Source organism: Prionailurus viverrinus, chromosome A2 (genome assembly GCF_022837055.1).
Source record: "Prionailurus viverrinus isolate Anna chromosome A2, UM_Priviv_1.0, whole genome shotgun sequence".
NCBI lineage: Eukaryota > Metazoa > Chordata > Mammalia > Carnivora > Felidae > Prionailurus > Prionailurus viverrinus.
Genome location: NC_062562.1, coordinates 52,977,035 through 53,253,758, shown reverse-complemented (window position 1 = coordinate 53,253,758; position 276,724 = coordinate 52,977,035). Strand labels below are relative to the sequence as shown.

Genomic DNA, 276,724 nt, shown 5'->3' with positions numbered 1-276,724 from the left:
TGGGGGAGGGTTTCGTGGAGCAGTTGTGGGTGCTGGCTTGAGCCTGGGGATGTTCCTGTGATCGCACTGCTGCAGAGGCTCAGAGATTGTGGCTAGGTGCTAGCTTGCCCCAGAATAAATTTGTGTGATCACGTAGCAGCAGTGTTTAGAGATTAAGGTGAATCACAACATACAACTGGTGTCAGGTTTCATCGCACCCTGGCATCTTTTTTCTAATACCAGCAATGATATTCTCTGGGGTCCACTGGGACCTTGGAGGCCATAGGGCCTCTACCAAATGCCCTCGTAGCAGGGGAACTGCTTCTCCCTGTGTGGCCCTTGAACCCTCAGACCTCACTTCCTGCCCTGGGGATTCACACTTCCCACCAGAGCACCACCAGCTATTGAGCTGTTAAATTTCTGATGCTGCTTTCCCCTGTTTATAGAGTCTTAATGGTATTGAAACCCTGTCCTTTCTCCTTGCTCCCTTTCTTTTTCAGTCACCTGTGGCTGTTTTCACTCTTTCTCTTTCTCTCCAGCTACTTTCCAGGGGAGTGCTTTTCCTGTACTCTCCTCCCTTTCTCTTTCCTCTCTCCACAAATACAGCTCCCTATCCTCTGCGGCTTCTCTCTTTCCCATTTCACCTCACTGTGTCACATACCTGCTGAGTTCTGTGGCTCAAGTTTTACAGACTGTTCTGTTAATCCTCAGATCAAGTTTCTAGGTGTTCAAAATGGTTTGGTGCTGATCTAGCTGCATTTTAAGGATGAGAGAAGCAGAGAACTTCCATGCTGCTCTGTCATCTTGGCCTCAGCCCTGACCATGACAGTTTTGAAGAATTCTGGTAAGATATTTTGTATAATATCCCTCCATTCTCAACACATCATATAAAGGGTACATACTATAACAATGACTTATCACTATTGATGTTAACCTTGGTCACCTGGATGAAGTAGTGTTTGTCAGGGTTTTGCACTGAAAAATTTCCCCATTTCCATACTAGTCTCTTTTGGAGGAAATTACTATGCACAGCCCACTTTTAAGGAGTGGGGAGTTATGCTCCATCTCCTTGATGGTGGAGTATCTACATATGTTATATGGGTTTTTCTACATGGGATATTTGTCTATTGCTCCCTATTTATTAATTTATATATATCAATATGGACTCATGGATATTTATTTGATACTTTGGCTTATAACCTAATGCTAATTTCTTTACTGTATTGTTCAAATTGTTCTGTCTCTGAATACTGAGAGCTTTTTCAGTTGGCTCCTGAAAATACTCCCATAATTGTGTGTTTTCTTCTTTTTTGAGGGCTTCATCACTATCTGGGACTTCAAGACGCTCCAGGCTCATCTTGTATATTACCTGCTTCAATCCTAGAATCAGCCATTTTTTTTCAAGGAGGCCAAGTTACTTCTTCTGGAGAATGTTATTAGAAACCAAGATCTAGGGGCGCCTGGGTGGCTCAGTCGGTTAAGCATCTGACTTCGGCTCAGGTCATGATCTCGCAGTTTGTGAGTTTGAGCTCTGTGTTGGGCTCTGTGCTGACAGCTCAGAGCCTGGAGTCTGCTTTGGATTCTGTGTTTCGCTCTCTCTCTGCCCCTCTCCTGCTCATGCTCTGTCTCTCTCTGTCTCAAAAATAAATAAAACATTAAAAAAAAAAAAGAAACCAAGATCTATGTCTTAGGTATATTCATGGCTACCAAGGTGTCATTGCTTCTCAGCCATCTCAACTGACAAAGCAAACAAATATATATGTGTGTGTACGAATTCATGTATCCGTTTCATTTTTGAAGGGTATTTTTCTTGGGTATAGATCTAGGGTGATACTTTCTCTCCTAAACACTTTTAAATGTCAATTTCTTGTCTTCTGGCTTTTAAAAAAATGTTTCTTGTGTGTGTGTGTGTGTGTGTGTGTGTGTGAGAGAGAGAGAGAGAGAGAGCATACACAGAGGAGGGGCAGAGAGAGCGGGAGAGACAGAAGCAGGCTCCAGGCTCTGAGCTGTCAACAGAGGCCAACTCAGGGATTGGAACTCATGAGCTGTGAAATCATCACCTGAGCCAAAGTCGGACACTTAACCAAGTGAGGCACACAGGCACACCCTTCTGTCTTCTGTCATAAGTCATTCATCAATCTTATTTTTATATCCCTGAAGGTAAGGTCTTCCTTTCCTCTGGATGCTTTTCAGAAATTTTAAGAAGTTTTAGAACAACAAATAGCAACAAAACAGTAATGGAGAGAATTTGACTTCCAGAGTAGTCACATTATTTAAAACGTCCAGTTGTCAACAAAAATTACAAAACATTAAAAGAAACAAGAAATTATGGCAATCAACAGAAACTATCCCTGAAGAAGCCCAGATCTTGAATTTACCTGACAAAGATTAAAAAGTCAGCTGTTTTATAGTGATTTTTTAAAGTTTATTTATTTATTTTGAGAGAGAGAGAGAGAGAGAGCACATGAGTGTGGCAGGGGCAGAGAAAGAGAGGGAGAGAGATAGAATCCCAAGCAGGCCCTGTGTTGTTAGCATGGAGCCTGATGCAGGGCTCAGTCTCATGAACTGTGAGATCATGACCTGAGCTGAAATCAAGAGTTGAACACTTAACCGACTGAACCACCCAGGGACCCCTAAAAGTCAGCTATTTTATTTTATTTATTTTTAAGTTTATTTATTTTGAGAGAGAGAGAGAGAGAGAGAGAGAGCAAGCATAAGCAGGGGAGAGACAGACAGAGGAGAGAGAGGATCCCAAACATGCTCTGTCAGTACAGAGCCCAAAGTGGGACTTCAGCTCATGAACCTTGAGATGATGACCTGAACCGAAACCAAGAGTTGGACACTTAACCAAATAAACCACCAAGGTGCCCCAAAGTCAGCTATGTTAAATGTATTCAAGGAACTAAAAAGGAACCATGTCTAAAGAACTAGGGGAAAGTATGAGAATGATTTCTCATCAAATAGAAAATATAAAAAAAAAAGATAGAACATATAAAAAAGAACAAAATAGAAATTCTGCAGCTGAAAAGCATAATAACCGAAATGGAAATTTTACTTAGAGGAGCTTAATAACAAATTTGAGCAGACAGAAAAAGAACCAGTGAACCTGGAATATGAGTCAAATGAGATTGTCTAGTCTGAGGAACATAATGAAAAAAGAGTAAATAAAAATGAATAGATTCAATGGGTATAAAGTTTCAGTTACATAGGATGAATATGTTAGATATCTGCTGTACGACATAGTGCCTATAGTTAACAATAATGTATTGTGCACTTAAATTTTTTTTAATTTTTTTTAACGTTTTTATTTTATTTTTGAGACAGAGACAGAGCATGAACGGGGGAGAGTCAGAGAGAGAGGAAGACACAGAATCTGAAACAGGCTCCAGGCTCTGAGCAGTCAGCACAGAGCCTGACGCGGGACTCAAACTCACGGACCGCGAGATTGTGACCTGAGCCAAAGTCAGACGCTTAACTGACTGAGCCACCCAGGCGCCCCTTAAATTTTTTTTTAAGACAGTAGATCTCATGGTAAGTATTCTTACTACAAACAACACAACAACCAAAAAACCAAAAAGGCACAAGGAAACTTTTGGCAGTGATGGCTATATCTATTACCTTCATTGTGGTGATGGTTTCACGGGTATATACATATGCCAAACTCATCGAATTGTATACATTAAATGTGTGCATTGTTTTGTATTTCAACCATACCTCAATAAAGCTGTTAAGAAAAAAAAAACGAACAGAGCTTCAGAGAGCTTTGGGACATTCAAGCATACTAACATATGGGAACCCCAGAGAGAGAAGAGAGAGAAAGAGGCATGGAGAATATTTAAAGAAATAATGGCAAGGAAACTTTCCCCATTTGATGAAAAATATTAATCTACACATCCAAGAAGCTCAACAAGCTCCAACTAGGATAAACTCAGAGACCCATATGTAGACACATCATACTAAAACTGATGAAAGACAAAGAATTTTGAAAGTAGAAAAAGAGAAGTAACTTATCATGCACAAGGGATTCTCAATAAAATTAACAGCTGATTACTCATCAGAAAGCATAGAGACCATATGGCATGGAAAGACATATTCAAAGAGCTAAAAGAGAAAGATCATCAAAAAGAATTCTATATCCAGGAAAACTATCTTTCAAAAATGAAAGAACATAAGAACTTCCTAGATAAACAAAACTACAAGAAATCCTCACCTGAAAACATGTCCTACAGGCTGAAGTGAAAAGGGACTAGACAGTAACTTGAATTCACATGAAGAAATAAAGTGAACAAGTAAAGGTAACTACATAGGTAAATATAAAAGGAAGCATAAATGCATTTTTTGTTTGTAACTTTTTAAACTTTTTTTTTATTGTTGAGAGAGAGAGAGTGTGAGTGGGGGGGGGAGCAGAGAAAGAGGCAGAGGATCTGAAGTAGGCTCTGCTGTAGCTTTGTAAAAACTTTTTTTTATCTACCTTGTTTGAAAGACAACAGCATACAAAATTATAAGTCTGTGTTGATGGGCACACATGTATAAAGGTATAATTTGTATGACAACAAAGGATGGGGAAGGGAAAGGCATAACATAGAAACAACATTTTTGTATGCTACTGAAATTAAACTGGTATTAACCTGACCTATATTGTTATAATTTTTTAACTGTAATTTCCAGGGAAACTACTAAGATGAAACCACTAAGATAATAAATTTCAAAATATACAGTGAAAGAAATAACAAGGGAAATAAAATGGTACACTAGAAAATATATATTCTATACAAAAGGTAGCAATAATGGAGGAACAGAGGAACAAAAAAAGAAAGAAGATATATTGAACACAAACAGCACATGTAAATCTTACCTCATCAGTAACTATATTAAATGTAAATGGATTAAAGCCTTCAATTAAAAGGCAGAAGTTGGCAGAATGAAACGGAGCAACTATAATCTGACTACATGCTGTTTACAAGAAAACTACTTTATATTCAAGAATACAAATACATTGAAAAGAAATATAATACAAACAGTAAGCAAGAGAGAAATGTAGTGGTTAGACCAATATCAGATAAAATAGATGTATGACAACATTTTTACTAGAAACAAAAAAGCTTTTAGAAAAATAAAAGTGTGGGGTGTCTGGGTGGCTGAGTCAGTTAAGCATCCATCTTCAGCTCAGGTCATGATCTTGTGGTTTATGAGTTCGAGTCCCACATTGGGCTCTGTGTGGACGGCTCAGAGCCTGGAGCTTACTTTGGATTCTGTGTCTCCCTCTCTCTCTGTTCCTCCCCCCTCTCGTACTCTGTCTCTATCTCTCTCAAAATTAATAACTGTTAAAAAATTTCTAAAAAGTCAATCAATAAAACAATCATAAATATATATACACCCAAAACAGAAGCAGCAAAAACTCACAGAATGGGAGGAAAAATAGACCAACAATTGTTGGAGACTTCAATACGGATATAGAAACTAGACAAAAAATAAGTTGAAGATAGGAACAACACTATAAACCATCCAGACCTAATGAATATCTATAGAATATCCAACCCAACAAAAATAGAATGTACATTCTTTGAAGTGCCCAGGGAACACTCTCTAGGATAGGTCATATATTAGACTACAAAACAAGTCTCAATAAATGTTAAAGAATTGAAATCAACAAAGTATGTTCTCAGATGGACATGAAATAAAATTAAAACTCAATTATATATTGAAAGGAAAGAAAGCACTTAAGACAGAGGCCATTATGTTTGTAGTAATGGGTCATTGCTTACCTTCATCACCATACACAGAATGAAGAATAATGCATGTTAATTTTCTTGTGTTAAAGATGCTGTGATTTGTAAAAAGTAAAAAAAGAAATTAAAACTCAATTATCGAAGAAAAATTTGAAAATTCACAGATATGTAGAAATTGAACAACACACTCCTAAACAACCAATGGTTCAAGTAAGAAGTCACATGGGAAGTTAGAAAATACTTTGAGGGGTGCCTGGGTGACTCAGTTGGTTGAGCATCCAACTCTTGACTTTAGCTCAGGTCATGTTCTCATGGTTGTGGAATTGAGCCCTGTGCCCTGTGCTCCACACCTAGTGTGGAGCCTGCTTGAGATTCTCTCTCTCAATCTCTCTCTCCCCCTAACTCTCCCACCCCTGCTCATGTGCACACACATTATCTCTCTAAAAAAGAAAAGAAAAGAGAAAACAATATGTTGAGATAAATGAAAAAATAAAAACACAACATACCAAAATGTAGAGTGTGCACTGAGAGCAGTGCCTAGAGGGAAATTTATAGCTGCAAATGCCTATGTTAAAAAGAAAAAAGAAAACATGAAAAGATGCTCAAAATCACTTATCAGGAAAGTGCAAATCAAAACTGCAATGAGCTATCACCTCACACCTGTCAGAATGGCAAAATCAACAGCACAAGAAACAAGTGTTGGCAAGATATGGAGAAAGGAGAACCCAATGCAAGAGGGTTCCTCTTTGCACTGGTGCAAACTGGTACAGTCACTCTGGAAAACAGTATGGAAGTTCCTCAGAAAGTTAAAAATAGAACTATCCTATAATACAGCACTCACACTACTAGATATTTACCAAAAGAATACAAATACACACACACACACACACACATACACACACTATTCAGCCATCAAAAAGAACAAAATCTTGCCATTTGCAATGATGTGGATGGAGCTACAGAGTATTATGTTGAGAGAAATAAGTCAGTCAGAGAAAGATAAATACCATATGATTTCATTCATATGTGGAATAGAAAAACAAACTGATGGTTACCAGAAGGGAGGGGAGGGGGTGAGGGAATGAGTTAAATAAGTGATAGGGAGGGGCACCTGGGTGGCGCAGTCGGTTGAGCGTCCGACTTCAGCCAGGTTACGATCTCCCGGTCCAGGAGTTCGAGCCCCGCGTCGGGCTCTGGGCTGATGGCTCGGAGCCTGGAGCCTGTTTCCGATTCTGTGTCTCCCTCTCTCTCTGCCCCTCCCCCGTTCATGCTCTGTCTCTCTCTGTCCCAAAAATAAATAAACGAAAAAAAAAAATGTTTAAAAAAAAATAAGTGATAGGGATTAAGGAGTGCACTTATTGTGATGAGCTCCAGGTGTTTTATGGAAGTGCTGAATCACTGTATTGTATACCTGAAACTAAAATTACATTGTATGTTAATTAATTGGAATTTAAATAAAAACTTAAAAATAAGACACTAGAAGAGGAAACTAATATAAAACAAGCAGAAGTAAGAAAATAGTAAATATCTGTGTATAAATAAGTGAAGTAGAGTATAAAGACACAATAGAGAAAAGTCAGTAAAACAAAAAGTTGGTTCTTTGGGGGAAAAAAATCAACAAAATTGACAAACTAGCTAGAATGACAAAAAAGTAAAGACTCAAATTATTAAACCATGGGGTGCTTTTATGGCTCAGTTGGTTACATCCAACTTTGGCTCAGGTCATGATCTCATGGTTCATGGATTCGAGCCTCACATCAGGCTCTGTGCTGAAAGCTCAGAGCCCGGACCCTGCTTTGGATTCTGTGTGTCTCCCTCTCTCTTTTTGCCCCTCCCCTGATCACGTGCTCTTTCTCTCTCTCAAAAATAAATAAACATTAAATTTTTTACAATTATTAAGTCAGGCATGAAAAGGGGGATATTACTACCAATCCTACAAAAACTAAAAGAGGTTACAAGGTAATATTATGAGCAATTGTATGCCAACAAATTAGATAACTTAGATGAAATGGACAAACTTTTAGAAAGACACAAACTAGTGACATTAAATCAAGAAGAAACAGAAAATATGAATAGACCTCTAACAAGCAAAGAGATTGAATTAGTAATCAAAAGACTTCCCACAAAGAAAAGCCCAGAACCAATAGCTTCACTGGTGAATTTTACTAAACATCTAAAGATGAATTAACACTGATCTTTTACAAATTCTTGCAAAAACAAACAAACAAACAAACAAAACAAAACAGAAGAAGAAATACTTCCCAACTCATTCTCTGAGGTCAGTACTACCTTAGTACCAAACCAGACAAAGAAAACTATAGATCAATATACTTTGATAATAAAAACATTGGGGCGCCTGGGTGGCGCAGTCGGTTAAGCGTCCGACTTCAGCCAGGTCACGATCTCGCGGTCCGTGAGTTCGAGCCCCGCGTCAGGCTCTGGGCTGATGGCTCAGAGCCTGGAGCCTGTTTCCGATTCTGTGTCTCCCTCTCTCTCTGCCCCTCCCCTGTTCATGCTCTGTCTCTCTCTGTCCCAAAAATAAATAAACATTGAAAAAAAATTTAAAAAAAAAAACAACATAAAAATCCTCAACAGAATACTAGCAAACCAAATCCAGCAGCATATAAAATGGATTATACACCATGACCATGTGGGACTTATTCCAGGAATGCAAGGTTGGTTCAACATACAAAAATCTATCAATGTAATTCATCATATAAATAGAATAAGAAAAAAATCATATGGTCATTTTAATAGATGCGGAAAAAGCACTTGAAAAAATCCAATACCCTTTCATGACAAAAATACTCCAAAGACTAGGAAAAGAAGGGACCTTCCTCAATGTGATAAGGTCATCTACCAGAAACTCACAGTTAACACTGTACTTAATGGTTAAAGACTGGAAGTTCTCCTTCTAATATCTGAAACAAGATAAGGATGTTCACTCTTGTCACTTCTAGTCAATATTGTACTGGAGTTTCTAGCCACAGCAAGTAGGCAAGAAAAAGAAATAAAAGTTTCTCAGATTGGAAAGGAAGAAGTCAAAGTATTCTTATATGCAGCTGACATGATCTTGTGTATAGGAAATCCTCAGGAATCCACACAAAAAAACCATTAAAGAAATAAATGAGTTCAGTCAGGTTGTAGGACACAAGATCAATACACAAAAATCAATTGTATTTCTATACACGAATAACGAATACTCTGAAGAAGAAATTAAGAAAACAGTTTCAGTTTACACTAGCATTGAAAATAATAATATTTAGGAATAAACTTAACCAAAGAAGTGTGAGATTTGGACATCATCAAAAGAAATTAAAGAAGACCTGAACAAATAAACTGATTTGAAGATTTATAATTGTTAAGATGGTAGTACTCACCAACTGATGGTTGCAATCCCACCAAATTTCCCACTAGCTTTTTTGCATGAATTGAGAAGTTGATCATAACATTTATATTGAAATGCAAGGGACCCAAACAAGCTCTTGAAAAAGAGCTTTCTTTCATAAACATTCTTGAAAAAGAAGAATAAATTTGGAGGACTCACATGTTCCAATTTCAAAACTTACTAGAAAGCTGTATCATTCAAGATGGTATGGTACTGGCATACAGATAGACATACAAATCAATGAAATAGATTTGAGAGTCCAGAAATAAACCATCACATTTATGGTCTATTAATTTTTGTGTTTTTTCCCATTTTATTGACGGAGAGTTGACAAAACTGTAAAGTATTTAAAATGTACATCATGGTGATTTGATATATGTATGCATTGTGAAAGGATTTCCATCATCTGTTTAATTAACACATCTATCACCTCACATGTTTACCTTTTGTGTGTATGTGAGAACATTTTAGTTTTATTCTGTTAGGAAACGTCAGTTATATAAAACATTGTTATCAACTATAATCACCGTATTTTACATTATGTTCTTAGACCTTGTTTGTCTTTTTTTTTTTAAGTTTATTTATTTTGAGAAAGAGAGAGAGAGACAGAGACAGAGACACACAGAGAGAGTGAGTGGCTAAGGGGAAGACAGAGAGGGAGAGAAAGAATCCCAAAGCAGGCTCCATACTGTCAACATGGAGCTCGACCTGGGGCTCGAACTCATGAACTGTGAGATCATGACATGAGCCAAAATCAAGAGTAGGATGCTTAACCATCTAAGCCACCCAGGCACCCCTAGACCTTGTTCATCTTATAGCTAAAAGTTTGTACCCTTTTACCAACCTCTGCCTACTTCCCCAATCCATCTTATTCTCTGCAACCACAACCAATTTTTTCTACTCTGTTTCTATGAGTTTGACATCTTTTTTTTCGGGATTCCACATACAAGTGATAACATGCAGTATTTGTCTTTTTATGTCTGGCTCATTTCACTTAACATAATGCCTTCTAGGTACATCTATATTGTTACAAATGGCAAGATGTCTTTCTTTCTCATGGTTGAATAATATTCCATTGTATATCCACACACCACAACTTCTGTATCCATTTATCTGTTGATTGACACTTGAGATGTTTCTATATATTTATTTTTGAGAGAGAGGGAGAGAGAGAGAAAGAGAGAGAGAGAGACAGAATCGAAAGCAGTCTCCAGTCTCTGAGCTGTCAGCACAGAGCCCAACGTGGGGCTCAAACTCACAAGCCGTGAGGTGAGCTGAGCTGAAGTTGGATGCTTAACCGACTAAGCCACCCAAGCACCCCCATGCACTTTATTTTTTTATTTTTTATTCATTATTATTTTTTTAATGTTTGTTCATTTTTGAGAGACAGAGAGAGACAGAGCATGAGCAGGGAAGGGGCAGAGAGAGGGAGACACAGAATCTGAAACTGGCTCCAGGCTCTGAGCTGTCAGCACAGGGCCCAACACGGGGCTCAAACTCATGAACTGCGAGATCCTGACCTGAGCCGAAGTCAGACATTCAACCAACTGAGCCACCCAGGCACCCCACTTTATTATTTTTTTAATGTTTATTTATTTTGAGAGAGAGAGAACACATGCACATGTGCATGGGGGAAGGGACAGAGAGATAGGAGAGAGAGAATCCCAAGCAGGCTCCGTGCTGTCAGTGCAGAGCCCTACATGGGGCTCAGTCTCACAGTGAGATCATGACCTGAGTTGCAGTCAAGAGTTGGTCACTTAACTGACTGAGATACCCACGTGCCCTTGAACTGCACACTTTAAATAGGTTAATTTTATGATGTGTATATTTTATCTCAATTTTTTAGAAAAAGTGAAAAATACTGAAGCTAGGCAAAGGGATCCAACACATAGATAACAGAGTTTCTTAAAGAAAGTCAAAATAAATGAAACAGAAAAAAATAGTCAAAATTATAATTTATGAAAAATTTCCTGAAATTAAAAAATGTGAAACAACATATTCAAAAAACACATCACAAACCTGAGTAAATCGATGCCAAATAACCAACATCAAGACATATTGTAGGGGCACTTGGGTGGCTCAGTCGGTTGAACAGCTGACTTCGGCTCAGGTCATGATCTCATGGCTCTTGAGTTTGAACCCTGCATCGGGCTCTGTGCTGACAACTCAGGGCCTGAAGTCTGCTTGGGATTCTGTGTCTCCCTCTCTCTCTGCCCCTGCCCCCTTGTGCTCTGTCTCTCTTTGTCTCTCAAAAATGAATAAATGTTAAAAAATTTTTTTAAAAAGACATATTGTAATAAAAGTATTGATCTTAAAAAGAAAGAAAAATAGCGGTGCCTGGGGGGCTCAGTCGGTTGAGTGTCCGACTTTGGCTCAGGTCATGATCTCACAGTCTGTGGGTTCGAGCCCTGCGTCGGGATCTGTGCTGACAGCTCAGAGCCTGGAGCCTGCTTCAGATTCTGTGTCTCCTTCTCTCTCTCTGCTTCTCCCCCACTCATGCTCTGTCTCTCTCTGTGTCAAAAATAAATAAACATTAAAAAAAATTTAAAGAAATAAAAAGAAAGAAAAATCATCTGGCCATATTGACAAAAAAAGCAACAATACAATGACTTATGAGAGAAAGAAGATTAGTTTGTCATCAGGCTTTTGGATGGCAGTGCATTATGCCGGAAGAAAATGGAATGATGCAGTAAATAAAACGTTAGCCAAGGACTCTATATCCAGCAAAACTGATCTTCCAAGTAGAAAGAACAGAGATAAATTGTTATCAACATGCAAAAACTTGGGGAACATTCTTCCTATAAGCCGTAAGTTATCTTTTAGACCATGCACTTCAGACAACCATAATTACTGAAGAGTGACGAAACCAGTAAATAAAAGTTTGTGTCTAGAATTAAGCCTTAGTGAGGATTAAAGGGGATTGCTGTTTACAATGGCAGATGCTCTGACCATGAAGATATAGAACCACCATATATATATCAAGGCATGACGCCTCAGTTCCTTTGCATAAGATAAATAAATAAATAAAAGAGAGCATGTGTGTGAGTGGGGAAGGGGCAAAGGGAGAAAGAGAATCTTAGGCAGACTCCACCCTCAGCACGGAGCCCGACATGGGGCTTGAGCTCATGACTGTGAGCAGAAACCAAGAGTCAGATGCTTAACCCACCAAGCCACCCAGGTGCCTCTAGAAACACCATTTAAACAATGAAGATGAGCAGAGTATATACAAAAACAACACTTAACTCTACTTAGTAATCATAATCAGAAGTGGTATATTACTATTTTCACCCCATGACTCTTGTATGTGTAAAATGGAATTAGCAAATGAGTGATCATGGAACATTCTAATTCGGTAATCCTCTGTATCCTGAACCAAAATTTTCAGTGGGGAAGAAAAGAGATGGGAATGTAATATAGAACAAGGTAAGTAAAAACCCTGTAGTCCTGAATTTGAGTTAGAAATAGCAGTATGGGGGGGCCTGGGTGGCTCAGTAGGTTAAGTGTCCCACTCTTGACTTCAGCTCAGGTCATGATCTCATGGTTCGTGGGTTTGAGCTCCACATCAGGCTCTGCACTCATAGTGCAGAGCCTGCCTGGGATTCTCTTTCTCTGCTCCTCCCTCACTTATGCACTCTCTCTCAAAATAAATAAAATTTAAAAAAAAGTATGTATGAACTCATGAAGTATTTTATCTTTGTGTGTGTGCATGTGAGGGTGCACTTTTTTTTTTTTTACCCCACTTTGCCCACTGAAAAGGTAGAGAAACGATCAACCAGTACGTCCTTAGTGTGCAGACTATACTCTTGAATTACCATTTCCCACTGAAAGAAAGAAATCAGGGCTTCTTGGAGAAATGGCTGATTCCAGGTCTGGGTTCAGAGAAAGGTCTGAGATGAACCTGCAACATCTTGATGGACTAGATAGCAAGGAAATCATCAGAGACTATTAGGTTCAAGTGAAAAGGACTCAGGAGCCAATTCAAGAGGCCCAAATGGGACAATCTGAGCTTCAATAAGAATAAAAACTGCATTGGGTTGAAATCCAGCTAATACGTTTATATCTAGGAGTTCATTAAGTGACACTAGAATAAAACTATATGAAACCAACTGGGCACTTTCTGAGTATGTCAGAGATGTCCTCATTATCTTGAAATGTGAATAAGGAATCAGGCACATATCCAATCTTTCCAGTATACTTGTACCACTGCATAAATAAATAATAGGTGAGGGGAAGTGTCTCCTCATACAATTATTCCAGCTAGTGTATGAAAACAACATGATAGAATATCATCATTGTACCACTGCCAATGAATGAATGGAGCTCTAGGCACTGAGATTAATGGGAACTAACATCAAATAAGAGTGAAGACCAGATCTGATGTGCCTTTGGTGAGAGAAAATAACCACCACGCACAGTCTTGCCAAGAGGATCGGATCTCACTCTGATCCAGTCTCTGGAACCAGCTGCGAATGTGAAGGATGTACAGAGGGCAGAGCAGTGTGTTGAACTGAACCCTGAGGAAGCAGTCAGCAACATCAGACTGTAGGAGATATTACAGGTCCCATGATTTGGATGCTTCACAGATATATGATAAGAAAAATCAACGGAAGGAAAGGGAACCAAAACTTAAAACACATACCAAAAATGTTTACATGGACAAGACTAAGCCACAATATCTATGGATGCACACCTAGGTGAGGAAACCAAAATGAAACGCAAGGAGTGATTACTATAAAAGTGCGGGTAGGGGTCAGTTTTGGGGGAAGAGAGGAGGATGGACATGGGAGGGGCTTCTGAGATGGCTAGAAAAGTTCCAGTTCTTGACTGGAGTGATACTTACAAGGGGTTCACAGTAAAGTACTTCATTAAACCATACATTTGTTTTGGGTAATCATCTGTATCTATGTTTTATTTTTACCATAAGAACATTTTGTGGGAAACAGAGAAAATAAGGTAAAAAAGGATTTAAGATGCCAGTGTTTTTGTTTTTAAAAAGAGAATGCTGTTGTATTAAAAATGTTTATCAAGGCATGATGCCTCAATTCCTTTTCATAAGATTAAAAATACCTCTTGGTATTGCTGTCATGAAGATGAATATATTCTCAGTTGAAAGTAACTTGGGTCATTCAAACATTCGAACAAGAGCTGTGTGGTTTATATTAATAATGAACAATCTCAGACCTTGGTCACCCGAGCTAGGCATCTAGCCATAGCCTGTCTGCCTTCACTGTAACAAGAGAAGATGGTTGAAATGATTTCTAAGGTGTTTTACAGTTCTGTGAGTCTGATGATCATTTTCATATTATTAACACTTAATATGCATTTTTCTGCATTTCAGCCTACTGTAATTTACTTAAATGTATGCTATGAAATGCTTTTCCGAAGCGACCTTACCCGCCATGATACCTTCTCTGTGGGTCTTCTCTTTGTCATTGCTTTTCTCTGGAACTTTAGGCATTGATAAGGGTTTGGCTAAATAAAGTGTGGTGCAGGGGGTGCCTGGCTGCCTCAGTCAATAGAGCACATGACTCTTGACCTCAGGGTTGTGAATTCAAGCCCCACGTGGTGTCTATAGATTACTTAAAAGAAAAAAAAAAGTGTGGTGCAACCAAACTATGGATTCCTCTGCAGTCATCTGAAAGGACTAGGTGGACCTGTATTCCTGATATTGTAGATACATTTCCAAGATGAGAAAAATACACACATTCCAAACGTACACAATGTTGGAATTTTTAAAAATTATGTGGAAATTTTCATTTAACATACCATTAGTTTTCTCAGGGAGCTGGATTTGGTGAGTGGAAAAATATTACGGAGGAACAGAAGACATTACCTTTTTTTTCTTATATTTTTGTGTAGTTTCTCAAAATTATTTTAAAATTGAAGAATCATAAAGTGCTTGTAGTAAAATGTCCAGCTTGAGGAATTTTCACAAAATGTTCACAAACTCTCATACAACCAACCCTTTGATCATGAATCGGAACAGCTCCAGACCCCCCAAAACTCCCTCATGCCTTCTCCCAGTCAGTACCTCCTACCGAGGGTAACCACTATCCTTATTTCTAACTGTACAGTTAATTTTTTATGAGCAAGATTACTTCTACAATATAAAACATCAAAAGACAACAGCCTCCAAGGATTTCTTTCATGTATTTATCCAACAACAAAACAACATAACTTCTAGAAACACAAAAATAAATGTGGGTCCTTAACTCCAAGCAGCTCACAGGCTAATGACTAATCAAATATCAGAGCCCATGAGAAGCATGAATCTAGTCCCACCAGCGCAAGGGACCACTGGAAGAAGTGGAGCAAAGTTTCACAGAAAAGTAGGGCTTTAAAGGATGAGTAGGAGCTGACTGACGGCGGCTGCAGAACGTACAAGGCTAGAAAGAACCTTTGTAAGTGAGCACAAATAAAAACTAGCTCTTTAAGATACCAGTTTATGGGACGGTCTGGTAACGGGTTAATCCTATTTGGTTTGGCTTCCGAAGCTGTCAATCAGAATGACGTCATTGTTGATCAGGTTACTCGGGAGGCGTACATTTATTTGCCAGCCAGGTAATGAGGAAAAGGAAGTCTCCGGAAACTAACCCTGGTTGCCCAGGAGGGGAAAACCATGCACCCTGCAGAGGCTGCAAAGCCCTTAATTAAATTCAACCACTGTAAGAAATACATCTACAGCTTCAGTGTGCCCCAGTGCTGCCCCCTCTGCCAGCAAGTCATGAGCTCGAGGAAGCTGGAGGAAGCACCTGTTAGCATCTCCGATCCCTTTACCAATGGGCATCAAGAAAAATGTTCGTTCCTCCTCAGACCAACTCAAGGGACGTTTCTTAGGTACGGTGTTTTTTAAGTGTTACATTTAATTCTGTAAACTTTTCCTTTTGTGTTGTGGTCACTAAAACTTTCTAACATGTACGATACAGGGTGAGGCTTGGTGGATAGTCTTGCCAGTTGTTTTGGCATTAAATCCTAAAATGTAGATCTACTCATTTCATAAAGATAGATGGTGTATATACTTTCCTAGAGGGATAAGTGCAAGAATATATGAAGAACATGTGAAGGTCAAACCTGCTTATACAATCTTAGGAGAGGAAAACTGAAAGCTTGGAACTTTTTTTTTACCCATAGATTTTGCACTAAGAGGCTAACTGGGAAAACGACCCAGCAGCTACTCCAGTCAAAATAATTCCTTTACCGTGAGTTAGCCTGAAATATCTGTGGCAAACAGGTACCATGTACAAAAGCCTGAAAAACGGCCACATACAGACTATTCTACATGGTGGTGAATTAAATTGAAGACCAGACCTGGTGTGCCTCAATTGTGGATGCCACCTGACTTTAAGAAAGATTTCAGAAATCAAAAGAAAGGACCTTACCTCCTTAGTGTCCCTATGGAGTTTACAAATGGAACTAGAAGTGGCCCAGCACAAGCCAGGTGTTGAGAGCATGGATGCTACAGAACGATGGCACGTGCTTTAGCAAGCGTGTTCGTAAGCATCACTGTGACCTAATGCCGAGACATCCTAGCCTTCTTGAAATCCCTCCTCCCAACGCTCATGTGCCCTCAAGAGCTCTGGTTTGGGGTAAGACGGTTGGAGTTGTCTATTTATTTCCCTGCTTACTAACTTCCTTAATTGATTTCCTTCCTGTCCTTATGTGGATAAAATGAACGAAAGTGTGCAGTTTTGCACCCCTGACTCTTCCCGGAGGTCACAGGATATAGAGAGAACAGTGTAGGCCGTAGTACCACAAAGCCCCCAATTCCTATCCTGTTTTCAGACAGCATCAGACCCTCTGGAGTCTCTGTTCCTCATCTGCAAAATGAGGGTCCTGCCGACCTTTCAGGGTGGTGAGGGGCAGTGATAAGGCAGAAACATGACCCGGGCACCAGACACGAAGTGGAGCCAACATGCTCTTTTCCATGCTATTCTTTTCATATTCAGTTCAGAATGTAACTGGCAGAAACTTCATTTCCATTATCTAAATCATGAAGCCCAAAATGTTTCACAAGATCCGATCCCTCATTCATGCTAACTTGGAGAATTACTTGGCTAGATTCTGAAAGCTTTTGAATAAAGTGATTAAAATTCAGAATTCATCCACTATAACATTGATTCATTCAACAAATCCTTACCAAGCATCTCTGTGTGGGAAATGCCAGGGATGTCACAGTGAATGAGCCAGAGCCCTGCTATCCAGAACATGATAGGCTTTTGGGTTGGCCCCTAATAAGCATTTATGTACTCTGTGATGTGGTAGCAATACTGATGGGCCTGGCCTTCCTTGGCATCAGCAGAAGGGAGGTGGTGGTGTTGAAACAGGTTATATGCTTTAGCATCCTCCCATCCCCTCACGCCAGGATCTGCAGAACTTCAAGTAGTCCCCTGCCCACCAGACCTTCTAAGGCCAACTTCTAAACTGTTCCTTTCCCTCTCATCCAATTTCCAAACTCTCAAGAATGACTCCCACTATTCACCTTGAGAAAATTTCATCTACTTTGTAAAAGAGAACCTTCAATGACCCTCGGAAATCACTGAGGTTCTCATCAAACTAGGTTAAGATCTCTCAGGGCTGCCACATATGGTTGTACAGGTTGTACACTGCCCAAAGATGCTTTGTCAAGGTGGTTTTGGGTCCTGAAACTCAGGAGGCACTACACCTAGCAAGCCAAACATGCTGGGCAGAGCTGCATCTGCAGGAAAAAAGGGAACTTTTCTTAATTTGTACAAAGGAGTTGTATGAGAGAGAGGTGGCTCTGCCACTGCCCCTATGACATGCTTCTGTAATAGTCTACATTTTTTTCCCCTTCAGAGCACTTATCTGTTAAAAACTCGTTAAACTAAAAAGTCTTCTCGGGAAGCAAGCAAATTCCAAGAGGGCAGAGACCTTGTCAGGCTTATTTCCTGTTGTGCTACTAGCCTTTCACTTCAAATGACAGGCCCATAGTTCGTTCACACCTGATAAATATCTGTTGCATGACTGAGAAATAACTGAAGGACAGGGGGAGGGAAGGAACACCTAGGATTGAGGCAGGAAACAAAGTGCAGTGACATGCTTATGCAGCAATCTTGGGGTAAGTAAGTGCAGCGCTACAATCAGACTGGTACCTTGTTGCCCAGCTTCATTCTCAGCCTCTGAACCCACAGTCTCAAAACCCTCAAAGTGGTGGCTGCAACAAGATGACCTGGGGGATCACTGTGAAGGTGGGGCAGCCATTTGTGTTTTCAGTCATTTTAAAGCCTCGGACTGCTCACTTTAATGAGGAACCTGCGGTCTCATGAAGGAGCTTTATCATTTAACAACAACTTCTGATTTATTTACTAAAAGTTATTTTAATGTTTATTTTTGAGAGAGAGAGAGAGAGAGAGAGGAGGGGGGGAGATAGCATGAGCAAGGAAGGGGCAGAGAGAGAGGGAGACACAGAATCTGAAGCAGGCTCCAGGCTCTGAGCTGTAAGCACAGAGCCCGATGAGGGGCTGGAACTCATAAACTGTGAGATCATGAGCCAAAGTTGGACGCTTACCAACTGAGCCAACAATAACCTCTGATTTATTTGACACTTGCAGGCACTCAACTGGTATTTTATTCTTACAACCAGCTTGCTAGGAGGTTTATGATATTCCCATTTTCCAGATGAGGAAACTGAGATCAGAGAGAGAAAGTGACTTGCTAATGTCCCCGTGCTAGTAAATGATGGCCTGGGATTGGAAATGAAGGTTAAATCATACGGAATCATAGATTTAATGAACAGTCTCAGGTAAAGAGTAATTTCAGAAAACAAGGCCATCCAGGAAAAGTGGGTGTGGCTGCAGGCTATAAAGACCAAAAGACACTACTTTAGTTTTGAAGGTAGAGGTCCACTGAGATGCACTCAGGATCCTCTCCCCGGTCAGCCTGTAACCTCGCCTACAAGGCGGGAAGTATGAGGATCTCTTTCAACAACTGACCTCCAGCTGTGCCCTTCAGCTGGGCAGCTAAGAGTTAAGCTGACTTTATGCTCTAGGAGGGATGGCCTTCCAAGGCCTTACACTGCCTTTAGTGATGGGGGGCCAAAAAAATCCAGCTGGGGGGGCCGGGGGAGTATTTTCTACCTCAGATGTACTCTTGGCTCAACCAGTTTTGAAACAGTGCTTCCATTCACATGGCCACTGATGGCAAGAAACTTGGCACCGGCCAAGATCACTCTCCTGCTTTTAAATATGGACTCTTCATGCCAGTCATGTGCAAATGAGAAAAAACACAAAACTTGTTTCTTTCAGGGAGTACGATGGAAGGTCTGATCTTCACGTGGGAATAACCAACACAAATGGTGAGTGCACTGCCACTGGTTTTTTGTTTTGTTTTGTCTTTTTAAAAACTTAAAATGTTCTCACACTACTAGGTAGGAGAGAGTGGTATTTCTAGAGAAAAAGTGCTCATGACAACATTTAATTAGGGAATTCCTCTTTTCCCTGGGTTCTCATACCGTACCATTAGGTGGGCGATGCTTACTCCCCTTAAAAGAGAAATACTTGACTTTACAGTAACTTAGTACTAATGACAATTCTAAATATTTGAAAGCTTGTTAATGTTTTCTCAGCCAAGAGTATCACCAAGCCTGTTTTGTTGGTTTTTTGAGAGAGGAACATGATTTCTTCTTGTGTTGGAACCAGAATCTGGACCCAGCACACTGCCACTGGGTCCTCACACACCAGGGTCTCTGGTGGCCAGGCACGGGCCTCAGAAATAAACCAAGGGACAGAGGACTTGGGCATGTGGTGGGTTCACTTAAAAAAAAAAAAAAAAGTCATGTTTAAACAAAGCAGTTCCTTTGCCCAGACTTAGCTCTGAGGGCACAGCCTGGAGGCCCTGAAGACAGAGCATCCAGTGTACAGGAAGAGGGCCTGGTACCCCAGTCACAGGGGGTCGCGGGCCTAGGGATGGTGAGCAAAGCCAGGCAGGTGAGGCTGTGATCACAGGCCTCATAAGTCAAGTCTGAAGGCAACCTTTCTGCACCTGCTCAAGGCGGGAGAAACTGACCAGCGAACAGAAACCCAGGACTGGATTTTTGAACTCAGATTTACCCACATGAGCAAATTTGCCACCCATTTCATCAGTGGAAATTTATTGCTGATTTAAGGAAAGAAGATAGACCCATTCGCAAATAGAAAACTTGAGCAAAAAATATTTGGAGATGAATATCTATTCTAGTCTCCATTTCCTGGGGGCAACTTCACGGTGCTGGAGAACAGGTAGAGCAAGAACTGGGTTTCCCTGAAAGAAATGCTTTGCTGAGGGCCCGGGAGGCAGAGGCTCGTAACCCCCAATCCTGACTCTAGGCAAGGCCCTCTCTAAATCTGTTAGGTGGGTGGCTGCCTCCCCAGCTTGATCCTGCAGGAGATTCTAGGGTCTCTCACGGTCTACTGCTCTTCTACAGTAATCACAAAGTACAACTGGGTTTCTGTTATGTGGCATTTCCCAGGGGCAGTTGTCATTTTCTGATGGCCTCTAAACAGAGGTGCATTTTCCCTTGGGCTTCCGCATGACTCCAGTTTTGGTTGCAGGAGTTGTGTATAATTACACCATGCACGGGGTCCAGCGAGATGAAGCAGGGTGGGAGCAGAGTGTAAGCATCCCTTTACTGCAGCCTGGCATGTATGGACTGATGGATCAGTGGGACAAGTACCTGGAAGACTTCTCCACCTCGGGAGCCTGGCTGCCTCAGAGGTACAGGGCTGCAGGGGCCACCCGCTCATTCACCATGCAGGTGGGACCCCAGCTCAGAGGACTCTTAAGCTGTTTAGTTCATGGTGAGCCTGTACCAAGAGAGTAGTACCTGTAACAAAGTTTAAACAGGGGTTGAATTTGGGTTTTCTGCAGAGGTGAGCCAATGTACCTTTACACAATAGAATCACGGCATTTTTTTTTTTTTTAATGAATGTTTATTCATTTCTGAGAGAGAGAGAGAGAGAGAGAGATGGAGAACATAAGTGGAGGAGGGGCAGACAGAGAGGGGGACAGAGGATTCAAAGCAGGCTCTGTACTGACAACAGCCAGCCTGATGTGGGGCTTGAACTCACAAACCATGAGATCATGACCTGAGCCGAAGTCGGATGCTCAATCGACTAAGCCACCCAGGAGCCCCAGAATCACAGCATCTTAAGAACCAAAAGGACCACAGCTTAGTACTCCAGTTATTTGACTAGATATTTTTACATCCTTAACATTTAATATGTACATCAAGACCCCTATTATATTTCCTTAAACATTTTTTAAATGTTTAACATGTAAAAATAATGTTTTTGTGATTTGGCAAATTTGAAATTTCTCAATTTATTGCTCCCTCAACACTTTAGATATATAGCATACTTGTGAACCTAAATTGTCTTGAGGCTTACCTTAAAATAAGTTAGACACTGGGATACCCTAAAACCTGGAAGGAGAACTCCATTTCTAGAATGTCAGCTCCGTAAGTTGGCAGTTTCCATACAATGAGTCAGCACATGTAGACACGCCCACTCCTGTCTTATGTAACTTGCAAGTGGACATGGCCCAAACTGCCAAGTGTCCCTCGAAATTGCACCTCTGGGAGCTCTGTCACCAAGGGGGTCAGCACACATAGGGGCCCAGTCCGCTGACAGCCCAATTTCAACTCTGCAAGTCCTTCAACAGCTTCATGGCTTGTTCCTGAGCAGCCTTTTTCTTTAAAATTTTTAATGTTTATTTTTGAGAGAGAGACAGAGTGTGAGTGGGCGGGGGAGGTGGGGAGCAGGGCAGAGAGGGAGGGAGACACAGAATTCGAAGCAGGCTGCAGGCTCCAAGCTGTGAGCTATCAGCACAGAGCCCGACATGGGGCTTGAACTCACAAACTGTGAGATCATGACCTGAGCCGAAGGTAGATGCTTAACTGACTGAGCCACACAGGTGCCCCCTGAGCAGCTTTTAAACCTAAGCCTTCCCTTCTCACCATCCTTCTTTTGTAAGGTATGAAGAAGACCATCACAACTGCTACAGTTACACCCTCACGTTCATTAACTGCATTCTGACCACAGAAGGCAAGGGGCAACTGGACAAGAGTGAGTTCACGGAAAAGTACGTGGTTCCGAGGACAAGGAAGGTTTCCAAGTACATCACACTCTACCGAGGGATAGAGGAGCATGGCTTCTACGTGACTGACTGCCCTGAGGAAGAGACAAACCCTCCTGAGGGGAGCGGTGTGTGCTGAGTGTGCCGTATGCCAGCAGAGGGGTAGCTCAGAACTTCCTACCATTAGTAGATACTAGAGATTTTTAGGTGGGTTAAACTGTGCTTAATACCAATGTGTTATGACTTTATGTTTAGCATATTTCCACTTACTTCAGTATAAGAATTTATAAAATTAATAAAGATTGTCCTGTTTTTAAAAAATGTTTTATTTATTTATTGCAAGAGAGAGAGAGAGAGAGAGAGAGGGCACGAGCATGTGAGTGTAAGCAAGGGGAAGGGCAGAGAGAGGGAGAGAGAATACCAAGCAGGCTCTGTGCTGTCAGCATGGAGCCTGACACAGGGCTTGATCTCACAAACTGAGTCAAAATCATGATTTGAGTCAAAATCAAGAGTTGGTTGCTTAACCAACTGATCCACCCAGGCGCACCTATAAGGGTTTTTTGTTTGTTTGTTTGTTTTTTGTTTTTTTTTTAAAGAGAGCATGAGCTGGTGGGAGGGGACAGAGAGAGGGGGAGGGAGGGATGGAGAGAATCTTAAGCAGGCTCCATGGAGCCTGATCCCACGATCCTGGGATCATGACCTGAGCCAAAATCAAGAGTCAGATGCTCAATTGACTGAGACACCCAGGCACCACACCCTGGGTTTTAAAAATTGTATTGGATTACAACTAAATTATTCTCATAATGGTTTGATTTTTAAACTGAGATTCCATGATACAGCAGAGTGGCAGCATTTTTATTTACAGAACAATGAAAACTATTTCTATAATTAAAGCTGAACAAATTCACCTTTCCATGTGAACCCAGAAAGTAGGAATTTGTAGAAAGGTGAGCAAGACACAATTAATGAAGTAAATTCACTGGATTGTTTTTATTTAAAAAGCACATGGTAGCTTTTTGACAGCAATAGTGAAACAAAGAGAAGAAAGAAGGAAAGACGTAAGGAAAGCAAGTAAGCCAGGGTCTTGGAATCTAAGTCAGGAAACAGGTTCCACTTCTCAATTAGCCTTTATGAGCATATATGCAAAGTGGATGGCAATTCCTCAAGTCATTCTGTTTCATTCATTTTGCCTGACCTCACATGAGGAGATCAGGGTATTGAGTTTACCAAGGCAAAGCACATCCCCTGCCTACTTTATTATTTTTTAAACTTTATTTATTTATTTAAGTCATCTCTACACCCAGTGTAGGGCTAGAACTCACGACCCTGAGATCAAGAGTCGCAGGCTCCACTGACTGAGCCAGCCAGGAGCCCCTCCTCTGTCTACTTTAAATGCATAATTCAGGAAGGATACAAGGAAAGGTGGACTTCCTTCTCTAACACCTTCAGGGGAAGGAAGGGGGAACAGGTGGGAGGAGTAATTATGAAGAAATGAGGTGACTTAACAACCACATCAGAATTCATATGCGCAAATAATCACTGAACTTTAGCCAAGGAGCGAAATGTTTCAGCATTCCTCTCTGGAAACTGCTTCCAGAGTTCACTTTGTTTTTGACCAAATGTGATATACTGCCACATCTAATCTTATGCCCCAGCTATGGCACCAAATAAATGATGTCTAATTTCCAAAAAACCAAATCCATCTTTAAGGAACCGGTAATTTACCCATAATAAAGATATTCAGAAAACTTGCTACAGATCCGTAAAGCCTGTTACCAAGGAGGCATTTGGGTAATGTTTCAGAACTTGGCAAATTCAGTAGGGGGAAAATGCATGGCACACCAACATTTGCATTTATAAGTTTGGGTCCTTTTAAGAGAAACAAAACTTCCCACCCAGAACATGATACCGCTTTAAACAGAATCATGACTACTATTCTGTGGTGTTCAAGAAGTTACAAAGACTTGACTGGATAAAGATGAAAAATCGAGTGTTGAGTTTGGGATATATTCCAGTTTGTCCCTATTCTCTTAACACACTATTTTTGGACTCTACTTCTCTGGTCCAGTTCTTTACCCAATTATTGATAATCAGAGCAGCTGTAATTAATGAGTATTCATTAAGGACTCCATACCTGAGTAAATTTCTTAATCTTTCTTCCCTTTTAATCCTTAAGACCACCTTGAGAAGTAGGTACTAACAATATGCCCAATTTGCACATGAAAAGGGAAACTGAGGAAATGACTTGCCCAAAGTCACACAGTGGGAAAACCAGAGATCAAATCTAGGTTTGACTGTGAAGGCCGTGCACATAACCACTGGGCCACCATTTGCCACCATTAGAGAAGATAAAGGAGAAAATAAAGATTGTGCTTCCATCGACATTCAAACAGGGAATGAAAATACATGTCATAAAAATTCGGATAAAATAAGAAGGGTAAATGTTAAAAATGGCAATTTCACGCTTTCTCTTAGTGCAGCATTCCTTGATTTTCAAACAAAGCTTTCACGGCCTCCAGTCCCTGTTTTAGGGACTGCTCTCCAACCTGGGGGTGAGAACGGTAGCAGTCAGCCTATTTCTTCTTTCACTTCAGGAGGCTACAAATTCCCTCTCATAAAAATCACAGTACCACCTTACAAACTTTACCCCTAATGAAGGAAATTAAGCACTGACATAACACCAATAGATGGCAATGTTGCTCAGTTTTGCAGAATTATGAACTGAGAATCCTTCCATTAAGTTTCTTTCATCATACCAGCTAAATGCTAACTGAAGGATGAGGAGAGTCAGCATTGGCACCAACTCTGCTTCCCAGAAGAGTTCTCCAGAACTGGCACCCCCACAATGCATCTCTTCATCTCATGGTCTAGTGCTGCCCTGGGCACACATCTAGTCCTCGTCAACCCTCAAGTAATGACTGACTGCTGGGCTCCTTTTCACTGCAAGGTCATAAAGTTAGCCTCAGGGTTAACTGATTTGAAAGTCTAAAATGATCCGCCCAAAGCATTTCCCCAAAGCTTTCAGGGCATGCATGAATTACTCCTATAACCAGGAAAACCTAATAAACATTATTTTAGAAAAAACACACAATGGCCATTTCTGGCTCCCCTTGCACAGGAGGAGAAACTTCTCCCCATCCCCAGAGCTGTCTTCACTACTTTACCTCCAACTATTTTTCTGTCACCTCCTTCTCCTCCACTGTCACCTACCAGGGCATAGAATAGGCTTTACATTTCCTAGAGAAAACAACTATGGCAGTGCTTATACTTTTGGTTTATCTGAAAGAGGAAAAAGTACACACGCTTCATGCCAGACACTTTCATTTAGTCCACAAAACACACTCAGCATGCTGTGATCATTTCCATTTCACAGGTGAGGAAGCTAAGGTTCAGAGTGATATGGGAAGGCTCCCAAGGTCACCACTGTTTGCCTAGTGTAGACTTGGAATTTGGACCTAGGTTTTTCTAATGCCATTCTTCCTACTTTATCAGAACGTGCTACTTAAAAGTTAGGAAGAGGTGCACCCGGGTGGCTCAATTGGTTAAGCATCCGACTCTTGATTTCACCTCAGGTCATGATCTCATGGTTGGTGAGTTCGAGCCCCACAAGGGGCTCTGCAATATCAGTGTGGAGTCTGCTTGGGATTCTTTGTCTTCCTCTCTCTGCGCCCCTCCCCAGCTCTCTCTCAAAAATAAATAAATAAACTTAAAATAAAAGGAAGAATATCTACCTGTGTAACATTGTTTCTGAAAATAAAAAGATTCTAAACATCTTAAATGCTTGCAATCTTTCATTTTTTAAAAAAGAGTGAATTACTTTGAAATTTAAAAAAAACACTACCTCTTAGTTTAACAGTTTCACAAATGTGCTTTTTCATATCATGTACTCCTACAGGATGTCTCCCTGTATTACACGAAGTGGTAGAAAGACTAAACTTTTTCAGCTTATATATAAAAAAAGTAAAGATTGAAGATAAATCAAGCATTAGATAACTCTCAATTTTAGAAATGGACCTCAGTTAGTTTCATGGAAGTTAACATTCATGGTATAATTATTTGAGTCTGTAATCAGATTTTTAAGAAATCAATTTAGTTGGTAAAATCACAAATGGGAGGTAGGTGGTGGGGAGAAGATAACTCATTTCTTTTCAACCTAAGTACTCCTCCACAAGGGGAAAACTAAGTTAAAAACCAATTCAAGTAAACAGCAACTTAAAAAAAAAGAAGAAAGAAAATGACAATGCTTTAACAATAAGGGCAAAAAAAAAAAAAAAAGAATCAAAATTTTATTCCACAAGTAACAATGACTTTTCAGACTTGTGTACAGACTATGCTCAAAAATGTAGGGAAACCTGAGCAGCTCAATCCCAGTTAAACTGCCTAAAACCACGTCCCATTCATGTTGGTTTAATCCCTGCCAATCCCTGTATGAATCACTTAATAGAACTGAGTCTCCTTACAGGAGAACTTAGGTCAGTAGAGGCACAGACATCGGGATTTCCCCGCACAGTCTGGGAATGAGGTCAGAAAAATGTCAGTCTCTAAAACTGAAGCTAAGAGAATCAACATACGATAAGCGACTGCACAAATCACTGCCTTCAGATGATGGGTAATGGTGGTTCTTAAGACAGAACTTCCTCTTGTCTCACCAAATGAATCAGCATAGCTGGAAATTACTGGAAGTCCATCACGAGCCAGGCATGGTACTAATAAGCACCTTGTAAGGGCCAAGACACTTAATCTTCCAGCAAGCCTCTGGACATCATTATTATTTTTATTTATTTTTTTTTTCTCATGGAGGTGAGATTCTTATTCCATAAACCTATTTTCAAGGGAAAGATTCTGCACTTAGTAGATTCAGTGTTGTGCAACCATCACCTCCACTTCCAAAACATTCTATTACCTCTAAAGGAGACTCTGGACCCACCAAACAGTTGCTCCTTAGTCCTTCCCCACTGACCCTGGGAACCACTGATCTGTGTTCTCTATGAATTTACCTATTTTGGATATATACCTGGAATCAAACACTATGTGGCATTTCTTTCACTTGATACGTGTTTGAGATCCATCCATGTTGCACGTACCAGCTCTTCACTCCTTTTTGTGGCTGAACAGGATTCCCTTGTATGTGAAGGCTGAGAACATTAATTCTATTTTATAGATGAGGAAACAGGTTAAGATCACATGGTGAGTAAGGGGATGAGTTGGGATGCAAACCTGTGCCTGACTCCAAAGCATGTAACCACAGCCATCTTGTCATCCAGCCAAGGCCAATTAAAGAAACCAAGCAAGTGCTGACAACCAGAGTCTCAACATTTTAAAAATCCTGAAGACTGGGGCAACTGGGTTGGTCAGGAGGTTAAGCATCCAACTCTTGATTTCAGCTCAGGTCATCAAGGTTTGTGGGTTTGAGCCTAGCGTTGGGCTGTGTGCTGACATTGCAGAGCCTGCCTGGGATTCCCTGTCTCCCTCTCTCTCTCTGCCCCTCGCCTGCCTGTGCTCTTTCAAAATAAATAAATATAAAATAAACTTAAAAAAAAATCCTAATAACTGTAAGCTACTCAGTCTAACCTGAGGAGGTGGTGCCTTAAAGGCAGGGCAGGTTTGCAATACAGAACCATTTTTCGGTGTCCTGTTGCTGCCCCAGCTGGCCCCACCTCCCAAGGGTGACCGACCTGTTCTAGCCATGGGTTCTTCAGGAGGCAGCATGAAGGTAATGCAGTTCACTGAGCCGACAGAACAGCCCTTCTGGCCACAGAACAGCCCTCAGCTCTCGACTTGCTGTGCACAGGAGAGCTGAGCTACGACTGGTTCCTTTGTAGAAGGCTCACCCCATTACCCAGCCTTCAATAAAATTATCTCTGTGGAGACTAATTACAAGTTAAGAACCACACAACGTTTCCAGGTTTGTAAGTGGGGTCCACAGATGGTCCTCATGGAATCTGTGAACCTCCTGAAGATTATGCCAAAACCAGATGCACGAGCATGTTCCTGGTGGGGGCCCCAGGCTGCACCCCAACACTGAGGCAGGGGACCACCACCCAGATGTACCAGCACATACCAGGCCTGCCTGGAGTGTTGGGCAGCCTTCCTTTCTAACCTCCACTCAGGTCTTAATGGTGATGTATGTCTGACTTCACATGCTTTTCTAGGTTGGTTTCACTTTAGCTGTGGAGATCTTATAAAGGCACTAAATAGGACTGAGAGCTCTGGGGTCAAGTCCTCCGCTCGCACTCCGTGGCGGTGGTGTGGGGTGGTCACGTCTCTGAGCCTCAAACCTTCGTCTTGTGGAGGCTCCCACCATTTGAAGTCAAAAGTCTGTTGTGTGATTCTAAGATTTATACCTTAGTATTTCATGATTTATGTTATTTTAAATGATACTATTTTTATTTTTAAATTTCAATTCCCATTTTCCATGTATTTGTAGTTGTTGAAATCAAATTGATTTTCTGTATTGGAAAAAAAGCCTATTGTGTGATAAGCAAGAACACAGGGGTCTGCCCCATCTTAGACTCTACTATCTGAAAATCTGCTGTAACTATTTACAAAAAAAAATGGTATATTGGCTATCCAAATACAAAACAATGAGTATAGGAGTCATCAGCAAAATCACTCAAGTTGTGAGTGTCCAGACCACACGGCATGTGCTGGTCTTAGCTGACTGCTCCATGCTTGTGCTGTTTAGACGTGTGCTGTATTGTCGCATCATTTCCCCCGCTGTATTAAGTAAAAACGTCTCTTGTGGGACTGGAAAAGCCCAAGAAGAAAGTAGGTGATTTTTTTTTTAAACTTTACTTATTTGAGAAAGAGAGAGAGCACGTGAGCAGGACAGGTAGAGAGAGAGAGGGAAAGAGACAATCACAAGCAGGCTCCATGCTGTCAGCACAGAGCTCAGTGAGGAGCTCGATCCCACAAACCGTGAGATCACGACCTGAGCTAAGATCAAGAGTTGGACACTGAACTGACTGAGCCAACCAGGTGCTATTAAAGTATGGGAGTTTTAAAGGCCCAAGAAATCCCCTTTATTCGAAAAAAAAAATTAGAAGTGATAGTTGAGAAAGGTGGTCACATAAAAGATACAGTCTTGGCCAAGTATGTATTCCTTCTTTTTTGTGTATATATTTTTTGCACTGGGTAACAAAACAACTTGTAAAAAGTGCTCGTTCCACAAAGTTTTGTGGCGTTCTTGAGTGTGGTGTGCTGTTATAAAGCCAGTGAAATTCTTGTATGGAGGGTGCATGGCCAGTCAGCGTGATGCTACTGAGCACATGCTGGTACACTGGGCAGCTTCGACACCTTGGGAGAGCTGAGAGAGAGGATTTGGTGAAGAATTCCAGTTTTAAAGCAAATCTTGGAGGTTTGAGATTTAAGAACCACATAAAACATGCTTGGAAGAGAGTGGGTGAAGCAACTTCTCTCTAAGGCGGCAGCATCTCCCCACTGAACCACAGCCATTTGTGAAGGTGGTTTTATCACAGAGCAAATTTCCAATCTTGCTGAACCTGAGCTTTTTTTAAAAAAAAAACACATGCCATCTGTTACATTTATTTCAGAAGGTAAGAAAAAAGTGCCAGGACATAATACATCTAAAGACAAGCTAATACTGCTTTTAGCTGGTAACTGTGAGGCTCATGTAACCCAAAACCTTTGCTGGTACATCATTCCAGAACCCCAGGGCCCTTGGGAAATGCTGAAGAGTGCATGGCCCACTGCAGCATGTTCAGACGGTGTACATGAAGGAGGAAAATCTTTCATACAAGGCTTGTTTAAAGATGGTGCTTTTGGACATCCTTCTAGAGCTTTCGTTTATAAGTAGTATCTGTGTAGTCTTGTGGCTTTTCTACATCTTTACTGTAGCCTTTACATGAAGCCTTTACAGTTTAAGAGTTTACATGAAGGCACATTAGCAGATGATAAGCAGGTGATGTGGGTGCTCACAGGATGACAGAACTGTGATGAAGGATTCACAGAAGAGTTTTTACCATCAAGGCATATGATGCACTGACTGGGTATGGAGAGAAGTGTCACCACAAATGACAGATGAAATGGGGAAAAAAATAGCGCCTGAAATTTTTGCTGACTTTCAGGGTTTTAAAAAAGTGATGATGTTTGAAAGCCAAGTCTCTGACTTTGCTAAGGAGCCTGGTGAGAGCAAAGCGGGTAGTAAAAATGTTGAGCTACTAGTATCGCTAAGGTACAGCAAAAAGGCGTATTACTGAGAGGCTCTTTCAAATTGGTAATCATATTGGTCTGCATCCAAGGGAAAAAGAGGAGCTCCCTTATTTGAATGCCAAATCTTTAAAATGTAGATCATGCAGATCTAATGCTTCTGTTGCGAGAGCAGGATCATGATGTGAACAGAAGCACCATGTTCAAAAATGACGTCAGGTGGAATCTCAGGTCGCCGGAAGCTCCGAGACCACACGTCACAGGAATGCAAACATTCCAGCTCTCACCGTCCACTTCCGGGGTATGCAGTGTCAAAGAGAAGACTGCCATTGTCTTGAATTTGGACACTGGACGAATCTCACACACCTGTTTCCCTCAGCCTGTCACTGGTTTCCCTCCTGCTCATCTTCCCCTCCACCCCTGCTGCCCTGCAAAACCTTCACTGGTATGTAACCAATTTGAAAAAGGCTTCGTTTACTGAGTTTTACTAAATGCTAACTGCATTCATTATGTATCCTCATACATTATTTCACTACCTATTTTTATTTTACAAACAAGTTCACTGAAGCAAGATGCAATTTTTATCTAATACTGTATAATATTGTGATGTACTGGACACAAATGTGCCCATCAGTGAGCTGAGAGTTAATGATTAGGTGATGATGTTTTTGAAAGGCTTTATGATACAGAAATCCTGGACAGATAATAAGTGGATTTTCCAGGGTTGAGTAATTGGTTGAAGTTCTTAGAAAAGATGAGACACATCATTTTTTCCATTTAACATACTGGCACACAGAGTCTTATAATCCCCAAGTCTCCTTTCCGGCACACTCTCAGGAACACACTGGATGTGAGTAATGAGATGCATGCGTAGAAAAGAGTTTGGGAAACTGTACCGTGTCACATAAATGTAAACTACTGTCATTGTCAGGTAAAATCAGAGAGTAACAGAATTTCCCTGTAGCTGGAAGAGTCCTCTTGGAACTCATCTAGTCCAATGTGCTTACTGAATGGGTGAGGATGCGGGCCCACAGATGAGAAATTCAGGATCAGTCAGGGTCAGTGACTTACTCAAGAACAGAATCTGAAGGCCAGCAGAGGGCTCTTTGTTCTCCCCTGTGTCATTTTATCTTTTAAAATACTAATTGCTTTTTGGTGATGGGGGGGCCATGCCCTTTAGAACTTTTCAATTACTGGGCGATTATAGTAAGAGGACTTTTTACCTCACACAGAACTTGGCTTACTGTAGGACACTCAACAGTATTTGTTGGTAAATCAGAATTCTGAGATTGAATTGTTAAAGTTCGTCTTGGTCACTTCTCTCTCGTGAAGAAACCCAACGGCTTAGAATCACCTCCTGCAACCAATCAAAATAAAAAGGTGACTGAAAGTTTCAACATCAGAAATGAAAGAACATGCTAGGTGTGTGACATCACAGTAACATTTCACAAAGAGTTGTCTGTATAATGATGACACCTGTTCCTATTCCTTGTTACTGAAACATCTGGAGAAAATGTGAAGGCTGGCAGTACACACCTTATACGCAAATACTACCTACCATAATCACACAAAGATTTTAAAAGCTAAATGTGCCTTGGCCTTGGTATCCCACTGGGACATTTCAGGAAAAGGAATCTGAAAGCTAGCACGAGAACCAAATCTGAGATGTATCCGGGTATGCATCTGGTGTATCCGGGCTGGCACTGAGAAGGGAGAAGTGGATCTGGGCTGGCATTTCAGGAACAGCTAACCTAGTGGGCACAGGCAAGACAAATTGGATGGATGAGGCGCTGAGGCCGGTGAAGCCGAATGGCGACTGGTGGGGCTGTAGAGGGACCAAGTGGTGTGAACAAGGAGATGGGGTGCAATGTTAGAGATGAAAGAGGATGAGGACGGCTGCATGTGGGGGAGGAGTCACAGGCAGACAGGCAGTTACTTGCAGAAATAGCGAGTAACCCTGGAGGACAGCATGATGAATGTGGCAGTCTTGCCAGAGAAAAACTCTCCAGGAAGACTGGGACGTGGGAGAGGCTTGGCTGGGCGGTCCCAGGCCGCCTGTGAGAGCAGTTTCAGCTGAATGGTGGGGATGGAAGCCAGATGACATTGCAGGTAAAGCAGCAGCAGGAGTTAAGGGGGACTGAGAACAGGCTCAGTGGGGAGAGGGCCTGCGGGGGCTTCCTGTCACCAAGGCAAGAGGTTTTCCTTTCTTTTCTTGGGACCACGTGTTCCAGAGGACACAATACAGTGGCTACGGTCTTTAGGATGCCATGAACTTGTCTCTGAGTTTACCTACCTGAACTTTGATTCGTTTCATACACTCTGGTGACTCCATCTCTTTGTCAGTCATGGTAGAGGGTTTAATCAAATAGCACAGCATAAGTTCCTATTGAGAAACAAAGAACAATCTCCACATCCCACACAATAATAATATAAATTTGGGTGCGTGATCAGGAAGTGCAGGCAGTCTCCATTCCCTCCCACTGAGTGCTCCTGGAAACTCACAAAGCACACCGGTTTCCTCCAGGAACACGAATGGGCCTGGGATCTAACTAAGGACCAGGCCCATACAATGGGTGTAAAAATACTAGAAGCAGTACAGATTTCCTACTTCTAAAAGATAAAGCTATTTTTTACAGGCTAAACCTAAGCAGCTTCACCTGCAGACAAGGCAGTTGCCCCCTGGCCTCTGCTGGGCCTTCTGGTGTCACCTCCCACAGCGCCTCCAGCAGCAGTGGGACAGACTCAGAGGGGCTCACAGTCTGTGTTTGGTTAGCAAGTTATTGAGTAACAGAGAACACACAAAGCTTTCATCCTTAGTAGTCCTGGGGTAAGATGAAATTTCCCTCCTATCTTGACGGGAGCAGGATATGGCAGAAGACAAGTCTGGCAGTCAGATGACTCTGGGTCTGAATCCCCATTCTGCATATAAGCTGCATGATCTTGGGTTTGTCCCTTAACATTTCTGACTCTGATTCCTCACTCTTAGGGATAAGGATACCAACAGGGTGGTGACAAACATGTACAGTGTTTAGCTATAAATACTAATATCCTTCCTCTCGCTTCAAGAGATCTGCTAGCTTTGAAAAGAAATCAATGTTTTGACTCCTTTGTGAATGTGTGTGAGTAACTTTTGAGCGTGTGTTGACGGCAGGCCCGGGAAGGGAGGCAATGCCCACCAACATCAGTCACTAGGGATCTTTGAAGCTCAATTCGTGGTGCTCAGTACCAGAGGGTAGGGGCAGCGAACACGAGAAGAGGTCAGCTTCTAGCCCCCCACCTTTTTAGAACTTCACTGGCAGGAACACTGTGAAGTTCCTACAGATGACTTTTATGATTCTACTACATTTAAGAAAAAAATCCAAGCATTTAAATGACTTGTGAATGCCAAAGCTGATGTCGTTACCTTGGAGACATTAACTGAAACTCTGCTCAAGGCAGCCAGTGACCTCCAGCTGAAAGGTCTGCGAAGAGAGCCCTCAAAATGGTCGTCGACTAATTCAATAATGACAGAATAACTGGAAGACACACAGAGGGCATTAAAAAGCATGAAATCAACCTCTTTAAAAAGAATAATGCTTGTTCTACCAAGAACAAAGATACAGAAAAAAAAAACGTACATCGTCTCCTCCTAAATTCTCCTACAACGTTATTGGGAAAAATGTTAATGAAAAACTCCTACTTTACATTACAAACTTTCAGGCTGATCTCAACAGTGACAAGGAGAGAACAGAAATACTTTACCCAACAAGAAAGCTGTGAATTCATTCAACTGTTTAGATACTCACTGATATAAAGATGAACAATTACTGCATAGATTAACTGAATGTGTAATACTAAAACATGTTATAACCTATTTATTACTATGTACATAGTACAACATTAGTGTATAAAGCACAGTTGCAGAGCATCTATTCCTAACAAGCCAAGAGAAACATGATTGTAATTGTTTCTGTGGCACAGGAGGTCACTGGAGGTCAGAAATTTCCCCCTGTCCTTTGAAGCCATTACCTTACTTAAAAAATCACCGCAGGGGCACCTGGGTGGCTCAGTTGGTTGAGCATCCGACTTCGGCTCAGGTCATGATCTCACGGTTCATGAGTTCGAGCCCCATGTTGGGCGTGCTGCTGTCAGCCTGTCAGCACAGAGCCCACTTTGGATCTTCTGTCCCCTTCTCTCTGCCCCTCCCCCACTTTACACTCTCACTCAAAAAATAAATAAAACATTAAAAAAAAATCACTTCAAACCTTGCATGGTAAAATGGAGGGCCTTTTCGATACAACACTGCAAAGAAAAAGAAAGAAAATATATAACCCCTTAAAATCAAAATCTTACTGTATTATTGATGTTTTCTCTTCTTCAAAGAGCTATAAATACCCAATTATCTGTACATGGGTAATGTGCAAAATGTCCAGTGGTCTATTTTTAAAACCCAAACTGTTTTTTTTTTCCCCCTTGGAACAAAATGCAATTAATAAAGCAAATCTGTGGCCAAGACCCGAACATTCTCATCCCACCCTCACCCCACAAATGAAATCCAAACTGAAATACAAGTGATTTTTGTCTTGCCTCTTGTCTTACAATCTCCAGAGTGAGAATGTGAAATAATGTCACAACATGTGAAGCTCATATAACATTTTGTTATTAATTTCACATCAGTGCAATTCAAAGTGCCTGAGCTACTCTGGCTAGGTACAAGTTGACTTGAGTGTTGGTACTAGAGATGAGTAACCATACGTGCCACTTGTGGAGATTGGTCTGCCCTACTGATTTAACCTATGGAGCTCAAAAGCCAGTGCCCAAAAGAGCCTGGAGCAGGGACTCTGCCACGTGGACTCTGGAACTGTGCATGGAATCCTGCAGAGGCACACAGTCTGCGGTAGGGAGTAGCTATCTGTTCATCAAACCTATTTCTCCTCTCTTTCCAGGCACATGGCTAGACCCTGTCTCTCAGTTTCCCAAGCAGAAAGCCTGGCCCATAAAACCCTTCCATGCACCAATTGTGTGCTTATTCCTTTTTGAAGGTGACCTTGAAAGCCATGTGGTGAAGGCCATGGAGCCACAAGGAAGCAACCTGGGCTCCTGAAGCACCTTTGGGAGTCGATTGGCCCACCACTCAGAGTTACTGGTTTTGAATTTCACGTGCAATGAAATTGTTAGGCCTCTGAGATTTGGGGTTTATATGTAACTATAGCTATAAAAATTACCTTTACTAATACACAATTACATCTGTAAGCTTGTGGCCAGTGCAAATCAAAGCAGAAAAACTTTTTATCCATTGAAGAATTGATAGAATTTTCCTTTTTGGCTGTAACAGTACTGTAGCTAATCCCATTTCCCTAAGGCTCAGCAAGCTCAGAGCCAACTTTACAGCCTCAGTTAGTAACCCTGTAGGATCCTAGAGACAATACAGCAACCCTTCACCTAGAGTACATTTTCTAGGGTCACATTTCCTTTTTATTATTTTATTTCCTATTTAAAGTATATTTAAAGGATTTGGCAAGCAGCTCAAATTCACTGTGTAAGGGCACAAATTTAAGTAAATACCCCAACATACAATCCTCAATGTTTTGAGATGCAGTGGAAAGAAACCACGTACTGGAAAAAACTTGAATTCAGGAGTTTTGTTTCCTGTCCAGTCTCTGCCATTCTTGGAGGTGTGACTCGAAACAAGTTACTAATATCTCTGAGCCTCAGTGTCCAGAATTACAAAATGAAGAACAAGGGGAAATTGAGACCTTTTCTAGCCCTCAAATACCATTATTTATGATCAGGCACACATCTTGAATCTCATGTGCATCTGGAACACTGGAACATTCACAGCTCGAAAGCAGCTCTTACCTACAGGTTGGGTCACTTCAGATGACATGATGATGGTAGAGTTTAGAAGTTAAAAGCATGAACACTGACATCAGACAGACTCAAGTTCAAGTCTTAGCAGTATCAAGACGACATGATGACACCCTGTGTTTCAATTTCCTTATTATAAAAAACCTGGTGTAGTGACTGAATGTAGAGGCATTGACATGGTGGCTGGCATAAAGTAAGGGTTCAAAATGTTACCTAGGATAGTAATCATAATGATGACAGCATATTCAGAGGGAAAAGTAAAATTGTTTTTACAAAAATGCCTCTCAAGCAGAAAGATGAAAACTTTGAACTCTAAGAAATCCTGGGGATTCAAAAATAAAGTCTGAAAGAACGGGGAAATGAAGGGAAAGCTCCTTCTTTTAAGTGAACGTCAGAGATGGCGTGTGGAAGGAACGACAGAATTACAAAATGATGATTAGTGTAAGAAATTAATTCGGGCAACTGTTATAATTATCAGGGAACCAGATATGCACAGTCTCACCCTACATATTACTTGTTAATTACAAAAGGAAAAATGTAATTTTACAACAGACATCTGACAATGGTCACTTCGGCCACGTGATCATACAGTGGGACAGCCTGATGTTAAGTACCTCCTGATGGGGCACAATAAATACACAGAACACCCATGCATGCTGAAGAATGGTGAGATGGAGTCTAATGATGAGGAAACAATCGAACATATCTAGAATGTGGGATATCCTCTAGGAGTTTTCAAGAAAACTCAGTATCATGAAAAACCAACAAGGTAGAGAAACCGTTTTAGATTTAAAAAAGCTAAAGAGGCCGTAGTGGGGTGAATCGTGGCCCCAAAAGGTACGTCTACATCTTAATCCCTGAATCTGTGAATGTGGCCTTGTTTGAAGAAGGTTCTTTGCAGAGACTGGAGTGATAAGCCAAGGGATGCCCGGTGCCACTAGAAACACTATAGACAAGGGACTGAGTTCCCCTACTGCCTCTGGAGAGAGAATGGTCCTGTGAATGTCTGGTCTCCAGAACTGTGAGAGAATAAGTTTATGCTGTTTTTCTAAAAAAAATTTTTTTTTAATGTTTATTTATTTTTGAGAGAGACAGACAGAGCGTGAGCAGGGGAGGGGCAGAGAGAGAGAGAGACACAGACACAGAATCTGAAGCAGGTTCCAGGCTTTGAGCCATCAGCACAGAGCCTGACGTGGGGCTCAAACCCATGAACTGCGAGATCATGACCTGAGCCAAAGTTGGACACTTAACCAACGAGCCACCCAGGTGCCCCAGTTTCTGTTGCTTTAAGCCCCCCACCCCAGTATGTGGTAATTTATTATGGCAGCCATAGCAAAATAAAAGAGAAACCTATAATACCAAATGTGATAAGTGAACTGTGACTAGAGCTGGTATTGAAAACAAAAACAGCCTCCCCCCGCACAGCCACAAGACACATTTTGGGGACAGCAGAAGAAAATTTAAATTTTCTGATACTTTGGTGATATTGAAAAATTCTAGGGGCGCCTGGGTGGCTCAGTTGGTTAAGCGTCCAACTTCGGCTCAGGTCATGATCTCATGGTTTGTGGGTTCAAGATCATGCTGACAGCTCAGAGCCTGGAGCCTGCTTCGAATTCGGTGTCTCCTTCTCTCTCAAAAATAAAATAAATGTTAAGAAAAATTAAAAAAGAAAGAAGAAAATTTCTAATTTCTGTTGGGTATAGTATGGTATTACCGTTATGTAGGAGAACGTCCCTATTCTTACGAGCTGCATGCAGAAATACTAAGGCTTATATGCGCAGATGTGGAAAATGTTAAAGTATTTAAAAAATTTGACTAGAAAAGAAGCCAAGAGAGTGGTTCAGGAAAGAACCAAAAAGGGAGACAGAAGAAGGTGCACCTCCTTGTTTCGTGAGGAGTACAGAGGAGCTGCTCTAAAGCCTCTCCTTGGCTCAGTCTCTAGGTGGGGCGCCATGCCCAGGACGGTTCCTCTGGGCTCTGGGAATCCTGTAAACTCTGTTGGCTTCTAACAGCTCCCGTCATTCCACTTGTCCTCTGACTTCTAATTTGCAGGCATCTGCGAAATCACATGACCGAACTTAGTCAATGCAAATCCAAAACTGGAGTGTATGGGAAGGAGGCTTGGGAGTAACCAGATCTTAAGTTACATCAACCAGTAGCTGCCTGCGTCAGAAAAAAACAAAAAATCTACACCTTGAGTTGGATTTTCGCTTTCTGGCTGGCAGAGAAGTACCACTCCGTGGTACACAGAGCTTGGACCCAGACAAAGCTAATCTCTGCACCTACTTGCTGTGGGACCCTTGGCAACTCCCTTGACCCTTTTAAACAGTAATTTCCTCGGCGCATTATAAAAGGAGGTGAATGCCACACGCCTCACAGGAGTATGAAGAGTAAATAAGACGAGGGAAGAAAAGCACCAAGGCAAGGTGCCCGGTTGCCATAAGTGCCAGCAGCTATGGGAGCTTCTGGGTGGGGAATATAAGGAAAGGCTCCCACTTGGTTTCTAGTCTAGTTTTCATCAGTGGGTGATCAAGGTCAAGTAGCTCAGCAGCTGCACTTGATTTGAGATCCATATCACTAGCTTGAGTACCACTCCTAGAATGAAATGTGATTGACAAGATTTATTCAAGGGAAGAGTTTCCCTGATAAGATGTGAATTTCATAAGGGCCCTTTGTCATGAGTCATTACCTCTGTAAACAGAAACAATGGTCAAGAGAGGATGTCCTGGGTTTAACCTGTCTTGGCAGTTCTAGGGTATGTGTGATTAGGTCATCAACCCTCAAAATAATATTGCTAAAAAACAGCAGCCACCGAGGAACTGTGCCCAGAGAAGAGGTAAAGTTTAGGAAACCGTGCCTCTTTTTAAATTGTGTGTGTTTTGTTTTTTTTTTTTTGAGAGAGAGGGACACAGAGAGAGCGAGTGAGCATGTGTGCATGAGTGAGGGGGTGAGGGGCAGAGAGACAGAGAGAGAAGGCTAGATATCACAATTGTGAGATCATGACCTAGGCTGAAATCAAGAGTCAGATGCTTCAACAACAGAGCCACTCAGGCAACCCTACTTTTCCTTTTTCTTTTCTTCTTCTTCTTTTTTTTTTTTTTTTTAAAGATTTTAAGTAATCTCTATACCCAATGCGGGGCTTGAACTCACATCCCCAAGATCAAGAGTCACATGCTCTCCCAACTGAGCCAGCCAGGCACCCCAGCAAGCTGTTCCTCTTATCCCAGGCTAGCACTGCTTGTGAACCTCTGCTAAAGCAGGAAATGTGAAGACACCCTTCATGTTGCTGCTGGGCCAGAGACCTGGTCTCAAATTATACAAGCAGCCTGAAGTTACACGATATGACCCAGCTGTGGCAAAGGCCTCTGGGGAGTTGGAAAATAGCAGTTGTTTCACTTCTTTTAAAAAAACATCTGTCCTTTCAACCATCCCCATAAGGCAGTTTTGGTTTTAAAATTACTCTTCATTCAAAAATATGGCTTAGTATTGAAAATACATGAGATAAGGTATGCTTAGAAGGCACTCAACATAGGCTCCTGTCCCCTGCAACTTTTTATTTTAGTTTTTATGAAGATGTTTTAAATGTGTGTGTGTGTGTACGTACGTTATGGTGTTATCCACGTTATATGATGAGCAAATGGAAACTCAGAGAGAAGTAATTTGCTTGAGGTCACACAGTAAAGAGGCAGAGCTGGCTATGAACCCAAAGAGCTCTCTTTACTAGCCCCCTGCCACTTCTCAATGTGTCCCTGCAGACTTCTTGACTGGAAAGTTCTAATTCAAGTTTCACTCCTACAATGAAAAAGCTGAAGAAGACCTGCCAAGTGTTTACACTGAGTGGCTACTCTTACAGGAGTATGAAAAGGAGAACAGGGCAGGAAGCCAAGGAAGGAAAATGGGCACATAACTTATTTAAACATCGTGAACTGTGGCCAACACAATTACGTGGAAACCTAGCAAACTAATCTCAAGCTAATCCTGATCATTCGTGTGGTAACCCTGAGTTAGGATATCTGTACCTGAAATCCAGCCGTGGAACAAACAAAAGGAATCATTTATCTTAGAGGAATAGGAAATTCTTAACCTTTATTTTGGACTGCAGACACGTTCCCTCCCCGCTTGAGAATTTAGTGAAAGGTTCAGACTCTTGACCCATAAAAACACACCAATCTAAAACACAGTATTTTATATTGTGCTGGGGTTTCCTGAAGACTATCCTATGATTCCAGGTTAAGCACAGTTTAGAGCATTTAAAGATTTAAAAGAATGAATTGGCTTTCTTTGGGTATTTAAAAAGGCTCAAAGCATTTGGAAGGACCATATGACACAGGTCAAAAGACCTCAGGGGCCGTGACTTCTTAGAAGACCTTTCAAATATATTGACATTTTTTGTCTGAACCTCACAAGTAATTCTGAAAAGCATCCAGGAAGCACCCTCACTTGGGAGGTGAGGAAAATGAGTTTGAGGGACTTGGCAGTGACACTAGTGCTGGGCACGGACCCTAGGATTTATGCCCACTGACCCGGGCCTGTGGCTTTGGGAGCCACTTACACAACAACAACTCTAAATTTTTATCTGAAGGCTGTCCTATGCTCTAGAATCATCTATTTTACAGTATCTCCACTGGACTTACTTAATATATCTAAAATACGAATCCATGTATGTAAGCATTATCCTTGATTCCTCTTAAATGAAACTCCTACATCCATTCTGTCTGTAGGGTTGGTTGGGCTCAGCTTACCTAACAAAGTCTATCTGCTTCCATTTTTGCCCCCTGCCCCCCATCCCACAGTCTACCAGTAACAGAGGAGACAGAGAGTTCTATTCATTTAAGTCACTCCTTTGCTCAAACTCTCCCAAGACTTCTAATCACCAGAATAACAACCGGGCCCCTACATAATCGGCCCAAGCTTAATTTGCAGACATCACCTCATGTAACTCTCCCCTGGGATCTCTAAGTACTAGACACACTACCTTTATGCTGTTCCTGAGACTTCCCTGTCTCAGGGCCTTTGTGCTTGCTGTTCACTCTGTGCCTACCATGTTCTTTGCTCTTCCCCTGGGATCTCTAAGTTCTAGACACCCTGTTTTTATGTTGTTCCTGAAACTGACTGAGCTCATTCCTGCCGCAAGGCCTTTGCACTTGCTGTTCACATTGGGCCTACCATGTATTTCCCCAGATTCTCAAGTAGCCTGTTCCCTACCGTGGTCACATTTTGTTTGTTTTGATCACATCTTTTCAGAGCCTTTTCCTAACTTTCCTGACTTTCTATCCCTCTACTATGTTTTATTTTTCTTAGTATTTAATAGTCCCTGAAATTAGATTATATATTTACTTGTTTGCTTATTGATCTCCCCAGCCAGAATGTACGCAGCTCCATCAAGGCAGCTCTGTGTTTGTCTCATTCACCTCTGTCTTCCTGGTACCTAACAAGACCTGACCCACAGAAGAGTCTCCGTAATGATCTGTTGAATAAAGTGCTCATGTGGTCCAAAAGCCTTACTTTAAGATAAGAAGATGCAGTTTCTAAGGGCCTGGGCTCCAGAAAAAGCCCAGCTCCGTAAGTAACTGGTCCTGGAAACTATTAGGGGCAAATGACCCATTCTCTCACAACTGCAGTCTCTCTATCGGAAAAATTAGAATAATAAGAGTATCCTTTGCTGCTTTAGGGATTAAATGAGATAATGAATTTTAAAATGTTTGACACATAGTAGATGCTCAACAAATGGTAGCTGTGATTATTCTTCTAATTCTGTGATTATTCTCATTTGCTAGATGTGACAATGGAGGCCTAGAGGATGAGGGACTCCCCAAATCATAGGAGTGAGTGGCTAATGAGAGGAGGGGGCAGAGCTGTAAAACTCTCTTCTCAGATTACAGAGTGGTGAGAGAAAAAAACCTGAACACTTCGGCCTCCAGGCTTCTATCCTGGGCTTGCCCCTTAGACTTCCTTTCCACTCTTCCTGGACAAACCCTCCACTTCAATCCAAATATTCTTACCTAAGCCAGAAGGAAAGCATCATCTTAGAAAAAAATGAGCAACAGTACATATAACCAATTCAGTTTTCACCCCGGGATCTGCTGCGAACCTTGGTTCTCGCACCTACCGAGTCAAGAATTACTTACGTAAATCTGTCCCATACTTCAGTCCCACTTTGGGAACCCAGCCCTTGCTTCGGAAGTAATGGTATGCCATGTATGTAGTCCTGAATGTGGGCTGAACTATAGGGAAAGCTTTCCAGAGCTTCAGGATTGTTAAAGGCTCCTAATGTTAAAAAAAAAAAAAAAAAAAAAAAAAAAGAGGGGCATGATTATGTATGTGTTCACTCATCATTCAGCCAGTGAACGGACATCTACACTAAGTGCGGAGCGGAAGCAGTGGACATGGTGCCCACAACGGAGGGACTTAACAGAAGATCTAGGCCCATGCTGTCCAGTATGGCAGCATCAGATATAGGCCCGAAGGGAGATGTGCCTCAAGGGGAAAATACACATTGAATTTCAAAGACTTGGTAGGAAAACAAGAAAGTAAACTATCTCAGTAAGTTTGGAAATGTTGAGTTAAACAAATCTTGCAAATAATATAAATTAGTTTCACCTTTTTTCTCTTACCTCCCCCACCCACCCTTATTTTTATGAGACAGAGAAAACAAGTGCACATGTGAGCTGGCAGAGGGGCAGAGGCAGGGAAAGGGGAAGGGGGAGGAGGAGGGGGAAGGAGAGAGAGAGAGAGAGAGAAAGGGAGGGGGGAGAAAGGGAGAGACAGAAAATCTCGAGCAGGCTCTATGCTCAGAGTGGTTCCATGCTTGATCCCATGACCCAGAGATCATGACCTGAGCAGAAACCAAGAGTTGGATGCTCAACCGACTTATCCACCCAGGCGCCCCTTTTTTTCTAGCGGCTACTAGAAAATTTTAAAAAGGACCCACATGGCTCCCATCTGAGGCTTGTGTTTACTTCTGTCAGAGAGCACTGGTTTGGAGGACCTGGGAAAGGCTGCCCTGAGACAGCAACATCTGAGATGAGGAGGAAGTAGCCGAATGGAAGGGGATGGTGGGAAAATTGGGGGAGGTGGGGTGGCTGTGGAAGAACACTCTGGGCAGAAGGACGAGTGCGTGCCGTGAGCTCGAGTGTGACAAGTCCACCAAAGCCACAAGGCAGCAGGTTCCAAACATTTCACAGACCCAAGAGAGTAGCTACTGTATGTCAGGCCACATTCAGAAAAGCCAAAATGTAATTTTGTAAAAGCTTAAAAAAAAAAAGACGCTTCATTTAGTCCTTGAAACTGGAGGGTGTGTTATCTCATGGCACAAATGAGCAATCCAACAGCTTCAAAGGGCATTTTGTTCCTAATGGAGGATGTGAAGAGACCGAGAATGGCTTGGTTCAGAGAATATTCAATTTTTTGGATGGTTTAGGGCTCAGTCAATGAGACTTGCTCAGTTTGTCTCAGCCTAAGATTTAAAATCCATAAATATGAGCTACAGGTTTTTTTCCTTTCCTTATTCTTTTTTTTTTTTTTTTTTGCAGTTGTTCCTAAGATAGAAAATCCATACATATGTGGCCTTTATTTTTTATTTTATGTATTTACTTTTGAGAGAGAGAGAGAACGCAAATGAGCAAAGGGCAGAGAGAGAGAATCCTAGGAGGGGAAGAGGGAGGGGGAGGGGGAGGGAGAAAGAGAGGGAGAGAGAGAGAAAGAGAAGCAGGGCTCACCTGAAGCAGTGCTCATGTTTTACCCAAAGCAGGGCTGATGTTCACCAGAAGCGGGGCATGAGGTCACCCAATGTGGGACTCAAACTCATGAACCATGAGATCATGACCTGAGCCAAAGTCAGATGCTTGACAACTGAACCACCCAGGCACCCCTATGCGTGGCCTTTCAGTCCTAATGCAAGGAAACAGTCGGCCCTCCTCTAACAAGAAACAGTCTTTCAGGGAAGGTTGAACTTTCGATATGGATAGCCCATCAAGTTTCAGAGGCTGAGGATTCTATGTAGCAGTGGAATGTTCTGACAGATTTTGGCTAAGGCCCAGGAGAGGAGGCAAAGGTGGGCTAAGAATGGTCACCACCTGAGAAAATGAATCACCCATCAGCAGACATCTGTTTCCAAACCACTGGAATAGTCATGAAAATAATTTATATAATCAGAATTTGAAGAATGATAAAATTATGCACTCCCAGGTACAGAACAAAATATACTGTCTCTGTCTATTATTCTGCTTACCTTTCTCTTTTTAATTTTAATTTCATTTGAATTATTTTGAATAAGTATTATATTCACATGCATAGAAGTGTCCAGTGAAGTCTCCCCTTCTATCTGTGCGCCCAGCCTCCAATGCCTCCACCAGAAGGTAAGCCGTGGTACCAGCTTCTTGTGGGACTTTCTAAGGGCAGCAGGCTACAGTATACAATCACGGCTTTGGGAATACCTTGACATAGCTTCAATTATTAGTTCTAACCAGACTAGCTGTGTGACCTTGGGTGAGTTACTTACTTCCTTTGAGCTTCAGTTACCTTATCTGTAGAATTCTTACCAGGCAGAGGCAAGGATTAGGTACTGCAGGTAAGGTACTCAACACACAGCTTTTACCGAAGTAAGTGCTAAACACAGACAGTTTCAACTTTTGTTGCTAATTTTTAGTACTTTTCTGACACAGATTTCCTGATCATTATTTAAGATATTGATCTTCTCCTAGTCTCTGGGAATGAAATCGAATCTAAAAGAGTCAAAGCTGGCTTTTGCCTTAATAGTCCCAATTCAGGACCCAAAGCCCAAATGTAGAAAAAAAATCTGATCCAATTTTACTGGGTGAAAGTAGGCACGTTTGTATTACAGCAATGTGAAAATTACTACAAGCTGCTTTCAACACCAGGAAAAAATATTTTTTTAAATTTTTTAATGTTTATTTTTGAGAGAGAGAGAAAGAGCGAGCAAGCAGGAGAGGGGCAGAGAGAGAGGAAGACACAGAATCTGAAGCAGGCTCCAGGCTCTGACCTGTCAGCACAGAGCCCACACAGGGCTCAAACCCATGAACCGTGAGATCATGAACTGAGCCAAAGTTGGATGCCCAACCAGTTGAGCCACTGAGGCACCAGGAAAATTTTAAGTGGACTGTATCTAAATAAGACATCTTACCTTCTCATAGTAGATGCTTAGACATCCTAGAGCATAGACCAGGAAAAAGGCCTAAAAACAGAGCAAGCAGAAAATGCTCATTAGAAACTGTCCCACATTCTTGAGAAGTTATTTTACAGACTGATTTCTCTTTGCCTCAAGTACAAACTAACATCCTTAAATCACCTTCAAAATGGTGACATTTTTTAACATAAATGATTCATGCAAATTTAAAGGATTTAAAAAACATCTAAGAAAATATAAAAGTCACAAATTGGTTAAAAATCAATTAAAAAGGCATTTGTATGATATTTCCATGTATTTTTCCCCTTAAAAATCACATAGCTGAACTGGAAAATGATGTAAATAGCTGTAACAACAGCAACTTTTGCTCATTAGATTTTCCTCTGTAAAATTAAATAACCATATTAAACTGAGAAAAAAATTTACAGAAAGAAATATATGGAAATTTGTGAAAAGTAGGCAGTGCAGATTTGGCTTGCATAACAAAACATGAGTTTTTTAGTCACCCACGCAGTAAAGTGATTTCCTATTAAGTAATCCCTATCTTTCCATAAACTTCATTATATGGTAACTTTTTTTTCCCCCCAAATGTTTATTTTTGAGAAAGGGGGGGGGGAAGCATGAGTGGGGGAAGGGCAGAGAGAGAGAGGACAGAGGATCTGAAGCAGGCTCTTTTGCTGGCAGCAGAACCTGATGGGAAGCTCGAACTCATGAACCGCGAGATCAGGACCTGAGCTGGTCGGATGCTTAACTGACTAAGCCACCCAGGCACTCCCATTATACAGTAACATGTTTTACTTGTATGAGGAGGCAGGAGGAAAAGCAAGGAAAGTCAGCTCTAGTTGAGTAAAATCATACTTGGAAATACAAGTTTTTTAAAAAAGTTTATCTTTTTGAGTAACCTTACACTGAACATGGGGTTTAAACTCCCAACCCTGACTACTGACTGAGCCAGCCAGGTGCTGCAAAAGTGATAAAAGTTAAGACAATGCCAAACATGGATACCACCAAATAGACCATGTTTTTCACTCTACTTGTAGAGGAGAAAAGAATTCATGTTTACACCTGAACAGACTTACGCAAAATTGCTGTGTACTAGTGGCTAAATGGTGGCTATTAGTAAAACTGGGTTACTTTCTGTATAAATATGAGGATGGGAGATTCATTTACAACCAAACGACAAACATTATGCTGCTGCTGCCACCTGGCACAGATGAGGAGGGCCCTCTTATGGAGTGTGGCAACCGAGATGCAGTCCCCAGCCAGAAAGGAGTGGCAAGTTTTTATCAAGAAAGGATGCTGTATTTTGTCAAATGCTTTCTCTGCATCTATTGTGAGGATCACGTGCTGAATCAGAAAAATATGCAGCCAAGAATTCTTTATAGCAAGGCTGTCATTTAAAATAGAAGGAAAGGGGCACCTGGATGGCTCAGTCAGTTAAGCGTCCGACTTTGGCTCAGGTCATGATCTTGCAGTCTGTGGGTTCAAGCCCCGCGTCGGGCTCTGTACTGACAGCTCAGAGCCTGGAGCCTGTTTCAGATTCTGTGTCTCCCTCTTTCTCTGACCCTCCCCTGTTCAAGCTTTCTCTCTCTCTGTCTCAAAAATAAATAAAATGTTTACAAAAATTTTTTTTAAATAGAAGGAAAGATAAAGAAATTCCCAAACAAAAACTAAAGGAGTTTGTGACCACTAAACCAGCCCTGCAAGAAATTTTAAGGGGGACTCTTTGAGCGGAGAAAAAACAAAACAAAAAGACCAAAAGCAACAAAGACTAGAAAGGACCAGAGAACATCACCAGAAACACCAATTCTACAGGCAACACAATTCAAAAATCACTTGAAATGTAAATGGACTAAATGCTCCAATCAAAACACAGGGTATCAGAATGGATCAAAAAACACAAGACTCATCTATATGCTGGCTACCACAGACTCATTTTAGACCTAAAGACACCTGCAGATTGAGAATAAGGGGATGGAGAACCATGTATCATGCTACTGGATGGCAAAAGAAAGCCAGAATAGCCATATTTATATCAGACCAACTAGATTTTAAAACAAAGGCTGTAACAAGAGATGAAGAAGGACACTGTATCATAATGAAGGGGTCTATCCACCAAGAAGACCTAACAATTCCAAATATTTATGCTCCCAACTTGAAAGCACCCAAATATATAAATCAATTAATCACAAACATAAAGAACTCATTGATAAATAATACCATAATAGTAGGGGACTTTAACACCCTATGTACAACAATGGACAGATGATCTAAGCAGAAAATCAAAAGGAGACAATGGCTTTGAATGGCACACTGGACCGAATGGATGTAACAGACATATTCAGAACATTTCACCCTGAAGCAGCAGAATACACATTCTTCTTAAGTACACATGGTACATTCTCCAGAATGGATCACATACTGGGTCACAAATCAGCCCTCAACAAGTAAAAAAGATCAATATCCTATCATGCATATTTTTAGACCACAACGCTATAAAAGTTGAAATCAACCACAAGAAAAAATTTGGAAAGACCACGAATACTTGGGAGACTAAAGAACATCCTACTAAAGAATGAATGGGTTAACTAAGAAATTAAAGAAATTAAAAAGTACATGGAAGCCAATTAAAATGAAAACATGACAGTCCAAAACCTCTGGGATGCAGCAAAGGCAGTCATAAGAGGGAAATTTATAGTAATCCAGGCCTTCCTAAAGAAGGAAGAAATGTCTTAGATATACAACCTAACCTTACTCCTAAAGGAGCTGGAAAAAGACAGCAAATAAAGCCCAAAACAAGCAGAAAAAGGGAAATCATAAAGATTAGAGCAGAAGTCAGTGATATTGAAATAAAAAAAAACAGAACAGAGCAATGAAACCAGGATCTGGTTCTTCAAAAGAATTAACAAAATTGATAAGCATCTAGCCAGATTTATCAAAAAGAAAAGGACCCAAATAAATAAAATAATGAGTGAAAGAGAAGAGATCATAACCAACACTGCAGAAATACAAACAATAGGAGAATATTATGAGCAATTATATCCCAACAAATTGGGCAATCTGGAAGAAACAGACAAATTCCTAGAAAGATATAAACTACCAAAACTGACACAGGAAGAAATAGAAAATTTGAAGAGACCCATAACCAGTAAGGAAATTGAATCAGTAATCAAAAATCTTCCAACAAACAAGAGTCCAGGGCCAGATGGCTTTCCAGGGAAATTCTACCAAACAATTAAAGAAGAGTTAATACCTATTTTTTTGAAGCTGTTCCAAAAAACAAAAACAGAAGGAAAATTTCCAAACTTATTCTATGAGGCCAGCATTATCTTGATTCCAAAATCAGACAAAGACCCCACTGAAAAGAACTACAGACCAATTTCTCTGATGAATATGGATGCAAAAATTCTCAACAAGATACTAGCAAAGTGAAGCCAACAATGCATTAAAATAATTATTCACCATGACCATTGGGATTGATGGGCTGTATGGTTGATTCAATATCCACAATTCAATGTGATACATCACATTAGTTAAAAAAAAAAAAAAGATAAGAACCACATGATCCTCTCAATAGATGCAGAGAAAGCATTTGACAAAATACAGCATCCTTTCTTGATAAAAAAAAAACTCAAGAAAGGAGGGATAGAAGGAACATACCTCAAAATCATAAAGGCCACCTACGAAAGACCCACAGCTAATATCATCTTCAAATGGGAAACTGAGAGCTTTCCCCCTAAGGTCAGGAACATGCCAGGGATGTTCACTTTCTCCATTGTTGTTCAACATAGTGTTTGAAGTCCTAGCCTCAGCAATCAGACAACAAAAACAAAAAGCAAGCAAATCAGCAAGGAAGACGTTAAACTTTCACACTTCACAGATGACATGATGCTCTTTTGAAAAACCGAAAGACTCCACCAAAAAACTGCTAAAACTGATACATGTATTCAGCAAAGTTGCAGCATATAAAATCAATGTACAGAAATCAGTTGCATTTATAGACGCCAATAATGAAGCAGTAGAAACAGAAATCAAGGAACTGATCCCATTTACAATGGCACTGAAAACCAAAAAATACCTGGGAATAAACCTAACCAAAGAGGTAAAAGATCTGCATGCTGAAAACTACAGGAATCTTATGAAAGAAACTGAAGACACAAAGACATGGAAAAACATTCCATGATCATGGACTGGAAGAACAAATATTGTTAAAATGTTGATACTACCCAAAGGAATCTACACATTCAATGCAATCCCTATCAAAATAATACCAGCATTCTTTACAGAGCTAGAACAAACAATTCTAAAACTTGTATGGAACCAGAAAAGCCCTGGAATAGCCAAAGTAATGTTGAAAAAGAAAATCAAAGCTGGAAGCATCACAATTCCAGACTTCAAGCTGTATTACAAGGCTGTAATTATCAAGACAGTGTGGTACTGGCACAAAAACAGACACATAGATCAATGCAACAAAATAGAGAACTCAGAAATGGACTCACAAATGTATGGCCAACTACTCTTCGACAAAGCAGGAAAAGAGTATCCAATGGAATAAAGACAGTCTCTTCAGCAAATGGTGCTGGGAAAACTGGACAGCGACATGCAGAAATATGAACCTGGACCACTTTCTTACACCATACACAAAAATAAACTCAAAATGGGGGCGCCTGAGTGGCTTGGCTGGTTAAGTGTCCAACTTCAGCTCAGGTCATGAGCTGATGGTTTGGTGAGTCTGTGCCCCATGCTGGGCTCTCTGCTGACAGCTCAGAGTCTGGAGCCTGCTTCGGATTCTGTGTCTCTCTCTGTCTCTTCCCTCCCCTGCTCACACTCTGTCTCTCTCTCAAAAAATGAGTAAATATGGGAGTGCCTGGGTGGCTCAGTCAGTTAAGTGTCCGACTTTGGCTCAGGTCATGGTCTGGTGGTTCGTGGGTTCAAGTCCCGCGTTGGGCTCTGTGCTGACAGCTCAGAGCCTGGAGCCTGCTTCAGATTCTGCATCTCCTTCTCTCTGCTCCTCCTCCACTCGCACGCTGTGTCTCTCTCTCTCAAAAGTAAATAAACATTAAAAAAATTTTTTTAAATGAATAAACATTAAAAATAAAATAAAATAACTCAAAATGGATGAAAGACCTAAATATAACAAAGGAAACCATCTAAATCCCAGGGAACACAGGCAGCAACCTCTTTGACCTCGGCCACAGCAACTTCTTACTTGACATGTCTCCCAAGGCAAGGGAAACAAAAGCAAAAGTGAACTATCAGGACCTTATCAAGATAAAAAGCTTCTGCATAGCAAAGGAAACAATCAACAAAACTAAAAGGCAATTGATGGAATGGGAGAAGATACTTGCAAATGACATATCAGATAAAGGGTTAGTATCCAAAATCTATAAAGGACTTATCCAACTCAACACCCAAAAAACAAATGATCCAGTGAAGAAATGGGCAAAAGACACAAGCAGATACTTTTCCAAAGAAGACATCCAGATGGCCAACTGACACATGAAAAGATGCTCAACGTCACTCCTCATCAGGGAAATACAAATCAAAACCACACTCAGATACCACCTCATGCCAGTCAGAGTGACTAAAATGAACAAATCAGGAGACTATAGATGCTGGTGAGGATGTGGAGAAACGGGAACCCTCTTGCACTGTTGGTGGGAATGCAAACGGGTGCAGCTGCTCTGGAAAACAGTGTGGAGGTTCCTCAAAAAATTAAAAATAGATCTACCCTATGACCCAGCAATAGTACTGCTAGGAATTGACCCAAGGGATACAGGAGTGCTGATGCAAAGGGGCACTTGTACCCCGATGTTTACAGCAGCACTTTCAACAATAGCCAAATTATGGAAAGAGCCTAAATGTCCATCAACTGATGAATGGATAAAGAAATTATGGTTTATATACACAATGGAATACTACTTGGCAATGAGAAAGAATGAAATATGGCCTTTTGTAGGAACGTGGATGGAACTGGAGAGTGTGATGCTAAATGAAGTAAGTCATACAGAGAAAGACAGATACTGTATGTTTTCACTCTTATGTGGGTCCTGAGAAACTTAACAGAAGCCCATGGGGGAGGGGAAGGAAAAAAAAAAGAGGTTAGAGAGGGAGGGAGCCAAAACAAAAGAGACTCTTAAAAACTGGGAACAAACTGAGGGCTGATGGGGGGTGGGAGGGAGGGGAGGGTGGATGATGGGTATTGAGGAGGGCACCTGTTGGGATGAGCACTGGGTGTTATCTGGAAATCAATTTGAGAATAAATTTCATATTAAAAAAAATAAATACAATGATTATTATTGGACTCAAAAAAAGATTTAATGAGATTAAATCTTATAAAAATTTTAAAGGCTACACAAAGCACCTACCTGCTCAATTCATTTTAGTTTCCCCTCCTTTTTAAGGAACGATTTAGATATTACAGCCTGGAAAATTTCAATCCTCTGTTTGCTAAGCAAGAGACTCCTTCCTGGTATGTGTTAGAATTTAAGTTCCTTAGAAACTTTCCATTATCAGTCAACAAGTGTTTCTCTAAGAACTGATGAAACCAATGCCTCATTAATATTTACTGGCCTAAAATAAACGGCTTTTATGAATGTACACAAACTGCTCTTAGGTACTTATTACAGATGGAGTGGATCTTAATTCAGTTGAGTTGGCTTAACTTGGAATTAAATCATCAGCAGACTGGGGAAGTCAGGGGAGGGAGCGAGTATGTCCCTTGAGATCTCATTAGTAAGTTTTTACTATCAGAGCAAAATGGAGGGAAGAGTTTAATGAGGATTTAATGTCACATCACTAAATCTAGTTAGAGCCCAAAGCATTATAACAGAAAAACAGTTCTCAGTAACAGATTTCTAAGAGACAGATCTTTAAGTCAGCTGTGGTATTACCATTCTCAATCCCTAAAAAGAACTCTGAATCACCACAGAAGGGCCGCCCGTGTTCCTGAGGACATTTATGGAAACACATTAAACTGCAGAGTGGTGCACCAAACATGGGTGATTCATTCATAGGAAATCTGCCAAAACAGAACTGAGAAGCAGAGCTAGGTCTCACTGCACACTCCCTGAAAACTGTAACACCTCTCTGGAATGTCCTCTGGAACCAAGCAGCTTCCAAGAATACAGAGCAACCTCACCTACCTCCCAACACTCTTGCTTTTCTTCAGGGAGTGTTTGGGGGACAGCAGCGGACAGCAGCCCCTTTTCTTGTAAAAAGCACCGAACAGAATACACGTAGTCACCTACTGGGACAGTGAGCTGACACCTAACGCTCTCTGCCTACTGCTGCTGCCTCCCAGGGCAGAGACACTGCCTGGCTCCTCCTGGCCTCAACTATCTGGCCCACCCTCCTATTGATGCTTGTTATGGTCCTCACCCTTCCCTGACACAGCTGTCTGCAGTGCCCTGGTGCCACCCGGTAGAGAGACAGACTCCTGGTAGATACTCATAGTTGTGCCCTCCACAGTCTAGCCATCCTGTATTGCCATCCAGGACTGAGCTGCAAGAAAGAGCCCATGCTGTCCAGTGTCCAAATGGCAATCCCCCATTTATCCTTTAACCTCCACGGATACCACCGACCTTGTAAAGTCTTCCCAGCTATAATTAGTAATCATAATTATTAAGCATTCTGGGTAAAGGATACTAGAGGAGCAACACTGGCACCATCCACAGACTGCACTGAATGTAATTATTTCTGGGCTACCTTTAGAACCAGAGTCATAGTCTGTTTATTTCTGTATTGTTACTACTAAGCTCAGTGCCTGGCACACAGGAAGTGCCCAGTGAAAATTTTTGCAAAATTGACTGCAAAAGAAAAGATTCCAACTAGCTTTTATAAGTAATTTAATTATAATTTACAAGTAATTTAATAACTTAATAATGATAATGACAAGAATAGCATGCGATAACACTTACTGAGCATTTTACTACGTATCAGGCACTGTGCTGAACCCATCACAAGCAGTAGTTAATTCCCAGAACATCTTATGAATGAGATGCTATATAGCCCTCATTTTACAGAGAAGAAATCAAGGACCAGAGAGCTCAAGCCCTTAGAGAATAGGTATCCACAGTGCTGTCCAGAACTTTCTGTGATGACGATGTTCTACACCTGTGCTATCCAATACAGTTGCTACATCCACAAGCAGCTGCTGAGTGTTTGAAATGTAGCTGGCACAACTGAGAAACAGAATTCTGCATTTTGCTCCATTTTAATTAGTTTAATAGAATAGTCACATGTGCCTAGTGGCTATTGTCTTTGACAACAGACTAAGCTATCTCATGTAAAATGAGATGAAGTAAATAATTCCAAACATCCTTTCCTGGTCCATAAGGCTGTACCTTTGGCTTCACTGTGTGGAAGGGAGTACAGACAAGGAAATCAAGAGAATATGGAGACACAATAATTTCTCTGTGGACATGTCTATGAAGTTACCAATGTGGATGCATTCAACACACATTTCCTGAGAATGGTGCTAGACACTGCTGAGGCTACCCAAGACAGGCAGGAGCGCTCTTGGGGAAGAGGCACATGGGTGCGAGGAACGGGTGCTATCTTCCAGGGCAGAAAGGACGCTTCTGTGAACAGTATAAACATAAGCAAACAAAGAGGGACTGAACAACAGGTGAACACAGCATAGAGGAACTTTAAATCAGAGGAAAAATTTATGATGCACTTGAAAAAATTTTTTTTAATGTTTATTTTTGAGAGAGAGCAAAACAGAGTGTGAGCAGGGGAGGGCAGAGAGAGAGAGTGAGGGAGACCCAGAATCCGAAGCAGGCTCCAGGCTCTGAGCTGTCATCACAGAGCCTGACACAGGGCTTGAACTCACAGACTGCTAGATCATGACCTGAAGTTGGACGCTTGACTGACTGAGCCACCCAGGTGCCCCAGATGCAAGTTTTAGTGAGTCACTTTTAAGCCAACTTTTGGGAATGCAGCTATTGCATTAAGAGAACATGTATTAGTAATCCTACAGAAGGAGATATCTAGAATCCATTTATGTAATTAGCAGTCATTACATGACTTAGAACATGAATCATAGCTTATTAAAAGCTGGCGAAACTCCACAAATATACTGAAAACCACTGAACTGTACACTCTATCTATCTATCTATCTATCTATCTATCTATCTATCTAAAACATGGAGGAAGGGAGAGAGAATCCCAAGCAGGCTTGTTAGTGATGTGAGCGCAGAGCCCGATGTGGGGGCTTGATCCCACAAACTGCAAGACCATGACCTGAATCAAGATCAAGAGTCAGGGGCTTAGCCAACTGAGCTACCCAGGCACCCCTGAACTGTACATTTTAAATGGGCAAATGGTATGGTATATAAACAGTATCTCATGACATAGGGAAGTCCCCCACCCCCAAAATCTTAGACTTGATGAAAGGAAGGCTAAGGAGTGAAACTTAGGCAGGCCTACTTTGGAAGCTGACTATGGTCATTTCAAGACCGATTTATAACATTCAGTTACTGAATACTCACTTGCTGAATTACAGACAGAATTGCATTTATAGGTGGGCTGCATTTACAGGTTGCCCAGGCCCTGAGACCAAGAGCTGAAAAAATAACATGCAGGAAACATACCTCTTCTAGGCTAAGTTGCAAATACTCCAAGATCCGATATGGATTTCTTCTGCATATTAATCTCTTTTTTGGTGCCAACTGAAGACAGAAGAAAGAAAATACATAGAGAACAAATGGAAGGACTACATGTTACACAGAGCAGATTGCATTTTAAAACAAACATGCTTCTTATAAATTTCTGAATTCACATTTATTGGCTTAATACTGTTAAAAATATAGATTTTTATTATTATTATGTAGAAAAATAAGTTTTAGGTTTTCTACGACTAACATTTTCACTTATTTCTTTTTTCCCCAAGAATTTTTCCCACAATTGTGATCCTTTTGTTGGTCTGTTTTATGTCCTTCTTTTCACCGACCTGTACCTCACAAGTGTGTGCCTATGTTCTTAATTAGACTTCACAATCTCATTCTGAAGCGTAGATAGCACTTCTTCAAATGGTGTTTCACGTACTATTTAGCCATTAGATTTTCTCATTTTTAGCTATTATAGACCATTTCAGGGCACCTGTCTCTGACTGTGCATCCATCATTGAAGTGGCTCTGGGTCTGCTTCCCAGTGCTTCTCCTATGCTGGCTGACTTCCATACCCGAGACCCTCTGCTACAGCCAGACTCAAGACTACATGTACTTACCACAACACTTCTTTTTATCCCACCCAAGGGAAAGAATATTATTGCAGCTGCTTTAATTTACACATTAAAAAAAAAATAAATTATTCACAGACTTGAAGTTTTAGTAGAAACAGCCCTCGTAATTACTGAGCCACCAGGGCTGGGACGCAGTGCCTGCGGATTCTGAGTGGCTCACCACCTCTCACATGCCCTGAGTACTTAATATGGGCCTGCTACCAGTTCCAAGTAAGGGACACCCTGGTCATCCCACATCTGCTATGGGCCAGACATAGATGGTTCTGGAGGAAGTGAATGATTTTCTTCTTGAACAGTGCAGGGCTGAGGGTGCTGACGTCCTGTAATAGAAAAGCTGTGTATCACTTTTGACTCCCCCAAAACCTAACTACTAATAACCTACTGTTGAATGGAAACCTTACCAATAACATCCACAGCTCATTAAGGCATATTTAAGTATTATATGCTGTATCCGTACAACAAAGTAAGCTAGAGAAAATAAAATGTTATTAAGAAAATCATATACAAAATACATTTATTGTACTGTATATAAAAAAAAAAATCCATGTATAAGTGGATCCATACAGTTTGAACCCATGTTGTCAAAGGCCAGTTATACTCACTTCCTCACGTGGGGCACATTCTTTCTCGCTCACATGATACACATCTTCCTCTACCAGCACATACTCATCACTGGGCCCTCTCTCTCTGGCACAGATGAGATCCACTTGGGGACTCCTGTCCCCAGGCTGAGTGTCACGCCGGGGGAGAATATCTTTGCTGCAATGAACGTGGGGTGGGGGGCAGTGCTGCAGTGTGGCAACCTCTACCAAGTGTTCATCCAAGCCATCTGGAGTCAGTGGGTCAGGCCCTGAGCTCTCTTGTAGGTGGTCTGATTGCTCGTTAGGACCCTCCAGGTCTAGTGACTTTTCCGAGCCCCCATTCATCACAGAAAGTTCCTCTCTATCTGCAATACCTTCCATTTTGGGAATGGTTTCAGAATTCAGCTCATCATGCCATTGAAATTCTTCATTCCTTTTTATACCAGGATGCTCGAGTGGTTTTGTGTAATCCTTGAGGATTCTGTGCACTGTACTCTCATCCTGCCCCTGTCTTTGCATGAGCTTTGTGGCCCATTCTATACTACGCTGATACCTGCAAAAGGGAAATAACGTCAGTAACACTTGAATTTTTTTTTTTTTAATTTATTGTCAAGTTGGCTAATATACAGTATATACAATGTGCACTTGGTTTTGGGGGTAGATTCTCATGATTCATTGTTTAAATACAACACCCAGTGCTCATCCCAACAAATGCCCTCCTCAATGCCCATCTCCCATTTTCCCCTCTCCCCTGCACCCACCCCACTCATCAACCCTCAGTTTGTCCTCTGTATTTAAGAGTCTTTTATGGTTTGCCTCCTTCCCTCTCTCTTTCAAACAATTTTTTTCCCCTTCCTTTCCTTCATGGTACTCTCTTAAGTGTCTCAAGTGCCACATATGAAGTAATACTTGAATTTCAATATTCAAAAGACAACACAGTATGAAAAAAAGATAGGTAGGCAGTATGCTGAAATGTTTATAGCAGTTTTTCTCAGTGGCAGGCCATAGGTAAGTGTTTTCTTTATAATTTTTTTGTGCTTTCTAATTATTCTAATTATTTCTAATAAGCACGTGTTATTTTTGTTTTTATTATTAGAGCTTCATTTAATTTTTTTGGTTTTTGAATAATTTTTGTTATTTGAGAAAGAGAGTGAGTGAGTGTGTGAGTGGGGGAGAGGGGCACAGGGGGAGAAGGAGAAGGGAGAGAGGGAGAAGAAGAGAGAGGGAGGGGTAGGGGTAGGGGGAGGGGGAGAGGGAGGGAGGGAGGGAGAGAGAGAGAGAGAGAGAGAGAGAGGGAGGGAGGGAGGGAGGGAGGGAGAGATCTCAAGCAGGCTCCTTGCTCAGCATGGAGCCCAACATGGGGCTCGATCCCATGACCCTGTGATCATCATGTGAGCCAAAATCAAGAGTTGGATGCTCAAAAGACTGAACCACCCAGGTGCCCCTATTTTTCTCAATTTGAAAAAAAAAATTGACCCCAGTTTAATGAAGTATGAAAATTTATGTAATTTAAAACTGGTAGGCCAAATGATTTAGGTAAATATAAAGAGAATATGGAGTCATTTGTCAGGATTTCTTTTACATTATTCTCAATTTTGGATATCACAATATTTTCTGAAAAATATCCCACTCACAACGTAAAGAGCTTTTGTTCAGTATCGGAGTGAAAAATGAGGATTTTAAGTTTATTTATTTATTTTGAGAGAGAGAGTGCACAGAGACAGAAGTAGAGAAAGAATCCCAAGCAGGCTTCGTACTGTCAGTGCAGAGCCTGACATGGGGCTCAAACTCACGAACTACGTGATCATGGCCTGAGCCCAAATTAGGAGTCAGATGCTTAACCGACTGAGCCACCCGAGAGCTCCAAAATGAGAATTTAATAAATATTTTTCATAGTACCTACTAAGGTTTCCACTACATAGGAAAAGAAATGATTATGGTGCTATACATATAGCCAAGCATCCTAGCAGGAAGGGCCTTTTTTCTCAGAATAATTTCTGAAGCATATTTTGGTGAGGAAATACCTGCTTAGTTCCTTAAATGTAAAGGCAACCCCCAAACATTTCCCAAGTTACATAAAGTCATAGGTAAGACAACAGGGTTCTGTCCCAGTGAGATGTCACCACATGACAACGCCACTGGAACACGTCCGTGTGGGCTCAGACTGACATACTGGAAAATCTCATCATCAGAAGGGCTAAAGGCAACTTTCTGCCTCTACAGCTGTTAGCCTGATAGCACTTAAGAAGGCATGGTTTGTTGAAAGACAGGTAATTTTACTCTTCACCTTGAGTATTTTGCTTTGTGTAAGGATAGCTGAATATGTCATAAACTGCTACATCTCACACGCAATTGAACAAGGAAGCGGGCTGTTATATTTAAGAGATTTGTGGCTGCTTAACCCTGACCCATCAGAAGACTCTCCCAGCTGTCCACACCCTGTTTATCCTACATGGGGATGAACATGTCTTCCTACATATTGGGAATTGTATCTTAGATTTAAAGGTTAAAACCTAGCAAAGCTATTTTCACACCTGAGAAGCAGGGTGACATCGCGATTACATGCATGAGCTCTGTATTGCACATTTCACATTCAGCCTGACTTTGTCACTTGTAATTGTTTGACAAAGTCAATTACTTAACTTCTCTATGCTTGTTCCCCCACCCAGAAAATGGGGTAACCACATAAAGGGTGTTATGTATTACTTTTAATGATCAGAATAAAAAAAATGTAGCTGCTCATACAACAGCAGGGTGTCTTCTCACCTGCACGGAGAGCATGGCCACGGTTACAAGCAGTTAAAAGAACTTTCATTCGAGAGACCTAAAAAGAATCTTTGCTTTTCATACCACCTACAGCAATGGCTTTATCAGCTTCGTGGTCTATGAATTTCCTTTATCTGAACACAAATTTTTGTGTCAATGTGCACTTTTCTGGGAAGGGATCCACAACTTTCATCAAATTCCTTGACTCAAAATATGTGGAAGAATCACTGAAAGAAAGGTTCAGCAATTGCCCCTCTGAACAAAAGATCTCTGAGAGAGAGAGAGAGCACACACAGGCCACTGCTCTGCTCTCTGCAGTACGGTGGTCAAGGCAAATATGGGTTCAAACTCTCATTCCATTATGTTCTTGTACCAGCTACACAACCGTGGTAAGGCCCAGTTCCTCATCTTTAAACCAGGACTAACTGCACTTACCTCATGGAGGCGCATTTATTTTAAAAAATAAAATCATTTTGGGGTGCCTGGGTAGCTCAGTCGGTTAAATGTCTGACTTCAGCTCAGGTCATGATCTCGTAGTTCGTGAGTTCAAGCCCTGTGTCGGGCTCTGTGCTGACAGGTCAGAGACTGGAGACTGCTTCGGGTTCTGTGTCTCCCTCTCTCCCTGCCCCTCCCCTGCTCATGCTCTCTCTCAAAAATTAATATGAAAAAAATAAAATCATTTTGACTCACATATATTACATTAAGAAATACAAATAACATTAAAAAAATTTCATTTAATGTTTATTTTTTGAGAGAGACAGAGCACGAGTGGTGGAGGGACAGAGAGAGAGGGAGACACAGAACCTGAAGCAGGCTCCAGGCTCTGACCTGTCAGCACAGAGCCTGATGTGGGGCTTGAACCCATGAACCATGAGATCATGACCTGAGCTGAAGTTGGGTGCTTAACCGACTGAGCCACCCACGCACCCCACAAATAACATTTTTAATGAATGGAAATGTACATCTTAATTAACTGCTCTTTGAGAGCAGGGACAGCCATGTGGGGACAAGCCCTGTACTAGATCTGGGTTCTGCAGTTGGTTCTTTTGTGTGATTCCGAGCTAAGCCACTTAGCCTCTCTGTCTCTTTGCTCTTCTGCAAGAGGCCAGAATCACACCTGCATTCCTGCCTCATAATGACCTCAGATGTTCATTTATGAAAGCTCAAGTGAGACAGTGGCTGCAAAAGCATGTGGAAGAAAGCCTCTGAGTAAGACTGGTGATGAAAACAGCCAGATACACAAATGACTAAGACATATGGCCTATGAGTCACAGAGCAGGTGTCGGCTCATTGGCTGGCAATACCTTAAAAAGCCAAATCCTGCTGAGATTACCCCCAAACACTGCTGGAGAGGCCGCAGGAAGAAAAAAGTGAAAAGTAGAAGTCAGGAAACATAAGGCGCAGACCGGCAGGAGGAAAAGGTGGTAGCTATGATTAGAAGCAACAATGAGGCTAGGGAAAAGCAGACTCAGTTTAGGGACACCAGACTACAGAAAATGGTGTACCATGTGAATACACCTCTGCTTTTTCTGTTTCTATTTCTTTGAACACACCTCTTTCTTTAGCATGGAACACCCTTCTCCACCGCCTATTGATTAATGCCTATTTATTACTGGAAGATCACAGCAAAATGGTTTTGAGTCAGTGTGCTTAGGTCTAAGTACTACCCTTGAGCAAGTTACGTAACCTCCTCGGGTTCTACTTCCTCATCTGTCAGATAACAACAGGACCTACCTCCAGGGGTGATGTTAGGACTTCAGAGATAGTAGAGTACCTCGTATGTGGAGTATACCCAAGAAACACCAGCATGTACAACTATGGTACTGTTCTATGTGTCAATTCCTCAGAGGCTCTGGAGCTCAACTGCTTGGTCTGAGCTGACATAATCTCAGACAAGCTGTTTCTAGGTTCCCCATGTATGAGACGGAAGTAAGTACATCTACCTCAAAGGTTTCTTGAGAAGATGAACTGAGATATCAGGTAAAGCATACAGACTGGGAACCAGCACTACTGGAGCAACCAGTACCCACTGACCAGGACAATGGTGATGGTAATATATCACCATATTTATCACAGAAGAGTGTAATTGCTTACCTGCCTTCCTCTCCCACTAGACTGAATCCCTTGAGAACAGGGACGGAATCTTTTCCTCCTCTTCTATCTGCAGCACCTAGCCAGTGCCTGACACACACAGGCACCTGCAGTAAATGCTAGCTGAATAAAGGACCACAAAAGAGGAGGGGAGACCAGCACCCCTGTCAGGGATAGTCCTTCAAGGACACAACCAACATACTTCAGTCTCCTTGGGCATTATCTGAAGGCCCTGATCCCCATCTCCAGAAAGGATTTCATGGAAGGTAAAGGCCAATCAGAGTGAATGCACTTGAGAAATGGATCAGAGGGGCGCCTGGGTGGCTTGGTCGGTTAAGCGTCTGACTTTGGCTCAGGTCATGATCTCACGGTCCGTGAGTTCGAGCCCTGCGTCGGGCTCTGTGCTGACAGCTCAGAGCCTGGAGCCTGTTTCAGATTCTGTGTCTCCCTCTCTCTCTGCTCCTCCCCTGTTCATGCTCTGTCTCTCTCTGTCTCAAAAATAAATAAACGTTAAAAAAAAAAATTAAAAAAAAAAGAGAAATGGATCAGAGTTTCAGAGGGAATAGTAAAGAAACAATTATAACAAGTATTAAACTGGAAAATTAACCTAAAATATAAAAATAAGCCCATTTTTTCTAATATTTAGTATTTTTTTAATATTTAGATTGTGACTGTAATTATTACGGCCAAATAATGAATCAAGTATTGATAAGGGGGCATAATTTTCTGACACAGTTGTCAGATATGGTTAAATCCTAGCCCCTGGCACCTGTGAATGTGACCTTCTCTGGAAACAGGGCCTTCGCAGATGTAACCAAGTTATGATGAAGTGGTACTGAGTGGTATCCTTGAAGGAAGAAGGAAATTTGGACACAGACACAGAGACAGACACAAGGGGACCTCCACGTGAAAATAAAGAACCGGGAGGGATGCATCTTCAAGTTAAGGAAGGCCAAAGATTGCTGGCTACCACCAGAAGCTAAGGCCAGACACGGAAGATGGAAGGATCATCCTTTAGAGTCTTCCGAGAGAGCACACCCCAGGTGACACCTTGATTTTGGACTTCTGGTCTCCAGAAGTATGAGAATACATTTCTGCTCTTTTAAGCCACAAGCCAAGTTTGTGGTACTTTGTTATGGCAGCTCTAGGAAACTACTACAAGGATCAATAAAATCCTTGGAACGTTATTACTATAGCGCTTATGAAGGGATAACCCCAGGCAGGTGGCAATCTCCCCCCATCCAGAACCTCACATACTCAAAATGGCTTGATGCCATGCCATGTTCCCTGCCAGCATGATCCGGATGCAGTTCTGAGGGTCAGGCTTCTGCTCTGTTTCTGAGTCTTAGTGTTGACTGCGGCTTTTCTGCAGCTACTACTGGGATGGGGGCTCTACTCCTGGGATGGGGGCTCTGCTGGGTCCTTAGCAGGCCCCTCCCATGGACTAGAACCTGACATCCAGCCCCTGCCTGCAGTTATAGCCAGAGCAGCCACTGAGATCTCCCTGGTATCACTGCCTCCTGGCCACTCCTCTGGCCATGGGGTTACCGAGCACGAAACAGAAAAGGAGCTGTCAGATTCTGCCAGTATGTGCTAGAAGCAAGATGAAACATCATTGTGGGCATGGATATTTTTAGGAGGCTTACAGAAGAGGTGCACTTTGAGTTGCCCTTCAAGGGTGCTGAGGGTTTATTTATTTATATGTTTTTTAAGTATTTATTTATTAGTATAATTCTTTTTTTTTTTTTATTTTTTTTTTCAACGTTTATTTATTTTTGGGACAGAGAGAGACAGAGCATGAACGGGGAAGGGGCAGAGAGAGAGAGGGAGACACAGAATCGGAAACAGGCTCCAGGCTCCGAGCCATCAGCCCAGAGCCCGACGCGGGGCTCGAACTCACGGACCGCGAGATCGTGACCTGGCTGAAGTCGGACGCTTAACTGACTGCGCCACCCAGGCGCCCCTATAATTCTTATATATATATTTTAAAATTTATTTATTTTGAGACAGAGTGCAAGCTTGAGCCAGAGTCAGCATGGGGCCTGATGTGGGGCTTGAACTCACGAACCATGAGATCATGACCCAAGCTGAAATCAAGAGTCAGATGCTTAAATGACTGAGCCACACAGGCACCCCTAAATTTTTTTTAATGTTTATTTTTGAGAGACAGAGTGTAAACAGGAGAGAGGTAGAGAGGGAAAGGGGGACAGAAGATCTGAAGTGGGCTCTGTGATGACAACAGACAGCCTGATGTGGGGCTCAAACTCATGAACTGAGATCATCACCTGAGCTGAAGTTGGACACTCAGCCAACTGAGTTACCCAGGTGCCTTTATCCATCTATCTATCTATCTGTCTATCTATCTATCAAGTTTGTTTGTTTTTGAGAGAGAGAAAGAAAATACTCACGTGTGTGAGCAGGGCAGGGGTGGGGGTTGGGGGGAAACAAATGATCCCAAGCAGACTCCAAGCTCTGAGCTGTCAGCACAGAGCCCAGCACAGGGCACACACTCATGAATCATGAGATTATGACCTGAGCTGAAATCAAGAGTTGGATGCCTAACTGACTGAGCTACCCAGATGCCCCTCAATGAAGATTTAAATGCATGAACATTGAGTCAACAAAATCCTACCAAGGGACCACTAAGTGTTGGGGCTGAAGGGAGGAATCCGGCATGGTCTCTGCTCTCCAGGAACTGATAGTCTCAATCCAGGTATGTGATGGACGGCACAGGGAGGGACGCCAAGGCAGACTGCATGGGAGCCAGAGGAATGACCTCAACCAGAGGAAAGAACCTCTAGGAGAGTGGTATGTAGGCTGGATCGTGGGATGTACAGTGATAGCTAGGCAGTGCATGTGTTTGGGGGGGTCAGGGAGAAAAGTTTGGGGGAAATGGGAAGAGTGTAAAGAAAAGCTAGAGGAAGGAATTGTGGCTGAGGAAGAGTCTCTGTGAAAGCGTTTCTGTCACCCTGCAAGTGCAGAGCAAGGAAAGAGGACAGGGCAGGAGGCCAATTTTAGACCTAAGTGTGTAAGTGTATGCATCTTAGCACTTAAAGACATATACATTACAGGGTAATTGTTCATAATTTGGAAGGAATTAGAAGGGCAAAATATTTGGTTTAGGATTATTTAAAAAAGTAAACAATACATTTCAAATTCAATTTGATCCACAATAAGTTCAGACATAATTTTCAAGGACACATACACTACCAAAAAGAAAAAAAAAAAGCCATGGACTACCACAGTGGAAAAGGTTATCTACAAACAGATCTGATTTAAGTTGTAGCTCTGGCCAAGGCCATCATGACTTACTTTTCTGACGTGATTATAGGCATGTCTGTCTTCATATCTGTAACAACAAAGACGTTCTGTTAGTTCAGACAAATTTTTTTCCTTAAGGAAAAAAAAACACTGAAAATGCAACAAAGACAAAGACAATTTTAAGAAGCCCCAAATCGCACATCTAACAGGTTCACTAATCCTGCCCAACCAGCAATGGCAAACACGTGCCTCATTAGCCATCCCTCTGTGAACCCAACCCCTGGAAGGGGATGCTGACAGATCACGGTGCTCTTGCTGTGCTCAGATGTGACCCTGAAATCCTGCTCAACTCAACCCTGCAGCTCAGCAGCAGTGGCATGTGCTTAGGATTAGAGGCTTGATAATCTGCCTCCTCTATGCCACCTCTCAATGTACATGCTCTCTACTTTTTTTAAAAATTTTTTTTTTTTTTCAACGTTTATTTATCTTTGGGACAGAGAGAGACAGAGCATGAACGGGGGAGGGGCAGAGAGAGAGGGAGACACAGAATCGGAAGCAGGCTCCAGGCTCTGAGCCATCAGCCCAGAGCCTGACGCGGGGCTCGAACTCACGGACCATGAGATCGTGACCTGGCTGAAGTCGGACGCCTAACCGACTGCGCCACCCAGGTGCCCCGGCTCTCTACTTTTGGATGAGAACATCAAGGCCCTAAAGCTGCGCACTTTATCGCTATTGTCCAGTGCTCCACAAAGCATCATTTTTTTTTTTTATTTTTTTAATTTAATTTTTAAATTTTTTTGTAATACAGCTTAAAGTCGGTGCCGTCAGTGCAATCAACCTGCCCTATACTCTAAAGAAAGGAAGAGTGGCAAAATAACCTTCACATCGCTTTCAGCAGTTTTTTAAAAATTTTTTAAATGTTTATTTTTCAGAGAGAGAGAGAGACAGAGTGTGAGCAGGGGCAGAGGTGGGGCAGAGAGAAGGGAGACACAGAATCTGAAGCAGGCTCCAGGCTCTGAGCTATCAGCACAGAGCCCAACGCGGGGCTTAAACTCATGAACTGTGAGATCGTGACCTGAGCCCAAGTCGGACACTTAATCAACTGAGCCACACAGGCACCCCTTAGCAGTTATTTCATAGGTGGTAGGATATTGTGTAAAAAAGTAAATGATTAATTGTGTTGATATGATTGAGAGCCAGGATTTTTTACATGAAACAACTTACACCAGGAAGCAAGGAGGCTTATCAAAAACTGCTAGGCTTATTTCAAAAGAGACTCTGCTGGCCAAACATGGAAACATTCGAGCATCAATAAGAATAATACTACAATTTGTTTTAAAATCCAGTCATTGGTAATAGTATCCCCCCAAAATGCTTGAATCTTTTAATTTATACTGGTACATACTAACACATGCCAGAAGAAATTCACTGTTTACCTGTGGAGGATTCATCATTTTGGAAATTGGTAAACATGATCTGGCTCTCAGGGTAACCAAGTAGTGAGGGGTTTCTCTTTATAGAACATTCTCACCACTAAACAAAGGAATAATAGGATTTGAATATCACCATTTTGCATCCTCTATTAAAGCATGATCGCCAACAGTGCTGATGACATACAAGGAGACAAGACATTTTTGTCTTGTAAGGAAACACACAGGACCACCCATGAGATAGGCTGCCCCCAAACTTGAGCCTGAATCCAATCAAGCCTCTAACTCCAATTCATAGGAAACAGTGTCAAAGAGTATATTTATTAAGCCAGTGTTGCTCAGAGTACTCAAGTGTCACAAGGTAAGTCCTTTGCACCAGAATGGGTATAGATGACATGGTATTTAGTTATTTACCTACGGCTTCCTGCTCTATGAAAATCTGACTGTGGAAACAAGGTGAGCTGAACTAAGCAATGTGCTGAGTGAGTCGGTTGCTTAAAGGTTGGTGCAAGCCCTTCTTGGACTGTCCACAAGCAGATGAAGGACCGCACTGGGCCTGTGACCTCCTTTGTTGAGCACCATGTTAACAGCACAATAAGGATGTAATCATCTGAGAACTGACCAGGGGGAAGTTGTGTAGGACAGAAGATCCATTGCTTCAACAAATGAACCACCGGGAAAAAAATCATGGCAGGGAAACATATGTTAAAATCAACTTCGGGTATCTCAGTCAGTTGCAGTGTATGGGCCCTAGATGGATTTTGAGTTGGTCTCCAAAAAAGAAAAAAATTGAGACGATGGATAGATTTTGGATGAGGCTAAGGAATTAATATTAATTTTTAAAAGTGATAATGGTACTACAATTATGTTTTGGGTTTTTTTAATATTATAATTTTTTTTTAAGTAAGCTTTATGCCCAACATGGGGCTTGAACTCATGACCCCAAGATGAAGACTTGCATGCTCCACCTACTGAGCCAGCCAGGCATCCCTTTTTTAAAAATCCTTTTTTTAAAAAAATTTTTTAATGTTTTTATTTCTTTTTGAGACAGAGACAGAGCATGAGCAGGGGAGGAGCAGAGAGAGAGGGAGACACAGACTCTGAAGCAGGCTCCAGGCTCTGAGCTGTCAGCACAGAGCCCAACTTGGGGCTTGAACTCATGGACTGTGAGATCATGACCTGAGCCAAAGTCGGATGCTTAACCGACTGAGCCACCCAGGTGCCCCACTTTGTTTTTTTTTTAAGCCGTTAGATTTTTCAAAAAGAATCATTATAGAAATACATAATGAACCACTTAGAGATGCTGTGATAGGATGTGAGGGATCTTTTTCAAAATAACCTGGGGACTGGGAGAGTGAGAACAGATGAAGCGAGACTGGCCATGAGTTAATTATTAAAGCTGATGGGTGAGAACATGCGAATTTATTCTACTATTCTCTTTACTTTTGTATGTCTGAGAATTTTTTTTTTTCGTAATTAGTGTTTCGAAAAGAGAGGAAGGAAAAGTGGAAAAAACAGCATGATGACCCTGCCTATACCCGCCATCCAGCTTCAGCAGTTACTAACATTTGGCCAGAAACCTAGAAAGTTTTCAAATAGTGTAATGATCTTAATAATTGAGAACCTGTTCCTAATCTATGTAGGAACTAAGTTTCAGACAGTAATAGAAATTTGAAGGAAATGAATTTATGCCAGGGAAGCAAAAATTAAGTTTGTGGGCCACCCTGAAGGAGTAAATCTCAAATATTCATTTTAGGAGATTCTTCAGATTCTGGCTTCAGCCTCATCTTCTACCCTCTCTGTCCACTCTCTTCTACTTGTTGGCCCTGTCGCCACCTCAGGCTGCCTGCCATTCCATGGACCTGCCGTGCATTTGCTCCCTCTCAGCCTCTGCATGGCTTCCCCTGCCTGTTTCCCCCCGTCTGTTTGGTGAACTCTTACTCATTCTTCAGAGCCCAGCTCCTCCTCCTTGGTGTTTCTTCCTAATCTTCTCAGGCAAAGTTAATCAGTCCTTTTATAATCCTTCACTTGGTCATATGTCAGCTAGGGTTAGAATCCATCATTTCTGGTCTGCGCCCTCAATTAGACTGTATCTCAAGGAGAGGGGATTTGCTTTTTTACCTGTTTATCTCTAGCGCTTGGCACATGGAAGGCTGTCAGTAAAACTTGCTAAATAGTTACATGTTAAATTACCAGAAGAGGGAGGTCATGACACAGCAAACTGAAATTCCTAAGGAGGTAGGAGTCTGTGAACTCACTTTCCTAGGCTTTTAACAGCCGATTGATTATCCTCTATTCCAAGCCTCTAACACGCTGGGGTGAAGGCTTGAGTTTGGGTAAGGAGAAATGACTTGCCCAAAGTCAGGGTGAAGGAAGATGAGGACTAAAACCCACACCATCAGGTGACCAGTATGTAATATTGTAGGCGGAAAGGTTCAGCCAGCCAGATTCCCAGAGCTAGAACTAGAGCCCAGAACTCACAGGTCCACACCCAGAACCAACACTGCCACGAAAGTTACTTCACCAACCCTTTCTGTAGGTATGCATGGGGCACTTTCAGTGAAGATGCTTTGTGGAGCACCAAAAACCATAAAATACCTAGGAATAAATCTAACCAAAGAGGTGAAAAATCTATATGCTGAAAACTATAGAAAGCTTACAAAAGAAATTGAAGAAGGCACAAAAAAATATAAGAACAGTCCATACTCCTCAGTAGGAAAAACAAATATTGTTAAAATGTCGATACTACCCAAAGCAATCTACATATTCAATGCAATCCCTATCAAAGTAACACCAGTATTCTTCACAGAGCTAGAACAAATAATCCTAAAATTTGTATGGAACCAGAAAAGACCCCGAATAGCCAAAGCAATCTTGAAAAAGAAAACCAAAGCCAGAGGCATCACAATCCCAGACTTCAAGCTATACTACAAAGCTGTAATCATCAAGACAGTAAGGTACTGGCACAAGAACACTCAGATCAATGGACCAGAATAGAGAACCCAGAAATGGACCCATAAAATATGGCCAACTAATCTTTGACAAAGCAGGAAAGACTATCCAATGGAATAAAAGCAGTCTCTTCAGCAAGTGGTGCTGGGAAAACTGGACAGTGACATGCAGAAGAATGAACCTGGACCACTTTCTTACACCATACACAAAAATAGACTCAAAATGGATGAAAGACCTCAATGTAAGACAGGAAGCCATCAAAATCCTCGAGAAGAAAGGAGGCAAAAACCTCTTTCATCTTGGCCGCAGCAACTTCTTACTCAACACGTCTCTGGAGGCAAGGGAAACAAAAGCAAAAATGAACTATAGGGACCTCATCAAAATAAAAAGCTTCTGCACAGCAAAGGAAACAATCAGCAAAACTAAAAGGCAACCGATAGAATGGGAGAAGATATTTGCAAATGACATGTCAGATAAAGGGTTAGTCCAAAATCTATAAAGGACTTATCAAACTCAACACCCCCAAAAAAAAATGATCCAGTGAAAAATGGGCAAGAGACATGAATAGACACTTCTCCAAAGAAGACATCCAAATGGCCAACTGACACATGAAAAATGCTCAACATCACTCCTCATCAGGGAAATACAGACCAAAGCCACAATGAGATACCACCTCACACCTGTCAGAATGGCTAACATTAACAACTCAGGCAACAACAGATGTTGGCAAGCATACAGAGAAAGAGATCTCTTTTGCACTGCTGGTGGGAATGCAAACTGGTGCAGCCACTCCGGAAAACAGTATGGGGGTTCCTCAAAAAATTAAAAATAGAACTACCCTACGACCCAGCAAATGCACTACTACGTATTTATCCAAGGGATACAGGTGTGCTGTTTCGAAGGGGCACATGCACCCCAATGTTTATAGCAGCACTATCAACAATAGCCAAAGTATGGAAAGAGCCCAAATGTCCATCGATGGATGAATGGATAAAGAAGATGTGGTATATATATATACACAATGGAGTATTACTCAGCAATCAGAAAGAATGCAGTCTTGCTATTTGCAATCACGTGGTGGAACTAGAGGGTACTATGCTAAGCGAAATTAGTCAGTCAGAGAAAGACAAATATCATATGACTTCACTCATATGAGGACTTTAAGACACAGAACAGATGAACACAAGGGAAGGGAAGCAAAAGTAATATAAAAACAGGGAGGGGGACAAAACAAGAGACTCTTAAATATGGAGAACAAACAGAGGGTTACAGGAGGGGTTGTGGGAGGGGGGATGGGTTAAATGGGTAAGCGGCATTAAGGAATATACTCCTGAAATCATTGTTGCACTATATGCTAACTAATTTGCATGTAAAATAAAAAAAACTAAAAAAGAAAAAGAATCTGTGGTATATCCTTCCTTAAATTAAAAAAAATATATTTATATCCACCCACCTCCAGATAAACCATAACATACTATGCAGACTCCCCTTTACTCTGCTGTCTTCACTTAGGAATACATCTCTGTGATCCCTCATTCTCAGCTCAGCTCCACAGCACTTTATTATACGAATGTAGTACAGTTTAATGACTGGTCCCCTCCTAATGGGTATCTGGATTGTTTCCAGTCTTTTAATGTAAGAAAAAGCACTGCAGTGAATAGCCTTGTGTTATTTCTTTTCATATATTTGCCAGTGTATCTTTTAAATAAATTCCTAGAAATGGAATTGCTGGGTTAAAAGTAAATGCATATACTGGGACAACTGGATATCCATGGGCACAACATTGAAGCTGGAACTCTACCTTATATCAGACACAAAAATTAACTCAAAATGGATCAGAGACCTAAATTTAAGAGCTGAAATTGTAAAACTATTAGAAGAAAATACGGGGGGAAATCTGCATAAGCTTGGATTTGGCAATGGTTTCCTAAATATGCTACCAAAACCAGAGGCAATGAAAGAAAAAAAAAAAAAGATAAACTGGACTTCATGAATATTAAAAACTTTTACCACTTCACACTGAGATGGCTATCATAAACAAAATAAAACACCGAAAAAACAAAAGCCAAAAAACAGGAAGTAGAGACATTAGAAATTTTGTGCATTGCTGGTGGGAATGTGACATGGGGTAGGTGTTAAGGAAAACAGTTTGACATTACCGAAAAAAACTAAAATACAATTATCATATGACCCAGCAAGTTCACTCCTAGGTATGTACCTAGGAGAAATGAAAATACATGTCCACACAAACACTTGTATATGAATGTTCACAGTGGCACTACTCACAACAGCCCTAAAGTGGGAACAACCCAAATGTCCATCTCTGGATGTATGGATAAACAAAACATGATATATCCATAAAATGGAATATTATTCAGGATGAAGTTCTGATGCATACTACACAGGGATGAATCTTGAAAATATCTTAAGTAAAAGACACAAAAGGCTTCAAAATGTGTGATTCCACTTACATAAATATCTAGAACGGGCAACCTCACAGACACAGAAAACATATTAAGGTTACCAGTGGTTAAGGGGAGAGGAGGACTGGGGGAAAAAGCAAATGTATATAGAGGCGCCTGGGTGACTGAGTTAGTCGAGCATCTGACTTTTGATCTCGGCTCAGGTCATGACCTCGCGGTTGGTGAGTTCCAGCCGTTCTTGGGCTTTGCGGTGACAGTGCAGAGCCTGCTTGGAATTCTTTCTCCTTCTCTCTCCGGCCCTCCACCACTTGTTCTCTCTCTCTCAAAATAAATAAACTTAAAAAAAAAAAAAAAAAAAGCAAATGTATATATAATTTTGTTAGGCATTGCCAAATTCCCCTTGTAATAGCTGGACCACCTGCGTTCCCATCAGCAATGCGTGAGAATATTTCTCAGGGCCTTACCAAGGAGAATATTGTCAAACTTTCGGATTTTTGCCAATCTGACTGCTGAAATGGTACCTTACCACAGTTTTAATTTGTGTTTTTTTCTTACAATGAAATGTTTTTAAAAACGCTAATTATGTTCTTTTTTTTTTTTTTTTTTAAATTTTTTTTTCAATGTTTATTTATTTTTGGGACAGAGAGAGACAGAGCATGAACGGGGGAGGGGCAGAGAGAGAGGGAGACACAGAATCGGAAACAGGCTCCAGGCTCTGAGCCATCAGCCCAGAGCCCGACGCGGGGCTCAAACTCACAGACCGCGAGATCGTGACCTGGCTGAAGTCGGACGCTTAACCGACTGCGCCACCCAGGCGCCCCTACAAACGCTAATTATGTTCTAATATGACAGCATTGGTTATGTAATCACCAGGAGACTTCCTTAAACAAATACACTAGGGTAAAAGATTTATATGTTAAAGAAGTCAAGGTAAGCAAGTAAGAACTATACACATTGGTTAATGTTTTAACAAATTCATTAACGTTATGGTTATTGTTGTAAATTCTAATTCTAAAAATAAAAAATATAAAACTCATTTTGCATGCAGGTGATGAGGTACTTAATTACTAGTACTTTCCACATGCACAGTACCCTGTTAGTCAATGTTCAACAACAGAAAAGCGTAAATAACATTTCTGACAATTCCAGAAATTCGATAAAACACATTTTCACCAACCATAAGGACCCTCCCACCTTGATTAGAATTAGTCTAGTTGCTAGTTTTAGCAGTAAAATTGCCACTGTGCATGTTACCTCTTCTCTAGAGAATCTTCCTATATAATTTTCAAGAATTTCCTGTGTAATCTGAAGCATAAGATCAAAAATAAAAGAAAATAACTTGTCAAAAGAATTGAAAGATTTAAGTTTACCTTTCCACTTAGCAACAAGCTTAGGATCTGAAATTGTGAAGTTTGGACGGCTTCTAGACAGGATACCTTTTCCAAAATAACCCTTCCGGGAAAAGAGAAAACAAGTTAGTACACGTTTAATTACTAATTTTTTAGCAGAAGGAAAACAACTATTTGTTTTTTTTTTAAATATAAGAAATTTACTGTCAAATTGGTTTCCATACAACACCCAGTGCTCATCCCAAAAGATGCCCTCTTCAATACCCATCACCCACCCTCCCCTCCCTCCCACCCCCCCATCAGCCCTCAGTTTGTTCTCAGTTTTTAAGAGTCTCTTATGCTTTGGCTCTCTCCCACTCTAACCTCTCTCTTTTTTTTTTTTTTTTCCTTCCCCTCCCCCATGGGTTCCTGTTAAGTTTCTCAGGATCCACATAAGAGTGAAAACATATGGTATCTGTCTTTCTCTGTATGGCTTATTTCACTTAGCATAACACTCTCCAGTTCCATCCACGTTGCTACAAAGGGCCATATTTCATTCTTTCTCATTGCCACGTAGTACTCCATTGTGTATATAAACCACAATTTCTTTATCCATTCAACAATAGCCAAATTATGGAAAACAACTATTTGAGTTAACAAGAGATTCATTCTACTTTTCATAGCTTTATATCTTCCCTCTAGTTACTTAAAAAAAAAAAATGCCCCCATTAATGAATTGGCTATGGAGGGGAAAAAAAGCAAGCAAGCTACCAATCTCAACCCACACCTATCATTTATGGAAAATAGCAAAAACTAGAACTTGCCTTCATCTAAGAAGAGGTCCTCAACCAGAAGAGAGAACAGATAAGGAGCCAAGGACATGCTGAAGCCTCATCTGTCCATGACACAGAACAATATGCCACTTAGGTTGCCTCCGGGGATGGAATGGGAGCGAGTGGGGATTCTTACTTTTTACTCATTACATTTCTGTAAACTGCTGGACATTTTTATGAACACACAAGCCTTTTATAATGGAAAGACAAGAAAGGTCAATGCGTTGAAATATGGGTTCATGGGTCGGGGAGTTATCCTCATTAACATATGGCTTTGGGGCACCTGATTCAAATTGTGCTGTTCCCATACTACAATGCACCAAACGGCAAGGAAAGAATATGGCTCAATTATAGTTTGCTTTGGGAATGGATGGGGAGAAGCAACAGGGACAGCTGGCTCAGGGCTGTGAGGAAGGAGCCACACCAAAGCAGCTGGCACTTACTTTCCCATACAGCTGCTCGATATCTTCTGCGTTTCTCACAATTACATTGTTGTTTATCATTTCAGCAGTGAATATTTTGAAGTCTTTCTTAGGCCCACCATCCTGACCAAAAGGGATCGGCAAAGGAGATTCATAACTCTCATACACTCTTCTTTTCCTCTTTGGGGCGTGGAAAACTGCTTCCGCCATTTCTCAAGGGTAGCTGTTTTTTAAAGAGTATAACAGGGAGAAAGAAACAACCAATCAATAACTATATTGATCAAAAATGGGAGTGCATCTCTAGGCTCAGAAAATGTTGTAGTCTGTTGGAAAAATAAATATATACAACGCAGGGAACTAAAAGAAAGAGTAATGAGAACAAATCCCAATCACGTAGAGTATCTCAATTCCCACAACCATGCCCAAGAAGCCAGTGGCAATATTTCTAATTATAGTGGACAAGACTGAGGCCTAGTGACATGCCCAAAGTTACAATGCCATGCAAAAGTCTGATAGCAAGCATGATAGGATTCCTGCCTTTTAGGATTGCTCCCATTCTTTCACTCAGGCAACAGACAATTTACTGAGTACCTACCAGCGGCTCCCAATAATCAGAGGTGCTAGGGGTATAAAGATAAAACCAAAAGAGACACTGTCCTCAAAGGATTAAATCTAAGTCAGCATTTTGTTTTTCAAAAAAGGACCTTAAAATCCATTCTAAACATTAGGTCAATCATCTCCCAATTTTTAAGGTAAATTAATAAATAATAACAATGACAGAAACAATTATCATTTAAGGGTCTATCATGCACCAAGAGCAGGAACCTCAAAGCCAGAGTAGCAGCTGTGTGATTTGGGGCAAAAGTTACTTAATCTCTCCATGCTTTGGCTTCCTTGCTTGCAAAATAAGGCTAAAAACAGACTCTATCTTGGAGTTAAGACCCATAAAGGTCCTAGAAGAGTACCTGATACACAATGAGCACTGTGGGTATATTTGCTTTAATTATTATTATGGGGTGAGTACTACCAACTCCATTCTACAGATGAGGAAAACAGGTTCAGGTTACAAAGATTTTGTAAAAGGCCCCTTCAGATGATCCCAGGCCTGTGGAATTCTAAAGCCTATGCTCTTCTCTCTGGGTTCTGCTGTGAGCACAGGCTGCATCTGTCTCCCTTTGTCTGAAGGCTATTTCTCAAGGTTAGGAGCTAAAGGGTTCCGGAGAATGATGGAATTGCTTGCTGTGCACTGAATACTCTGAGGAAGTAAAGGAAGCCAAAGTGAGTACCTCTCCCTTCCAGGCCTTATACTCAATTTGAAGAGACAAAACACACACAAAAGCAAATCGAAGGTAACACAACAAGCTGCAATTCAATAATGGCTAAAGGAAGGAAATGGAGTTGAGTGCTTTGGGTGATAAAGCAACAGAGCCACAGCAGATACATTTGACTTAGGAAAACCCAACCCCATGTAAGGAGGGAAAATGTAAACAGTGCAAGAGTTTGGGCACTCCACTCTCCCAACAGACGCCCCGGAACATGAGGGGAGACTTGAATCTGCTGCTCCCTCCATCCCGGGCCTGGGCTCAACTTAAGCTGAGAGCGTATCTGGTGCTTAAAGATACACTGGAGCCAGATCACACGTTTCATCTACATGGATCCAAAGAACGAAGTAAAACTTCGTTAAGTGCCTCCTGCAGTTAACACCAGCATCCCACTGGGCAATACATGCGATCAAGCCTGAAATAGCCAATGATGGTGGCCAAATCTGAGGAAGGTAAGTGGTTTCATGGGTTCATGACCATTAAAAAGAAATTGCATGCCTTGTCCAATGTGTGATACCTTTATACATCCATCCTCTCAAAGAAACTGAGGAATTAGATGGGGACAAAGGAAAACACAGACCAAGGAAGAGTTATAGAGATTGATAAATTACAAAGATAACTATGAAAAATAAGAATCAGCAAGTTGGAAGCTTCATAGAATTGACCAAATATTCTAAGCAGCAAAATGCTAGAATAATTTAATTTTTAAATAGATCCCTCAATGGAATTACATACTGAACATGATACATATATACATTTTATCTATACACACACACATTATTGTAAAAGGCAAAAGATTTATACTATCTGAAGAGAAACCAGAGCATATGCACACATTATTGTAAAACATTCATAACAAAACAATGTGTATCGCATGTTGATGCACAATTTAGAGATTTTCTTCCAAGAGCATTTTATCTAAATTTTCACTTGCTGACTTATCCCTCAATCCAAGCCAACTATAGTATTGAGTATTCAACAGAAGCAGCAGCAATTCATTCTAAAACTTAATGCTTTTTTGAGGCAGGATGTTGGAATCTAGTGAGAAACTTTCAAGAGATATCCAGGAACAATTTGGACTTTTATGAGATTTTTCACTTTTATAACTTCTAGGTAGTATTTAACTTGTATAGGCTACATTTAGAATTTTTGAAAAAGAGGAAATGTTAAATGGCTAACTGCAAGAACTTCCAATTAAATTCCCTTGAACAAATGAAAATGAAGTTATATTTGAATTTGCCTGGGTTGGAATCTTCCCTCCGATTGCTGCTATACTTTTTTTTTTTAATTTTTTTAATGTTTATTTATTTTTGAGACAGAGAGAGGCAGAGCATGAATGGGGGGGCGGGGCAGAGAGAGAGGGAGACACAGAATCGGAAGCAGGCTCCAGGCTCCCAGCCATCAGCCCAGAGCCTGACGCGGGGCTCGAACTCACGAACCGTGAGATGGTGACCTGAGCTGAAGTCGGACGCTCAACCAACTGAGCCACCCAGGCGCCCCGCTGCTATACTCTTAAAAAGCAAGAAGGAGCTAGGACACTTGGTGGCAAAAACCCTGTACTCCAACCCAAGTGTATGTAACAGAAAGTTTCCTGCCACAAAACATGCCGTTTTTCACAAAACCTCAGTCTGTGATCTGGTGTCACTTCTGCCCATGTGGCAGCATGCACATTAAGAAGCTGGCTCATAGTAGGCCTCCTATATATGCAAACCTGCCATTATTATCATGTGAACTTGCATAACCCACTTAAGCTCTCTGAGACCTGTTTCTTCATCTTCAAATTGAACAGGACTGGAAAACAGTCTGGAAATCACTCAAATGTTAAACACAGAATAACCATATGATCGGGGCACCTGGATGGTTCAGTTGGTTAAGCATCCGACTCTTGACTTTGGCTCAGGTCATGATCTCTTGGTTTGTAAGATCAAGCCCTGAATCGGGCTTTGCACTGACAGAGTGGAGCCTGCTTAGGATTCTCTGTCTTCCTCTCTGTCTGCACTTGCTCTCTCTCAAAATAAACAAAGAAACAAAAAAACCCCCCGCAAAGAATAACCATGTGATCCAGCAATTCCACTCCTTGTACAGATATAAGAAAACTGAAAACATTTTCATGCAAAAATCTGTACCCAAATGTTTACAGCAGTGTGATTCATAATAGCCAAAAAGTGGAAACAACCCAAATGTCCATCTACAGATGAATGGATCAACAAAATGGGGTGTGTCCATATGTAATGGATTACCAGCAATAAAGGAATAAGGTGCTAATACATGCTACAGTGTATATGAAGCTTGAAAGCATTATGCTAAGTGAAAGCAGTCACAAAAGACCACATATTGTATAAGACCACTAATATGAAATGTCCATAATAGCAAATCCAGAGACCCCAAATGGACTAGTGGTTGCCTGGTGCTGAGGGAAGGGAGAAATGGGGTTATAGGTACAGGTTTATTTTGAGGGTGTTGAAAAGGTTTTAAAACTAAATTGCAGTGATGGTGATGGCTTCCCAACTCTGTGAATGTACTAAAATCACTGAACTGTACATTTTACAAGGGTGAGTTTTATGATGTGAATGATCTCTCAATAAAATTAAATAGGAGAAATGATCTCCAGTTTCATAGTTTTGTGAAAGAGTTGTCTTGTGCTGAATTTGAAAGACAAAGCAGGGGAGAAAGGAATTCACTATTCTCCATATCTGCAACAGGCATTTAAGAAATGTTTCTGTAGTGCCATTATAGAAGCACAACATAACGTAAGATGTGGCATGTGCATAAAACTAGAAGAGGTGATCATCATCAGTAGGTACAACACACCAGGCAGTCTATGCCATTGCTATACACATGGGTACTACTATTCTTATTTCACAGACAGGGAAATTGAGGCTTAAAGAGGGCCAGTTACCCAAGCCCTATCGTATGCAGACATAGCATTGCAAGAAGACTAGCCTAAAGGAGGACCCATGTCTAAAGCACACACAGATACAGAGGAATGACTGGGCCAGTTGTCAAGGGGTTTGGAATGCGAAGGCTGGTTCAGACTTGGGAGTCAATGCAGACTCTTAAGCAGGGAATGATAGCTGAAGAGAGATTAATTAACCTTGTATACAACAGTGGCTCTCAAGTTTGGCTGCCCTTAGAATCACCTGGGGAAATCTTAAAACTCCTAATGCTCAGAACTTACCTGCAACTCTATCAGAAATTCTGGGGTGGGACCCAGGTAAGTTCAACATGTAGCCAAAGCTGCCAACCACTGGTGATAGGATAGCCTATTCAAACTCAATCCCAACATCTCTTTAACATAAGTACTATTACTATTCCCGTTGTTCAGAAGAGGAAAGGGACTCAGGGGCTGAGTGCTACCCACCTGTAAGGGATTTGTTGCTTTTCCTTTACCAAACCTGGGCACACTTGACTCCAGACACAAGTAGTGTTAAGTATATTTACTATTAAAAGCAGGGCTTGTTCCTTATTCTTCCCTTGAGCAGACACACACTGTTTAGATGTTCAGTAAATGTTTATTCCAAATAAAACAAAACACAGCAAAACAAAAACGGGGGAGGTAGCTCCATTTAACTTTCCAACCCCCTTGGAACACTGCCAAACAAGCCTGGTTAAAACCTCCCACCCAGTAAAGCTCACCTCCCAATTAAAAAATGTTTGAAGCTCCAACGGTGTACCTCCTGGGCTTAGGGGAGGCAAGGATGAAAGGGACAAGGCAAACAATCCAGTCCCTGGGGAGCTTTCAAGTTAGGACCTGAGACTAAGCCACATAAACAAAAGATAACCCTTTGAAGGCAGTTGTGAGGATAAGGTGGGTAATTGCGTGAAAAAGGCCAAGGCGCCTCATACTGGGCCTGTCGTGTGCAAAATGCTAGTCAGACGGAGGTTGCAACTGCAGTAAATGATGGCACACAAGCCAGAAAGTGTTCAGGGCCCACCAAATTCATAACTCCCTGTCTTAACTTATCCCTTTGCGTATTTCCTTGAGTGCCCCCGGCGCCCCAAGAACCGCATTAGCTGCTGAGGCTCCCCTCGGGCAGAGACGGTGTCCGATGCACCTCGACGTCCCCAGCACCGAGCGTGGCGTGTTCTTCGGAAAGAACGAAGAAGAGAAGCATGAATGGCTACAGGTGCTCGGACAAGGGGAGAGGGGCTAATTCCGGCGGAACCGGGAAGCCTGGCTCCCCATTTCGGTCCATTCTAGTCTGGCTGTGGGACCCCGGGGAAAGTCTCTACACTCCCCGCTCCAGCTCCTGAGGACTTTCGAAGAAGCCAAAGTCTCCTCTCACAGCAGACCCCCCCACAGGGAGCAGCCGCCGCGACGCTTAGCGTCACGAACCGTAGCTCGCCACGGGCCCCGGAGCCTTACCTTCCAGAGCCCCACGCGCCCCTTGTTACCTCGGCAACACCAGCCGGAGGGCTGACACCGCCGCCGTCAAGCAGTACGGTCGCAAAACCGTGCGAATGCGCAGCCGCAGAGTCCGCGGGAGCGCCCGCGGGGGTCTTTGCCTCGAGCGCCTGCGCACAGCGTGAAGGAGGGTTTTCTGTGCTTGCTGCTCGCTCTTTGGTGCGTGTGAGCGAGTTGTCTGTATTACCCTTCCCAGGATTGTACCTTCCCAGGATGTGTACGCCATCCTACACAGATGGTGTTTTCGTTTAATGCTCACGACAGTCTCGCAAGATTCATTTTACAAATGAGGTCCGAAGTTATTTGTCCGATGTCACATAGCCAGGAGGTAGTGGAGCCCAAGCTTTAACCCAGGCATGAAGACTTAGAATCTGTCGGCGGGCGGGGTGGGGAGGGTGGTGAGGGGGTAGGGATAGGCACTTGAGGCGACAAGACTTTACTGTTTGACCTGGCCCTGACGCTGACCTCCGCTTTCTCAGTGTGTATGTATAAGCTGCAGCATGCCCGGAACTTGTAAGGAAGCGGCCTCTCACAGACACCTGACTCAAAGTCTCTGTGTGCACTGGTTGCCCTGTGCAGTGTGAAGGACGACAGCCAGGAGTCAGACCTGCCTTTGAATGCCCACCTCCTCCCTGGTCTTGAGTGACTTTACTTTTCTAAGACTCCGGTACCTCTATTGAAAAGTGGGCCATCAGAATTATGCTGGATGAGCAAAGCAAAATGTGTTGGGAGGTGTAAAAATTTCTCCTGACCTGGTTATTTTAAAGGACTTCTAGTAAGGAGTCCAATATATGCCTTCCCAAATATGAATCCCAGGGTCTCCAGCACACATACCACACATGCTGGGCAGGTGGGGAAGGTGGGTGACAGGGAAGGGTGGCAAATAATGACAGAGATTCATGGGGCTAGGGTGTAATGGGCTTTGAAATCTGGGACTTTCCCCCAACTTTCTCTTGTCTCCAGGCCTTCTCTCTCTCTCTCTCTCTCTCTCTCTCTCTCTCTCTCTCTCTCTCACACACACACACACACACACACACACACACACACACACACACACCTTGCCTTGGCCTAGAACATCCTTCTCCCCTCTGTTTGCAGCAGTGATTCCTTAGTAATTAGGCCTCACCTCAAATATCTCTTCCTCCAGGAGACTTCCTTTTGACTCCCCGAGCTGAATTGGATGACTTTCTTCTATGTTCCTGCAATATTCTGATGGACACGGTGTTGTCCCTGTTTCCTGTTCCTCCTTAAGCAGAGGCTTTCAGGGGATGGTCTACCTGCACAGGCCTTAATTGCTCTGCTAAGAGTTCAGACTTAAGATAAATCAAAATCAGAATAGCTTCCTGGTTAGAGTGTTGCAAAAAGGGAGAACTTCAGCAAGGTTCATCAAACAGTGGTATCACAGGATGAATTGGCAGGGAAGAGACAGCTGGCAGAAAGCTCTAATATTGTACTACCAGAACTTGCCAGTTTAGGAAATATTGGTTTTAGAATGAGATAGGCTTTTTTTTTTAAGTTTATTTATTTATTTTTTGAGAGAGAGTGGAAGTGTGGGAGGGGCAGAGGGAGAGGGAGAGAGAGAATCCCAAGGAGGCTGCACGCTGTCAGCACAGAGCCCGATGAAGGTCTCACACTCATGAACCATGAGATCATGACCTGAGCCAAAATCAAGAGTCGGACACTTAACGGCCTGAGCCACCCAGGTGCCCCTAGAATGAGAGAGGAAAGGGAACCTGGAGGTTGTCCAGTTCAATTTCCTTATTTAACTGATAAGAAAAAAGGTTCAGAGTTGCCAAAGGTGGCAGAGCATGTCTTAGGTGGCACCGACACTGCAGCCACATCTCCTGAACCTCTCAGCACAGAACTCTGCATTCAAGGGTTTGGGATTTGCCCATAATGAGATCTCAGGTGGCGTCCTGGAGAGCCCTGTCCCCACAGAGGTCCAGAGTGAAAGCTACTGAATAAGATATTCTTCCCCTGAGATTTTCACTTCAGTGTGTTTTTTTAAAACCTTTTGAAAAAAAAAAAACTTTTGTTATGGTCATTTTCAAACACAAAAGTAGAGAGAATATTCTAATAAATCATCACTTCCACAATCTTCAACCTTTGCTATCTTGTTTCTTTTATACTCTCCCTATATATGCCTTTATCCCACTGCTGGAATATTTGAAAGCAATCCTAGACATTGATTTCACTCATAATATTTCTGCATGTATCCCTAATAGATAAATATTTAATTTTTATCACATATATATTTCATATGCATAGTTGATATGTTTACATATACATAGATATGATATATAGTTGATTCTCATTATTCACAGTTCTATAGAGTCACCATGAACACCAAACCATTGCTCATGGGGAAATACAGGGTTAGGTTCCTGACAGACTCTGGCCACAATATTTTTATCAACTGATCAGTACATAACCTTGCTTTCTGTTTAAAGATACTTTATTTAATATCTACTGTTGATTCATTACCATTGAACTCATGGCCAACAGCACTGTAACTCATGCCTGTATGAACCTTATCTAACACAGGTATTTCCTCTGTAAGGCACATCACAGCCTTTCGTGGCTTAGGAACACATGAAAGCACTTCAGCACTCTGCTTGGTGTCCATTTTAAACAGTGAAATCACTAACAGAAAGCACAAAAATGAGAAAAAAGGTGGTACTAAAGAAACTGCCAAAAGCAAACTTATTTACAGTATGAGAGCTGGAACAAGAAGAGTATCAAGTGTTGACTTCAGCTGGGAGCATGCATATGGGGAGACTCAAATTTTTCTGTGTTCTGCATGTGCATGTCTGCGAATGACTAAGTGCTATGAATATTGATTTTGGCATCACAAATAAATGTTAGCCAGTAGGTGAATTTGCAAACACAGAATCTGCCAGTTTGTGTGCATGCGTGCGTATGTATGTATGTATGTATGTATGTGTGTACATCTCCCCAACATCATTAGCAAACGTAACAAAATGAACAATAATCCTTAGCATCATTTATCTGTGAAATGTTACATGGAACCTCCATGTAATATTTGGGATATACTTATACTAAAAAAAATCGTTGGGGGTGCTTGGGTGGCTCAGTCGGTTGAGTGTCGTACTCTTTGTTTCGACACAGGTCGTGATCCCAGGGTTATGGGATCGAGTTGTGAGTTGGGCTCCATGCTGAGTGTGGAGCCTGCTTAAGACTCACTCTCTCTCTCTCTCTCTCTCTCTCTCTCTCTCTCTCTCCCTCTTTCTCTCTCTCCCTCTGCCCTTTTCCCCTGCTCATGCTCTCTTTCACTCTCTAGAATAAAATTTTCAAAAGATCGTTTGTCTGAAATTCAAGTTCAACTGGGTATCCTGTATATATCTTGTATATATATCCTATATATATGTATCTGACCACTCTAATGATGATTTGTTGGGTGTTTATATGCACTGGCCACTTGGCATCCTGTTTTGATTCTCACCACAGCCCTGTGAGGCAGGTGTTCTCACTACTTATTTCATAGGTGAGGTTCCCTCTCTCTTCCTAGTTCCCAGAGCTGGGAAGTGGTAAAGGCCAGATAAGGATCCAGATCCACGGGGACTCCAGGGCCTGAGATCATTTAAATCCACTGTGTTGGACACGAGAGGGCAGTGCATTGACAAAACACAGCTTTAACTCTGAAATACAAAAATAGCCAACAACAAGTGTTGGTGGGAGGTCAGGGAAGACCAGGATGGGTTGATGGGCGGGGGGTCTTCCGAGAAGAAGTGGCCTTTGAGCTGAGCCTGGAAGGAGGGTTAGCTTCAGGAGAGTGGCAAGGAGGAGGGAGACAGTGGGCTGGGGCACATGGGCAGGCCCGGCAGGCCCGTGTGCCAGGCAGGTGTGGGTTTTGAGGTACTGGAGGGGAGGAGCTGGGCCTGGCTGGCGGGGCAGGAGGTCGCTGCTGACGATAAAGTTCGATAGGCAGGGCGGGGGCTGATTGTGCAGGCACTTGAATTCCAGGCTTGGCATTTGGACTTTACCCCGTAGACAATGGGGAGCCACCGGCGTTTCTGAGCTGGGCAGGGCGGCCCCAGCTGTCGCCCCATTGTTTTTCCCAGACAGCGCCTAACTATGCAGTATTTCAGCGAGCCCACTAGATGGAGATATTTTAGCAAATTTAAAGCACCCAGCTTTTCCTGGACACAATTTCCAGGGAGAAAAACAAACACGGGGACCCCACAAAACCTCCACGTGTTGACTTGCAGCATCTGCAAAGTAAAGTGCAAGGCTTGGGAAACAAAAATCAAACTAGGGACAGTCCAGCTTCACCCTGCCAGCAAGATGAAACTTCAGGTAATTTCACTGCTTTGAAGGAGAAAGGGTCAAGGTGAGCGAGAAAGGATACAGTTTTAACAAGTGCCCTGCATTTATTATCTAGCATTTAAGCCTCACAACAGCCCTTTGAGGTAGGTGTTATCGCATTGTACAGGCAAGGAAACCAAGACGCTGAGAGGTACATTTGCTCAGTTATTTGGGGAGCTAACACCAGGCCAGGCTCAGGGATAGAGTTGACAGCATATAGTAAGGTGGGTTGGGCAAGCCTCTGAGGCTTTGCTTTGCTGGGCCCAGGTCCCTTGTGCAAAGCACAAAGGATGTGCCTTTCCATCCTTCTTTTGTTGCTAGAAAAATCTGTAACATGAATGATGAGACTGGGCTCTTACCATTTGCGCTATTCCAGCTGCTTTTTAGAGACAGTCTCACTTAATTTTAACTCTCACATCAGCCCACTGAGTTAGGAATTATCATATACCCATTTTGTAGGTAAGAAAACAGATTGACAGAGGTGAAGTGACTTGTCCAAGGTCACACAGGGAATAAGCACAAGAGGGGGGATGAATCCCAGGTATGCGTACTCCTGTCCTGTTCTTCACAATCAAGCACATTTTACTTAGGGATAAATTCCTTAGAGTATCTTGGGCACAGATGTTCAAAGAGATACATACAGAGAATTTTAAAAATCAAGGCATAATGGTTTGCAATTTAAAAAAGTGGGGGTGGGAGGGTCGGGGGCACCTGGGGGGCTCAGTCAGTTAAGCGTCTGACTCTTGATCTCAGCTCAGGTCTTGATCTCAGGGTTGTGAGTTCAAGCTCTGCTTTGGGCAAAAACAAACAAACAAACAAACAAACAAACAAACAAACAAACCTAGAAGCAAATGTGGCTGTGGGAATATAGGTGATTGTTAAATTATTTGTTGTATTTCTTCATTGATTTTAATTTTTGCACAAAAAGATGCTTCAGGTAAACAAATAAATACAAAGATAGAAAAACCACAAAACCAAAACAATTTTCCTATTTAGCATCAACGGTTTGATGAGGGCGGTTGCCAGTACTCTGGGTCTGAGAGGAGCCTGGAGGAAAGTGATCAGGGGAAGTGGCAAACAGGTTCTAGCCCTATAGGGTGCACAGGCCGAGCCTCTGCTATGGGAATGTGGCTGGTGGGGTCCAATGCACCAGCATTTCAGCGTAAGATCCCATCCTGGCATTCTACAAGCAGCCCCAACACGTTGTGACTGCTGTCCCTGCCAGGGAGAAGCCAGTGCCAGGTGAGGTCACAGGAACCCCACAAGGAGGACAGAGAGGAATAGGAGGGGGTGTAGGGGCCCTGGGGCAGATGTGGCTTCTCTGTGGCTGGAAATGGCCACATCCTCTGGCTTCTCTCCCTCCTTTCCTTTGGTCATTTTTTCTGACCTCATGGTCACAGACCATTTCTTCATGCGGGTCCTTGAGGGGTCACACCCACTTTCCAGCAACAGGTGCTCCAACCACAAATGAAGGGTAAGGCTCACTTTGCCCGTCTCCTGGGGCTGAGCTGGCAGGCATGTAAAGTCATGAGTGCTACTGTTCTTTGCAAACTGCCAATCACTACAAAGAAATAAAGAGAAATCTTTTTCCTCTTCCTTTACATTTTCATATTACACAAAATAATATGAGATACATATAGAGCCTAGCACTTTCCTTGCATTGGCTCATTTCCCTACTCATTTATTCCTCATAGCAGGCCTATTAGTAAATACTTCTATTCTCCCCTTTAAAAAATGTTTATTTATTTAGAGTGCAAGCAGGGGAGGGGCAGAGAGAGAGAGGAGAGAGAGAATCCCAAGCAGGCTCCAGCTGTCAGTGCAGAGCCCCACTCGGGGCTCGATCCCATGAACTGTGAGATCATGACCTGAGCAGAAATCAGGTGTCAGATGCTTAACTGACTGAGCCACCCAGGTGCCCCTTTATTCTCCCCATTTTGGAAGGTGAGGAAAGTGTATCAGAGAGGTTAAGTAATTCATCCAAGGTAGCCCAGCTAAGAAGTGACAAAGGTAGGATTTAAATCCAGGTCCGCCTGACTGCAGGACTACTGTGCTGCATTGATACAATATGTTTTATAGTCTCATAAAAGGTCTCTTACCACAGAGAACATTTTGTGGTTTTTACTTTCCCATAAAATTCTTCTTTGTTCCAAGTTGCTTTTGTCTTGTGTGTGACCCCTTAGAGGTGCCCACCTCTGAGCTCAGGATCATAACTTCCTTGGTGGTTGGAAAACTCTCTATTCTGTTCACAGGAGACAGGGGAGAAGAGGTCCAACATGGCCCAAACCTGGCTTTCCTGCTCTCTTGGGTATGGCTGCCTCAGATATCAAAAGGCCTGAATTCCAGGCAAACCAGCAATAATGCCCCAGTCATCACATTTGAAACCAAAATTCAGCAAAGACTTGTATTTGCTGCCAGAAAGCAAATGGCTTTTTCTTTTCTTTCTCATTTTTTTTTTTGCCCAAACAAAACATCCTCTTATGAAATATGTCCAATTTGCAATATTTACTTTCCCTTTATTTAATAACAGGAAAGGATTTGCAGGACTTTTGTTGATTTTTGCATTTCTTATTAAAATTCTTAAGGGGGTTTCAGGGGAACTTAATCAGCAAAAAAGGAGGAGGAAAAAAAAATCTCATCTGCATTCCACAGGCCTTATTAATGGAGGAAACTTGCTGTTTGTTTAAGAGCGTTTTCTGATGGGAGAAGGCAAATCGTCACGTGTTCCACAGCCCTTCCTCTGACTCTTTTTCTTGACTGTGCTTCCTTCTCAGCTGTCTCCAGAGCTCTGAATCCCTTGTTTCAAGCTTTCTGCCCAAGAAGATGGAGCTGGAGTTTACACTCCACTGCCAGGCTGGGAGGGAAGCTAACACTCATTTTAACATCGATAGCACAGCTGTCTGCACCCAAGATCTCACTTCATCTCAAAATAGCCCTCTTGACAGATGAGGAAACTGAGGCTAAGGATTGAGTCTCTTGTCCAAGCTCCCTTTCCTTATAGCTTACAACCCTTGGGAGTAAAGGGAAAGGAATTCTAGCATTCATGGAGTCCTATGTCCAATTGAGTCCTAATAGCAACTCTCTGGGGTAGCCGGACAATGTCCAGCTTTCAGAGCTAGAGAGGTAAAGTGACTTGTTATGGGTCATGTGGAGGGTAGCAGAGCTGAGATTTGAGCAGTGTTCTGCCAGACTCTCATATCCATGTTTATTTCACTTCACCACATTAGTTCTTTGGGCCCAAGGCAGCATGGTGTTTCTTGTAATGACACACACTGTTGCCCCAAAGTTAAAAACTCTCTCCCCTTGAGAGGTCTTAGTCCTGCTTTCCTTGGTTCTAGGTAGACTGCATGTGACTTCTAGGACTTTGCTTTTGTCTTTTCATTCTACCAGAAATATTTATATACATTATTGTATAATAAATACATACAATGAGTATTATACAATGCATATATTATATGCATTATATATAATTATTACAATATGTTTATTTCTAGAACAGTTTCTTGTACAGAGATAGTCTTAATAAATAACCTTGTAGATAGTGAAGTCCCAGTGCTTTCCTGCAGAAAAGGAACTGAGGACTAGAGAGAATAAGGAATTTGTCCAAGCCCCCAAGGGGGTAGGAACCTGAGCCTGACCTCCTGATTCTCTCCTCATGGTGCTTCCCCACGAGCATCAGAGAACTTCTCATTCATTCAGCCTTACTACGTGTGGCACCATGCTGGAGGTTAGGACACCCAGATAAACCAGACACGATATTTGATGTCAGGATCCTCATGGTCTAGGAGAGGAGGATGCTTGGAAAAGTTACACTCTCATATATGTGGTAAATGCCATAATTAAGGGTTTCGAGGAAGGAAGGGGCTCAGGAAAGACTCCAGGGAGGAGTGGACATTTGAGCTGGGTCTTAAAAAAACAAGAAGGAGTGGGCCAAGTTGGGGAAGGTGTCCCAAGCTAAAGGCCTTGCCCAAGCCAAGGCCCGGAGGTGTGAGCATGCATGGCATATTCAGGAACCATCCAGCAATCTGCTGGGGAAAAGCGGCAAGCCTGGAAGGGAAAGTTGAGGCCAGGCTGTGAAGGACTTTGCATGCTGTCCTCAGGGATTTGGGAGTTTATCCCATGGGTAGCAGGCACACAGGAAGGGTTGAAGGAGGGGAGTGAGTCTGTCAGATTTGGTTTAGGAGGATCATTTTGGAGGTCTGGGGTAGAGGTAAAGGGCACTGAAGGCCAGCAGGAAGGAGACCGCAGCACATTCGAGGTCAGAGAAACCCAGCCCTTGCCCACTGAAAATCCTCTTTCTCCTCCTGCCCTTAAACAAAATCTGTCCTGTGCTTCCTGCTCCAGGCACCCTTCAGACCACACACCCAGCTGGATCTCCTCTTTCTAGTTCCTCTAGTTCTTTTTTTGGGGGGGGGGGGGTTGCCATTCATTCCTTTCTCTCCACTCTCAGAGTCTTCTATAGCAATGGATCTTAACTTTGTGGAAGTCAGAGGCCCCCCAGGATAGTCTACGGAAGGGCTTGGAAAAGGCACAAGTATGTAAACGTTCTGAATGTGGAAGGTCCAGGCCCCCTGAAACTGCTCACACTTTATAGAAGGAGGCAATTCCAGCACAACAAGGGGAGGGGCAGACTCCCCCAAAGCTATAGGCTAGACTTTGTAAATCCCCAGGAAATGGGAAGGTGGTCCAAGGAGGCACAGGAATTAGGGATGAAGATTGCTTTGAGAGTTCAAGCATACAATCAAGGAGGGATCGTGGGCCAGAGGAAGCACTAAAATGAACGTAGTCATGTTTCTAAAGAAAGAAATGTCCATCTGAAGAAGGGCTGGGCAGCTAGGGAGGCAGAGGAAAGAGAAAGAGGGAGGATCCGTAGTCAGGGATTCTGTGGACCCCGGTGGCAAGTCTAGCTTGCCCTGATGCCGTAAATCCTGGAATCCTATAACCAACCCCTCCTTTTGCTCACGCTGTGTTCACCAAGCATCTCCTGATTAGAGTTTGGCATCCTGAGGAGTGTGCCTACAGGGAGCTGGTGTGTTGGCTGGAGGACACGTGTATCCGGTCCCCTTGGCAGTTACATTTCTCGTTGTAAATTAGTAAATTGGGAACAGACAATTCACAGAAGAAGCAATACAAATGACTAATAAGCACATGAAAAAAATGTTCGTCCTCACCAGTATTCAAAGAAATGTAAATTCAAACCAAAACCGAGATTGTTTTCTACCCATTAAATTAGAAAGGATCTCTTTTTTTAAGTTAATACCTATTACTGGGAAAGAGGTGGTGCAAAGGGTACCTTCATGCGTGGCTGATGGGAGCATCTTGCTACCTGCCGGGGTGGGCAAGTCTCCTTCCAGTTGTGCATGTTCTTTGAACTCCAGCAGAATAGATCCATGCAATTTCACCTGCCTGGAAGGAATGGCTGGAGGGTTCTCTTCACGATCTGTTCACCACCTATTATGTTTACTGAGCACCTATTATGTGCCAGGCTTATGAGGCACAGTGTAGGGGAGGGGTCACATAGAAATCTTATCCCAAAGGCCAAATGATCTCAGATCAAGAGAAAGGCTGAGGCCAGTCCCTCAGTTGGCTGGAAAAGGAGGAGATGGAAGGGGAAGGGAGGAGAAGAAGAATCAGGTAACCTTCCTCTCTCCCCCTCCCACTATCCAATTCTCTCTGAAGTTCCAGGTCTGGCTGAGGCTCTTGGTAGAATGCCAGGCATGTCCTAGAGGCAAGGTTTTCAACCTGAGTCCATTCCCAGAGACTGATTTAATTGGTCTGGGATGGGCCTCACCATAGTATTCTAAATAGTATCCCAGGTATTGTGAATGAGCAGCCTCGGTTGAGAATCCCCGAGAACGGAAAATGAGCAACACATTCAAGTCATCATTAAGAGGGCAGGTTTTAGGGTCACCAGGCCTGTTTCAGGGACCAGCCACTTACTGCCTGGGTCACCTCCAGAAAGAGGCTTCTTCTTTTCAAGACCGGGTTCTCTTCTCTGTAAAACGGAGATGGAATATCACTGCGTACTGTCATCAAGATGAAATGAGGCGGTGCATGTGAAGTGCTCTCCATGATACTCATGGGTATGACTACCATTGATCAGCCAGACACCATCGCAGGCCGAGGTCTAGCACGAACAAGGGACACAGGGCTCCCAAGTTTTCTGAAAACTGCACGGGAGAAAAACTTTCCAATGAAACAGCCCTGACCGTCCACTTGAGGTTTTTCCATGATTTCAGAGTTGGTCCCCATAGTTTGACTTGAACTCCAGGGACTTTTGTTCCAGCTGACTGTGCAGATGGGGAAACAATGTGTGATTCTACAATCATACCACGGGAAGGATTGATCTGAGCAGTATCAGGACTGAGCTGGTTTACAAAGCCAAGATTTACTGACCCCACTTCTGTGAAGATAGCAATTAAGAGCTAGGGGCTGTCAGACCTAATTCTGCCACCACTTACTTAACTGTGTGGCCTTGGGCAAATGACTTCACCTCCCTGAGCCTCAGTTTCCTCTCTAACATGGGGATAATTCTGTCTTTGTCTCAACTGGCTTTGGGGGAGGATTAAATGGGTTAATGCGGGTAAAGCTCTGAGCTGGGATCTGGTGTATGTTAGGGCCTCCATGAATGGCTGCCATATGGGCCTCTCACCAGCCAGAAACAGCCCTTCCCACAACAGTTTGATTCCCTTGTGGCCCTTACGCCCTGCACATGGGTCTTGGGGGTATAATTGCTTATGTGTGTGTCTTATCGAGGGCCTGGCTCGATTCACCCCCTTCCTTTGGTTCCATGGTTCACCGTTATATTTAGCCGCTGCTCAGGGAACACATGTGGAACTGAACTAACCTCTCTGCTTTCCCGGGTAAGAAAACTGAGGCTCATGGGGGTGGGCCAGGGGTAGCTGAGCTGAGGTCACACACCTCGTGCAGGGTCCTGAGCCTCGGCTTGCTGGGGAAGGATTCTCAAAGGGGACACGCCTGGACAGATTGGGTGGGACCTTCCATGACCTTCTTGGGCAGTGAGCTTTAACGGGGGAGCAGTGCAGGAAAAGGTGACCATAGATACCCCCTGGGACTCTCGCTAGAGGTGGGTGAGGCTTTGCAGGTGGCCAGAGAACCAAAGTGAGCAAAGGGAGGGGGAGGGGGAGGGCAAGTAAAATTCACACTGTTACCGGTAGGGTGACTCATTTGTGCCAACAGGCTGGTGAGACATAGAGAAACTCTGGGTACAGGAAGATCAGATGGGATAACGAATTTGAAAGTTCTCTGAAAATGGTAAATCACTCTAAGAGCAGGGGCTCTGGCTTCTGATAGACCTGGATTCAAAGCCTGCTTCTGGAACTTACCTGTGTGACCTTGGGCAAGGAGCTTCAGATTGCTCATCCGAAAGGAGGGGGCGGTAGCAGTAACAGCCTCAGTGGGTTGCTCTGAGGAGTAAGTGATGTAATGTGGATAAGGTGCCTGGCACAGAGCTTGGCACATGGCCACCCGTGGTAGCAGCAATGATGGTGAGAAAGAAGTTGGGCCCTCAGCCCTCCTCACGGTGTTCCCCCATCTGTTTCCTACCCATCTTTCAGCCTTGCTGATTCCCTGAGACAGAAAGGCCTTTTTCCTTCTCTGCACTCTCACGCTTTTTATCTAAGCCTTCCTCACAGCACTTCTCAGAGTAGGCCCTGCATTCATTGCTACTTAATGAGCATGCCTGATTGCCCCCAGCAGCCTGGGTCTTACTCGTTTCTGCCCACTGGGCCAGCACACAGCCTCAACCCTGTCCAGAGAGGCATCAGTGAGCAGTGGGATGGCCAGGATGCAGAGACAGCAGCTGGGCGGCAAGAGTCCCAGCCCTGATACCAGAACGGGGTATGTCATTTGCACTAATGAAGCACAGAGGAAAAAGGAATTTGTAAATACATTTTTAACAATTCTACAGACTTTTTTTTGATCGATACAGTTGAATTCATATATATTTTTTTATGAATACAGTTTCCTGTTTGTTTTGTTTTTAGGCTTTGATACAGATGGAATGAATGAGAACTTCCCATGTTATCACAGGGTGATAAGTCTACCTGGAATGTTTGGTAAAGAGCCCGACAGGGGAAGTTGGCCCAGTTGTAGAAAGTCCTATCACCAGGCATCAGCAAAGGCCAAAAGAGATAAAAAGAAAAAGCTTCCACTCTCAAAGACTGGAGAATTCAAGAGCTGGCACTTATGTGCCCTTGTGTGACATGACTCCCCCTGAAGCCGCCGGTTGCTTACCTGTTAAATGGGGGAAGGACAGCTAACCTTGTAAGCACGTGGAGAGGTCGGAGGATGACGTGCACGGGGCCTCGCTCAGCACCTGGAAGGTAGTGCGCGCTCAATGACACCAGCTACTCTTTCTCTCACTACTTGGAAATGGCGTGAGCTTATTTTTTGGACTTATTACATACCATTTAAAATGAGTTGTGCATAAGATGACCTGTATCCATCACTACGAGTGAGCCTAGCCTAATAACTCTTACCTGAATAAACCTTTCACAATCACGATTTTGATCTCGAGTCTCTGTTAAATGGGTGTAGAGTGGAAGATGCGGTGGAAAGGTCAAGGAAGAATTGGGCAGGGGGAGATCTCCAGGAGCTAAAGGCCTGGCTGCCAGGGGTTTTTTTTGTTTTTGTTTTTGTTTTTGTTTTTTTTTTTCAGTAAGAAAGTTCAGGGACTGCTTTGATCAGGCAAGTGAACCTATGCTTTGTCCATTACCCATGACCCTGAAAACCAACCTACCAACCAAACAACCAAGAAATAAAACCATTCATCTTAATATTCGCTGAGCTGAGAAGACTTTGCCTTCTTCCTTCCTCCCTCCCCTCACCCTCACTTCCTCCCTCCTCTCCCCCTCCCTTCTTCCCTCTCCTCACCCTCACTTCTTCCCTCCCTTCCTTCCTCCCTCCATCCTCTCCATCAGTGTGAAGCCTGGTACCAGAAATGCCTGGTAATATCTCTGATTTAGCTCTTCAGGACAGAAACACCTCTGGTGTTTTTCTCTGCCCTTCCTGCCCATCACAGGGTAAATATCCTGCTCCTTTGTTCCCCTGATCTATAGCCAGTGTGGCTAGCCCCAGCTTCATGGGGCTGAATAACCTGTTCTGGCTGCCCGAGCCCTGTGTCCTCCCCACCCTCTGCCTTCTCCTGATGACAGGTGCAGCAGGAGCAGATAGCCTTCAGGCCCTTTGGCTCTCCATTGTGACCTTAGGGAGGCCATCTGTGGGTCTAGAGCCTGACTGACTACGTTCCATTCCCCACTCCACCACTTACAGCTGGGTGGTCTTGAACAAGGTGTACAATCACCAGTGAGCACACAGGGGGCTAATACTTGACACCCCCTCTAGGGTCGGAATTAAAGGAGATGTTACATACTAAGATTTACACTTGTGCCAGCACATAGAAAGCACTTCATAAATGCTCTCTACTGTTGTGATTATACAAAAGAGGGAACGACAGCACATCAGACTCATCTCACACGGACAGTGGGGCCCTGTCCCAGGATTCACTCTCTGCCAGTTCATAGACGCAGCGGCCCTACTTGCCAGCATTGTGGCATATCATGATGTAACACTAGTGAAAGGGTGAGGTACAGTGGCTTCTAAGAGGAGCTCGGTCTAGGTCAGGACCATGTCCCTTCCGCCCCGGGTATCCAAGGGTCCCCTGACCTGGTGCAGGCATGGACACATCAAGCCAAGCAGATTATGTAATTAGTAAATCCTGTGCGCCTAACAGAGGCCTGGAGAGCACATGCCCAGCCTACAGGCAAAGAGATTCAATGAGGATTTCCATGCTGCCAGCCACACAAGATCCCATGGCCAGATCCGATCTGCAGGTCTAATTATGGCACTCCTCACACTACCTGAATGCTTGCTTTGGGCTTGAGTCATGGTCTTTGTCGCCATGTGGATATATGTATGCATGGGACAGCTTTAGGGAGGTGTCATTCAAATACCATGCAATTCGCCCTTTTAAAGTGTGCGGTTGTTGTTGTTTTTCTACTATATTCACAGTGTTGTACAACCATCACCACCGTCAATTTTAGAACATCTTCAGCACCACAAAAACAAATGCCCTACCCATTAGTAGTCATTCTTTCTCTCTTCCACCCAGCCCTTGGCAACCACTGATCTACTTTCTGTCTCTGTAGATTTGCCTATTCGGGGGACATTTCATGTACGTGAAATCTTACAATATGTGGTCTTTTGTCACTCCCTTCTTTTGCCTGGCATAATATTTTCAAGGTTGACCCATGTTATAACATCTATCAGGACTTTGCTCCTTTTTTCACAGCCAAGTAATATTCCACTGTAGGGACAGACCACATTTCGTTGCATCCATTCATCTGTTGATAGACTTTTCGGTGGTTTCCACACTTTGGCTTATGTGAATAATGGCGTTCTGCACATTCGTGTATGGTTGTTTGTGTAGCTACATGTTTTCATTTCACTTTTGAAATTTCCTAGGCATGGATGGTGGGCTCCTCTGCTCAGGCGTGTATTTAACCTCATAAGTGCCGTACTGCATCATTTTGCATTCCCATCAGAAGCATGTGAGCGTTCTAGTTGCTCCACATCCTCCCCAATGTTTGCTAAGGTCAGTCTTTTTATTTTTATTTATTTATTAAAAAAAAATTTTTTTTTACACATAAAGAGAGCACGAGCAGGGGAGGGGCAGAGGGATGGAAAGAGAGAGAATCCCAAGCAGGCTCCGCATTCACCCGACGCGGGGCTTGATCCCATGACCCCCGGGGATCACGGCCTGAGCTGAAATCAAGAGTCGGATGATCAACTGACTGAGCCACCCAGGCACCTCAGGTCAGTCTTTTTCATTTTAGTCATTCTGATGGAGGAATAGAGGTGTCTAGCAGTTTAAATTTGCATCTCCCTGTCCTCACTCTGAACCACTGCGGTCAGCTGCCTGGCCCTGCATGTTCTCCCATGGGGTGAAGAGAGACAAGTAGGTGTTGCTGGTGGCAAATCCGGTGAAGAAAAGAAAAGAAAGAGCGTTTGGCTGGATGGGAGGGGGAGCCAGACAGGGGCAAAGCAGAGAGCTGACTTAGCAGTCTGTAGGTTGGCTGCCTTTGTTTTTCCAGCACATTGGAATCTCCTGGCTACTAGTCTTTTATTTCCTTTAATTAGCCTTCCCCATTGACAGGGACAGGTCAAGATTTCTAGGAAGTGCTCCAGACGACTCTGCCTGACAGACATACATCCCTAGGCATTCATTCCTTAGGGCTGAATTTTTCATCCTCTGAGCTGACTTAGGGGCTGGCAAAACACTTGTGCTTCCCGTGCATTGACTTTTCATTCCTTGCTTCACCTCCAACACAAAAGAAGTGTGTTATTTACAAAATATCTCTATCGCCTTAGAAAATATCTCCCTGGGAAGAATTAAACAGTTACACATTAAAACCTTTTAAAAATGCAGGCATGCACCAGCCACTGCAGACCCGTTTGGCATCTATTTGGTAGAAAAACAAGCTACCAAAGGTTCAAGGCAAAGTTGGCTGACCTGCAAGATGTTTGGTTGTAAATCTGAGCACCCTCCGAGATTCCTCAAACAGTGACAGGCTGCGCAGTCACCATGCTGGGGAGGGAAATTCCCTAAATGTGGTGAGGAAATTTAAGAGTTTGGGACAAAGTACTCAGAAATCAATTCCTAACCTACTAAGCTTGTGGTCCCAAGCAGGAGACATATCTATAAAGAAGTAAATGATAAGATGGTGTGATAGCTGACACCAGAAAGATGGAGAGGGCACAGAAAGGAACTGTTTGGAACATGGTTTAGGGCTATCTGACAGAAAAGGGGATATTGAAGTTGGGCTTTGAAGAATGAATAGAAGTTTGTTAGAAGATAACAGAAGGAACAACCTACCAGCGACAAGAGCATGCAGAAGGCAGTGAGATATGAAACTGTGGCAAGATTAGGAAACTGTGGGTCCTTAAGTGAGTCCAGAGCATAGGGTGGGTAAGAGAAATGAGGGGGGAGGGAAGCTGGTGAGTTCAGCAGAGGCCATACCCTGAAGAACCTTGAGGGCCAAAATAATGAGCTTGGGCTTTAAGCACTGCAGGGTTTCAAGCAGAGGTGTGACCTTGTCAGAGTATGTTCTTGAGAGAGCACCGTGGTCACCATGACGGGGAATGGATGGAGAGAGCAGGCTAGGAGTGATTTTATCAGGGCCTTAGTGCCAGGTGTGGCCCAAGTATGGATGATGTACCTGGGATTGGAGGTTGGCTGGCAGTACTCCCAGGGGAGGCTAGGGTCTGCTAGGGCCTGAAGGAGGGTACAAACCCTTCCCAGTAGTGACCCATTTTATTCCCAGAGGGGGAACCAGAGGGGGATGTTGACCCTCTTCTTCCTCAGGGGAGATCCCGGGCACCATGGATCATTCCTATTCTAGGATGGGAAAATGGCCAGGGCTCAGCCAGGACAGCAACAACCCAAATATTCTAGGGCCCTTCGATGGCCTTGGTACTTGAACCCTTCATGAGCCAGTGTCCTAAGCCTGGTTGACAACCCAGCTCCCCTCACAGCTATGTTGCACCCTGGGAGTCGGGCAGATCAGGGCGGATTAGATACCCTGCTTTTCCAGAGTTGGAGATGGAGGTGAGGACAGGGCCCAGGTTTAATCATCCCAGGATTAAGAAAGGGGAGGGTCAAGACTTGGGGGGGGGGGTGTCTTGAGATTCCCAAGTCCCTTTTCCAGGCTGCTTCGCACAGAGGGTCAGGAAAACCAACACTGTGCCACGTGGTAAATGTACATCTTCTTACTTTCATTCTCATGACTATTCCCGTTTTGCAGGTGAGGAAACTGAGGCTCCAAACAGGTAAGACACCTGTCCATGTGATGTTTCAAAGATGTGTCAAGCTGCCTTCTCAAGTCTGAAAACAGACTTGGAGCAAATTCTCCCTCTACACTGGCAGCAGTCAAGCCTGCTTTGCTAAGCAAGGGTTGATGGAGACACAGGCCCCTGGAGACGGTAATGTTTTCTGCATTGGCATGGCAAATGACTTGCAAAATACCATGGTGCTAAGAGAGGTTTCTGCAACAGAGCTCTTGTGACAGGGTGAAGAGGCCATAATGCTCTGGGACTTGTGCTTTTCTTTTTAAAAATAATCATTTTTTTTCCTCTTTTTGACAAATAATTCAGATCCCAGGCCAACGTCGGAGCAGGGAGGGGAAGTTGCCCTTCCCCCCGGCGGCACCCACTTCCTCCAGGGCCCAGGAGAGACTGGGCCTGCTATCTCCCAGGCCACTCTCTCTGAGCCGGCCCCAGGTACCAGGAGTTTGTTTTATGGATGGGTCTGTCGTGAGTCAGTATGATAATGTTTCCTGTGAGAACTTTATTTCCCTGCATTGTTTGCAAAGTCTGTGCGTGTGTCTGAGCACGTACTCCTAATCTCGGTGGAGACTGTGCCCTGGTTATAAGACACCCCTGAGGGTGGGGGTAGGGACCCAAGGAGACCAGACATGGGCTGTCCCCGTCCCCTCTAGTGGCAGGGAGAGCCGGGGGTGACTCACATGCTTAGGTCTCGCTTCCAGCCTGTGATACGCTGGCTTCCTTGCTGAAAGCCACTTCAATCAGTCATCTCTTGCTAGCACTTATTGTGGGACCAGGCCACACTGGCTGCACCCACCCATGGCCGTCTGGGACACTTCTGAATCAGGTCAGGAGACGACCCTCTCACTTAGCTTTTAGCTCCTTGGTTTGCAGATGGGGAAACCCAAAGAAGGTACATGACGTGTCTAAGCTGAAACCGACCGGTGGAGAGGCACACAGTTCAGCAGTAAAGCAGGGTGTTCGGAGCGCCCTGGTCCTAGGTTCAAATCCTATTCTGCCACTTGTCTCTGGGTAGGTCGCTTCATCAAACTTTGGTCGTGTTGACTGACAAACGGTGTTAATCATACTCACCTTGCAGACCAGCTTCAAGCATTAAGTCAGAAAACAGATACGGAGCAGGTGCTACAGGGGTTGGGAGACTATTCTATTCTTTCCCTGTTTCCTCTGAAACTCAATTTGGAGTTGGTTTGCTGTAGCAAGCGCTATACTGCAGATGCCTCCGGGGAAGGTGTCAAGGGGACACCGGGGCACCTCGCTCACAGTTCTCCCCAGACCACTTAGTCAAAGCCACTGGACTCCTGAGCTTTCCCGAACAGAGAGGAAATGGCCCTGGTGTTAAGAGATAGCTATCAGTAGTAGTCAGGAGCTTAGCCAAGAGTTTTAGAAGAAGAAGAAAGAAGAAACTGTAAGTTGTCCCAATTCTCCTGAACATCTTAGCCCACTGCCCACTGGCTTCTCTGACCCCTGCCCAATTTTTGAGAGAGAGAGAGAGAGAGAAGGAGAGAAAGAGAGTATGAGCGGGGGAGGGGCAGAGAGAGAGGGAGAGAGAATCCCAAGCAGGCTCTGCACTGTCAGTGCAGAGCCCAACATGGGGCTTGAACTCACGAACCATGAGACCATGACCTGAGCAAGAAAGTTTAATTTATAAATGATGCACAGGAAGACATTAACAACAACAACAATAAAATAGGGCAATTAGAACAATATACTGTAATTAAAATTATGTGATTGTCTCTCTCTCTCTCAAAATATCTTACTGTAGTGGGGTGCCTGGGTGGCTCAGTCGGTTAAGCATCTGACTCTTGATTTTGACTCCACTCATGATCTTGTGGTTCATGAGTTTGAGCCCCACATCGGGCTCTGGACTGGTGGTGCGGAGCCTGCTTGAGATTCTCTCTCTCTCTCTCTCTCTCTCTCTCTCTCTCTCTGTCCCTCCCTGCTCAAAATAAATAAATAAATAAATAAACTTAAAAACAAATCTTACTGTACCATACTCACCCTTGTTCCTGTGATGATGTGAGATGATAAAAGGCCCACGTGATGAGATGTGATGAGGCGAATGACGTAGGCACTGTGACGTCGCGTTAGGCCACTTCTGATCTTCTGCCGATACCTTGGAAGGAGGATCATCTGCTTTGGGAGCTTGACCGTGGGTAACTGAAATCATGGAAAATGAAACTGCAGATAAGGGGAGGGGGACAACTGTATCTATACACTGATATCCTGTCTTCCCTCACGAGGAGGGACTGAGTCATTGTATCCATTCAGTCATTTATTTATTCAACACACCATAACCAAATTCCTACTTTGTACCAGGTCTGTGCTGGGAGTTAGGTTTTCACGGTGCCTGTCTCCAAGCAGCCTGAAGTCTGGACCACCCTTGTGAAAATGTGCATTACTCCTCCGTCAGCCATTCATCGAATGACGCTCATTGGATGTGTATGGGCATCAGGTGCTGTGCTGGGGCTGGGCTGACGGTACAGAAGATGGAATCCCCGCACACACATAACCATAGCGATCTGCACAAAGTAGGCGCTAAAGATGAACTCAGGATTCCAGAAGGTCAGAGTCTGAGGCCATCCAGAATCCACACAGCCCACTGGTTTTCAAACAATCCTGTGTGGGTACTGGGGATTGAGTATCACTGTTTCATAAAATATTCTAGTAGTTTACAGCTTTATTGAGGCATTATTTACACACCGTAAAATTCACCCATTGGAAGTGTACAATTCAAGGCTTTTTAGCAAATGTACGTTGTGCAAACATCACCACAATCCAGGTTTAGAATGTTTCCATCACTCTCTAAAGTTCTCTTGTTTGCAGCCAGTCTCTGCTTGAAGCATTCTATTTTCTGAATAAGCAGAAGGAAATTTTGAGAACCAGCAATCTATTCTAACCCACTTACTATACCAATGAGGAAACTGAGGCCCAGAGAAGAGGAAGGGCCCTATTGGGGATATGTAGTGAGCCAGCATCATTGCTGGGTTTCATCCCCAGAACAGCCTGACTTCCAAGTCAGGTTCTTTTCACTCATGGGAGGCAGTGCCCAAATAGTGGTTAAGGGTCCTGGACTCACTTAGTTTGAGCTCAAATCCTGGCTCCACCATTTATATGCTGTGTGACCATGGGCAAGTTGCTTAACCACTCTGGGCCTTAGTTTCTTCACGGGCTCGTGTGCAGAAGAACAGTACCTACCTGAGAGGGTTGGTGTGTGCATTCCACGATATCACGTACATGAAGGGACTTAGCACAGTACAGGATGTGGAGTAAGTACTCAGGGAAAGTTGGCTAATGATCATTTCACCACATCATGGTCTCCCAATTTGCCCTCAGAAATTTGGAAGTGAAAAAGACAATGATTAAACAAAACCAGTCCAGGCCCCAAATGGAAATGCATGTACGGAGGCAGCTTTCTAAGAACATGGTGCAACACCCCACCCTGGGGCATCATCACCCTGCTTGGCAGAGATGAGGCAACTGCTGGGGGCGTTGCTCAAGCCTCCTCGGACCCAGCAGGAGACTCAGCGGTTGCTGTTCCTTCCTCCCCAGTTTCAGCGTTGCCCAACAGGCCCACAACAGACACGTTTCATCAGCGTCCAGGGAGCCTGGCTTCCTTCCCACTCCCACCCTGAGGGGCCAGATGTGTGATTCTGGAGGACAGTCAGGAGGGACCAGGCTCCGCCCCCTGCCCCGCCCCAGCCAGCGCTTCTCAGCCCCTGGTGTGGAGGAGGCATCTGAGCGGCAAGGCGACAGGGCAGGGCACCCAGGAAGGACGGTGACTTATCACAGCGCTGCGTGCCTTGTGTGTGTTATCTCTGTCAGCCTAAGAAGGAAGCTATTAGTATCAACCCCATGACAGTGGAGGAAACCGAAATTCAGAGAAGGTGGGGGTGTTTGCCCAGGTAGAGGGCTCCCAAAAAACCATTCGGTTCCACGAGAGGTGGGATTAGGTCCAGGTAATGCTGCTTCTATGAAGCAGAGTGGGATTTGTTTTGTTTTGTGTTTGTTTTGAGCATGCAAACATCAGACATACTTTAGACACTGTGGAAAGAGTTCTGCCTTGGAAACTAAGCATATCTGACTTGGGGCAAGTTGCTTAACCTGAGACTTCATTTGGGAAAAAACACTGTCTAGTTTGCAAGGTTGCCATGGTGATTAGAGAGCCTGCTTGTGAAAAGCACCTACATGGTTTACTGAGCTGCTCCTGAGTGCAGGGTATGGAGGACACATAGCTAAAACAACACCCCCAACCCTAAGAAGTTCCAGTGTATGTGACAGCAGACAAAATCCTATGGTAACCTAAGTTCCATTTTTTTTTTAATTAAAAAAAAATTTTGTTTAATGTTTATTTATTTTTGAGAGAGAGAGCACGAAGGAGGGGAGGACAGAGAGAGAGGGAGACACAGTTGGAAGCAGGCTCCAGGCTCTGAGCTGTCAGCACAGAGCCCCACGTGGGGCTCAAACTCACAGACTGTGAGAAAATGACCTGAGCCAAAGTTGGACTCTTAACTGACTGAGCCACCCAGGTGCCCCTCTAAGTTCCATTCTGATGAAGGTTAGAATAAAAGAGATGTGGCAGAAACCAAGTAGGGAGCCAGGGACAGCTCTTAAATGGTGAATGGACTGCCTTGAATGGTGAATGGACTTTTGACAGATAGAGAAGGCTTTGTGGCCTCTTGTAGCTGGAAGTCAGGGTGTGAAAGGGGAGGGGGCAGGTGAGGCTGGAAAAGCCCACTGAAGTCAGACCATGAGGGTTTTGAATGATGGAGATTTTAAACTTTATTGTGTAGGTCACAGGGAGCCATTGAATGTGTCTGAGCAAGGGCATGACCCAACCAAGGGGCCCTGATCTGCTGGCAGCTACACTATGGTTGTCAGAAAATGGCTCCCCTTTTAGGGCCCTTCTCTGGGCTCTCTGGCCAAATGATAGTGTGAACGCTGCTTGCCTGCCATGTGTGAGGCACCTGTTGGATTTAGAAATGACTTCAATATATGCACCACTTTAACAAGGTAGTAACTCTGCCACCAGAGAGCAGGTGATAATTTGGTGAGTGGGGAGCACTGCTGAAAGCTGACGTTAATGAGAGGTGCCAGCCCCCAGCGAGGACAGATGTACCACAGGTCAGTCAGGGAAACAGCGGAGGTCACCAGTCAGGGCAAATAGCTCTGTGGCAGCTCATAATGATGACAAGAAGTCACCGATGGTCTGGACACCGTTTTTGCCAAGGCAGGGAATTGCTCATTTTATCACTATCATGAATACATAAGCAATGAGCACGTACCAAAAAAAAAAAAAAAAAAAAAAAAAAAGGTGATAGAAACAGTTCCCCCGCTCTGGGTCGTCGTTGGCTATCTAGGACAGCCTGAATTGTGCTGCAGTGAAGCCAGACCCATTTGGGTGAGGCCACAGGTGGGGGTGGGGCAAGGAAGGCCACTCTTTTGCCACTGGGGTCACTGGGTTAGCCCATCATCCATCCACCATCTGCTTTTATTTCCAGACACTCCAGGAACCCCCTCCTCCTTATTGCCTGGTCTTGGGCCACTTTGCACAGATGTTGTTGCCACGACCCAGGAAACTGGCCACCAGCCTTGGGCTTCCCCCCACCCCAGATGATGCCGAGGCTTCTGCTGGGTTTCCACTATTGTTCCATGGCAGCCATAAAATACCAGGTTTGTCCTTAAGCTCGGGCCGACACTTGCTGACCCATTCTAGGAGGAACCTCTCTGTTGTACTGGTGGAGATAAGGTTTGGGGACAGATGTCCTCTGTCCACTGTCATGACTCTCAGTCAAGAGCTGCTCCTGCTTAGCTCCTGGCCACCTCCCTCCAGGTACCACCAAGGGCAGATGCAGACCCTGACCTTGCAGTGCTTGAAGACCAGCCATGCTCAGCTCCATCTCAGTGGCCTATCCCATCTGGGGACCCTCTGATCCATAATCCTGAAGCCTTAGGAGTTCAAAAAAGGGCGAGGCCACTGAGGGCTGGGATGACTAGGAAAGGGAACCGAGAAGGAGAAAGAGAAGAGCTCGAGTAGGGGGGTAAATGCGATGAAGACGGAATGGAAAAGATCACAAAAGCCCGTACTTGCATTTTTGTTTACTGAGGTGCATGCTTTGTGCAGGATAACTTGTTGCCATGTCAATTTCTGACTTGTTCTTGCTTAATGTAAGAGGCTCATGGAAGACAGAGAGGTAGCATCTCAATCTCTCCACATCAGCTTTCTCACTGAGAAGAATTTACCAGCTTTTTCCCTGCCAAAGCCAGTGTTCCCAGAGTCGATGGTATTGGATGGTTCTGGATGAAGGGGGGTTCAAGGGTCAGAGGGAACAGAAGTGGGGAGGAAAGGGTTGTGTCGACTGAGACTTGGGTGTGGGGGGGTGCTGGGAGGTGGCCTGGAGGTTGTTGAGCCAATGATAGGTGTATTGGCACGCAGGCCATGGGGGCAGACGCTGGGGCTGTGACCTGGGGACTGTGGCTTGGCCTGCAGGGATGGAACCACCTTCCTCTGAGAGGCAGGGGAGGATTTGCAGAAGCAGCCACGAGGCCCTTCCTTGACTTTCCAGGTGGCCCCACCCTGAAAACATATTTGATTTAGAAAGAAAATATATTTACTTTTATATTTAAACGCTGTGGAACAATTTGATACCTTTTATATTGGCACTGAAAAATCGATGCAGAGGGAAATCACCACCAAATATTGGCAGTGATGGTGATGTTCGTGTTTGATCTTGTGCCACTCACAGTTTGTACTTTGTCCATGATGAACAGGAATTACTGTTGTCATAACGCTGTTTTTATGACAATGAAGCATATTTGCAAACAGCATTTTGGTTAAAAAAAATTTTTTTTTTGTAAATGTGGGTATGTATCCACTTAGACCAGAAGTTTGGGAGATGGTAAGTACCCTTGTCTGTCAGTGACCAGGGTGTAGTTGATGCTTAACTTCTCGTTTTTCATTCTGAAATGAATAGAGCACTTCATTCTCTATTGAGTCTATTTTTTCTACAATAAAATGAATTGTATAGTAAAGAAAAATAAAGGAAATCTTTTCAGAAGGGGAAGTAGGGAGTCCCCCCTCACACACACACACATCCACAGCCCCTCTGGGACAAATGAGAAGGACACTGGGGTGGGGGACATCATGTGGAGGCAGCCAAGGCTGGGGTGAGGACAGTCCCCATGGGAGTCTGTGTTGAGCAATGGGGTTGTGCCGGGCAGGGAGGGAGGGACTGGATTCCAAAGGCTGCCCAACAAACCCTTGTCCATCTCCCTGTTAGCATTTGCATCAAACTTTGGTAAAAGTGCCCTTATCTACCCCTGCAAAGTATGTAGCTTAAGTATATCCCCCTCCCAGAGGGTAGGCATTTATTAGGTCCCAGTTGTTGCTAGGTCCTGGGATGCATAGGTGAATGTGATAAGTTTGGTGGGAGGAGCTTGAGCTCAGAGTACTCATTCCACCTCTTTGCGCATTGCAGCCTCCAGCAAGTTACTTACTGGCTCTGGGCTTCAGCTCATTGCTCTGTCAGAATGAGGAGAGGGGCACCTGGGTGGCTCAGTCGGTTAAGCGTCCGACTTCGGCTCAAGTCATGATCTCGTGGTTCATGAGTTGGAGCCCTGGATTGGGCTCTGTGCTGACAGCTCAGAGCCTGGAGCCTACTTTGGATTCTGTGTCTCCCTCTCTCTCTGCTCCTCCCCTGCTTGTGCTTTGTCTCTCGAAAAGAAATAAAAGTTTAAAAAAGAATGAGGAGAATGCCACATCTCCTGAAGGGGGCTGTCACCAGGGTTAAAAGGGATAACAGACTATGCAAAACCCCCATCATGGAGATGGGCACATCATAGATGTTCAACAGAAGTCCTGCTCCTCTGTTTCTCTTGGGTGTCCTGCAACTTCCCTACTGAGAGCTAGAGGGGAGAGGCAGACGGACACAAGAGCATTTACACAGCAAGAGTAAAATGAAGGCAACAGTAATGGTGATGATGCTGCCATTTATTAAGCATATATTTTGTCTCAATCCCTGTGCTAAGAGCATGAACGGTATTCTCATAAGAACCCTGAGAAGACATTCCTATTTTACAGAGAAGGATATTGAGGGTCAAGGGGCTAAGTAATTTGTCCAAGGCCACAGAGTTAGAAAGTGACAGGGGTAGACTTGACTCCAGATCTATCTTGCTCTTGACCACAAAACTGTATCCTTTTCTAATGTGATAAATGCCAACCCAGAGGTCTGTCCAGGGCATTAAAGAAATACAGAAGTGAGAACATGGTGATGGGAACCAGCAAAATCCAGGGTGGCTTCTCAGAGATGGTGTCATTTGTACAGTTCTGTTGGGAGCTCATCAGGTTCCATGTCTGGCAGACGCAACGGTTAATAAGAAGGTGCCTGTCTCTGAATGGAGTTCTCAGGCTCACGTGGAACTCAAGATCCTGGCTATGGGGTCCCTGATCCCACATCTGCCTTTTAGGACAGTGACCCAAATTGATTAAAAAACACCCAGTGGGTTGGCGAGTATTTATTGAGTGCTTTCAAGGCACTCTAGAGTCATCAGCTCCTTGAACTCTCAGAGCAACTTGCAACACAGAAATTCCCACCCTGTGTTAGGTTCCAGGAATGGAGACCACACAGGCCAAGGCACTTGGCTGAAGCCACAGAACTTGAAGTGGATCAGGACTCGGACGCAGGTCTAGTCAGGAACCAAACGCCCAGGTTTAGCCTTGGACGACACTGCAAACCCAGATGCTTGCTGCATGCGAGCATACTTCCCAGGGGGGACACAAAGAAATGGTCTCCCACCCAGCCATGCAGTCTCGGTGCAGAGAGCCTGGCCTTAGAACAGAGGTGGCAGACTGGGGTGGGGGTCAGAGAGTCATATAGCCCTGGGTTCAAATTCTGACTCAGGCACTTAATATCTATGACTTTGAGGGGCGGCTGGGTGGCTCAGTCCGTTAAATGTCCGACTCTTGGTTTCAGCTCGGGTCATGATCTCACTGGTTTGTGAGTTCGAGCCCTGCATCGAGCTATGAGTGGACAGTGAGGAGCCAGCTGGGGATTCAATCCCTCTCCTTTTCTCTCTGCCCCTCACCCACTTGCACTAGCACGTGGATGCATGTGTGTATGTGTGTGTGCCCTCTCTCTCAAAAAAATAAATAAAAACTTAAAAAAAACCCTGTGACTTTGGGTGCCATTTTCCCCCTCTGAGCCTCAGTTTCCTCATCTATAAGAACATAGGAGTACTGTGAAAATAGGAACTAATGCATATCCAGTGCCCTGGCCTGTGGCTGCCACTCAATAGATACCCAAGAAAAACTTGTTGTGTTTATATCTAAGGAGCCCAGCATTGTTTATCGGGGCCTCTGACTGGCAAACCCTTGACCCAAACCATTGCACAACATTGGTCCTGATCATATGAGCCTTTGCACCAGAACTCAGATCCCCTGAGTCCCCATGGCCTTATCCTAAGATGCTGAGTCCCGTGCATGTGGCAATAATCGTCTCACATGGCAGCTGCCCTTCCTGCAATGAGAACCGTGGAGGCAGCCAAAAGCCCGGTGGTGTCACCACTGTGTGCTCCATCCCAGGGCGGGCCTGCTCTGCTTGGGGATTGCTAAACATGGCCCCGTGTCCCTGGCACCATTCAGGGAGCTCATGCCAGGGCTAGAGGGGGATGGAGATAAACAGGGCGTCCGGAGTCCACCATTGGGAGGGACACAGATGTCCGACTCCACCATCTCTTCAATCTGCCCAACTCTACCCTGCAAGACCACGGCCTTAAAGGCCAGAGAGATTGGGGTTCAAAACTAGGCTCAACCCCTTGTTAGCTACGTGACTCTACAGTGCACTTGCCTTCCCTGATCCCATCTGTAAAATAGGATTTATCATTCTTATCGTTTAGTGTTGCCGTAAAGATTAAAGGACATGTTGGATATCATGGTCCCAGCAAAAGGCCCAGCCCCCAGTGGGTGTTGAGTATGTTTCCCCCTTTTCTCTTAGATAATCTGCTTTTTCTCTCTGGACTTCAGTTTCTTCACATCAGACATGAGACCTGATGGCCTCTTGGGGCCTTTCTAGCTCTAATCGTCTTCAGGGCTGGCCCAAACTAGAACAAGAGTCGTGGGTGGTGTCAGCCATCAGGCAAGAAACAGAAGGCAGAATCAGCCCAATGTCACTCAGCCACTAAGCTAGAGACTTGGGTCAAGATGCAGATAGTGGGAGCTTCCTGCCCCAAACTTCCAAGCAGTAAGGAACTTCTGCTTCTATGTCATCAGAATAGGGGCTTGGCTGTCTGTCTGCCTGCCATTAAGGTGCCTGGACACTTTCCTGGGCCACTTTTAACCATCTGAGCCTATTCAATGTATGGTTCTCTTGAGTACTAGCTTGTGCTGGACTCTTCTTAGTAAATCTCTATTTTACTTTCCAAAAATAACATTAGCTCTTTGGGGAAGGGGCAGGCCTTGCACAGTGTGAGGGCCCAGTCAACACTCACTAATCACTAACTGAGTTACCTGTATATGGCAGGCTCTGTGCTAACACTGGGCTGGTAACCAGCCTCCAAAGATGGCCTCCAATGATTCCAGCCTCCTAGTAGCCACACCTTTGTGTAGTCTCCTCTCAGAGTGCCTACAGCTGAGCTGTATGGCCAATAGGGTCTTATAGAAATGATAAAATTGACTTCCAAGGCTAGGTCATAAAAGGGCAGTATGGATTCCACACTGCTCTTCTAGATCACTCACTCTGGAGAAACCAGCTGTCATGTTGTGGGGACACCTAAGCAGGGGAGACTATGTGGCAAGTAACTGAGGCTTCCTGCTAATATCATGTGAGTGGATCATCTTGGAAGCAGATCCCACAGCCCCAGTCAAGCCTTCAGATGATGCAGCCCCAGTTGATATCTGATGCAACCTCATGAGATACTCTGTGCCAAAACTTTCCAGCTAAGCTGCCTTCAAATTTCTGACCTGCAGACACAGTATGAGATAATCAATGATTATCATTGTTTTGGGCCACTAGATTTTGGGATAAATTGTTATGGAACCATAGATACCTGATACACTCAGAATACAAAATGATATATCAGTATAATTGACCCCTCATTCTCTCTTTTGAGGGACTCTGACTTGCTCACAGCCCCCAGGGCCTGAAACATGGTGTCTTGTCCTGCATGGAAGTTTCCCCAACTGTGGTTTACTGACCATCTCTTTCAGGAATACCTGGGATGTTTGCCTATAGTGCAGGTTTCTGGGCTCCACACAAGACTTATTTAGCAGATGTGTGTGCCTCTGGTGCCCATGTCACATGACAGGCCCTCTTCTGATGTCATCCACTGATGTGGTGACAGTTTTATGCATGCCCAGCCTCACCTTGAGCTGTCAAGTGTCCCATGCGTGGTGTGGGCAGCACATCTTTTCACACTCTGTCCTGGGACTTTCTCCAAGGTTGGGGGAGCCCACACATAAACATAGTCAGGATGCCCCTGAGTGTGATCCTTGACTAATGTGGATGGGAACTGTCCTTCTAGCACATACTCTTGGGAGTATTTATTTACTGAGAGAGCAGTGACCTCAGCAGTGCACCCCTATATGGACTTTTCCTCCTTCTCTGTCTGGTTCTCTTCATTCTCTTACTACTGCTTCCTGTAGTCATCTCCCTCAGACACCACCTGCACCCATGGCTCTGTCTTATGTGCAGGAGAACCCATCATAAGACATACTGAACCAGAGTCTGTGAAGTGGGTCCCAGGACACTGCATTTATGAGAGTTCCCTGGGTGATTCTCAAGCACGCCTGATGTTGAGAACACTGCTAGAAAGAGAGTTTCCCAGTGTGGGGACCAAGCGCTCTGCTTCTAAGACCTGCTGGGTTGTCATACGTGCTGGACACCTTCCATCTGCCTGTCAAGGTCCATGCCCACCCTTGTCCTGGATACTTTGCAACCTGAATGGTTGGCATCAACAGACATCCTCACCCTCTGGTTCCTGGCCGGCTTCAGTCAATGGGACACACGCAGGAGCCCAGAGGGGTAAACAGAGAGGGATTTGGGGCTTATTCTCCTGGTTCTCTCCCTGTGGGGTCCCCACAAGCTGGCTACCACTTTGGATCAAGGTCAATGCTTCTGTCAGGTTGTCTTCTTCCCACAGCTTGTTTTCTTTCCAGGTTATGGTGACTGCTGTCTCTTTGTCATTGTGTCTAGCCCCAGATTCTGCACTATCCCTGTGGTTTTTTTTAACCCTCTGCCCACTCCTTTGTAAATAATCCCTTTATTAAATTCTTTGCAAATTACCCAGTCTGAGTGTGCCTGCTGTTTCTTGGTGGGATCCTGACACAATTCTGTTGGGCACCATGCCTTGTTGTGGATGGCATATATCACGTTTCCCTCACAAAACTGTGGTGGTTGCAAGGTGTGTGCTCCTTCCCTGACTTTTGTTTGGAAATGTCCTCACCTCCCAAGGTATCAGAGGTGGGGCTTCACCCTATGTTTCTGGGATAGGTGGAACACAGGCATAAGCTCATTGGCTTTTTGCATTCCCCTGGACACAGTGATTGGTTAGGTGGTATATTGTGTGACTTGGGCTGGTCCAATCAAGCTGAAGTGCTGGCCTGTGCTACCAGAAAAGAGCAGCAGTTCCTCATCTGGGGGCTGCCTGGCTATGCTGGACTTCTGGCGATGTCAGAGCTTCACCTTGGGCAGGGGTGCAGTGTGGGAAATTGGCTCCCTCCCTTCTCTGCCAGCTTAAAAACTGTGTGCTTTGGGGGAAATTACTTCGCAATTCTGCACTTCAGTTACCTCTTGAAAGGGGGCATAGGAATTTAACAAGTGCCTTGCTGGATTCTTTTAAGACTAAGCCGGAGAATTAATTCATGAAAAGAATTTGGAACAGAGATTTTATTAATGCAGCTTTTAGGTTTTACCCAGAGGCCTCTTCTTTCCTAGGATATGTCAGCAGAGCTGGAGAGATTTAAGTGACAGCCTGCTGCTGTGCTCAGAATTGCCCCCACTGAAGACTCTGCTATCCAATCAGGCTTCTCCACCCTCATTCACAGACTTCCGTGTTGCTCACAGGGACTGTCTTCCTTCCTTCCTTCCTTCCTTCCTTCCTTCCTTCCTTCGTTCCTTCCTTCCCTCCCTCCCTCCCTCCCTCCCTCCTTTACTTCCTATATTTGTTATTTGAGAGACAGTGTGTGTGCACATGTGTGAGCAGGGGAGGGGCAGAGAGAGAGGGAGAGAGGATCCCAAGCAGGCTCCACACTGTTAGCACAGAGACTGATGTGGGTGGGGCTCGATCTCATGAACCTGAGCTGAAACCAAGAGTTGGTCACTTAACCAACTGAGCTACTCAGGCACCCCTCACAGGGACTGGCTTTCTGTGGCTCCCTTCCACTGGCTCACCTGACGTGGCCAGGAATGTCTGAATCACCCCTCCCCTGTACCACATAAATTATAACCCAGACCCAATTCTTCCATATTTTCAATATACTGGGATCTCTGAGAAGAGTGGGAGCTGGGTCCTGGGAGGCTTCCCACCAGGAAGCAGCTTTAATGGCTGGCTTTCCCTAGCTGGAGAGGGGGAGCTCTGTGCCACCCCGCTGTTGTCCTTCTGGTCTAATCTGTCCTCCAAAGCCTTGTGAGTCCTTGCTGCAGACATGCCTGCAGCACCCTTTGCAAACAACCATCTGGTCATAGCCAGGCCTGGAACATCAGGGAAGCAGGACAAGGAGAGGTGAAGGACCTTGCTTAGCACAACTAATCCTCTGGTGTCTGAAACACACCCTCATCCGAGCTTCCTTCCCTGGGGTTATACACTGCTCTGTTCAGATTTCCCTGAAATTTTCCCATAAAAAATGCAAATGTTGGAAAAATAAAAGCCCTTTTAGGATCTGGATTTTGCCTCATTTCCACTCTTCTTTCCGATGAGTCAGGTCCCACATCCCCAGTGGATGACTTAGTTTTTCCAGAACCAGGCCAGGTTCTATCACATCTCCGTACCTTTACCTATACTTTCCTTTACCTGGAACACTTCCACACCTTCTCTACCTGACTGACTCCTTTTGGACTTTTAAGATTCAGCCTAGCTGTTGCCTTCTCCATCCCCCACACTGAGTTTGGGTCTCTCCGCTGTGTTCCCTTAGCATCCTGAACAAGATTCTGTAGTTGCCCATATCACTCTGACTGGTAACTGTTGGGTTAATTGTCTGACTCCCTCGTTAGACACTGTCTAGGAGGCAGGGTCCATGACTGGGTCACTCCCAGCATCCCCAGGATGCAGGGTCTAGTATACAGTAGGTGCTCAGGGTGTTTTCCCTGACTGTATGAATGGGTAAATGCCACTGTCTTAACAGGCTACTGGCATTGCTAACTGGGTATCTCAGTTTGGACTTGCCCCCAAGCAGACTCTTAGCAAAGATCTGAATGTAAGTTTATTGCAGAGGTGATGAGAATACCATCAAGGCCCTGGAATCGAAGTCAACTAAATGAAGTGTGTCTATAAGCGGGATCCTAATCCCACTGGGCATCTCCAGGAGTCAGTACAGATTGTATCTGACCTGGGGAGTAGAGGAGCTGGGTGTTTCTCCCCCACTCCTATCAGTCTTTGACTGGGGCTCTTCTCAGAGAGGAGTAAGACGGTGGCAAATCAGTCAGGGAAAGCAGTGCAGAGGCTGGCGGTGGGAGCTGACCTTGTGCACTCAAGCACCTACCGGCAAGGGGAATGGGTGGACTCCTACCCTTGAATTCTGCAACCTCCACTCTCTCCCTTCCAATCCTGACAACACACTCCTTGAGGGCAGTGACTAACCCATTCATCTTTATGTGGCCAGCATTCAGCAACAGTGCCTGGCTCGGAGAAGATGCTTGGTGACTATGGAATGAATGAATGAATGAATGAGTGAGCGAGTGAATAGTGATTGAAGACAGTGCCTATCAGGTTAGCAACTTTCTTCCTCCCTGGCAGGAGACACTAGAGGTGTGGAGGCCCCTGGGAGCCCAGAGAGAACGCAGGTGGGTGCAGGAATGAATGAATGAATGAATGAACGAACGGAGGTGGACTGTCAGTGGGAAGGGGAAGACCACCCTGCAGCTTTGAGGCTGGCTGGCCCGGTTGCCGTGAAGAAAAGCTCATTGTCTGTATTTTTTATGGGGTGGGAGGCTCCCCAGGCTCGGGCCTTGCTGTTGTGGGAATCAGTTTCCGCCCTGGGCCTGTGGGGTTGCGTGACTCCCGGAATGCTGGGCCCAGGGCGTGGAGGCAAGCAAACGCCATTAGCCATATCAGTGATCTCCTGGCGCAGATATGGAAGTTTGAGGAGGCCCAGCCGGCTCTGCCCGACTGTAAAGAGACCTGATTGAGCCGGGTCATGGGGAGGTGGCGGTGATTAAAGGGGGGTTGAGTCCTATGGACTTCCTGCCCAGCAGGTAGTGGCGACCTGGGGGGGCGGGGTGAGAGGGTGGAATATTAGTCATAGAGTAAACCCTCTCTGAGCTCATAAAACCTGGGCAGAGAGCTGGCTCAGGAACCTCCAATAGCTCTTGGCGGGGAAAGCTGATTCCCTGGGGTGGAATTGTAGTGCCCTGGCCTTATCTTCCTAGTCTGGGACTGAAGTCTGGCTTCAGCCTTGGCAGTGCCTGTCCTGAGGCCTGACTCAGGCAGGCAGGTGCAAAAGACAGCTCTAACGAGGGAACAATAACTCCACGGTCCCAAGATTTCTAGTTTATAGTGTTTGAGAAGCACTTTCTCCTCCCACTGCCTCATCTGTCCTCCAAACAGCCTTGCTAGGTCTGTAAAAACGGTTATAACCTCCATTTTATTGATGAGAAAACTGAGGTCCCAAGGTTTCAGGCCTGAAATACGGGGAGTCAGACTAGGAGGCTGAATTTCAAAGATGGCAAGTCTAGCATTTGGCTGTGGCTGAGGCCCAGGGGACATGGGTTGGGGGTGGGAGGAAGGGAAGGGAGGAGGTGTTTCCTAGTCTGGGAGGCAGGGGAGGGGAGAGGAGGGAGTGTTTCCTAGTCTGGAAGGCAGGCACCTGCAGGGAGAAGGAATCTAAGAGTGATATAGGACGCTGGCCCTGGGCCCTGCCATCTGTCTGGGCCACTGCTTCCTGATAATAAAACTCTTTCTGAAAGCAGAGACAGGATCTCAGGGGAGCTTTCTGTTGAGTTACGGGAGAGAATAAAGTCCAATGAAGGAGTCAGAGCAAGGCACACGTCTTCAATGGTATGTGTGTGTCTGCGTGTGTAAAGATGGGACTGAAACACCCATAGGGGCCCCATTTAAGCAGATCTCTAAGCCCCAATTCCTGGGTGGGGGTGATGAGAGTGAAATAGAGAGAATACTATTCATCTCCGAGGGTCACTGTGTAGGAGCAATGAGATGACATATGTCCTTGTCTGTGGGAAGATCTTAAGAACTGGTAGTTGATCGGAATTCTGTTTCTCCAGCAGCTCCTAGCAAGTAGAAGGCACTCAATACTTAGGGAACCAATGGATAAAAAGAAAGCAGAGAAAGTGAAACCTCTTTTTTGACTTCGGTGGGAAAACTGGGCTTAGAGAGTCAACGTGAATTTTTGGAATACTTTTTGGTCTTCTCCTTGACTGTCACTGTCCTATGACTGTCCTCACTCTCTTGTACTGCCCCAACTGTGCCTCTCCAGCCCATGTCACCTCTCAGCTGCAAACACCCGTCTATCTAACAGCTAACTCGACCCCCTCCTGGATGTCCACCAGGTTCCCACCCTTAGTATTTCCAAAACAGAACCTGTTATCCTTCCCTGAGATAAACCTCCATCTTCTTCTTCTTCTTGTTTCAGAGTTTATTTATTTATTTTAAGAGAGGAGAGGGCATGAGCGAGGGAGCGTCAAACACAGAGGGAGAGAGAGAATCCTGAGCAAGCTCCATGCTGTCAGCGCAGAGCCTGATGCAGGGCTCGAACTCACAAACCATGAGATAATGACCTAAGTCGAAATCAAGAGTCAGATACTTAACCAACTGAGCCACCCAGGCACCCCTAAACGCCTATCAATAAGGAGCATGTCCCTGTTCCTGCCATGTCACCAAGGTCAAACCCTGAGAACCACCCTGGAGTGCCCCCCACCCTCACATTAAGCAGGCCCTGGACTGTTCTGCAAAACTGTCCACCCATTCCTTCATCATTGCTGATGCCCTCCCCTCACTCATGCCACCTTCATCTCTCATCTGTGTGACAGCCAGAGCCTCCTAAAGGTCTTTCCACCTTCCCATCAAGTCCTATCTCCTTGCTGGCTGACAGGATGAATATATCTGATTTGACACTTCCTGGCTTAAAATCTTCCATGGCTCTCTGCTCCCCTAAGATAAGGTTCAAACTCATTTGTCCATTAGTATAGACCCTGCTTAATTTGATTCCATTCTGCTCCAGTCATTTCTCCCCCTGCCAGCCACCACCCTTCTGTTCCAGCCACACCAAAATACTCATCCTGACTAATGTGCCATGAACTGGAGCCTTTGCACACGAGCCCCTTGCCTGGACAGCTCTTCCCTGTCTGCCTGGTCAACCCTTACAAATCTTCCCAGTCCATCTCAAATGTCACCTCCTCCATGAAGCCTTCCCTTACCCCCACCCAGAGTTAAACCTCTCCTGCACTTCCATGGCAACAGAAGCCACAGAGCTCAGATATCCTGGGAAATTTAGGATAATCTATTTTGACATTGGATCGCAAGTGCAATTTTGTTTAATGTTTATTTATTTTTGAGAGAGACAGAGAGACAGAGCACGAGCAGAGGTGGGCAGAGAGAGAGGGAGACACGGAATCCGAAGCAGGCTTCAGGCTCTGAGCTGTCTGCACGAAGCCCAACACGGGGCTCGAACTCACGAACCGTGAGATCATGACCTGAGTTGGATACTTAACTGACTGAGCCACCTAGGCGCCCTTCCAGTGCAATTTTTGGTTGAAAGAGCATGGCTGTCCCACTTAGCCCTGGTGTGCAGTCCTCCATCCCGGTGTTTATCACAGTACAAAGACGACAACTAATTCACATTTGCTAAGTCAAAGTGCTGCATGCTTTCAAACCTCATCTCTTTTTTCCTCACGGTAACTTTATGATGTAAGTATGACCTTGCCCAATTATAAACGAGGAATTAGAAAACCTTTCTAGCCCAAGGTCATACTCCCAAGAACTGGTAGAGGAGGGACTTTGAACCCACCTGCCTGCCTCTGAAACTTCTTCTTCCTTCCATTTGTCAGGTACTGCTGGCCTTGGCAGTTTACATGCCTCTCTCCTCTAGGGGAGTGAGCTCCTTGATGACCCAAGTCATGCCAGGCACATCTGAGTGTCCCCAGAGCTGGGCACAGATAATGTCACTGAATATTGGCTGACAGTGAGCTCATACCCCTTCCTCCACACCCCTTCCTCCACACCCCTGACCACCTTTTTCCCTTTTGAGACTCCATTTTGGCCAGGCTTCCTTTCTCTCAACCAAGCAGGGAGCAGGGTCATGGGACTCCAAGTATGATCATTAGCTATGAGGCATTGGGCAAGCAAATTCTTTCCCTAAAGGAAACTAGGGCCTGTGCTTCTCAGGGTGGGGTACATGGCCCTTTCTTAGGGGTGCTTAGAGCCATTGAAAACACATAGCACCCCTTCATGGAGAGCCTTTTTCTCCTTTAATTTTTCAGTAGAAATAAATTAAGTCATTTAACTTCTAAGCATTATTTTAAACACTAATTTACTTTTTTTAAAGTTTATTTAAAAAATTTTTTTAATTTATTTTTTAATGTTTATTTATTTTTGAGAGACAGAGAGATAGAGCATGAGCAGGGGAGGGGGCAGAGAGAGACACACACAGAATCCAAAAGAGGCTCCAGGCTCTGAGCTGTCAGCACAGAGCCCGACTCAGGGCTCGAACCCAAGAAATGTGAGATCATGATCTGAGCCAAAGTTGGACATCTAACCAACTGAGCCACTCAGGCATCCCAAGTTTATTTATTTATATTTTATATATTATTTATTTTGAGACAGTTGTGTGGGGGAGGGACAGAGAAAGAGGGAGGTTGAATCCCAAGCAGGCTCCACACTGTCAGTTCAGAGCCTGTCTCAGGGCTCAAACTCACATACTTCGAGATTATGACCTGAGCTGAAATGTCAAATGCCCAACCAACTGAGCCACCCAGGTGCCCCCGTTAATTCATTTTTTTAAGTTTATTTACTTGAGAGAGAGAGAGAGAAAGAGAGAGAGAGAGAGAGAGAGAGAGAGAGAGAGAGAGAAAGAATCCCAAGCAGGCTCAGGAGGGGCTGTTAGTACAGAACCCGATGGGGGACTTGATCTCATGAACCGTGAGATCATGACCTGAGCTGAAATCAAGAGTGGGACGCTTAACCGACTGGGCCATCCACATGCCCCTAAACATTAGTTAAAAAAAATTTTTTTTCGACATAAACTACAAAGCTTACATTAACTTTTAGGGTAAAACTTACATGGGCTGCTTTGGGCTACATGACTTAGGTCTCCAGGGAATGCTATGGAAAGATGTGGGAAGTGTCCAATAAAATTGTGCCAGTTTCCCAGCTGCCAGGGTCCACCCTGGCTAGGGGCATAAGGAGATGCTGAGTGTATCCGCTTTTTTTTTTTTAATGTTTACTTATTTTTGAGAGAGAGAGCAAGCATGAGTGTGGGAAAAGCAGAGAGAGAGAAAGGGGAACAGAGGATCTGAAGCAGGCTCTGCACCGTCAGCAAAGAGCCCAACACAGGGCTCAACCCCACGAAACAGATCATGACCTGAGCTGAAGTCGGATACTTAACAGACTGAGCCACCCAGGCGCCCCATACACTCTTCTTCTTGTTCTAGTCCCTTAGGTCTTCTCCCACAGCTGGTTTAATACAATGGAAAGAACTATGTCTTTGGAGCTACACAGACCTGTTTGAATCCTAGAATGGACAGTTACCACTCTGTGACCTCAGACTTAAAATTCTCCGTTTCCTTTCAGTATCATGGGCTTAATGATACCACCTACCCATGCTGGATATTCTGCCTGTCCTATGGATTTGCCCTCCTCCCTTCTCTACCCTGCTCTGTGCCTGGGAGCCTAATGGTATCAATTGCTTCTTTTGTTCCCTGGCTTCCAGTAGGATTTGGCCAATGAAAGGCTCAGGAGGGAGGATGTGAAGAGAGAGAAGAAGGGCATATATCTACCACTTTGCTCTCTGCCATCCAGGGGACAGCAGTGAGAATGTTCCTCACGTCCTTGGGCCAGAAGTCTCTCGGGTGGCCCCAGCCAGGTAGCCCTCTCACATGGCTCTAGCTCTCTTGGGTTCCAATAACCTTCTCCCCACTGGCCTTAGTGCCCTGGCTAGCCTTGGTGGGGTGGGTTGGCGGGGGGGGGGGGGGTGTCTTGTCACGCTGTAGTGGTTTCCCTTAACCTTCCCACAGTTTGCAAGTAGTTCCTCCTCCACCCCACCCCCACTAAACTCTCCCCAGGGGTCCCCCTTCTGAGTGTGCCATTGTTTCCTGTGGGACACTGACCCATAAACCACCTCACTGGGTTTTGCGAGGATTAAATGGCTGCAAAACAGTTTATAAGTAAAGCTTGTACTTGATGTTTGAGAGGAATAATGGCTGTCATTGGCGACAGAGCAGGGAGACTGGGCAGAGTAGAAGCGGACCCGGGTAGAAACTTGCCAGAAGGAGGCAGCTCCTAAAAACATCTTCCTTCACCAACAGCCGCTCCCTACCCCGGAGCCCTGGGAGGCCTGGCTGGGGACAGGCTTTCTCAGGGCACAGTTCCTGCTGCTGTGGCAGCAGCAGCAGCATCATCGGTAACACGCTGGGCTCCTGGGAGGCCCTCCTGGCTGCATCTCATCTGGCAGGCTCGGGTGGCCAGGGAGCCTCAGTGTGGAGCCGCCAGCTTGCTGACTCAGCACACCGCCCCTCTCTCAGCAGCTTGGCTTGGGTGGGAACCAACCAGCCATCCGGTGGCCCCTCCCCTCCCCTTGGAGGCAGCACCCCCTCTGGCTGGAGCAGCTCCAGGCCTCTAATGAGTGCTGGCTGTTGTCTTGTCCAGGCCCCGGCCGCACTGAGGGAGAACACGCTCGGGCAACAAAGAACACAGGCATCTGTTGGTCAGCCAGAGAACTCTGTCTCCCTTCCAGCCTCCCCTAGAGGCTCCCAAGGACCTGGGGTGTGAACAGAGCCTCTGACTGTGTAGATGGGGAAACTGAGGGCCACAGCAAATCACTGTCAGGCCAATGCTGGACAATTCCTCCCAGGCTGGAATCTCATGGTTTCTTCTATGGTTGGGGACATTGACACACTGACGTCCCCAGGTCAAAACAAGTGCCTCAGCAGATTGCGTGAGATTGTCTCTAGAAGATGTTAGTTATTTAGGGGCTCTAGGCATGTCAACTACATGTGACCTCTAGTGCTCACAGCAGCCCTATAAAGGCAGGAATTGGGATTATCACAAACCAGTTGCTGAGGCCCAGAGACAGGAAGCAGCTTGTCTGAGGTTGCACAGCTAGTATGTGGCAGAGCCAAAGTTCAAACTGGAGTCTTTTACGCCATAAGCTTGTCCTTTGCCAACCAGGCAACACTGTCTTTGCACATCGCAGCATGTGGTAGGAAAGAGCCCTAGGCTGGGCCTCAGGAAGCCAGAGGTCTAGCCTTAGCTTTGCCTCTACCTTTCCTAGTGTAAACTTGGGCTAGCTCCTGTACCTCACTGGGGCTCACTTTCTTACCTGTGAATAATGGTGATCACGCCTGCCCTGCTTCCTTCATGTGATATTCTAGAATACATGCAGGGTAGGTGCTCTTATTCCCATTTTACAGATAGGGAAATTAAGACCCATTCCTTTGTTCATAATGAATGGATTAGATGTGATGTGCGGAAGGACTTCTTTCTGTAGGTCAGGTTCTTTGTCCCCAGAGAGGAAAGTGACTTGCTCAAGGCCACACACCTAGAAAGTGGCAGAGCTAAGCCTCAGACTTACTCTAATATACACTTCATGGCCTCCAGTATTATGCAAAAGTGGCCACAGGATCACAGTTTTCCAATTCTTGCAGAAAGCCACTTGGATCCTCCTTGAGTTCAGCTCATGGCACTAAACAGACCCTAGGAATGCTATTCTCCTGGGAACTTTTGGCCTGGAACATATTTACAAAACTCTAGAGGGGATGGAAATATCCCAACCCACTCCCTACAGACCCAAATTAGCAATTTTCTTATTCTTTATAACCCCTCTGGAAACACAAACTATGTAATATTAGTCTAAAATTAGGAGCATAAGTCACAAGAGAAAAGTCCCACTACTTTGGAGAAAATGTTTTCCTAGCCTCATCCCAGCAATTTTTCTAAATCAGAACACGACAGTTGTCTTTCAAATAACTATTTTCTCCTAGTGTCTATGGACTGGAAGCAAAATACTTTTGAGAGAATGTATTTTTCACTGTACTGCCAAATGCTGAAATCCAATCCCTTTACCAGGCTTTCAGTCTATAGGATATTCAGGTAAGGCCTAGAATACTTGAACAGGAAGAGAATGTTCTATGAGTCCAGGATGCCTTCTTGAATGAAGGGAGCTTTATTTTTATTTTTATTTTTTTAAGAGAGAGAGAGAGAGAGAGAGAGAGAGAGAGAGAGAGCGCGCGAGCAATCAGGGAAGAGGGGCTGAGGAAGAGAGAGAGAGAGAATCTTAAGCAGGCTCCATGCTCTGTGCTGAGCCCGACACAGGGCTGAGTCTGGGATGACGACCTGAGCCGAAATCAAGAATTGGATGGTCCACCGACTGAGCCACTCAAGACGCCCTGAATGAAGGGCCCTTTAATAATAATAATGACCGTAATGTTATCTGTAGCCAACACAGACTGACTGGTTAAGATGTGCCAAGGAACTGTGTGAAGTGTTTTACAGCCACTATTACATTTAATTCTCACGATTACCTGTAAGATGGGTATTATTGTCCTATTTTCCATATGAGGGTAATTACAGCATAAAGAGGTAAGAGATTGACCAAAGTCATATGGTTATAGGACAAGTAGTGGTAAAGTTAGAATTTTAACCCAATCTTGTCTATCTCTAAAGTTCAAATTAAGATACTGTCTTCTGTAACAGGTCCACATACTTTGTGGCAGACGCAGTCCTAAGTGACTCACATAATAATCTTTTGATCATCGCAATAATCCAAAAACTTTATAGCATTCTTTCTCCTTGCTCTCTAGTGCAGATACTTGCACCAGCTTCAAGTTTGTCATGCAATTTGAGATTCTCTTGTTAAACTGTTGATTCCACCAGTGGGCATGTCAGGGTTGGTAAGAGAAAGTGTGAAATATAACACCTTTGAATAAATTAATCGTAGTAGACGCCTAGGGCCTTGGGCATATTACTTAACGTCTCATCTGTCATTTGAGTGGGTTAGCTCCTTTGAGTTCTAATTTTCTAGAATTTTATGACAAATGCAGGGCTTGCCTGGAAATGTGTGTAGGGTGTGTAAGTTTTGTTACATGGAGGTAGAAGTGACCTTGCCATCAAGGCAGAGGGACATTGTGGGTTAGGGGGGACGTGAGGCTCCGGCTCCTAGGATTTGGTTCAAACAATTGGGCCAAAAGATTGTAACCTGATTGAAGAAGATGCAGTGAGTCAGAACCCCTAGGGTGCAGGAATAAGCATGTGGTATGTGTGACCCCAGGGGCAGAGCTGGGCCTACCGGATGGAAATCACCAAGGGACTTAGAAGGGAGAGAGGTCCCCATCCCTTCAGGGTTGGACAGCTGTTGGAAGCATGCTAGAGGAGACTTGATCTTTAGAGAGCTGACTTTTCAACATGCAAAGCTGATCATGTCCCTCTTCTGGTTAGCACCATCCACTGGATCCCAGTTGGTTACAAAAACAGCCCAAGGTAGCTCTTTACCACGGAGGGTGAGGCTTGTTACAGTCTGATGCTGACTCGGCCACATTCACTTCTCACTACCTCAGCTCTGGTAGCCACACCTAATTTCTTGTTTTCTGAACACATGATATGCTTTCACACTTCTGAGTCTACCCACATCCCCTGTGAACCCTTTTTCACACCTCTAGGCAATCCATCCCTTTGGCTGAGTTGTAATTGTGTGTCTGACTTTGTCAACAGACTATGACCCCCTTGAGGGCAGGGCCTGGTCACACTCATCTTCACAGGGTGGCATGGTGAGTGGGATATGAACTGAGTACATATTATTGAATGAAGTGGGATCAGATGACATCTGGCAGTCTTAATACTAAGATCCTGCTGGTTTTTTTGTTTTTTTTTTTTTCATTTCAATCATTAGAATGGTGGGCCAACCATGCACAATCACATGGTGAGGGTTGGGGATACACAGATAATAACAGTGCTAATAATGTGAACGGAGACAACAGGAGCCAGGGCCAAGAACCAGGATGTGGTGAGGAGAGAGGAAAATAGGGAGGTGGCTACCTAGTGAAGAACAGGCGTCTTGGTCTGTCTCTGTCTCATAGCCCCAAACTGTTCCAATGAGTGGGTGGGAAAGAGGAACAAGAAAGCAACGGGGATGATCCTACTGGCAATGAATTTTGGTTCTTTTGGGATTTAGAAATGAGATTGGCTTTGTTTAGAGGCCTCCACCCCTGCTTCCCAGTGGGTATTTCTAAGGGAATAGGTATCTGGGGGCCAATTTCCAACCCCTCTCACCCTTGGCCCACTATATCAGCACTACAGAGTTAGTAATAGATATCTAGCAAGTTGGGCTTGCCCATAAAAAGAGCTTGCCTTCGTTAGCCTCTAGGGACATGAGGAAAAGTCACTGGAATCCAGTAGCAAGTAAGTAGGCGTACCACAGAAGCCTAATTCCCTGCCATCCCTTTTTTCTTCAGTGGCACTGGTGTGGCTGTCTCCCTGGTTTCTGTCCCCTAGGTTATCAATCAGAATTTGCACTGTGGCATCAGCTAGTGACTCCCGACTCTTTGAGTTCCTACTGAAGACCCCCATTCTCTTGCTCCTCTCCCCAATTTTAAAAAAAAGAAGTCAGAAACTCAGATCAGCCCAGTTTTCGATGGTGGTTAGATGGGTTGGGTAGATATGGTCTCTCCCATGGGTACCCTGCTGTTCCAGTGCTCCACAGGCAGCAGGGAGCTAGAGGGGAGCCAGGCCAAATTCAAGGGCGGTGCTGGGTGTAGGCTCTCAAGGGAGCCTTGAAAATCTCCCCCCTCCTTTTTTGGACTCTTGGCCAAAGTTACTTTTCTTCCTATTTTTATTAACACAAATCCCTAAGTGTGTTTATGTCCGGAGAAAGTACTACGAATAACTGATGATACATTTGTTGATTAAATTGTGAATCATCCTGGGGGGAACAGAAGACTGAAGAAAGGAGCAGGAGTTTTGGAGGCTGTATAAGATGTGTCGTAAAATATTTAGCAAATGATAGTCCAAACCACAGGGAAGAAGTAAGAGAGATGGGAACTTACAAGCTGCCAGGGTTTAAAAGCTATTTAATGCTAACCATCAGTGCCAAAGAGCTGAGAGCGTCCCCCTTACTCCCCACATTGGCAGCCACAACTCTGAGATTGTGGAAAGGGTTTGGACCGGCTGCACGAGGCTGGTGGGAACAGAGAGCAGGCAGCGTGCTGAAAGACTTTTTGTTTAAGAAAACTTGTAAAGAAGGGATCTCCTCTGAGGTGGAATCCTCACCTTGTCTACTGCTCACAACTTTTTTTTTTTTTTTTTAAGATCTGCTGGATGATAAACTCTCCACATGGAACAGTAGTGAAGCCTCTGGTTAGTCATGGAGATGTTTGAGAATATCCTGATGTTTGGCATCAAGGGAACAATAGCCATGTGACGCACTGAGTTTGTTACTTTCCTTCCCAGTGTTTTGGTAACACTTTGACAATGACTTGTCTCTTCATTCCTCCCAAAATGTGGTGGTTGTATCTAAAGGTTTGAGCTCAGAAATCATTGCTCCGAAAGAATTAGGGATCTTACATTTCTAGGGCTGCAGACAGGACTCACTTCTGTAACCTGACTCTTTGGAGGTGTTTACTTTTGGGTAAAGGATGAAAATGTCTTTCCTGATATTCTGGCCTTAAAAGCCTCAAATGTAAAGTTACGTCCTCCTAAGTATTAGCGCCATAAGGAAAGATAAACTAAGGGAGAAGCAGCAGGGAAGTATTTAGGTCAGTAGATATAACCATCCTGGAGGAGAAAGACCTCGAGAGGTCTCTCTTTGAAGGCAGTCTTCAAAGTCACTGTATTGATTCAAAGTCACTGAATTTGGTGGCTTCAATCATCGAATCTATTAATGTGCCAAGAAGGTCCCTCCTTTTAGGGAACATATAATCTGCATGCTGGGGAGGCCTGCATCACCTAAATGATACAGATAATTAGACTTTCAGGTTAGAAAAGTAAGAGATCTCTGGGCATGGTGGTCCCAAGGAGGACAGTAGGAATAATTATAGCAAAACTGGTCTGTGTACATCAGAACTGGAACGTGGCTCTTCTCCCTCATTCACGGTTGGTTTTGGTTCCTCTTCTTGTTGTTCCTGCTGTTTTGCTTTCCTGGAATATCTTTTCTCCTACTCTCTAACTATCCCAAATCCAACACATCCTCTGAAGCCCACTTCAATAAATTTAGAGTCACATTTAACTATTCCAATCTTCATCCATCCTTACTTCCTTTGAACTCTCACAGTACATAGAGTCTGAGCCATTTATTGGTCCATGATTATACCGAGCATTATAATCTGTTTTTAAGAAAGATTAATCTTTTCTCCTTAGTTCAACTCTAAGTTCTTTTTTGGCAGGTGCCAAATTTTAAAACACCTGTTACCCACATCTCCCAGCAGTTAGCATTTGCCCCTGGGTATACCATGTATGCCGTGGAACCCTGCCCGTAGGCTGCTCTTGGTGACTGAAAGTCTTTGTTGGGGTTGTGGAAGAAGACTTGATCCTCGGTAGGCCTGAGGGATATGCCCCAGACTCGCACATGCAGGGTAAGAAACACATGCTCTGAGAAGTTTTTGTCCTGAGGCTTCCCTGCCTTTCTTAGTTGTGGGTGTTAAGGCAGATGGAGGGTTCAGAAGAGCGAAGTGAAGAAAAAATTAATTTACTGAGAATGAAAGTCAGTCCGCAGTTCCACCCCCATTTTGACAAATGTGTAGGAAAGAAGAGGGATGGAAAGAGGGCAGGGAGGGAGGAGGGAAGGAAGGAAGGGGAAGGAAATAAAAGGAAATGAGCCTGGTGGTGGGGGGAGGGGAGGGAATGCATAAGACCCAGTCTTCAAATACAACCAGCAATTTCATAATGCGGTAATTTTTAATATTAAAAGTAAATTGTAAATGTATCTTTATAAACAATATGCATAAAATAGATGTATTATTCTAAAACCTTTTCTTTTTTAAAATGCTTTTTCACAGTAAATTTTTTAGGTGTCAGATTTTCCCTCAAAATAATAGTGCAACTGGAAGAAGGAAAACGTGGTCAGTGAATTTGGACTTCTCTGCTAATACAAGTCCTTGTAAATTTCTTGTAGGAGCGGGTGGAGACTCATATCTGTCTCTGTTTTCTTTATTACTTGCAATAGCTGCACATGTTCTGTTACAATCTGTCTGAGGTCTGTCATTTTCTGCAGCAGCTTGGCAAAGAGCTGGGAGGACTCCGGGTGGTTTAGCTTGAGCTGGAGCTCCAAGGCTTGCAGCAGGTTGTCTTGTATGTCCTCAATGGGCTTCACATTCAGCAAACCTGGGCGGTCTGGGGGAGCAGAAGAACAAGAGGTTCCGTTACAGCATTCTCTGGCCCCACATCTGAGGCATATTCAGGGAAACTACTCCCCTGTCTTTTTGTTGGCTTGTTTTGCTCTGGTTCTAAAATAAGGTGGTGAGGGAGGTTAAGTAGACAGTGGAGCAGGAGGATGGACTGAAACCAAGACTATTAGAGCTCTTTCCAGGGGCATCGCTTCCCGGCTGGGGCTAAATCTGTCTGATCAGTTGACGTAACATGATGGTGGCGTAATCCTCCCCCCCGACTGAGGACTCTTCTGCCAGTATGTTTCTACTCACTCAGAAATCTCATTTTCAACTTCTGCTCGTTCCTGATGAGTCTGTTTTCTAACCTCCACTTGCTTTCTCACCACAGCTTTAGATATGCTTTTGAAACCAGCTTTGCCTTGGGGCGCCCAGGTGGCAGTTGGGTGACTGACTTCAGCTCAGGTCAAGACCTCATGGTCTGTGGGTTCGAGCCCTGTGTCAGGCTCTGTGCTGACACCTCAGAGCCTGGAGCCTGCTTCAGATTCTGTGTCTCCCTCTCTCTCTTCTCCTCCCCACCTTGTGTTCTATCAAAAATAAATAAACATTAAAAAAATTTTTTTAAACAGCTTTGCCTTTTCCCCTTAATATAGCATGTATGTATGTATGTATGTATACATATACACATATCCTTAAATAGCATATATATTTTTAATGTCTATTTTTGAAAGAGAAAGAGAAAGTGTGAGTGGGAGAGGTGTGTGGAGAGACAGAGAGAGAGAGAGAGATAGAGAATCCCAAGCAGGCTCTGTGCTGTCAGCAAAGAGCCTGATGCAGGGCTTGAAATCACACACTGTGAGATCATGACCTGAGCTGAAATCACAAGCGGGATGCTCAACCAAATGAGCCAGCCAGGCGCCCCAGCATATACATTTTCAGTGAGACAAGACATAGTTTTTAAATACTGGTATAGTTTGGAAGGATAGAGCTCCAGATTTTAATAGAGCTTTCTTCTGAGTAGTGAGGTAATTCTCACTTTCTTCTTTATACTTTCCGTATTTGAATTTTTAAACAATGAACTTAAATTACTTGTAAACTTTTCATGTTTTTCTTCATGTGGATCTTGTTAGATGAATCCTTAAACACAGTATCCTTTACTTCTTTAACTTACTTCTTTGCTTAATAGTATTCTATGCTTCTGTTTCATTATCTTTTCTAATATATCCCTGCTGGTGCTTAGAAAAAAATTATTGATTTCAGTACACTGAATATATTCCAATTTCCTAAACTCTTATCAATTCAAATAGTTTTTATCATGGATTTGTTTTTCTATTTTGGATAGACAATTACATCCACAAATTCATTTATTTCTTCTTTTCCAGTGTTTATAATTCTCATTTCTTTTTCTTGCCATAGTGTATTGGCTAATATCTCTAATATGGTATTAAATAACAGTAGTGGTAGGAGGTATTCTTGTTTTATTCCTAACCATGAAGAAAATGATTCTTAATGGCTTACCACAACTATGAAGTTTACTGTAGATTATGGTGGATACATTTTACTCCTGGCTTTCTAAGAGTTACACAGTTTTTAATTTTTTTAAGTCAGGAATGTTGTTGCATTTCATCAAATGCTTTAAACTTTTTCTCTCTAAAGAGATGACCATATGGTTTTATCTTACTCTAGTATAGTACATTATATTCATAGATTTCCCTATACTTTTGTATTTGCTCCTATTTTGAGTTTTAAAATTTGTGACAGAAATGTCTTTTTTGTGCCATCCTTTGTCTGTTTGGTAATAAATGTTAACTAACCTTATAGACTGAGTTGATAAATTTTCCTTCTGTTTCTATGTAGTAATGATCTGTTCCTTGATGGCTTCTTGGAATTCATTGGCAGAACTCTCTGAGCCTGATGGTAAATCTCTGGCTACCTTTAATTTTTCTTCTATAGCATTTAATCTTCCTAGTGAAGAGCTTAGTCGAGATTTAGTAAAGACCTTTTGCTCTTTATAAAAGTAAAATTTTTGCAATTCATATTGAAATAGAGTTGTAATGACATTCTCTCAGAATCTGAAATCTCCTATCATTTTTATTTATAATTGAATGCTTTTTATTTTGTATATTCTGTCATTTAAAAATCTGATTTGCTAAAGGCTTATCTTTTTTTTTCTTTTTAGAGAAATACAGCTTTTGGTTTTATTAACTTTTTAAAAATTCTATTTTGTTTTCAACTTAACTAATTCATTCTTTTAACTTTCTTTAGGTTTATTTTTTTCTCTTTTCCTGGCTTCTTGAGTTGAATGCTAATTCATTTAGTTTTAGTATTTCTTGTTTTCTGATAGATGCATTTAAAACTCTTAAGTTTCCTGAGTGTCACTTTGGTTTTACCCCATAGGCTTTGGTAAACAGTACTCATGTAGCTCTCTCCCAAATAATATGTCTTACTATTTTGATTTCATTTTTAATCTAAGAGTTATACAGAAGTGTGTTTTAAAATTTCCAAGTGGAAAGTTTTGGTGTTTGTCTTGTTTTCTAACTTCTAAGTTTATTTTCTAATTTCTAAGTTTGTTGCATTGTGGTTATCATGTAAGGTTTTCTCCGTCAAGCTCACCAGAGAGGTGCAGGATTCTTGTACATCATTCAGGACACTCACCTGACACCTTGTATTGATTCCAAATTTTAGTTCTTGAAGGCTTTTCACCTTAGCTTGTCTTCCCTTCCCTGTAAACTATGGCACTGTATAAGAGCTTTTACTTACCTTTTACTACCCTTCATCCTCTAACATCACTTTCTGGAACCATCCTTCTGTTCTGGCCATATTAAGGTATTACCATACTAAGTCCCTCAAACATCCTATTTTCTGTCATGACTGTGCTGAGGCAGATTCTGTTCCTCCTTCTTGAAATGGTCTTCCTTTCCCTTCACCCATCTTACTGACTTCAACCTATTCCTCAAAATATAAGCCCATGTCTCCTATGTCCTGGGAGCCCTCCTTGACATTATCCCTTCCTCTCCCCTGTTCTCCCAACCCCCTTTCTCTAGACCTGTTGCACCTTATAAACACTTCGATCTCTATCCTATGAGGAGATTACATTTATTGAATGGTTATCATTTTCCAAAGAATGTGCTAAGGGCTTTCTACTCAATATATCATTTGATCTTCACAATAACTCCATGAGGTCAGTGTTTTATGAAGGGAAAAATGAAGATTGAGAGAGAGGTGTTAAATTTTGCCCCAAATCTGCCACTTCCTAGTAAATGGCAGAGCTGATATTTGAATCTAAGTCTGCTTAATTTCAAATGCTGTATTATAAGCATATTGTACTTATAAATTGTATTGTAAGTACTGATTTCCTTCTTTATCTCTCCTTTGAGGTCATGAGGTTTCAGAGGGCAGACACTATGCCTTGATCATCTCTGAGCCTCCGGTGGAAACACAGGAAGCACTCAGTTGGCTGAGCTAATGAGTGAGAGAAGGTTGTTCTGGCTGAGTCCTGGATTGAAAAGTACAATTCTCCTGGTTGGTGAACAAGCCTAAAGACAGGATCGCTACACAATGAAGAAGTCTCCTGTAAACTGTGTTTTTCTGTGTCTAATAAACTCTAGTAACCTCTATCCACTGAGGTGAGGCACGGGAGAGAAATGTTAGACGGCCTCATGGTGAGGTTTTCAGAACTCTGAACATTCTCTTACATTAAGTTTCTTTTCATTTTTTTTTCCATTTTTAATTACAGATGGAAACTTTGGATCGATTCTTTCTTCTAACATCTCTAACATAACCCATTGACTGGAATAAGTATACTTTTTCTCTCTTGGCATTTAAATTTGGAACCATCAGCAAAAATCACAGGTTCTGAGGCTGAAATAAGTGATGTTGTCCTGGCTTGGATAATCGCGCCCCTCGAGGGCCTGTGCCTTTTCTCATAGTTGCCATGCAGTAATGAAAACCCTGATGCCTCAGCCTCTGACATGTCCTGGACCAGTGCCTTTGGTTTCATGACTGCTGATTCTCTCCCTGACAAATGTTCCAGATTTCAACTGCCAGGGGCTATGCAAATGAATTTGCATCTCAAATGGCAGCGTTCTGTGTGAAGGCAGGTGTTGAATGTGGCTCCTCCACCAGCTGGGACCCCACACCCTTGTGTAGAACCTCGGCTCACTGGGAAGCTGGCTCCTTACAGCCCTTTCTCCTTCTTCCTTCCTCTTGGGCAGCATCAGTCAAAACTTCTGCAGAACAGATTACATTAACCTAGTAGGCTTCATTTATCATGACAGCTCAAACAACCAAACCCTAAAACGCAGCTGATCAGGCTTGCTGGAAACACTTGGCTTCAGTGCAGTATAATGGAACTGGCTCCTCGAGGAGTGGAGAAGGGTCTGGTTTGGATTTTCAAACCCTTCTTTGGCAAGTTATTTTTTTATTATGTGACAGATGAAGTTTGGCTGAAGGGCTGAAATTCTGTGGCCACTGATTTATATTTTCTCCAGTGACAAGTTAGATCACTTACAGATCTGTCCCACTGTCCCCTTTACTGAGCCTCAGTCAAGGCAAAACAGACTGCAGTCAAGTGTAAAAAGTAGTACACTCTGACCAACTCTGTGACCCAGAGCAAGCTGTTCAAGTTCAGGGGGCCCCAATTTTCTCCTCTGTAAATACGTAATTCACATAATTAACCTGGGGAAAGTACACTCAAAATTTAATTAGAAAAGTATATTTACAGGCTTACGTCTTAAATTTAAAACACTTGGCTTCTTTAAAAAAAAAAAACAAAAAAAAAACAAAAAAAAAACCTAAAAAGCATCCTTTGGTCTTAAAGCAATCCCTAGAATCAAAGGCAAAAGGGATCTGTCAGGTTTGCTCCCCACCTTCTACCTGTAATCAGCTACAAGGCCTTCCCTCTTCCCTCTCCCTCTTTCTCCTTCCTTTCACTTTCCTTCCACACACACTCAAACCCTTGCTGAGCTAAGCTAGGCAATCTGTCCAAGCATCCAGAGCCATCCTGGGTCCCCACCCTTTCCTCTCCACTCCTCAGTGGCTCAGTGCCTGCTAAGACCCTGTTTTTAGAAGCCCCGTCTGAGATCTCTCTACACCTTGCTGAGGGTCAGAATTGAGGTCTGGGATTGGATCAGGGTCAAGGGACCTCATTCACTGGCCTAGGCTGTCTAGAAGGCCCTTATGGGAAAGGGAGTGTTGATTCTCATACTCCAGGACACAACCCTCTAGGAAGCTGGAGTCAATTACTGGTGGTTCCTTACTCCCAGGCTGCAAAGAATTGGGAAAGCAACCTTTCTGGTCCCCACTCACACAATGCTGGAACTGATTAGCGAGGGCTGCTGATTATGAGCAAACCTATTAAACTCCCATCATACCCAGATCTGGCTCTGTTATGTGGAGAGCTATCTGAAAAAGATTTCAATTCTCTTGACTCTCCTGGGATCTGCCCACCTGGGCCAGGCATTTCCTGAACACAGATTTTCTCAGAAGGTGTCTTAGGGAAGCAGAGGGCTCCAATGGAGTCTTCAGGAGGAGAGGGAGAAAAACCAAGTAGGTGGTTTTGTCTCTATTCTAAGAGCTGCTGTTAAAGCTTTGGTCTTTTGGCTTTCTGAAATAGAGTAATCTGAAAAGGACTATATCCAGGGGATTCAGAAAAAAAAAGAAGTCTGATAGCTGGGTAGTTGTAAACTGATCCACGGACAATGAAACACCTTAGTTCAGGTGCCCGGTGAAAACCAAAGGGGAGGTAGGACTTCCTTTTACACTTCCTGTCCAATGTCCTTTATTCCATTCTTCCAAAGTTCACAGATGTGCTAAAAAGAGCAGTGGATTTGGAAACTGAAGACTTGATTTGAGTCCTGTATCACTTCCACTTAGTTTCTGTATGATTCTGGACAGGTCCTCTAATATTTCTGGGTTTTGGCTTAATTTTTTTTTAGAACAGTGCTGTTTCTTTCATAAGGTTCTGGTGAGAATGAGCTACGTACTGGGGCTTTGTAAGATATTATTATTCTCTTGGTTTGTGCAAATAAAGGCAGTTTCCACAGGGATGGGGTCAGGAGTATAAGCAGGGTTGGGCTGGCATTTACACAGTTGGGAAATGGAAGATTTCTGAACTGCTCCTGGTAGGAGCACAAATTCAGGGGCACTAGAAGATAATTCCTGATGCAGACCCATGTTTGAGGGGTTTGGGCAGATTCTCATTCTTGTAGTTGAATGCATATAAGCAAGACAGTCTAAGAGCAATAATAAAACAAGGAAGCCATTGGTGCCTCAATTTACTTGTTCCTTGAAGTGATGGTGTTAGGGATTCTGCAATACTTTTCTGATCTATCGGAATCATGGTGAGCATTAGGCAAAACTGTGAATTCAGCCAACTTCACCTTTGCTAAACTATGGTATGGCCTGTAGCAATTCCCTCCCACATTCCTACCCTTGGGGGGAAAAATATTGTAAGAAAGTTTCACATGTATGCTTCTTTTCATATTTAATTTTCAATTGGAGCTTGATGGAGTGCAGTGATCCTCAACTTTGGTTACACACTGAAATCATGTGGCAAGATTAAAAACCCACCAACTAACACCTGGGCCCCATCTCTAGAGATTCTTATTTTCTTGGCCTGGGGTATGACCTTGAGCTTTTAAAAGCTCCCTGGTGATTCTGATGCACAGGCAAGAGTAAGCACTCCTGCCTTAATGAGAAGCAGTTGAAATCCTAGCCTTAAAACTTACTTACTGGGTAACGTTGAGCAAATTTCTTAACCTTTCTGTACCCCAGTTTCCTCACTTAAAAAATGGAGACATAAAGGGGCACCTGGGTGGCTCAGTTGGCTAAGTGTCTGACTTGGGCGCAGGTCATGATCTCACGGTCTATGAGTTTGAGGCCTGCGTCGGGCTCTGTGCTGACAGCTCAGAGCCTGGAGCCTGCTTCAGATTCTGTGTTTCCCTCTGTCTCTGCCCCTCCCCCACTCATGCTCTGTCTCTCTCTCAAAAATAAATAAAATTAAAAAAAATGGAGACATAAGAGTAGTCCAACTCATAGATGGAAAGCTCTTAGCGCAGTGCCTGACACATAGTAAGGTAGCTATTTCTTTTTTTTTTTTCAACGTTTATTTATTTTTGGGACAGAGAGAGACAGAGCATGAACGGGGGAGGGGCAGAGAGAGAGGGAGACACAGAATCGGAAACAGGTTCCAGGCTCTGAGCCATCAGCCCAGAGCCTGACGCGGGGCTCGAACTCATAGACCGCAAGATCATGACCTGGCTGAGGTCGGACGCTTAACTGACTGCGCCACCCAGGCACCCCGTAAGGTAGCTATTTCTAATAGTATAATGTCACTTTCCTCTTTTTCCTTCCTACCTTTCTTCTCTCATTTCTCTGATTTTCCTGGGTACTCTATATTTCCTGTTCTTTCCCCCTCAATTGCTCCCTTCTTCTCAGCCATCTCTCCATTCCCTCTTCCAGATGTTATTCCCCTTTCCACTCCTGGAGCTGCACCTTGCTGGAGATTTGGTATTAGGAATCCTAGCAGGGCAAGCCTAAATTAATCAGAAGGCTGCACCATGGATGACTTTAGCAGCAAGGCAGTTGATGGTGGCTGTCTGGGCAAGGGGACAACAGAACTAGCAGATATTGTAAACGTGTTATCAAACAGATAAAGATCTTCTGTAACGAGCATATTCTGCCATGAAGGCACATGTAGCCAGCAGAGTCCTTTATTCTGGAGTGGGTTAACACTCTAACATTTTTCTGATTAATGCTTTCTCTATGTCCAAATGACAACCACTCCTCACAACAATAACACATATGATATGGCCAAGATGGTGAAAGGGGATAACCACCATGATGAAACCAAGCCAGGAGTATTTTCTTTTATCTGGCCATTGAGTAGCCATTCCACACCAACTTCCCTCATCTTAAACACTCACCTACTCAAAAGCCACCTCTCCAACTATGGCAGTAAACACAAAGGTACCTAATAACAGGTGGGTAGCACTTTCTTCTTTGCTGTCCTCAAAGCTCTTTGCATTGCTCAATGGTACCTCCATGGAGTGAAATGAGCTTGGGCTCAGTTTTATTTCCAGGTCTTTCAGAATGGAAATTTTACTTGAGATTTCCATCCTGCCCTTGGGAAGTCCTTGCTTTCCTGTCTTCCTTCACCCTGGAGTTAGGGTTCCCTGTTCTAGTCATTCAAGGTTGCTCAAATGAAGCTCAGCCACACGGTTTGCTCCCCTTCTCTGTGTCAGAGCCAGGAGAGCAGTGTGTTCTTCCTTTGAGCCGAGGGATATAGATAAATTTCTGCTCCTTCTATGTCCAACACTGGATCAGGACTGGAAATGGGGGGTGGGCGGGAGGTAGAGGAAGAAGGCTGGACAGGAAAAGATGAAGGAGAGTGATTTCTTCTTTCTCATCAAGTCGGACACACTCCTGTTCCAAATCCAACCACTCTTCCTTACTTCCTTAACCTCTAGAAATGCCAATAACCAAACATAAAAGTTCTCTGCAACACTCCATGTCTTCCTTTCCGATGTTTTTGAGAAGAGCCTGTGATCTCAAAACATAGCTGTGATCTCTAACTAACCTCAAAAATGACCTCTCAACATCTAATGGCCCAAAACTTTATCAGAACTTTGGGAGTGTGGAAACTCATCACTCTCCTGCTGCTATTCTCTGTCTCTTTGAGGGGCAAGGGGGCTTAGAGTTGTCCCCTTAGCTTGTCAGGCCACTCCCCCTTCCTCCAGTGTCTCTTTCCCTTGGGGTTTTGTTCTCAATCCACAACTAATCCCCTTAAAGTGATAGCTGATACAAGGGATTAGCTGATAGCTCCCTGGGGGCATTTATATTTCGATAAGGGATTTAAGAATGTCTGTTGGTGGAACTGCAAGCAATATGACTGGCAGGATTGCTGTGGAGCTACTTCAAATTCTATCATGGTGGGGGGGGGGGAGGGAAAATGAGCATTTACTGTGTGCTTACCATGTCCCAGGCATTGTGCCAGAGCCTTCACGTAATGTTATTTCATTTACTTAGGGTACTGATAAGGAAATTAGGGCCCAGGGAGGTAAATAATCGAGTGAAATCATACATCTAGTAAGTGGTGGAGGAGGGGGTGGGGTTTGAACTCAGGGCTGTCTACGTGAGTCCAATGTTTTCCAATGCCCCATCCTGAGTCTTCTGGCTTTCTTATTTGTGAAGCTGGCAAGACCCTTGAAAGGTGCTTTCCCTGGGAGTGCATGATTCCTTCACAACCTGTGCTGGCCTCTCTGTGATAAGTGACTTGAACCAGCCCTCAAGTTTCATTCTTCTTCACTTGCAGATGATCAGTCTGAATGTCTTGGTGAATTGTGCCAGTCTGGAAGGCTGCCTGGGGTCACCCAGAGTTTAAACACACATTGTGAGAACCCAAAATGATAAAGTGCTCCAAAAAGCAGCCCACTGACTGACTGACTGAACCTTTTCCAAGACTGCTGGTGCGGTGACAGGAATGACTCAGCAGTTTGGCTTTCAATCCCATGTCTGTCACTGAGGTCAAACACAATCGTGTGCTCACTTACTAAGATGATTCCAGCCTACCAGGCCCAGGGTGAGGAAGAGATGGTATTTCTGAGCAATCACAGAGAAAGATGCTTCTATGGCCTACAATCAACAGAAGCGTGTGTGTGTGTGTGTGTGTGTGTGTGTGTGTGTGTGTGCGCGCGCGCGCGCTCATGTGTACTCATGTATTTTTTTTTAAGTTTTTCAGATGATTCTAGTAGGGTTCATCTTCTCCCTGTCTCCCCATCCCCCTGCCAGCTCTTTGTTTTTTAGAATTTGCATGCCAGTTGAGAACTCATAGATATACCTCATCTCTGTCCAAACCAAGTCTACAAAGGTTATGAAAAGAGTGGTCTAAAGGGACATTTCCTAATTGAGTCACTATTCAGAGCCATCCTGGTCATCTCACAAGGGTCTCCCACTGGTCATGGCAGCACTGTGGGAAGAGCAGAAGAGACGAACGCCATACACTATGTAGACTCAGTGTAGGTGCCCATTAAACATTTTTCAGTTAAAATGAATGCTATTGGGGCACCTGGGTGGCTCAGTCGGTTGAGCATCCGACTTCGGCTCAGGTCATGATCTCGTGGTCCGTGAGTTCGAGCCCCGCATCAGGCTCTGTGCTGACAGCTCAGAGCCTGGAGCCTGTTTCAGATTCTGTGTCTCCCTCTCTCTCTGACCCTCCCCCGTTCATGCTCTGTCTCTGTCTCAAAAATAAATAAACGTTAAAAAAAAACAAAAAAAAAATGAATGCTATTACTTTCTGACACCATCATGGCCCAGATGAGAGATCTGAACCACATAATAACATTCTTCAACTGTCCTACTGAGGGCTTAGAAACATGAGAAATCATATGTCCTTGTTTATTCTCAATATCATGAGAAAGAAGTTAGAAAAACAAGTTTTACCACTTAGGCAGCAGCCTGAGTCTTGTACAAAAAACTGTATGGATAAAATAGCTGGATATTTAATTGGCATAGGAGGGTAAGTCTTAAACTATTTTGGGTTGTCTCCTCCCAGTTAACTAAGGATGATGCTAACAGACAAAGAAGATGTGGGGGCCACTGGGCCCTGCAGAATCAGAGGTCTCAGGGTTTCCTCAAGAAAAGTGGAGGCCCAATCAGGCACCTGTACTCTGTCTTCTGTTTAGAGAAGTGCTATACTGTTCATTCTGACTTACAGAAATAGCTCTGCAGAAAATGGAAAGATTACAAATGAGCTGGAAATAGCCTCAAGGTTTTGAGGGGCAGTTAGGGATGGGGAAGAGAAATGAAACATTCAAACTCAGAGTCCTCAAACCCTGTGTCTATGAACTGGCATGAAGTGTTTGCAGCTACAGCTGAATGAATGTTCATTTGATTGTTTCTGACTGACAAGATGAAATTAAGTTACTGGGTGATATTTTAACAATTCAAAATTTCTCTCATAAATTTTTTCTGCAACACTTAGCTGTTAAAACCTGGCTGGTAGGATGGTACCTGATTAAGAACAAATGTATTCACTCTGTTACTTAAAGCTTATTGCCAATTTTTGTGGTGAGTGCTATATCCAGTGCCATTGTTTCCAAAGGCCATGCTACCTGAACAAGTTTAAGAACATAGTACCAGTCTTCAGTGTTATACCGGGCCCAGTTCCTTCCCACAGCAATTTTCAAACTTAGGGTGTAATTTTGTTAGGTTAAAAGGGTATCTCAAGGGCTTTGGATATTATTAAGTAATATCTGGACTAAAACAAGAAAACTCTTGATTGAAATATTCAGAGGCAAAATGAAATGGGCAGTTTTTGATAACTGCACCAAACTCCCAGATCAAGGTAATTAACTGGGATGCTTCCACATCCCAATACACAGAAGGGTATCAGTTTTAAGGTCAGAGAGACCTAGGTCTGAACCTTGGCCTCACCACTTAGTGGCTCTGTGACCTTGGGCAAGTTGCTTAATCTCTCTAAACTTGTTTTCACCATTTGTAAAATGGAGATAATAACAGACTTTGCAGAGCTGCAGGAAAGGTTAAACAAGGATTACTGCATGTGCGTAAAGTGCTCAATATATACTGGCACATGGTGAAGTATTCAATAAATGGTAGCTGCTATTACTATTACTATTATTATTATTATTATTATTTGACTATTATGCATTCAACATGCACCTAGTAAGTATATATTCTGAACTAGATGCTGTCCTTTGATTCTAATTCCAACAAATTAAAAAAAATATATATATATATACACACACACATATATAGTCATAACTAAGGGTAAGAAACAGAAGCCTCAGGTTACTGACCTGATAGAACTAAGACTCACTCAATTGTCTCAGAATATCTACTCTTCCTTGATCTGCAGATGTACAGCCATGAGAACAATTCCCCTTTCTTGTACCCTGTTCTCCCTGCCCCCTACCCTCTCAACAGCAGAAACACATAGCAACACTCCAAGAACAGTTGGAGTCCAAAGTTGCCTCACCGAGAAAGAACATGGCTGGGATTGCTGGAAGAGGAAGGAGCTGCTATAGAGGTGGTTTGCGTAACTAAGCCAGACTCAAGAGGGTAAATGAGGAGGCTGATGATTTACCATCTGTGGCCACTGTATCAATATTTACAGCCTCTCTGTCATTAGGATGACGGTGGCAATTTGCCTCAAAAAATATATTGTAAAACCCACTGAATTTCCTCCCCCCCTGTCCTGGAAGTTGGGGAAGAACTGTAATGGATTCCAAACTGTTCTGAATTAACAAAAAGAGCTTTTTCCTGTTGCAGAGTTCCAGCTGGAACCTTCCTATGCTTTTCTTCACTGAACAGCAAATGCTCAAGGGGGCAAAGTGTCCAATGGAGTGTCCTGGAGCTTGTCAGCTTTACTGAGCTTTACACTTGGCTGTGGTTGCTGGGTAGTTTTGGGAGTTTGCTAGCGTGGCTGGCATGAAGCTGTGGCGCCAGTTGCAAACATGCCCCTTGCTGGAGGCAGTTTTATTACTCTTGACACCAGCCATCCTAGAGGGAGCAAGGGAAGCTGTTACTTATCACGACTACTGAGGAAGCATGACTTCTAAATTATGGGCCCATATCTTACGGAGTATTGTGTAGACAGCACAGGTTGCGGCCACCAACACAAGTGTAAGAAGGGTGACCAGGATCCACTAGCCAGGTGGAAGGGGACAGGGTGTGTGGCAGAGAGAGCACTCTGAGGTGACAGGACACCTGGGTTTCAGCCCTAGTTCCACGGCTCACTAGTTGTTCAATCTCAGACAAATTACTTAAGTCTACGAGCCTCGCTTTTCCTTCTATGAAATGAGAATAAAAATACACAAAAATTCTCAGGATCTAATAAGAGAACGTATATGAAATGCTGTTGAAAATGTATGAAGTGCTGTCCTTTGTCTGATTCTACAGTGTTGTTCTTTTTAGTCCCATTTTTTTCTTGCCTTGAGCTCAGAGGAGAAAGAGAGAGAGGAGAAAAACTTGAGAAGAACTAGGTCATCTTTCTCAGCTAGCTTGGTTTGACAGCTGAGTAGACAGCCAAAGATGCTAAGCACCAGGCCAATCTAACTACCAAATCTAACAGTATCAGCAGTTTCTATGCTTGAAGTTGAATGACAGTGATCTTACTATAGCAACTCCAGTTTCCTCAGCAAATACTTAGTTGGGTCAAATCAGATACTTTCAACCCCCCCAAAAAAATCCTCTTTGTTCTTCTGGGGACCCTTTGCCCTTAATCTCCCTAATTCCCAACCACTTCATTCTTACATGATGCCCATCTCCCCATACTCCCTTCAGTCTAGGGTCATGATGCCTTCACCAGAATGAAACTCTTCGGTGATTTTAAGGCTAGCTCAGAATGAGGTCAATGGGACCCCTGCCAAAGAAGCTCTTCATTCTGAAGCAATCCATAGACTTCAATGTAAACTAAAGAGGAGAAAATGATCACTCTTGTTAAGATTATGTAGGATCAGAAATTTGTTTACTGGATCAAAGCCTCTTGCCTATATGAATGTTCTTCTTTTCTGGAAAACCCAGGATGGGAAAAAAAAATAACTGAGAAATTACATGTTGTACTCTAATAAACCACAATCTGAGATACTGATCTCACTATACTACAGATAACTGGGATTCTGATCTTACTGGAGTCCAGTCTCTGGACTGGAAAGGCTTTGAGCAGTTCCTTCTCTGACCTATACCCAATCGGCTTCTCTGAGTAAAGAAGAGAATCAAATTCCTGTGTGTTGAGCAAACATGGGGTCCAGTTTATTCATTCTTATCTACTGCCTGTAGGTAGACTTCATCTACAAAAGCAAACTTTGGTCAGGGAAGGATTTGCCTTTTGTGATATGGAAACCAGTCAATGGTTAATTCTATTTTTAAAAGGAAGTCTAAAATTATTCACAGGGTTTTCTTCTCATTATAACCACAGGTATTAGATTTTAATCTATGGCTGGCAGCTACCTTCAGATTTCTTTCATTGTTGTCAGGATCCAATAAGATCTGGATATTGGCTACTGTTAAAGTAGTCTGTAGAAGACCAAAAGTAATTCATTTTTACAGCATCTATATTTAAATTGTACCATTTAAAATTTTCATAATTAAAAGCCAAAGCCTGCAGTATCTATTAAACTGAATCAAGGTATTCAGTTATTTTTTTTAACCAATTAATGAAAAATCTAAAGCCTAACGAATCACTTTTTTTTTTTAATAATCTAGCTTTTAAATAATCTGTGAGTTATGGGCAGTAATAGCATCTTTTTCTAGATGAAAACACCCTATTCTTTCACATGCCTGTAAAACAATACTGCTCAGGTTCAAAAGTTCAGAATTATCATGACTGTTTCTTGTCTATCCTTCCCCAGCTAGAAATTAATCATGTTGAATGGCTTATTTCAAATGCCTCTGTTAGTGTTATGTCTATGGTGGGAATACAAACTGGTATAAATGTTGTGGAGAACAATCTGGCAGTGATGTGACAAAAAGACTTAAAAATATTTATGGCCAGGGTGCCTGGGTGGCTCAGTTGGTTAAGCGTTCAACTTTGGCTCAGGTCATGATCTCATGGTTTGTGGGTTTGAGCCCCACATCAGGCTCTGGGCTGACAGCTCAGAGCCTGGAGTCTGCTTCAGATTCTGTGTCTCCCTCTCTCTCTGCCCCATCTCCATTCATGCTCTGCTTCTCTCTGTCTTTAATGTAAATAAAACATTAAAAGATATATATTCATGGCCATCTACCCTGCAATTCCACTTCTGGTAATTTAGAATGAGAAAATAATTTGGGGGGATGCCTAGGTGGCTCAGTCAGTTAAACATCTGACTCTTGATTTTGGCTCACGTCATGATCTCATGGTTTGTGAGATGGAACCCTGCACTGGGCTCTGAGCTGGGCATGGAGCCTGCTTGGCATTCTCTCTCTCTCTCTCTCTCTGTCCCTCCCCTGCTCATAAAGGAGCATGCATGTTCTCTCTCTCTCTGAGGAAATAAACTTAAAAAAAAAAGAAAGGAATTTGGAATTTGGACAGAAATTTACATATAAGAATGGTCACTAAAACACAAATTTAGAACACATATTCAATAATTTTCTATATTCTTCTTTATAGGTTTTGTAATAAATTATAAGTAACCATAAATAAAGAGATAATTTAGCATGTAATGGTCCTTTATAAAATGGAATATTTCCCAGTCACTAGAATGGTAGTATATGTGTGTGTGTGTGTGTGTGTGTGTGTGTGTATACATACATATACATATACACATACACATATACATATATATGGTACCACATGCATAGATACTTTCCAGGAGGAGAAACGGGGCTTTGTTAATCTTATTTTATTCTGAGGACAAAGACTTTTACTTTTCACTCAGACCTTTCTGTACTCTTTCAATTATGAAATGACCATGTATTACTTTTATTTTCAAAAATTAATAAAATATATTAACAAAGAGTATGTAACAACATGATTGGGGAAATGATTAAGTGAATAAAAGGAATAAAACATGGTATATATGGTATGCTTAGGAAAAATCTCAGAAATATATCAAATATTAATAAATCTGTTTTTCACTAAAAGTAAAATGTGCCTCAAAATATTAGCTAAGCAATATCAACTTGTTTTTCTCAACTGGGTTTTCAAAATTTAAGCTTTTTCTCCTAATGAACCTCAAATAAATTAGAATCTCATTCTTCTTTGCTGAATTAGTCATGGATCCTGGGAGGATCAAGGGTTGATCTGTTTAAATAGATTCAGTGAAGATATTAAAACATGCTGGATGGTAGTTTTTGTTACATTAAATATAATCCCCAAAATGTCACTTTTAAATGTGTTACAACTTGACACTGTACTGCAGGCTCCAGAGTTAACCTGCGCTGTATGTGTTATCTATTTGCACCCAAGTCATGTAAAGGGCAGTATTACTGTAGACTCTGGAGCCAGACTGCCAGAGTTCATAATTCTGGCTCCATCTTGTGTTAGCTGGGTAACTCTGGGCAAGTGATTGAACCTTTCAGTGCTCCGGTTTCCTCATTTGCAAAATGGTACTTACCTCACTGGGTTGAGAGAATTAAGTGAATGTGTATTAAGCACATAGAATACTGCCTTGGACACAGTAGGTACTTAATAAGTGTTTGCTATTATTATTATTATTATTATTATTATTATTTTTATTATTAACACATGATGCACCTAATTTTAGAAGCACTCTGCTCCCAAGTAATTGGACAACAAAGGATGACAGAAGGCACCGTGTTCTTAACAATACCTTGGACAGTTATACGCAGCTTTCATCTATAGGACAATCAAACCCCTCTCCCTCCCACCACGTCAGCTTTTGCCAGATGATATTTTGTAGAGTACATACAAAAAGCTCACCTGAAGTCCATTTCAGTAACGAAAACTCATTGCTTTTAAGCAATTGTTTGTAAACAAATTTTATAAAGAGAAACGACAGTAAAACTTTCTTCTACTTAAGCTGGAAACGTTTGGAGAAGCCAATGAAAGTAGCATTTAGTAGAAAATCTGGCTTTTGGAGTTGGTTAGTTAGATCATGTACTTACAAGGACAAAATTACAATGAACTGCTAAATAACTCAATTTATTTCTCTGTGTGCTCTTTGGTTCAGGTTGTATTCTTAATCACAACTAACCATCTCACAAAGGAACTTTCAGGGAAGCCATCAGAGAAGATTTCTGGAAATCAGGTAGATTTCCTGAGAGAGTGGGCAGAAGTCAGTAGATAAATATTCCTTGATTCCTGATATTAGGAATGCAATTTAAAGTAATATCTTCCTGATGGTAGGGCAGAAACAAAATCTGCCCCAAACCAGTTAGTTGTGCTTTCTCTATGCTAAGTGAGCACTGACTGAAGCAAAGTTGTACATGTCATTACTTAAATGAAATGAAGAATATATTGGACTTCTGGAGAGAAGGGAAGGGAAGGGCATTTGTTTTCCATGTTTGGATTGGACTTGAAAAAATATTATGAAGGAAAAAAAAAAAAGCCTGGGTTGCTGACAGCCTATAAACTGCAAAGTTGTGATATTCTTTCCTGCTATTTTACCTGTGTAGTGATGCTCTCATGGCATTAGATCATTGGCATTTTCTGTAGCAAAATGCAGTAAGTACAGAGGAAAGGACGAATGCTAAGGGGAGTCAAAATTCTTTCAGCCATCCCACCACAATCCCACCCCCTTTCACAGAAGATAAGAAGATGAATCTTACCTCCACTGAGAATAATGACGGCTATAAATATTGCCAAGTCGCTGTCATCTAATTCCAGTGCATTGAACTTCACAGCAAACTCAAACTTGGGCTCCATAAAGTCACCAAAGGGTTTTCTCAGGCTCTTTAGAAACTCCCTTGTCATGAATCCTTGGCCCTCTGATATGAGAACCCCATCTTTATTCATCAAGGAGGCCAGCATCGTGTAAATGATCTCATGGACACCATATTTTAGGAGAGTTACTTGGTCATTCAAGTCAAGGTTTACAAAACCAGGGATACTTTTGGCATACTCTGTGATCTCCTGCACAGCTTCCACTGAGCGGAACTGACACCCCTGAAAGATGCGAATGGCCACTTCTTTGCTCTGCTCTTGCAAGGGGGTGATGTGTTTGAACTTGATTTTATCTTCTCCCATCATTAAGGAATTCATGTCATAGATAACAAATGGCTGCAAAAAAAGGGAGAAAAGGTAGTTGAGTTGGAGATTTCTAATTTAGGGTGAACAACCTTACCAGTTTCTTTATACACATTTGCTTTGTTAATTAGAATCTTTAAGGTCAAAAATACTTTATGAGAAAATACTCTTAACTCTTGATTATTCCTCCTAATTGTCTTCTGGATCCAAACATATTTTACCAAGCTTGGTCTTCTTTTCTTTCAGCTTATACTGCAACAGTTTACCTATGACTGGCTAAGAGTTCAAATTTTGTTGTTTGGAGAGTCTTTGTTGCTGACTTTTAAAATCATACAAAATGCGTTGTTTATTTTGGCTTTCAATAGAATGTGTTTTTAACCTTCTTTCAATAAAAAACAAATCATTTCGGCAACTCAGGGTTGAATACATCCACTTGAACATAAAGTAATCTTGCAGTTTTAGATTAAATCTACTCAGATCTCAAATGAAACGCAGTGTGCATGTAAAATATACTTATAACTAAAAAGAAATCAGTCTGAAAGCAGATGAGAAATACCAAGCCAAGAAAATGTCTATTTCTTTTCTTAATGCTCTGGAAGCAATCTGTTTTAGAAACAGCCAGATGTTTAAAGCCTGTGGGTAAGTGCTGCATAAAGTGGCAAAATTAAAAAAGGGTTTTGAACTTATTTTTCAAAATATCTGTCCTTAAAGGTCAAATAATCAATAAAACACATGGATCAGTCTATTCAAGTTTGCAATAGGCTGCCTTCAAGCGCAAGTTGTTAGTCATTAAGTGATCTTTCTCTTTCATTTCCTTGTATAGAACTGACCAAAGGGTTATGGTCATTGTGAAATCCTCTGGCTAATCTGATTGAGAAGGGGCAGCATTTTACATACATTGGAAATACTGAACTATAGAAGTTAAGCCTCAATCCCATTCAAATAAGCGTATACTCGAAAACACTGGAAGAAGAGTTGAGGGTATTTGGCTTATAGCTTGGATTCTGTGGTTAACTATGTGACTTTAGGAAAGTACTTTATCTTTCTTAGGCTCAAATTTCCCAACTGAGGGGGTTGGATTAAGCTGGATATTTCCATTTCTTCTCTTGAAGATATTCTAGTTGCATTTCTCAGAAGCTGTGTGTGTGGTGTGTATGTGGATTTGTGTGAGTGTGCATGTATATGCATGCACACTGAACATGACATTTCTCTTAAGCAGAGATGCTCAGAATTCCCTCCTGATGGGCAAGAGGAAGCAACAGAATGAGTGGCAGAAGGAGCCACCTTTAAGACCCACTGGTTTGGAGATTGTTAATCTCTACACAAGTCTTTGATTTTCACCATTAAGTCTATTCTACATTGAAGGAAATAACACTAAGGATTCTTAGATGTTGAGTAGATTTCCAAACTTGCATATTATTTCAACACCATTCACTGGAGTTATTCCAGAAATTCTTACTTTTCTAACCAAAAACTTCACTTCAATTGTATTGTTTAGCCAACCCCAAAGGAGGGCAGATGTGTGGACTCAAGAATAGGTTTGCTTGTTGGCTCTAATTCTTCAACTAAATTAGGAGCAAATAATGCTTACTATGTTTTTGGACACTCTGCTGGTATTTTTTTTTCTTTTTTTCTATCTCAGGATTGATATTAATGAGAGAGGGGGAAAAAAAAGAGAAGATAATCAGTCACATCAGTTAAAATGTGCTGAGTTCCCCCAGAATGTCAGATTCTAATCATGAGAAAGACTTGTTTTTATAGAACCTAGTGGTTTCTGTCCTCTAGGAGTTTTGTAGCATATTATAAACTTATGTTAATGAAATACTGGTTTTCGTTACTGCCATGGGAATCTGATGGTATGGATACTTGAAAAGTCTACCTGTATATATAGAAGTACAAAATAACATGAATGTAAATCATCCTCTCTTCACATTGGAAAGACTGTACCCAGAACTGCCCACTGCAACTTCTGGATGAGCTTCTGCTCAACCATTTGGCTTCTTGGCACAGAATGTATGCATGAAATTCTTCCACCTCCATGTAAGCAATTTATCTGGAACTATGCCCTGATAAATCACCCTGTGACTCTTCCCCTTGACTTCCCCTGTCCCCTCATATAAAGCCCCAGGTTCCTGTTTTTGAAACTCTGTGATAGTTGAACATAGGGCACAAAATCCTGCTAATTTTCTCTCCCAATTTAACAACAATGTGACTTTAACCCCTTGGCAATCGATGTTGGTCAGGATTTCCTGGCAGTAAACACTCAAGGACAGAGAAAGGAATCAGCAGCCCCCACCATCATGCCAAACCATTCTGTTGTTTTTTTTTAAATCCCTTCAGCATTTGAAAAGTGATGAACTGGTAGAGAATTCTGGATATTGACATGCAAATGAATACCAGTGGATTTTTTTGTTTTTCCAAGATTATGCTGTTTTCATCGCATTTTTTAAGTCTGCACAGGCACTTTCGGCCTCCATGTAAATCTGTCAAACTGCAAGAGGGATCACCAGACATGGTCTGCCTGGAGACCTGCCTTTCTTTGCTACCAATTCACCAGTTCTTAGCCTGCAAACAGTTGCACATTTCACCCTGGACCTCCTTACCCTGAAACAGTGAAAAGATAGTGACTCACCTGATTTACAGAGAGCTGACCTTAAAACCAGGTGGAATTTGGCTTGTGTAACTTATCTTGGGTTATTAATTTAATATTGCACTTCTGGTAAAATGTTCTACATAAAAAGGACTTCACTTCCATATTTCTGTATTTTCTACACATCGAAGGGAAGCCATCTAAGTTCTATTAGCTTGTATGGTATCATCTGATGATCTGCTGTTATAAGAGGAACCATATCATCCTCAAATTTGGTCTTAATGATTTTACGCCTCTAGTTTGGAGCTAAGGATGTATTTATCTTCAGACATTGTATCAAATGGCCAGATAAGCACCTCTCCTTAACAGGAAAGAATGTTTAATTACATCTAGGACATTATCAGGGACAGATCCAGGTTTTGTGGGGCCTGAAATGCACTCAATCATTGGGTACATTTAATAACAACCGTTAGGTTCAATAATACAAATTATAAGAGCAAAATTGTTCGCGCCCTTCTCAGAACATTGGAAGGGGCTCTGTACAAAAGAGAAGCCCTGAAGGTTAAGCTTCATTAATTTATATAAAGTGAATCTGCCTCTGGCCGTAGTGATGCTTGTAATTCTCAAATATTGGGCAGACCAGAAAAAGGTGAGACTGACATGAAGAAAACTGCACTTCAACACAGTGTTTTTCTAGGGGAAGCAAAAACAGTTTCTGTAAGAGGAAATTAGTTTTCTTTAGAGAGATACATCAAATGTAATTGATTTTTATATATTCTGATTTTCAAAAATGGCTCTCCATATCAAAGTCAGGATGGGATTAAAGGTACTGTGTTATATAGATAAATATAATTATATTTAGTTACAGACCTCTTGCATGCCTCTAATGTGTAACACAAAGATCATGGAGGAAGCTGGCTTAATAATGAAAACAAAGTAGAGTAATAAAAGTTTACTTTTTTGACTGGAGAAGTAGAACAATAGTGTTCCTTAGCAGTCCATAACATCAGCATTTTAATATACAAGTTATGAAAGGGATTGTGCATGAATGAATGCTCTAAGTTTACAGCTCTTTTTGAGTACTAAAATAGCAAGCTAAAGGAGATAAATGAGAGTCAACCAAAGCAAAGATTGTTCTGGTGATTGCTCCAATTTTGGAGACTATAATTAGTGTAAGAGACAACTCTACCCTCTCACAAACTATCACTTGGTGAACACGTCAGAGTTAAAACTGGCCTGAAAAAATGTGTGCCTCATCTCATGAATCTCTCCTGATATCCTTAGTTTTCATGATAGCTTAGAGCAAAGGCTCAAGGAAGAAAAATTGAATTGTTGGGGCCTATGTTCTTCATTTTGTTTCCTTCTTCCTTTTTTATACTTCTGACTAGCTTTCACCCATTTAGAGATACCTGGTTCTTCTGGATTAGCTATAGTGGGTCAATGTGAATCAAAACTCACTGGTTGGGTTTCTTCAATGTCTTTGGTTTTGCCTGTTTCTAGTTTCCTCTTGTTGAGAACCATGGGATTTATAGAACCAAAGGGGTCTTCAAAAATCACTTACATCATCATTCTTTGATGAGGTATGAGTAAGTTGAATGAAGCCAAGAGACTTTCCAAAGTCAAATAACTATTTACAACAAACTTTGAAATGGAACTGGATCTCCTGACTCATGATTAGTTCTTTTCCCTTTCTGTTGCTTTCTACATGATTTCCCCACTTTTTCTTTTTTAAATAAAATGACTATTCTGGAGGAATTTGGGGTTTTTAGAAGCTCTTCTATGGTGGGGTCTTGGAGGCAGGGACTTTTGAACTATATTTCCTAGAAGTGCTAGTTTAGTGCTAGATGTGACTGAAGTTAAGTTTGAAAAATCTCGCAAATGTAATTCTGTTTTCCTGCGTGGTTTAGAGATTGAAGACAAATAAAAACTTAATGTGAAGAATTATTCACACTCTAATGAACTAGCACATAACCATAGCTCTTAAAAAGCCATCTATTGCCAGCCAAAGCGTTACTCAGCTGGCAAACAAGGGTGTTGGTCAAATGAATCTAGTCATTAAAAAAAAAATCCACATGCTCTTAACTATATGCTATTTATTTATTGTCTGAAAGAACACTATTGGTTCAGATCTATCTTTAGCTATTCATGACAGTCCTGGCAGTAAAGGAATTTATTTTATTAACATTAATATATGGACTAATGATCCCAGGAGCCCAGTTTCTTCATCAGCCATCAAAACAAATCAGCACTACTATCCTGTTCTTTATTTATACCGGGGCTCCTAAGTCTCTTTTCTCTGACGGTTTGTCTGGTATCTTTCTTCTCAAGGGAGCAAATTCCAACTCCCTCAGGCTTTTCCATAGATGAAGGAGAAAGAGACCACACTTTGTTTAACTGTAAGTGTAGGATTTAAAAGAAGAGATATCTTCCCAACAGCTTGAGTTACTAAATTTGACGGCCATTGTAAATTTTAGAATAGGAAAATTTGAATGGGTACAGAATTGTTTTCACAAAAGGTGACGTTTCCATATTGTTTTTATTTGGTAGTTTCATATTTCACACACTATTTAGAAAAACCATTTTTATGATGGCACAGTTTGCTCTCATAATTATAAAAACAGCGACTCTACATGTACCCATCATAAGCAATGTGATGCTTTGCGACCCAAAGTCCAATATAGAACAAATAAGTTTTATTCCTTGTTTGCAGATAGAGTGCAGCCAGGGCCTCATCATCTCTCAGATATGGGATGAAAAGTTGGCAGGCGCACCAAGGGTTTTTCTATTTATTGTTTTATGACAAACCATGGCACTGAAAATGGTTTTTGAAAACCATTCTCTGTTTATTTTCATCAACAAACATGGGATCATGTGACAATGATACACCCAGTGTGTTCGGCACATCAGGGTAATATTCAAACACTGGGAACTTCCAAAGTCCATTCAGTTCTCAAATTGTCGTCATGGAACAGGCACCCTGGTTATATATTCATGTTTTTTCAGAGTTCAGTGGGATCTCTTAAAAGACGCTGCTGGGCTGGCACAAGCCAGAGAAAGGGAAAGAGACTGTGAGAAGAGTCAATGCCATTCCCATTTGAGGGTGGCTAAAAGGCTTACTGCTATTGAAATTTCTTCTCCAGTTATCCATATCCAGTGATTCCATATCCCATCTGGCCCTGAGCCTAAATTCCCAAGCATTATTCTTTTAGGCAAGACAATGAAAAGTAGGAGTATCATATCCCAAAGATAGGATGTTAAAGTTAAGAAACATGGGAGGGAAGCAGAGCATTTAATTTATCTGCTCATTTATCTGTTTTGAAAGGTGCAAGTAGCACCAGGAAATAAGATACAGGAGACAGAAGTTTAATTGAGAAGGGAAAAGCCCTGGTTGGCCTAGAGGCATATGCTGGTACAGGTCCTGAGAGGAGAGATTAGCCAGTATTCCAAAATGAGATGGAATAGGCAATGGTTAAATTGAGCAGTAAGACAAATTTAAAGAATGGCCTCTTCAATAAAGTCATTTCCTTTTCCAAAGGTTTTGGGTAACAGGCCGTCCTTTATGCTGAACAGTCTCCCCCAGGCTTGGCCTAACCAATGCTAATGACATCAGTCTCAAGCAGGGTGTATAATGAGACCCAAGCTGTTCTACTGCACCAGCCATGGCCACTTTTCCACATCCCCTACCCTCTCAGGAGTCCATACTTCTGCATGACTTTTTCTATCAATGCAAATCTTAACTTTCATAAGTCCTGGCCAAGAGATAACATAACACCCTTGAGAGAGATGCTATCAAATAAATAACATGACCACGTAAGATAAAGAACAAATATCTAGTCTCATTGGAAATCATATTTTGGATTTTCTTTTCTCTCCCATATTCCTCTCTGAACTATTTCTTTCCACTAATGCTTAATTTGATTTTGCAAGATAAGGAGAAAAGAGAGAGCCAAACAATTCTATTTCAGTTTTGTGTAATCAGGGACTGGATTATTTTAATTTGGCCCAGTTTCTCTTTCCTTTTCCAGACCCTAACAAGAGGCAATTCTGCCTCTATCTAAACCATTAATGATGTCCAAGTTGGTTAGCAAATATTGGGCGAGTGAGAGGCTCTCTGTTCAAAGTCCAGAATTTCAAAGGGGCATAGGCAAGAGTTTTTAATTCAATTAAGTAAATACATTCTGAGTAACTGTTATGGGCAAATCACAGTGTTAGTTACTATAGGGGAAAAAATGACAAACATTTGGCCTCTGAACTTGAGAAGCCCATAATCAAGCATTTTGCGGCCCTTTCTCTTAAAATCCTTAATACTTGGTTATCCCATAAAGAGTCTACAATTATCTTATTTTTAACTCAAAGATTTAGAGCCAAATCGCCAATTGGCGTGAGGTTTTAAAGTGATTTACAGTGGACTGGGCTCTCTGCCTTTCAGTGACAGGGAAGAGTATACCAGTCACTGGTAGTGTACATTTAAATTCTTGCCTACTTGGGGGAATTTTTTTTTTTTTTAAATGCCTTCCTCCTATCTTCCAGGTACTATTATTAAATTGATGGGATTTCCAGCATGGATAGCAGGTCTGGAGTGGGAGATAAAGAGAAGGTGAGAAAGCAGTTCCTGGAAAAAAAATGGCCCAAGGCAAAAGTGTGGAGTAAACAGTTTGCTTTAGGGTTCTTTCCCTGTCCAGCTCGCTTCCCAGCTCCCGGCCTCCCAGCCTCCAGGTCCCTATCCCACACTGGCTCTCAGCAAGCTGCTAAAAATGTGCCTTACACGGTTAACTATTTCTAGCCATGTCACCAGTTCTCCTTTTATTTCTCTCCCTTCAAACGAACACAACTGATTTTCCATAGTCACATCAGCTACAAAGAGGTCTTCACTTGCTTTTGTTTTGCTGTGCCCCGATTTTTTTCATTAATGGATACACAGACTCAGCTTTACTACGACCTATAGTCTGTAGTCCAGCCTGTATGTGAGACAGTTGTCCTAGCTGCTATTATTTGGGAGGAACAAAAGAGTAAAAGACAAAAATTTCCTGGCCATGAATATATTGGGATAGCAGGACAACGTAAAAGATTATTGTCATTCTAAAAAGTGATAAAAACAAATCATAAGCCAGCATATTTTCCCAAGGTGAAGCTTTCCAAGTGCATTTGTCAATTTGGCTCATTTCTAGCCAATGGGGAAGTAGCTTCCAAGAGGGGGTATCATGCTCAGAATGCACTGAGGTAGAAGCAAGGAGGCCTGCATCATAGGCCTGGTTCTGTTGTGTGCTAACTGCGTGATCTCAGGATAAAATGTCCAACCTCTCTGCACTCCAGTCTCCTAATCTTTAAAGAGGGAATAATAATAGGAGCTCTAGGATGGTTATGTGTCTTGAGCATAATGAATGTGTAAGAATTGTTTTTAATTGTGGAGAACTGGACCACACTGTTAAGGTATCAGTGACTCTCCTGCAGTCAGGAAACTCATTGTCCTTCAGTGTCCAAAGACCATTTGGCTCTTTACACAGCAATATCCCGCTGGAGTTTTCTTTTTCTATTAGCTGATAACTACTCTAATGGTTTACAGCTAAAAGGAAAAAAAAAAAAAACACATCGTGAGATAGTCATCAAAATACATTAAAGGCTAATGAATATTTTCCCCGAAATATAACTGAGTGGGGGACTAAGTTACACATATCTATAAAGTAACTGCATGCCTCTCCTGGAGGTGTTCATTTGAAAATAAATGATGGCACAAAAGGGCTTTCAAGGGCTGGGACGGTGTCTTCTGGATATGTTCTGCGCTTCTTACAACCCTAGGAACCTGCTGCAGATATTACAATCAAAGGCAGACCCCTGCCTGTGAAAACAGGTACGGAGATGTGACCCAGGTCCACATTGCAAGCTGATGGCAGAACTGAAATTCCGGTGTAGCTGTGTTTTGTTTTAATACAGTTCCATGTTGCTTTCTCAGCTTCCTATCAAGGAAGAGTTCTGCTTTGGAACATCTGACTTAGTAACAATTATAGCCTATTCTGGGTTTTCCAAACAGTGGTAATCAAAGAGCCTGCAGATGTTTGGAATCTACGGGAGGAGTAGCCCAGGCAGCTCAGAGCCTCACAGAAGATAAAACTCACATACGTAATAAGAGGATACAGCCTCTAGCTGCCCAGGAACAATCAACAGAGCTACAGGGAAAAATACTTAGATGTATTTTTATGCCCCCACATGGAACTTTGTAAGAAGTGACTCTAGCAGTTCTCCTGAATTGTAAAATAATGGGACTGAATACCTTTTCCAAGCCTAGGGCAGGCCATTCCCAGAGAAAGCAGGGCTGCTGGGACGGATATAGTTGTGGCCAGTTATTCAGTTATTCAGGCTTTTTACTATTCTCAAAGAATTTGTTAGGAGAATTTGAAGGACTTTTTCCCTTTTCAAAATAAGTTTTACTTATCCTATCTGAAAACATTTCTTTTCCTGTGTTTCAGACACAGCCAGCAACATGTAACAGCCAACAGCTGAACATTGACTGTATATGTGTGTGTAACAGGGTGAATTATTTTCTCAAGGACAAAACAACAACAACAACAACAACGAACCCAGCCACCCCAATGTAGACAGCAGAAGAGAACTAACTGATTTGTCTGTTGTCTTTCCTGTCAAGATCGCCCTCGCCTTTGCTTTGGTCAGCGGGAAGGACTTTATGTATGAGTCATACAAATGTTTTGCCAGGGCCCGGAGATCTGCCGACTCTGGATTCAGCTGGTCGATATCACTGGAGATCTCCGCCAACAGCTTCTCTTTCTCCGCCTGTGGCATCCGCCCAAACCTGATGGCTATAGAGGGAGAGAAATGACAAGGATACATCACTGAATTACTGCTGCTCTCCCCTGGTCCTAGTGCCCAGACCGTAGAAAGCCCCTCCTTCTCTCTGCCAATCTCAAGGTCTTGTTTTTCTATCTCCAACTTTGTTCACGTTTTTTATTTCATGGCAATAGCATAGGCTGTCGGTAAGAATTAAATTGTTCAGTTCTTTAATTAAAATAAAATTAATCCATGATCTTGCTAGGAAGGTGAAAGAATCTGAAAGTGTAGCAAAGAAATTAAAGTATATTTACTTACACATGAAATAACTGAGGACCAGCTCCTACTGATCCCTCAAGATCCAATTCAAATGTCACCTTCTTTGTGAGGCTTTTCTTGACTTCTTCAAGCAGAATTTTTTATTTGCCTGTACTCCAATAGCCTTTGGTACATACTTCAATGACAACGATTTCGAAACTGTGCTTTTTAATTTTATAGGTCTATTTATCTCACTCTAGAACACTATCCTGAAGGCCACGGACAGTGTCTTAATCATTTTTGTATCCCCAGCCCTTAATATACAGTCAGGCCCTAAAAGGATCACAAATTCTTTCACAAATTGAAGGAAGGAACTGTGCAGAATTCAAAGTTGTACAGACAGAGGCTCTGTTCTCACAGAGTCTGTATGATTTATTTTGCCCATGTTATAAAGAAATACGGATGGTGCTTTCTTTCATGTTATTAGACCTTTTACATTTAGTAGAGAGAAGCCATAATCATTCCCCTGACTCTCTAGGATTACCACTTAATGATGTTTGTCAAAAAGACCATTTCCTTACTTAACATTTGGCTTCCTGTGGGGTGAGGAAGTGTAAAGAAGAAGAAAACTAAAGAAAGAAAGGCAAAGAGGAACATTTAACAGAGGTTAGTAAGGCCTAGGTTGGGGGAAAAATCATGTTTGTACTTCTTTCAACTCAGATGGTTCTCCCCTCCCCCACCAATACGATCTGCAAAATATTTTGAATAATGCTACCTTTGGGCCCCACTTTGGACTCTCTACATTTTCCCATAATAAGGACATCTGGATATCACAGCCAATATTACCCTGTGTGTAGCTCTACTCTTACACTTCCCATGTGGTGGCACAGTTGTGTGTTTTTGTGACCATTTCCCCTTGAGGGCCCAGACTGTCATATTCATTTATATCTCTAGCACTTAGTTGTGCTCTGTGGGTGGTTGCTGAATGCAAGAATGAATAAATGGATGATTCCCTGCTATATGTTATTATGCTAAAGGTAGCATTCTACCATAAACACATTTCCATCTGAATACTTGGTGAATTTCATTTACAACTGGCTAGAGGAGAGACTGCTGTGTACCCCTGAGTCTCAAATTCATATTCACTTCAGTTGACCCTATATAAGCTCTATCACTAACTAATACAGGTATTGTGTTTGGGGGGGTGGAGTGGCTCCTTTGTGGTCTCTGACTTAGAGGGGAAGAGAATCTTACCTCTCAGTTAGGATGCTTTTAAATTAAATTAGCCTATATCCATTTGGTAAATCTATCCTCTGCCCATGACCTCTTCAAACAGAAATCTTAAAACAATCACCACTTTTTGGTCAAAAATCTTGTCTATCTACTCACTCTTCCCCATTCTTTTTATAGTTCCACAGGGATGGGCCATGGATGGTTGCTCACATTCTTATCACAGTCCCCCACCCTTCTGCCCCAGATTGTTTAGGTCCCCCAGGATATGATCTCATTACTTATTGTATTCTCTTTCTCAGCACTGATCACAGTAATTATCTACAATGTTTTCTTGTCTCCCTTATGTAATCTCCATGAAGGCAGGAATCTTGCTCAGTATCATATCCTCCGCACTCAGTATAATGTCCAGCACATGCTAAGTCTTTGTGTAATATATACTGAAATAAAACAGGAAAAAAAACCCACAAACCCCTGAGAACCAGATAGCAGATTCCTTTCAAAATCCTTTTCTGTGAAGCCAGTCCCATCATTTGCTTCCCTGTACTATATTTATTACTTTTTTTATCAGCAGTTCTCAGTTGAGAAGTATCGAACCAAGGGGAGGCAGGGCATATTAGAATCACTCGATAACTTCTAAAATTATGTATCTTCCATGGAAAATGGTGTTGATACGCCATCCCTCCTCCCAATGAGGAGTGTATAAAAAACCTAGGGTTTCAGACAGTTTAGGAAAAGCTTCTCAAATAATGGGCTGCTGTTGCATTCATATATTAGCTCAGGTAGCAAACTAATACTGTACTTCTATATTGGTTTATGTTGGTTATTCTACTAGAATCTATGGGTACTGAGTTTTCTCATCTTTGCTCCTGGGTGCAATACACATGGTAGGTATACAAAAAAATGCTTGATGAATTAAACTTTAAAGTATCAAGTTTAAAAACAGGAAGTTTGTTGGGAATGCAAGCTGGTGCAGCCACTCTGGAAAACAGTATGGAGGTTCCTCAAAAAACTAAAAATAGAACTATTCTACGACCCAGCAATTGCACTACTAGGCATTTATCCAAGGGATACAGGTGTGCTGTTTCGAAGGGGCACATGCACCCCCATGTTTATAGCAGCACTGTCGACAATAGCCAAAGTATGGAAAGAGCCCAAATGTCCATCGATGGATGAATGGATAAAGAAGATGTGGTACATATATATACACAATGGAGTATTACTCAACAATCAAAAGAATAAAACATTGCCATTTGCAACTACGTGGATGGAACTGGAGGGTATTATGCTAAGTGAAATTAGTCAGAGGAAGACAAAAATCATATGACTTCTCTCATATGAGGACTTTAAGAGACAAAACAGATGAACATAAGGGAAGAGAAACAAAAATAATATAAAAACAGGGAGGGGGACAAAACAGAAGAGACTCATAAATATGGAGAACAAACACGGTTACGGGAGGGGTTGTGGGAGGGGGGATGGGCTAAGAATTATGGCATATTGAAGGGAGAAGAGGTTTGGTGTAAAGCGTGGAGACAACCCAAATTCTCTAACAAAACAGAGTGGCTGGAATCCCCAACAATTTGTGGCCCTTTATGTAACAGAGTGCACAGTGCCATCTCTTTACACAATGAATAATTACTGACTATCTACTGTGTGTGCAACATTGTTCTAGGCTCTGGTTAATTTTTTACAGGTAATCAAGTATAAATATACACTGAAGTTTACACATCTAGGAAAGTACTTTTTTTCCTAAAAGGTAATCCAAAAAGTTAATTTAAAATAAACAGCCAAAAGGGAGTGGGAGGTAAAGACTTCCAGTTATGGGATGAGTAAGTCACAGAGATGAAAGGTACAGCATGGGGAATATAGTCAACGGTACTGTAATAGCATTGTATGGTGACAGATGGTAGCTACACTGTGGGGAGCACAGCATAACACATAGAGACGTTGAATCACTATGTTGTATACCTGAAACTAATGTAACATGGTGTGCCTACTATATTTCAATTAAAAAAAAATTATAAAATAGGGGCTTCTGGGTGGCTCAGTCGGTTGAGCATCCGAGTGCGGCTCAGGTCATGATCTCGTGCTTCATGAGTTAGAGCCCTGCATCGGGCTCTGTGCTGACAGCTCGGAGCCTGGAGCCTGCTTTGGATTCTGTGTCTCCCTTTCTCTCTCTGCCCCTCCCCTGCTCGTGCTCTCTCTCTCTCTCAAAAATAAACATTAAAAAATTAAAAAATAATAAGAATAATAAAATAAAATTTCTGTTAGGAAGAGCCCAGCCAAACATAGCCACCTATTATATTTGCTAATCTTGGTTTTCTGTAACATAATAAAAACAGCCAAAAAAAGCTTCTGAAAATTAATTTAGAATTAGGACATATTAAGGCAAAAAGCCTTCTGCTACGATCTAAATAATATGTGAATTTTTAGAAGTCAAAGTTCTCCCAAAAGGCTAGCTCTTATGAACAAGTTTTCTGTATCATTAAATGCTCATTAAATGTGCTCATGCTGCACATTAGATTCAATTAACTATTAATGCAACTAATCAGATAGGTGATTTTAGCATTTTTATACACCAGAGGTTCAACAAAACAGATAAAAAACACATTCTATTTGGTGAAACTAAATTTGCATAAAACATGGAAATCTGAAGTTGTAGAGGAAATACCATTTTTTATTTGTATGCATTTTATTTATTTATTTTTTTAATGTTTATTTATTTTTGAGACAGAGAGAGACAGAGCATGAATGGGGGAGGGTCAGAGAGAGAGGGAGACACAGAATCTGAAACAGGCTCCAGGCTCTGAGCGGTCAGCACGGAGCCCGACGCGGGGCTCGAACTCACGGACCACGAGATCATGACCTGAGCTGAAGTTGGAGGCTTAACTGACTGAGCCACCCAGGCGCCCCTATTTGTATGCATTTTTTAAGGGAGAAACTCAATATTATTTTGTTGCTTTTGAGTCCTATGTAATAATATCTATCTACCGCATGTGAGGTGGGGAGATAAGGCACAGAAAGTGTTCAGCATAGCACGTGGCACGTAGTAATGCTTAATAAACCCAGCTCTTGTTACTTGTGGATGAAGTGGTCTAAGTTAACCATGTTTACTGTGGACTATAAACCAGACTACAGATATCATTTTGTAGTCAGGGACACAGACCTAGATTCTTTCCCATAGATACAGAACAAATCCTGAAAACCTATTATATCTATGTATATCTCTATCTCTCTGTCTTTAACTTGTTTAAGGAATGGTGTACTAATTCTTAAACCTTAGTTTCTACCCATTGGGTAGAGCATCTGAAAACCAAGAAGAAGGGGGAATTCTCCCTTTGGATTGCTGTTTCCGATAAGACTGAAATTAGAGCTTAAGAAATAGAAAACGAAAGTTCTGGGTTGGGGACCAGAAATATAAAGGCTGAGTGTGCCCATATAAAAGTATATTTTTCCACATCTTCCACTATTGCTTCAAAGACAGAGGAAAATGCTCCATGTGTTCCTATGAGTCACTGAGGGAGTACTCTTGGCCTCTCTGAAAGACAATGAAATTAACACTACACTTCAAGTAGTCAGGAAGTCAACTTTCTAGTTTCAGCTCAGTGAAAAACTATCCAAGTGGCTTAACTTCTTTAGTTTTCAACTGGTTTATCTATAAAATGAGGGACTTGGAAAAGAAGACCTCTAAAATTTCCTTCTTTTAGCTCTAAGTTTAGCTATAAAATTCTATAAATCCTGACGACATATAATGTTGCAGAACATACTACACTCTTTCTTTCTTTTAAGCAATTTTTATCTAGTCCCTGAAGCCCTGAAGAAAAAAAAAAAAAGACATATTATGTCTGTTCTAAAGATCTAGCACCTGACAAACAGCAACTTCCAAAATACTGGCATTCAGTGTCATATAATTAATCACCTACAGAGAATTCATATTGCTTGGTTTTAAAAAAATCTGTCAGTATCAGCATCAGTATGCAGCCTTCAGGAAGAAGAGGTTTGTAGAGACTCAGTTTCTGGTGAAAGTGTATTAGCTTGCCTTTATATAATACACTTTTACTGAACTGAATGCAGTTCACTGCTACCATATAACAGATTCTGTACTGTGTATTTAGTGCTGATTTACTGAACACATGCAGTATTTAGATGCCCTGCTCTTTGGATCTCGGTATAGTGCTAAGAAACAATATTTCTTAATGACAGTTAATAACACGGTTTTAAAACACCTATCTAATTGTAGGAGCATGCAAGACAAATGTTACTTAATTTTAAACATTAAAGCGATTTTCAAAATAATAAATCAGAAAACAGAAGAATGAATTGAGTTGTACTAAAAGTATTTTTGTCTGTCAACATCTAAGGGGTGGATTGGCAATCATACTAGGCTTTTGAGAATTGGTGAGCCTATGTCTCATGGTCAATTTTAACATTTATTTTGTAAAAGCCTTATGTAAATAAGACATATAATACTATTGCTTTTAATAGGTCTGTTGCCAATAAGTTATGTTTTTCTACCCTTCTCTTTTTTTTTAATGTTTATTTATTTCTGAAACAGAGACAGAGTATGAGTGGGGGAGGGTCAGGGAGAGAGGGAGACACAGAATCTGAAGCAGGCTCCAGGCTCCAAGATGTCAGCACAGACCCCCACGCAGGGCTTGAACTCACAAACCGTGAGATCATGACCTGAGCCAAAGTTGGATGCTCAACCGACTGAGCCACCCAGGCGCCCCTCTACCGCTCTTTCTTGAGAAAAAACTTGTGCATTCTGAGGTTGCGCAGAAAGCACTGCCAGAGCAATCTAATAACTTATCATTTTCTTGCTCCTCTAAGTAAAACACGGAGCAGCTTTAGCACTAATATGAAGTGATTTTTATTCAGGGGTAACATTTTCAAACTATCTGCAGAGGACATGTAAACATTTGTCTAGGTTTCTTCGCAAAGCAGAGATGGGCAAAACACCCCTGGCTTTACCTGACTCACTGATTCCCTGAAGTCTTACCTGAGATCATTGAATTCACTCGATGAACACCTGTTTGATGCAAGACACTGTGCTAGACAGACTAGACTGGGGGAACAGGAGGACAGGACATGTCTAGTAGGGGAGAGCCTATATATACACAGATTATTCTCTCTCATGTACCTCTCTTCACTTGCTCCTTCCTTTCCACCTAAGCGGATGTTGAAGATTCTAACCCTGGTTATAATCTCTTCAGTCCATCTTTCCTCCACCACTGAAACTACCGAAAGAGTAGTCTTTCTTCTTGCCTGCATTTGTCACTACTTACCTCCCAACCTACTGCAATCTTGCTTACACCTCATTTAAATTTCCAAAACTTTGCTCTTAAAAGTCCCCATTGCTTTTTCTCACAGCCAGATCTAGGGGCCTCTTCGGAGTTCTTGTTTCTGCTTGAGCACTCCAGCATTCACTCTCCCAGGTTTTGCTACTGTTGACCTTCTTCACCCTGTGACTTTAAAATGTTCTCATCGTGGTTTCTGCTTTTCTGGTTCTCCTATCTTTCTGCCTATGTTCCAGACCTTTATGATGGCCCCTCTTCCTTCCCTTATATTCTGTTGTTCCTAATTCATTCTTCTAGCTCACAAAATGTGCTCATAACTCCTGCCCTCTCTTTTCCTGAGATCTGGACTCTTAGTTTTCTCTTGTTTCTATATTCCTTTATATATGGACGCTGGATATCCTGTAAGACCCTCAAATGCAACTTTAAAAATGAATTTTTGTTCTTCCCCTCCAGTTTCCTTTCCCTGTTTCCCTTTCTTAGTTAATTCATTCTATCACCTGACTAGATACCCCGAACAATTTTTGATGACCCCTCTTTCCCTCAGACACTTGCATTCACTGGTCACTGCTCTGATATTTTTCACAATTTAATTTCTTCTCACTAACCCTTCCCACTGTCTTGGTTCAGAATATTGCATTTGTCTTCTTATGAATTTCCCTGTTTCTCTAACTTATCCTTTTTATAGCTGTCAGTAGTTTAGATTTGGGCAGTATAGATCTGATCACTCCCTTGCTTTACAAAGCAGAGTGTGGGTGTCACAAGAAAGGTATAAAACACAGAGGGAAGAGGGGGAATTAGAAAGTCTTACAGAAGAGAAGGCATTTGAATGGGGCCTTGAATGCCTGGTAGGATTGTGACAGGGAGCCAAAGGACATAATAAACAGAGGGAAAAGGAGGTGGAGGCTAGCTTGTAGGTAGCCACGAATGCCATGTGGGTCTCAGCACAAGCTACCATGTGCATCAGGACCTCTTCCATTGTTATATTTTCTGAAAATTAACATTTGGATAATTTTTCCTTTATATTACAAAGAAGACTTTAAAAAAAAACCCCAAATATTAAAATTTAAACTTATTTGCCATTCAGGCTTTTCTTTTTTACAAGGAAGGAGAGAACTGACTTATAAAATGCTGAGTGCCACAAGTATCTGTGAAACCCTTTTTCTGGATTTTTATGAAGCTGCTGAGAAATTATTTTTAAAGTTGTCAGCATTTTTTTTAAATAACAGAAAAAAACCCCCATACATTATATAATAGGATGTCCTAATCAGTAAAGCTAAAGCTTCACTAATTTTTACATTTATGAAAAGCATAATTTTCATTCAAATCTCACTGGCATAGGGGAAAAAAACCTAACTGAATGACTCATAAGTCAATTCTTCTCTACTTCACATTATTTTTTAAAAAGTAACAGGCTATACTTATAATTTTATTATTTAGTTCATACATGAAAAGCAGCTCCAAATACGAAATATTCACTATTCAAAATTTATTTTTATCTTATCTTATCTTAATTTTATTTTAGAGAGGATAAGCAGGGGAGAGGGGAAGAAGGGGTGGGGAGAGAGAGAGGAAAAGACAGAGAGGAAGGCAGATATCCTAAGCAGGCTCCATGCTCAACGAGGAGCCCGACACGGGGCGTGATCTCACAAATGTGAGATCATGACTTGAGTCGAAATCCAGAGTCAGACACTTAACCGACTAAGCCACCCAGGAACTCCAGTAGTCAAAATTCTTAATGAATAAATTATCTTATCAAAAATAAAGAAGTCAAGGGGTGCCTGGATGGCTCAGTCGGTTGGGTGTCTGACTTCAGCTCACGTCATGATCTCACGGTTTGTGGGTTTGAGCCCCGCGTCGGAATCTGTGCTAACAGCTCGGAGCCCAGAGCCTGCTTCGGATTCTGTGTCTCTCTCTGTCCCTCCTCCGCTCACATGCTCTCTCTCAAAATAAATAAATTAAAAAAAAAAAAAAGGAGTCACATTTTAAAAATATGATTCATGTCAGGGATCTTGCCAACAGAATTTTAAAACAAAAATTATACTAAGAAAAACTATAAAAGTTTAAGTGTCCATTTGACTGAAGAAATATTAATCTATGTGAGCATTTTTATCAAGAATCTGTAGACACCAGCTTCACTAATTCAAAATGTAAAACAAGAAGCAGGTTATGCTATGATCACTTGGTAAGTCACATGCACCTCTGGGTAGCCTAGGAAGCTGGGTCTTTATTTCTGCTTTACTTTCATTTGGAGCTTTCCTCTAAAGGTGTCTGGACAGGGTATTGAACTGATTGTGCCAAGCATGACTCACAAAGACTGGGGAGCCATCAGTGGAACTGGCCCATGGTCTAGAAATGATGGTATGTTAAATGACCAAAACAACTGCAACACGTGTTTATCCTGATCACTGCAGAAAAGTAAAAACTTTGCTCCCAAAGCACTTCAGTCCAACGCTTGGATATTTTTTCTACCCAGTGCTGAAAACAGATTATCTGAGAAACAACTAGGTTCCCAAGTGTAAGAATTCTGAAATCCTCCTGTCCTTCTACGATGTTTAGGCTACATGTCACAATCAAAATGGAAGTTCCATCTGAAGATGGAACCATACACCCTTAACCAAATATACCATCTATGTTCTTTAGCCTGGACTGCTCTAGATTTGTACTCTGGGGCTACATTGTTATGTGATCATCAGATGTAATGCCTTAAAATTGCTGAGCAATTGATCAGAACATCTAGATGACCTGATTCAAGCATATGAATTATATTTTTATGGCAACAAAACATATAGGTGGAAACTTTTAAATTCATGTCAGATACCTACATATTTGAGAAGGTGGTGACACTGTCTATAATATATGGACTAGCTTAATGAAAAGTGAAAACTTCGGTGAGGCAGGTTGTCTGACTTATGCAGAATCATAGAACTTTCAAAGTTGAAAGGATTAGCAACCCTTGTTTCAGTGATTTTCCAACAACGTTGCCCAGGGCCCTGAGGGTTCCTTGAAGGTTACTTATAGAAGCCTCCTTTAAAGCTGGGAGTGGTGGCTAGTGGGCAACCTAATTGCACTGAATGGATTAAACAGACACCAAAGAGCAGAAACACAAGTAATAGAGAATGGAGTACATTTACTTCGGGGGATGTTCATCTCTTCTTGTGTGTACTGAAAGCAGCGAGGTGCTGATTTGGTACAACACTATAAGCCTCTTGATAAATTGGGTGGGTTATTATAGTGAGGTCCACTCACAGAAAACATTAATATAATAAAATAATTTTAGATAGTTACTACAACCTCCTAGAAAACTTTGTATTTGGAAATGTTTCCTTTCTCAGGATAACAGGCAAAACTATTCAAAACCTCGTTGTTGGCTTTCCCTTCTTGTGCTTTGATCAAATGTTTTCCATACAGCAAACACATTCCTATGAACACTTCTTAGAAGGCATTTTCTCAGTCACTGCTGCAATCTTGTAAACATTGAACTGCGTAAGTCTAATGCTAGAACATTAATTCTTTTTTTTCTTTTTTGTCTTTGCAAGAAGAATTAACTGAATACTCCCTATCAAGATTGCTCTTCTCTTGGGGTGACTCAGTTGGTTGAGCATCTGACTTCAGCTCAGGTCATGAACTCACAATTCATGATTTCGAGCCCCATGTCAGGTTCTGTGCTGACAGTTCAGAGCCTGGACCCTGCTTTGGATTCTCCCCCCGCCCCTCTCTCTCTCTCTCTCTGCCCCTCCTACACTCATGCTCTGTCTCTCTCAAAAATAAACATTAAAAAGAAAAGATTGCTCTTCTCTCTAAACAGAATATTCTAATCACCATATAAAGTCAAATGATGACTTTATTATTAGGTTTATGATGGTTTTCTTTGAATTTTCTGGGAAGAGAAAATTATACCATCAATACTATATAGGTTGGGCTTTAAATGTTGTTTGCCTATTAACAATAAGCAAAAGGAGGCATATTTTATGTGAATGTGTGCAAGCAACAGGACATACATGTTACATCAATATGTGAAGTGACAAATTTAAAGGACAAAAAATAAACAGCATGAAAAGCAGAACTGGCATGCTTTTCTAGGCAGTCTTAGTAATAATGATTTCAAAGTCAAAGATTTCACCATAAAGATAAAATAAATGTATTGCAACTTGATGCATCATCTAAAATATAACGCTTGACTTGAAATGAAAGAAAATTGATGGAATTAAACCAGTAAATTATTTTTGCAATCAATGACTGCAGTTGTATACTACTACACAGCAGATGTAATCAACTGTGAAGAAATTTGGACCAAATTTCCACTCTGTCCAGTATAGCTGACAGATTTCTTCATAATACATTCTTGCCTTCAGAGGAAATGGCCCATATTAATTATAAAAATATAATTTCGTAAACTATTTTTAAGAGTAGGATATCAACCAATTATCGATTCTCAAATACTTTTAAGATTTCTGCTGTGAAAACCAAACATCTGCGTGATGGAATAAAACTAATTTTCACAGATGCTTTGGAGCCTTAACATATGAAGATTGACTTCAAATGTTATCTTCTTACCAGATCAGTTTTGAGACCGGTGAAGGCAAAAGAAAGAAAAAAAATAGAATATCCAGTGAAACAAGACTTCAGATTTTATTTGAACACTTTGGCATTTTAGATTTCTTGAGCCCATAATGAATTTTGAAAGAACAAATACTTGACAAATATAATACTATAAAGTTACTATCAAATTTGTTTTGTGATTTTGTTAACACCAATCAGAGCTAAATGGAAATCAAGAACTACTTCTTCAAATAGGCCTATCTTCCATGATTTTACTGAGTTAGTTCTACAACTCATGAAAACAAAGATCTTCTACATTCTTTCTCTTAAGTCAACACTCAAAATCATAAGCTTGATTTTAGATACAGGTTTATAAAACAGAAATTTTTATTTTCTTATGATTCTATGGACACTGAAGTTTTGTGGGAGCTTAAAATCTTTGCTTTATCCACAAGCCTGTATGCTCTTTGAAGTCAAGGGTACTGCTATATCTATACTCATCTTTGCACAGCAAAGAGGAAAAAAAGGATATACTCTAGATTCTGATATTCCACTTAAAGTTCCACAGCCAGAAACCTGCAGTTTTCTCAAAGCAGAAAGAAACTACTGATATACACAAGAATAATGCCATTTTTAATGCTATTAAAGCAACATAAAAAATGAATCACAATCATTACATTCATTTGGAAATACTACAGTTATTTCTTATCACTTCTCATATTTTCAAGTCTTCTCTCCCATCATGGCAGATGCCAAACCACTGAAAGAAAGATTGCACACTAAGAGCCTAAACCTCACCTGAAATGAGAAATGCTTTATCAGCATATAATATTCTGAAATCTGGAATTTTGTGGAAAACTGTCCACATTTTCAGCAATGGCCCTACAGGCTACTTATCTGGCAGCCATAATGAGAACAGTTAAATATGTGTGCTAAGTGTTCACTTACCATTATGAGACATCCCCACAGCAAGGCATTTCTGAAACCGACAGTACTGACATTTATTTCTACTTTTTTTGTGGATACGACAGTTAAGGTCACACCTATCGTAAATGAGCTTCAATCTGATTGTCCTCCGGAAGAACCCCTGCAAAGGGATATGGAAAAAAGAAAGCAAATTTTAAGTCTTTATGATACATGGAAGCAGCAACATTTGGCTAAAGGCACTGGCCTAGGTATCAGCAAAGGAAGGTTCTGTCACTGGTGACTTCAGACAAGTCATGTAACTGCCACAAGATCTCCAGTGTCCTTCTTTAGCTCTGAGACAGTGACCATATCCAACTGATGTCATTCAATGTATCTTGGCTCTACATTTGAGTTTCAGCACACTCTAAGAAGTGCTCTGGATTTAATGTAATGCAAATAAAACACCATGTAATCAGTTCAGTTTCTCTGCAAATCCTTCCAACAGCATGCCCCAGCCTTTATTATTGTGCTAAGCCATTTGGCAAAGTTATAATCATTTCATTCTAAAACATGATCAGGGCCAATAAAAATCCACATGTGGACAATTTTTTAGAATTCTCTATGTTGCATAATTTCCTACAGAATTGGTTTCATTTACTTATGCGATTGAAAGAGTGTTCCATAACTGTTGTAGCCTACACACAAAAAAAGATTATAGGAAAGAACAAGAGAAGTAATAAATCCTTAGACAACGGACTGCCATCTCAAAACAGCAAATAGGTCAATTCGAGGCTAACTGAATTCTGCTGTATTTATATTTTTTTGAAAGACCTAAAAGAAATTCTAATTGGAAATGTTTGCTAATAACTCCATTTTTTGTTGTTGTCAGAGTGTTCTTATTAGTTTCTATTGTTCTCATCTCCATGAAACTCAATTCTTAACTCTTTCAAATTTATCTGGCCCCATTTCATGCAAAAACCCCTGAACTAGTATGGATTCTGCTGCTGACACACATTTTCACTTTCTCTGAATTTGCATCTTGAACTCCAGACAAGTTTCTACTGCTTACCAGGCATGTCACTTGGAAATCTAACAGCTACCTGAAACCCAGCATGTCCAACCCTGAAACTCGGGTCTTACCCTGCAAACTCACTTCTGGAGGCTTTCACCATTTCGGTTGGTACAAACACCCTCCCAGTCTCTGATGCCAAACTCCTTGAAATCACTCCTGACTTTTTTCTCTCACATGGCAAGACCTTCCTCTAAATATACACTTGCTTACTCGTCTCACTGCCTTCAAGCTTGCTAACATGTCAACTTCTCAATGAGGCTTATATGCCCTATTTAATACCGTGGCCAGTCTCTGCCCCCACCTCTCTTTTGGAACCTCTGGTTTTCTTCACAGGGCTCTAGTTTCTGTTTTGTTATTTTCTAGTAACAGTTAGGACTTTCTAACATACCATATAATTTACTTATTATATTTTAAGTGTTTATTTTCCGCTCATCCCCCATTGCCTAATTAAAATTGTGAGCTTCATGGGGAGTCACTGGATATGACCTAAATACAACAACAGTCTTCTAATAAAATCTGTTGATCGAATATGTGCGTCACTTAACTTCCTTTCTGGGCCATCTCTGATATTTTTTGATCCTAAACCATGACTGAGATATCACAAGGCCATTGGTATACTCTTTTCCTTTTCTGTTATCTTATTAAATGTAATATTAATTACTAACATGTAGCAAATATATGTAACTATAAAACATAATAAGATAATTATTAGACATGAGCCCATAGCCCAAGATTTAAAATCACGATTGGAATAGTTATGTATTTTTCCCCATCCAACTCCTGCACTCTGTTTCCCCTGGGCAAAGTAATCATTATTCTCAATTTTGCATTTATTATTTTCTTGACTTTTAAGAAAATACAGTTTTACCACACTGTATGTAAAACTGAAAAATACACTGCTTAGTTATGCTTGTTTGGGGGCTTTATTAAATGGTATACTTCATACAGTATTTTGGGAGTTTCATTTTTAAAAATTTAGTATTAGATTTCTAAAATGTATCTACTTTCTTGTGAAAAGCTATGATTTATTCATTTTCACAATTTCATAATATTCCATTCTATGACTATTTCACAATTTATTAACATCTTTTCATGTGTTTTTAAAAATATTTTATCACTTTTCCTTTAAGAAGGCTCCTATCTTCTCACATTGATGGATGTTTAAATTGTTGCCAATATTTTGCTATTATAAACAGTGCTTCTATAAATATTCTTGTAAATGTTTTATGATGCACATGTACAAGAGTTACCTAGGGGTGAAGTTTTTGGATTGTACAGAGGTGAATGATAAATTTTACAAGATCATACCAAATTGTTTTTCAGAGTGAAAATATCAACTTCCATTCCCTCTACCAATTGGTATTGTCAGACTTTAAAAAAATTTTTTTAATGTTTATTTATTTTTGAAGGACAGAGCATGAGGTGTTGAGGGACAAAGAGAGAGAGAAACCAAAGCAGGCTCCAGGCTCTGAGCCATCAGCACAGAGCCCAAGGTGGGGTTGGAACCCACAAGGCATGAGATCATGACCTGAGCTGAAGTCGGACACCCAACTGACATGACAGAGCCACCCAGGCGCTCCTGTCAGACCTCTTAATATTTCACAGTGTATAACAGAATCTAAGTGTGATCTTAATTTGTATTTTCCTGATTCTTTATTTCCTAGTTTTTAATTGGATTGTCTCTTCCTTAATACTGAATTTTAGAAATTTTTTATATATTCTAAGACACTAATCTGTTGTCTGTTAGAGATGTTGCAAATATATTCTGCTTTCTATGCTGTACCATCTTTGAAATTTACTATTTCAGTCTCTTGTTGTTGTTTTTACTATTTATTTATTTTGAGAGAGAGAGCACGCACATGAGTGCACATGAGCAGGGAAGGGGCAGAAAAAGAGGGACAGAGGGAATCCCAAGCAGGCTCCATGCTGTCAGCATGGAGCCCGACATGGGGTTTGAACTCACAGACCATGAGATCAAGATCTGAGCCGAAATCAAGAGTCAGAGGCTTAAACCCCCTCAGTATCATGTTTGTTTGTTTGTTTGTTTTTAACCTGTAAACGTTTTCATTTCACTCTCATTGTTAAAAGATTATAGAGTACTCAGTTATCTTCACTTGGAGTTCCATGATTGCTGCTGTGGAGGGGTCTACTGTTAACTGACTCTAAAGTGTTTTTTTCTTTTCTCATTGGTTGCTTTTATATATTCTCTTAGTTTTTAGTATTCTGCAGTTTTACTGCAGTGTGTCTCAGCATGCGTTTCTTTTCATTTATTTTCTTGGACATGTTTTCTGCATCATGATTTCACTTGTTTATCAGTTCTGACATTAATTAGCTAAGTGTTAGACCTTCTTATTCTAGCCTTCCATATTTCTCAACTTCTCCTTTCTAGTTTCCATCTTTTTGTCATACTAATATTGATTATAAAAGTAAACATCAGAGCAATCAAATAAAACAACAAAAAGTATATAATTACAATAAAAAAAGGGAAACATTTCTTACCAAAGTTCATCAGTGATAAGAGTTCTGTACATTACTCTTCTATTGATTAGTAAAGAAGGCATATTTTTAATATTCAAAGATTCTATGAATCTTTCAAAAACTAAGAGGCTTCAATTTTTAGCAGGTTCTGGATAGCACATATTCTTTAAAGCACTGTGGTTCTCATTCTCAGTAATTTCTTTACATTTATCTTCCAGTTCACTAATCCTTTCTTCTATTATGTACAATATGCTAATTAACCCCTCCGCTTAATTTTTATTTCGATAATTATATTTTTCACTTTAGAAGTTTCACTTCACTAAACATACTGATTTATTTTCAAATCTGCCTAGTTGTTCCTGACAAGTCTACTCTTGCTTGTTCATTGGGGTGATTCTGCCCTTTTTCTTGAAACAATTCATACACAGCTTTTTTCTCTATCAGGCATCCCAATTATCATTCTCTGCTTTCCTTGTATAGGGGTGGAGGGGTCTAAATCTGTTTTTGTTTATTTTTGATAAATGTTATTCAAGGTGATCGACTTCTTAATATGCTTACTGATATTTTGAACTTGTATATTGACCTCAAATTGTGGGAATCCTACAGGGTCTAAATTGAGAAGTCTTTCCTCCAAAAAGAATTTGCAGACGCTTCTGTTAGAAGCCAGGAGCTCCAGTGACTTGTGACTATTTCAGATTCCCTTGAGAAAGCTGCTCAATTCAAAAGCCCCAGACCCAGCTCCCTCTCACTGATGGCTCTGGATACTGCTATAGGCATCTGTCTTTGGTGCAATGCTGCACCTCCTATGGGCATCTATCACAAGAGAAACCCTGTCCCAGTAAGTGTGCCTGCAGGTCACAGCTCAAGACCTAGGGTTTTTTTTTGTTTGTTTTGCCCTTGTTGGTTAGGAGAAGTTTTCCCTACCTCTTGTGAGATCAGCAATATCTCAAAGAACAGGTACATATATAGACCTATATATAGATCTGTTAGAACTTGAAGCCTCCTTAATTCTCAAATTAAGGTTCTAAGGACCTCTGAATATTAAAAAAGGTATTTTTTTCACATTAAATTTTTTTAAATGTTTATTTATTTTTGAGAGAGAGAGAGAGACAGAGTGCAAGTGGGAGAGGGGCAGAAAGAGGAGACACAGAATCTGAAGCAAGATCCAGGCTCTGGGCTGTCAACACAGAGCCCAAGACGCAGCTTAAACCCACAAACTATGAAATCATGACCTGAGCCGAAGTCAGATGCTTATCCAACTGAGCCATCCAGGCACCCCATTTTTTTCACATTTTAACAGAAGGCTAATGTACAGAACTATTCTCATGAATAAATGTTGGTGGGAAATTTTGTTTGGATTTTTGCCATTGTGATCATATATGTTTTATGCTATTCCTTGAGGGCTTTTTAAAATATTCACTTTTAAAAACTGATCCTCGTGGTTGAACATACTGCTTAGCTAGCTTAAATGGGCAGGTTCCAGAGTATTCAGTTATCTGGCATGGCTGGAAAGGAAGGTGTTTTTGATGAGAGAATTATGTTACTTACAATGCAAAGTTTTGTTTTGACTCATAAGATATCTTTCAATGTGTATCATATTATTTTTGTGATGATTTGGGGTCTTTCAGTGTTAAAGGAAAATAATCCTGAATATTATTTATGTACTGTACATGTACATAAAACCATAAACTAAAAATATACACAAATTCAGCACACAGCTTAGGAGTTGCTTTGGTGTATATATTATTCAATAGCCAAAGGTTCTTTTTTATCTAAGTCTGCAATATTAATAACCAAGAATCTGTCACTATTCCACTTTAATCCAAGCCCAATTCTGTTTATTCCTGTTTGAATTTTGGCAGGGATCACTAATATAAACCTGTTCCATTGACAATGTAAAACTGTTTCAGATGACCCACTAACATCTATCATAAGCAATACTAGAACTATTCTTTTTTTTTTTTAATGTTTATTTATTTTTGAGACAGAGACAGACAGAGCACGAGCAGGGGAGGAGCAGACAGAGAGGGAGACACACAATTCGAAGCAGGCTCCAAGCTCCGAGCTGTCAGCACAGAGCCTGATGCGGGGCCCAAACCCACAAACTGCAAGATTATGACCTAAGCTGAAGTCGGAGGCCTAACTGACTGAGCCACCCAGGCACCCCAGACTATTCTTTTCAATTCATAAACTAGTCTGCAGGTTTATGGTTAACTGTATTCTAATCATGGGCACATGCTACATTCTGCTGAAATGGCAAATGTTAAACTGCCAAAGTACCCTTTACAAAATACAGGTGAGTCAAACACATTTGTTTGTTCACTTTCCTGGCTTTTTGTTGAGTATTGTTGATAAGCTAAGAAAATATCTTTGATTACTGATAGCCACTGATCTAAATTAGCTGCATTCAGACTGCGGCAGCAATTTTGTTTAATTCCACAGCAGCAAAGAATGAGTATTTCTTCAGCCTCAATGCCTTATAACAGTGGTTCTCAAACTTTCTGGTCTTAGGACCCCTTTACTCTCTTAAAAATTATTGAGGACCCCATGAGCTTTTGTTTATGTGGTTATATCTACTGATACTTGTCAGACTAGCAATTAAAACTGAAAAATTGTTATGTACAAGAACATAACAGGCAAACATTCCATTAGCCACCAAAGCTATATTACTATTCCATGTCATGTAGTTTCTGGAACACTCCACTTATACTCCTGAGAAAGTGAGAGTGAAAACGGTAAATGACAACTGAGAATTGTTATAAAAGTAGTTTCAACCTCACAGGTGCCTTGAAAAGGTCTTAGGGAATCCACAGGTTTCCATAACACACTTTGAGAACTACTGACTTATATGTGGAGAAGCCAAATTATATTATTCCACTAACATTTCTTTTTACTCTTATCTTTAAAATGAGTAGATATTGGGGCACCTGGGTGGCTCAGTCGGTTAAGCGTCCGACTTTGGCTCAGGTCATGATCTCGTGGTCCTTGAGTTCGAGCCCCACATCGGGCTCTGTGCTGACAGCTCAGAGCCTGGAGCCTGTTTCAGATTCTGTGTCTCCCTCTTTCTCTGACCCTCCCCTGTTCATGCTCTCTCTCTGTCTCAAAAATAAATAAACGTTAAAAAAACTAAAAAAATTAAAATAGAATAAAATGAGTAGATATCTATTTTGCCTTCCAAGGTTAGCATAACCTTCTTTGCATTTTAGACTCAGAAGTCTGTAATCCAGGGTCTTCTTTGGATTTTATTAAGTGTTCATTCTCCATCTCTGCCTTAGGACCCTTTCTGTTCCTAATTTGATGGCATTTGAACTTTTTCCTTCTTCTTCTTGCTATTTTTCTTCTTTGCTTGCTTTTACTTTGTAAGTTTTGTGCCCTCAGAACTTCGTTTTTATTACTGTAACCAACTACTGTCTTTCAATTTTTAGCTGTTATCAGTAATGGCCACTGCCCACAAATACTGACATGATGGAACTATTTGCTTAAACGTTCTCATTTTCTAAGCCTATAAAAAGCAGTAATATATGGAGGAAACTTAACCAATCACACTGTTTTTATTTACCAATGTTAATTACCAAGATGACCAAACAGAATGGTTTCTTCAGGTGTTTCTCAGAATTTGGCAACAATTTACTCCAAAATTGTATAAATCTAACACAATAAAATGACATGTTTTCACTAGTCACTGCAATCTTAAATAACTGACCATACCTAATGATTTCATTCATCACAGATATTTTAGTTTGGTTTCAATCACATAATGAATACTTATTAGTGTTTTAAATGAAAGTATCTCCCTGCCAATAGTATTTCAAAAAGTCATTTTGGAATTTTAGACCTTAGAGATGAGTAAGGCCTTGGATAAGTAATTCGACCAAGTCATTTTACACATGAGGTGACTGAGGGTTTATATGATTGGCTAGTAACTCTGGACAGGTGGCTGGGTGACTACAACCTTGTCTCTTTTCATTTTATTAGGTTGCCTTTAGAAAAATAAACTGAATTAAAGAGATTTTAGAGATCATCTAATTCAACCCCATCATTTTATAGATGCAAAAACTTAGGCAGAATGTGGTTAAAAAAAAGCATCTTATACAATATCTGGTGCATAGTAGATATTCAATAAATATTAAGTTCTGTTTTGGCTTAGGAACCCAGATGTTCTAACACCAGTTAGGAACCCAGATGTTCTAACACCTACCTAACTGCTGTTGTACACTTTTATTCTGAATAAAAACCCCAACTGAGGTTTGAATAGGATCTTACATAAGCAGTGTTTATTTTATAAGGTAAATATTTATGAACAATTTATTCTGAACCTTAGGGTATATAACAAATAGTATTTTTTACTATTTTATTCACTGAGTATATTAAAATTATTTTAAAAGATTACTTACTAAAATATGAGTTGGTTAAGAATTTCTTAATAATTGGGCAGAATATTAATAAATATTTGAGCTTTCCAAAATACACTTTTCACAAAGAAGGGACTTGAGGAAAAACAGTATGTCTCTTCCAAAACAGTTCTTTTTGCCTGTCCATCATACATGTCTCAGACCAATGTGAAATAAGAAAACACAGAGCACTGGTTAAGGAATCGTAAGATATATATTCTAGTTATCCCTAGTTCTGCCACTTCCTAATGGATGACCATGGGTGGGTTTCTACATCTGTAAGGTGGCCATAAATAAGCTCAACCTCATGGGACTATTCTAGGTATCAAATAAACGTATCTATCTATCTATCTATCTATCTATCTATCTATCTAATCTATCAAGCCTTAAATATACAAAATATCACTTGGAATAGTGGGGAAAAAAACAAAACTAGAGGATTCAGAAAATCTGGGTTCTGGGTCACCTCATTGCTATCTTGCCATGACATACTGAACAACTCATTTATTATTTTTTTTAATCTGCAAGATGCAAGGGTTGAACTAGATCAGTGGCTCAAGGACCAGTTTGGAGAGAAGGAAGTGAGGCAAAGCAGCTCTGCTTTCACTGATTTTCTTAGGTTTTCAAATATATCATTTGAAGAATGGGTTTTACCAAAACAAAAGTTTGACAATTTTATCTCATTTCCTTGCTGTGTGTTCACAACAAGAAATGAAATAAGAAGTAAACTGTCAGAAAATTTTTTGAAAAAAAAAAATTGTTGTTTTTTTTTTTTTTTTTTTTACCTTGCATCCTTCACACGCATGAACTCCATAGTGAAACCCAGAAGCTTTATCTCCACAGACACGACATTCAATTGCCATGAGGGAGTTGGAAGGCTCTTCATGAGGCTTACTGTACAGCTGAGTCTTTTCAGAATAATAAGGTGGGGATGCAGGCTCCACTTTGATTGCACCTGTGTACAGAAAAATGTGAGCAGATAATTATCACATGACAAACTGCTAAAAAGGCACTATGGCAAGTCTCCCTTATTGCCATGTTTATTATTTAAGCGTAGAAACATTATGGAACATGAAAACAAAACACAGGAAAAAGTAGGCTTTGTAACCACAGGCAAGTCACAACACCTCTGAGCTTCACCTGTAAAAATAAAATGGGGAAGGGTATTAGGTCTGTGGTTCTATGACCCTTACCTGGTAGTACTAAAGCTCTGACAGACACCACATAGTATCTGAGACCATTAAGGTTATTTTGTTACATAATGTGCTGTATTTGGCATTCATCACAATATTAAATTATATATTTTATTTATTTAAAAAAATTTAACGTTTATTCATGAGAGAGAAGGAGACAGAGTGTGAGCAGGGGAGGGTCAGAGCGCGGGGGAGACACAGACTCTGAAGCAGGCTCCAGGCTCTGTGCTGTCAGCACAGAGCTCCATGTGGGGCTTGAACCCATGAACTGTGAGATCATGACCTGAGCCCAAGTCAGACGCTTAACCCCCTGAGCTGCCCAGGTGCTCCTATATTTTTATTTAAATATTGCATTTAGGAAATATTTTTTAACCACTCTTGTCAAAGAAACACAGAAGCAACCAATGCTGTGGAAAAGGTACTGGAATGCCCAGCTTGAAGGTACATGAAAAATAAGAGACCAGGTTTTCCAACAATATTGTGTTAGAAAAGGTGGTTTGTAAAATAATTTTTGATAGAAAGTGAGAGAACCCATGGCAAGTTAAGCATTACCTTTCTGCTGGGTAGGATCAGGCCTATTAAATTTCCATATTAGGCTCTAACTGAAAACCATGCAAATATAACAAAGTATATTATTTATCTTTTTGAAAAAAACTAGGAATACAGGAAGTTATTATTGTCAAGTAATGGTTGCCAATTACACAGAGGTGGCTTTGGAAAACGAGCATATCAGCACATGAAGATAAAATCAAGGAAATAGCATCATAGAAATTCATTTTATCTTGAAAAGTGCAGTTTTGGTTTGTCTTGAGTCTGATGTTTTGAAATGAATTTAGTTAATGGCAGGGAGATTTATCAATAGACTACAATGGAGAAATTTAAATTTGTGCAGAGAAACAGGTTTCAGTATAAATTACTCAAACTGCAGAATTAGGAAAAATGGACAACTTTGCAATTTAGTGATCATAAGTTATATAAAGTATCATAAGTTATATAAAATTATATAAAGTTATATAAAGTTAAACAAAGTTGGCTGCTTATTAACTTAAGCAGCCAAAAGAATTCAAAGTTTGGGTGATGGACTCTTAGCCTGAGATAAACCTGGCAATGTAATCATGCTGGAAAATGCTCCTACGAAGGAAGGAAACAAGAAATAAGGAAAGGAAAAGGGAAGGAAGGAGGGGAAAAAAGAATAATCTGGGGATTTACACACTACCTTTCTTTTTGGTATACTGTAAATACCTAACATTTCAGAGATAAATGGATGAATAAATGAATGGTATATATTTTCTATAGAGTTTTAGTCTCTGGAGCATTTATTCCAGTGTTGAGAGGTTAGAACGATTTTGGTCTTAGCCATCTGAAAAGTGAAAATAAACATCATACTTTGGTACTCTTGGAGCTTCAGGTCATACTTATAATCAGCAACCATTGGGTCTGCTCTTGCGAATGGAAGGTCTTCATAGTGTGGAGTGGAAATGCTGGAGAAATCCACAGTGGTGAAGGGCTTGATGTCAAAAGAATGAGAGTGGTCATCCATTACGGAGAGATCCACGGAGCTGATTCCAAAGTTGGTGGGCCAAAATGGCATCTCTGTGTCAACCATGGTAATTTCTGAAATGGAAAGAAGAACAGCTATGGAGTTAGTCCTGAAGAGCAGAGCAATCTTCTAAAAAGATATACAGGAAGGGAACTTAAAGGTTCTTTGGTTCAGTGATCTCATCTAGGTTACCGTAATGAGAGAAGAACACATAACCACCTTCTGAGTGCTGTCCAGGCTGTTTTACTAAAGGAAAGAAGCCATCCCTTACCAGGATATCACTCACAGTAGAGAACCCTAGAATGGTATCAATGTGGTCAGCGTGCCCATGTGAATGTCCCACAAGCAGTCCTGCTCTCGTTATCTCCTAAAGAAGATCATCAAATCAAGTATGCTAATGATTTTTATTATTTATTAATTTTTTTGTTAATGATTTTTTAAAAGGCATAAAGTTCTGGGACAGTTTTACTTTCTCGAAGTTAGAGATCCTAAATATTTTTCTCTTCAGGATAAAAATTTTGCTCCCTTATTTGTGTTTATAACGGTCTTGTGTGACAGAAAATTTGGCACATTAAATTTAGGTAAAAATTTATTCCTTAACTGCACTGTAAGAATAATTTCATTCTTAAACTTTTCTTTTTTAATTTTAGAGAAGAAAGGAGAGTGCACAGGCAGAGGAGAGGGGCTGAGGGAGAGACAGAGAATCTCAAGCAGACTCTGTGTTCAGTGTGAAGCCCGAGACATGGCTCAATCCCATGACCCTGGGATCATGACTTGAGCTAAAATCAAGAACTGGACACTCAACCAACTGGGCCACTTAGGTGCCTCAAGAATAATTTTATTCTTTTAATTTTTTTTAATGATTATTTATTTTTGAGAGAGAGAGAGACAGAGTATAAGCAGGAAGGGGCAGAGAGAGAGGGAGACACAGACTCTGAAGCAGGCTCCAGGCTCTGAGCTGTCAGCACAGAGCCCGACGTGGGGCTCGAACTCACAAACTGTGAGATCATGACCTGAGCCAAAGTCGGATGCTCAACCAACTGAGCCATGCAGGCGCCCCAAGAATAATTTTATTCTTTTTTTTTTTTTTTAAATTTTTTTTTTTCAACGTTTATTTATTTTTGGGACAGAGAGAGACAGAGCATGAACGGGGGAGGGGCAGAGAGAGAGGGAGACACAGAATCGGAAACTGGCTCCAGGCTCTGAGCCATCAACCCAGAGCCTGACGCGGGGCTCGAACTCCCAGACCGCGAGATCGTGACCTGGCTGAAGTCGGACACTTAACCGACTGCGCCACCCAGGCGCCCCGAATAATTTTATTCTTAAAGTTAATTAAAAAATGAATCTTTTTAAGAAGGGAAGATCCCTCTATGAAAACTTCCTCAAATATTTATCTTTTCTGTGCATACAGTTTTCCTTAAAGAGGAGAAAGTGTTCTTCATATTGAGAATGGAAAGGTTAGAGCTATGTGGAAACATATCTGATTATAAATGAGTGAATGTCAAAATGAGAATCTAGCCCAGCATTAATTTTAAACCACCCTCAAACCAAAACCACAACAAAACAAAAACAGAAACAAGAAAACATATAAAACACAAAGGTAAAAACACTTATATGGATTCTAAGACCGCAAAACAACTTGTTTCATCAATTGCCTGCTGAGGATGCTACATGCCACCTACATTTTTCAAAATATGATTTGCGGCCACAGTGAGTGAAATCCCTGAGGGATTTTAGTTCTTAGTATTTAATGTGGACTTGTGAGGCACCAGAGTGTGCGGACTTTAAACCTTTATGCAGGAGGAACCTCTCTGGGTATTTATTTATATAGATATTCAGACATGTGAATCCAAATGGTACCTAATGGGTCCTTGGTTGTCCTGAAACCAGTTTGCTCTTCAAAGTGGTACCAAAAAAAGGCAGTCACTGAGTATTTTAACTGGTAACTTTTTGGTCAAAAACACTAGTGAAAAGCTGTGTGAACTTGGGACCGCTGACATTGGAGACAAAGAAATGAACTGTTCACAAACCCGAGAGCTCCTGAAATCACAGGCTTATGTGTCTTATTTGTAGTCATACCTCTATCACCTAGCAATGGGCCTGGCTCATACTAGGTGCTCATATTAAATACCAAATGAATTGATGAGGTGGCTGTGTGATGAGGCAGCTGTGAAATTTTAGCAGAACAAGGCAGGGAAGGGGGAGAAGTGAACTAATATTTATTGAAGTACTTCACATATACCAGACACATTCTATCTCTGATTCCATGTAACCCAAGATCTTATCCCCACTTTATAGATTAACCAGGACCAGAGAAGTAAAGTGAATTTCCCAGTGTCCAATAGATGGTAAACAGAGGATTCAAACTCAAGATGGACCCAGGATCCTATTCTGTATGTAATCTCTTCATTCTCTCATTGATGAAAACAGTTTATGGAGGAAGGGCTACTCTCCTAGGGGTATCTGTCAGGGGGCCTCTTGGTTTTTTTCCCAGCAAGCAGAGAGCTAAGGAATTTACTCTCAAAGGCTGACTCTTGCATGAGGTTAAAGATTCCAGCTGCGGTCTTCATGAGGAAAACAAAGTGCCTTGAAAACACAAATAAGGAGACTGTCCTATGAATGTGCTTCAGTGGTTCCAAGAGGACTCATTAGGCACCGTGTGGTTCACATGTCTGAATATCTACATAAATAAGTACCCAAACAACCCTGTTATCTGAGTCACAGTATAAACACTACACAAGAAGAGGAATGTGTATTGGTGATAGCTTAAAGGTCATGCTGGGTCTCAATGACATCCAGAAAAACATTTATGCTCTAAATGACAAGGGCACCCATCAAACTGTGCCCTCTGTTTCACAATTCATTTAAACCTAACTAACCCAGGTCACTCCACTTACTTTGCCCTTCTCCTCAGCAAGCTTATTTTACATTTCTCTATCTCCTTTTCTGGATATAACTTACTTTCCTATCAAAATATACCTCTTTTGTCTCAATTTTAATATCCATGAAAGTGGGTTTATCAACTATTTCTCATGTCTGCTGCAAAGTTCATCTGCAAACAAAATAAAGGTTGACTGAGTTAAAGGCAGTGTATAAGCATCTATATGAATACTGGGAAATAAAAATAAGGATGCAAAAAAAAATCTATGTTGCAAGAATAATTGGTTGCTATGACTTCAATAACGCCCTGTCAACCAAAGCCATGCTTCTTAATACAGGAATCATACTCCAAGGGGTCACTTAATTTATTGAAAATTTTTGGGGAAAATTTTAATGTTAAAATAGACATTTATGTATAAACAAATAGAATGAAAAATTCATGTGATTTTAAAGATGTAATATCTAACTTAAAAATTGGTACCTGTAGTACATTTCATGGCCAAAACAATGCCATTTTTAAAAAAATAGCTTTGGGGCACCTGGATAGCACAGTTGGTTAAGTGATTAAGCCTCCCACTCTTGATTTTGGCTCAGGTCATGACCTCACATGAGATCAAGCCCTGAATCTGTCAGCGTAGAGCCTGCTTAGGATTCTCTTTCTCCCTCTCTCTCTCTCTCTGCCCCTCCCCTGCTTGCTTGCTCTCTCTCAAAATAAATAAATAAACATTAAAAAATAAAAATAGCCTTTATTTTTATTTACTTTTTATTTTTTAGAGAAGAGAGTGTGGGCATGCGAATGGGGGTGTGGGTGTGGGTGGGGGAGGAGCAGAGGGAGAGTGAGAGAATTTTAAGCAGGCTCCTTGCTCAGCATGGAGCTAGATACGAGGCTTGATCCCATGACCCTGGGATCATGACCTGAGCTAAAATCAAGAGTTGGATGCTCAGCTGACTGAGCCACCCAAGTGCCCCCAAAATAGCCTTTATTTTTAAAATCAGCTTTAGGTTTACTTAAAAGTTGAGCAGAAAATACAGAGTTCCCATATACTTTTATTCCCCTCCTCACTTTCCCTGACCCCTGAAACACACACAATTTCCCCTATTATTAACTTGCATTTCCCTTGTTATTAACACATGGCAGTAGTGTGGTACGCTTGTCACAAAATTGATGAGCCAAAATTGACACATTATTATCAACTAAAGTCCATAGTTTGCATTCCAGTTCATTCTTTGTGTTGTACATTCTGCTATTTTGACAAATGCATAATGCCATGTATCCATCATCACAGAAGCACACTGAATAGCTTCACTGTCCTAAACATTCCCTGTGCTCCACCTCGTCATCCCTCCCTTTTCCCACTCCCCATGCCCCACCCCAGAATGCTACACTTTTTCTGTCCTCTCCTAGTAAGGGCATATTAGTTGAAATGCAGGAGAAGTTCTGACCTTCAAACATTGTATTTAATAAGTTAAATGTCTAACATGGCATTCAAGGCTCCTCCCCCCACCCCGACAGAGTCCTAACTTACTTATTTTCCACTAGTGATCCCAAACCCCATTTCCATTCTTGGCATACTCTCTACTTAGGCATATCATATTATTTGTGCAGGTTAAACATGCTGCACATTTCCTAGTCTGCTCATCTTTGTTCATGCCAAGGCTCCTGTATTTTCTTCCTATCCCCCATCACTACAAGTCACAATCCCTCTGTCTTTCCCACAGTGGGAATTCCCATAGTATCCAAATGCTACATTTTTCAGGAAACCTCCCATGAAGTCTCCTACTTAAAAATTCTTTGCGTCCCTATAGCTCTTGTACCTCCTTTTTAATTCTGATATAATTATTTGGATAAATATCTCTGCTATCAGATTTCAAGTTTTTTTTTTAAGTTTATTTATTTATTTTGAGAGAGAGAAAGAGCGTGCTTGCACATGGGAGTCGGGGAGGGGCAGAGAGAGGCAGAGAGAGAGAATCCCAAGTGGGCTCCACACTATCAGTGAGGAGCTGGATGTAGGGATCGAACTCACAAACCTTGAGATCATGACCTGAGCTGAAACCAAGAGTCGGATGCTTAACTGTCTGAGCCATCCAGGAGCCTCTCAGATTTCAACTTCTAAATGGACGGTGTCTTATTTTTCTGTTTTCTCTTTACACCTTATGCACAGTTGTTGCTCACTAAATGTCTGCCAACTGAATGATATCTTATAGAGAAGAGTAGAATGAGGATTCACTTTTCTGTGAAAATAGAAAAAAAGTAGGGGTGCCTGGGTGGCTCAGACAGTAGAGCATGTGACCCTTGATTTTGGGGTTGTGAGTTTGAGCCCCATGTTGGGTGTAGGGATTACTTAAAAAAATAAATAAAAATTACAATTAAAAATGCATAAAAATGTTTAAAAAATAAAAGAAGAGGGAAAGAATGAAGATACTCTCTCAATGATGTAATTTTGCTAACACTTGGGTTCCCCTAGAAAAGATGTTAATCTTCAATATTATAAGTAAAATATAATTTAAGCTGTAACCTCTCCCCTCAACAAAGTATATGCATTCAGTTTTTCTCTTGATAATTGCAGAAACAAGATTAGGGTCCTACAAATTCTCCCCCCGCCCCATATGAAAGACAACATAAGAAAGAAAAACACCTTGCCTCTTCATCTCTACAAAAACATATTAACTCAAATACATATTTTCCTTTTCTCCTTTCACTTCTCTCTGTCCTTTTATTTTGGGACATACTGACCTAAACAGTATTACTCTATGGACTATAGTAACTGGGAGGCATAGTGGTTTCCTAGACATTTTATTTTATTTTGACTTAGGGATGGGTCCAGGGAGCCTGCTTCTAATTTTGTCTCTAGAAAACATAAGCTACTGTTTCTGCCAAGCTGTAAGTCGAGTAGGTGTTTTTTGTTACTCTGTGCAATTACCCATGAAAGAACAAATGAACAAAATATTTTCATGAGCAACAGCCCTTCTCAGGGATAAGTGTCTTAACTTTCCAGCTGGGTGACAGGAGTGGGTTGCATCAGCGTTTATCCATCAATTTCACAATCTTAAGTGTGTTTCAAGCAAAAGTCTTTAGGCACACATTGTAAGCAAGGACATGAATTTGTGCCATTTATTTAAACCTTCAAACTTGGCTTTATGCTCTATTATAGTCAGTGAGCAGACTGTGCACAATACTCCAAAGTATAATGTATTTCAAACAAAAATACAACCAGTATCATGCCAAAATAAAGTAACCTCTCTACATGGAAATGTATCATTATTTGGGAATATGGAAGTGGCCAGAAAAGGTGATAATGTATTAAATCAAACACCAGAACTATGTGGTTTACCTTTGGGGTTTTACGCTGTCCCCTAAGAAAAGGAAAACTTCTATTGGAATTTCTGGAGAAACACTGCATCTCCTCAATACATTAGCTAATTACATTAGCTAATACTAACAGAATGCTAAATCTTTCCTAAGTATTGTGCCAAATACAACACTTGGACCATGTTTATTTAATCCTCACAACAACCCCACGAGGCAGGTACACTCAATTCTCTTTAGAAAAGGGGAAAGTGAGACATGGAAGTATCTAACTTGCTGGAGAACACACAGTTACTAAGTAGTAAAGGTGGATAATGAACCCAGATGGTTGAAAATGCCACAGCCTGCACACTTCACCTTCTAAACTTTTTTTTCTTAACTTTCTAAACTGGTTAGAAAAACAAATTCTCTTTCTGATCCTACTGTTCTATCCTAAACAACAATTAATTTCCACAAGCCTTCAGTGAACACCTAGGATGTCCCAGTACAGAGGGTTGGGGATATACTATCCCCTATTTATTATCAAATAAAACTTAACTTTAGAGAAAGGTGTTGTGCTCGCTTGGGCAGCACATATACTAAAAAAGAGAAAGACTTCCATAGATTCTCTAAAATTCAGTAGCCTTGTTGGAGGTGACCTTAAAGAGACATTTAAGTCACTAATTTTTTTCAATCTCTTCTAATATAGTACTCAGCAGGATGGCTCCGGCTTATTTATCCAGCCCCTCCCATTGGTTCATGCAAATCATTCTGCGGTGTAAACTGACCTGGGAAGTTTCTAATTTAAGTCTTCTCCCATTATGATAGCTGATACCCAGAGACAAAAATCATCTTGAAATATTAGAGTGGAAAAGGTCTCTGAGATACTCAAAGTCCCTCATTTGACAGATTAGGACAATGAGAGAAAGTGATTTGCCCACAGCACATAGCACATAGCTGACCATGTGAGAATCCAGGTTTTCTGCCTCCTACCCTAGTGTTCTCTACACCACATTACAAAGGTGTTACTATATGTGAATATGTTGAAAATGGGGCTTTTTAAGGATTGTCCCAATTTTCACAGATCCAGATTTTTGGGGGTCTTTATATATAGGAACAACATCAAATTTATGAAGGCAAGAAGTCTCATGCAACTGGATGGCAAATTAGAGTAAAATCATCTGTAACGGAATTTGTTCCTAACAAAAATTAATAAACTCTGAATTCATCAAAAGGTTTAGGGAATAATCTAATAGAGTGAGCACAGATCAGTCCAAGTTTCTACATAACAAATACAAGCACACATAAGTTACTTATTTATTTTTTGCGGGCTGCCATTCTGAACATTAACGATGGAGGTAAATGAGCCAGTTATCATGTGAGATGCTCTGGGCTTTAATCTTGACCTATTGCTGGGCCAGTTTTGCGTCTCTTTATCCCTAATTAACCCATCTATTAAAGAATATTGCCTACCTCATGGAGTTGTTACAAAGATTAAATTAGCGAATATGTGTAAAGCACCTAACATAGGGCCAGACACTTAGTAAGTTCTCAATAAATATAATTATTAGTAGTAGCAGTCATTCTTATACATATCAGGAACCACAGTACTAGAATCATGTAAAAGGTGGGCTCATGGCCTCCAAAGCTACCACTAGGGGACAGGAAGAGGAAGAAACACTAGCAAAGTCCTATTGTTCAAACAGGACTACGCCTTCAACAGATGTCCTGTTTTAAAGACCTCTGGAAAAGGAGTCCACAGCTTCACTCAGTTACTCATTCCAATGCTTAATTGCTCTTTTGTAGCCAGGAAAGTCTAGGTCTTACCTGGCATTTCTCCAACTGTGTTATACATATGTTAATGATGTTCCTTTTAAAATAATTAAAAAGAAAAATTCGGTAAGCAAATAAATTTCAGAAATGCTAGGTCATGCAAGGTTAAACAGGTTTATGCAGAACTTCTTAAGGCTCATATGCTAATAATTCATAAGAACGTACAAAGGAGAAGAAAGGCACAGTATGCAACATCTGAGGAGCCTCACATTTCATGGAATAGTTTGGGAAGTGATGGTGTAACCTGTGTTGGAGTTTGTAACTCCCCCCCCCCCCTTTCTAAACACACATAGTTACCATTCTCTGCATATTTGTACTTGTACTTGAAAACTGTTATCAAGCTGTCCCTCAAGTTTTCTTTAACTTTAGAGTAACCAAGGGCAAGGATTTACATTGGCTAAAACAATAAAATCCAGGGGTACCTGGGTGGCTCAGTTGGTTAAGCATCCAACAACTTTGGCTTAAGTCATGATCTTGTGGTTCGTGAGTTCAAGCCCTTCCTTGGGCTCTGTGTTGACAGCTCAGAGCCTGGACCCTGCTTTGGATTCTGTGTCTCGCTCTCTCTCTGCCTCTCCCCTCCTCACAGTCTGTCTGTCTCTTTCAAAAAAAAAAAAAAAAATTAAAAAAATTTTAAAAACAAACAAAAACAAAAAACAAGGAACAACAATACCCAAGAGAGAAAGGACTTCTTAGTTAAGCCACGCAGAAAGGAATCACTAAAAAGACTAATGCTCCGCGTGCCTGGGTGGCTCAGTTGGTTAAGTGACTGACTCTTGATTTTAGCTCAGGTCATGATCTCACAGTTTGTGGGTTTAAGCCCTGTGTCAGTCTCTGTGCTGATAACGTGGAGCCTGCTTGGGATTCTCCCCCCCTCTCTCTCTCTCTCTCTCTTTCTCTCTCTCTCTCAGCCCTTCTCTCTCTCATTCAAAATAAACTTAAAAAGAAAATAAAAAGACTAATGCTCTTTTTTATAGAAACCATCCTAAAAGCTACCAGACAGAAAAAAAAGTCCCATATAAAGGATCAGGAACCAGAATGATAGTGAACTGCTGAACACAATACTGGAAGCCAGAAAATCAACAGAGCAGAGTCTTCAAAATTCAAAGAAAAAATTATTTCCAACTTGGAATGTTATACATTTTCAGAAATATAAGTCCTCAAAAAAAGTCACACCCCCCCCCCCCCCCCATGTACTCTTTCTAGTTCCACACCACAACAAAAAGAAAATATGGGATCCAGGAAACAAAGGCAATAGTTCTGGAGCAGCCTGGAGGGAAGAGAACAGGAAAGTGAAGAAAGCCATGTGACATCACCCAGGAAATCAGAATCCCTGATATATATGACCATTTAGAGTTCTTATTACTGTCAGAGAGTTTGAGAGTACCTAACATGTGGAAAAGGAACAGCAAAAATGAGCAAAAAGTTTCTAGTTAAAAAAAAAAGTTAACTTCAGAAAAATAAACAGTTCTTCAGGATCTGAAACAATTGTAGTATACCGTGCCTGGTTCAACTGGAAGCAGTATTTCCAAAGCTAAGATGATGCAGACACGGACAACTGATTTCACTTACAATTACAAATAGCTGCATCATGAAGATTGGGGGGGGGGGTCATGATTGGGGGGAAGAAGTTTGTGTTTTGGGAAAAGGGGTGTGGTGATAAAGGGCTAACCTCTTATCTTCCATTGTAGGAAGTCAGTGGGTAATGAATACAATTTTTAAAATTAGCAGCATAAGCATGTTATTTTAAAGACATAGAGGTAAGTTCCAGGAGAAATGTTTAAAAGAAGTAAAATTTACTTCTGAGGAATGGGAACTGGGTGTGAGACTGAGGGTCACTGTTCTTCATGAGAAGCTTTATCCTGACTTTGAAAACTGGGTACAAGTATTACTTTCATATAAGTAAAAATTAAGGTAAATATCTTTTAATTGTAGTATCACTGAACAGAGGGAATAAATATACTCCTTGCCTATTTCTCAGTCTTCCTAAAAGGAATTATCATACAATAAAACCTGGAAAAGTAGAGAAAATTTTAATGTAGTATCAAGTAAAATAAAGGAAAATCATAAAATATTTTTTGTACTTGATCAATAGTTGACTGTCCTTCTGGCTCAAGCATTTAAAAAACAAATTCTATCAATTCATTTCTTTTCCTTCACTGGTATCACTGATTTTGATCAGTAAAGCAGGAAAAAGTAAAATTTAATAATAGCTAATACTTCTGAAGTACTTACATGACAGGCACTGTACCTTAAAAACATTATATATGTAATTTATAATTTATTAAATGTTTATGTGTAAAATTTATAAATGTATACATATATATATATAATTTAAATCTATAAATAGTCCTATGGGTTATATAATACTATTATCACCACCCAACAGATTGAAAACATTAGACAGAAAGGGGTTAATTGCTTTGCCTGATGTCAACAGGTAATAGGTACTAGGGTCTGAATCCTGTTTTGATTTCTCTGAACAGAGAACCTCTTATTTTGTACACCATGAATTAAAAGGATTAGAAATGGATTACCTGCTGTGTCATTTGTTCCTTCAAAGTAAGAAAATTTATTTAAAAAAAAAATGTATTTTAGAGAGAGAGTGTGTGCGTGCGTGCATGTGTGAGCGGAGGAAAGACAGAGGGAGGGAGGGAGGGAGGGAGGGAGGGGGGAGAGAGAGAGAGAGAGAGAGAGAGAGAGAGAGAGAGAGAGAGAGAATCTTAAGCAGGCTCCATGCACAGAGCAGAGCTTGATGTGGGGCTCAATTCCACAACTTTAGAATCAGGACCTGAGCCAAAATCAAGAGTTGGACACTCAACTCAATGAACCACCCAGGTGCCCCAAGAAAATATATTTTCATTCTGTTCTCTACTTAGACTAAAACCCAAATGCAATGCTTCTGTGGTCTGGTTCCCTGTTGATACTCCCACTGGGAACCTTGGCAGAGGTTGAAGCATTCCAGTATGTAACCATATATGCACTTTTCTTTATAATGAGCCAGAAGGTCTCATAGCAAATTTTTACATTCAGATCAACAAAGCATTTTTCACCAGCTTTTAGACAAGGACACATTCACTTAAGTTTTTCAAGAGTTCATTTTCTCTTGCCTGGGCCACATCTTATTTACATAGCTTGCTTAATCCAATCCTGAGGTATCAAGAGACAGGAAAGATAACAGGATCATGCCTTCATCCGTGACCATCTTTTCTTCTGCTTCCTGAGCTGGAGATTCATGTCCTTGTTTTCATCATGGTCAAACTAACTCAAGCTTGGGTCTTTTACTAAAACTACCTTCACGTGTTTCTAAAGGGAGACTTACTAGTAATCTAATCAACAGTAAAGCTAAGTCTGTTGAACAGTTAGTTATTACTATGGTTTAGCTGAAATTCCTACTTTACTAAGCACGTATGAGCAGCAAGTGAAGGAACAATATGGAGGTCAGAAAAAAAAAATCAGAATGTTCTCTCCTGCTTGCTCCTTTGACACATTTTGGTTTTGGCTTTATAGTGAGAAGGGAATGAAAATAGGAGAGAGGACACTGAGTGGAAAAGAAAAAATTAAGGGAATGGTCCAGGAGTTTGTTAATTATTCAGAAAGGAGGGACCACCAAAGATCTGCCAGAGTACTATTTCTCTTTGCTTTGTTCACCTCTCCAATCTTGTAAAGGGTCCTCCTGCAACCAGGAAAAGATAAGAGTTGTAGCAGTTTTAAATAATGCTTTACTACTGAAGCATCTCTAATAGCCTGAAATTATCAGAGTGGGAAGGCATTGTCTTACTTAGAGTTGTTTAGTCTGGCAAAATGATGTGATACACTATGCTTCTGTGTACTCTTGTTTTTAATTTACTGTGCCAAGCACCCTTAATGAGAAGACAATAGTCATAAGCTAAACAAACATGAGAACAAAAGTGTCAAAACAGATGTAGCCAGATTTCCAGTGGTTATGGGCTGATTTGCAGATTTTCACTAGCTATACTATATATTATCTCAAAAAATATTACAATGTGATATTAAAATAGCCACAGTAGTATATAGTAGTATATAATAGTATATAGTAAAATGTAACAGTAAAAACAGTAAATATTTTCATGTTTAAATACTCCTCCTGAGCTATTATAGCATTATTAAACATATTCTACATGAAAGCATTTTACACAATTCAAAACTCATTCATGATTTTAAAAATCTCTTAACTAGGAAGAAAAGGTAACTTCATTAATCTGATAAAGAACATCTGTAAACAACAAACAAACAAAAACCTAAAGTAGCCATCATACTTGATGGTGAAATATGTAAAGTTTTCCTTTGAGATCAGGAATGAGATAAGCACACTAGCTATCACGGCTTCTATTCAACAGTGTACTGGAAATCCTATCCAATGAAACAGGGGAAAAAAACAACAGCAAGGATTAGACAAGAAAAAAAAAACTAACATTACTCACAGATGACATGATTGTGTGTATAAAAAAGTTAAACCATTACAGTTAATAAGAGAATTTAGAAAAGTTGCTGGATATAAGGTCAATCAATATTCAAAAATGAACTGTATTTTTATAAGCCAGCAACAAATGGAAAATGACATTTTAAAATGATTTTTACAATAACATCAAAAACATCAAATACCTAGGGGGAAAAATCTAGCAAAATATGTGTAAGACTGCTATAATCAAAACTCAAGACTATTATTTAAAAAAAAGTATCTAAATAAATGAAAGGATATACTGTGTTCAGGGACTGGAATATTCAATATTATAAAGCTGTCAATTCTCTCCATATTTATCTAGAGTCAGAAAAAATTTTTATAATGTTTATTTATTCATTTTTGAGATTGAGAGAGACAGAAAGACAGAGAGACAGAGAGACAGAGAGCGAGGGCACAAACAGGGGAGGGACAGAGTGAGACAGGGAGACACAGAATCTGAAGCAGGTTCCAGGCTCTGAGTTATCAGCTTAGAGCCTGATGCAGGGCTCTAACCCATGAACTGTGAGATCATGACCTGAGCCGAAGTTGGACGCTTAACCAACAGAGCCACCAAGGCACCCCTAGATTCAGAAGAATTCTAATCAAAATATTAGCATTTTGGTGTAGAAACTGACATGTTTAGTCTAAAATTTATATGGAAATTCAAAGAGCCAAGAATAGCCAAGGTAATCTTGAAGAAAAGAACAGCGCTGGAGGATTTTACTACCAAATATTAAACCCAATTATAAAACTACAGTAAATTAAGATAATACATTAATTGGCACAAAAAGAAAAATAGACCAATGCAACAGGAGAGCAAGTCCACAATCAATCCCACATGTATATGGTCACTTAGGTTATGACCAAAATGTTACTGCAGTGTAGTGGGGAAAAGGAACATGTTGTCAATAAATGAAGTCAACTGTATATCCATATGGAAAAAAGTGAATCACCCCCTACCTTACAACATATGCAAAAATCAATTCTATGTGGATTGCAGATCTAAATGTGAAATATAAAACAAAAGAGTTTTTAAAACAAAAACTCCAGTAACACTTCATCAACCTTGGAGTAGGCAAAAATTTCTTTGACAGGATATAAAAAGCACTGATTATAAAAGAAAAATTAGATAATCTTGATTATATTTAAGATTAAAACTTCTTATTAAGCAAATGAAAAAGCAACACATGGGAGAAGATATCTGCAATAGGTATATTTGACAAAAGTATGCTTTAGAACTCCGGGACACCTGGGTGGCTCAGTTGGTTAAGCGTCCGACTTCACCTCAGGTCATGATCTCACGGCTCGTGGGTTCAAGCCCCGTGTCAGGCTCTGTGCTGACAGCTCAGAGCCTGGAGCCTGTTTCGGATTCTGTGTCTCCCTCTCTCTCTGCCCCTCCCCTGTTCATGTGCTGTCTCTGTCTCAAGAATAAACATTAAAAAAAAAAAAAAAAAAAAAAAGAACTCATACGTAAAGTACCCAATGTAAAAATGGGCAAAAGACCTGAACAAGCAGTTCACAAAAAAGTAGAGCTAAACAGGTAATAAATATATATTTTTAAGTGCTTAACTTGTTAGTTATCAGAAAAAGGGAAATAAACATTACAATGTGATGCTACCATAAAGGTGCCAGAATGGCTAAAATGAAAAAGATAGAAAATGTCAAGTACCAGTAAAGATGTGGATCAAGTGGAACACTCAGACACTGCTGGGGGAAGTATAAATGGTACAGCCATGTTCAAAACTGTCTGGTAGTGTCTCTTAAAGCTGAACACATCGTATGGCCTACATATACATCTAACAGAAATGTGTACCCTTGTTCACTGAAAGACCTACATGAGAATATTCGTAGTTGTACTATTTGAAATAAGGAAAACTACCTGAATGCCCCTCAACAGGACATATAAATATACTTTGATATATTCACACAATGAAATACAGTAATAAGAATGAAATGGAGTTATATTCAGTAATGTGACTATGAAACAAATACTGAGCAAAGGAATCCAGACACAGAAGAGTAAACAATGTATGACTTATTCATATAAAATCCCAAAACAGCAAACTGATCCATGGGTTAGAAATTAGAATAGTCAGAAGGTTTCCAGAGGGCTGGTATGGTTCTATTTCTTTATCTGAGTGTGAATTACACATTTGTTCATTTGTGAAAATGATTTACATACTTTTCTCTATATATGCTATACTTTGGTAAAAAGCTTAAATAGGAGAGATGGTCTTGGGAGTAGGAGTTGATAGAAAAAAACATGCAGACCACATACATAAGCCAACAAAAACTCTTTCATTTGTGTTAAAAGTATTGTTATAGGATTTCTAGTGTATTTAAGAATTTTTCTAAATTCAGAAGTTATAAAATGGTATTAAAATCGGTCTTAATAAACTACCTATTTTTCTAACTGGCTTCATTGTATAATACAGGCTAAATACATATTCAGCTAAGGTTCTCAAATCAGCAGAGACAGGTAAGGTAAAAATTCAAAGGGTGCACATTTTATTCTAAAGAGTATTAAAAGTTATGTTTTTGCTTTATTTTTTTAAGAAGTTTATTTATTTATTTTGAGAAAGAGAGAAAGAATGAGTGATGGAGAGGCAGAAGAAAGGGAGAAAGAGAGAATCCCAAGCAATCTCCATGCTGTCAGTGCAGAGCTTCATGTGGGGCTCTTTTCTCATGAACCATGACCCGAAACCAGGAGTTGGACACTTAACTGACTAGGCCACCCCAGTGCCCCTGTTTTTGCTTTAGATATGCCTGGCTTATATGCAAGGCCTATTCTACTTTACAAGAACCCTGTATTTTTTTTTAAATGCAGGGAATCTTTTCACAAATATTAATGCCTACATCAGGTGTCCTATATTTGGGAAGTTAACACTTTTGGATTAGTTGTCTTTTGAGACATTCTATTTAAATTAAATAAAGTCAGTGGCTTAAATCCAAGCTACCAGTTTTATGGTAATTATCTAACTCTTCTTTGTATCAACAATTTATTCCATAAACTTTTTTGCTTAGAAGAGTTATCATTACATTTTAGTACAGTATTTCTCTTCCCAAAGCCTCTCCTTGTTTTACTTTTCTTTGGTATTTTCCTTTCTCAATATCTTAATCTCAGTACATGCTCAGTCAGTAATATAAAACGCAAACTATCTCAAATCAAGATAACCAATTACCTAATACTATATGCAAGGTATTTTTCAGGACTTAGAAGAAATACATTATAATGTAGTTCTTGACCTTGAGAAGCTTACCAAGGTGAAAGATGTTTAAAAGAGAAGGCAGTATAGAGACCAAACCAGTGATAGAGACAATAAGTGCCTTAGAAATGTAGAGTAGAAAGAGACTAACATGTTCTGAACTAATCTGGGATAACTTCACGGTAGAGATGTGTTTTGAATTATGATGACCCAGGGAGAGGATTAAGATTTGCATTATTATTGATAAATATATTCCAAGGAAAAGACACTTGCTTCTATCATACAGTATGTCCCTTAGATTACCTGGGTTTCCTTAAGCAAAGTAACTAAATGTATATGATATCAAACATGATTAAATTTTTATTAGGACATATGCTTGCAAACTGGATCAATTTCTCCTAGGCCAATTGTTTGTATCTTATAAATGGCTAGAAATGTGGTTATATCAATGGCAAAGAGACTTCTTTGTAAATGGCAGAGATTTCTATGTAAATCTGGCCATACATCAAACTGACAAGTTTGGTTCTTATTAGGATCATATTTTAGTCAATTAAGCTAACTTTCCCAGACAGTCTATGTAACAGGTTTAAAATTTTAAAAACTAAAATCAGGGTTTTAGGTAAAGCATGAGACAACAGTAAAGTAATATCCAACAATCTCATGTTAAAAATCTTCAATTGCCAAAAAAATATTCAACTGCTAATGTAAGTCAAAAATAAGAATAATGAATGTTTCACTTTTTCCAAAAGAAGTGACTTAATTGAGAAGAAGTAAGGTGAGCCATGGTGTTTACATGTCTGGAACCTGAGAAAGACAGAAGCGTATTTCAACTGTTGCTCTTTGTTGAAACAATTCTGCCATTGGCTCTTTGCCAAACAAGAAATTGAACCAGGGCTTCTTTCTTCTGGAACTGTGATTAATAATATGTATCTATCAGATAATACCTAAATATTCTGGGGGGGAAAACTGCCAAGGAAAAGATTGTAAGCCAGTAAACAGTAAGTCTGACTTAATTAATCATGGTAACAAAATTTTTGATAACATAGATAATGAAAATCTGTATTATCCCCAAGTTGTAACTTCCATTTTAGGGGTGAGAAGACAAAACTAAATTTTTTGGACACCTATTACATATCAGGCACTGTGCTAACTGCTTTACATACTGGATATTGGTTAATCAAATATGTTGCTTTTTTTAGCACTGCTAGCAAATAGGTCTCCTGAAAGTCAAATGAATACTGGATGTATCAAAAGGTAGGCAGGACTACAAAAGAAGTCAGGCATTTGGATAATTCACAAACCTATGATATTCAAATATTCACATGATATTCAACTAATGATAATTCAAACCAACAGAGCCACATGATGCAAATCACTGCATAATAGGGAATTCAAAACGTATTTGTACCTGGTTGTTAACATATATAATGTTGTTGGTTTGTTTATATTAGCATGGATTTTAGAATAATATGTTGGCATGTACACTAAACTTTTGTTTTTACTTCCTGAACATATTCCAGTGTCTGAGTGCAGGAGCTGGTAAGCTACAGCAGCAGATCAACTTGGTACTAATAAGTCAACAATGAGTTTATTAGATACCTATTATATGTTAGATACTTGCAGAATAAAGAAGATAATAAAACATGAGTCTTATCTTCAATGACTATATAATTTGGACTAGGGGAATGTATAAAGCAGAAAATAGTATCAGGCAGTCTTCAATTAAAGGCTAAATAGTGTGATACCGATCAACATAGAGGGTTTTGTTTTTTTATTTTAACAAGTATTAATGAGCCCGGCCATCTACCGACCATGTCTTAGCCATTTGGGATATATCAGCGAGTGAGCCAACAAGACAAAGACTCCTGCCTTCATATGTTAGTAATATGTTAGTTAATATGTTAATATGTTAGTGTGAGAACCTGGGCAATAAACAATAAATATAATAAATGAGTAAATTATATGGTATGTTAGAAGATGATGAGTGCTTTAGAAATAAGAATACCGAGCAAGGGGAAGGGGAAGGATGGTGGGGAGGACAGAGAATTCAACAGTGGGGGTAGAGGCAGTCCTTACCAGAAGTGATATCTGAGCCAAGATTAGAAGGAGCTGACAAGAGAAGATGTCAGAGAATGAGGGTTCAAGGAAGGAGCAAGAACTAGAGCAAAAGCACTAAAGCAGGGGCATGCTTGGAATGTGGGAGGAACAGTGAGGAGGCCAGTGTGGCTGGAGCTGAGTGAGGAAAGGACAGATATGTTGACCAGGGTGGGGTTGGGGTGGAGGCAGACTCGGATTTCATCCTAAATGATGTGAGGAACTGCTGCTGGGTTGTGAGCTGACTGACAGATCTGACTTATATTTTAAGGTGATCCCTCTGCATGATGGGTTGAGGCTAAGCAGTTGGGAGGTGAGGGCAGAGGCAGGACAACCTGTCAAAGAGTGGGATAGCAATCCAGGCAAGAGACAATGGCTTGGGTTAGGGTGTTAGCAGTGGAGGAGGGAGAGAAGATATATTCTGAACATATTTTCAGTTTAGAGGAGAGAGAGAACAATTAACAGTAATGTATTAAAAGGTGTCTGGGTGGCTCAGTCGGGAAAGCATCCGACTTCGGCTCAGGTCATGATCTCATGGTTTGTGGGTTCAAGCCCCGCATAGGACTCTGTGCTGACAGCTCGGAGCCTGGAGCCTGGAGCCTGCTTTGGATTCTGTGTCTCCCTCTCTCTCTGCCCCTCCTCTGCTTGCACTCTGTCTCTCTCTCTCTCAAAAATAAATAAACTTAAAAAAAAATTAAACGACAACAACAACAAAACAATAACGAATTAAGAAAAGGCTTCATGGGATAAAGGTTACTTGAACCTGACCTTGAAAGATAGGGAGGATTTGAAAAGATGGAAGTATTAGGAAAGGCATTCCAGGATGTGGTAGGCTTGGAGGCAAGAGTGAGTCCGGCTTATTCTTAGGACAATGTGATTAGCCCAAATACAGCAAGGCAAACCAATCTCTGGGGTGTGGAGGGAAATAAAACATACAAAGTGGAAACAGAGTATAAAAGGCTTTGAGAGCCAGGCAGAGGTGTTTAGAAATCACATTGTTCACGATGGTGCACTACTTGTATGTAGTAGGCGCTCAATACGTATTAGAAGTCTGATAGGCTCTGAGGACCACTTATCTGGCAGATTAGATTGGATAGCTGAAGTTTCTCATTTAGAAAGTCAGCTAAAAGGCTGTACAGGAATTCTGGCATGAGGGAATAAGGGATAATGATACATGTAGGTAATTGGCAGTTGACTGTTTTAAATTTACTTTATAATGTAAACCATTCTCCGCTGTGGGAATCTCAATCTTGTGTTGGCAAATCTCTTACCCTGATAAAAATTACATGGGTCTAAAAAACTGTGTACTCAAATAGCCACATGATCTTAATTCTGAGGTTACTGGAGTTGGACAGCAGTTGCTATCAGATGCATATGTAATTCCTGTGTCTCTAAACTAGTTACAGGTGCAAACTGCATCTATGAGAAGGGGTAATCCAGTAGATGTTTATGGAAACTTAGTTCCATTCAGAATGAGTCTGATTCATTCACTATCACATATACTTTTGCAAATATTCAACACTAGTAGAAGGACATGGGACATTTACTGGACAACTTTCTTAGGCCTAATTTAAGGGTGTACAAAAGAAGTTAAAATAACAGAACCCGTGTCAGTTCCACTGATCTGATACAATGAAGAAATTTACTTCGTTTGGATTTCCTCTGATACAAAGAGTATGCACTTCACAACAGGCTATGATGATTTTAGTATTTCCTCAGGGTTACTTTATTCAAGTTATAAGTGAGAATGTTGACAAAGATGATAATCTATGACAACCTCTATCGGAGCTTTTTATGAATTGTTTTCCATTCGATGACCTATGTTTTACACTGCGACAAAACAGTTTAGATGGATAACTGCTGTCAGACAGCTTTAAAGACAAGTTGTATTCCTTAGGGATGCCAGGGGAAAAAAAATAAAAAATTTTAAAAATACATCTAATACAAATTACCCTTGTTTTGGGTGTGTCCTACAATTCATAATTTAGGGGGAAGTACATGAGAAATGACAGTTTTTGAAACACAGTGAGGAGATTCTCTGAATTTAGAAATCTACTAAATCTTCTAAGTCCTGGTAATCAGAAAAGAGATTTGAACAGTTAATTCAAAGAAATACATGATAAAATAGAGCCATACTAAAGAAAAAAATTAATAGGGACAAGAGCAAAATTTTAGAAAAAGACCCTGAAATATTATTACATGTGAGATTATGAAATTCAGAACTGTGTCAATTACCTAAATCTTCATTATAAAGAACATTATAATCGAAGACAGTTTTTCAATGTCTCTGAAAGAAAATGTGTAATCACTGCTTTCATTTAGGGCCAAAGAATGATTTCAACTTTTGGAAATTCAATCTTTTCCTAAACAAATGTTAATGAAAGTGGGAGGTAGTTCCCCCATAAAAAAAAAAAAGTCAGACAGAAAGATGCTTTCTCTAAGTTTGATCATTTCTTTATCGAGACACTCATGGGAAATCATGCCTAAGTCTTATCTCACTCAAAAACTGCCACTTATTTTGGTGCACAAAGAATTCTGCAGTTTCCCCCCATATTCCTTAAAATGTTTCAAATGTAGGATACTAGAAACCTTCTATTCTATCCACAAGTGATTAATACTCCAACACCAAAACAATAAACTCTATGTAGGACATCAGATGTGCTTTCGCAAATATTGTGTCATTTAATCCTTGCAATAACCCTGTATTTACTGTTGTTATGTGTAGAAACAGGGAAGAGAGGATAAGTGACTTACTCAAATCCACATGGAACGTATGTGGCCAAGACAAGCCTGGTAGTTACATTCCCTGACACTACAGGGGTCCCTTTAAACCTCTAGGAAGGTGAAAAACTTTGGTCAACTATCTAAATGCTTCTAAATACACAGTTGCCTGGAGTCACACAGACACAGTTTAAGTATCCCTCAATAAAAATGGCGGGCAATCAATCACTCACTCCTATCTCAGGAGAGGCGCTCGTTTCAAAGGATCATCTATTGCAGCATTTATCATGTCTCCAAGGCATATTTCCATTGCTCAATCAGCTCCAAAGGACAAGTGTGTCATCATCTTTCAATGCTCTGGTGCAACACTTTAAAATTATAGAATTCACACAGGACTAAGTCTGGCACTAAAAGCAGGAGGCACATTCAGCTTGAGTTTGTGGAAGCTTCCCTTCGATCTTGCCAATTTTTACTAGTGGAAATGGTTTTAGGGCCAGCATGGGGTTACTTGGGGTTACTTAAGCTCATGATGAAAACAGGGGAATAAGATAAAGGGGAATCACAGAGATAATGGAGCCCAGGAAAAAAATGCATGAGTCCTTTTTGGGCATAGTGGCTGCATACATTTTTGAATTTCATGAATAGGACCAATATAGCTGTACATCTGGATCATTCACACTCAACAAGCCATTTTTTCTTCAAAGTAGCAGCACACAGCTACTTGCAACAACCCCCAGTCCCACTTTGCCTATGGTGAGGAAGAAGGAGCACCTAAATTAGTTACTGTATTCAAGCCAAATACCTAAACTCTACAGTGTTTCATCTCTGATGGCCTCCGCAGCTAATGATGATGATATGTCCAATTTCAAGTTTGTTTGTTTGTTTGTTTGTTTTGGCATGGGTGGTATAAATAGTGGTCATCTACAAGATGTAATAGAAGTTAACAACCACAGGTCTTTGGTCTTTAGGAATTCATATTTTAACAAACAACCCATTAATAAGAAGTAATCCAAGACCGTATAAACAAAAATTAAATTATTGGCACAATATATAGTTTCTTAATTGCTAATAATTCTATTCTGTACCATGTTAAGTGTAAAGAATAACTGAGTTATTCTTTTGGAGGGGATCTGAGACTCAAAAAAATTAAACCCAGGGCAAAGTCAAGGTGTAAACATAAAGAGATTAGTACAGAATGAAAACTTAAATCACATAACTATCCCTTACCATGAATAGTACATGTCCTCAGTTAACCAAAACTACTTGTTGCACTGCATTCTTGGTGTACATACTCTTTTCAAAGAGACAAAATTATCAAATTTTTACTCAAGAACTATTTCACAGTATAGCTAGGACATTCTGCCCTGATACAGGTTAAACCAATAACTGCAGAAAGCAACAATTTTTGTGGCTTTCAGAAAAACAGAATAAACAGATTTTTATATAATATAATGAAACCAATCTCCTATTTAAGAGGCTCAGAGGACAGATATATATGCGTTGAATCAAATCACCATAAAATAATGAAACAGTATTTCCAGAAATATTTTTTCTTAATTTTTAAACAACTTGATTAAAAAAAACCTGATTAATATATTCAAACTTCAGGCTTCCATAAAAATTAAAATGTTAAGATGTGAAGCCATTCATTTCAACAATTAAGCGACTTAACTGTAATGCGACTTAAATGTAATTGTAATTTATATTATAAAACATGAATCACACTAACACAATCTATTTTTATGTGCCATCTATGAGAAAAAAAAACAAATAGAAATACAGAAATAAATATGAAACAGTACAAAACATAAGAAGCTGTGCTAAGGAACTCCAGTAGAAGGAGCTGTAGAAATGAAGACGTGACATTTTGCAATGGCCAAGAAAGGAATTTTGAAAAACGAGGTATCGGCTTAAATCTTCTATATCTGAGTGAAAGTAGTAATTAATCAATTATTTAGCATGCAATAGGCATTTAGGGACTTTGTTTTCTTTATGGGTAAAATGAAACACTTGGAATTGGAATAGACATAGGTCCCACAATCTATTCTACAAAGCATTGGGTACCATGTTAGGTATCCTAAGAAATATAAAGAAGAATTCAGGTTGGTCCTACACTCCAGAAGCTTACAATTCTTTGGGAGAGATAAAATATACAGATTTCTAAAATTTCAAAGTAGAAAAAAAACATGCTGAGAGCACTTTAAGAGGAATAAAAATGCTGTAGGAGGGATAAAAACAGCTAGGAGAGATATGTAACATACAAGACTATATAAGGGGAAAAAGGGACCCCTCAGGTATTCTAATAAGACGTTAAGTATATTTGGGAGACACACATAAACTGAGGAGATAAAAATGAATAGGATTTTTAAAAATATAAATATACCTTTAATGCTTACAATTCAGGAAATGGGAGCCATTCACAGAGATACAATATGGATTAGTTTAGGTTTCTTTTTTAAAGTTCTGATGCTTAAAAGTGAACACTAACACGGCAAACTAAGCATTAAAACACTGAACTATCCATATCTCGTATTAGAATACAGCTTGGAAAAAAAACTACAAGAGAAATTTTACCATTCCATATATGCCCAAAGTATCCCAACAGCCATATCTGGAACTGACTTTACCTTGTGAAGTGCTTGCAGACAGTGTATCAGCAAAGGAATCGCTTTCTGGGTCAATAAGAGAATCTCCCAGAGTTTCACCCATAACAGCATGGAACAGGGATTTGCTGTAATTCACACTGATATTTTGTCTATTTCTTGCAAAAGACCAATCCGTTAAAAAAGAAAAAGACTTGCAGCAGTAGAACTTGTGAACACAACCAATGAGTTAAGACATCGGTTTCCAAATATTTGGGAGAGGTGGGAATAAACTCACAAAGGACCAGGCCTGAATTGGCTGGCACTCTCCTGCTAGAGAGCCAGCTGTGACAAATGTTGTGTCATAATGTTGTTCACTGCTTTGGCAAGACTTGGTACATTACAAGGAAAACATTGCCACACTGTCTCGCCAGTGACCCACATGTTCGGTGTCTTGTGAGGGGCGTGAGCTGTACAGTATTTAGAGCTATCAGAGCAAAGAGACTGTTCAGTTTTCAATTGCTTCTTAAATGGAAAACTTTGCATCTCTGGCTTATGAAAGACCAGATTAAGTTACCTGGACAAACTTTTTTCTAGTTGCCCATTCCTGGTTGAATCTCTAACCATATTATCTGAAGAAAACTACTTAATTCATTATTATTATTACTACTTTTATTTTAGAGAGAGAGGGAGAGAAAGAGAGAGAGAGTACATGAGCAGGGGAGAGGGGCAGAGGGAGAGAGAGAGAATCCCAAGCAGGTTCCACACTCAGTGTGGAGCCCGACAAGGGGCTTGATCTCACAACCCTGGGATAATGACCTGAGCAGAAATCAAGAGTTGGATGCTCAAACGACTCAGCCTCCCAGGTGCCCTGAAAAACTATTTAATTCAAACATGTACTTACATTTTATTCTTTTATTAAACATTTTTTTGAGGTTTATTTATTTTTGAGAGAGAGAGACAGAGTGTGAGAGGAGGAGGGACAGAGAGAGAGGGAGACACAGAATCCGAAGCAGGCTCCAGGCTCCCACCTGTCAGCACAGAGCCCAATGTGAGGCCCGAACTCACAAACCGCGAGATCATGACCTGAGCCGAAGTCGGATGCTTAACTGACTGAGCCACCCAGGTGCCCCAAACATGTACTTACATTTTAAAATTTGGCATCAGCATGCTATTAAAATGTTATTTTAAAGGTATTCCGCCACTTTATAAAACCCAAAATGATACTACTATCCAAATTCTATAAAATTAAATAGTTGAGACATATAGTTGAGATTTTATATATCAGGGTTTGCTTTTTAAAAATTTGATTATTAAATTTATCCATCACTAGCAACGGCAGTCATGCTGCACCAGTTGATGTCTGAGCACAAGCTGATGTTTAAGTGATAAATGCCATGTCATAATGAAAAAAAAAAAAAGTGGAGTCCTCTCTGGGAAGAAGAATGCGTTACCAGAAAAAAATAGAATCACACTGACAGGTTGGCGAGGAACTGTGGTCAGTTTTGTAATCAGGAAAACGCTGGCTTCTTGCTCAAGTCCTTTGCCCTTTTTGGCTCAGAGAAACACTAGCTGTGCCAGACTTCAGTATGGAAGCAGGTCTCCACTTGTCACTTAAGTGGCCTGATAGAATTGCAGTGGCTTGTGGATTTAATACAGATGCCCCCACATACGGCAATATATCAGATAGCAATAATTCTCTTAGACTTATCCCAATATTCTCCAGGTGGAATAAATATATATCTGGTTAATTTACATTGCAAGGGGACTAGCAAGTCTCCCTGTTAATCACAGAACAATAACTTGGGGGAGGGGGAATTCGGGCTGGGTCTCGACAGCACAGAATAAAGTGGAGAGTTGGGCAGTTATAGTGGTTAAAAACCTTTAAAAACCAAAAACCTTTTACTAAGGTAGTTCAAGTTAAAGCAAGCTTCTTGGCAGTCCAAATGACTAAGGTAATTATAGGTATGTAGAACTAGTTTTGTCTATATTCAATTTGAATTATCAATAAAGGGGTTTCTTCTTCTTTCTCAAGGTTGGGGAATTACCCCGTATTATATATACAATGACATAATCTTTAAAGGTACAATTAGTCCAAAGTTTTTGGTTGAATTTATGATATATCAAAATAAATTACACAAGTCAAGGATAATTTCCTTCTTGATAATTAAACAGAACAAAAATTTAAGTCCCATTCTGCTTACGGACACCCTTCCTCAATGTCCCAAGATGTGTTTGAGTCTGAAGGCAAGTTTTAGGCTTTCTTCCTATTAAGTGGCAGTTTCTCACTCCATTCCCTATCCTCACCCCATTCTTGCTCTCAGGTTCCAAAGTGCCTCTGACTTTTAAAAAATGATCAAGTTTATTAAAATGTTCTTAAGATTATGCCAGATTAGGGGTGCCTGCGTGGCTCAGTCAGTTCAGATCATGATCTCACGGTTCATGAGTTCAAGCCCTGCAGAGAGCTCCATCCTGACAGCTCAGAGCCTGGAGCCTGCTTTGGATTCTGTGCCTCCTCCTCTCTCTCTCTGCTCCTGTCCTGCTTATTCTTTCTCTCTCTCTCTCTCAAAAATACATAAATAAATATTTAAAAAAAGATGCCAGATTATAAGAATGATAAAACTGGCAGAAGAATACCATTTTAGAATGAAACTCTCTATAAAAGTCTAACACTCTGTTAGTAAGACGAGAAAGACAAGGCCCCCAAGTAAGTAAATTCTCCAGGTTAAACAGCTAGGTAGTGACGGAGCTGGAACTGGAATCTAGGTTTTTAGGTATCTAATTCCCAAGGCCAGCCTTCTACTGGCCTTCACCAACTTCTACTCTTACAAGCATCTAAATCATCTCTTTTAACAAATCAGTCACTGCAGGGAGGGAGTATAGGGTGACTTAAAGGGAAAATATGCTAACTCTTTCAAGGAGTATCAGTGAATAACTGTGTTATTCATTTTTCAGTACCCATATCCATGGATATGGGGTGGGTGTGGGCAGTTTCTCACTGCCTTTTTCTATCTTATTCCCGTATTTCTTCAACAATGATGTAGCTTATTCATGCCACACAATTCTATCTGGGAATCTCAGTTTTGTTTCCGAGGCCAATAGCATTAACCTGGTACTCCAGTTCTATAGTAGTCTCTTTTATTATTTGGACAATACACGGATCCATTCTTTCCAACTATCATCAAAGAGTCTAATTTCTGGATTCTTCACCTACTATTACTTCTATTCTTTTTTTCCCCCTCAGACAACATTCATCTTGTCTAGCTACTGCTGTAGCTACACTTTCCAACCCTCTAACAAGTTCTTATACTGTGCTTTAGCTATTCAAACATAAAATTATTTTTAACAGCTAATTATTCGATAACACCTGACTCTAATGGCATCTACTCTTATAGCACACACCACATCCTGTCCTCCCTTCTCCCCTTGGACTGTATTATTTGGGAGCAACAACCTGTCCTATTCACTGTATTTCACTCATTTATTTGTTCAACAAATATTTATTGGCAAAAAATCAGAATATATTGGCAGGCCTTGAGTTAGGTGTTGGCTTGATGAATAAGATGGATGTGTTCTTATCTTGCAGATTTCAAAAAAAAAAGCCGGTAAGCAAAAATCACAATTTCTATCAAATGTTGTTTAAACTCTTGACAGCATATCAAGCAATAAAGAAAACATCCCAAGTTACTAACACAATACTTGTATGATGTGGATTTTTAAATCATATTTTTAATGTTAGTAACATTTTAATATTTTGTATCACACTGTAGCACTGGGTCACTTGAGAAATAACTTGCTCACATGGATATTAAAATGGACAAAAATAAACTGAGCCAATCTCAATTGTATCTAACTAGGCAGCTGCTTTGCTCTGAGATAAAAAGACTCATTATATATTATTTTACAGTGATTTATCCATGCATTCCTCAAATATTCAAACACCTCCTGAGTGCCAGATATTCTAGGTATAGGAGATAAATTCATTAATAATCCAAAGTTCTTATCCTCATATCCTTCATACTTAACTGTATTTATCAAAATTATCCCAAAATGCCTAAAAGAGTGATCTTTTAGCTCACTTAACTTTGAAGGTCAATTAGCATTGATACCAGAAATAATATATTTGTTTACAGTCTTACCTATGACTGGACAGTATATGATCACCAGAAAACTTATGGGAGCTTTGAAATGCATGGAATATTTATTTATTTTTTTAAGTTTCTTTCTTTGTTTTGAGAGGGAGAGTAGGGGAGGGGTAGAGAGAGAATCCCAAGCAGCCTCCTTGCTGTCAGTGTGGAGCATGATGCAGGGCTCAAACCCACAAACTGTGAGATCATGACCTGAGCCAAAATCAAGACTTGGACACTTAACCAGCTGAGCCACTCACATGCCCCTGCATGTAAATATTTCTGTCTTCAAGACTTTATGATTCCCAAGTATCCTACTCTTTACAATATCAAAATATAAAGAATATTATAATAAGGTACCTAAAAAGCATGCCAATAAATGGGACTGTCATGTAAGATCTTGGAGCTATAGGCCATGTCTAGGTATTCTGCATACCAATTCGGTATCAGTGCTTTGCATCTGAAGTGTACTTCTACACTTCAGAAGTCTATGGCTTTCCATTCCATGGAGAATCTCCTTGGAAGGCTAGGTCTTGGTAATTCTGCAGAGTGAGGACTCACACAAAAGCTAACTCAGCTTCTTCTATTGAGGGATGTAGGACTTTGTGTGATGGCGAGGCTGAGAAGGTCATCTCCTCTTGGACTTTGGAAACACAGGGGTATGGATGTGATTGTGGGCACAGCAGACATGCACAATAAGAGAGAGAGTGAAGATAATTAGGAATGGCCATATAACAAGGAAACTGCAAAGCTTATTTAATTCTATCCTAGTTTATGACACTTGAAAAAAACATAGTTTGGCATTTGAGAATGCTATTCTTCAATATTTGGTCTTCATGATTATTTATGATTCCTACCTTTAGCCAAAAGAATCTGAATATTACTCAGTCAAAAAAACTCTCAGATTTTAGTACATTTAGGAGAGGGCAACTGGACTCATAACAGCTGTGCATGATTCAGTAACAAAGAGAATGTCTAAAAATCCACAGTTAATAAAATCATAGTATTAAGTACTATATCTGTATACAGCTTTTAAAATATTATTCAGTGTTTAGAATAATTTATATCAAATATCCCCATAAAATAGAATATTAAATTTTTTTGTGTTGTGTTCCTCTTGAAAGCTAATTAAAACCTTGCTTGTTTTTTGTTTTTTGTTTTTGTTTTTGTTTTTTTTTTTGGCCATAGGCTAAATTTGGATTTTATTCTCTACATTAAAATGAAAAATTTTAAAACTGCTTTAATTACTTTCTTCTTTTATGTAAAATAAGCTATGTTAGTATTGGTATAAGATAGTGTACATAGTATTCTTTTTCTTTTGCTAGGAACTCCATTTGTTGCTTCATTTAATGCTTTAAGTGCTGTGAATACTTATGCTGGAGCTCCTTGGGAGAACAGTATTTAACACTGCCTTGTATCTCTAGAGCTTACCACAGCATCCCCAGTTGGCAAAAAGCATATGTGCATTGTTTTTGAGGACAATGAGAATCATGACAGAACAGCTGCTGGCACATCTGTCTCACATGGATCATTCAAGAAGAGTTTAGAGACCTAACGAACTGACAACAACAGTTTTCTTCTTGTTCCAATAGGGCATTTCATGCTGGTACTCCAAAGGACACCAGATAATTGCTAACAAGCAGAATGACGACCTAAGCTCACCGCTCCCTCTACCCAGAACTGCTGCCTTTTTTCTACAGCAATTAAAGTTGGCTCTGAACTTTATCTTCTAGCCATGGTTGCATCAATTCAGGGTTTCTTCACAGTCATCACAGGGGACACAACATGGAAGAACTGATGTTCCAATGGGACACATGCCTAACAGAAGACCAAATAATCCTGTATCCTAAGATGTAAATTCCACTGCAACCATCACAGTAAACCCGCTATTCCCATGGAAAGAGACAAAAGAAACATCTGTGCTATTTTATTAAAGGCAAAGTCCATTCTTCCTTAATAAAAAATTATAACCGCTCAGATTTTCAAAAAGTAACAGGATTGTATATTTATCTACAGGATTAGTATTTTAAATTAATACACCATTTTGATTACTCAATGGTGTTAATGTGTAGCCAATTGCTCCAGTAGATGAATATCTGCGTTTAAAAAGGTCTTCTTGACCCTGAAGTAGTGTAGTATATGGAAAAGCACACTGACACGAGGCAGAAAGCCTCAGTTTTAGGTTCTTATATGGGTTCAGATACAGACTTGTTAACTCTTTGGGTTCAGATTTTTCATCTCTAGAATGAGAAGAAGGCCTTTCTGCAAAGTAAAATAATCTTTGAGGTCCTCTTGGGTTCTAATTTTGAATACTTAATAGCATGCCTGTAATTAGTTTAAATGCAATGGAAATTCTTTTTACTGTATTCTTATTCATGTTCAGATCCTAAGTTAAACTATTTTCTTTTTGTACTTGACTGCTAATTAGGTGACAGTACAAAAGGCACTTTTATCTGGAAAAATATGCCCAATAGGAAGTTAAAAGTCTGTAAAAGAAAAACCAACTGAAAATCTCCTTTTCTTTTTCCCCTTCAAAAGTTAACTTGCCAGTAATACCTGAAAAAGAGCCTAACCTGTCTTACTACTTTCTAGGGATCAACTAAACACTTTCCAAATTACTGTACCTTTGAACCAAAGGCATCCCACCTGAACTATGTTAACTTGTTTTTGCCTGTAATATCTGAACTTCTCCAGTCATGTACTTTCCAGCATAACAAAATACCATGGGCTACATTATCATCTGACCCATATTAATGTCGTACGAAATCCTAAACTTCTTTTTTATTTTTAATGTTTACTTATTTTTGACACAGAGAGAGAAAGAGCATGAGCAGGGGAGGGGTAGAGAGAGAGGGAAACACAGAATCCGAAGCAGGCTTCAGGCTCTGAGCTGTCAGCACAGAGCCCAACGCGGGGCTCAAGCTCACAAACTGTGAGATCATGACCTGAGCCGAAGTCAGACGCTCAACTGACTAAGCCACCCAGGCACCCCAACGAAATGTTAAACTTCTTTTTTTTTTATTTTTTTTATTTATTTTTTTTTTTTATTTTTTTTTTTTAAAATTTTTTTTTTTCAACGTTTATTTATTTTTGGGACAGAGAGAGACAGAGCATGAACGGGGGAGGGGCAGAGAGAGAGGGAGACACAGAATCGGAAACAGGCTCCAGGCTCGGAGCCATCAGCCCAGAGCCTGACGCGGGGCTCGAACTCACGGACCGCGAGATCGTGACCTGGCTGAAGTCGGACGCTTAACCGACTGCGCCACCCAGGCGCCCCCGAAATGTTAAACTTCTTAAACACATCTTCTTCATTATTCAGATTTTAACAATTAATTTTTCAAGATCAGTTATACCGAGATTCCTTGGGTAACAGATCTATCTTATCACTGAACCACACTAGAATTCTACAAACACTCTAAAGCAAGCTCAGAGCCACAGTGCTATATGCAAGTTTAGTTTATGTAAAATAAACAATTTACAAGTTTTGCAACTGTACCAAAGGAAATATATGGATTATTGAGATCACAGACTCACAAAACTTAATGCCAGGGAGATTAATACATTCAAACTCTTAATTTTTCATATAAGGAAAATGAGTTCCAGAAAAATGAAATGATTTGCTCAAGGTATTACCCAGATAATTAGGAGCAGAGTTTGAACTAAAAATCAGGTTTCTTCATTCCCAGTCCAAAGCTCCAAACTGTGCTCTGTCATGAAAATGACGCAATGTTCAAATAAATTGTTCCGATCCATTATATCCTTAATGCCAACTATTATGTTAGAAGTCTATCAGCATGAAAGCATTTGCACTATGATATGATTCACTTAATGCGAATGAATCACTAATGAGAATGCCATAGTTCATCACAGAGTTTAGAGACTTTGCTTTCTACAAAGTAAGTACTCAATAACAACTTGGTAAATAAAATTCGGTAATATTTGAGCAATCAATTCCAGAATGCATTTTTCTGACAGATGTCCTCTTGCCTCATTTGTAGATTCTTCAAGGCTCATCCTAGTATTCTGGAGTTCTCATGGTATAAACAGTGAGTGGCCTTTCTACTGAAGTTCCTTGTTCTTATGAAAATAAAATTACTATACGAAAAACTTCTACTTTGAGGTAATAGTATTCTATAATTACTTTAAAGTACATTAAAGCTCCGTGGTATTTTTACTTCATTTGGGGCTACTGGGAGGTTATTCAAAGCAAAACGAGAAAATAATGGCAATTACTGAATAGGGTTTCAATACGGAACCTGGTAATGGGTCTGAGTCATAAAGTTATACTTTATTTTTTATCAACCCTGTATAAAATGGTCTACTTCTAAGTGAACTTGTAAAATTCACACTTGATTTTGAAGATTCCATATTCCACATACCATTTCTTCATGAAACATACTGATGCTGATGGAACATATTTAAAAGCAATAGTGATGTTAGTGTTTGCTACTTTATTAATCAGATAGCTGTCATGTGCAAGATTTAAATTTTTTATAAGAATTCATAATATTTTAACTTTGAGAGCCTATTCTGTTCCAGGCATGGATTTATTTAAATTCTCTTTAATTCTCACAATTATTCTTTTAGATGAGAAAAGAGAGGTTTAGAGAGAGACGGTGACTTTGCTGGAAGTAAACATGTTTGTAGTCGACAGTTTGAATTCAAGCTCACATCTTTTTAATTCTTTATCCCACACTGACCAAAGACAAATAGGCAAAGCTTTAATCCACAAACTATTACCAGATGTTTTTGAAAGATAAGAAAGTGTTTTCTAGTCTTTGAACCTTTTTTCCTCAAAAGAAACATATTTACCTTCTTTAAAAAATAAAGTACATGTTCGCTTGTCTTTATGTTGTTGTTGTTCAATAACCTTTTCTTATTACAGAACCAGTATGTTCACTGTTGAAAATTTAAAAACTAAATCATTTTATTTCTACTACTCAGTGATCATCATTGTTGAATTCTGTGTTTATCTCATTGGTTCTTTCTCAGAGCATACGTTTGATCCTAAGTATATACGTGTACCTAAGCACATATATACAGTATTTGTATTTTTTAATAAAAATGAGATATGGTACTTAGTGGTAACTTGTTTCAAGTCAACAATCTTCATCTTTCCCGTTTGTAAATTTTCATTTCAAATAATATTCACTCTGTATTCAAACTTCCCCAGCTGACCCAAAATGTTTATAGCTGGTTTGTTCCAAACCTGAACCTAATCCAGGATGATGAAATGCATCTGGTTACATGTCCCTTAAGTCTTTTTTAAAAACTTCCCTTAATTTTAAGGTCACTGACTAACTGAAGAGATCAGGCCAGTTATCATGTAGAATGTTTCACCTCCTGGATTTGTCTGGTTGCTTTCTTGTGGTATCATTTAGCTTACTTATCTAACACTGTGTTACTTATACACTGGGTGTTAAAGATTTATGAATTCAAAGTTAAACATTTTTTATTTGAATGTAACGTATGTGATGTTCTAGACTTCCTATTTGATCACATCAGAGACACAGTGTACAACTGACCATTGATGATGCTAATTTAGAATGGTAGATCTCTCCATTGTAGGGTTACTTTTTCTCCTAGCAACTAGAAAGTGACCTGTGTTCTGTGACTTTGGCATATAAGGTTTTTCAGTTTCAGCCATCATTCACTTAGGACATTTAATAATCTTCTCCTGAATCAATACTTTGAATTTATGAAATTAAGTTTTTCTGATTCTATCACTCCTACATTTGTTAGCTGGCATTTTGCAACGAGGTAGAGCTTTCCTTTGGGAAGTACAGCTACGTGGATACCCTGAAACATAGTTCCTACTACAAAGGAAGGATAAATATCTAATCTGTCCTCTATTATTGAAAAGGTAGATATCTTCAACACCAAACTTTCTTGGTTAGGAATATCTGTTTCTTCTGTTCATTGAATGTTCATATCCTAAAATACCTATATACCTAAGTTTCTCTTTTTTCAATTATTTTTAAAGAATTTTATTTCAACTTCAATTTTCTCTGTTATCCTTGGTCCTAACAGTTACAATGAGGACACCCATGCTCTGGTGTTTTTTCTTTTTATGACATATACAAAACCATTTATCAACCCCCAATAAAATAACTAATACTTCAGTTTTACTTAACCATTTCCACTAACAGGATTTTCAGTTTTTATCAAATGTTTATTCCTCAATTATAGGGGATACGCAGAATATAAACTTAACTGGTTCTTCCAAACTTATGTTGTGGGTCAGCATAGCTTTAGGAAGAAGAGTCTAAGATTCCTGACAAGTTTATGGACTAATTAAACCACATTCCAACTACCTGGTTTGTTCTTTATACTCCAAGGCTGCTTTTCTGCAGACATACTAAGCTCTAGGAAGTAAGATGCTATGTTTCTGTATTTACAAACACAAACCCCATTTTCACAAACTTTTCTTTTTCTTTTTTTTTTTTGAGGGAAAGGGAGAGCATGCATATGTGTGTGGGGGGGGGGGTTGGGAGGGGCAGAGGAAGAGGGAGGCAGAGAGAGAGAGACAGAATCTTAAGCAGGCTCCATGCTAAGCATGGAGCCTGATGAGGGGCTCAATCCCACAACCCTAGGATCATGAACTTAGCTGAAATCAAGAGCTGGGGATGCTCAACCCACTGAGCCACCCAGGTGTCCCTAAACTTTTCACTGTAAACATTCAGAACATCTTACTGAACACAAAGGAAAGCAGAAGACTAAAACATGAAGACAGACAAGAAATAACTTTTCTAATTTGAAAATAAGCACATTTCCCTCCCCAATAGAAATAAAAATAAAACTGAGTCTTAAGTCAGTCCTCCTTCTAATTATGTTTTTATTTATCTATTGCACACAGTCAGATGAACAGCTCAAAATGCCTAAAGTCATTCTGGGCAAGTTGACAAGGATCCTACACATTGAAATGAGAAGTGGGAAGAAAGCCAGATTGCTTAATTGTTACTTGGGAATCCAAGGAGGTGGACAAGCCAAAATCTTAATGGGGATCCAAAGAGGACAACTTCTTCCTTAGGCAGCAGGAGAAAACAATGGGCCAGATTCTCATTCTGTGTAATTTTATAGGATGATTCCATTGTATCGTTCATTGTTTCTTTCATGTACTGCCTGAAGGGGAAGTGTATTGTTATCTATGGAAGAGCATCCATAAGAGTTACAGAAAATGAGAACATAGCCTCTGGGAGATTAATGAATGATGCGGCATTCAGTCTAGTATGGAACTTTCAGATACACATTCTGGGAACTGTGTACTTGAAAGACCTATGCATTAAGGTCAGGAAGTTTCAGTGACCAAGATTTAATGAGATGAGCAATATGCCAAGCTGATTTAGGGGGCTTTGAAAAAGAGCATTTTTGGGGGGGCGGGGATGGTAAGTAGGAGATTGAGAGAGGATAACAAATGTGGAGATGACGTTGTCCTATCTACAGGAAGTCCTTAGAGAGCATATAATCTAACCCCCTCTTCATTTATAAATGGGGAAACAAAGGCAAAAATGACCTGCCTGATGCCTTGCCTCAGATAAAATAGAGTTAATGCCAAATCAAAGCTAGACTAGACTCCATGATCTCCTAATTACTGGATGCTCTCTCTGATTCCACTAAAACAGTGTTGTTTCAACTGGGTCTCCTTACCAGGGAGGAGGGATATCTATGGATATGTATTTCCTGGAAGTACCAAAAAAAAAAAAAACTTTATTGGGGATATTTTATATGCCACAAAATTCATTTCAAGTGTACAATTCAATGAAATTTAGTCAATTTACCAAGTTTTTTAACCATCATCATAAATCAGTTTTACAACATTTTTATTAACCAGTAAGATCGCTCATGCTGATTTATAATCAATCCCAGTTCCCAACTCCAATCCCAGGCAACCACGACTCTACTTTTCTGCCTTCATAGATTTTCTCTTACTGGACATTTCATATAAATGCAATCATGCAATATATGGTCTTGTGTCTGCCTTTTTTTTTTTTTTTTAATTAAGTAGGCTCTACTCCCAACATGGGACTTGAACTCACTATCCTGAGATCAAGAGTCACATGCTCTACCAACTGAGCCAGACAGGTGCCCCTCTGGCTTTCTTCACTTAGCATCACTGTTTTAAGGTTCATCCATGTTGTAGCTTGTATCACTAGTAAATTCCTTTTTATCGATGAATAATCTAGGCGAGGCTGTATATGAGCATACCATATTTTGACTATCCATTTAGTTGGTGGACACTTAAATTGTTTCTAATTTTTTTTTAATTTTTTTTCAACGTTTATTTATTTTTGGGGACAGAGAGAGACAGAGCATGAACGGGGGAGGGGCAGACAGAGAGGGAGACACAGAATCGGAAACAGGCTCCAGGCTCTGAGCCATCAGCCCAGAGCCTGACGCGGGGCTCGAACTCACGGACCGTGAAATCGTGACCTGGCTGAAGTCGGACGCTTAACCGACTGTGCCACCCAGGCGCCCCAAATTGTTTCTAATTTTTGATAAAAAGTTCTTAATTCTATATTTTCAATTTTCCTTTCATTTTAATGCTAAAAACTGAAGTGATTTATATTTTAGATTATCTGGATATCTGGATTATCTGGATGGTTTTGTAACTGAATACTTACTGGCAGGTTCAGTGCCACAGTTTGTATTTATGATTTCATAAACTCAAATATGGACCCAGTACTACTACTTTAGGATTCATGACAGAAGGACACAGGTAGACTTTTAATATGTAAATGATTCATTTGAGTTAAGTGAAAACCTAATGAGATCCAGTAATATTGTCAAGAGGACTGTTCCACAGAACAGTTGAGGGAGAATTTAATCATATCTATGGCATTGAATAGCACAGGGTGTAGAACCTCATTTCCATTTTGAATTATTAACTTGAATGTTAAGAATTTTGTAACTTGTTATTTGATTTGTTTTGGTTGTATGTAAGAGCTATACGCATTAAAAGTTTATAGCTAAGAGCACCTGGGTAGCTCAGTTGGTTAAGTGTCCGACTTCAGCTCAGGTCATGATCTTGTGGTTCATGAGTTGGAGCCCTGCACTGGGCTCTGTGCTGACAGCTCAGAGCGTGGAGCCTGCTTCAGATCCTGTCTCCCTCTCTCTCTGCCCCTCCCTGACTCATGTTCCTTCTCTCTCTCTCTTTCTCAAAAATAAACATTAAAAAAATTTTTTAAGTTCATAGCTAGTTTTGTACATATTTAAGTTACATTATAATAAAAATTATGTGAATGCTGACAATCATAAGAATTTTTTTCCTTAAATAAGTCTGTGCTTTAACTCAAATAAGACATAACTCTATAAATAACTGAACCAGACTTTAAAAGTGTTTCTAACCCTCTCATTTTATAGATAAAGAAAAAAGAAGTGGTATGACTTGTACAAAATTATACAGCTACTCAGTGTATAGAGCTAGGTCTAAAATACAGACTCTTCACTGTGATGGCTATAAAACATTTATTTCCAAGTTGTATATTGTTAATCTCATTGAGCCTTTAGTCATTTTATAAATAAGATATCCACGGAGATGAGACATGAAAGAGATTCATTTTCTAAGTCATATTTTTCTACCAATCATTGAATAATGATGACAATCCAAATCTTTAATTGAGGACCTAAGTCCTGGTATTCACATAGCTGGCACAGGGAAGAAGAAAAAGATGTTTCAGCTAAATTCAAGAGTCAAGAGGCAGAATGTTATGCATAATTGGAAAGTGGAAGACCAGGCAGGATTCAACCTTTGGTTCTGTCACTAACTCTGTTTACAAAACCACAATGGCTCTGGTCTTAATTCCCCATTTTTAAAGTGGAAATAAGGAAAGGAGGGTAGATTAGATGACTTCTAACATTTTCCTTTAGCTCTTCCATTCAATGAATTATAAGTGTTTAGGTCTCATCTATTATAAACTTCTGTCCCTAATTAGAATACACATAACCTCTGCATAGGTTAATAATATTGCTATAATCTGCCCACACACCCACCTACTCACCCACCTTATTATTCACTATTTCCTAACATGTAACTTAAGTTCTATTCAAAAGGATATATCTAGTCACTCTTATGTACCTACGGTATGGTAGATGTTCAATAAATGTGGGGTGGAGACATTAATGTGTGAAATAATGTGTATATTCTTATTTCTGCTCTCTGCCATAACTTGTTTTTGGCTTCTCGATCTTATTTATGCTGTAACATTTAATATTTCCTTGATTAGCACAAAGTAAATGCTCTTTGAGTGTCAATTTATTATTTCTAACTCCTGATAATTCATTGACATAGGGTCAATACTACATAATTTACACCTAAGTTGTTTCATATGTTTGTTTTATTCCTCCAGGTATGCTGTGAAAACACAAGAGGATATGCCTTTTACTTCATTTATTCTTTTTAGTACAGCATTAGGTGTTCAAGACTTGACTGACTGTTAATTCCAAACAGGTAATACCTTTGAAAGGTCTTTTCAAAGGCCTGCAGGAAAGTATCCTACCCCAAACTTAAATGTCCACAGGAAACTCAGCCCCCTTGTTTTACTTTCAGAAGAGATGTTAAGAACGATGGTTACTCTTCTTTGAATACTGCCCCTATACAAACATAAAGACCATTATTCAAACACAACACTCCTCTTCCTTACATTCTTTTCTCAGCTAAAGAACCAGTTTCTCACAATTAGTTCTTTGGACCAGATTCAGTTTTTGGTACTTGAAAATTCTAGTATAATAATTCCTTGAGTTGTACACAGAAAGAGTCTTGGGCTGTGAAGGAGCACAGGGTTCTAATCAAGGTTCTACTACTTATCAATGTCTTTGGGCAAGTCAATGAGCACTCCTGGGCTTCAATTTCCCCATACGTAAAATGGAAATTAACATCTACTCTGCCTTACAGGGGTATTAAGAGGATTAAATATTTTACTATCTGAAAAATACTTTACATGTTTTAAAGCTCTATGCAAATGTAAGATATTATTATTTTCCTATTGTTGCCAGAACACTAAAAGCATTTTCCTTATGGTTATGGAGTTTAAGAACTCCACTGAATACACATTAAAATACACACACACACACACACACACACACACACATATACATATATATGTACATATACATATATACACACACATATATGTGTATATATGTATATGTATATGTATAAGAAGGTTGAAAGGAACTATACTATTTTAGTTATTTCTGGGTGATGGGATTATGAACGATTAATCTTTGCTTTATATTTTTCTGCATATTTTTCAATGGTGGCTACCACTCTTGGAATTTAAAAAGTTACAGGGGCACCTGAGTAGCTCAGTCAGTTGAGCATCCAACTCTTGATTTCTGCTCAGGTCATGATCTCAAAGTCGTGGGACTGAGCCCCACTCTCCACGCTGAGCGTGGATCCTACTTAAATTCTTTCTTACTCCCTCGACCCCATCACCTGCTTGCATTCTCTTTCTCTAAAATTATTTTAAAATAAAAAATTATTTTAAATAAAATAAAGACACTGTACAACAACTATGAAAAAATAACAGCCATTGGGGCACCTGGGTGGCTCAGTCAGTTAAGCGTCCAACTCTGGCTCAGGTCCTGATCTCATGGTTCGTGAGTTCAAGCCCCGCATTGGACTCTGCTGTCAGCACAGAGCCCACTTGGGATCTTCTGCCTCCTTCTCTTTCTGTTCCTTTCACTGTCTCTCTCTCTCTCTCTCTCTCAAAAAATAAATAAATAAACAAACATAACAGCCTTCAAGTCTGGAGGACTCTTTAAAAGAGAATATTTTATGGTTAATGAAATTAAGTTTCTCAGTAGATTATTAAGGTAAATGGAAGAGATATTCAGCTAAGCTTTTCAAAGAGCAAGGTTATCAAGAATAATGTGTTTCCATTTTTCTAAAGAACTATTATCTTCCATCTTTGTTTTTTTTTTTAATTCTGTGAAGTGCTTCTACTAGATATCAGCATCACCAGTCCTCAAAGAGTATCAAGAGGTGAGAGACTCACAATATGGAAAACCTCAGACAGGAAGCTTAACGTTAGTATTGCATAAAAGATACCACAAACTCCTGACCTGGTTCTTGTCCTCCGCCTCTCCCATGAGCAGCCAGTATTAATCTGATGGATCTTGTGATGCTCAGAATGCATTCACAAATCACTTAGTTACTGAGAATTCTGATCACTAGCCTTTTGATCCCAGTACCCTCCTAACCCTAATATTATTTCCCCTTTAGTAAGTTCTCCTCATTCCCAGCCCTCACCTCCTAATCAGTGTCTCTGAGGGATGAAACAAGAAGACCCTATACTTTATTCCCCAACCTGGGACAGTTTCAAGAGTGAAAGAGAGCAATATTAAAAACAACATTCAAACAACAGATAAAACTGAGGCTGTCACAGGCAACCGGGAATATAATCAATCACTTTAAAATTCAGCAGAGTGGGGGCACCTGGCCAGCTTAGCATGTGACTCTTGGTGGGGGGGAGGGGGGGTCATGGATTCAAGCCTCACACTGGGCATGGAGCTTACGTTAGAAAAAAAAATCAGCTACATGAGGATATGTAAGAGAGGAGAAGTTTCATGATGTCTTTGGGCCTGGCCCTGAAACTAGGTCAAGGCTGCCATTGTTTTTTTGCACATTGTCTTCCACTTCTAATGGTTGTTAGCTCGTGAATGTAGGGATCATATGAACACTTTTATTGGAAATTTATAATTAAATGCAGTGAAGCAAATTTTCTTTGTTTGCTTTTCTTCTTTTTTTCTTAATGTGAAAGGTTCACACAGGGCAGTTGTTTTGCAAAGGAGGGTGTGAATTGCAAAGGTTTTGCCCTAGGCTGTCTTGCATTAAGAATTGTTGCATCTGGCCACTTTTCAAGCAACCAGATGTGAAGTAAGTAATGCCCATTTGGATTACAAATCTCATTTTAATATCTTTCAACATAAATAACAATAATAGTCAATATATTTATTTCTAGGCTTCCAAGAGGTGAGAGACACAAGAACCACACTCTAGAAAAGCTAGAAAAGACAATGACTCTATTATTAATATTTTTAAATGATCAAAAAAGCATACTTCAATGAAGGCAGTAAAATAAACTTTGATGGTTAACCAAAGCATCAAATTAACCAAAGCATCAAAAGTAGCAAAGACCAGAATAATGCAATTCAGTAAATTTGTAACACTTGGGAATCTTAATCATAAGCCTTAGCTATTGAAACTATTGTATTTTGGGGTTATTACTAAGTCTGCCATGGTTCCATCCAGACGACCTAAGGCAATATAGGCTTTGATGGTACCAGTCCTAATATATTCTTTGAAGAGTATACAGAACTCTCATATAGACTAAAAAGCATCTTCATATCAAATTCCTAAAAACAAACCCTTTATATCAATCTGAAATTACAAGTGAATGAATTTAGTGAATTTCACCCTTAGTGAAAATTAACAATAAATTCTATTATTCTCAGCTTTGTAGTATGATGGGCCCATTAATTTGATGGACCCTGTGATCCGTCATATTAGGCTAGCCTCATAACAGTTCATACTATTCATGTCCACATCCGTAAATGCGATTAAGACTTGGGAATACACAAAATAAAGGAGAAAACGTTAGAATAAACTGAAGAGCAAGTAAGTTAAAACAGCAAAGAGAGCCACACAGTTGGATAATAGAGATAAAAATAGATCAAGTGAACACGTGAAGTAAATGTTGGGACACATAGTATCTACTGCAAGAATTCGGGACAGGGCTGCTTTCACCACAAAGTATAAAATAATCAGTAACACTTGATAGTCTTCTAAAGTGTACAAAGTCTTTTTACATATATTATTTATTTAATCTCAAGAGGTAGGAATTATTTCTATTTTACTGAAAACTGAGACTCAGGGAAGCTAAGTGACAGCCTAGAACGTCTGACCAAAAGAGTAAACTCTGAACTTAAAAATTTAATGCAAATTAACAAACATTTGCTGAATGAATCCAGTCAAAAATTTTTTGCTATTTACAAGACACTGTGGGAAATACAGAGAAGGGTAAGCCTGCCCTTAAGGAATTTATACCTTGGTGAAACGAGCTGCAAAGAGGTGAAAAGTTAAGCAATGATTCATGATTTGAATAAGATTCTAGCCAATGATAGAAGAGATGTCACAAGGTAGCAGCTGATTAATTGCTAAATAAATGAAAAGTTTCACAGGGACTTCCGAAGAGCATGTCAAAATGGGATGGCTCATAGAAAAGACTCCATGGGAGAAATGGGATTTCAGCGAGGGCTTATATAGTAAGCAAGATAAAGATACTACAAGAGTGTGACCTCCTCAGAGACAAAGGCCATGTATCTATGTCACTTTCATATTGATGTCACAGAACCTCAATAACTTACTGCATGATCAAAGACCATCATCTGGCCAACTGATGGACTGATTACCAACTGGATGAATAAACACAGGGATGGAAAGTGTGGAGCATTCTAGACAAGGGGAAGGGGCAAAACTATGCCTGGGGGATAGTGAATGCAAACGAACTATTGTGCTTATCCAAGGTCATAGAGTTAGAGGATGCAGCAAGACCTAGAATATAGGTCTCCTGGCTTCCAGTGAGGAACAGAGGTGTAAATGGAAAGAATACTGGTTTTAAAATTAGATAAACTTAACCTAGAATCCCAGCACCACCCTATGTCAGGGCTGCAACTTTGGGAAGCTATTGAACCACTTCAAGTTTCAATTTCCGTATTTGTAGAGAAATTATGTATGTAAAGCACTTAGAAGTGTTTGGCACAAAGTATAAATGTTAGTTTCCCTCCCAAAAGACCCCATTTTAAAGGGTATTTTATTTCATTAAAAGATTCACTTTGGTATTGCTACCACTGGAAATATGCCCTGTGCAGGTGACTCATGACTTAATCTGCTCAAACCTAATTTAGGCATAACCTTTCAGATGGCTCTTCACCGCACACATAGCTGTATCTGTAATGTAGCTGTATCTGTATCTGTAATGCCAGTAGAATAATTTTGAAATAGCTCAATTATATTTGGAGTCAGTGATCAAAGAGTACACATTAACAGTACTGAGTGAGGCGCCTGGGTGGCTCAGTTGCTTATGTGTCCGACTTTGGCTGAGGTCATGATCTTGGGTTTTGTGGGTTTGAGCCCCATGTCGGGCTCTGTGTGGACAACTCAGAGCCTGGAGCCTGCTTCGGATTCTGTGTCTCCTTCTCTCTGCCCCTTCCCTGCTCACGCTCTGTCTCTGTCTCTGTCTGTCTCTCTCTCAAAAATAAACATTAAAAAATTTTTTTTTAAAAAATAACAGTGCTGAGGAATATACTGATATACCTGGTTCTAGTGAGTTAGAATTATATAAAAACCCAGCTATTACACAAAAACAAATGCAATATAACTTTCATTAACAATCAAATACTCTTAGTGTACTGAAAGTTGTTACTGTATTTTTAGAAAAAAAACGGACAAATGCTAAGGGGGGGGGGGGGAAGCAGTTAAAAGTGTTTTTAAAAGCAGCTTCCAGAGCATTTCCTGAGATAATCTTTAATATTTTCTATATCTTCAGAAAAAAATGTCATCTGCTATTCAAAGTGAAACTAAGACATTAAAAGTTCTCGAATCACCAATTCAGTTATCTAAATTCAATTTAAATTTTATTTCACCCCACAATATTTACCAAGACAAAAAAATGGCTTATTGTGTTTAAGAAAGATTTTATACAACCAGAAGTGAAAAGGGTTTTCTTGCTGGCTGAGTTAACCAGAAATTCAATTTTACATTGTACATCACAGTTTATAACATTTCACACGATTAGATTCTGGGAAAAGGACTGGAAAAATTAATTTGACAATCAGTAGTATAAAACTATCTATCTCTGTGTGCAAGGTACGTACACATTGTATGGAACCAACCATTTAACTTTTCCATCAAACAGCAGACACATGACTCCTTGCTTTTCTTCCACTGCCTTGTCTTCTTCCTGGCCCCTGATATACCAATTACCCTATCACTCAGGCTTTTCCTTCCTCAAGGCTCTGTCTTAGGCTCTTTCACAATTCTAATTCCATATGCTCTCCCTAGACAATCCAATTATAGAAAGTTTCAAATATCATGAATATATTGAAACCAAATCTGTATCCCTGCCCTGGTTACCTCTTCCGTGCTTTAGCTCTGCATACAAACATCTATTTGAGATGTCCATTGAAATATCTCATTGCCAACTCAATAGCAACCGGTCAAAAACTGCAATCATCACCTATTCCTCAAAACTTGTCTCTCTCAGTGTGCCCTATCTTTAGTAAACAGCTCCAACAATCCCACAGCTGATCATGCCCCCCCCCAAAAGGGAATCATAACTGACTGCTATAATACCTACAGGCAGTCAATCACTACGTCCTTTTGATTCTACCTGTTAAATACATTTAGCCACTTCTCTTGATCTTCTCTATCAACCCTAAACCAAGCTACTTCCATCTCTTACACATATCTTTACTGTAGCTTCTTCCTACAGGGTCTCCCTACATCTGTCTGGCCTTATCTCCTCTCCAATCAATTCTGCACCTGCAGCCAGAGTACCGTTTTAAAGAGGCAACTCAGATTACATCACTTCCTTACTGAAACTCCATATTGACTTCTAATTGTCTTAAATCCACTGGAATAATCTGGTCCCTGTTTACCTCTGAACCCTCTTTTCACTCCTTTTCTTCATTTAAACCAGTAAGTAAACTATGCTTTTCTCACCCCAGAGTCTCCACACATGTTATTTCCTCTGGAACGTTATTCTTTTCAGGGCTCCCTTAAGCTAACTCTGTTCTGTCTTCGACTGTCAGCATAAAAATCTCTTGCCCAAACCCTCAGATGAGGTTAAACCACCCTATCATTCTATACTACTCCTATTACCCTTCTCCTCCCTCACACACATCATTTTAGTTATTCCTTGTTCATTTTCTGCTTTCCCACTATATTTTAAACTCAGTGATGATGGGATCCCTGCAGTATCCCCATTCTGGCACAAAGAACACTGAATAAAGCCTTAGAAGACTTGGGTACTAGTGCTGGTTGGTTTTATTAATTTGTCGTGTTATTCTGGTGAGTCACTTAACTTTTCTAGGCCTTATTTGTAAAAGGAAAGGCGTTGGATTTGATCAGAGTTTCTTAAGCTTCACTAATGTATGGGTTCCTTTTAAAGGAAGAAAAAAGTCTTAGAGACCTGCCAAGGTTGTGTCCTCAGATTCCCCAGAGGTCCTAGAATCCCCAGTTGAGAGAAGTGATATAAGAAACCATTAAAATGTCCTTGAATTGTGAAATTTGGGCTTTTTAATAATGACCTTTTAGATTATTATTAGTGTAAAAATGCAGTATTTTTAAATTCTAAAACTCTCAGATCCCAACAATATACTTGCGGATCCTCAAAGAAACTTTGGATTTCAGTTTGAGAAAGAGATGGTCTCCTCCAGGTCTAACATTCCATCACTCTAAGAAAACAGATGTTTGTTTGTTTGTTTGCTACCCCTCTCCATCCCTCCACATGGGCTCATTAAACTGAAATTTGGGAAAGAATACAAGGAATTCCACAGTATCAATGCATTCAGAAAAAAAAAAATTCCATTTGAAGAGAGAGTCTTAGGTACTGATTTTGGTAACTGGATGAAAGTCAAGGTGTGTGGCAATGAAAGGCTGATAGGAAGTATTTCTGAGCTCAAATTAAGTTATCTTTTTTATTATATAGAGAGGTATGTGAGAACATGAATTAAAAAGTGACAGAACAATAAAAAGGCAAAAGGAAAACAGCCCAATTAAAAAAAAAAAAAGGCAAAGGACATGAACAGACATTTGACCAAGGACATACAGATGTCCAATAAGTACATGAACAGATACTCAAGATCATTAGTCATTAGGGAAATGCAAATCAAAACTGCAATGAGATAACAGTTCACCTACTAGGATGGCTATAATCAAAACTAGGGAAAACAATAAGAGTTGAGGAGGATGTGAAAATCCTTGTACACTGCTGGTAAGAATGTAAAATAGTGCAGAAGCTATGGTAAACAGTTTGGAGGTTCCTCAAAAAGTTAAACACAGAATTATCATATGAGCCAGCAATTCTACTCCTAGGTATAGACCTAAAAGAAATGAAGACAGGGATGCAAACAGATACTTGAACACTTACAGGTTCACTGCAGCCTTATTCATACAAGTCAAAAGGTGGAATCAACCCAACTGTCCAGCAACAGATGAATGGATAAACAAAATGTGGTAGGTAAATACAATGGAATATTATTCAGCCAAACAAAGGAATGGGAGTTCTGATATGTGCTACAACATGGATGAACTTTGAAAACACTGTGCTAAAAATGTGATATAAACCATACACCAAAGGACAAATATTATATGAACTCATTTATATGAAATAGCTGGAATAGGCAAATTCATAGAGACAGAAAGTAGAACAGAAATAACTATGGGCTAGGAGTGGGTAATGGGGAGTTACTGTTTAAATGGGTAGAGTTTCTGTTTGGGATAATGAAAAGTTTTAGATATAGACAGGGCTGGTGTTTGTACAATGTTGTGAATACAATTAATGCCACTAGATTGTATACTTAAAATGGGGCCAAAAGACACCTGAAAAGATGCTCAACATCACTCATCACCAGGGAAATACAAATCAAAACCACAATGAGATCACCTTACACCTGTCAAAATGGCTAATACACAACACATAAGAAATAACAACTGCTGTAGAGGATGGGGAGAAAAAAGGACCCTCATGCACTGTAGGTAGGAATGTAAACTGGTATAACCACTGTGGAAAACAGCATGGAGGTTTCTCAAAAAATTAAGAAAAAAAAATTCCATATGACCCAATAATCCCACTACTGAGTATTTACCCAAAGAAAATTAGACCACAAATGTGAAAACACTCCTATGTTTATTGCAGCACTACTGACAATAGGCAAGATGTGGAAGCAACCTAAGTGCCCATCGATAAATGAACAGATAAAAATGATAAACACACACACACACCATGAAATATTGTGCAGCCATAAAAAAAAGGATGAGATCTTGCCATTTGCCACAACATGGATGGACCTAGTATTATGTACTATGTTAAGTGAAATAAGTCAGACTAAGAATTTTTATGATTTCACTCATATGTGGAATCTAAAAAACAAAACAAGCAAAAACAGAATGAGACCAATAAATTCAGAGAACTGATGGTTGCCAACAAGGGAAGGAGGGTAGGGGTTGGGGCAAAATGGGTGAAAAGGAGTGGGAGACACAAGCTTCCAGTTATGGAATGACTAAGTCATGGAAATAAAAGGTACAGCACAGGGTATACAGTCAATGATATCATAATAGTGTTGTATGGTGACAGATGGTAGCTACACTTGTGAACACAGTATAACAAACAGAAATGCTGAATCATTATGTTGTACACCTGAAACTAACATAACACTGTGTGTCAACTGTTCTCAAATAAAAAAATGTTTTTAAAAAGAAATAAAAATGAGTAAAACATCAAATTTTATGTTAAATAATATAACTTACCACAATAAAAAACAGTGACAGAAGAACTTGCTTATTTACTGGTTGGACAACTAAAAGCTTAATGACCTAACAGAGGTAAAAAATATACAATACATTGTTTTAATAGAAAAACTTGTTCTAAATCAAGGATCTCAAGAATTTGCAGTAATAAGTGTATGACTATTCACCTAATCATATTTTGGAATTATGGAAGTCCCCATAACTGGTTTATCCACATCTAGCAGTACAAAATCTAATTCTATGGCTCAAGTTAATTACTAATCATCCTTAATGATGAATATTAGAGGATTCAAGGATAAATGAAGAACAGATGAGCTACAAATCTAAGTATTCTGATTTCTTATTATCCTTTGTATCTTTTACTAGTAGAGGTGATAATACGTGATTTAAATGACTATCAAAATCAAGGAGAGAAAAGTTAGAGCACAGTCATTCTGCACAGTAGGTTCTAAGAGCAGAACTTAACATTAGTTCTTTCAATATCTAACTTACAGTACATACGCTTTACAAGGGAAAACACAGAACTCCAGTGTCATTCAGATGCTAAAGAATTATTTTTATTTGTTCAGTTTGTTTGCTGTGTCTTTCAACTTGATGAGTGATTCTAATAGAAGTGCCATTCTTGGCTGAAAAACGCTGGGATTTTACCACCTCTTTTGTGATATGGATATATGTTTCAAAGGACCTTCCCAAATGTATCAACTGTACTGTGGAACAATGATCTCTCTTACTACCTTTCAGATTTTGAGTCTGAGGCCTTTCTCAACAGTGCCAAAAAGGCATTTGTGCCAGCTGTCATCTTATGTTCTCTGCTACGGTCTTCATTCTCTTCTGATTTGGACTCTTCACTCTCTTTTAAAATTACTGCCAAGTAAGTGAAAAGAGACAATGTCCCTCGTTTTACTCAAGCTGCTTGGAATTAAACCCCTGAGAGAAAGGTAACATCTATTCATAATAAATATTCTGTTCTTCAGGCTTCTCTTTTCTGGACTTCTTACAGAATGCCCAGAGGCCAGGCTCTCAAATTATCTAAATATAAACAAAATGCTTGTTTCCTGACTGAGACCTCATCTGCCAAGATTCCACTCAGACTGCTGATTTATAGGTGGCTCTAACTCTCAAAGTACAGAAGACTGTAACAGAAGTGGTGACACTGCCCGTGGTCAGGAAAGTAACAGCTAAAATAAAATCCACAGCACTCTAAAGAGGAAGAAGCAAATTAGGATAAAACATCCAGTTTCCTTCTCTTTTACCACTCAATACTTTTTATTCTACCTTTCATATTCTAAATATGGAATATATTCTATAATATCTTTTCGACATAGCTTATATGTATGTCATAGTAAACTGGTGACTCATTTTAAAATAATACTGTGGATTTTGAAAAAAAAATACTTAAAATTGAATACACTTTTAAGGAAGAAATAAAAAATTCATTTATCCATTCCTTCAAGTACATATTTTCACAGGATGGCTGATTCTACACACTACGCTATGTCCACTCAAAACCCAGGATTACTAACTATAGAGCTTCCACTGAGCATTCGGTGTTTTGATACTTAGTTGTCCTGCCCAGTATTTCAGTTTCTATCCAAGAATCAAAAAGCTATTTACTGAAGTCTGCATTTTTATGTAACCCATGTAAACAAATACTGTAAATCTCTAACTCAGGGTAAAGGACGACCAATGCCAATCTGCAAGCTTGAAGGTTGGTAAAGAAACGGATAAAAAGACATCTTCAGATCATTGGATCACTGAAGGTGAAGTTGGCTAACAATGAAATGTCAACTCTGGCTTAATTCTTCATCAGAAAGATGAGAAGAATCAGTGACTCTCAAAATAGCACTAAGTAAAATTCACAATATTCTAGAAAGTAGTATAAAGTATATAAAAACGTGTATTTGCAAAAATATTTTCTCATTTAAGAACACTAACCAGAGATGTCTCTGTTGATTCTGGCATGGCTGTAATGTCTCCACCATACCAAGCATTAAAGCTACAAACTGGCTTGCTGTTTGAGTGGTTTGAAAAAAGTATATTCTGTATCACTGAACTGCTGTAAATTTAAATCCATTTCCTGTAGTTCTCAGCTTCTTTTGGCAGAATACTTCTAACTAGCATGTAATAAACTATATTGTCATACTTCAGGGTTTTTATAACTCCATCTACTGGGGGTTGAGGAGGTAATAAGAACCCATAAGGAAGTAAATGTATCATAGTGACGTTTTATAACATTTAGCTGGCCTGGGGACAACTGAAATCATGTGTTTAAAATGGGAAGCATTACTAAATTTGGGATGACTTCTTGTGGCATTATTTTTCCTTACATAAACATCACTACATTTGTTCAGAAATAGATTTGTTTTTTTAAAAAATCACTCTTCCTTCACAGTATAAATTATAAATTTTAAATTAATAAAAGACGGGAAACTAGGATACTAATTAATTTTTAAGTTACTACAAAAGATAATTTTGAAAAATCCTGAGATTTCCATTAACTAGTCAATTCCCCTAGTTTTTGGTTTTTTTTGTTTTTTCTTTGTTGTTGTTTTTTTTTTGTTTTTGTTGTTGTTGTTTTTGTTTTATAAGAAATCAGCCTAGTAGCCAAATGAAAAACAATTAAAATGATACAAAAACAAGGCAGGTACATGACTGTCTTAACATAATTAACATGTTTCTGAATTGTCATGGGGGAGACTGACAAGAACCATCAAAGTAGAGAAAAAACATGGAGAGAGTACTATATGAAGCCTCTACTGATGACATTTTATTTTGTAATTGACTTTTCATTCATTTAATAAGTATTCATTGAGTTGTTACTGTGTAGCTGGCATTACGCTCTATGCTAAGGACACGCCAGAGAACAGGATATAGTCCTTGACTTCGAGAGTTTACAGTTAGCAATACAGTCAGACATTTTAATAATTTTTAATAAAGGGGAAAGGAATATACCTAAAAATTTTGATTTGTGAACTTAAAATTCAAGTCTCCTTTGAGCTCTAATTTTAGTTATCCCTGCTTGCAAATTCTTTTGATATATAAAGCTATATGACTGCCATATCTGTGAACAGACCAAAGTTGACCCATTCTACTCACTTAGAAAATTAAGTATTAGAAGGGTCTTTAAAGATCAATTTGTCTAACCTAATTTGTCTAACATATGGGGAAACTGAGTCTAGAAGAGGGAAAGAGATTTGATTAAGGTCACTTGGCTGCCATGTCTTTATTTTAATGAGTTTTTCTTCCAAGTAAGATATAACTTCAGGAATATCTTTATAACTAGTCCTTTTAATTTATGCTTACCTGACACCTTTCTACTTCACCCTACCTCTTATCTCCACTGGGAGAGTGGGTCACATTAACCTCATTATCCTTTCTTACGAACTTAGTGGAAGCAGTCTTTTCTCCCCACAGGGTCTGTTTCTTTTCAATGGCCTTCCTGAGACCTCACCCTTATACTATTTCCTCTTCTCCACTGATACGCTCTCTCCTGAGTTTACTTGACTTAGCTGCTCCAGTAGAATTGTCCTATTTGTTGCCAAAATTCTCAGTGGTCTAAAATCATTCCCTATACCACCTATTACTTGCTGAAACACTCTTATCGTTGGACATACATTCTAATCTTAAATGACAGTCTCCTTATAACTGTTAACGGCATTATTTCTTTCTTCATTCATCATTGATCTTATGCTGTCATTTTTATATTTTATTTCAGTAAAAAAAATACATGAGCTTGGGAGGCAAAAAGATCTCTGTTTCAATTCAGATTCCACCTCCCACTGGCAGTGTACTCTCAGGCAAGTTACTGAACCACGCTAAACTTTACTTTATTCACCTGTAAAATAGGGATAATCATAATTCCCGTTTTACAGGGTTTTGTGAGAACTAAGTAAGATTATATATGTAGTTATTACCACAATGCCAGGTAACTAGAGATACTATTTTCTTTCCCTTTTCCTAAAACCCTCTTCATTTGGCATCGATGATACCTCTCCTTCCTCTCTCTCATCTTCCTCTTCCAAACTTCACCTGTGTGTGTTTTTTTTTTTTTTTTTTTTTTTTTTTTTTGAAGACCTCAGCTTCACTCTGTGCCAATGACACGCCAATCAGCAGGCTAATTCCGCCCTTTGAAATGAGGCTCATCCTGTATTCACATCTCTCTAGGAGGGATATTTCTTCTTAGATATTCCACCTTTCACTTCAAATTCAACAAGTCTAAAAGCAAGCTCATCTTCCTCCCCCCAAAAGTGTCCCTCCTCTCTATTTCTTTGAATATCTCACCTCTCTATATCAGCCAAAAGTTCATCTTTGACCCTTTTTTCTTTCATCCTCTTCATTTCTTAGTCACCAAATCTTCTAAGTTATCAAGATCTCTCTCTCTGTCCCTTCCACAGAGAGCTTTTGTCTTTCCTCTTCCCCATCCCCACATCTTCAAGTTCCCAATGCTTCCTAGACAAAGTCCAGGTTCCTCAGTCCAGTGTTTGTTCCCTGCCAAACCCAGCTCTTTTCCTCTGTATGTGAACTTCCCACTGACTCTCAAGTGCAACATGCCCACCAATTATCTTGAACTTCCTACCCCATGATGCCTATGTTTACAATTTCCAGCTTCTTCCTTCTTATGTATCCATATCCTTTCTTCTAAGTGGCAAGCGTCTAATGAAACTACTCACCACTCCAGCTCTGCATGTGTGTTTTCTGCCACAAATTTTTACTACATGTTTTTCCTCAGTCACACACTGCCCAGCTCTGTTATTTAATTCTCTCATGTGATATGTGTAGGTCCTATCTTTGACATAAGACTGTGAGCAAGGACTATCTCATCTCTGTTTTGTCTAGAAGAGTGCTGGATATACTAAACTGGTTCAATAAATACTTGTTTAGTGAATAATACACATAAACTGGTTACCAAAAAAAAAAAAAAAAAAAAAAGATGTCAGCACAAGTAACCATCTTAGGCCTTTACCTGGCTTAGAAGTCCTGCTTCAAATGCAATAGAAAATTGAAAGACCATAACTAGTCTGTGAAATAAACGTTCTTCATTCCTGAATTATACAGGTAAAAAGTAGTTGATTAGGTACTTATGTGGTTTTATGGATTCACTTTCATTATTTGCAAAAAGAAAAAGCTTATGTAAAGGTTAAATCTATAAAATTATAAATACATATAGTATCATGGAAATTCTTTTTTTTTTTTAATTTTTTTTAATGTTTATTTATTTTTGAGGCAGAGAAACAGAGCATGAATGGGGGAGGGTCAGAGAGAGAGGGAGACACAGAATCTGAAGCAGGCTCCAGGCTCTGAGCTGTTAGCACAGAGCCTGATGCGGGGCTCGAATTCACAGACCGTGATATCATGACCTGAGCCGAAGTCGGACGCTTAACCGACTGAGCCACCCAGGCACCCCTGGAAATTCTTTTCTTAAAATAAGTAAATTCTGTACATGCTTTGCATCTCTAGCTGGTAAATTTTAAAATGATATTTAGGCAAGGCTGCGTATAATACTATGTTTAGTTAGTAGAAATAAAAGTATATCTAAATCATTAACTTCAATTACATTATTTTAATACTGGCACAATATTTGCTAGGAATTGTGTTAAGCGCTAAGGATACCCAGAGAATAGTCTCTGCTCTTGAGAAGCTCCCTAATATTGACTACAAAATCAGTAATAGTCTGATATAATGATTGGTATATTCTAGTTATGAACCAAATGCTGTGAGAGGAACACTGAGCAGTCTGGTGAGGCTGCACCATAATACCTGTGGTAGCAAATTGGAGGGGACAGCCTGAAGGGGTAGGCTGAGGCTGACCACAAAGTTTCTAATGCTCCCTGAAAGGAGGGTAAAATGTAAACACACAGCGTTTTAGAAAGATAACTGTCAACTTGGAGGATGAAATGGAAACAGTAAACTTGAGTCAGATAACTTGCAATTTTCAGGTAAGGAAAATTTGAACTAAATCAACATCAGAGAAATTAAAAAGGTTGGAAAAACAAATGTAGAGTAGCAGCAATCAGTAGATTCATATATAGAAAGTTTGGCACTGGGGAGTAAAGTGTACAAAAAATGTATTCTTAGACTCTTACTTGTTGTTGCTATTACTTTTATTTCAAAGTCTGATGGATAAAAATAGTCTATATACTGAGAACACAACTTGGCAGCATTTTTTATAACCATGTTTCACGGAAGGTGAAAGTCAAGTCACTCCAACACATTCCAGCTACCACCCCATCCCAGGTCAGTTACTCTTTAAAAGGATGTGAACGTAAAGGAAGTTAGTCTACTTTGTCAGACACAGAGGCACTGCATTTTTAGAAGTGTGACTGCTTCTAGTAAGCACTTTTTCTGGTAAAATGTGATAGAGTACATATCTGTTACATGTCACTCTTTTCATATGGGTGCTTAAAACAAAATAAAAAAAAAACTAAGTAATACAATAAAGGGGCTTAACGCCTTTCTTGAACAAAGATATTTTAAAGACATACTGAATAGTTACAGAGATTCTTTGAAATCCTATCATACAGATAAGCATTTAAGCAAATTATTTTGTAATTTCTTATTATGTGCCAATATATTATTATGGGGTCTAAAATTAAAATAACTAAATGCAGAAATATGTCAATAATTTCAACAAATGGCTCTTGCTACTGAATGGACCCCAGCAGGTAGGGCAACCAGGTATGTTCCTATAAGTCCTTAAATTGCTGAAAACACATAATCAGAATTAAGGAAAGAAACAGCAGGTCAAAAGGCAAAAACTGCATTCTGTTCCACTTTAATTGGTAATAAGAAAGTACAGAATAGGGGTGCCTGGGTGGCTCAATGGGCCAAGCATCTTACTCTTGATTTAAGCTAAAGTCATGATCTCACAGTCACGAGATGGAGCCCTGCATCCAGTGTGGAGCCTGTTAAGATTCTCTCTCTCCCTATGCCCCTTCCCTGTTTATACTCTCATGCTCTCTCTCCAAAAAAAAAAAAAAAAAAAAAAAAGTACAGATTAAGCAATAAGGATATGCATTTCTGTAAAGCAACAAATAAAAACATTTTCAAGACACATTTCCAACAATGAATCCTCAAAAAAAAAAAATTACTATGTACTAGGAAACAATCATCCTGATGGCAAAATGTAACACTTGTACAGTATTACAGTATAATGGAATGGCTTCCACTTAAATCCCACCCTTTTAAAAAATGACTTGGATTTGGCCAGTGAATGGAGCACTGATCAGGGTGTTCTGGTGACTTTTACCTTGAGTAGGATGGAATAAACCACTTGTCCTCTGTCCACTTTGATTTCATTTGGAGAAGATAAAAATTTAAGGCAAAAATTCTAATAATACCTTAAAGCTATATATTACTGTAAGAATTTCCTAAGCCCTTTATATATTTGATCTTATTCGATCCTCACAATAAACATCTCCCACTTAACAGATAAAGGAATTGCGATCTCAAGTTTTAAGAAAGTGCTAATTAACAGAAGAGGAAATATTACAACCCAGGTGTCCTCAACTCCCAAAACAGCAATGTTCTCTCGAATGACATAGTTAGCATTCTTCTAAAGCATAGCTGGAGGTCAGTGTTGGTAAAAAGTTGATGATTAAATATGTCTATAGTAAAGAGACTGGCTAGCTCAGTAGGAAGAGCATATGGCTGTTGATCTCTGGGTCATAAGTTCAAGCCCCACATTGGGTCAAATACTTAAAAATAAAAATCTTCAAAAAAGAATACAAATAAAAATAAACATCTACGTGTAGTAGGAAAAATCGTCTTCATTGTTTGTATGTAATTATTATAATACTTTCTGAATGGTACACCTTATAATTCCAATGAAACCAGCAAAAAAATGTTTCATGGTTTAATAGTCATGCTAGATTTCTCTTCATATTCAAAATAGGTTGCTAAAAGAATTAGTTCTTGTCAATTATATTTATACGTCAGTGGTTACTTCTGGACACAAAAAAGTGCTCTCATCTGGAAGAAGTTCAACAGCACATTGTTAATACTCTACTCCTACAAAATAATTTTAAAGCTCCATGGGAATTTAGATTTGCACAAGTTATTAGGATGTGACCTTTCCCTTAGATTTCTTATTTTAGGATTGACTTAACATGGTATTTCCCCAGTGGGAGCTGTTGTACTTCCTTCGCAGATAAGAAAAATAGCAATCACAAATTATAGTGAGTAAACTTAGGAAAACATATATTTCTGTGATGCAGATGAAACCAAAATCATAAAAGTAGAGCCTGCACTACATATTCCTTGAGTTTGAGAGGAAAGCCATGTGGCTTGCTAACAAAAGAAAACAAAAGTCATGCCATTTTGGTATTTCCCTGAAATTTATACTTAATTGTTTTTTGTCCCAGCTACCAAGTCTTATGACTTTTAAAGATTACTAAAGATGTTTACGTCACTAAATTTCCTACGTCCTGTCTACTGAGAGTATAAAAGGTTAAAAATATCAAACTTTTAGTAATTTAAATGATTTCAGATCACAGGATCTGGACTGAAGGACAAGGAGTTCATCAGTACAAAGAAAAAACTGAATAAAATGAGAGAGATCACAGTTACTTCATGTTCCACAGAATAATAGTGGCTTCCAATGATTGACCTCTTACTGTATGACACTGTGGTAGAATTGAGACACATGATTTGTAACATGGGAGTTATTCAAAGTAGCCAAAGAATCAAGCATGCTATAGCTAGGACTCTCCAGCTCCTTACTGGTATTTTTTTAAAAGGCAAACAAAACTGTGGAACGGGAGATGATGAAGACACGTACAGTTTTCCTAATTAGGTCCCCAAATCCATTTTATATAGTGCTAGTTGATGAAAAAATTAAAATTAAGAAATTACAAAAAGACTAAAATATTTTTCTCTTCTAAGAATGAAAGCATAGGATATAAGTGAAAATTAAGGAACTGTCAAAAGTAATTTCTTATATCCTCTCTTATCAGATATATTTGTACAGCAAGTTTTTTAAAAATTACTTAAGAACACTGCTTCATTTATTATTCAAGAATCTCAAATAATCAAATCTACCATGTGTTCTGCAGTCTAACAAACTCTTAATTCAGAGTCTCTATATCACGAACTTTTTCTTTCAGGCTTAATTTTTAGGAATTAACCCTCAACATTTTATAGCTGCGACTAACATTTTTAAGTAAAGATAGTAGCCACGGTGGTTGACACACATTTTTTTCAGAAAATACTATGTAGCTTAAAGTTAGGTTTCAAAACATTGTTTTCGAATGGAAAGAGAATACAGAAAACATTTACCACAAGTCCTTAATTGTGTAGACTTTGGGGGTCAGGGATAGCAATGTATTTATCAAATACTACACACACATATCAAAATATGTGTGTATATTAAGAACTAGAAGGCAACTTGTAGAATAGTTTGAATAACAATTTGAGATTACAGATAATTTTCTTCTTTAAATGATCCGTACTGTTATTACATTGCTTATTTGATATTAAAAAAACAATATACTGCATTGTAATTAAAAACTACAATCTCTGTTTCAGGTCATTAACTCTATCACTTAAACCCTCAAATTAAAAGTTTAGAATGAAAAGCAAAGACAATCACCCCTAATCTTTTTCCTGTTCGTTGGAATACATTTTAACCATGTAATTTTGTACCTTAAAATTTTCTCTGTGTCTTTATTCTGAAGTAACTATTCCCCTCGAATATTCAAGGCACAAATTTAGAATATTTGATTTAGATAAATCTTTTTTAAACAATTGATCTGTATCCATCTCTCCAGAAGTCCTACTTTGTAAAACCCACATTTTCAAAAGCAGTCATTCTTTTCTAACCAGCAACATGTGGACTTGAAGGACATTAAGGGACCTGCAACACAGTCTTTACATTTTATTTAAATTTGGCATAACCTCAGGAAATCATCTGCAACTCCCTGGAATTAAGTCGGTTTTTCCCTAACCAAAAACAAAACAAAACAAAAAGCACCAAAACCCCCATATTATTCTGATACCTAAACTTGGTGAAGCCCCTCACTCTCCACCCTCATTCTACTATCACACATACAAAGCCACTGCTAAATGATAATATATTTCTATGAATAGAAATCATTTAAATGTATACTTTGGAGGAAATATATTTCTGTTCATATTGCTGGTAATATGTCTCCAGAGCAATTTGAAATGCCTTAAATACTAATGATGAGAGACGAATACAGTTGCTCAAACCCCTTAACATAGAAACTCCTCTTCCAGCAATGTACCCAAACAGCTATTTTTTAAAAAGTGAAATACGTGCATGAAGACATTCACTATATGTAACGATACAGAATAGTAATTGTATAATAATAAAAAAAACTTGAAACTACCTCAAAACTTGCTTAGTAAGTCATGTGGCACATGTATTACTGTGTTGCCACTATGACAAATCTGGAAGCCAGGTAGAAACAAAGAAAGATTTATATGATCTAACAGTAAAAGAAGCAAAAATGCCACATATACTATAATTACTAGTAAGTAAAAAATGTGAACACATTAATAAGATCTGGAAGAAACTATGCACAAATAAGAATGTCATCTTTTATTTAAAAATATTTTTTCAGTCATAAAAATGTCTTAGAAGAATTTAGTGTAAAATGAAACAAACCCAATAATCAAAATTCAAAAGCAGAAGCAATTTGTTCTAGTTCCTAATCTTATTTCTAAATGTACCACCTACCTGCCTCTTAGGTTTTAAAAGTAAACATTATCTCTGTTCCAATCCTGAAGTTCTGAATTCATACACAGCAGTATAGCTAGGCAGAGAGTTTATTTACAGAGGGCAGGACTGAACTTTGCATGTGAGCACATACAGAAGACGATAAAGATCGTTGTGTCCTATTAGTAATTTACAGAATTGTGATTTACTCCACCCAGTACACCTATAATTGAATTCCTCAGCCATAAAATCATTGGGACCAAACAAGCTCAGATATCTTTTATCTAAACCCTTTTTTCTCCCTTACCATCAGTTAACATATTTCTTATGAGGCTTTTCTTCTTTTTATAGATTCATTTGTCTTAGTTATAAATTAACCTCACAAGCAACTCTCCCTACCACCCAGCTCTGTTTCCTGTGTACCAGGATTCCTTTTACACACACAATTTATGATACGGGGGCCATTTAAACTGCCAGTTGGTAAATGATGCCCAAGGAATCATTTCTAGATTAATAATAAAATTAAAAACTCCTAAGAATAAATGCCCTCAAGCAGATATTCTCCTTACAGCCTGGGCACCCTGGCAAAAAAGTAAAATGTCAACTGCTGAAAACCTGTTATTTCCTTTTGGTTTTTCAGAAAAATTGTGGTAAAATATACACAACATAAAAATTTACCATTTCAACCATTTTTAAATGTACAATTCGGTAGCACTGAGTACATTCACACTGTACTCCATCACCACCATCCATCTCTGGAACTTTTTCATCTCCCCAAACTGAAACTCTGTCCCCATTAAACACTAACTCCCATCCCTCCCTCCTCCCAGTCTCTGGCACCCACCACTCTACCTGCTGTCTCTATGAATTTGACTGCTCTAGGGACAAACGTCTGTTTTTTTTCTTGTTCCACCTGAAGTGTGTAAAATAGTGTAGTTTTCTAAATTGGTTGAACACACAAAGAGATTTTCTGGCAAAAGTAAAAGACTTCAGGGAAGAATTCCTAATATTTAGCATTTAATTTTTTATGCCCAAATGCTTGGATGTGGACCAAACACTCATATTCAGATGCCAAAGTACGTACCTGCCCCTTACCTTTTGTCTTTCAAGAGGTTGGTCTTTCAATTTTAAATGGCTTTAGGTTTTTCTAAAGTTACACTGGTTTTCTAACCAAAGTTAATCCTACTATTGATTTCCTTTAAGAATCAAAGTTCCCTTAGTACTAGTTGTATTCACCGAATTCCCGGAAATTTAACTTAAAAACGTGATCTTCCCTCATCTTCACCATTCCAATATAAGACTCCTAATTTTAAGTTCTTGTTCAGATGTTGCCTTGGGTAATGAAGATTGGTGGACCAAGAGGTTATTAATGAGATCTAAATGCTTTCACAGTTTGGGTTTGAAAATTCAAATCAGACACTGATTGTCACCAACTAAAAACTTTGCTAAGAGATGGTTCCCAAGAAGGCAGAGCCTTGTGGAATTTTCCCACTCACAGGTCTTCCAGGGGACTGAAAGTAACTGGCTGAAGTATTAAGTGGAAATCAAACTTGTGGAGATGGGGACTGCAGTGTGTATGGACAGGATTAAGAAACACAGCTCAAGGAGGTATCCTTGATGAAAAGATGGCCCCTGCTTCTCTCTGTTCTAAGATCTGCAAACAAACAGAAACTCACCCTATAAATCAATGAAAATCTACTAAGAATGATTATTTAGGGACTCCAGTGTGACTTTTTTTCAAAGTTTATTTATATATTTTGTGAGAGACGGAGACAGCACGAGTAGGGGAGGGGCAGAGAGAGAGAGGGAGAGAGAGAATCCTGAGCAGGCTCCATGCTGCCAGTGCAGAGCCTGATGCAGGGTTCAAACTCATGAAACTCTGAGAGCATGACCTGAGCCGAAACCAAGAGCTGTATACTTAACCAACTGAGCCATCCAGGTGCCCCTCCAGTGTGACTTTTAATGAACTTTTTATTTTGAAATAATCTGAGGCTTACAGAAAAGTGGCAAAGATAGAGAGCTCCCATGTACATTTCACCTACCTTCCCCTACTGCTAACATATTACAACCACAGTACAGTGGTCTAAACTAATAAAATGGGCACCTGGGTGGCTGAGTTGTTAAGCACCTGACTTTGGCTTAGGTCACGATCTCATGGCTAGTGGGTTCGAGCCCCATGTGGGGTTCTGCGCTGACAGCTCAGGGCCTGGAACCCGATTCTGATTCTGTGTCTCCCTCTCTCTCTCTCTCTCTCCACCCTCCCTCTCTCTCTCTCCAAAATAAATAAATATTTTTAAAAAACTAATAAATTAATGTTGTCACAATACTATAAACTACTTTATTTGGACTTCATCAGTTTTCCCACTAATGTCCCTTCTCAGTTCCAGGATCCATTCCAGGACCCCACATAGCATTTAGTTGCCATGTCTTCTTCTCCAGATCTGGGTAGTTCTTCAGTCTTTCTTCTTTTAAACAACTTTGTTGAGGTATAAGTGATATAGAAAAAACTGTACATATTTAACTGCACATTTATTTGTTCAATAATTTACCTGTATCAGTATGGAATCACATATGTGTATTTTATTTGGGGAGCTATAATTCAATACTATAGCTATTTAGTTGCTCAAATTATTTCAGCTTTGGCCATCTGGAGCTGGAAAATTTTGAGCAATAAAATAAATATCTGTAGTATCATATTTTAACCCCCCAAATAAAATACATGAGTATTGGATATTGAAATTACTTTCTCCTTTGTGAGTAGGGATCATGGTTGCATGGCCTACAGGGAACCAGGCAAGATATTACTTTTTTTTAATCTCAATTTAATTATAAATATCATATGAACCTAAAATAATATACTTGTACTGAGACTTATTTCTAAGGATCTAAGTTATTTTTCAACTTCTAGGTCACTCTTCTATCTTTGTTTTGTCTGTGACAAATATATTACTGGGTTCTCCTTCAACTGACTGGTAAATTATATAGTAGAAGGTATTCTGATAGCCAAAATAAAATCCCTCTAAGAAATTTTACAATAAAATACTATGAAGAATTTGCATGTTCTTTAAAAAAATACTTTAAAAATACCAATTTAATAAGTAAAATAAATTTTAATATGAATTTAATGAATAAAATAATAAATTCTGCATTTACCTACCGTGGAAGGGTGACTCTTGTTTGAGAAAATGACCTTCTTGTACGCTGTGGCTTAAAGTTGATGTCTTTCAAATCTGAATAATTAAAACAAAAGAAACACAAAACTTTTGATATACATATACTCAAAGCTTTCAGACAACCTATGCTGCCAAAATGTACAAGCACAAATAAATTTATTTTCTCTGTTGTATTTCATTCTGAATGTTTGTTTTCCCTTATTTTTATATTCTCTAGAAGTAACCAACAGACTACCAACAGACTCACTGTAAATCACACAGGGCTGGAGAATATTCTTAAAGAGACATGTATTAGATTCATTTCACCTACTTTCCTACTCTGTCACTGATCAGGAGTTAAGGTCCTTTATCTCATTCATCTTTTTTAAAATTTTTTTTAAACTTTATTTTTGAGAGAGAGAGAGAAAGAGAGAGCACACATGAGCAGGGGAGGGGCAGAGAGAGAGAGGAAGACACAGAATCTGAAGCAGGCTCCAGGCTCTGAGCTGTCAGCACAGAGCCCGACGCGGAGCTTGAACTCACAAACTGCGAGATTGTGACCAGAGCCAAAGTCGGATGCCTAACCAACTGAGCCACTCAGGCGCCCCTACTCATTCATCTTTTATGTCAAATTAATAATGATACTTACATTATTGGACAGACTTTAGAAAAACTAGATCTTAAAAGGATTAATAACCTCAAAAGACAGGTGTTTGATAAAGGTTAGAGACAGCAAAGATGCTATTTATTGAACTATAGAACTTCATTTTAGATGGCACATGGCTGTTACATGGTTACAGTAAAATTATAGGCGTGTGTCACAATCATTTAGGGACAGAAGATGCAGCACATTCCACATGGAGATTTTTAAAAGGAAAACCCAGAGAGTAGAGTATTCAAGTAAATGTGCCAAAGGTCTCAGGATTCATATCCCTGGTTCTTATGAAGGGCGCAGGGATTCTAGAATAGCTGTATAATCTATAAAGACAAAGTAGCATCTAGTTCCAAAGCCTTATCATCATGGCCTTAAATGCCCCAACATCCAGACCTAATGACCTGCACAGTCTAATCGATACAGAATTCTAAATTTTTTTTAATTCTACACCTTTGTAAGCTTGGAACTTGCAAAAACTATTCTATTACTTGATACATAACATAAAAGTAGTGGATCATGAGTATAAAGTGTTATCCCATTTTGTTATTTCTAACTTGAAATATAAACTATAGCCAATGTATTTTGTTTGTTTCTCTAGCATTATTTAATACTTCTTGTTGGGAACTGAAAATTTCTTAATGTAGACTCAACATTAATAACAACTGTTTGTTTTCAGAATGGGAAATATTCTTCTATGGAAAAATCTGATTTGTTAGTGTTTCATTTCTGTATGTTTTGTTTTCTGACTGATTCCTAACCTATATGAGAGCAATTTACATAAATGCTCTCTGATTTGTTAGTCAAAACCGAAGGAGTACCCACACCAAAACTATTCATTACATATAACATGTGTAACACATGAGAAATAACTTTACCTATAATGGGTTACCACTTTGACTTTTTTTTACACTTAATTCAACTAAAAATTCAACTGAGGCGCCTGGGTGGCTCAGACGGTTAAGGGTTTGACTTCGGCTCAGGTCACGATCTCACAGTTGGTGGGTTTGAGTCCCGTGTAGGGCTCTGTGCTGACAACTCAGAGGCTGGAACCTGCTTCAGATTCTGTGTCTCCCTCTCTCTCTCTCTCTCTCTCTCTCTCTCTGCCCCCCCCTACTCATATTCTGTTTCTCTCTGTCTCAAAAATAAACATTAAATTTTTTTTTACAATTCAACTAACTATATGGGGGAAAAAAGGAAAGAATATTAATAAAGAAAAATTTGAAAAAATCTCCATCTGAAAAATTAAAGAATGTTGATTCCAGATTAAGGTAAATCATACTAGCAATGCTTGACACTGGTCTCAATTTCCCTTTGACATATATATGAATTCATAAAGAAGTAGACAAGAACAAAGTAAACTGCCATGTGTTCCTAGCTTGTGGCCCTAAGAGTTGGATCAAAGAGAAAATTGGGCCAGCTCCTGCAGCTTTCAGAGGCAGACAGGTTTCCATAACCTCCCCCCCAAAACCCCTCCTATAACTGAGATCAGTAATCTCCTTTCTGAACACATTCAGAATTGCATTGTACCATACACTGAAGGTGTAGTTTCCAAACAGAAACTACAGTAGGGAAGAAACAAGATCCATTTGGGGGGTAATGCATACCAAGGATCTTCCACATTCTCCACCTGGTCAGTTAATTACAGATTGGTTTATACTCATTAGATTGTAAATCCTTCTACTCATCCCTATAAACCAGAGAACTAAGACTGTGAAAACAGCAGACAAACCCCTTACATTTCAAGAGAACCCACATTCAATCGGGGCTGTTCATATCTACTCATCCAACTTTTTAGGTTCTACTAAAAATCCTCATGCAGATGTAAATAGATAATAACTCAGGCCAAAGGGCAATTTAATCAGACTAATTTGTCTGAAATGGTATAAACGGCAAAAGCTGACTTTTGAAACAACTTTCAGAAAACAGAAAAATAATTAACAATGAAAACCATCAAAAACTTATCAAAGAATTATTTCCCAAAAAGCTCTGGGACTAGATAATTTTCTGGATTATTTTTTTCTAACTTTCAAGGAAAAGATCATTTTCTTGTGACAAAGTTGAATGAATAAAAACATATACAAACTTGTGGTCAAATTACTTTTTCAAAAAGAGCGTAATATTGATATTAAAAGGGTGCCTGGGTGGCTCAGTCAGTTGAGCATCCAACTTCAGCTCAAGTCACGATCTCATGGTCTGTCTGTGGGTTCGAGCCCTGTGTCAGGCTCTGTGCTGATAGCTCAGAGCCTGGAGCGTGCTTCAGATTCTGTGTCTCCCTCTCCCTCTTCTCCTCCCCCACTTGTGTTCTATCAAAAATAAATAAACATTAAATAATTTTTTAAAGAAAAAAAGTAGTGAAAAACAGAAAAATACCAGTCCCACTTATTAATACTGATTTAAAATTATAAATAAAATGCTAATGAGCAAATCCAATCATATACTAAAGGAACAAACCACCATAATCAGGTTGGATTTACCTCAGGTAAAGATTTACCATCAGAATATCAATTAAATAACATGTCACAGCACTAGGTCATATTTTAAAAGAAATGAGATGATTATCTCAAACAATGCAAAAAATAATAAAATTCAACATCCATTCTTGACATTGTTCCTTTAGAAAACTAAGAACCTTTAATAATGGGGATATTTATCTCACTCAGACTTATAACCAGTATCATCTTATTTGTGAAATATAATGACATTTCCCAAAATGTGTTCTGTAGGTAGCCAGTTCTTTAAGACTTTCCAACAGAAAAGTTCTACCATAAAAAAATTTGCACGTGTTACTCCTTTTCTTTGGAGATTAATTTATTAATCTCCAAAAGTGCATAAGAATTGAAAAAAAAACAGTAATAATCTGCCTTAACTCCTCAAACTTATTTGAACAGGTTTCTTCACTTTCTATTATTTCACTTCTCAACCCACTTTGCTACTGACACTTAAGCAAAATTTACAAGTTGTTTCCTTCTTGCTAAATTCATTAGTCTCAATTTTCAATTCTATTTATCCAAAGTTGCTCTGGTGTTTGAAACAAGTGGTTCTCCTTCAGGGAAAAATGTTCTGATTTGCAGTATTTGCCAATTTCAGTGGTATAAATACTTCCACCGTGACTGAGTTCATGCTACCAACATGACGTCACTGAGCATGGAGACGGAAAGAACAGGCAAAGTGACACATGCTATACAGCATTTCTACCATACGGATATAATGAATGTGTAATGTATAATGTATACATGATTAGGAAGGATCAACAATGTATAATGATTAGGAAGTGATGCCTGTGGTGTTTATTATGTTTGTTTTTTGTTTTTGTTTTTATTAAAAAATTTTTTTAAATTATATATAGAGAGCACAAGCTGGGAAGAGGGGCAGAGGGAGAGAAAGAGAGTCCCAAGCAGGCTCTACACTCAGTACAGAGCCTGATGGGGGGCTCAATTCCATGACCCTGGGATCATGACCTGAGCCAAAATCAGAGTCAGGTGCTCAACCAACTGAGCCACCCAGGTGCCCCATACCTTTGTTGTGTTTTTTTTAAACATAACTTGTTTAAGAGCAAGTATACACCACTGTATTTTAAATAATGGTTGTGGATAATAATTGGCTCACAAAAATCTTAAAATTTTAACAGCTGACTTTCACAAGCCAGTCTGAGCTGGCTCTAGCACGCTGGTGTTCTATAGTATTTGATATTTGGTCCATCCTTTATCACTGAAACTGTCTCCTTCTTTAGCTGCCTGAAAACCAGTTTCTCCTAGTTCTCATCTGGTCATATGACTACTACTAGGGTGGCTTTTCTTGGTACCTCTTCTTTCTGAGTGTTTCTATTTTATGTGTCCTGAAAGTTCCTTCTTGGCTCACCCTTTTCCATAAACACATCTGCTTGCTTATAGCTCCTCCATCTTTATCTGTAACCACAACTGTTCTCTCAAGAGTTCTAAATTTGTATTTCCAACTTTTTTTTGGACACTGCTACCTGAGATCCTTCAGGAACCTCAAACTCAACACCACCCAAACTAACAATCCATCTTCTCCCTCTAAAGAATGAAAGAAACACAACTCAACTCATAATTGGGCCACTCCTCGTTCCCTGTAAGATTAAAAGGAATTCCGTTCTTTACTCAGGTATTTCAAAATTTGTTACAGAAGATTCAGTTCATAATCACAATTCACGCTTCTCATATCCCTTTTCCCTACTTCCTTTCAATTTTTTTCACACACTGCACTCTCCAAAATGTCTCCTTCACCTAAACCCCTCCTCCTCAACATTTTCTCCATTCCCAGCCCAGTAAATCCATAATCTCTCCCTCTTCCTCCCCTTTCCCAGCACTTTAAGATGCCCTCCAGCTTTTCATACCCGGTTCATTTCTACTCATTCTCCAGCAATTCCTCACAAAAACTAGGAAATGACCTTCCTTGCAAGATCAACTTTTCTAAGGGTAAAGGAACAGGGTGTTGCACTATCAAAAGAAAATTCCCTTTGGTGGACTGGGAGGAAACTGAAAGTATATGAACTTACCCAAATGACTAATTTTTATCCCATCAAACCAAATCTTTCACTACATTCCCCCTAAATGCTGGCTGATTCCATTACAGTCCAGACTCAAGAAGGGCCAATTATATCCTTCCTTAGACTTTCACAACAGTCATATAAAACTTCCTATTAAATTTGACTTTTGATCCTGAGATAACAAAAAAAGACTTTTGCGTAAGAGACTCAAAAGGTAGAGGAAAATGGAAATGAACAATCTCTTAACAGTGGTTGGTTTTAAGTGATAGTGGAATTACTGAACGTAAGTTAAAGATCTGGTGATTTACCTTGTCACAACTTACAAGAATAAGTACTTAAAGTTTCTTAGCACTTACAAGACACGCAAACTGATGCAGTGAACCAGAACAACTAAAAGTTTAGGTCTAATCCACAGTTATACCTGAATACAGTTTATATTTGTGTATATCTAATTGTTAAGTGTGGAATGGTGGTAGTGGTAATGGTGGTGAGAGTGGGAGTGTAGACATCTCATTCTCTAGCAAATTAAATACTGCAAAATTAGGCTGTTTGTTAAAGAATACAAGACAGGGTGGCTGGGTTCAAACTATTTGGGTTCAAATCCTAGTTTTATCACCTGGCAGGCTATTTTTACCTTTCTGTGCTTATTTCTTCATCTGAAAAACAGAGATAACAGTGTGTGCTTTCTATGGTTGCTGGAAGAATAAAATGAGATAATGTATGCAACGCTTAAAACAGCCTGATACAGAATAAGTACTCAATAAACATTAATTATTACTATCAACAGCTAGATTACTCTTTTGGTGCTGGAGAACAGTCCTTTAGAAGGATAGTTTAGTGACATTTTGGCTAAGGATTTAAGCTGTGGAGTAGACTAAAGGGTAGACTGAATGGAAAGAAAGCATTCTCTAAACATGAACTCATATGGTTACATTTATAAATCAATTATAAACTAAGTTATCCTAGTGACAATATAACTCCAAAAAGTCATGATAGCTACTTAGGATTAGGAAGTAGAATGAGACTGTAGATTGGAAATAAAAAATGATAATTATTTGTTGAGCATCTGATATTTGTTAGCAGTGTTCTGGGCTCTGAGGATAAAGAATGAACAAAACAGACAAATGTTCCAGCTCTTGTGTAATTGCATATATGAAGATGTAATAAAAAAAAAAACCTAGATCATGAAGGATCATATGATATATCTGATGCAACTGGCATTTGGAAAAAGAGATAAAACTAAGGTTGTTAGAGACAATTAGGAGTTACTTCAACAAGCTACTATGCTTTACCAGGATTTACAAATCAAGGTCTATTGACCCCCTTCTCTCAATATGAAGATCAGTGATTCAAAAAATTTTTATAAAACCAATCAAAATCCACGTGTAAATCTCAGAAATAGCAACATAAACATTTTGTTCATGCTAAATTCAGGATAAAAAAAAATCCATACTTCATCATTTGACAAGTAGATAAAAACACATTTTATTTCCATATTCTAGTTAGAGACCTAACCAAAGACAGACAAGTTAGGAATTGGGAAACAGAGAAAAAAGGAAGAAAGCCATTAGAGGCGAGAAACAGAGAAAGGGGAAAGAAAAAAAAAGGAAAAAAGAGAATATAGGAAATGGCAAAAATGAGGGGGAAATAAGGAGGGTGGGAAAGAGAGGGAATTAGAAGGAGAGCTAGAGCAAGAACTGAGGAGACAGCCAGAGGACCTCAAAAATCCAGATTAGTCACAGGTAATAACTTTTTATGTTTAAGCTCAGCTATTCACTGGATATAAACATCAGAAACTGTCATCATTGGTATTTTATATATTATACAGAACTTAGAACCCACTAAATTATATAACCACACTGGTATTTTTACAATGATAACTACAGACAAATGCTACCTTCAGAAGACTACCCTGGCTTTTCTCTAAATTCACATTTTCCCTACTTTGGTGCCTATGCTCATACTATTTTTCCATTTGAGATGCTTTGTCCACCATCACCCCACATCCAATGAACAATACTCATTAAATATTTATTGAGTACCTACTATATACCAGGCACTATTCTAGGCACAATTCAAAATTTTACACATATTTTAATGAAAATGGGCTATTTTAAGAAAATATTCTACTAGAACAAAAATGATTTCTTTCTTCTGCAGTTAACCTTTCTCTTCATTTGATACCATAAGCACTAAAAAAATAACATTCCTCACTTAAAAGCATTCTAGAATTTTCCCCAAACTATAGTGAGGATAACACTCCCATAGGAGTGTAAGTCCTACAGATCCTCCAAAGTGCAATTAATCTTTATTAATTCCAGCTGCTAAATGTTGACAGTACAGTTTTGAAGCTTATAATAACTATGTCAAAATGTTAAATAGCAGGGGTACCTGGGTGGCTCAGTCAGTTAAGTGTCTGACTCTTGATTTCTGCTCAGGTCACGATCTCGCAGTTCATAGGATCAAGCTCCGCCTTGGGCTCTTTGTGGACAGCGTGGAGCCTGCTTGGGATTCTCTCTCTCCTTCTCTCTCTGTCCCTCCCCCACTTGCTCTCTCTCTCAAAATAAATAAATAAACATTTTTAAAAAGTTAAGTAAGAGGTGCCTGGGTGGCTCAGTCGGTTGCTCAACTTCGGTCAGGTCAAGATCTCACAACTCAGGTTCGAGCCCCGCATTGGGCTCTGTGTTGACAGCATGGCCTGCTTCAGATTCTGTGTCTCCCTCTCTCTGTCCCTCCCCTACTCACACTCTCTCAAAAAAAAAATTAAAAAAAAATAAAAACAAAAATAATTAAAAAGTAAAAAGTTGAATAATAAAAGTAATTTGAAATTTCACCCCCATCAAAATGGAATCCCAAAGACATTCCCAAAATGGATAGTCATGGCTGATCTTGTTCAACCCAAGCAATATATCACAGGAGGGAGAACGAATGATTTTAAGATCAGCAGCATGACTGTGATTTAGGTAACTTGCTTCTGCAGATATAAGCATCACTTGGATGAGGAACTTACCACAAATATTAAAGGTGGAATTAAATGATGGGTGAGAAGCCATTAGAACAGTACTTTCTTTAAAAAGAACTGTGGAACTAACTGTACAGATATGCTTAAAATTGAATGTGCATTCAAATTTAGGTAAACATAATTACAAATTCTGATGAAAATGTCTAGACACTTAGTATACACTGGTGTTCCAATACAGTCAACAGCGAAAGAAATATGTTCTATGAAATTAATATTATAGGCTAGGGAATTGCTAGGGAATCACCCTATAAGTCATCCGGTTTATTTGTACTATCAAACAATACGTCTTGACATTTTGCATGAATGTCTCTACTGACATAGTATTCACTTCCTCACAACGCTTCTCCCATCATTGGACAATTGCAGTAATTAGAATCCTTACATTGAGCTGAAGCATGCCTCCCTTTCATTTCTAAAAATCCTTTGACAAAGGGCTATCTAGGATACAGGAAGCTCCATAAGTCTTGCCTACTGCTATACTCTCAGTGGCTAGCACAATGTGTGACACATAGTAAACACGCCATAAAAATGAGTACATGGCTGATGACCGCCCACAGGACTCAGTCACGAAGTCCAGTCCAGTTGTCCTTTAGGACTCCAGCTCTGAGGTGAAGGAACTTTTCTTTCCAATCCTTGTGGATACTTTTACAAAATGCGAAATTATGCGGTTGAATGCCATGACAATTTAAATGCTTATGCTTCCATTTGCACTTACCTTGTACCAAGTCAGAAACTAAGGGTTTATAAGCAGATCAGTCTCATTTTCCCTACCTCTTTGTTCCTACAGGCCCTGCTCATTTTATGTCCAGATGTTGCGATAGCCTCCTGTTTTCCCTGCACCCTACTGCCAAATTAATCTCCTGATTAAATCATCCCACTCCTTTTCTCAAGACCTGGAATCTCACCACTCCTTATAAGATAAAACCCACACTCCTTTGCCTGCATTCCAGACCCTTTCTCATCTGACCTAAAATCTGTATCTCCAACCATATTTCTCCTACTCACATACACGTACTACATCCACTTCAAATGCGTTGATCTCTGCAGAGTTCCCCCCAATCCATGCTTACGCATTATTCTAGGCTTTGTTTTCTTAGGCTGGATATTCCTTTCCCCTCCTTTTAGGCTGCCTCAAACCCTGAACTTTTTTTTTCTTTGTTTTATGGGGAAAAATTCACAGAACACAAAATTAACTATTTTAAAGCGCACAACTCAGTGATATTATGCACATTCTTCAAGCTGTGCAACCAGCACCTCTACCTAGTTCCAAAACATTTTAATCACCTCAAAAGGAAATCCTGTACCCATTAAGCAGTCACTCCCCCTTCCCCCAGGCCCTGGCAACCACTAATCTGCTTTCTTTCTCTATGGATTTGCCTCTTATGGATATTTCATATTTAAGGAATCATACTTAATTCCCGTGTTTCTTTTTCTGTATATATTTTTTTCTTTTCTCCCCAAAAGGTCACCCTGTCAATCTTTGAAGTTTTCAAGTTTGTTTAACCCATCTACATGGTTTTTTCTGGGTACACCCTCCACTCCCCACCGATGTGCCATTTCCTGAACTTTTGTAGCATTTGCTTTCTGTCTTACTTATTTTAGCTCTTAATCATATACTGCTCTGAAGTGTTCGTTACATGTTTCAATTTCACCCCATTTTGATTCATGTGGACTATAAACTCCTCCTTCTAGCAGCTTTGGTGTCTCCCTTTGTGCCTACAACCTACCTGAACATGTGTGCCATCCACAGTTTCCAGCCATACACAAATGAATAACAAAACTAAGGAAACAAATCTGGATCATCAGCAAGAGAAAGCTTCAAACTCATTTCAGTTCATCTTTCTTTTTATCAGGCTCTACCGTCCCAGCCATTTTGCTTCTCTCTCTTGGTATTTCTAACAGGGCCCTTCTTTGCCCTAGTAGGAGGTGAACAGGTGTGGCTACAGAAGGATAATGGCAGGCTGCCCAAGGGTGGAGAGTGCAAATTCCCTGCATTGATCTTTTGCTAAGGGACTCCTACCTTCATTCTATATCCACAGAGGGAAAGTCTGCTGAGAAGAGGGGGTGTACAGAGATGTCACAAGGCCATATAAAAAAAAGGTTCCTCTATTTGCTTTGCTTTTATATGTATATCAATTTCTTTGGTATTTTGATTTCAAGTCGCTCATAAACCCATATCTGCCTTGTGAAAGGAGATTAACTGTTAAATAATGATGGTAATACTTGTGATTCATATATGAAACAGCACAGTGATTAAATTATTTTATATACTATAAACAAATCAATAGGCTCAAACTTGATACTCTTTTATCTAATACTTAACAAAATGTTTGAAAAGGAACCTGTTTTATTTTATGCATGAGTAAGAAGTCTTAATGACATTTTACTGTACATTATTATGAGTTTTTCTCCAGCTGTAGTATTAAATAGAATTTGTTACAGTTGCTATTAGAAGCCTCCAAACAAGAATGTAAAACAGTGCTCTGGCCCTTAGGCCATTTAAAACCTGTTTTTCTGACCAGAACAACTAAAAGATCCAACACAGAATGCTGAAGTCTATAATTAACATTTTTCCCCCTTTTCATATCCCATTTTGCCCTATTTACAACAAGTAAAATGTATCTCTCTTCTGGCATTAATTTCAAATCATTATTTATCATCAAAAAATGTTAGATACAATAAAGAGTAATTTAGGGAATTCCTTAAATATGTAGAGAAGACTAGCACTGAGAATCCGATACAAGTGATATGAAAAAAAACCTGTCCTCAAAATCAGATCGAGTTTAAAAATATTTTTAAGTACTTAGAATGTACCCAGCCTCCCTGTGCTACAGGCTGTGAATTAGGGAAATCAAATCAAGTTTAGAAGAATTCATAAAGTACTTGTAATGCACTCAGTCCCCAAGCTACAGGCTGTGAATTAGGGAAATCAAATCAAGTTTAGAAGTATTTATAAAGCACTTATCATTGCCAGTCCCCTGTGCTATAGGCTGTGAATTAGGGAAATCAAATCAAGTTTAGAATTTTTATAAAGTACTGATAATATACCCAGTTCCCTATGCTATAGGCTGTGAATTAGGGAAGGTATGCAGTACATATATATGTAAGAGGAATAAGAACTACAACATTCATTTCTATCCTCTATGAATTAACAATTTTTCTTGGCACACAGAATTCGTACATAAAAATTGTAAGAGGGGTACCTGGGTGGCTCAGTCGGTTAAGCGTCCGACTCCGGCTCAGGTCATGATCTCATGGTTCATGAGCTTGAGCCCTGTGTCAGGCTTTGTGCTGACAGCTCAGAGCCTAGAGCCTGCTTCAGATTCTGTGTCTTCCTGTCTCTCTCTGCCTCTCCCTCACTTGTGCTCTATCTCTCTCTCTCTCTCTTAAAAATAAACATTTAAAAAAATACATGTAAAAAAAATTGTAAGACATGACAGCAAAGAATCAGCAAATATAAATGTGTAATACAAAATATGGGATGCATTAAATTACATTTCAGAGTAGATCTGGCTTCTAATTGTTTTCCTTCAGCTAAGATGAAAATTAGCTTGCATTTCCTGAATTCAAAAGCTGGTGGCCAGTGTAAATATTTTACATACCTTGCATGACAAAGGACATCAACCTGATGTTTTAAAACGTAATGTGCTTAATAGAGACAAATTAATCATGTGTATGTATCGTACTTTGCTAGGATTAAAGATTGGTCCAGCAGACATAGAGAAATACACAGCATGAATCATGTGCACAACCTAAAAATGTCTTAGATTTTCTCGGCTTTTACTGTACTGTGGTTATATGCCTCCCTGGTGCTAGATGCTGGTTCACCTACCCAGCATGATATGCTCTCCAGACTAAGAAGTACTAGTTCACTGTCTCTAAGGCCATGTTTTCAGATGGGCAGATTTTATTTCCTATGTAAGGATATCTAGTGTTGAAAAACAAGTGGTCGGTCACTCATTAAATGTTTGTGGAGTTTGTGGAATTGAATAAACTGCACTGAAATCTGTAAAATTTGAGAGTTTTGATTATATCTGAACTATATTGCACTCTATTTTGCCATGGCAGCCTATATATGAATGGATTAATTCTATTTAACTTCACATAAGCTCCTTCAAAATATATTTTCCTTATCATTTTTCCCCAAAAGTGTCATGTTGTTCACAACTTATGTTTAAGTGGTTAATAAGATATTTTCTGTCAATGTAACATCAGAACCAAAATGACAGACAATTTATATGTGAGTATAGCAATTGGAAATAGCTATAATAAATCATCTGACCAAAGGATAGTCATTTCAAATAGTATCTGAGTTACCGTTTGCTCAAATATTATAGTCTAGATATATAAAAGTTCTTTATTGGTTTTTTTTTAACGTTTATTTCTATTTTTGAGACAGAGAGAGACAGAGCATGAATGGGGGAGGGTCAGAGAGAGAGGGAGACACAGAATCTGAAACAGGCTCCAGGCTCTGAGCTGTCAGCACAGAGCCCGACAAGGGGCTTGAATTCACAGACCACGAGATCATGACCTGAGCTGAAGTCAGACGTTTAACCGACTGAGCCACCCAGGTGCCCGCTTTATTGGCTTTTAAAGAAAAGTAGCTAGGGGTGCCTGGGTGGCTCAGTCGGTTAAACGTCCAACTTGGTGTCAGGTCACCATCTTGCTGTTCACGAGTTTGGGCTCTGTGCTGACAGCTCAGAACCTGGAGCCTGCTTCAGATGCTGTGTCTCCCTCTCTCTCTGCCCATCCCTGCTCATGCTCTCTGTCTCTCAAAACTGAATAAACATTTAAAAAAAAATTAAAGAAAAGTAGCTAACTTTATTTCCTGGCGGGGAGGGGATTTTAAAAAATATTTTAATGGGATAGTCCCAGTGAACTTTGTTTTACATTTCTATTAAGTATAAATAATTTTTCATAAGTAATTAGGTTACAAATTCACTTGTATAATTCACCCCTTAAATATTTTCAGTGTGAGAGGTGCCTGGGTGGCTCAGTTAGTTAAGTGTCTGACTCTTGATTTCGGCTCAACTTATCAGGTCATCATCTCAGGTTTGGTTTCTGAGTTCGAGCCCCGTGTTGGGCTCTGCGCTGACAGTTTGAGGTCGGCTTGGGATTCTGTGTCTCTCTCTGCCCCTCCCCCACTTGCACACAAGCACTTTTTCCTCGCCCTCAAAATAAATAAATAAACAAAAATTTAAAAGTATATATATATATATATTCACTGTGAGAACATTTAAAATAAATCTTTTGCAAAGTGAATAATCACCTTGTCATTTGGATTTTCAATAACAGTAGTACCCTATTAACAAAGGGTGCATTCTACCTCCTTTGTTAATAAATTTATTACTGAGAAGACAGAAAGTAATGCAATAATACATTATTCATAGTATATAATACATACATATGAACTAAAATAATATAGTAATAAGGGACCCAGGAAAAATATTCAAGGACACAGGTTTTCCCCTACTTCATACGCAACTCAAAGACAGCTGTCTGACTCCATGTTGGTCTAGCAATGCTGCCTACTCACAGGACATGGGCCAACCTGTGGCTTCTTTAGATACCACCTCTCCCACTACTGTTCTTGTTAAATCTAGTTGACAATAATCATAAACCCTAGGAGAGATGGAAATTGTTAGTCTTGTTCATTGCTTTATCCTTCTTCTCTAAAACAGCTCCTGGCACAAAGGAGAAGCTCAATAAGTATTTGTTGAATAAATAAATCTTCGTTAAAAAGGAGCTTCTTCTCAGTCAATCTGTCCTTCGAGGTATCATCACATGAAGTTTGTGTTAACCACAAATTCTAAGTGCTATAACTGAATTTTGTTAGCTGAGGTTTGCCTTGTATTAAGGACTAAATTATCAGAAACGGGGGAGACAGAAAGAAGAGAGAAATATTCAATATTCCAGATACAAAATTTATAAAAGCTTTTACAACTGTTTTCATTTAGATAAAGGTTATTCTAAAGACATCAAGCTGGGGCGCCTGGGTGGGTCAGTTGGTTAAGTGTCCGACTTCTGCTCAGGTCATGATCTCGTGGTCTGTGAGCTCTAGCCCTGCGTCGGGCTCTGTACTGACAGCTTAGAGCCTGGAGCCTGTTTCAGATTCTGTGTCTCCCTCTCTCTTTGACCCTCCCCCATTCATGCTGTGTCTCTCTCTGTCTCAAAAATAAATAAACGTTAAAAAATTAAAAAAAAAAAAGACATCAAGCTGATATAAACTCAAAAGAGGTTCCAAAGAAAGTGACAAGAAAAATGTCACCTGTAATCTGGTTCAAAGGTAAAACCACTTAATTTTCCCTTTGGGATTTCTAGAACAATGCAACAGAAAAAAGGAAAAATGAATTAATTCAAAGGCTATTGCTCTGGCCTGTTGTATGCACATATACTTGTATGTATATTATGTATTGCTCTATGTTTATTTATATATTATATTAAATACACATTACATATATAATATACTAAAAATATACCTTTTAGGGATACCTGGGTTGCTCAGTTGGTTGAGCATCCAATTTCAGCTCAGGTCATGATCTCATGGGTCATGGGTTTAGGCCCCATGTCAGGCTCTGTGCGGACAGCTCAGAGCCTGGAGCCTGCTTCAGATTCTGTGTCTCCCTCTCTCTCTGCCACTCTCCACCCCTTCTCTCTCAAAAATAAATAAACATTAGAAATTTGAAAAATAGGGGCGCCTGGGTGGCTCAGTGGGTTAAGTGGCCGACTTCGGCTCAGGTCACGATCTCACAGTTCGTGAGTTCGAGCCCCGCGTCGGGCTCTGGGCTGATGGCTCAGAGCCTGGAGCCTGTTTCTGATTCTGTGTCTCCCTCTCTCTCTGCCCCTCCCCCGTTCATGCTCTGTCTCTCTCTGTCTCAAAAATAAATAAACATTAAAAAAAAAAATTTTTTTTAAAGAAATTTGAAAAATAAATAAAAAATAAAAGCTCTGTTTGTCAGTGTATGCTAAAGATCAAATAGGGAACATAAATATAAACCAAATCAAATCTTACGTATGGCTGAGAAAATTAAGAAGCTCTAACAGAGATGGGATATTTTTCTCCTTCCAAATAGAGGCTAGTCAAGCAAAGACTACAGAGGAGACCAAAATGTGGAATAAAAGTAAGTATGAAATAAAACTGGATATAACCAAAAAGAATTCATGTAGTGTCTTACCATTATCTTCACTAGCTTTCAAGGAATAAAATAGGTAGAGGATTCTCAATGTTTGATTTGCTCTTTCCCTTGGTTTTTACTGATAAGAGTTACAGGCATACTAAAAAACAGAAAAGCTATAAATGTATGCTTTTAGTTACAGATGTAATTTTATATTACTGGCTAAACTTTGGAAAAGAGGGGAAAATATAAACAATTTTAAAACCCTCACTATTTAACATAACTGTCATAATTTTTGTATATTCCTTCCCTTCCAGACTTTTTCATACACATACATTTATATAAGGTTGTAATCAATAGTGCAAATACATTTTATGCTACTTTCAATATTTTTCAGATTTGTTATCATTTTCTAAATTATCATTGATGAGTGTGTAACATTCTACCTAGTGATTACACCATAATTTACTTAACTGTTTCCCTGCTATTGAATAAGTTACTTCTAAGTGTTGGTCCCTATAACAATGATTTTATGAAAGTCTCTGTGTATATTTTTTTTCCTATATCCTGCATATCTTCGGGAAATGTTCCACAAGTATGAGTACAGCATCCCAGTGTTTGATACACTGCCTGGTCTCTTTCTAAGCAGCCGGAACTCAATCATAGTGACATCAGAAATATATAAAAGTACAAGTTTCTTCAATTCCAGAACAAACATTTTAGAATTAAAAAAAATTATCGTCAATAATCACTAGGAAGGGTACACAGATGTTCTACTATTATTAAACTAGAATTGAGGCATATAAATCCATTATCTTGTAAGTCTGTTTAATGTGAAACCTCTGGGGGTGAATCATCCCCAGTGAGCTTATAAAACCAAGTCCTAAAGTTGTAGTATTTGAACTTGGAGTATTTGGAGACTCAGGATTCCTGACGACCATTCTAAGGTAAGAGGAACCAGTAACACTCAGACTATGAAGTGAGCCGGCTAGTCTCTCTTGACACAAGCTTACTGACAACACTGAGCTTCTTTAAGTAATACAATGGAGTTAATTTTACAGGATGATCCCAAGAGAGTCTATCAATGGGGAGAATGCAGCAATGAACTTAACTATAGCAAGGGTAAGGCCCACTAAAAATAAAACTAAGTGCACTCATCAGTGTAGGCCCAGGCCATCTCTTGGGATGCAGGAGAAGGGGGGTTCCAAAACAGTATCTATCAGAATTCTTTTGGAGAGCCTGTTAAAACATATCCCCAGAGTTTCTCTGACTCAGTAGGTTTGGGTGTGGCCCTAGAATTTGCATTTCTACCAAGTTCCCAGATGATGCCGATGCTGCTGGTCCAAGGACCACACTTGAGAACCACCGCCTTGGACGATTTCTTCATTCTTTTTAAAACATTTATTGAGTGCCTACTAAGTATGGTGCTATACGCTGGAGCTAGGAAGATGAATAAAACCCAGTCAGTACCTACTTCAAGTAACTGATAATCTATATTTTTGTAGACATTGCACTGCTCTAGTCCTATATGCCAACAAATTTGGACCTCACTGAAAACAAAGCTTAAAAATATATTATACTGCTTTTAAATAAAGCCAGGATGTTTTTAATTAGTTCCAAATGCTTTAGGAAAACATGTAGTAATCCTACATTGGCAAATGTCTGAGTATTTTCTTCACTCTTCTGGATTTTACCGACATGTGCAAATAATTTGTTAAAGTATCTTCTTCATTTATATATATACCATTCATACATTTGTTCTCTTTCACAAACTGTATCCACTACATAAAACAAGTGACAGAATTTATCTAAACACTTTTCCACATGCAATCAAAAACTTGTTTACACAGGTAATTATCAACTGACAGAAAAGAATGACATTTAGCAGGGTAGGACTTTGGGATTCTCTGCTTTAGATTCAGACTTCCACAACACTGGAAAAAGTGAATGGCAAGTAAACAATTTGCATGAGGGTGGCCCAAACCTAACTGCTAAATACTACTGTCAGCTGATTCACAGAATTAATGAACTTGCTTTTGACATGGCTACTAAGCTTCTATCTCTAACAGAGATGTGTTGGCTTGCCATAACTACTGTTGGCAAAAAATAAAAATAAAAAATAAAGCATGTATTAAGTTGTATGATCTGTGGATCTGCAAAAGCATTAAGTATTATTTATACTTCAGTACATTATTTTCTAGTGTGATTGAAAGGTTCCCCTCATTTCAATCTATTAAGAAGCTACTTTAAAAGTCTGGAAGAACTAACTCATGGAGACACTAGATAATTTGTCTAACATCGTAGTGAAAATAAAAAGACATAATGAGATATAATATTCAGATATTTGATTACCATAACTCATAACCTTAATTTTGATTACATTTCCTAGGAAAGTTGATGTTGGAGAATAACAACTTGTTTTCTTTGAGGAGAAAAAATGGTTTAAGGAAGACTTGTATTGATTTTTCAGAGAAAAATAAAGGCATGTATGAGAAAATATATCCTTTCCGATCACTGCTATTTCCAATGGTTACTTTCCTATTCGTTTCAAAGAGGCTGGTTTATGGAGAAACTGGAACATGAATCACCTTAATTTTATTTTTCCTCCTCCAGATCACCTTTTTCAAACTCCCACACATGTTATCTATTCCCTAAAGGCCTTGTTTTCAGGTAGCAAGGAAACTAGGAACTAAGCTCTCAAATTTTTGCTGACAGTGATTTAAAGAACCAACCCTGCTAGGAATATTGGCATTTTGAAAGTGGACTTCAAACTTTCAAATGACAAATACAGTTTGAGAGGTGAAATGCCAGCTAGTGGGGTGGGGTCAAAGTTAAGGGGTTCTTCCTAGCACTTCATCATTGTACTCAGAGAGTTTGACAGGTCTGTTTCCCCACTGCCTTCCTTATAAAGGAAAATTTATTTCTTAAACATACAGGATAAGAATATTCTCTTTCCAGTCCCTTTCCCAGATTCCCTCCTGAAGCAACTTACAGAGCCAGAGAGAACAGCACTGCTAGGTGGCAATTTCAGAATTTAAAGATATATATATATATATATATATATATGTATATGTGTATATATATATACACATATATATACATATATAGATTTAATTTTTAAGGCTTATTTATTTGAGAGAAAGAGACAGAGTGATAACAGGGGAGGGGCAGAGAGAGAGGGAGACACAGAATCCAAAGCAGGCTCCAGCCTCTGAGCTGTCAGCACAGAGCCCAATGAGAGCTCTAACTAGAGAACAGTGAGATCATGACCTGAGCTGAAGTCTGATGCTTAACTGACTGAGCCACCCGGGGCCCCCAGAGACATTTTAAAATTCTGTGATGTCACTGAGGAGCACGGTAAATTCTTAGAAACCAACCTTGTATTTGAGGTCTATGCACGGTAACTGCAATCTGCTAATTGTGGGAGTTGACCATACACAGATCTCTTACACTCCTACTCAGGGTATTTCCCTATTTTTCTACCTCCCTCCTATCTCCCTTCTCCTTATCTGTGGTAAACTGTGAAGGAATTCACACCCCAGGTTTATGCTAATATGAACTCTTGCCAGAAGGTCAGAAAATCTGTTTCAGTAAGTCTTATCCACATTGTTAACTCTCCTAGATGAGTTCACAAATGAAAGCGTTTTTTAAGAAATAGTGAATCAGTCAAACTAGCAATGAATTTATTATCTAAAATCAATGAAGTAGAATGTCTCCTAAACAGATAATCAAATTGAACTAAACCATTATGTGATCTAGTTTAAAACCTGAAAATGAAGTTTTAAATTTCAATTTTAATTGATTTGTGTTGCATGAATTGATCATTTCATATTTTCCCTTTATATCTGAGAAATCACAGTAGGGAAAGAAGACTCATCGCACCGTGTCGCAAAAAAGATCTTCAAGTTGAGAATGGCCTAGTCACTGAAATAGCTGAAGGTACAGCAATGACTCTGAGAAAACCCAAACGGAAGAGAGTGGAAGTGAATATTGCTCCTCCTCCCCAACCCGAAGGGGAAGCCACAGGAAAAGGAACACTCACCTACAGGCACAGGCCTAAGCTTTCTTTGCCCTCTGTCTCCCTAACCCTTTAATTATATTCCTACATGGGCTCTGTAGCTCCATATTCCCGGAACAGAATGGGCTTCAGACCTGGAATCAAGTCTCTTACTGTCTTGCAGAGGAGACACTTCACAACAAGATGTATTTAACAATTCATAAGCAGAATTTAAAATTTATTATTTGGGGGTGCCTGGGTGGCTCAGTTGGTTGGGCATCCAATTTTGGCTTAGGTCATAATTTCAGGGTTCGTGAGTTCAAGCCCTGCATCGGGCTCTGTGCTGACAGCTCAGAGGCTTGAGGCTTCCTCTCTCTCTGCCCCTCCACCGCTTGTGTGCTCACTCTCTCTCAAAAATAAACACTAAAAAATATTTTAATTTATTATTTGGATGATGCATGGTTTTCCAATTACTCCCTACTAGTAAAGTGGTGGGCTATTAGGAGGCATACTCATTTTTAAGCTCCTAAAGGCCAATTTTTGGTTATAGCTTGTCAGAAAAAGACCCAATTCTTACAACAAGTACAAGTCACTTATAGTCTTTTAGTCGGAGATAAAAACCTGTCTTTTGATTTGAAGGTTCACAGGCCTCATTATACAATAAACCTGCTCCTGGATAACATACATTAAACACTCACAGAGTATACCATAAAAATATGTAAAGAATAGAACTTATCAAATAAAAGCACAATGTGCACCTAGATGGCATTAGACACACAATGTTGACACAAGAGGATCCACGTTGTGTCTACACAGGACTCACAAATATAATGTAATAAAACAAAAAAATTATTTGTCTGATTTTTTATTGAAAATCATCAAGAATAGGAAATAAAATTTAATATTGAAGAGTGATGAAATATTTCCAGAAACATTTTATAAATTGATCACCACATGGTAAGTATTATCTTTAGCTCATTCTTAACAATGATCTCAAAATTAATACTAGGGTGAATTATTAGCATTTGTAGAAGAGTTAGCTATATGATGTGGATAACCATGAAGTTTCTCTTTAAAATATATGCTCAGTTAAATTCAGGACAAGGTCATATCATTTAAGATACACAGGTTTTACGATAAAGTCTTAAAATCATATCAAAAAAAAAAACCTCCAAAAAACAAAAAACAAAAGCGTAGAACAATAACTGCAATACTTTTCCCATTTCACAGACGAGGAAATGCAGAGTTAGAAAGGATAAGTGATCAATGGCCATTACCACCCTGCTTGTGCTGGAGCTCATCTGATCTCAGAAGCAAAGCAGGGTCAGGCCTGCTTAGTAATCAGATAGGAGAAAGAACAAGTGACTTGCCCCGTTGTAATAACTGAAACTGTGAAAAATGTAAACATTCATGTTCTGGGTTAAATATTCAGTATTAAAATGTTAATAGGTATTGATTGTTGAAGAAAAATATTTCTTGGTATATAAACATTCAAAAAAATAAATAAGCACATACTCGTATTGGTGATAGCTTTTGTCTTAACATCTAGAAAGCTATCTCCAAAATATGGTCTATTGTATTTGAATCTATTTCCTTCCAAGAGCCAACTTAAGTAATTAAGGTAAATAAAAATAAAACGTGACATTTTTATTAACTTAGTTCTAAAACATATGCCATATAACTTCTCAAAATCTACCTCCGTATTGTGGTAAAATACAAATAGTAAATGAGAAACTCCATGAAGATTTCAAATAATCTTCAACTTAAAAAATTTTATCTAGAATGTTATGACATGTATAATATGTGGGGGCTGTCTATGCTTGCAAGATGGTTATTCACAAATCTTACTGTACTTTGGTGGAGTCAAATTAGATCAGTTTCAAAGGATTCTGTAAGCACTTTTTGTTGCTTTTAGGCCTCAACTACCTACCCTAATATCAAGATTTGCTAGGAAAAATAAGAAAAGCAACTTAAAAATTCAGTTTAACTGTTTTCAAGAGCGGGGAGCGTATGTTTACATTTACAGATTGGTGACTTAAATCAAGTTTTTTTGATTAGTGATTTTTAAAAAAATCCTCTACAACTGGTATTTATTTAGTGGAAACAGAGGAGACCAAAAACTTCTTCTAGTACATTTACTATACCTTTGGACATATATTTCCAAGTTCAAGCGACAATGAATTTAGTGGGACACCCACAAATCAGAATGATGACATTTTCTGTGTTATCCATTAGCAGATAGATCGATCGATCGATCAATCGATCCTATCAAAGAAGTAAAAGTATGGGCCAGAATTTATAAGAGAATTTGTGAAGTATTACTTTAACATTTTTTCCCCTACTTTATGAAAGTCTTGTCATTAGCAACCGTTTTACAATTTGAAAACTAAATGAAGTGTATTAATACTTGTGTATGTTTTCACAGCATTGCCTTTCACATAGCTTTCACATGCATAATTATCTTAATAATTAAGGTTCATGGCAAACATCTTATTTTCAGAGAATTACAGAAGAGAGAAAAATAAGTATTTGTTTACAATTCTGTAACTTACTAACTAAAAGCAATTAGCCGTGATCAGTAATGCATTTCTAATTCATACGCCTAAAGTCAGGCTTTGTCTCCTATATAAAATTTAAATGTCATAGGGATTTTGAAATTAATAGCGAATTTTAAAAATTGATATAGTTTTTAAAATGTAATTCTGAAATATACGAAGAAATGAATATTAAGGAAATTTGTCCCTTGAAAGAAAAGTGTATTCAATTATTAAAAACACCAATCACAAAAATATTTCAAAGTATTTTAAGTTCAATAAAGAATATGATGCTGGCAGACATATATGTTTTACTTTTTAAAATTATATTCTTATAATTTAAAGGAATGAAAAACAATGTCCAAAAATCTTAGCCAAGAATTCTCTAAACCTTCAGCCTTCATCAATGCCATGCTTTTATAGTATTGTAAAGACTAGAAACAAACGTTTAAATATGAAAAAGAATTTTGATTTTAAAATGAAAACAACACATTTCTCCCCTTCAATGAGTTGTAGAAGATTAAGCTGGTCACGAGGTGATTCTAAGATGCTTTCAGTTATCATTATCAGCAAGTTAACATATATAACTTAAATAACGGAGAAAAACCACGTGGAGTACAGAGTAAGGCAAAATAGATGGTTTTGTAACAAGCTTCATTTTTTGGCTAACATAACGTTAGTTTTAAATTTTCATATATCACTATGGCACCGTATTGGCCACAGAATGCATCTGTGCACCTGACAACAGACAACACAAAAATTATGTTAAAACTTGAACAGGTTCTCTTGAAACATCACTCCTAACGCTAACTGGTAACATGGGTAAGTGTCTTCCACAAAACAATCATAAGAGTGTGAAGTATTTCTTTAAAAGAGAAGCCACAGGGAATGTCTATGTCAGTCTCTATACCAGAAGGGTTTCCTAAATCATCTAACACCATCCGTTTGATTCTGCTCTCAGTTAGTGATTGATCATTTAGCTATAGACAGAAGACTGCCACAGAACATCTGAGATTTGTGGAAGAAGATGATACCTGGGTCCTTTTAAAGACTAAGTTATTCACTCTTCTCTCAACAACTCTGCTTACGATTTGTTTCATGAATGATAAAAACAGTTGACATTAAAATAATGTACTTCAAAATAAGGAGACTTCTCCAGGAATTGGGTTCCTAACAACTCAGTTCAGCATCTTGCTTGGTTTTGTTTTCAGATGATGATTTAAACAAAATTAATTTTACACTTCATCCCCCAATCTTAAAAGGAAAAGAAGAAAAACTTCAGCTTCTTCATGGCAGATTACTATTATTTGACTTTATTCCTCTAAAATAGAAACAGTCTTCCCAAGAAAATAGTGAATTATCCTTAGACTCAAGTGAATTAGATTCTTATGTTAAAACAACAGCACAGCCAAATAATCACTATATAGTATAATCGTCACCAACATCACCTTGCAAATTCTGGGTACATCAACACATTTCGCAAAATGCAATTAGAGTGAGGCGACTCACCTAAGCAACGGAAGCTAACAAGAAGAATTTAGAAATGCAGCCTTCTGATCCCCAGCAGAGGTAAAGGCCCCTTCTTTACCTAACAACTGATCTTATATAAAAGCAGCAAATAGGTTACTCCCAGTTTCTGCCTCCTTACCTTAGGCTCCTCCCCAAATACCAAGGCATACAGTACCACAGTTACACACCCACTTTGCAATCCCTGCACTGAGGGACCAGCGCTTTTTAAGTTACCTGCCTCTCCCAACCTCAGAGTACACAGAGCGGGCGCTGAAGCTCGGCAAGCGCAGGAGCCCCCAACCGGGTAATTCCACCTTTCCCAACACGGGGGTGGGGCGGGGGACGCACGCATTCTCCATCCCCCGGCGACCCTAGGGAGTCTGGCCAACCTCCCAGCCCCTCCACTCGGCTCACGGCCTGCACAGCGCTCAAGGGCGCCGGGAGGGGGTGACCCCAAGGGTGCCCCTCGCTCAACTGTCACCGCGCCCCCACACAGTGACCGCCGCCTGGGCTATGGGGACTGAGCAGGAGACTCCACGGCCGAGGGACGGACACGCATCGGAGCCCGCGTTTCGGTCCCAAAGTTCGCCTCGAGCGCCTCCTGGACGCCCGCGCACCTCCGCCAGGGGCTCGGAGGTCCCCGGTTCTCTGGGACCGCGACCCAGGCGCTTCCTCGAGGGGGCCTGTCCGGGGAGCGCGGGACGCACGGCTGGCGTCTCCCGGTGCGCGGCCGCCGCTCCGTGTGGGGCGTCTCGCGTGCAGCCCGTGCCCTCCCCCGCCTGGAGGGCTCTTTCTGCGCCCGGACTTCTCAGCGCGCGCGCAAGACCCTCGCCCGGGACCTACCCGCTCCCGTCCCCTCAGACTCGACGCCGCAGCCCGGTCCCCTCAGCCCCACGGCCTCGCAGCCCCGGCCCTCCTCGGGCCCCGACCCTTCGGCGCTTCCCCGCCCTCCGGACTCCCCCTCGACCCGCGGCCCCGCCGCCCCCAGCGCCGCCCCGCACCCGGACACTGACCTGCGGCGGCACCCCGCTCCGGCGTCCCGGCGGCCGACCCGAGCGCCCCAGGCGGCGGCTTAGGCGCGGGCGCGGGCTCGGGCTCCGGCTCGGGCTCAGAGTGCGGTCGGCCCCGCCTGCCCGAGGCCGAGCCGGGCCGGGCCGGGGCGGGCGCGGCGCGGCGCGGGGGCGGGCGCGGGGGCGGAGAGCACGCGGCGCGGGGCGCCAGCCGCCAGGCGCACAGTAGGGCCCCTGGCCACGCCGGCTGTCTTGGCGCGCGCCCACTCGGCTCGGCCTCGTTCGTTCCTCACAACCACCGCTGGGAGGCGGCTCAGAAATGGTCCCATTTTACAGAGCGGGCGTTCGAACACAGCTCGGATAGGGACCCGTAGGGCCACGTCTGGGAAGAGCACGAAGTGCGGGTTCCGGAGCCCGCCTTCCATCTCCAGGCCGGTGTGTCTCACCCTTGGCACTGTGGTCTGCAAGGCTTCTTTCTTACAAGTTGTTATTTTTAATGACATTCTTAAAAAAGAAGTTAAGTCATATTGAGGATCACCGTTGGGCCGTTTAGCTGACGACCCAGTGGTCCTGCACGCTTTCAGTGTCCCCCTTTTGCATTTGTACTTCACGCAGGTGTCCATTAGTCCTTTAAAGTGACAGAGTTTTGGTTTTAATCATTAAAAGCATTTCTTAAACTCATTAACATAATTTCTTGAATTCTTCAGTGGTGTTTCCTCCACTGAGGGCCTGGGACACATGGTGGGGGTGGGGCAGGACGTGGGGCGTGGGACAAAAGTTTGAGAAGCAGTTTACGGCACTCTGCCTTGTAAATGTACTAGGTAGACTGTGGGCGGCTTCTTCTGCAGCTGTCTCCACGACCACCCCTCCAGAGGGGTTAACAGATGCCCAGTAAGAAAGCTTCTGGTCTTGTGGACTTGAGGCCTTTCCTTCTGTCCCTTCTTCCCATGTCATTTACTGAGCGTCCTGTTCTAGGCCTGGTCCCCCTTGAGGCAAAGATGAAGAAAGTCCTTGTCCAGAATGCTCTCTGGTCCTTTAACGTCTTAACTTGGTGGAGATGCCTAGGTCTTCTCCCTTCAGTGCGGAAAGTTCCTTTTTGTAGTTTGCAGTAAAATTTCGTGAGGGTATCACTTCCGAGAAGGTTCAGAGCTTAAGTCAATGGATCCATGCCCTTCTATTTGTGCCCTCCAACAAGAAGTGCCACAGCTCTATAGGATGTCAAAGAACATTTATTGACCCTTGAAAACCCCATTTCTTTGCCTGAAATCTAGGTAAGTCGCGGCTCAGCATTCTGAACTCAGGCATAGAAGTGCTGCATGCATCCTATTTCTTGATCTTTCCAGAGTTCCAATCATTTTTTTAACAGCTTTATTGAGATAGAATTTACATGAATATCATGCATTTCAAATATACAAATTCAGTATTTTTCACTTTATTGACAGTTATACCACCATCACCATAACCTAATTTTAAAACATTTTCATCATCCCTAAAAGAAACCTCCTCCCCATTAGCACTCAGTCCCGGTAACCATAGACAACCACCAATCCAATTCTGTCTCTACAGATTTACCTATTTTGGATATATTGTATAAATGAAATCAAACAATAAGATCTGTTGTGACAGGCTTCTTTCAACTTAGCATAATGTTTTGAGGCTCACTAGTGTTGTAACGTATTGATATTTCATTATTTTTATGGTTAAATAATATTCCATTGTCTGGATGTATCACATTTTGTTTATTCATCCTTGGTTAATGAATATTTGGGTTGTTTCCACTTTTTGACCATTAGGAATAATGCTGCTATGAACATTCACATCAAGGTTTTGTATGGACATATTTTTTTCATTTCTCTTGGGTATGTATCTAGGAGCAGAATTGCTGGATCATATGGTATCTCTATGTTTAACTTTTTAAGGTACTGCCAGCCTGTTTCCATTTTACATTCCTGTCAACCATGTATGGAGGTTCCAATTTCTCCACATCCTTGTCAACATTTGTTATTTTCTTTTCTATTTTAGCCAACCTGATGTGTGTGAAGTGGTATCTCACTGTGGTTTTGACTTGCATTTCCTTAATGACTCGTCACACAAGCATCTTATCATGTGCTTATTGGTCATATGTGTATCCTCCTTGAAGAAAAGTCTATTAAAATCCTTTGCTCATTTTTAAATTGGGTTACTTATTGTTAATTTATAAGATTTATTGACTGTTCTTTATCAGATAATTAACAAATATTTCCTTCTATCCAGTAAATTGTCTTTTTACTTTCTTCCTGGCATCATTTGAAGCAGAAGAGTTTTTAATTTTGATGAAATCCAATTTATCTATCTTTTCTTTTGGTGTCACATCAATGCTTAATCCAGAGCTATAAAAATTTACTCTTAAATTTTCTTCTAAGAGCTTTATAGGTTTAGCTCTTACATTTAGGTCTGTGATTCATTTTGAGTTAAATTTTGCATATGGTGTGGGGTGCCTGGGTGGCTCAGCCGGTTGAGCATCTGATTCTTGATTTCAGCTCAGGTCACGATCCCAGGGATGTGGAATCGAGCCTCGTGTCTGGCTCTGTGCTGAGCATTGAGCCTGTTTAAGATTCTCTCTCTCTCTCTCTCTCTCTCTCTCTGTCTCTCCCCCGCCCCCCCCCCCACCCCTCTCCCCTGCTTTCACTCTCTCTTTCTAAAGTAAAAATTTTTTAAAAATTGGGTATGGTGTAAGGTAGGGCCAATCTGCTTTTGGTTGGTGAAATTCCCATAATTAACAACACTGACCAAAGAGAATCCCAATACAGTAAACTCAGAATTGGTGCAACATTTTAGAGCTGATCTGAATACTTTCTAAACATTTGTGTAGATAAAAAAAAGTTGTGTGATTTTTGAAAATGACCTATAGTTAGTGAAGCCTAAAAATGTAAGAAGCTAAGCAATGTAAATATAAATTGTATAAATCTGTTTTTTAAACTACTGGTCTTGATCCACTGGTGGGTTATTAAATCAATTCAGTGGGTCATAACCAATATATATTTGTTAAAGTCCAATAAAAACAGAACAGAAACTATCAGAATGTACTCCCTAAATTAAAAAGAGTGTCACTTCATAACTTTTGTGTTATGTATATGTATGTTTGTGTGTAAAAGGAATTGGTGTAAAATGTGTTTCTTACTGTTGACCATATTTTTTAAAGTTAGAAAAACACTGTGTAAGCTACAATTGCAGAATTCTTTCATTCCACAAACATTTATTGAGTGCTTATTTTGTGCCAGGCCCTCTGGTAAGTTCTGGGGATAAAATGATAAATAGCACATGGTCTCCACCCTACAACAGCATGCATACGCAGTCCTATCCATACGTTGTTTCCAGACATAAAAGATTATTCCTTGGTTCAGTTTTCCCCAACCACAAAGACACCTTCCAACCATTGATGTTTGGTCCTGTGGCACTTATTTTTTTATTTTTATTTTTTTTTGCAATTAGTGCTTAGCTGTTTACCTCATTCAAGATTTGCAATCATATTTGCTTTTCTTCTGACTAAGGGAACTTTGTTCCCAGGTTCATAATTGCATACTATGTTTATTATATTGGGAAGAAAGTATAGATTTAGTAGTGGGAGTTGGCCACAACTGAATTGATTCCCATTTTATGCTAATTAAAACTAGTTCTAGTAAGAGAATTCAGGTATTTTTAAATACGGTTATATTACTTCTTGAGGGAGAAATATCAAATAATGACAAAATTTTTATTTTTCAAGGGTTTGGCAAAACAGAGTGTTGGCATTAATAGTAATAATAATTAAAAAATAATAATAATAGTAAATAGTAATAGTAAATAGTAATATTAATAGTAAATAAAAATAGTAATAATAATAAAAAAACCCACTTTTCAGTTTGGGTTTAGGAAAATTAGTGTGCTGTGTTTCCAGTCATCCAATTGAGTCACTTCTTTATGGCAGCTGTGTACAATCACAGCTCTGACATTTGCTCCTTCTCTTTATCTGAGACACCGTTTGTCAGCATCTAAACACCATACATTCCCAGGAGATATAGAAGATCTTAATTTAAAATTAAAAAAATTATAACCAGTTCAACATGCCAGACAGGTTGAACACTCACACACACACACACACACACACACACACACACACACACCATTTCCACAAATACATCCAATTTTGAATGACTCTATTACATTCCCACGCATGATTTTTAGAGCTTATAAAATTTTACGTGCAACCTCCCAATTTTACTTTGAATTTGATTAAGTTCCTTTTCTCTTCCTCTCCCTAATTCTGTCAACTGTTATCTTGCCCTTCACTAAATGACTTGCCCATTTGTTACAAGATCTTAACTACCAAAGCCAGGCTCGTAACCCATTTCTTCTGACCTCCAACTGATTGATCTTTTTCATTATACTTCTCTGTGTTAAGTCAGCTTTCTTTTTCTGAGTGGTTGCCTATAAATAAGAAAAAAATCTGGAACATTTTAATACAAGTGTTAATCTTGTATTAGGTTACAATATGTACAGCTATGTTTTGATTTAAATCAAAAAACATAAGAAAATAAAACTAAATCAGTATTTTATTTTTTCTTAGTACCCCAACTTAGAGATTTTTTTTAAAAAGATAATTTGGAAGGGGGTGCCTGGGTGGCTCAGTCGGTTAAGCGTCTGACTTCAGCTCAGGGCATGTTCACGGTCCATGAGTTTGAGCCCCACATCAGGCTCTGTGCTGACAACTCAGAGCCTGGAGCCTGCTCTGGATTCTGTGTCTCCCTCTCTCTCGCCCCTCCCACACTTACACTCTGTCTCTCTGTCTCTCTGTCTCTCTCTCGAAAATAAACAAACATTAAAAACATTTTTAAAAAAAGATAATTTGGAAGAATTGAAAGAAATAATTTTAAAGCCATTTCAAGAGTAATGTTTTCTTTCCTACTGAATGAAATAACTCTGTTTTTCTTTGACTCGTTTGTTTTTGAAAATATTTTCTTTTATAATTTGTAAACATCTATGAAGTTAATGATGACATTTAATTCCAAGGAAATTCTATTCGGTAATTTCAATAGTTTTAAGTTAGACTACTTAAATTTTAAAGTTTTTAATGGTTTGAAAACATTTTAAAGGTTCAAAGACACTTTGATTTTCAGGGAATAAAAAAGAGAGCTTTTGGGGTTGTCTGGGTGGCTCAGTCGGTTAGGCATCCAACTTCGACTCAGGTCATGATCTCGCAGTTTGTGAGTTGGAGAACCACATCGAGTCTGTGCTGACAGCTCGGAGCCTGAAGCCTGCTTCCGATTCTGTGTCTCCCTCTCTCTCTGCCCCTCCCCTGCTCATGCTCTGTCCCTCTCTGTCTCAAAAATAAATAAACATTAAAAATTAAAAAAAAAAAGAGTTTTTGCCCTGCTTCACTGGATTTTCTCTACTTTTCCCCTAAACATTGACCTACTTTGCATATCAGACGGGCCTCTAAATATGGAGAGGTAGGAAGCAGAATGAGTAGATGTTAGGAAGAAGAGAACTCCTGGTCACCCTGGAATGGCAGAGCTTTCAGAATGGGAGAGTCGTCCTACTTTCTCATTAGTCTTTTCCTTTCAAGAGTATTAAGTAAGTGTGGTAGAATGGAAAGAGTCCCGACCTTTATCTCTGCTCGTTGTGACCTTGAGCGGGGACTCACTCTCCCTGAAGTTAGTTTCCTCATCTATAAAATGAAAATATATATTCCCATAATCTCACCAATGAGATGACTTGAGAAAATGCTGATTCAGACTCCTAGTAGGGACTCAGTAAGTGTCGTTTAGCAACTGGGTGAAAGCACCGAGAATGTTTCCTTTTTTATAATTGATTGATTAATTTTGTTATTACTTTTTATTTTTTTTTAATGTTTACTTTTGAGAGAGAGGGAGAGTGTGAGTGGGAGAGGGTCAGAGAGAATCAGAAGCAGGCTCTGTGCTGACAGCAGAGAGCCCAATGTTGGGCTCGAACTCGCAAACCGTGAGATTATGCCCTAATCTGAAGCTGGATACATAACTGAGCCACCCAGGTGCCCCCGAGAATGTTCTTTCTGAAAGTCACTCATTAATATACTAAAGCACCGTTTGGATGCTAAATTGTATTTTTAATACATTTTTGTGAAATACTTTTTGAAGTATTTTTTCATATATATACATATATATATCGTAGTCCTCAATCTGCATCAACACTGTATCTTCCTTTCTTACATGTAACAAGTCACTAGTATAATGAATAGACTTTTTAAAAAAATGTTTATTTATTCTTGAGAGACAGAGTGTGAGTGGGGGAGGAGCAGAGAGAGAGAGAGGGAGACACAGAATCTGAAGCAGGCTCTAGGCTCTAAGCTGTCAGTACAGAGCCCAATGCGGGGCTTGAACTCATGAACCATTGAGATCGTGACCTGAGCGGAAGTCGGACACTTAACTGACTGAGCCACCCAGGTGCCCCTGAATAGATTTTGAAATAGTGATGAACCTCATATTTCTGTATGAGATTGGTTTCTCATGATACCTGTGTGATTTTAGAGGTCGTAGGCTTTGTCATGTAAAGTTAAAAAAGCAAACACTTGTTATGATGGAAAGCATGAGACATATACAGAAGTGGACAGAATAGGAAATGAACCCCCTTGTACTCATAATCTGGTGTCAGTTTGTGGCGAGTCTTGTTTCATCTGTACTCTCACTCACTTCCCTCTCGTTTATACAATCCTGAAGCAAATCCCCCAAACACATTTCATCATAAAACTTTCAAACTGTTTTAAAATGTTCTTAAGTCTTCTACTTAAAAGTTGGTTCAGGGGCACCTGGGTACGTCAGTTGGTTACTTGATTTCAGCTCAGGTCATGATCTTGAGAAGGATCCGGAGTCAGGCTCTGAGTTAGGTGTGGAGCCTGCTTGGGGTTCTCTCTCTCCCTCTCTCTTTCTGCCCCACCCCTGCTTGTTCCTGTGTGCATTCTCTCTCTCTCTCTCTCTCTCTCTCTCTCTCTCTCTCTCTCTCAAAATAAATAAATAAATATGGGTGCCTGGGTGGCTCAGTTGGTTAAGTGTCGACTCTTGGTTTTGGCTCAGGTCATGATCTCATGGTTTTGTGAGTTTGAGCCCCACATCAGGCTCTGCACTGGCAGCATGGAGCCTGCTTGGGATTCTTTCTCTCTCTCTCTCTCTCTCTCTCTGTGCCCCTACCCCACTCACACACACACACACACACACACACACACACACTCTCTCTCTCTCTCTCTCTCTCAAATAAATAAACTTAAAAATTTTTTTTAAATAAATAAACTTAAAAAAAAAACCTGGCTCAAATTATTATACTCTGGCAGATTTAGGACTTATCAGAAAAGTTTCTTTATGGAAATTATTTCAGCTCTATTACTGGTGAGTTATAAAATGAGTTTATTGCTGAGAGGACCATTGTCTGTATGCTACAAGTTCCAGAGTTCCCAAGGACATAAATATGTTCAGGCTGAGAAATGGGCAAGTAACTTGGACCTGGGGAAAGGCAGTTATGGTAGTTTCAGTTGCTAACAACAACAACAACAACAACAACAACAGCAACAACAATCAAAAGAAAAAACAAAAGCAAAGCAACCCTCCTGTACCTATGCCAAGAACAGATTTCAGCAGATGTTGGTTCCCTAAGCTTTGGGGTAGCTGGGTGGGGCCTGGGTTGGCAGAGTCCTGGGGTGGTCATGTTGAGCCACTGGTAGCCCTCTTTGCATTCCTCTACCCCTTGTGTGAGTGTACAAATGAGAATTGTACTGCAAAGACCTTAATCTTCCCTTGTGGAAGACCTTACTGGGAGTAATTATGCTCCTCTGTGCGTCTGCTTGTTCCTATGCACATAGTTCAGTCTTCTGGTCCAATACTTATTATATTTTGGTTGGTGAAGTGTCTATCTTCTCCTACTAAGATTTAATTGCCTTGACACAGAAGCCATGGTTTATTGATTTTTTATTTTTTTATGCCAAGGACCTACTGGACTGAATGCCTGAAATTAAGTGAGTGGGCTAGAGATGTCTGTTGAATGATTGGCTGCTGGCTGTTTAATTTGCAAAACCATGCCCAGTAGTAAGCAAATAATGCAAATGTCACCTCCTCAAGGATCTTTTCATCATTGCGATTCTTTATTCTCTTAACGGTTTTATTTTTCTTCATATCAACCGAAATTATGTTTTTAAACTTGTGTTTATTGTTTGTCTCCCTGTACTAGAATGTAAACTCCATAAAGACAGGGATTTTTTTTTAAGACTTTATTATTTTAGAGCAGCTTTAGATTCACAGCAAAACTAAGAGTAAGATACAGATTTTTCCCCTGAGGCAGGAATTATTTATTCACTGTTGTAGCCCTAGCTCATATTATGCCTAACTCGACAAGTGGTAGGTGCCCAACAAAAATCTTTGTTATTGTACCAGTAGTAGTGTCATAGATTCAATCACCTTTAGAAGTTGTATTTTCGTAATTTATGCCCACAAAATTGGTTAATATGTAAATCCCCAGGCTCTGGCTACTGATGTGAGTTTGTCTCAGGCAGCCACCTGCCTTTCTGGTTTTGTGAACATAATTTTGTTTTGAACTTTTGAACTCATGTGGCAACTTTGCTTTTGATACACTGAACAGCTACTATTGATACACAACTTTTGTTTTGAACAGAGCTTTAGGACTGACCTGGAAGTTTGAGCCTGGAACTCCACTCTGTGCTTCCTTATTATTTAAGATATTCTCTTCCCACTGTGATTTTTCAGTAATATTATTTCCCTTATCCCCTTTTACATAAGAGGTTTTCCAGCACCTACATGCCTATTTCTTAAGCTCCTGACACCTAAAGGAACATTTTTAATACATCTAAGACACGACATTTGGGGGTGACACCTTTCTGGGGGTGACAGTTTGGCACAGGGTAGACTTTCCTTCTGTTTTGCATTTCAAACAAATGCATTTTAAATGTTTGAGTAACTGGTAGGTTGGTCATGAATTGCATTTACAGTTGACCTTTTAACAATATGAGTGTTAGGGGCTCCCTGTGCAGTTGAAAATCTGCTTATAACAGTGACCCCCCACTAATAGATTACTGTCGACCTGAAGCCTTACTGGTAACATAAACAGTCAATGAACACATATTTTGTATGTTTGATGTATTGTACACTGTATTCTTACAATAAAATAATCTAGAGAAAAGAAAATCATAAGGAAGGGGCACCTGGGTGTCTCAGTGGGTTAAGCATCCGACTTTGACTCAGGTCATCATTTCCTGGTTCGTGGGATCAAGCCCCGAGTTGGGCTCTCGCTGACAAAGCAGAGCCTGGAGCCTGCTTTGGATTCTGTTTCTCTCTCTCTCTCTCTCTCTCTCTCTCTCTGCCCCTCCCCCACTCACTTGTGTGTGTGTGTGCTCTCTCTCTCTCTCTCAAAATAAATAAATAAACTTAAAAAAAGAAAATCATAAGGAAGAGAACATATATTTACAGTGACTATACTGTATTTATCAAAGAAAAATCTGTGTGCACAGTTCAAGGGTCAACTGTATATGTTTAGAAAGGTTAACTGTTCATGCTTAGAAACTTTTGTACACTCTTGGGAGGAGACTGGGGAGGGAGTTAAGGGGATGAGTATGCTCCACTAAAAAGTAATACTTTATTGACATTTATATTGGCAGCGTCTTTTCCTAGCCCTGTAACATGGATATGTGGATATTTTTTCCTCCTCAAAGTATTTTTCTGTTTTAAATGTCCTGTAACTATCCAATTATTCTTTCAGTAAAACTTCAGTAATTCAATCTAATCCTCCACTACTTTCGAAAACATTTTTAATCTATCATATCGCATGCTTAAAGCATGTAATGTCATATGAAACAGATAAAACAAACATTTACAAACCATAAGATCAGTAACAATTATAATATATGGGCAAAGTCAACCCAACCACAGGATGAAAAGATATTTATGTCTAAATGGAAAAACAAAAAATCGAAAAGAAAAATAAATCGCAGCCTTGACTTTTTATGTAAATAATGACTTTTTTCCTTTTCTTTCTACTTATTTTTTAAATGTTTATTTATTTTTGAGAGAGAGAGAGGGAGATAGCAAGTGGAGGAGAGGCCAAGAGAAAGGGGGACAGAAGACCCCAAAAGTGCTCTGCGCTGACAGCAGAGAGCCAGACACAGGTCTCAATTTCACAAACCATGAGATCATGACCTAAGCTGAAGTTAAATGCTTAACTGACTGAGCCACCCAGGTGCCCCTCTTTCTAATTATTTTAAGCATCGCAGAAGCCATATAAGCTTCTTGTAAAAAAAAGTCAAGTCACTTGAATACCAATGTTCATAATAGTGTTATTCAAAGGAGAACAAAAAAATAGAAACCATCTAAATGTCCACCAACTGATGAATGGATAAACAGAATGTGTGGTATATACAGTGGAATAGTATTTAGCAATAAAAATGAATGAAGCACTGATAACGTGTTACAACATGTATGAGTCTCAAAAAAATTATATCGTATAATTCCATTTATATGAAATGTTCAGAATAGGCAAGTCCATAGTGACACAAGTAGAGTAGATAGGAGAGGAAAGAATGAGAATAATTGTTAGTGGGAATAGTTTCCTTTTTGGGGGTGACAAAATGTTCCGGAATTAGACAATGGTGATGGTTGTACAACTTTATCAAATATACTAATATCCACTAACTTATTTGTTTAAAAGCCTGAATTTTATGATGTGTGAATTTTATCTCAATTTTCAAAATATCAAGAAAAAAATATTTATATCCTCCTTTGCTGAATAAGAACTACCATGTGTTTTTACTTTTCCTTGCTTCACCCATCTACCTTGTTATGTCATTCTGTTGTTCCAGGGTTGCAGCTCAAAGAGGCCAGGCAAGTGGACAAAGAGGGTCTAAAACCCTAGCTATGTACTCATTCCACCTGAAATAAGGGGTGACTTTTTCTAATCCACCCAGAAGTGCTTTAGGAACTAGCAGTGGCTTTAATCATTTTAATGGGCTTTTAGGGTGGTAAAGGTTGGCAAATATGTGTACTTAGGGTACTATCTTGGATTAAAAGTCAAATACTTCATTTTCCTATAATACTATAATGGGTTATTTTCCAGAATGGAACACTCTTTCGCCATCTCTTTACAAGTTGGGTTGAAAATTATCTGATTAATCTCAAGAAGCACATTTCTAGTTTGAATGTGTGTAATACAGTTCCTTTAAATTTGCTTAAAAAAAAAAAGATTCAGTGTATTGTTCAACTTTACATTATGATCCTCCAATAGTTTTTATATATCACTAAAGTACCACCACTACCAAGGGGGATTTCCTGAAACTTACTTGTTCTAACAATGCAACTTTTCTGACAGCATTCTTGTACATTTCAAAAGTGCTCAAATAATAGTATTCTTGACGCTAAATTTAATCAGTGAGTCAACACACATTTATTGAATTACTATTATGTTGAAAATAACACTCTATTCCAAACAGGAAGAATCCCTAAATCATGGTACTGTGCATACAAAGTGCCTGTATGCCTGGTGCGTGGTAGGTACTCAACAAATATTTGCAAGTGAATCAAGAACAAACACAATCGATCAAGAGCAGTCAATAGCCATAGATTTAATAGGTCCTTACTTCCATTTTCAGAGAGAGAAGGGAAACTATCTGATGTAAAAAATGTGATATAATTAATGACTAGTTCTAAGAGAAATCACAGAATTCTGGCAAATTAACCATTGTTTTAGTGTTAAGTATTTGCAGTGTTTTAAGCTGCAACTTTTCTTCAGTGATTTTGTGTGTGTGTGTGTGTGTGTGTGTGTGTGTGTGACTATGTTTTCTGTTTATTTGTTTATGAAGGCAGTATTTACTGCTAACTTTCAGCATCACTCAAAAGTGTTTCCATATACAAATCAATAATCAGTGGTTCTCAAATCTGGCTGCAAATCAAACACTTAGTGTTTTGTTTTTGGTTTTATTTGTTTCTAATCCTAGAAAGGTGGAATCCAGGATTCCTAGAGAAATTAGAACCACATGGTTGAACTTGTAAATATAGATTTAAGATGTATCCTAGGTGATATTTCAAGTTTTTTATTTGTAACTACTCAAATTCTACATAAACATTTTTTTTCTTATAAAAAAATTGGAAGATTTCAAATATGCCAAATTCTCTTCCTGGTTCCCAATCTTGCAGAAGCACTTCTTATGCACAGCTGAAAGTTTTACTAGAACTCAAAATATAAGGCCAGATTTTTAATGTTGTTCTCTATCACATGAATTAGAAAGTCCAAGTCCTAACAGACAGAGGGAAGAAATGCAAATTTTTCAAGTATTTAAGGGCCATCATTTAGGATGATATCCTACCAAAGGAATCTCTTCCTTCTCACGGAAAAAAAAAAGTTTAATTCCAATTACTCTTAGTAAGAAATGTGAGCCATGGAAATAGTAAACATATTCAGTATGTGGGGAAAATAGTTGGTATTCAGTAAACACCAAGTAATTTATTGGCTTGGCAAGGCTCCCTTGAACTCTAGTATATAGTTAACTCTTACTTATCTGGGACCAGATTCACTATTTTGTGAATTGTTTGTAATGCCTGTGAGCTTCTCTCCATCACATTGCTAAATTCGAGGCTATCGGTAGTGCTGCTGCAAGAGCCATGGAATCAAGCTCAGTGGTGGGCTTATGTAGTTGACTTTCAAATCCTTATGAAGCACATCCTTTTTGCCACACACTGCATTAGGCTGAAAGGCAAAAACCCTGCTTTTAGGGAGCTCACAGTTCTGTAGAAGAGGCAGACAAGTTAAAAAAAAAAAGCTAGAATACAGTGTGGTAAGTGCTATGGAAGTCATGGTACTATGGTGTCATGGGGTACTAGCAAGGGGAGAAACCTAACTCAGGTTGAGGGGGGTGGTTAATGGGAAGGCTTCCCATGTAATACCCGAGCTTAATCTTGAAGGATGAGTACAATCCAGCCATACAAAAATATTTAGGAGTAGGATCCAAGGCCTTAAAAAAAAAAAGTAAAAACAAAACACTCAAGAAAAACATTTGCACTAGAGACCATAAGTCTAAGCTCACGCTCAGGTTTCTGACTTAAGCAATCAATGGCTCAGGTTGAGACATGTTGAGTTTCAGGTGTTTGTGAGGGACGTCCTAGTGAAGTTGTCTATAGACAATCAGGAATCTACTCCTGTGACTTTGGATAAGGGTCTGGGATGGAAATATAATGTGGAGTTGTCATTGTTCACTTAGCAACCGAACCCACTGATGTGAATGAGATCGCCAGGAAGAAGGTGAGGAGGCCTGGGAGAAATCTCTGGGGAAGATGAGCTTTGAAGGGGTAGGTGGAATCTGATAAGGAAGAGCCAGAGAAATAGAAAAAAGGGAAATGAGAACAGCTTGGTATAATGGAGGTCAAAGAAGAAGAAAGCAACACTCTCAGATGGCACAGAGAGGTCAGTTAAGGTAGGCCTGGTAACCGGTGAAAGATGAGATAGAGGCAGAAGCTGTATCAGTCAGAAATATTTATTGAGCACCTACCGTGTCTCAAGGATTGTAAATGTCATGCTGTTTACTCTTTGCTACAACCTTCTGAAGGAACGCAGTATTATTATTATTGTCATCCTCATAGGATAGATGAGACTGAGACAGAGAGAGGCCTTGACCAGAGTCATACGACTAGTATGCAACAGATCAAAGATAACTCGGCTCTACCTACTTCTGAGTCCAGTCTCTTAGTCATTTCGAGTTACCAGTTGTGGTGAGCAAGGTGAGATAATGTGTGTAGATGCCTTTTTAGAGACATTTATCAGTGAAATAAGGAGGGTAGATTTTACAAATGGGACACTGAGTCTAAGGTGGGTTTATGGTCTTCGGTTTTTATTTTTGTTTTTAAGAAGAGAGAAGTTTGCACATGATTTTAAGCTAAAAAGAAAGAGTGAGTGAAAAGAAAGAAAGAGAAGTGTCAAGAATTAAGAGGTTGATGCGTTTTTAGCCGTATTTCTATTTCCGTGGCTGATCCAAATACATCTGGAAAGAAGCCATCAGTTTGAATAACTGAAGCTATTTGGTACTGTATAAGTATGTCTTATGAAAGAAAACACCTATAATAAATGTCCATCCCATCTTTTCTTATTTTGGAATACATTAATATAATTAGTATAATTCATGATAAAGCAGACTGAATTTCTTATTTAACTACAGTTCACAACTGTACTTGCCATATCAAACTAGGCCACATCTATCTTGTTCAAGGCGAATATTAACAGTTAAGGATAGGCTGCCTTTTTACTTTTCCTTTGTATGTTCACCTTACAAAATCGAATGCCTTCTTTCTTTCCATCAGTTGCTGTGCTCCAATGGAGTGCCCAGAGTTCTATCGCAGCAGGAAAAAAAGTGCCCAAAGCTCTTAGCTGGTCCTGCTGTGGTACTAGAAATTATTGCTTTCAGTTCTCCCAGATCTTATTTTTTTTAATATATGCAAATCTGGTTAAACTTTACTTAAACTGAGCTTCTAGTAATTACACCAGAAAGGACAAGGCAATCCAATGTTTCTTGGTTATAAAGGACTCATAATGAAATCCATAACTAGAGCTCTTTGTACGTTCCTCTCCAAAAGATAATAGTTTCGTAGCTTTGGTGGAGTGACATCTAAATCATACTCTAGTTCATGATTTCATACCTTGAAGACAGACATACTAGGACCTACTGTGCCATGGAACTAATGCCAGGGCTGTGGAGAAAATGCAAAGTACAATGCATGTGGCTTCTTTAGGAGCTTTTAACTTTCTTGGAAGAGATTAGATGGTTACAGAAATGACTAGAATTCAGAGTAGTAAGGGGCCAATATAAATGGTAATATGGTGTTGTATCACCTTAATTTCTTCCCTTTAAAAATAATTATACCAGTAATGCAAGAATTTATTTTTGTTGAAAGAAATAAAGAAATATCTAGACTACATTATAAAAGTTCCCTCTTACTACCTCCTCACTTCCACTTCCCTTCCCGGATTGAGACGTTTCTCGCTAATTTCTTCTCTATGCATTTTCATACGTATGGAAGGATGCGCTTTCACAGCTGTTTGACATAAATTATTTAAAATGCATCGTTCTGTGAATTTTTCACTTAATAAGGTCTTTTCATGTCAGAACACACAGATCTATTCTTTTTAAAGTAAGTGTAGTATTACTACAGGATAAATTTTTAAATGTATCCTACAAAAGAGAGTGAAACAAAACTATTCAGTTCTAAAACTTTTGATTGGCAAACACTAGCAATTATATTAAATTACTTCCACATTTAATTTCTTGTTTGAGAAGACTAAGCCTCTTAGAAATTTTCTCTTACCTTTTTAATCTTTTAACAACATAGATTTAATGCATTGTTTTGCTATATGAAATGCCTTACACAAATATTTTACTAAAAACCAAGTGTTCTTAAAAGGAAGACTTAAGTAAAAAGTACTGGAATGCTACCTCACAAGCATATATAATTGAATGCTGTGGATCCCACAGGTGGAAATAGAATAAGATAAGTAAAAAATCTCAAATATTTAAGGACAATGAGAGTTCTTTCTAAAAATTTTAGTTCTTTTCTCATCATTGTTAAACTAAAATCTTTTTTTTTTAATTTTTGTTAACGTTTTTTTATTTATTTTTGAGACAGGGAGAGACAGAGCATGAACGGGGGAGGGTCAGAGAGAGAGGGAGACACAGAATCTGAAACAGGCTCCAGGCTCTGAGCAGTAAGCACAGAGCCCGACGCGGGGCTCGAACTCACGAACAGTGAGATCGTGACCTGAGCCGAAGTCTGATGCTTAACCGACTGAGCCACCCAGGTGCCCCACTAAAATCTTTTTAAAAAACAAGATGTTATGCACATCTTGTTTTAAAATATATCTGCCTGTACGCATGTATAGAGAAATACCAAGGAAAAAGTTAAGTTTATGTCTTAACAGTGGTTATCTCTGGGTGGTGGGATGTATTCAAGGTGATTCTTATTCTCTACCTTTTTCTGAACTTTTTAATTTTAAAACTAATGAATACATGTTACTTTTCTTAATTAGAAAAAAGTTGAAACAATATAATGAATTAATAGTAAATGAACCAAATGATCATGTCTCTAGATTCAAGAAAAAGAAACATTCCCTCTTTATCTTTGTATTTCTCCACGTTACTTTTACTCAAGTAGCTGTCAAATTTTAAAAATTTATAAAGCCAAGAAATAACATTGGACCATTATGCGTAATGTATAAAATTATAACCTTGGGTCAAAATAAAGTTAAAAATAGACTTTTAATATATAAATAAACACAACGTCTAACATAGTTTATTCTAGTGTTATTAGACCAACACAAAAAATATATTTGTATTTGCTAATAAGTTATGTCTCTTTTGTTAAATAACTGATTTTTTAAGTTTATAATTTAACAAAATTTAGCTTTTGAAAAAGCTTATTCTTGTCATTTCCAAAAAAAGAGAGGGGAAAGGAGAGAGGAAGCTGTGTTTACTGGGAAAGTTGCAACATTCAGTCCGTAAGTACTTTTTGCTTGAGATATTTTTTTCAACTACTTCTCTTACATAAGAGCCCTGTAATATCTCCATTGGGAGAAATAACACTGGGCTACATTATTTCTTTTTAATTTTTCCTCCAGATAGTGTTTACAAATCAACATGTAGGAATGACTCCATATTCAAAGTTATTAGCCAACGCTAGTGTCCATTTGCCATTAAGGACAATTGGTAATTTTAACAATCAATGAGAGTTTATTTTAGGAGAAAACTTACTGAAATTTGCAGGAAATAACCTTTTTGTTCCAAAACAGCTGTCATTGAGCACCATTATATCTACAACAATTAAAATTATCTTTGGTGACTTTTAGCATTTGGCATTGCTCCATCATTGTTCAGTTAAATATTTTTCAAGTTTGCTAGGACTTTTGCCCACTGTGTGCTTACGGCCCTTTATTGTCAATATGTATCTTAGAATTCACCTTTGTGACATTACTTTTTTGTATTGTGGGAGAGAATGTAATTTCTGAGTGAATTGCCTGAGAAATCAAGTAATATTTATTAGGAAATTATAGCACATATCTACAAGTTACTTACAAAAATATGATTACAGTGTATTCCATTATATTTGGCAGCAGATAGCCCCTTTGCTCTTTTTCTAGATCCTTGCAAAAAATTCCCAGTTTAAAGAATTAGCTGTTCAGCGGACAAAAGAGCAAAGGGTGACATGTGCTGTCATTTTGATAAATGTAATTGAAAATTGTGAAGAAAATTTCTAAGTTTAAGTCACGCGGGCCATCAGTCAGGGGATTGATTGTCAAAAACAAAACCAAACAAAAACATATGATTTTGCATGGCAGTGGGAGTCATACACAGGTTAGCTCAGCACCCATCCAAAATGAGTACTGCTTTGAAAAAAGGAACAAACCTGACATTCTGTAATGTCACCCAATCTAAATCATAAGACTTCATGTTTGTTTAATTTTGAAAAGAAAGTAAATGTCTTCAGAAATGATTAATTAAATACTGAAATACAATGGCTTAGAGACCCTAACTGCATCATATGATAAAGGGCAATACTTTTATAATATCTCAGGCCTTGATTACTATTACTTTGTTACTGTATTTTGAGAGAGTTTATTTGCT

The 276,724-nt window shown here is 40.2% G+C and overlaps 4 protein-coding genes across 16 annotated transcripts; 2 read left to right on the top strand and 2 right to left on the bottom strand.

The window, feature by feature from the left end:
• Positions 1–15,640: 15,640 nt before the first annotated feature.
• MKRN2OS (MKRN2 opposite strand) lies at positions 15,641–22,485 on the top strand. 2 transcript variants are annotated; one of them, XM_047839867.1, is made up of 4 exons: positions 15,641–15,933; positions 19,359–19,408; positions 20,643–20,805; positions 22,063–22,485. In XM_047839867.1, exons 1-4 carry the CDS (start codon positions 15,716–15,718, stop codon positions 22,301–22,303), a joined length of 672 nt encoding a protein of 223 aa, XP_047695823.1. In that variant the 5' UTR covers positions 15,641–15,715; the 3' UTR covers positions 22,304–22,485. The 2 variants fall into 2 exon arrangements, with proteins under 2 accessions (XP_047695823.1, XP_047695826.1); XM_047839870.1 differs by lacking the exon at positions 19,359–19,408 and having other exon boundaries at positions 15,876–15,933.
• A 393-nt stretch (positions 22,486–22,878) lies between these two features.
• Positions 22,879–98,715, bottom strand: TSEN2 (tRNA splicing endonuclease subunit 2). 10 transcript variants are annotated; one of them, XR_007148033.1, is made up of 13 exons: positions 79,347–79,705; positions 73,680–73,881; positions 72,446–72,527; positions 64,322–64,358; positions 56,174–56,705; positions 54,922–54,999; positions 45,323–45,373; positions 42,309–42,447; positions 34,578–34,614; positions 33,737–33,848; positions 32,627–32,716; positions 30,926–31,690; positions 22,879–22,889 (listed from the first exon to the last, which is right to left on the bottom strand). XR_007148033.1 is itself a non-coding variant. In XM_047839854.1 (13 exons), the coding sequence occupies exons 3-13, from the start codon at positions 73,866–73,868 to the stop codon at positions 31,631–31,633; spliced, it is 1,407 nt and encodes a 468-aa protein (XP_047695810.1). In that variant the 5' UTR covers positions 73,869–73,881; positions 91,965–92,046; positions 98,571–98,715; the 3' UTR covers positions 29,694–31,630. The 10 variants fall into 10 exon arrangements, 7 of the variants coding, with proteins under 7 accessions (XP_047695810.1, XP_047695797.1, XP_047695812.1 ...); XR_007148035.1 differs by lacking the exon at positions 22,879–22,889 and adding an exon at positions 23,131–24,710 and having other exon boundaries at positions 31,557–31,690; XR_007148036.1 differs by lacking the exon at positions 22,879–22,889 and adding an exon at positions 25,903–29,671 and having other exon boundaries at positions 31,557–31,690.
• Positions 98,716–123,814: 25,099 nt separating this feature from the next.
• On the bottom strand, positions 123,815–259,216 carry PPARG (peroxisome proliferator activated receptor gamma). 3 transcript variants are annotated; one of them, XM_047839313.1, is made up of 8 exons: positions 259,084–259,216; positions 234,737–234,809; positions 174,029–174,256; positions 172,235–172,404; positions 163,551–163,689; positions 151,108–151,307; positions 141,488–141,938; positions 123,815–124,268 (listed from the first exon to the last, which is right to left on the bottom strand). In XM_047839313.1, the coding sequence occupies exons 3-8, from the start codon at positions 174,246–174,248 to the stop codon at positions 124,021–124,023; spliced, it is 1,428 nt and encodes a 475-aa protein (XP_047695269.1). In that variant the 5' UTR covers positions 174,249–174,256; positions 234,737–234,809; positions 259,084–259,216; the 3' UTR covers positions 123,815–124,020. The 3 variants fall into 3 exon arrangements, with proteins under 3 accessions (XP_047695269.1, XP_047695260.1, XP_047695251.1); XM_047839304.1 differs by lacking the exon at positions 259,084–259,216 and adding an exon at positions 258,071–258,167; XM_047839295.1 differs by lacking the exons at positions 234,737–234,809; positions 259,084–259,216 and adding an exon at positions 182,604–182,658.
• Positions 258,274–259,761, top strand: LOC125154746 (translation initiation factor IF-2-like). The gene is made up of 2 exons (XM_047839325.1): positions 258,274–258,374; positions 258,567–259,761. The coding sequence occupies exon 2, from the start codon at positions 258,584–258,586 to the stop codon at positions 259,307–259,309; it is 726 nt and encodes a 241-aa protein (XP_047695281.1). The 5' UTR covers positions 258,274–258,374; positions 258,567–258,583; the 3' UTR covers positions 259,310–259,761.
• Positions 259,762–276,724: the final 16,963 nt, after the last annotated feature.

Bases quoted from the DNA above. Each gene is read 5' to 3' on its own strand.
- MKRN2OS (XM_047839867.1), top strand. From the start codon at position 15,716: ATGCACCCTGCAGAGGCTGCAAAGCCCTTAATTAAATTCAACCACTGT. The intron at 19,409-20,642 runs GTGAGTGCACTG...TTTTGGTTGCAG, and splicing joins GGGAATAACCAACACAAATG to GAGTTGTGTATAATTACACC. The intron at 20,806-22,062 runs GTACAGGGCTGC...TTCTTTTGTAAG, and splicing joins GGAGCCTGGCTGCCTCAGAG to GTATGAAGAAGACCATCACA.
- TSEN2 (XM_047839854.1), bottom strand. From the start codon at position 73,868: ATGGCGGAAGCAGTTTTCCACGCCCCAAAGAGGAAAAGAAGAGTGTAT. The intron at 72,528-73,679 runs GTAAGTGCCAGC...TTTTCCCGGAAG, and splicing joins TCGAGCAGCTGTATGGGAAA to GGTTATTTTGGAAAAGGTAT. The intron at 45,374-54,921 runs GTATGTTTCCTG...CTCTGTTTTTAG, and splicing joins TGCAACTTAGCCTAGAAGAG to GCCTTTTTCCTGGTCTATGC.
- PPARG (XM_047839295.1), bottom strand. From the start codon at position 182,628: ATGCTTAACCAACTGAGCCACCCAG. The intron at 172,405-174,028 runs GTATGATGTTTA...TTCTGTACACAG, and splicing joins GAAGCTCCAAGAGTACCAAA to GTGCAATCAAAGTGGAGCCT. The intron at 141,939-151,107 runs GTTAGTTCTCTT...CTTTTTTTGCAG, and splicing joins GAAAGACAACAGACAAATCA to CCATTTGTTATCTATGACAT.
- LOC125154746 (XM_047839325.1), top strand. From the start codon at position 258,584: ATGGGGACTGAGCAGGAGACTCCACGGCCGAGGGACGGACACGCATCG.